At 32.9% G+C, this 243,793-nt stretch overlaps 17 protein-coding genes and 1 pseudogene across 35 annotated transcripts; 10 read left to right on the plus strand and 8 right to left on the minus strand.

The window, feature by feature from the left end:
* Positions 1–2,292: 2,292 nt before the first annotated feature.
* On the minus strand, positions 2,293–13,950 carry LOC144839713 (DNA ligase 1-like). Its single transcript, XM_078695179.1, has 21 exons — positions 13,826–13,950; positions 13,348–13,398; positions 12,921–13,212; positions 12,559–12,709; positions 12,002–12,469; positions 11,761–11,875; positions 11,338–11,424; positions 10,596–10,825; positions 10,446–10,510; positions 10,183–10,284; positions 9,884–9,960; positions 9,698–9,789; positions 9,376–9,463; positions 9,083–9,284; positions 8,622–8,900; positions 8,075–8,219; positions 7,644–7,726; positions 7,025–7,177; positions 5,792–5,989; positions 4,134–4,226; positions 2,293–2,964 (listed from the first exon to the last, which is right to left on the minus strand). The coding sequence occupies exons 1-21, from the start codon at positions 13,843–13,845 to the stop codon at positions 2,881–2,883; spliced, it is 3,075 nt and encodes a 1,024-aa protein (XP_078551305.1). The 5' UTR covers positions 13,846–13,950; the 3' UTR covers positions 2,293–2,880.
* Positions 13,951–16,291: 2,341 nt separating this feature from the next.
* On the plus strand, positions 16,292–43,048 carry LOC144841129 (BAI1-associated protein 3-like). Of its 3 annotated transcripts, XM_078697315.1 has the most exons (31): positions 16,292–16,696; positions 17,860–17,953; positions 18,481–18,573; positions 21,205–21,312; positions 22,231–22,293; positions 22,479–22,545; positions 23,841–24,108; positions 24,577–24,621; positions 24,705–24,867; positions 25,728–25,832; positions 26,241–26,455; positions 27,003–27,141; positions 27,974–28,095; positions 28,781–28,871; positions 30,237–30,443; positions 31,112–31,260; positions 31,615–31,738; positions 31,981–32,049; positions 32,323–32,397; positions 32,994–33,095; positions 33,812–34,096; positions 34,640–34,719; positions 35,180–35,246; positions 36,221–36,337; positions 37,069–37,122; positions 39,372–39,413; positions 39,668–39,823; positions 40,030–40,150; positions 40,267–40,387; positions 40,615–40,802; positions 41,132–43,048. In XM_078697315.1, exons 1-31 carry the CDS (start codon positions 16,449–16,451, stop codon positions 41,239–41,241), a joined length of 3,888 nt encoding a protein of 1,295 aa, XP_078553441.1. In that variant the 5' UTR covers positions 16,292–16,448; the 3' UTR covers positions 41,242–43,048. The 3 variants fall into 3 exon arrangements, with proteins under 3 accessions (XP_078553441.1, XP_078553442.1, XP_078553443.1); XM_078697316.1 differs by lacking the exon at positions 37,069–37,122; XM_078697317.1 differs by lacking the exons at positions 36,221–36,337; positions 37,069–37,122.
* Positions 43,049–43,808: 760 nt separating this feature from the next.
* Positions 43,809–67,195, minus strand: LOC144839236 (uncharacterized). The gene is made up of 25 exons (XM_078694549.1): positions 66,993–67,195; positions 66,027–66,059; positions 64,487–64,729; positions 63,714–63,876; positions 63,298–63,419; positions 62,913–63,167; positions 62,457–62,498; positions 62,134–62,250; positions 61,790–61,885; positions 61,528–61,588; positions 60,846–60,969; positions 60,613–60,689; positions 60,320–60,434; positions 59,971–60,068; positions 59,630–59,741; positions 59,324–59,547; positions 59,050–59,116; positions 58,681–58,784; positions 58,403–58,565; positions 55,089–58,155; positions 53,598–54,257; positions 47,430–53,099; positions 46,822–47,165; positions 46,245–46,293; positions 43,809–45,977 (listed from the first exon to the last, which is right to left on the minus strand). The coding sequence occupies exons 1-25, from the start codon at positions 67,060–67,062 to the stop codon at positions 44,740–44,742; spliced, it is 13,314 nt and encodes a 4,437-aa protein (XP_078550675.1). The 5' UTR covers positions 67,063–67,195; the 3' UTR covers positions 43,809–44,739.
* Positions 67,196–69,199: 2,004 nt separating this feature from the next.
* On the plus strand, positions 69,200–72,879 carry LOC144840032 (uncharacterized). Its single transcript, XM_078695660.1, has 6 exons — positions 69,200–69,251; positions 70,332–70,597; positions 70,947–71,099; positions 71,248–71,397; positions 71,630–71,746; positions 71,871–72,879. Exons 2-6 carry the CDS (start codon positions 70,378–70,380, stop codon positions 72,080–72,082), a joined length of 852 nt encoding a protein of 283 aa, XP_078551786.1. The 5' UTR covers positions 69,200–69,251; positions 70,332–70,377; the 3' UTR covers positions 72,083–72,879.
* Positions 72,880–74,185: 1,306 nt separating this feature from the next.
* On the plus strand, positions 74,186–76,675 carry LOC144840033 (uncharacterized). Its single transcript, XM_078695661.1, has 4 exons — positions 74,186–74,571; positions 74,868–75,020; positions 75,175–75,336; positions 75,793–76,675. Exons 1-4 carry the CDS (start codon positions 74,361–74,363, stop codon positions 75,996–75,998), a joined length of 732 nt encoding a protein of 243 aa, XP_078551787.1. The 5' UTR covers positions 74,186–74,360; the 3' UTR covers positions 75,999–76,675.
* A 2,541-nt stretch (positions 76,676–79,216) lies between these two features.
* Positions 79,217–83,179, plus strand: LOC144840249 (uncharacterized). The gene is made up of 5 exons (XM_078696007.1): positions 79,217–79,238; positions 79,910–80,026; positions 80,263–80,412; positions 81,244–81,384; positions 81,551–83,179. The coding sequence occupies exons 1-5, from the start codon at positions 79,232–79,234 to the stop codon at positions 81,631–81,633; spliced, it is 498 nt and encodes a 165-aa protein (XP_078552133.1). The 5' UTR covers positions 79,217–79,231; the 3' UTR covers positions 81,634–83,179.
* Positions 81,615–139,985, minus strand: LOC144840243 (adhesion G-protein coupled receptor G4-like). 2 transcript variants are annotated; one of them, XM_078695996.1, is made up of 14 exons: positions 139,563–139,985; positions 138,660–138,827; positions 138,245–138,461; positions 137,927–138,043; positions 137,685–137,809; positions 137,244–137,399; positions 136,754–137,114; positions 136,429–136,616; positions 136,121–136,279; positions 135,741–135,853; positions 135,049–135,311; positions 134,592–134,661; positions 133,031–134,423; positions 81,615–81,685 (listed from the first exon to the last, which is right to left on the minus strand). In XM_078695996.1, the coding sequence occupies exons 1-13, from the start codon at positions 139,641–139,643 to the stop codon at positions 133,835–133,837; spliced, it is 2,607 nt and encodes an 868-aa protein (XP_078552122.1). In that variant the 5' UTR covers positions 139,644–139,985; the 3' UTR covers positions 81,615–81,685; positions 133,031–133,834. The 2 variants fall into 2 exon arrangements, with proteins under 2 accessions (XP_078552122.1, XP_078552123.1); XM_078695997.1 differs by lacking the exon at positions 81,615–81,685 and adding an exon at positions 125,729–125,961 and having other exon boundaries at positions 133,554–134,423.
* On the plus strand, positions 83,569–86,084 carry LOC144839553 (putative inhibitor of apoptosis). 4 transcript variants are annotated; one of them, XM_078694971.1, is made up of 2 exons: positions 83,569–83,686; positions 84,277–86,084. In XM_078694971.1, the coding sequence occupies exons 1-2, from the start codon at positions 83,581–83,583 to the stop codon at positions 85,815–85,817; spliced, it is 1,647 nt and encodes a 548-aa protein (XP_078551097.1). In that variant the 5' UTR covers positions 83,569–83,580; the 3' UTR covers positions 85,818–86,084. The 4 variants fall into 4 exon arrangements, with proteins under 4 accessions (XP_078551097.1, XP_078551098.1, XP_078551099.1 ...); XM_078694972.1 differs by having other exon boundaries at positions 84,280–86,084; XM_078694973.1 differs by having other exon boundaries at positions 83,615–83,705.
* Positions 92,351–125,683, plus strand: LOC144840242 (unconventional myosin-XV-like). 5 transcript variants are annotated; one of them, XM_078695991.1, is made up of 54 exons: positions 92,351–92,458; positions 95,144–95,251; positions 97,409–97,497; positions 97,785–97,848; positions 99,862–99,971; positions 100,319–100,490; positions 100,763–100,866; positions 101,084–101,147; positions 101,319–101,432; positions 101,927–102,088; positions 102,212–102,328; positions 102,527–102,585; positions 102,986–103,109; positions 103,537–103,632; positions 103,791–103,922; positions 104,150–104,353; positions 104,681–104,832; positions 105,023–105,193; positions 105,308–105,428; positions 105,708–105,968; positions 106,102–106,243; positions 106,353–106,486; positions 106,661–106,831; positions 107,194–107,354; positions 107,550–107,798; positions 108,313–108,519; positions 108,678–109,153; positions 109,677–109,841; positions 110,291–110,332; positions 110,457–110,575; positions 110,782–111,762; positions 112,610–112,708; positions 113,067–113,159; positions 113,661–113,792; positions 113,981–114,116; positions 114,232–114,362; positions 114,653–114,768; positions 115,268–115,361; positions 115,517–115,682; positions 115,805–115,861; positions 116,662–116,756; positions 118,602–118,643; positions 119,109–119,194; positions 119,551–119,627; positions 119,798–119,929; positions 120,107–120,201; positions 120,586–120,668; positions 121,014–121,245; positions 121,853–122,027; positions 122,516–122,676; positions 122,787–122,920; positions 123,321–123,504; positions 124,240–124,323; positions 124,443–125,683. In XM_078695991.1, the coding sequence occupies exons 1-54, from the start codon at positions 92,450–92,452 to the stop codon at positions 125,046–125,048; spliced, it is 8,490 nt and encodes a 2,829-aa protein (XP_078552117.1). In that variant the 5' UTR covers positions 92,351–92,449; the 3' UTR covers positions 125,049–125,683. The 5 variants fall into 5 exon arrangements, with proteins under 5 accessions (XP_078552117.1, XP_078552118.1, XP_078552119.1 ...); XM_078695992.1 differs by lacking the exon at positions 115,805–115,861; XM_078695993.1 differs by lacking the exon at positions 112,610–112,708.
* LOC144841631 (5S ribosomal RNA) lies at positions 107,926–108,043 on the plus strand (annotated as a pseudogene).
* Positions 139,986–140,997: 1,012 nt separating the features above from the next.
* On the minus strand, positions 140,998–143,958 carry LOC144840246 (uncharacterized). Its single transcript, XM_078696003.1, has 4 exons — positions 143,843–143,958; positions 142,246–142,372; positions 141,737–142,127; positions 140,998–141,539 (listed from the first exon to the last, which is right to left on the minus strand). The coding sequence occupies exons 2-4, from the start codon at positions 142,352–142,354 to the stop codon at positions 141,116–141,118; spliced, it is 924 nt and encodes a 307-aa protein (XP_078552129.1). The 5' UTR covers positions 142,355–142,372; positions 143,843–143,958; the 3' UTR covers positions 140,998–141,115.
* Positions 143,959–144,427: 469 nt separating this feature from the next.
* LOC144840247 (NADPH-dependent 3-demethoxyubiquinone 3-hydroxylase, mitochondrial-like) lies at positions 144,428–147,323 on the plus strand. Of its 2 annotated transcripts, none has more exons than XM_078696004.1 (6): positions 144,428–144,562; positions 144,843–145,076; positions 145,544–145,658; positions 145,933–146,017; positions 146,410–146,533; positions 147,057–147,323. In XM_078696004.1, the coding sequence occupies exons 2-6, from the start codon at positions 144,861–144,863 to the stop codon at positions 147,132–147,134; spliced, it is 618 nt and encodes a 205-aa protein (XP_078552130.1). In that variant the 5' UTR covers positions 144,428–144,562; positions 144,843–144,860; the 3' UTR covers positions 147,135–147,323. The 2 variants fall into 2 exon arrangements, with proteins under 2 accessions (XP_078552130.1, XP_078552131.1); XM_078696005.1 differs by having other exon boundaries at positions 144,465–144,498.
* Positions 147,324–147,713: 390 nt separating this feature from the next.
* On the minus strand, positions 147,714–192,205 carry LOC144840245 (cytohesin-1-like). Of its 4 annotated transcripts, none has more exons than XM_078695999.1 (13): positions 191,964–192,205; positions 167,190–167,263; positions 164,384–164,448; positions 161,865–161,934; positions 160,824–160,942; positions 159,275–159,355; positions 157,946–158,058; positions 157,142–157,290; positions 156,551–156,663; positions 153,863–154,013; positions 153,557–153,638; positions 150,810–150,879; positions 147,714–149,671 (listed from the first exon to the last, which is right to left on the minus strand). In XM_078695999.1, exons 1-13 carry the CDS (start codon positions 192,076–192,078, stop codon positions 149,602–149,604), a joined length of 1,272 nt encoding a protein of 423 aa, XP_078552125.1. In that variant the 5' UTR covers positions 192,079–192,205; the 3' UTR covers positions 147,714–149,601. The 4 variants fall into 4 exon arrangements, with proteins under 4 accessions (XP_078552125.1, XP_078552124.1, XP_078552126.1 ...); XM_078695998.1 differs by lacking the exon at positions 191,964–192,205 and adding an exon at positions 173,771–175,251 and having other exon boundaries at positions 153,863–154,011; positions 156,552–156,663; XM_078696000.1 differs by lacking the exon at positions 191,964–192,205 and adding an exon at positions 170,468–171,086.
* A 254-nt stretch (positions 192,206–192,459) lies between these two features.
* Positions 192,460–205,462, plus strand: LOC144841478 (WD repeat-containing protein 13-like). 2 transcript variants are annotated; one of them, XR_013612029.1, is made up of 15 exons: positions 192,460–192,608; positions 193,116–193,171; positions 193,402–193,493; positions 193,738–193,783; positions 194,765–194,907; positions 195,388–195,470; positions 195,708–195,848; positions 196,155–196,321; positions 198,210–198,353; positions 198,498–198,556; positions 198,875–198,994; positions 199,437–199,555; positions 200,642–200,790; positions 201,121–201,213; positions 205,387–205,462. XR_013612029.1 is itself a non-coding variant. In XM_078697814.1 (14 exons), exons 1-14 carry the CDS (start codon positions 192,530–192,532, stop codon positions 201,154–201,156), a joined length of 1,434 nt encoding a protein of 477 aa, XP_078553940.1. In that variant the 5' UTR covers positions 192,460–192,529; the 3' UTR covers positions 201,157–201,608. The 2 variants fall into 2 exon arrangements, 1 of the variants encoding a protein (XP_078553940.1); XM_078697814.1 differs by lacking the exon at positions 205,387–205,462 and having other exon boundaries at positions 201,121–201,608.
* On the minus strand, positions 201,639–215,298 carry LOC144841476 (serine/threonine-protein kinase LMTK2-like). Of its 2 annotated transcripts, XM_078697812.1 has the most exons (12): positions 215,186–215,298; positions 214,049–214,250; positions 213,234–213,533; positions 212,588–212,715; positions 211,072–211,159; positions 210,571–210,704; positions 210,395–210,479; positions 210,061–210,185; positions 209,670–209,819; positions 208,389–209,349; positions 204,740–205,265; positions 201,639–204,562 (listed from the first exon to the last, which is right to left on the minus strand). In XM_078697812.1, the coding sequence occupies exons 2-12, from the start codon at positions 214,151–214,153 to the stop codon at positions 204,543–204,545; spliced, it is 2,622 nt and encodes an 873-aa protein (XP_078553938.1). In that variant the 5' UTR covers positions 214,154–214,250; positions 215,186–215,298; the 3' UTR covers positions 201,639–204,542. The 2 variants fall into 2 exon arrangements, with proteins under 2 accessions (XP_078553938.1, XP_078553939.1); XM_078697813.1 differs by lacking the exons at positions 201,639–204,562; positions 204,740–205,265 and adding an exon at positions 207,135–207,409.
* A 686-nt stretch (positions 215,299–215,984) lies between these two features.
* On the plus strand, positions 215,985–227,153 carry LOC144840248 (ras-related C3 botulinum toxin substrate 1). The gene is made up of 6 exons (XM_078696006.1): positions 215,985–216,203; positions 221,932–222,003; positions 222,233–222,350; positions 222,475–222,537; positions 223,453–223,587; positions 223,964–227,153. Exons 1-6 carry the CDS (start codon positions 216,166–216,168, stop codon positions 224,120–224,122), a joined length of 585 nt encoding a protein of 194 aa, XP_078552132.1. The 5' UTR covers positions 215,985–216,165; the 3' UTR covers positions 224,123–227,153.
* Positions 227,154–228,124: 971 nt separating this feature from the next.
* On the minus strand, positions 228,125–239,822 carry LOC144841225 (ras-related protein Rac1-like). Its single transcript, XM_078697482.1, has 5 exons — positions 239,619–239,822; positions 239,033–239,104; positions 232,072–232,189; positions 231,678–231,875; positions 228,125–230,744 (listed from the first exon to the last, which is right to left on the minus strand). The coding sequence occupies exons 1-5, from the start codon at positions 239,651–239,653 to the stop codon at positions 230,589–230,591; spliced, it is 579 nt and encodes a 192-aa protein (XP_078553608.1). The 5' UTR covers positions 239,654–239,822; the 3' UTR covers positions 228,125–230,588.
* Positions 239,823–240,424: 602 nt separating this feature from the next.
* LOC144841025 (RNA pseudouridylate synthase domain-containing protein 1-like) lies at positions 240,425–243,024 on the minus strand. Of its 3 annotated transcripts, none has more exons than XM_078697168.1 (5): positions 242,919–243,024; positions 242,045–242,416; positions 241,740–241,863; positions 241,337–241,553; positions 240,425–240,973 (listed from the first exon to the last, which is right to left on the minus strand). In XM_078697168.1, exons 2-5 carry the CDS (start codon positions 242,311–242,313, stop codon positions 240,750–240,752), a joined length of 834 nt encoding a protein of 277 aa, XP_078553294.1. In that variant the 5' UTR covers positions 242,314–242,416; positions 242,919–243,024; the 3' UTR covers positions 240,425–240,749. The 3 variants fall into 3 exon arrangements, with proteins under 3 accessions (XP_078553294.1, XP_078553296.1, XP_078553295.1); XM_078697170.1 differs by having other exon boundaries at positions 240,425–240,969; positions 241,333–241,553; XM_078697169.1 differs by having other exon boundaries at positions 242,045–242,411; positions 242,919–242,996.
* Between the last annotated feature and the right edge of the window lie 769 nt (positions 243,025–243,793).

The following is a 243,793-nucleotide window of genomic DNA, read 5'->3' on the forward strand; positions in this document are numbered from 1 at the left end:
TGCTTGGTTTTGGTATCGTTTGAAATGTTTAAATTAGTAAAAATCAGTTTAATAGAAACATAATAAGGTCAAACAATTAAAATATAAAGTTTTTAAATTTGGTCCTTATATTAAATTGGAAATCAGCTTTTTTTTTGCAATTCACATATCAATTTGTTTTTCCGCTAGAATTATCATCTTCAAAATCTTTGACAGATTGTTGTTAAAGCACCTTTCACAAATTAGTTGAAGTTTTTTTTATTCATTTAATGTCTAATTGTGAAATCATCTTATGGTTTGATAGATATCAATTCGCAGGAAATGAGTTCTTAGCGCGTATTCACCTGCAGAATACAGACGATTAAACGTAGACAATCCCCGCGCTTTAGAGTCAAGAAAACAAAGTAGGTGGGTACCGAACGTAATGTTGCAATCGGCCAATACACAGAATACATTACGAGTACTACACAGCGGTTTATTTGTATAAAGCACATTATGCAAACATAGTAATGTTTTTGCAATCACTTTAGGTCTACATTTCATGTTGCTTTTATATCATCTCTATTTATTTATACTTTTAGACAAAAGTTTAATTTAGTTCAATGTTGACGTCATTGGACTAGTTCAAATATGCTCAAATTACCTAAATCAAATTTACTACTTTGACTCTTTAGAAAAACTAATTTACATTATTGCCAGGTGTACAAATAAAACAAGAGAAAACTAAATAAATATTTAGATATTACTGTTATAAAGAATATAGGTTGAAGTGGATATTGGAAGTCAGTATTAGGATTTGGGGATGAGTAAAATGGTACCGTATTAAAATTACCAATTTCTAATACTAAATATTATTGTCGCCATACCTATAACCACTATTATCACTAGCCGAGAGACACGTGACTAGTTAATGAACGCGTGTCTCGCGTACGTACAAAATTACGTGCCGATATAGAGAATGTTTTTATTAATTTACTATTGATTAAAGATACTGCTCATTAATTATACTGCGACTAATAACAACAAAATCAGAAAGGATGTTTAAAAATGTCAAGCTATTTAAATAAGTCTACTTGTAAAGCTAAAGCCGTGGAAACATTTATTGAATTGATTCAATTGACGTCAGACCCACTCATATTAAATTTAGTGCAGATATTCTAAAAATAGCACTTGCAGACGACAATCGAAGGATATTATTTATAAAGCACGTGATCTAATACCTGTGTGGTAAATATTATGACTACGGTCGAGATTGAAGTAATACATTTAGGGATCTTAACCTCGCTGATTGGTTTTACTGAGTTCAGTTTCAGTAGTGTGTATCTAGTGTGTAGAGATCTCCAATCCCCCACCTCTTACTCTAAATGGTCGTCATTTAAAGCCTTTTTTTCCAAGATTGAAATTTTGTCATTGACTTTGTCCTTGCATTGTAGTATAGTCTCAACATCATGTGTATCTAGTGTGTAGATATCTCCAACCCCACCTCTTACTAAGTTGGTCGTCAGATAAAGCCTTTTTTTTTTCAAGATTGAAATTTAGTCATTGACTTGTCCTTTCGAAAATTGCGTTTATCGACCAAATTCTGATTTACAAAATTGTATGAGTATTGCCTGAACTGAGTTCAGTTTCTGTAGTAAGTCCCACGTGTGTATCTCGTCAGTTAAAGAATTTTTTTTCAAGATTGAAATTTAGTCATTGACTTGTCCTTGCATTGTAGTAAGTCTCATCATTCACGTGTACATCTAGTGTGTAGATCTCCAACCCCCACCTCTTACTAATAGTTGGTCGTCAGTTAAAAAATCCTTTTTTTTTCAAGATTGAAATTTAGTCATTGACTAAATCCTTTAGAAAATTGCGTTTATCGACCAAATTCAAATTGTATGAATATTGCCTACATAATTATTGGGTGTGTCAATCGAACCACACCCTAAAGAAGGTCAAGAGATGGGATACAACCCTTCGTCACAGGGAATGAACTTTCCGTGACTCCACTCCCCTCTGACATTTTACCGGATATTTCCATCCGTTAGAGATAGTCAGAGATGGGCTAATTTGAAAGACTATGGATGACCACACCCAGAGGTGACTTGCAGCCAAATCATATGCTTACGTCAGCATCAATGTAGTGGTTATATTTCGCAACCTTCTTGCATAAAGTATCAAACAGTGGCAGGTGGGTTGAACCAGGGAAATTGTAACACTTAGTTAGAAAAAATTAGTTTTAATCTAAATAAACTTAACTTGAAGGGCGCGATTTCGTTGATGGCTCAATATGACTTCTTTTAATAAGAATGCTATTCAATCATTCGTTACTACATGAAGATCAGACAACTGCAAGTGGCTTGCGAAGGTCAATTTAAAGCTGCCCTGGCCACACCCTTTGGAGCTCATTTCCCGCCAATGTGTTGACATACAAAAAGGAAATTAGGCTGATAGTGCTATAAGGCCTATGTCACAATCTCTCTGGTTATGCTAGCTATATTGCACTCTAACTATAATAAACTACGTTTATCAACAACACATACCACAATTTTAGTTTACAAACTTCTGTTGTTTTTATTAATAATTCCATAATTATTATGTATAAATCGTGGTCGCCAGATGCAAAATGTATCATTATATTCACTTAATGCATTATTATTACCTTTATATTAGAATTCCATGAAACTCAAACAATGAATTAAGCAACCATATGCTATTCAAATTCATTTATAGTGTCCAAAACATATGTATATATACACCAGTTTGACAAGAGCTATATTTACTTAGAAAGTTAATTTATAGTAATTTTGTATACACAGTTCTGTAAAATTTAAACAAGACAGTTTTACTATCAATGCCCTGAGATGTTAAGTAACTACTATATAATGCATTTTTTTACTGCAGAACTTTCTGAAGATCTCAGTAAAAATCGTCAGAGTTTGTCTTTTGCGTACTGGCCTTCTGGTTCTTCACTTGGTCCTGGTTATTATACAATTCTGCAACCTTTCAAAGATAATAAAGATTAAAATGTAATTTTTCTTTTTTACCTAATGCAATAAGTCAATGCTATTGAGCGCACCATTCATCTAAAAGATGTAAGGTTGGAATAGGAAAACACTTATGAACTTAGTTGCGAACATGATGGAAGGATAGAAAGGAAAAGAAGAATGCTAGATCAAGAATTATCAACCAAAACATATTGTATAAAAGCAAGGCTTTAAGTTGGTAAAAAAAATCTTCCCCAATTCATAATCACCATATTTTAAAATCTATTTTAAACTTGAATCCATATTATCAATAGGGGTACAGGATATGGCGCCATTTCAAACAATAATAGGTGACCTTGTGACCCTGTTACATGTTCTATATTTAATTAGTTAATAATTTTATGAATTAACTATTTAGCATGTTGTCTAACAATTCCTAATTATATAAGCGCTATATTTCAATCTATTTCAAAATTGAACCCATTTTATCAATAGGGGTACAGGATATTGATATTTTTAAATAGGTGACCTTCCACATTCTATATTTAATTATGTTATGAACTAATCATTAATGTGTTGTCTAACAGTTGTTCCATTGTATAAATTAAAAAACGAAAATACATTTTTTACAATGATTTAAAAAGGAAATTGTAGAACGGAAATGTACCATGTTGTCTATTATTTATCAGGCCTCATAAATTGGGTTTAATTATCATTTTTCTGTTTTACTTGAATCTCCCTTTTTTGTTTAAATCAAGTGGTCTCTTCTGGTTCGTCACAGTAGGGGGTCACAAGAGGGGTTCTCCTTTGGGAGGGCCAAACCAAAGTTGGTTACTAAGCCAATAAAGATTTCCCAGGATACAGGAATTGACCTGGGCTGGGAGTTGTGGTTCGGTCTCCTGGGGATTCATTGTTCATTTTTAAATATAATTTGAATCCAGAAAAAATCTTTATTCTCTGGAGAAGTAGTAGTTTTGTTCATGATGTGCTTACTTTTTTGGGTCCCTGGATTATGTTTGATTTTTAAGACCCTGGATATTCTAAAATATGGATTGTGATATTTTTTTATTCTAAGCACTGCATTGTTACACTTTATGTATATAGCAGTTAACATTACTATTTTTAACAACTATTAACTGTTCACATGATAGATAAAATAGATACAATTTTAACGCCAAAATTTACCTGTGTTGAATTTGTGGCTTGGTCAGCATTTTTATCATCTCGTATTCTTAAAAAGCGTGGAAAACGAAGTGAAATTCCCTTGCTATCATCGACCTTACAACAAAATTGTAAAAATGGGGTTTAATTAGTAGAACAAGTAGGTTTTATCGTAAAACATATATAAAAAGGATAAAAAGTGTGTATATTTTTAGTTATTTTAGGCACATTTTGCACGTCATATGTTATTATAACACTACTCTCTTGTTAATTTAGCTAGTTTCTTAATCCAGGAGCTGGATTTGAAATGTTTTCTGTTGTGAATGGCTCATTCAGGGGCCTCAGATTAAGCTCTTTTCAGTTCACCTCTTAAGCTCTGTCTACACTATCAAATTTTATGTTACAAAAAAATGTGATGTGCCTATATATGGACATTATGATGTCACATCACTACCATATTTGGGCATATCACTGCCATATTTGGACACAGAACACTTTTTTGTCAAACTAGTTTGATAGTGTAGACAGAGCTTTATACAGTCTACATAAATCAAGTGAATGTATTTCCTATCCCCAACTACTTGTCATCCTTTCCCATCAGGAAACTCTTTATGAATCAGATTGGTTTAAAATTGCAAATATGATTATATTCTTGACAGATGAGGGATAGGTTATACACTACTAATATCTCTTTTGACCTTTCTTTGTCACACCAAAAAAATGAATAAACTATTAAAAAAAAACATATTTCTGATTCAGTGCCAGAATATCCACTGTAGACCTATTTCCACTCTATAAATTGTTGATACAGTATAACTATTTTTTGGCCTTAATTTTAGTGCTAACCTTGTAGTAGTTTATTATACTGCAGTAAATTGATTGTTCTACTGCAGTAAATAGATTATTCTACTGCAGTAAATAGATTATTCTACTGCAGTAAATAGATTATTCTACTGCAGTAAATAGATTATTATACTGCAGTACATTGATTATTCTACTGAAGTAAATAGATTATTACACTGCAGTACATTGATTATTCTACTGAAGTAAATAGATTATTATACTGCAGTACATTGATTATTCTACTGAAGTAAATAGATTATTACACTGCAGTACATTGATTATTCTACTGCAGTACATTGATTATTCTACTGCAGTATATTGATTATTCTACTGAAGTAAATACAACTATAATTATAGTATTAGGGACAGTGTACAATGATGAACATGATTTTTCAATTTTTCATAATCCACTTACCCATCAGATTTGAAGGAAGGGGATATAAGAGGGAGGATATTCCAATTATGATAGATATTCCAATTATGATAGATAGGGTAATGCAAACGAAAACTACCCTATGTTATTGAAATATAGTCTACTGCTATACTCATTTAAGTTGTATGTACTAACAATAATTTTGAACCAAATCGTATTATTCAGGCTAATATATGACTTTTTAAGTTAATGTAATATCACAGATATTATAAATATCTGTTATGTTATTAAGAAATGTATTGATAAATCAATACAATATCCTAGAATTAGCAGCTGAGGAACTCTTATTAAAAAACATTATGTTTATGACCTGGCTATATATATAAAATGATCTTTAATACTGCAGTAACTGCAGTAGATTGAGTTGACTCTGTCCACAGGTACAGTATAATGGACAATAACTTACAATGCCCATTGCAGCACGATGGGTTGGGGAGATAGAAAGATCGGCCGCTTTTACTTCCCAGACTTGGACTGCATCGAACCAATGATCTGGCTCGTGACTTGAGTCATAACGATAGTACGCCTTGGGCTTCTCTATAACATGGTCTTTGAGGAACTTAGTGTGTTGCTCAAGATCGTCATCTTTAAAACCGGTGCCAATCTTTAAAAGAAAGTGAAAATTGTTAATCTTAAAAAATATATTTTTACACTTGCTGGGTGATCTCCATACACCATTTTTAAAACTCTTTCTCAGTCATATTGTTTCCGTTGGGGTCAATCTGGGTCAATTGTGATGCTGGCAGAAGGGTTAAACAAAAGCACCTGTTTATAAATCCTGTACCCTTTCCAGGATGCTTCTCAACTCCAGTCTGGAAAACTCATTTAGTTTACTAATTGTTCTTAAAACACAGGCCAATTCGTTGAATAGCCCAAGTTTTCCAGCTAGTTTATCTAGATAAATTAAACCACATATAAGGTCCTTTTCTCCGATACACAGGTTTAGGGATCGCAGACCCCATAGAAGGGCCTCATCCTCTTACACATCTTTATACAGTGTCTGTCTGCCATAAATACATAGGTTAATTTTAAACACAGATAAAGAATATTAAATTGATTTCAAGGTTAGGTTCTCAAGTCATATCCAGTTTACCATGTACTTTTTTGGTGAATAATTTTAAGGCCCTAGATTATATGTTTTGAGGAAGGGATAAAGTTTATTCTGTGTATTGACACACAGTACTAACTTATAGCATTGTGGAAAGAGACAGGACTACTTAATACTCCTTTTGTAGTTATATTTTGATTTTGACTTCGTTAAAAAAACTATAGATGGCAGATTTGTCTACAAGATGAAGGGGTATCAATTTGATATCTGTTGTACAATGTGTATATTTAAGATCTATTGCTGTTCCACCGTGCTAAAGAGTTGCTTTCCAAACACATTTTAACCATCCTAAGAAAGCCTCGGTGGTCTAATGGTTCGATGTCTGCATATCAGCAGAAGGTTCTGGGTTCAAATCTCAGCATTTGTCATTCTTAAAAATGTTTCATCTTCACCGTTTGTAAATTAAATTTTCAGTATATCACTGGACGATTTCTCACGACAGTTCATTATATATAAATAGTTAAATTTATCATCATTATCACCTCTTATACTGAACAGCCCGGCCACATCACAGACTAGACAATTAATTACCTTGCAAATTGACTGGAATTCCTCATTTTCATCATCGTAACAAGCCAGTAAAAACCCTCCGTACGTCCCAGTTCGTTTCCCTTTTCCGTGGTAACCTCCAATCACAACTAGATCCAAAGTATCGCCAACACCTTCCAAATAATCTTTCTTAAGCTACAAAATATGAAAATGGAAAAAAAATATTGGCTTTATTCCCTGTTATTTCTTATTTGTAAATCTTTCTGTATATATTTAATATCTTATTAACATTTACCAAAACAACTTGTTCTTCTTATTGGCTTCACTCCCTGTTATTTCTTATTTGTAAATCTTTCTGTATATATTTAATATCTTATTAACATCTATTAAAACAACTTGTTCTTCATATTGGCTTTATTCCCTGTTATTTCTTATTTGTAACTCTTTCTGTATATATTTAACATCATATTAACATCTACCAAAACAATTTGTTGTTGGCTATTCCTCTTATTGGCTTCACTCCCCAATATTTTCTTAAATCTAACACTTCCTCTAATAACCACTCTTAATTTCTAATTAATTAATTAATGTTAAACTTCCAGTGTACAAGGTAACAACTTGATTTGCCATTTTTATAGGTCAGGTCAAGATAATTAACTACCTTGAGCCAATTATGCGAACGTTTTGCAATCTCATACGTTGCTTCCTCGTCTAACGTCTTCACCATAAGACCTTCGCAATTGCCTAAAAGAAAAACATTTGGTTCATTTTAGTGGGTCAAAACAATAAGTCAATTAGTGTAATTATCTTTCTATAAATAGTTGGAATACATTTTGGACACCCCTATTAAGGAAGACACTTTACCATGAAACAAACAAGGGTAATTATTATACAGTTTAAAACTATGGCCTACATTAATTATTATACTTTGTTGGTCCCGAAGTTTTCCTCTTATCTTTTACTGTACAATGTTTTCAATGTTTTAGTATAGTTAATTTTGCATTTGTCTGTAGTCCAGTGGCACAAAACAGTAATCATAAAACTTTCAGTTATATATTAAGTAGTGTACTCAGAGGACAAACTTAGATTCACCTTTTATTGACTCATCTAGAAATTCTTGTATATCCTCTGTCTGTGTGGAAACCATTGAGTTTGCAAAGACAAACTGCCCTTCAACTTCCTTGCAGGATGACTGGAGAAGCTCTCGTCTCTTGCGGAAAGGTTCCCTCACAAGAGACTAGAAAATATGAATTTAATTAACGTCAACAACTTAATCATTTTCAGTGGTAATCCACATGATTTCAATCACAATAAACATGCCGTCTAATTAGGAAGCCAACACACAATACACTGTATTATATCATAAATACATTAATTATCACGAATATTATTTTGGGTTTAATTTTGAATGGCATATCTAGCATGGTTCAGGATGCAGATTATTTGGTATGGAGTCCTGTTATTTCGACACATTTTATTGCTTTATCTTCACTCTGAAACGATTTTATGTTGCTGGAGTGCCATACCCACATTGAAATAGAAGACCCAAAGGGGAACCTTTCTTGAAATTATTTTATAATACAATCTGTCTTTATAAGAGATGGTTTATTTTTGATGAAACATGAATACACATTCTCACCTTTCCATTCAAATACAGGATATCAAATGCGTAAACACAAACTTGAACTTTGATCTCTGACATGTCTGCATCTTTTCTTTTTCTGGTACTAAGCACTTGGAATGGCAGTATGTCTTTCTTCTCTTTGTCCCACGCTACTGCTTCAGAGTCGATCACACATGACGTAACACCTTCTTTTAATACAGATGGCATACGTTCGATGATGTCTGGATATTTGGTTGTGTTGTTCTCTTGATTTCGACTGTATATGTGTACCTCTCCATTTTCTAGAAGATGAATCTGGTGAAGAAAGAGACAGCAAATGCATCTTAAATAATATAATGGTAATTAGAAAACTTTTGGACAATACTATAAATTTGCCAACATTAATAATAAATCAAATAAAAATTCCAAAACTTTATCCCTAAAAGTGTTCTTAAAATAGAGGGCGACATACATGTATGAACACTACCTATACTAACCTGTGCTCTTTCACCATCATACTTATATTCACATGTAAACGCCATGTTTTCAAACCGATTTAACACTTCCGATATTCCTTTGGTCGGGTGGGCCAACATTGGTTTCAGTGGCGTTCCTGGTGTCAGCTTGCAATGTTTTGGTAACTCTTCTAGACCGTGTTTAAGCAACGTTGGTATTATTTTATCATAGTTTGGTAATTCACTGGAATTGAAACAGTAATTAGAGCATTATTATACTTACTGAAGTAAATTTTGAAGTTACTGCAGTAAAATAAGGCCAAAATTAGTCTTACCAGTATGTAGTTTTTATGATTAATGCGCCCTCTTCCATCTTTTTCCTGAGGCTTTCCGATATTGTGGTTGTTTGTTTTTCATCAATATCTAAATCAAGTATATCAGTTCATATTAGATAATAAATTAGTGAATTGTTTAATATAATTAAATAGTGATACAATTTGAGTAAAATGTTTCTATTGATACAAAAGGGAGTTACTAATAAATTACAAATAGGGGTTACTCAGTATATTTATTGTCCAAAAGGAAAGTACCCAGGGTACTATACTGAGTAACAAATACTTTACTCAAGCAACAATTAGAATCTCTATATTCATCTACCTTGTCCAGGTGGTGTTAGGACTATAGCATTTCCCAAAGCTACCAAAACAGATTGTTCAGCTAGGCCAATCCTCAGTTTACCAGTTAATGATCTGCAATTCAGAACATTATGTCAATATATTATTATTGCAAATGTATGTTTTTGTTTCAAATCTTTATAATTGTTTGTCTTGCAAGATTTCTCACCTTATTAAATATCGTGCTTCAGAGTGACGGCAGGCTACAAACATTCCTTTGACTTTTTCAGTTTTTCTACTTTGAGACTAAAACAAAAAATGTAATGATTTTAATGATATATTATTTCAACAGTTTACAATGAGAATATTTTGTTTAATATGAACAAATTTCAGGCAGTAAAAGGGGCCTAGGTCGTCAAAAAAAACCTCCCTATCGGATTCTTCAATGTAACTTTTCAGTTTATAGATACACTTAAGAGTATTTTTAATAACAGTCTTTTATGCTATTATCTATAGAGATATTCTTACAGAATTGCCCGTCATTGCTGCAATTTCTTTAAGTTTGTTGAAAACTGCCTGAATAGTCAACTTTGGGGGAGCAAACATCATCTTCTGAGTTGTACGGCTTGCCTACAACAAACAAAAAACACTTTAGGTAACAAATTGCATATACAAACAAATTTCGAGAATGTTTTATTTTAATATTATTTTTTAAATTTTTTCAAAGTGAAAAATTATGGGAGGAGTACTTTCAGATTTCAGAAATGTCGCCCTCTTTTAAAAATGCTTACCTCAGCAACTATACCGAGGTCACCCTTTTCTGCTACTTCTGCCTTCATTTTATCAACACTTCGGCCTAAAACATACATAACAAGAGAATTAAGCATTGTTATAATTAACAGCCAAAACACAACTTTTAGTTAAACTGGACAATTACATACCTGTTGCCTGGCCAATGGCTCTCATCAGAATGGTTTCCCCCATGCCGAGTTCCAAACCCTCATACGCAGGGGCAAGCTTATTTAGACACAAGTAAACACATCTCACTAGATCGTCTGGTGTAAGTACAATGACTGAACGCAGGAAGTTACAGAGGATTTCAATGGTTTTTAAACGCTTTGTAGTTGCTTCTATCTGCTCAAATGTACGGGCTAGGGCTAGGTATGGTACCCTATGGAAAAAAGAAATTAAATATTTATAAGAATTACAATAAAATACTATGATGGCTGTATGCTCGATTTCATAGTTTTTAAAGATTATCATTTTTATGTTATATAATGTTTTACCACTATGTTATCCCAAGGCAATCTAACAACAGGACACTCGCCTTGCCAAGATAGAAACTCATAACAGTCCTTTGATCTTATGTCTTGCTGTGACAAATACCAACAGTACTGCATTATGTACATATTCTCTGCAGTGCACGGTTTCTGTTAGGTGTGTGGAACTGATTGTGTCGCAGCCACAGATAAACCCTTTGATCTCTTGAGCTCAGGATCTTGTTGTTAGATTGCCTTGGTTATTCCAATACATAGTTTTCACTTGTCATTGATTTAATTTACAATACAAATTAGGCTACAATTTAAATCCAGCTTTGAAGTATCTAGTCAATCTATAGTTGCTTTGTGGCTCTGTCATCATGATACCATTAAAACCAATACTTAAAATTTCTCTTCATCTTACTTATCATCTTTCTTCCAACATGCATCTAACACAGGGTTGTAGTTGCTCTTTCCAGGGTTGTAATTAATATCTGTAACTTTGTCATCACTGTAATGAAAATAAAAAAATTATATTAATAGTTAGTCCTTATACCGTGCCTAATAATTGTAAGCACTTTGCACAAAAAAAAAAGGAATGTTAATGTTAGGAACGAAGGGGAGGAATCATTTCCACTTACCTATTCTACCAAGAGGAATATCCTAATTTACAGAAATCGGATTTAATGTTAGAGCACAAACTTATTTTGTTAAAAAGTGTTTCTTTGTATAATGTTTATACCATATCATTGGGGACAAAATTGAAAATTAATAAGCACATTTAAAATTAAGATTTAATTTAAATCACATTTAGATCAAGGATAAATGTCATCATTGTGTAACTAACCTTGATTTCTCTTTCACTGCAGGTGAGACAGAACTGACTTCTTTCTTTACAGGTGTATCGTCTTTACTAGTTTTTGGTTTCTTTTCTTCTGCTTCTCGTTTTGGAGTTTTTGCTGCTACAAAAATAATATTTAACAATTATTAAAGATAAATAGCAAAACTTAAGAAATTCTTTATTGATGGGTTTAGCAAGAATTACTGCAGTAATTGTACAAATGACTTATTTTGATAAATACACTTACAGAAAAAAGGATGACTTTTTACCCCATCCTCTTTCTTTATTTCTGGAGACTTTTTTTCATCATCATTATCATCTTCATCACTTTCTATTATTTGTTTTGTTTTTCGTTTCTTTGCTTTATTCTCTTGTGGACTTTTGTTACTTCCTTTACTTGATACTTTTTTCTCTTTCGTGTCATCACTCTCCGTCTTTACATTATCAGGTACTTTAACCATTCTTTCTTTTGTTGATGAATCTTTTTTCTTTGATTTTGTTTGACCTTTGCCCTTTGACTTCTCCTTCATTTCATCATCTTCATCACTCTCCTTTTCTGTCTTATTCTCTTCATCTTTAATCTCAGTTTTAACCTCAGTAGATTTTTCTTTAGGTATATTTGTCTCTTCTTTTTCTGGTGAGGTAGCCTTTTCCTCATTTGATGAATCACTTGTTTGCGAAGGATTTAATGTTCGCTTTCGCATGTGTTTTCGGGCTGAAAAACAAAACATGAAAATTAACATCTACTAATCAAATAAAATATTAAATGGGAACTATAATACAAATATTTTAAGCAAAACTTACCTGTTCTTCTGAATGGAATTCCCCCAGGAGAAATTGTTGGTGTATTGTCTGGTGACAATTTAGGTGTTCCATTTACAGATGGGGGAGATGCCATTATATTTTTGTGTGATGGTGTTTGTGGTTCTGTTTTAAGTGTGATTTTACTATCCCCCTGGAAGAATGAGAGAGATAAAAAAAATGTTAAATTCAATATTTATTTATTTTTTATTTATTCAAAAAAAGCCTCCAGAAATGAATGAAAAACAAATAAAATGTTACTACAGAATAAATTGTCTCTTTTTAAAGTAAATTTGTCCACTTTTAGTTAAGTTTTTGAATGCATTATTCAGATATTTTTGTATGTCAAATAATCAAATCTTTACCTCAGCATTTATTTCCATCTTTTCTTCATTATTTTCTTCTTCCTTCTTCCCTTCATTACTTTCTTCTTCCTTCTTTCTTTTATTACTTTCTTCCTCCTTTTTTCTATCACCTACTTGTTCACATTTATCCTCGTGCTTCTTTTCCTCTTCTGTTGTTTGTTTACATTTGTTTTCTTCTTCATCTTCCTCGTCACTGTCTAGAATGCGACGGAACTTTTTCTTTGGTTGTTCTGAGATTGGCGATTTATTTGAAGTCGGGGATTTGTTCTTCACTTTTAGAGGTGAACGATCTCTGTACAGGAAAAAACATTCACATAACTTGTTAAAATATATATTTATACTCATCATAAAATTTATAATATATATTGCATAATAACATTTGAGGCATTTCTGAGCTGATTCAATGTGTGAAAGGAGTCTGTATTACCTCTTTTTCTCACTCGAAGCATTCTTTGTCCCACCTCCACCAAAAAATGACCTGCAAAAATGAGTTAATAAAACAGTTATAACACCAATAGGCTACATACACGTCATACAAACACTGACTAAACTAGTCTAAGGGCCTAGAAGTAGAGACACAAAAAATGTCAATAAAATCAATGACTCAATCTCAAGAACAAAAACAATAGTGGGTTATCAAAACAACTAATTACGATACAGTACTTGCTCACACGATAAAATAATATAGGCTAGGCCTAATCATTTTGTTTTCTCAACTCCCTCACTCAGCAGACACGTCACACAGTGTGACACCGGCCAGTTTGAGAAACAGTACGTAGGCCTCCTCCTAGAAAGTTAGGTCTAGCTAGGTAGCCTAGGATTCCAATGCTATTATTTCATATTTAGTAAACAATTGCTAACCTAATCAAGTCATCATTTATAATATTTATGACATTATAACTTACATGATAGATCTTTGAGCCATGGTAATTGAATCTAGGCTAAATTAGCAACAGTAATAAAACCTATGTTCTTGTTGAAGTCAATAATCAACAACATACAATCTAACTTTTCCCGCGGATAAAACACAAGTGGCGCGAGGAGGGCGACAGACTTTTTTAAAATAGCCCCCTCTCTAATATTTGTTGAACAAAACTTTTTTTCTAGCAAAGGTCTTAATTTTAGAAGCCGAATAAAAGGTTGCAAGGTGTTTTCCCGAATGAGGTCGTAAAATCTAAACGGTACTACTGGGTATGACTAGCCTTCTTTTCACCAACTAGCCATCTAAGTACTGATGTAGTCTATCTGTACGGCGACTATAGAAAGGACACGAGATATGACTTACTATGACTTTTAGTCGAGATAGAAGATTGAAAAAATATTGTTATGAAGAGTTTTGTACGTGAATGTTTTATGAAATTATGTCAACTTATAAAATAACAGTAGGGCCTAATATTTGTTAGTATAAACAGTTTTGAGTTAATTTAGATATAAGGAAGAAAAGAGATTATGAGCGACTATTCAGTGATACAATACTAAGTACCGTTGTTTGAAATTACTAATTTTAGGCGATCTTGTCAAAGTTCAAGCGCCTGCCACGTTTTGATATTCAATATTGAACTTTACATTACGGCTTAACATTATCTCTATGAATGGTAGTGACTTTTCACTGGTATTTTAATAACATACAATTGTGAATATACCGACAGTTTTCAATTTAATGAGTAACTTTTCAATTGTTCGTATAGTAACTACTGTATAACCTTAAACAACACAGAAAGAGCTAAAGTGATTTAAAGCTCAGGTATAGGCATGACTTTTAAATATAATATTTGGTTAATTGTACATAAATCAAATTTTTGTAACAGAAATCAGGACAAAAAAACATGAATTTCCCTTAATATGGTCAAAAAACAAAATTAATTCTTCCATAAAAACCAGGAAGACTTTTTTCAGTAGTTAGGTTGTTAACCTAATGTAATAACATGTCTGGTGACTCCCTAGCAAGTGAAAAAAGATGGTGGATATACGGTGGATAATTTTTGCTATAGCATGTAATAAAAATTTGAAGTTGAATAAAAATACCAGAAATGTAAAATTCAAGTTATATTACCTATATTTAGTCATCTGATAACCACACCGTTTATTATTCATAGCTTTTTAAAATGCCTCTCTATTTACAAAATGTGTGTACAAAAGAATAGAAATTTTACTGTGTAATTTGAACTATCCCCCCACTGATAAGAAAGTGCTTATTTTCAACAAGCTCGTGTAACACAAATAAAATCCCAAAAATTATGAAACATAGGGGAAACTATAGATCGATAATTATTGGAATGTATGCTTAATAGAAATTTTTTGCCCGCACCTGGCCTTTAATAAGTGAATGATTGAGTGATTATAGACACAGCAATGATATTGAGATCCGAAATTTCCGCAAACACTAATTAAAATGGTCTTAATTGTCAGTCTACACTATCAAACTAGTTTGACAAAAAAAAATGACCACATCTTTTGCATTGTCACATCTAAAGTTTGATAGTGTAGATAAAGCTTTACATAGACATGCTATCTTTAGACATTCATCACTCATACACATTGTTATCAACAACTTGGGCAGATTAAGATCAACATCAATTTTATTTACATTTTTTGTTTCAAACACAATACGCACTTCTTTTAATTCGGCATAGTTGCAATATTTTGTACGTTTTTTTAAATATTTAAAAGATTTTGTATAGCCGTATATTAATAATAATAGGTTTCGTATAAGTGTTCAAAGTGATAATATCTTATCTTGCCAAGGAAATTTGCTTTTTTTCCTCCGAAAATGTCTTTACATTGACGAATTATCGTATGTAAGTATATATATGTCTCAAATGTGTTTGCCTAATGGTCCATGTACTATAGATGACACTTATCACACATTATATATCATTATCAAACACGTTGATCTAATGTGTACTCGATCCCGTCCTCTCGATCATACGAGAGAGGTGATGACTAATTTAACTTAATCTACTGAGTTAGGGATTTAGTTTTATATCAACCTGTGTCCCAAAAAAGAAAAGAAAGAACTAAAATATTATTATTTTTTAACATATTATGTTCGCATTTTATCAATTCAATAAGCCTAGAGTATAATTGAGTTGCCCCGAGTGTCGTCACATGTCCTCATGTGCGCTCTAAAATTTAAAATGAATTTTTTCTCTAGGTACGCATGGTTGATTTAAATTCTTAGAGCATGAACTTGACATGAGCCAGGAAATTATATGACTCACCATATAATAATAAATTATATTCACATTTTGAGAGAAATATTGAAACGTAGACAGTCAGTACAGTAGATCAGCAGCTGCTATCGCCTCGTTGCACTGGCTATGAACGATGCAAAAGTATACAATTCTAGTATTGTTTTGCTATGCTAGGAATTACAAAAGTGAAACTGTTTTATTTTTCTTCTGATGAATCGAGAGTAAAAGTAATTTGGTTTTAGTTCTGGGATTTACTGAACGCAGCTACCAATAAAACGAAACTTTTTATTGTTTATAAAAGTTTTTAAGGAAGTTGTACGTGATTGGTGGTAAGATGAATTACACAACAATAACAATAGATTTCAATACGGCCTACGCGCTCCGAAAAGCAGCCAGGCGGTCGGTATGCAATGTGCGAGGAAGACTTTACAAAACACGGAATCAGATCAGGTCTCGAATAAACCACCATAAAAAAATGTTACGAAGTGGGGCTAGGAAGAGATCGACAATGATTTTGTCAATAGTAGATCCAAGGCCCGAGAAAGATATTACAGTTTTGTCATCAAATTATAGTAATGATAGGTAAGGCTTATGTTCTTGTTATGTCGCAAAATCTTCTGAAGATTTAGGCCTAGGCTAATGTGTCATGGATCGGCTGCAGCAGCTTTTCCCCATCCGGTTTGCGGGAAGACGCATCCGGTATAGATAGGGCTAGGCCGTCTGTACAATGCGCTGTATTGGACTTTGCCCTGCTGCTGTGTCATGTTGTTATTGTAAACACACAAAATGAAAGTGCTACCTAGGGCCTATAACCTAGCTAGGCCTGAAATAAATAATTAATATATTAAATGCAATTGTATTAGTATTATTAAAAAATAATTTAAAAAAAACATCTTTTTCATTAATAATACATTTTTCTGCCTTTTTTTAACAGGCTTGCTGTATACTTAATTAATGCCTTTCTTTTTACAGACAGTCCCTCCACCAAGAAGCTATTTGTCTACAAAGGAATCTCTTTAATGTACCCCCACCCATGTGATTGGCCACCAATTATAAATTGCATGTGGTTTTTACAAATGACAGGCCTGATGATAATTAATTAACAATTTATTTGTAGGCAGTGCTTTCTACCCCAGGAATAACCTTGACCAAAAATTGGAATTAATTCAACAAATAATAATTCATTTTCAACTCCAAAGGAGATATTGCAACAGGCCCTTCGCCAGGATTTTTACAGGGGTTTCTCTTTTCAACAAAAGGTCACCTTTTTTCTTACAAAAGGGCATTTTTTCTCACAAAAGGGCATTTTTTCTCACAAAATGACATTTTTTGTTCACAAAAGGGCATTTTTTCCCACATATTTATCTTCACTTCTGGTACCGTCTCTAGTTTGAAAAGGGAACTTATGAGAAAGGAGGTTCATTCAAACCTTCAAAACTATTTATAATATATAATTATACAAAAGAAACAAGCTGGTTCTATAGATCATCTATAGATAAATACAAGACCACTTCAAAAAAACCTTAACCAAACCACAGTATCTCTTTTTGAGTCAGTTCAATTAAACTACTTATTAAAAAAAAGAATATTGTTCCATTGTTTTAAAATACAGTAGTGTTGCAAGGCTGACCTTCATTTTTGACACCACCTAAACTGTCTGGTTGATAATTATTTCAAAATAGTATTTATAGACACACCCTGTTATTTATTATAAAAGTCAAATTTGTTTTTCCCCTACTGTACAGGATCAATGCTGCGGACGGAAACTTCTTTGAGACATACTCAGCATTACAGGATAAACAGGAAAATAGGAACCGACTAGATTCACATGACACACAGGTACATAACAATTACTATCCTTTAAATAAACTAAATTAATTGTTTTATTGTCTAGTAGCATCTGCCTACACCAGGATATGATTTCAATATATTACAGACATTATTCATTGTGAAAAGTTACTATTAGTTATAAGTAATTATATAACATACAAAGGTGTTATTTACTGTTGTCTCACCTTCATGTGGTAAATGTGGTTTTATATTAAAATATTAAGTTGCCCATTGGTGTTTAAATAGGTGTATAAAGGATTGCTACTGTGCTATGTGACTTTACTGTAAATACTACTGTAAATACTGCAGTAAATATTGAATTTACTATAATATGGTATTTACAGACTATTAAAAAATACTGTATAAAATAGGTTAAATTAGGATAAATAATTGAAATGTAAATTCAGTAAAAGATTGTAATTACTGCAGTAATGCTTTTGATTAATGCAAAAGCACTTAACACAGTACTGTACCATCAAAATATAATTTATATAATTTAATGTTTTATTTATTTATTTCCTGTTTTTTTTGTATAGGAAGATGATCATTATGAAGATGTGCATGTGTTGTCACATGATCACGATGAGGCTGATGGGAATAATAAGCTCCTTAGGTGGACCAAAAAAGAGGTAAGGTTATTAGGGTTAAATTTAGAATATTATTATCTTCCCTAGAGTATATTCCCAGATGGAATACTACATTAAACTTGGATAATCCCAGATGGAATATGAATTATTCTGGGAAGCTGGTTAATATCAGATATCATTAATGTTCAGTCATGTGGTATTCAGTTTAATAATAATACATTAATTTCTGTCTATAGTACACTATCAAAATATGTGACAAAAAAATGTGATGTGCCCATATATGGACTTGATGATGTCATATCACTACCATGTTTGGGCATATCATTACCATATTTGGGCACATCACACTTTTTTTCGTCGTCAAACTAGTTTGATAGTGTAGACAGAGCTTTAGACCATAGGCAAATTTGAAAGTTATTTTTAGCCAAAAGTCCCTGCAAATTCCCTGGGATATTCCCTATGAAATAGCCTTTTCCCTAGGATTATTAAAGTACAGTATATGTGTAATCTGGTTAACATGCAATATAAACTGATTGTACAGTATCATGTGAATAAAATATAAATAAATAAAAGATATGGAGCATGCATCAATCGCAATATATACATGATCCCACTGCTATCCGGAACAGCTTTTTCCTTCAGATTAATAATAGCAAGCATGGATTTTTTGAAATAATATTCGGATAAAATTTCCTGTTTTTTTTATATAGGAAATACTTTAATCTTGCTATTACAGGTAGATGTGTAGAGCTAATCAACATTTTTACTGCAGCTACCACAGTAAAACTATATGTAATTTAAAAAACTGAATACTGTACATGTTTGTAAAATAATTAGCTTAAGTGTATTTTTTGGTCTTCCTCCTCTTTGTCTTTTTTTGTAAGACCGTGTAAAACTACTAGTAGAAAACCAATTTTAATTTTAATTAAAAAGTATTCTGGATTATATTTCGTACAAACCTCCTTGGTTTCTTGAGACCCCATTTCATTTTCTTTTTCCTTTGAAACACTGTACATATAATTTTTTTCACATGATTTAATGAAAAACATATTTGTATTATATTGTAATGTAGACTTACAGTACAAGTAACAATATTTATACTATACAGTATTTACTGTCATAATTAAAGAGGGCCCTGATATCAGTTAACCCACTGGGCTAAACTGGAAGCGTTAACCTCTTTAAAGATGGTTGAAATAAAATAATTAATTTTTACACAAGTTAGGCTGTAATTTTCAAATACTGTTCTTGGATAAGACCTCCAGGAAGTAAGAATGGCTGGGCTTGGCCACCGGTGAGCTACTAATGTATATAGAATAAAATGAATTAAAAATCCACTGTATGTTAAAAAATTAGTTTTGACTACTGAAAAATGGTTCCTCACACTTTTTGTTTTGATCGACAAATTAAAGTAAAACACACTATGCTATTTGGAAAGTTAAATCTTTTTTAGATAATTTGTGTTGGTTACTTTGCTGATTTTATTTTAAAACCTTTTACTAATTACTATTATTTTTAAAAGCTAATTTTCTTATATAGTTATCGTTAATAAGAAAGAAGAGTTTTGATTCAATTTATTTCTTATATAACATTTTGTACAGTATTGTAACCTTCACCGCAAATGCCGAAGGCTACAAATAATTGAATAATTCAATACAGTAATTTGCGTAATAAATACAATGTTGAAGTTACTTTCACAATTAAACCAGCTGAGAAGCAGGAGGAATATTCCCATAGGTAAATAAAGATTCATTTCTCTTGAAAAGAAGCAGTGAAAGTTTTTGGGTATTTCCCTAATTTATGTAGGTAACTTTACAGTTTTCCTGAACTCTGTTCTTCCATCTAAGGATAGAATATGTTGATGGGGTTTTTCAGTTTTTGGTATATATAACTTTCTTAAAGTAGATGTTGTAATGATAATGAGTTGGAAACTATTAAAAGGGTACAGTACTATACTTTGTTAAGGAGTAATGCTATAAAGAAACAATGATGCCTGAAGAAGTGTATGAAAGCCAAATGGTAGTATAATTTTTTCAATGTAATCATTAATATTGTATAAATTATAGACCTAGCCTTTTATTATTTTGCTTTTTAAAATTTATATTATATTAATTAATTTTGTAAATTGTGTATAATATTATGCTGTGATGTGCAATGCAATACTAAAGCCTGTTTTCCAGTCGACATTGAGTAACCAATGCATTCTGAAATCTAGTGTCTAGAAATCAGAACATTGGGTCTGTTTTGGGCCGGCCCAAGGCTGTTGTTTTATATGATGTAAATGTATGATAATAACCAGACTTCTTGTAGTCTACTGGGCTGAATGCCCACAGGCGTGGACAACAATTTTCAATTTCCCTAAACTGTTCCTTAATGTCCGCAGCAACTGGGCTAAGATGATACTGAACATTGCAGTAATCCCTAATCTTACAAAGTGGGTCGTTCTTTAAAGTGAACACCAGCCAGATATATAGATTGGACATCAAGTTTGAGTTCGTTACAGTATCTGAGATTGAGAAATTTCTACCAGTAGAACTATATGGTCAAGGAAAACCTTAAAAAGCTGTGACAAATTTGTGGCTATAAATAAGCTGTAAGCCCTGGCCACATGATTCAATTAACAAGTTTCTCCACTTTATGTCTATAATAATAGTTTGATTATTTTATTTTCAGAATGAAATCTTGTACAAAGTTTCACTATCAACAATTGAGAATCGTCTAGGAATGACCATTGAAGATGAAGTAGTGGCGTCAAACACCCTTTTTGATTATGTGAAAGATGTAAGTAACGCAAAACCATTGCCAAGATTAAGTGAACTCGTGCCAGGTTTTAAGAACACTGCTTAACATATATTGGTCCAGGTACCGTCCTTCTAAAACTAGGGTACAAATTATTAGATGTTTAATTTATATTTTTTAATAGAACATTTCAACACATTATAAATTAACCATTTGGTCCAAGAAATTTAATATGCAAGCCAGTATGTAATTCAATATTTCAAACTTTATTTATTCATCTTTTATTTCTTATATCAACCATGTAGAAATAAATTAAAATGTTAACATGTGATTGGTTAATCCTCACATGTTTTCATAACAGGAAACGTTTTCCTAAGCTGTGCCAATATGCTAAGCAAATCATGAGTTTTTAATTGCTTCCACTGTTTTGATCTAGAATACGAGGTTATAATATCCAAGTACTAAATGGCAAAAAATTAGGCCCCTTTCAGTATCAGATTAGGATAACAACTTTCATATTTGTACAAAATCATATATAAATGTTTCCTTATTAAAGTGAGTTATACAAAACATTATGCACAATATACAGTACCTCTACTGTATTAAGAGGACACAGTGGTGATCCCTTTTGTCACTGTTAAGGCATATGTTGTCCCTTGTACATTTCACAGGAAAGTGTCTCCTTAAAAGTGTCCCAGGAGCAGATCCAAGGGGGCCCCTTCGCACAGTAATCCAAAAGATAAAACATCAAATTAAGCTCAGCCCTTATTATTAATTAGTACAGTATATTAATTTATGGTACTTTTTTAGTTCTTAAAATATATAATTATTATCATACTTGAGGTAAATACAATCTTCGACATATTAATATTGGGACATTCTGCTGATAGTTAGTGCTATATTTTCGACAACATTTAAGACCAACAATTTTATAAGTAAATCATTTTTTTTCTCATCTAGGTTTTTTCTGTTGCTGATGAAGACCATGATATGTTACTTTTAGAGAGTAGCAGCGAACAAGACGTAAGGAAACTTAATTTTTAGATAAACACAAAAAAGAATTTCTACTTCTTTTCTTTATTTTCGTTTTTCTTTTCTGAATAGATTTTAAAAGATAGAATATCTTTCTACAGGAAAACCTGTATTGTAATAATTTGATCACATCCTCTGCAGACCTATTTAATGCACTAAATATATTTTTATTATAGATATTAATTCCAATTTTAAATGTGACAGTCATTGCTGCAAGTGGCTTAGGTGCAAAGGACCCAAATGGTAAGCCAACACCTCTTACGTACATCTACTTTATATTCTATATACTCTATTTCCTTCCTTTGAAAATAATAGAACATTTGACCTTTTATCTTATTATCACAACAGTGGGTCGTTTGGCATGATGTTTTGTTATTTTCCTGTTACTTTTTACAGGTTAAATTGTTGAATTCAATTGTCAATGTCATACTGTATTTTCACTTTGAAATTAAAAAACCTTTAATTTACTCCTGCTTGAAACAGGGGTGAGTTTATAATAGACTTCGACCTTGGCCCCAGAGGTATGCTTCTTAACACATCAGCATTTTTACCATTTTAACAAGGGGTCTGTTTCTGCTGCATAACGCAAATTAACCGTTTATTTTAAAATGGATTAAAAATAACAAATCCGCGTTTCTGCTCAATTTTTGCTCAGAAATAATCGGTTAAATCAATGGGTGGTTGTTGACAAAAATCGTTAGAATTACCCAACATGCATTTGGTCCTGGCGGTTAATTCAAACGTTACTGCATGTAGTTGACTCGGGGTTAGCAGCTGTCAATCAAATAACCAGTATTTCGTGTTAAACCGGTTAAATGGCGTTCTAACACCGAATTGAATGGGTGTTTTTAACCGGTTATTTTGCGCTGCCTTTCAACCGGTTACCACAGACTTGTACTGTTTCGGCTCCCAATAAAATGGAGTTAATTTATTCACATCGATTTTAACCGGTTATTTTATGCAGCAGAAACAGGCCCACAGTGTTTATATTCTTAACTTGTAATTATTGATAGTATGTCATAATATATAGTTATATAAACAAGTTAATACTGTAATTTCATTGATGCTGTCCCTGCTATAGATCATTACAACACAGCTTGGACTGTGACCGTTGCTTAACAAATTGTCAAATCCCAGGGTCCAATTATTCTTGTATCATACCAGGATGTTAGGCTCATCGAGCATATTTTATTTTATCAACTATCAAAAGAGGATATAATCCATGCAGTTTTTCAATACAAAAGAACTATATACATCTAAATAAAATAATATAATATAACAACATTTAAAACAATGCACGAAATAGGCCCTATAGGTCTAACTAAAACAAACAAATTTACATAATATTTACTTACCCTGTTATATTTATCATTGAAGTGGAATGCAATGCACTAAGTGGACTTCACATTGTATTTATGAGGGCAGCTCATGGATTGTGAAATGCGATAATTTGAGTGTCTCTAAAATGTCAAAGAGTCTTTAATCATATTATATAGTTTATTTAATTCAATTACATTTATTATTTATTTATTATAAAGGTTTCAGTGATCCGTACTGCTTGTTGGGAATAATGCCCCCGAAGGAACAAGAAGATGAGGGGGCCATAGACTCTCTAAATGATTCCATTGAAACCGAAGTAGATGGAAAGAAGAACAAGAAGAAAAAGAAGTGGTACAAAATGAAAAAGAAGAATAAAAAAAAGAAAAAAAAATTAAAACTTCGAGATAAAGTTCCTGAACAAGCAATTAAGCAGACAAGAGTAATCAATCAGAATTTGAACCCTAAATGGGGGGAATCATTCACAATGTAAGTTTAGCAAGAGAGTGTGGTGTTAGGAGTGAGAATAAAGGGAGTTTGTAAGTTACATGAAAGGGGTCTTTAGATGAATGGCGTGACGGCTATGAGCACTCACTGGCTCAACTTAAGGGCCCCTGAGCTTATAGGGCCCCTGAGTAGTGCCCAGAGGAAAAAAACAGGCATTAAAATATGTCGAAAAATGCCTGAGGGGCACTAAGGGTTTCTAAACCAGGGGCCTCAGGTCTCTATGTTACCCCACTGCTTTAGATAAAAACATCACTTTAAAAAGTACATTTTCCATAAATTCTAGCAAAATTGGATCAGCAGTCAGTATTGATGTAACACTTTTTTATTATAGAAATGTATTCATTAAATTTCGTAATATTTGCTTTTTTTTTAACTCAACCAATTTAATATGATACTACCTGTACATTTTTTTACCTGCTGTAATTGCATTTTTTTTAAATTGGTTTACAGAGACTTGCAAGATCTTCAAGATGATATATTTCATTTGGAAATTTGGTAAGGAAACTTATAATTGTATATAAAATGTATTTTTAGAACTACTGTATTTCAGGTAAAGTACTGTTTGTACTACTTTACAGGGATCATGATGAGGACACAACTGTGTTTGGTGCCATGAGGAACATCAACGAGGTATCTGGTGTGAAAGGAATGCAGAGGTACTTTAAGCAGATTGTCCACAATGCCAAGAATACTGATGGTAATGTGGATGACTTTCTTGGTAGTATTGACATACCAATTAAGGTAAGCATTGTTATGTAATGGGAAAAGTTTGGTGGAAAGTTAGGGGAAATATTGTTGGTGGAGGGTTGGGGAGAAAAGGTTGTGGGAAGAGGGTGGAGGAGGAAAGGTTATGGGAGGAGGAAAGGTTATGGGAAGAGGGTGGGGGAAGAAAGGTTGTGGGAAGAGGGTGGGGAGGAAAGGTTGTGGGAAGAGGGTGGTGGGAAGAAGGTGTGGGGAGGAAAGGTTGTGAGAAGAAGGTGCGGGGAGGAAAGGTTGTGGGAAGAAGGTGCGGGAAGGAAAGGTTGTGGGAAGAGGGGAAGAGGAAAGGTTGTGGGAAGAGGTTGAGAGGAAAGGTTGTGGGAAGAGGGGGAGAGGAACGGTTGTGGGAAGAGGTGGAGAGGAAAGGTTGTTGGAAGAGGGGGAGGAAGGGTTGTGGGAAGAGGGGGAGAGGAAAGGTTGTGGAAAGAGGGGGAGAGGAAAGGTTGTGGGAAGAGGGGGAGAGGAAAGGTTGTGGGAAGAGGGGGAGAGGAAAGGTTGTGGGAAGAGGGGGAGAGGAACGGTTGTGGGAATAGGTGGAGAGGAAAGGTTGTGGGAAGAGGGGGGAGAGAAAAGGTTGTGGGAAGAGGAGGGAGAGGAAAGGTTATGGGAAGAGGGGGGAGAGGAAAGGTTGTAGGAAGGTTGTGGGAAAAGTGGGGAGAGGAAAGGTTGTTGGAAGAGGGAGGAGAGGAAAGGTTGTGAGAAGAGTGGGGAGAGGAAAGGTTAGTGAGAGAAGAAACTTCATTGTTTGTGTCATAATTGACATACCATGTTCATGATTTGCTACCTAACGATACATTTATTCAAGAATCAACCACATTCTTGACTTTATTCTTTTCCTAAAGGATATTCCAAGCCATGGCAAAACAGACTGGTTTAAGTTAGAAGGAAAATCAGAGAAATCAAAAGCTAAAGGAAAAATAAAATTACAGTTACATTTAGGATACAGAGTAAGTACACATGCTCAGAGATGTTCTTTACATACCATTATTTAAGAGCTTATATTCTTTTATTAGTTATTCCTTGTACTGGGTGACCTCTTCAGTCAAAGACTTTTCTCCAAGAGGGCTCAATATACTGGACAATGATGATTTGCTGTGTGTGACATTTGCTGTGTGTGAACTAGTACACTGAGGTAACCCCCTACTCGTCTCGAAGGATGTACTTTAAAGTGCATATGAGCCAGATTTGTACACTAGACCTATGGTTTCTATTCCTTATCCACCAGAACCATAAAGCGAGTGAACCCTTGTATATAGTTCCCTCACCAGAACAGTGGCAATTCTACATCTATGACTATAATTATAGTCCAGCAATCTTTCCCTCACTGTATCTATTAGAATTATTTTTGTTTACAGAAAGAGGAAGATGAGGAAGAAACTGAACAGGTAGAAGAGGATCGTATGAACCCTGTTGAGTGTTATCGTTGTATATTAACACAGTTGGTTGAACATGAACTGAAGCAGATGGAGAACTCTAGTAGATGGGATGGAACACTGAATCATGAGGCAGTCTACCTACTTCATCAGATAGCCATACAAAACCAGCTCTCACAGTTAAACTTAGCTTATTGGTAAAATAAAAATAATTGCTTATTTTAAAATAAATGGGACTGAACACTTTAGGTGCCCTTGTTGAACCCAGTGGATACTTTAAGTGAAATTCTGTGGGTATGGAGTAAGTACCTAGATGTCCATTGAGAATACACTGGATGAATTCTCTAGGTACCCTGGATGAATTCTCTAGGTACCCTGGATAAATTCTCTACGTACCCTGGATCATAGAGCAAACATTTCTCTATGCCTGGATGAACTCTAGGTGTATCCTGGTTGAAAATTGTAGGTACCCTGGTTGAATATTGTAGATACCCTGGATGAATTATGTAGTACCCTGGATGAATGATGTAAACACCCTGGATTTGGACTTGTATTACTGTCAGTAAAAATGTGCCTGGATGAACTTTAGATGTATACTGGATGAAAATTGTAGGTACCCTGGTTGAATATTGTAGATGTCCCTGGATTAAATTATGTAGTACCCTGGATGAATGATGTAAACACCCTGGATTTGGACTTGTATTACCGTAAACATTTTCTTTTTTGTGCTTCTAATCTTTGTAGTCGGTGGCTGGCTTACAGCAAAGCTCATACATTGTATGCAATGGATTATAGATTCTTACATTCCTTATTGAAGATGGTGGAAGAACAATGGAAGATAACTCAACAAACGTCATCGAAAGAATGCTTCACAACTAAAGAGGTAAATGTTTGTAACTACTGTAGCTTGGGTCACGGTGTTGAGTAATTGGTCAAATGTTTGCTGTACTCTGACATAATTTGTCCTTCATACTAAGAAACATTGAGAGTAATTTTGGGTGGAACTCGAACGCACAACCTCCATTAGCCTGGCGTTCATACCTTTAGACCACCGAACTTGAGCTGATGGCTAGGGATTAGATCGGTCTAGATATTTTGCAATTTCATTAACTTTTTATGTCTTTATGTATATGGTGTACGCAGGGCCAGTCTGTACCACTACCATTACCACTGTGAAGTTATCTAAAGTTCAGTGCTTGATCCCAGCTGTCCTAATGTATCACCTATCAGCTGAATTTCTTCGTTATTCACTTGTCTGTGATTCAGTCACTGGTAACTAATGGATAGACCTACAATGACTAATAAGTTATTTAGGGCTCAATATGTTGCCCTGAATTGAGTAGAATTCCCTGATTGATGGGATATCTTGGAGTCCAACAAAGTTTCCCCTGAATTGTGTTAATACATGTATTGCCCCGCTTTCAACACTATCATGTGTACTTTATGCGACACAAAATGTGATGTGCCAATATATGGACATGATGATGTCATATGAGCACTACCATATTTGGGCACATCACATTTTTTTGTCAAACGAGTTTGATAGTGTAGACAGAGCTTAATATTCAACTAAGGCAATAAAATTGGGGGTAAAGAATGAGATGAAACTCCATTGGTAGGTAAACTAGTACAGGATATATACTACTTTTCACAGAATGCTTATCTACTGTATTTTCTTTAGATTTATTTTGGTTTTTTTTTTTTTCATTTTTCAGGAAGTTACGTTAGCAGAATCCTTTGACGCATTTGTCAAATATTGCATTGGTCTTTTACGCAAGCAACGCGACGTGTTCCCTCCACAGAAGAAAAATGTTGTTAGACTTGAATGGCTCCTTAAGTAAGTATAATGGAATAAGAAACATATCAGCTAACCATTTTTATTTCTGAAAATAAATTGTATTTCAAATTCCTTCACTTGCACTGATGAAGGGCTAGTGTTACCCGAAAGCTCTGCTAACTTTTCTGGCTGTTTTACTTTATCGTTTTGATTTAGCTTTTCGCTTTTTTTTTGTATCTCCATTGAGATCCAGCCACTGATACCCACAGCATTGTCATTTTTTCAGTAATTTGCCTTTGGATTTCAAGTGTGAAATATAAGATGTATATGACTCAATCAACAGAAGTACGGCCTTAACTCGCATACTTATATAATCATCATTAATGTCAGGGTGTGCTACAGCATACGTGATTATTATTATTATTATATTTTCTAATGACAGTTTGTTCTGACAGCTGACGTTTTAAATTCACCAAAACATTGACTAAACTAACAGGTGTCTGTCTGTGTTTTAAGTAAGATAATAAGGGAATGTTAAATAAACACAGTGACTGGCAAAAAAATATTTTAGTTGATTCATTTTTTATGTATTCAATTTCATGCATAACATAACCATACAAAGTTATCTGATTTTTCGGAGTATATATACTGTAGTATATTAACCGGTCCATTATACATAATTATAATGTCATTGCAACACTATTAATAATTTCATTGTTACTTCCACCTTTTGCATTTTTTACAGATGTCTACAGCATCTCCAAGCTTTAGATATTTATGAGAAATTATGTCCATCACAAACAGATATACATTCCCAAATTATCAATGGTATTCACGTGAGTATTGAAACATTGAGATTAATTTAAGACACACAATTTACGGAACAAGACAGTATTAGGACGCGTGACTGCGTAATGATGATTTTAGATGCGCGCATAAAATAAGCCTTTAATTAAGATGACTACGCATCAGTAAGCTCCATTACGCAGTTGTTATCCTCATACCGTCCTGTTTTGTGATTTCATTATTGGGCTAAAGATATGGTTTTAACCTGAGCATTTCTTTAATATGTATACATATTGGTGTGTGTGTGTGTATTTGTTTATTTAAATATTATCTATATTATGATAGCCTTATAAAACTTTGTACTCTATCCCCTGTTAAACCTCTACATACTTGAGCCGTTTGATCTGGGGCTACGTTTAACCCATTTAGCCATTTAGCTATGTCAATAAGAAGTGTCAATAACAAATGTGGTTTTTTGACCAATTCTTTTGCAACGACCTAATACTGTATAAAGTATACTAGTATGGTAACTCTCAACAGTTATATCTTACTTCACTAATACACTGTCTACACTATCAAACTTTATGTGTGTGTGATGTGCCCATATATGGACATGATGATGTCATATCACTAGCATATTTGGGTATATCACTACCATATTTGGGCACATCAAATCATTTTGTCAAACTAGTAGACAGAGCTTATTTGTTTATCTATTATTGTAGTCTTGAATAAATTGCCTTATCATCCCAAATAATAAATAATAAATGAAATAATTTAAAATGTCAATAACGTTTATTTTGATCATTTAACAAATACCCTACATTGTCTGTTTGCTCCTTCCTGTGTGACTAATGTTGGCAGAGAGTTTGTAGATTCATAATGTTGCAGTATATAGTAACCTTTATAGTACAGGACTATTGAGATAATAAAGGTCCTTCAAAAATAAGATAATGATCAAAATAGGCTCCCAGCAGCACTTTTGACAATTTGTATTACCGGTAGTTGTATTAGAGGGAGGAAAATTGAGCAATTAAAAAAATGTCTGTATTTTTATGCCCTTGATTATGTGTTTTTTGTTTATTGTCAAAATATATTGATGCATGTTTATTTAAATGTGTTTGTCATTGAAAACTTAATTGATGGGAAGTGTTATATTATTGATATCCCTAAAGGAAGGGGTACAGTTAGATTTTGTTGTGATTAGTAAATTGTTTACTTAGTAGATAAGAGGCTGCTGACTCTTGAACTTATAGTAATCTTGTTTACTTCTACAGTCGTTGACCGATTCAATTTTTATTTGTCGAGTTGGTTGAGTGACCGAATAGTTATGGTGGGTACCGCAAATCATAATTTCTACACTAAAAATTACCAATTAATAAAAATAGAATTCAATTTGATTTTATCTCCTTTAGGAAGGTACAACAGAATGGTTTTACAGGATTCGTGCATTCACAGAGCCAGGCACCTCAACCGATGGTGAAATGGTGTCGGCAATTGCGGCGATGACAAACACATTGAACCTTGACCTCGTCCGTAGCTACAAGTACACAGGGAAGCTGTATCAAGCCATGCTGCAGATTGACTATTTCAGTATTGCGTACAAGAACTTTGATAAACTGGTATGGAAAGAGTCCTAAACTAAATTCTTCCATGATCCCAGGGTGTTACATTTTGCATTCAATATCAAACAGAGCCAACTCCAAAAATATTAGAAACATGTACAGACACTTCCATCCACTTCCTAAAATTTAAAAAATACAGTAGAACCCCTATTAAAGGGACAGCTAGTGGTGTAACAGCTATGAGGCCTCAATGGCTAAACCCAGGGGCCTCAGAGCTTAAGGGCCCAGTGCATGAGCAACCACAATGTGTCACTATAGTGACCCTTATATAGAGGTTGGCTGTTAAAAAAATATATAACCCCTCAGTAAAGTGTCCATTTATAGGTGTGTGTCCCCTTAATAGGGGTGTCTTAATAGAGGTTCTACCTATACAAATTCACTGTCACATAGAATAGAACATTGAGTTCAATGTTTTTCGTTGAGTTGTATGAAGAAAGTTTTGAATGTCAGACGAATATTACATTAATCCAATATTGATATTGTGAACGAAAGCCTAAATCTTATTATGTTTTTTATCTGCTATTCATTTCCTGTGCATGTAGAATATATCTTAAATAGTATGTTTGACATTGACTGACGGAAATTGTTATTGAGTAAGAAATTGGTCATACAAACCCAGGACACTTTCTACATAAAAAAAAATATTTTTTTTATATTGGTTTTAGCTCGGAGAAGAAGTAATAGAACTAATGACAGGGGTCAACAAGAGTTTAAAGTCTCAGACAATCGACACAACAGAAATTAGCACATCTTTGTTTGAACTGTACCTCGCTTTAAAGGACTTACTTGGTTTCAAGCAATACTTAAATAAAAGGTGGGTTATTTTATTGCCAACATTGAACAGCATCTGATTAAAAAAAAAAAATTGTTTAATGTAGATTGTAAATGAATACATTACAATACATAATTGATATATTTCTTTGACCACTTAAATTCACTCACTTGTGACGGACTCTATACGTGCCTATTTTGTATATATCTCATCTGGTTATATTGCCTGTGTATTCTTGGAGCTGATGAACATTTACCATCATACAGTAGGTCTTCCCACCTTCCTCTTCCCTTGAGATGGTCTTCGGGTAACTAAGTCGGACACAACCCTTTATTTCTGTCTTTTGCAATGTCCTGCAAATTCATATATGTTAAGTAATTTCTATTTGTTCTTTAGTGATGCTGAAGCCTTGGTATTAGCAGACTATCACAAATACTTCAAGAAGGCTGTCCAGAACTGGCTCGCATTGGCATACAACAAAGCTATCAAGAGAATAGAGAAAGCAGTTGAACTTGATAAGGTATTTAGGCGGTAGTGTGGACAGATGAGAGAGTGCCATGACGCATGTACAAGCATATAGTTGACGCCATTAACTTCCAAACGCCTTGAGCAATGATCCATTCGTTGGAATTTGGCACTATACAAGAACTTGTATATTATCATTATTATTACATTTACTTGTGTGTTTTGTGTGATGTACTATAATTGTATCTGGTAATTAAAAAAAACTAAAAGATATTTTTCACATTTGTTTGTATATAGGTAGAACAAGTGGATGCTATGGTGAAGCATAGTACATCTGCTGTGGATGTTGCTTGCTGTTTTGGTCAGGTATGTGGTGGTGATCTAAACCTCTTGTATAATCTGCCATTACTCAGTCCTGAAAACTTAATACTGTAGAATCCCCTTTGGGGAACCCCTATTCAGGGGACATATTCTTGTTCGCAACAGCAATCCCATATTCATTGAACGCTTCTATTAGCTATACATATTCTTGGATCCCGAAGGTATCCCCTTAATATATATATATAATAATAATTTCTGCATTAAATTGTATAAGTTTATGTAAAGTAAAGCTCTGGTTTTTTTATTCATTATTTTTAGATTGGTGAGTTTTACTCCAAACTTGATTGGCCAGACATTGAAGGTTCTTATGTATTCGTTATGAAGATCACAGATGTAAGTCCTATTTTTATATCTAAAAAAAACCCAGTTTTAATACAAAAATTATAAGATACTGTATAGCAGTGCCTAATGGTTGCCAATCCCAAGGTACAGATGCTCAAACCAAGGCTCTGTCTACACCTTCAACAAAATGTGATGTGCCCAAATATCCTTTAATGAGTACATGCGAAAATCTACCTATGGTTTCATGCAACGTATGTTGAATAGTGGTAACATCCTTGTTGCTTGTGTTTGCAAACATATGCTCCATAACTCCAAAATGTATTGTAGATGGAGAAGCATTCTATATACTTAAGTTTAGATTTTTCTTTTTCTGTTTATAAGTTTATTAATATGGATGATATTTCCGAAATAAAAAGAAATTGAAATATGGTAGGGATATGCTTTATATTATTTAAATAAAATATTGTGTTATATTTTCTTACACCATTTTTAATTCCGATTTGGATTCTTGCTCTTAAATTACTTGACCAGTACGTAACCGAATTGGTTCGTTCATTTTCTTGAGTTCATATGCTATATTGATGGTACTGTTGGATGTACAGTATGGAACATTCCAACATTTTCATCAATGAATTTTTGTATTTCAGGACATTTGCAGAGCAGCTCTGTTTTATGCCAATATTATTCACAAGGATCTGATATCCAAAGGGTACTATGATGATGAAGGCCAGTTTGATGTCACAGATCAGGTAAGTGAAAAACTACCAAATGTCACCCAAAAATAACTGTTTCATTTTTGTAATGATTACGAGATGACCTTTCTTATAAATATTTAAAAGACGTGTTGTCCCAAATGACATGACAAAATAAGATGGTTAAACCCAAACTGTGAATGGACAATTTCTAAAGCTCTGTCTACACTATCAAAGTTTATGTGACAAAAACATGTGATGTGCCCATATATGGACATGATGATGTCATTCCACTACCATATTTGGGCACATCACTACCATATTAGGGTAGTGCATACAGAGCTTTATGCCTGATTACTAGATATTTTGAACTTTCAGTAACTTTTTATGCAATTTCTAGTACAGTATTCCATGTCTTTATGTAAATGATTTGCGCTTGGCCAGTCTGGGCACATCACACTTTTTTGTCAAAGTGGTTTGATAGAGATAGACAGAGCTTTAGTTTTAATAATGTTTGTTTTTAAGTTACAATAAATATTTAGCTTGTAAAAAAGACAAAATAAACAGATAAACAAAAAAAACCCATTAACTTCTAAACTGTTTTTTTAGATATCAAACTAGTTTGACAATAAAAGGGTGATGTGCCTAAATATGGTAGTGATGTGCCCAAATATGGTAGTGATATGACATCATCTTGCACATATATGGGCACGTCACATTTTTTTATCACATAAAATTTGATAGTGTAGCAATTTATCATGCTGTCATTTCAGCTCTGCATTGCAATCAACAATATTGAGCAAGTTCGGAGGTCGTTGGCAGTTTTACCGAAATCTCTCAACTGGGACAAGCTATTCACGTTGGTGGCAATGAAACAAGGAGAGCAATCGAGTGAACAGTGCAAGGCTTCGCTGAAGGAAATGCTGGCGAGCGCCGACGATGACATGGTTAATATTATACTGAAAGTCGCAGGCAGGGTTGGTGACAAAATGAGACCAGATGTCAAGAAATTCATCTTTCAGTTAGCATATGCACCAGTGAAGCAGTCTTTGGATGATGTAAGTTTATAAGGTTGTGTTCGTACTGTAAACTAAACTGTGTAACTTAAATTACTCTTGGCAGTGGCATAACAGCTATGAGCTCTCACGGCCCTGGATCTTATGGGGGCCCCTGACCAGTGTCCAGAGGAAAAAACAGGCATTAAAATATGTTGAAAAAGGCTAAAATCACCCAAGTCCTCCAGCGTTGGAGGGCCACTTGGGGTTCTTAAGCCAGGGGCCTCAGGCCTCTGCATTAAGCCACTGCTCTTTATTAAGATTTATTAATAATATTTATTTAAACTCAATTACCTTTTTACCAACCTAAGGACAACTTGCTCCTTATCTTGTGGTTAATCAGCTTGTGGTTTAAGGTGTAATTGAAAAATCTAGCAACTGAGGTAGGTTTTTGAAACAGCTGTTTTATCTCAAACACGCAACCATTACATGTGTCCATTCTAAGTGCGAACAGGCCCTAATTCTTTGATTGGTATATGTATGTTCTTGCTAATATTCATGAGGATTTGTTACCACGTAATATTTATTGTTATTCTTTCAACCTAGGCAATAACACCTTTGATGCAGTATTTGGACAAAAACCTTATCACTCTGAGTGAAGGTTTACTACAAATTAACTTTCAAAGGTTAGTAATATGAACAGTTACTGCATTACTTGTAAATTTTACTGCAGTAATCTATGAAATCAAAAATCTTATCACTTTGAATGACGGTTTACTAAAGATTAACTGTTAAAGGTTAGTAATATGAACAGTTACTGCAGTACTTGTACATTTTACTGCAGTAATCTATGAAATAAAAAACCTTATCACTTTGAAAGTTTACTAAAAGATTAACTTTGAAAAGTAAGTAATATAAACAGTTACTTAAAAGTTTAATGCAGTAATCTATAAATAGTAAAGGTAGATTATAAAAGACTGCATGTAAACTCTGATAGGCAAAGTGTACTCCATATTTGGAATATATATGTCCTTTTTTGCCATCAATAAGACCACAGGTCAGAGTTCACAACACATTTTATTGACTTGTATATAGTAGGTAAAGTATCACCGTGATGAGGTCTAAAATTTCTTGTTTCTCTTTCAGAATTCTCGAAACTATGTGGCAAGTTGTTTTAGATGAAATGAGAGAGCAGGTCATAGGTGAACATGAGGTAAGTCAAGCGTACCATTTAAATCAAATTTGTCCTTTGTTATTTTATTGTGTTATTAAATGATTATATTGTAGTCCAATTACAACTGGGTACTATCAGGTACAGTGTAGCTTACAAAAACGTGTCAGTGTTTTAAGATGAAAAGATATTGTTTGTATCCCAATCTATGCTCAAATTGTGTGTGAAACTACACCTTATATAGTATCGTTCTTTCATATCACAATTTAAAACTTTTTAACCATATATTATACAATGAATGATGAATTTTTGTAAATTTTTATCATTCATAATCTAAACTTTTAATCAATAAAGCTGCCAAATGGTATAATATCACCATGATTTAAGGGTAGGTATATTTTAGTTTAAGTATATCAATATCATTTTATAATAGTAGATGGTGGTAGAAATAATATATTATTGAATGTTGTTCCATATACAGTATATACAAAAATGCAACTGGTAAATTAGCTATCTGTGCTACTACTACTACTACTTCAAAGTGACAGTATACCCTTATTAACTCCAGTAGGCCTATGTTTAGAATTTTTAATATTTGATATCTGTGTTTGATAAAAAAAAATGCTAGTATGATTCATTCTTTTTTTCGTCAGTGGGCTGTTCTTCTTTGCTTTATTGTTCCCTAATTCCTAAAAAAAATTTGTGGTTTTGAACTAATTCATTTGTTTTGTGTTTTTCATATGTTGCCAAATTATCAAATCATTTCAACATAATCACCATAATGGTCATAGCCTTGGTACCAACACAATATAGGTACTAATCAACCATGAGTGATTACACCAAAATGTTGCCATATGTTTCTGTAATGGTTCTTTGTGTTTCATTTCTAACAGCAACATAATCAGAATCACCATAATGGTCATAGCCTTGGTACCCACACAATATAGGTACTAGTGAACCATGAGTGATTACACCACAATGTTGCCATATGTTTCTTTGTGTTTCATTTCTAACAGCAACATAATCAAAATCACCATAATGGTCATAGCCTTGGTACCCACACAATTCAGGTACTAAAATCCACCATTACCGATTACACCAAAAAGAAAATAGGTGCTCTTCCAACCATGAAGGTAGACTTTTTCTTGCATCATATCTGCATGAGATTATAATGTTTAAAACAATGCTTTTAATATATACATGAAAGTGTAATTCATTTCAGTTTAAAGGGGGAGGGGGGAGGGGGTGAGGGTATGTTTACATTTATAGAGCAATTTTTTTAATTGTTTTAATCATTTTGACTTTAAAACCAGCATGCATGATTTTTTATTTTTAGCTATTTGAATATCTTTGTTTTTTAATTCTAATTATTATTAGGACAGGGTTTAAAACCACCATGCATGTTGTTTTTTGTTTTTTTAATATCTTATTTTTTGCATGCTATTTATTAACAGCATAATTTAAAACTTTTTAAAGATAATTCATTATTTTGGGTGAGGAAGAAAGGTGTCTAGATATTTCTTACTTTTCATGCCCTTTCAAGATGATGATGGTAATCAGGGACTCCTGCATTTGAAACAATTGTTCACATTTTACACTCCTTAAGCTCTGTCTACATTATCAAACTTTATGTGACAAAAAAATGTGATGTGCCCATATATGGACATGATGACATCATATCACTACCATATTTGGGCACATCACACCTTTGTTGTCAAACTAGTTTGATAGTGTAGACAGAACTTTACAAACTTTTTAACTACCAATTAGCTGACCTTAACTAACCATGCTGTATTATGATTCTCACTTTCCTCTTTATTCCAAAAACCTATTTAATATCTTTGTGTCTGTGTGGACTTTGTAGATTAAATCTAAGTCTTTGAAGTTAAGGAAATCGTCAACATCAAAAGAGGAACAGGTAGACAACAACGGGCACAACATCATTTATTATTATATATAGTAGTATTTATGTTGATTGTATCCTATATTGTTACAATACATATCTGAGCACTTTTATATAAGCTTGGTTTACATATATAGGTAGAATACTATTTACTTTATATTTGTTTAATATGTATCCTTTATACTTTATTTATAATCAAAGATAAAATATACACTTTATATAATTATGTTTGTACTAATTAGCATGTTGTTATATTTATACACCTTTATTTTGTATTTTGTATTTATTATTGTATTCAAATATACTGTTTAAAAAAAAAAATACATTTGACGTATATTTGATGTATATTAGATTGTTTTGAGTACATGTAATGTATGACATCCCATCAGTGGCATTATAATATTATTATGAACTCATGAAAATTGCTTTCTGAAATAATGAGCATATATATTTATAATTTCTCTTTATTCATCTCATAAACAAACAAAACATAAAACAAAAAAAGATGAAAGGGACCTCCAGGAAACCCCAAGGGTCTTGTGATTGGAGGCCCACTAAAGACTATAGTTACATTTTAATTAAGATAACGTAAAAAGAATAAATAAATAAATAGACCATGACAGGATTAAAAGGGAATACAATTGCCAGGACAACCAGAAACCAATACAAGGTTCAAACAGAAGCAGAAAGGTTAAATAAAATACACATAAATACTGTACATATACATTTTGCAGACCAACTTAGAGCATCCTGTATAAACATTCATTATAACACTTAGATCAAGGTAGAGTCTGATGTGTCCTCTGTGCATTTCCTGAGTTATAGAACAGAGTGCATTCAGATGTTCAACCCAGTGTTTTAAACTCCAGTGGTATTTGATTGTGACAAACAAAATGCTGGTGTGTGTAAACTACAGAGTTTTGCTAGGTATTGTGAAAGGGGTATTAGTTTAAAAAACACAATTTTCTTTCCTATCCTGTAGTTGGTGAGTCATATGCTTGCTGTGGATGTGTTGTAATATAAAAATAAAATTATTAAATTTAATTTGATAATGTAGGGAGAAATAGGCGAATGTTTAGTGTTAAGTAAATATGGACGACGGTTTATTTTTGAGAAGATGACGCAAATTTATAGTGGAAATAAACAGGTAGACATGGTTACAGGCTTCTTGTTCATGTTGGTGTTACTCAGTTCCCTAGTTCCTTATTTCTTGACAAATCTTGTAGTGTTTATGTTAGATTTATTTTTCTATTTTTTAGTATATTTTTTTTAAATGTTGCTTTTTTTAACATCCCAGTGTAAACTTTCTTCTGTACTAAGGTTAACTTAAATTGTCTAGAATCTATTATGTTTATTGTTTTTATAATTATATATTTATAGATTCTAATTAAAAACACATAAATATTATACAATATAAGGATATAATAATATTGTTTGCATGTATTCTTCAATCTAACATGTTATTAATAATTTCACATTTGAAGTAATTTCATTTGTTGGCAAGTTCAGCATGTACTACACCAACATAACAATACTTTTTATTGTTTCTGATTGTTTTTTTTTAATCAGTACAATTCACACTAAAATAATAATAACATTTTAACAAATTGGTAAGTTTTTTGTATCTTTATATACAAATTAAATAGAAACAAAAACAAAGTAAAACATAGTTTTTAAAAGTTGATTAAATAAATGTGGGGGAATAACCTGTGCTTTGCAGCTTAACTGAGCTGAATTGCGCGCAGGAGTAGACGACACAAACAAGAACTTTGTTCTCCACTTCGTGTTGAGTGCTGACACCAAATGGCGCCTGTTCATCTCTCCACAACTGTAACATCATTGTTTAAATATTTAATTATTTTTATGCAAATGAAGATTTATTTCACGAATGGCAAGAAACAGCATCACTATCTGAACCTTAAGACACAAGTTTTCTAAAGCTCTACACTATCAAACTAGTTTGACAAAAAAAAGTTTGATGGCTCCAAATATGGTAGTGATATACCCAAACATGGTAGTAGTGATATTAACATCATGTTCATATATGGGCACATCACTTTTTTTTGTCACATAAATTTTGATAGTGTAGACAGAGCTTGATTCTCTTGCAGCGCCTGAATAGTCTTTCACAAATTTGTCTGCAATGATGTGTAATACAATAGTTTCATATGACAAATCAACAGTTGCAGCCACAACAAATAACTTTTTTTACAGTTAAAGATGGGATGTATTGTAATTATGTTTGTTTTCCTTTGTTTTTTTAGAAAGGTCTTGAGTTCTTTGTTCGTCTTCATTCTGCTCTGGAGGTACGTTTTGAAACAACATAGAACAAATTGATTACAGTGATTTCTCTATGGTATAATAAGCACCATGATGAAAAACAATAGAAGTTAGGCCGTGTAGTGTCAGGAATAATGCATTTGGATTTGATTGACCCAATCTTCTTTTTGACCAAATCTTCTTCTCACTCAACCAAGTTCTCTTTTCAATCTACCCAATCTTGAGTCAACCATTTGAAACTTTAAAGACTGCTAATATTAGATTTATTCTTCTTTTCCAGATTCTCTTGGAATTTTTCAATGCTGATGGAAAAGGTCTTTCAATGGAAGATCTTATGATAGAAGATTATAAGACTTTACTGTCGTGTCTTGTCACCAACAAGTCAACAACGGAGGAAATTATCACCTCATACTACAGTCGACGTGCTCAGGAACAAGTAAGTGTCTAGTGTCATCACTCCTAGCTCTAGCCTAGGCCTACTGACATCAGTACAACAAACACAACCAGAGACATGAGTATAAGCCTATAACCCTTTATCTTGTTTCTAATTATTTATTGTACTGTAATGCTCTGTTCTAAAATTTATGCCCAAAAATAAAATAATTCTAAATACAATGCTAAATTCTGTTCTCCTCTGTTTAGATGAGCAGGTCAGATAATTCATATGGTGAACTAGATGTCGTCTGCTACTACAACCCAATGGACAGTAAGCTAATTGTTGAAGTCAACAAAGCGAAGAATCTCAAGGCACTTGATTGTAATGGTAAGGAAAGATTAATTTACATATGTAATTATTATTATTATCATTAATTATTATAGGTAATTTTCCAAAATTAAATATTTCATTAAATTAGTTTTTTATATTTTTTTTAATTTCAGGTGTTAGTGATCCTTTTGTGATGATTGAACTTTGCCCCCGTCACATGTTCAATTTAGATCCGCAGAGAACAAAGGTCATAAAGAAAACACTGAATCCAGTTTTTAATCAAAGTTTTGAATTGTAAGTTTTATTGATTGTTATACATGACATGACTATGTGTTGTATATTATAATTTTTTATTTTTCGAATAGCAAGTTGAATATAAAATATTTATTATTCAGGCACAATTGATTTTATAGTTGGGAAAAACTCCTGTTGCCTACTCTTCTCAAAGTAGTGGAAACGATAATGTGCTGTGCTAATGAAGTGCAAGAACTTATTTGTTTCTTTTATGTATTTTGTTGCAGTAATATCCGAGAAGAACAGTGTAAACAAAGAGGAGCTAGTGTAGTGTTCAGCGTGATGGATCATGATATGATGTTTTCAAATGATTTAGAAGGAGAGGCGATAATATCGTTGGAAACAATTCCTGGGATAAACCTACACGGGGCATCTCAGCAGCATTCTCTTAAACTTGTGAAACCAGTTCTAACAGGTTAGACCATTTCAAAGCAACTTAATTGCAATAATTGAATTTGTTTACTTCAGCTATAACATTACTGCATAATTATAAACTTACATAGTCACACTTTATAGTGTATATGCATAGCTTCTTAGAATAGAACAATCTTGCATAGTGCATACACTACTTTAGTATATAATATGATATTCTGTATTTTAGATTCTGTATTATAATATATACTGTGTTTTATTCAGTGAGCTACTAATTCTATTATGTAATATTTATATTATCTATTATGTAATATTTATATTATCTATTATGTAATATTTATATTATGTAATATTTATATTATCTATTTCTAGCTGAGGACCAGACAATGTTTACCATTTTGGGTAATCGTCATGGAGATAAGAAAGCTTCAGATTTCGTGAAAAAGCGGTACCATGCAATTGACCAAGCAAAAGAAGTATGATTACGTATGTATGTGTAGGTACAGTGTTGAAATTTACATTCAACTACAGTAATTTTGTAGTCATCTATTTTTTTGCACAAAATGTTTACTTTACTTCATTTCACAAAGTGAATGAATAAAGATGAAAATGATTTAAAAGAACATAATCATGGTGATAATAATAGTAATCCAAAATATGTGATTGCTTGTACAGTAGTAGAACATCTTTGGGACCCAGCAAATTGTCCCTTGAATAGAGGTTGGCCACTGGGTTAAGTTGTTACCCTTGTTAGGTTCTTGGCAAATTGTCCCTTGAATAGAGGTTGGCCACTGGGTTAAGTTGTTACCCTTGTTAGTTTCTTGGCAAAGTGCCTTTAATAGAGGTTGGCCACTGTAAAATTGTTACCCTTGTTAGTTTCTTGGCAAAGTGTCCCTTTAATAGAGGTTGGCCACTGTAAAATTGTTACCTTGTTAGGTTCTTGGCAAAGTGTCCCTAGAATAGAGGTTGGCCACAGTGTTAAATTGTTAACCTTGTTAGGTTCTTGGCAAAGTGTCCCTTTAATAGGGGGTGTCCTGAATGAGAGGGTGCTACTGTATACTATTATACTACAGTAGTATAATGGAGATGTCTTACATTGTGCTAATTGCATATATCTGAGATATATCATATAAAAATGTAATTTTTAGTATTCTTTTAATAGTATGAAATCATAATATAATAGTTTTATTAATATGCAATTTTGTTAATCAATTTTTCTGTAAGTATTTTTTTTTTATTTGATATTTGTTTTCACTTTGATTTCTGTTATTTAAATGAATGTATGTTTTTTTTAAATGTATTTAATTTATGTTGTAATTATAAATTGTATGTATAAGATCATTGATTCACTTAAAAGTTGTTTTAATCCAGTTTATTTCTTTATTTAAATTAATTTATGTTACAAAGTAAATTGTTAGTGAATTTTTAAGTGTTCTTCCGTTGTATTAGTTTTGTTTGTGTTAATGTTTCTAACAATTATTGTTAAAACGTTAAACGTTATTAATGACAAATTTATTAATGAAACAAATTCACCATTTTGTGAGTGTCATGATAGCAATAAATATATATATATATAACTAATTACACTACACTATAGGAATTCAGTAATAGAGAGAGGAAATTGCTGAGATAGGGGTGTGAAGTTGAAAGAGAAGAGGGTGGGTCAGTTGAGGTCAGGGTAATTGTGGAGCACATTTAGATTGGGGATATTCCAGGTTGATACAATGGTATAAAGGTTCAGTTTTTGGGATGGAGTGATGTTTGGTGAGATATTTAAATAGCAATTTAAGTTATTTTATAGTAGATTTCAGAGTTCATTCAACCAAATATTAATAATATATTCAGGGTGTTAGAAGGGTTCTTTAACTGTAACTTTAGATGACGCAGGAAAGATGAATTGAATATGTCACTTTAAAGATGTACAAAAATGCAATCAGCAATGTATTGATCTGGGCTGTAAGTTTAATGAACTATTCAAACACAATGTTCCTCATTGGCTGATCACTAGATTACGTAGGGGGATTCAATGTTTTTATCACGACAGACAGTTAATTTTGTACTTTTTGATTGATTGGTTAATTCAATGATTAACTATTGATGTTAATATTTTGGAAATTGACCAAAGTGGTAATGTTTATACGTTAAACGTTTATAGTCTGTCAATTACCAGCACATTGATTTAAAGTAAATTATTTATATTTTCTATGATACAGTTCTTCCTTATTTGAATATATTCCATAAGTTTCTGCTTTTTTATTATACGGACAATAAAAGTAATGAAATACAGTAGACTTTTTTTTTTCAAAGAATGATTTTATTGATGTAAATACCAACAGTAATATGTTTACTTTAAATAAAAATGTTTGTACCGTAATTATTTATTAATTTATTAACAGTGTACAAATTAGGAACATGATTTCATTCCAATCAGATTGTGAGTATTTTGCAGAATATTTCATTAAAAGAAATAGATATCAAATCACAATATAACTAAATTACAACCAAATTATTGGTTTTACGATGCAACAATCGAATACCAATTGACAAATTGACTTAGCCAAAGTGAAATCAAACGGAAGAAATACGTTGAATAGTTCAAATGTGTGAAAAGTGTGATGTTATATTATTTATAATGTTAATAGCAACCTTTTGTTTTCATGATGCTCCGCTAGACTATGCACCTATTTAGTCAAAGAGTCATTCTGCATACTCTTAAAATCACATGAGCAGAATTACTGTTGGACTCAATAGCTGCGTAGGTGATTGTCATGTGAAATCAAAAGGTCACTAATTTCTTCATAATATGATCAAACAGTGATTAACACAAAAACTAATGTTATCCCGATTACAAACATGAAAAATACTAATTGTCAAGCTCATCTGATCCACAATCAGTTTCAAAGTTTAGCACACATTTCATTTATTAGGTATGACTTAAGCACAAGTTTCATTTACTTAGGCACAGTTTTTATTTACTTGAGCACAAGTTTCATTTACCTAAGCACAGTTTTTATTTAATTGAGCACAAGTTCTATCTACTTATGCAAAAATTTACTTAAGCACAGTTTGTATTTACTTGAACACAAATTTAATTTACTTAAGCACAGATTTGATTTACTTAAGCATGTATTTCATTTAGATTAACACAAACTTGATTTACTTAAGCATTAATTACATAAGTATGAATTTCAATTATTCACCATACATTTGAGTAACAATAAGAAACGTGTCTAGAAACATGAAAGCTGATAGTAATGATATTGATAACCAAGGCAATGTTAACAATACAACCATTAAAATATAGTGTAAATTATACCTGTTTATGTTAAGCTTGTCAAATACTGATTTACAGCATAGGAATGTGTTTATAAGAATCACATTTCAAACCTATCAGTTTAATATTATATAAATGTATTAATCTTAATATCCCTTTTAATATTAATTATACCCTTGATCTAAAAATAACCCACCTATACAAATATCATTTGTATTTTTTAAACAATTAAACTCAAGGAATTTTGATTATGTAATAATAAATATAAAAATAATATAAGCAAATCAATACAAACAAATAAATAAATATATAATAGTAATATAATCAACAGGCACAGAATAAATTCTATACTGAAAATTTAAATAGTAATTAATTTGAAACAATAAAGATGATGAAATTTGTGAGAATGAGGAAAAAGTCCCCCAACTGAGATTCTAACCCAGACCTTCTGCTTGATAAGCAGACGTGCTAACCCATTGGATAGCGACTCTTTGACATTCTCGGCGTGGTACGACAGAACAGCACTAGTCCTCAATTGTACACTACGCGCACCAGAGATCAAATTGATATACCCTATAATATACATCGCACTCCGCGATAATAATGAAATACACAGTGTAATAATTACTTAATTATTATTATATATCCTGTGACATTATATACAAACCCTTCTATACCTATATGATATGAAAAAGTGTCAAACTGTTTATCTGGGGTCATAGTCCATGGGTGTACTTTGCATCTGTGTCGTTTCTTCAGCTGTGATCTCAACTGATTCCACGTCTACATCATATCTAGATTTCGCACTTGCTCTTGGTCTTAAGACAACACCTGATAATTGAGTTCTGAAGCGACTTCTACCACGCTCAGAAGTGGATCCTCCTGAAACTCCTCGGAAGGTCTGTCCATCAGTTTCCATTACTTCGGTCTGGATGTCTGCATAAGCCTGTGTTTCTCCAGACACAGCACTGTTGCCGTCAGTAACTCCCCCACTATTGCCGTATGTTGTTGAACCATAGTTACTGCTGGCTGAATAGCTGGTGAAATCATGGGTTATACTACTACTCTGAATATCTTGGACGCCAGATGTGCCTTCTTGGTCTCTGTAACCTACTGATTTATATGTTAAAAATGGACTACTTTGCTGGCCTACCTCGTTAATGACAATATTTTCACCACCGCCAGTTGGGTATTCATATTGTGTTGAAGTTTGTTCGGTCGACCAGCCTGCATTGTACCCGTCTCTACTGGCTTCTTGTTGCCCAGTATTCTGTTGATACGTTGTACTACTGGTTTGGTCATCAAATTCATTAGTTTGTGTAATATATAAACCTTCAGTCACCTCACCTTCAGCCCCTTCAATTGTCTCTATAGTATTGATAACATAAGACAGTTCACTGTCAATTTCTCCATCTTCCTCCTTTACTATAGGCTGGCTACAATGTTCGCAATGATGATCTTTTTGTCCTTCGTCTGTTGTAGTTGTAATTGTTTCATACCCGTACTGTTGAGAAACATCTGTAATTCTTCCATCAGATGTAGTAGTAGTATATTCTGGATATTCAACACGTTTTTCATCAGCCCACGTTCTAGTATCACCGATCGTGAGATCACCAGTTGTACCACTATTCATTGTTGTAGTTGTCTCTATGTATCCATGTCTTCTTGCCACATCATCGTCTCTATTTTCTACAACGTAGCTTATTATCTCATCAGGTTTTCGAACAATTGGCTCTATGATTGCTCGTCTTTGTCTTCGAGGTGATTCTTCACGTCTGTCTGCTATATAACTTCTTGTCTCTTTATCATATGGTTCTCGTGTTCTTTCATCAGTAGTAGTAGTTGTAGTCGTTTCTATGATTTCTTGTCTTGGCCTTTGAGGTGACTCTTCTCTTCTTCCAACTACATATTTTCTAGTCTCATAATCATACATTTGTACAACAGGTTCTCGTGTTCTTTCATCAGTAGTAGTGGTAGTAGTTGTTTCTATAATTTCTTGTTGTCTTGGTCTTTGAGGTGATTCTTCACGCCTCTCTACTACATAAGTTCTTATATTTTCACTACTTAGTCTTTGTACAACAGGTTCTCGTGTTCTTTCACCAGTAGTAGTGGTTGTAGTAGTTTCTAGGATTTCTTGTTGTCTTGGTCTTTGAGGTGATTCTTCACGTCTTTCAACTACATATTTCCTATCACCATATCTTTGTACAACAGGTTCTCGTGTTCTTTCATCAGTAGTAGTTGTTGTAGTAGTTGTTTCTATGATATCTTGTCTTGGTCTTTGCGATGACTCTTCATGTCTTTCAACAACAGATTTCCTATCACCATACCTTTGTACAGCAGGTTCTCGTGTTATTTCATCAGTAGTGGTTGTAGTAGTTGTTTCTATGATATCTTGTCTTGGTCTTTGAGGTGACTCTTCACGTCTCTCAACAACATATTTCCTATCACCATACATTGGTACAACAGGTTCTCGTGTTCTTTCATCAGTAGTAGTGGTAGTAGTTGTTTCTATAATTTCTTGTTGTCTTGGTCTTTGAGGTGATTCTTCACGCCTCTCTACTACATAGGTTCTTATCTTTTCACTACTTGGTCTTTGTACAACAGGTTCTCGTGTTCTTTCATCAGTAGTAGTGGTTGTAGTAGTTTCTAGGATTTCTTGTTGTCTTGGTCTTTGAGGTGATTCTTCACGCCTCTCTACTACATAGGTTCTTATCTTTTCACTACTTGGTCTTTGTACAACAGGTTCTCGTGTTCTTTCATCAGTAGTAGTGGTTGTAGTAGTTTCTAGGATTTCTTGTTGTCTTGGTCTTTGAGGTGACTCTTCACGTCTTTCAACAACATATTTCCTATCACCATACCTTTGTATAACAGGTTCTCGTGTTCTTTCATCAGTAGTAGTAGTGGTAGTAGTTGTTTCTATGATTTCTTGCTGTCTTGGTCTTTGAGGTGACTCTTCACGTCTTTCAACTACATATTTCCTATCACCATATCTTTGTACAACAGGTTCTCGTGTTCTTTCATCAGTAGTAGTTGTTGTAGTAGTTGTTTCTATGATATCTTGTCTTGGTCTTTGCGATGACTCTTCATGTCTTTCAACAACAGATTTCCTATCACCATACCTTTGTACAGCAGGTTCTCGTGTTATTTCATCAGTAGTGGTTGTAGTAGTTGTTTCTATGATATCTTGTCTTGGTCTTTGAGGTGACTCTTCACGTCTCTCAACAACATATTTCCTATCACCATACATTGGTACAACAGGTTCTCGTGTTCTTTCATCAGTAGTAGTGGTAGTAGTTGCTTCTATAATTTCTTGTTGTCTTGGTCTTTGAGGTGATTCTTCACGCCTCTCTACTACATAGGTTCTTATCTTTTCACTACTTGGTCTTTGTACAACAGGTTCTCGTGTTCTTTCATCAGTAGTAGTGGTTGTAGTAGTTTCTAGGATTTCTTGTTGTCTTGGTCTTTGAGGTGATTCTTCACGCCTCTCTACTACATAAGTTCTTATATTTTCACTACTTAGTCTTTGTACAACAGGTTCTCGTGTTCTTTCATCAGTAGTAGTGGTAGTAGTTGTTTCTATGATTTCTTGTTGTCTTGGTCTTTGAGGTGACTCTTCACGTCTTTCAACAACATATTTCCTATCACCATACCTTTGTATAACAGGTTCTCGTGTTCTTTCATCAGTAGTAGTGGTTGTAGTAGTTGTTTCTAAGATTTCTTGTTGTCTTGGCCTTTGAGGGGATTCTTCGCGCCTCTCTACTACATAGGTTCTTATATTTTCACTACTTGGTCTTTGTACAACAGGTTCTCGTGTTCTTTCATCAGTAGTAGAGGTTGTAGTAGTTGTTTCTATGATTTCTTGTTGTCTTGGTCTTTGAGGTGACTCTTCGCGTCTTTCAACAACATATTTCCTATCACCATACCTTTGTATAACAGGTTCTCGTGTTCTTTCATCAGTAGTAGTAGTGGTAGTAGTTGTTTCTATGATTTCTTGCTGTCTTGGTCTTTGAGGTGACTCTTCACGTCTTTCAACTACATATTTCCTATCACCATATCTTTGTACAACAGGTTCTCGTGTTCTTTCATCAGTAGTAGTAGTGGTAGTAGTTGTTTCTATGATTTCTTGTTGTCTTGGTCTTTGAGGGGATTCTTCACGCCTCTCTACTACATAGGTTCTTATCTTTTCATTACTTGGTCTTTGTACAACAGGTTCTCGTGTTCTTTCATCAGTAGTAGTGGTTGTAGTAGTTTCTATGATTTCTTGTTGTCTTGGTCTTTGAGGTGACTCTTCACGTCTTTCAACAACATATTTCCTATCACCATACCTTTGTATAACAGGTTCTCGTGTTCTTTCATCAGTAGTAGTGGTTGTAGTAGTTGTTTCTAAGATTTCTTGTTGTCTTGGTCTTTGAGGGGATTCTTCGCGCCTCTCTACTACATAGGTTCTTATATTTTCACTACTTGGTCTTTGTACAACAGGTTCTCGTGTTTTTTCATCATTAGTAGTGGTAGTAGTTGTTTCCATGATATCTTGTTGTCTTGGTCTTTGAGGTGATTCTTCACGCCTCTCTACTACATAAGTTCTTATCTTTTCACTACTTGGTCTTTGTACAACAGGTTCTCGGGTTCTTTCATCAGTAGTAGTGGTTGTAGTAGTTGTTTCTATGATATCTTGTTGTCTTTGAGGTGACTCTTCACGTTTTTCAACAATATATTTCCTATCACCATACCCTTGTATAACAGGTTCTCGGGTTCTTTCATCAGTAGTAGTGGTTGTAGTTGTTTCTATGATATCTTGTTGTCTTGGTCTTTGAGGGGATTCTTCACGCCTCTCTACTACATAGGTTCTTATCTTTTCACTACTTGGTCTTTTTACAGCAGGTTCTCTTGTTCTTTGATCAGTAGTAGTGGTAGTAGTTGTTTCTATGATTTCTTGTTGTCTTGGTCTTTGAGGTGACTCTTCACGTCTTTCAACTACATATTTCCTATCACCATACCCTTGTACAACAGGTTTTCGTGTTCTTTCGTCTGTAGTAGTGGTAGTAGTTGTTTCTATGATTTCTTGTTGTTTTGGTCTTTGTGGTGACTCTTCACGCCTCTCTACTACATAGGTTCTTATCTTTTCACTACTTGGTCTTTTTACAGCAGGTTCTCTTGTTCTTTGATCGGTAGTAGTGGTAGTAGTTGTTTCTATGATTTCTTGTTGTCTTGGTCTTTGAGGTGACTCTTCACGTCTTTCAACAACATATTTCCTATCACCATACCTTTGTATAACAGGTTCTCGTGTTCTTTCATCAGTAGTAGTGGTTGTAGTAGTTGTTTCTATGATATCTTGTTGTCTTGGTCTTTGAGGGGATTCTTCACGCCTCTCTACTACATAGGTTCTTATCTTTTCACTACTTGGTCTTTTTACAGCAGGTTCTCTTGTTATTTCATCTGTAGTAGTGGTAGTAGTTGTTTCTATGATTTCTTGTTGTCTTGGTTTTTGAGGTGACTCTTTACGTCTTTCAACAATATATTTCCTATCATCATACCTTTGTACAACAGGTTCTCGTGTTATTTCATCAGTAGTGGTTGTAGTTGATTCTATGATTTCTTGTTGTCTTGGTCTTTGAGGTGACTCTTCACGTCTTTCAACTACATATTTCCTATCACCATACCTTTGTACAACAGGTTCTCGTATTCTTTCATCAGTAGTAGTGGTTGTAGTAATTGTTTCTATGATATCTTGTCTTGGTCTTTGAGGGGATTCTTCACGCCTCTCTACTACATAGGTTCTTATCTTTTCACTACTTGGTCTTTTTACAGCAGGTTCTCGTGTCCTTTCGTCTGTAGTAGTGGTTGTAGAAGTTCCTATGATTTCTTGTTGTCTTGGTCTTTGCGGTGATTCTTCGCGTCTTTCAACAACATATTTCCTATCACCATACCTTTGTACAACAGGTTCTCGTGTTCTTTCATCAGTAGTAGTGGTAGTAGTTGTTTCCATGATATCTTGTCTTGGTCTTTGAGGTGACTCTTCACGTCTTTCAACTACATATTTCCTATCACCATATCTTTGTACAACAGGTTCTCGTGTTCTTTCATCAGTAGTAGTGGTAGTAGTTGTTTCCATGATATCTTGTCTTGGTCTTTGAGGTGACTCTTCACGTCTTTCAACTACATATTTCCTATCACCATATCTTTGTACAACAGGTTCTCGTGTTCTTTCATCAGTAGTAGTGGTAGTAGTTATTTCTATAATATCTTGTCTTGGTCTTTGAGGTGACTCACCATCAACTATTTGTTCGTCTTTAAACTCAATTCGTTCAGATTCTTCGATTTTCTCAATAGTTTTAATTACGTATGAAATATCAGTGTCTGTGCTGCTTTCATCATCTACAGGTGATTTAATTTTTTGGCTTAAAGGTATTTCAATTGTTTGAGAAGGCATTTTGGTATTACCTTCGCTGGCTATTAGTGCACTCTCAAGTTCATTTCGATCGGAAGTTGACATCACTATTGAATAAGTATTCTTACTTTCGTATTTCAGTAAGTGGACTGTTTCTGGAGTCCCATCCCATCTTACCACAATAGCCTCTATATAATCTTCATTTATGGGATAGGGATCAATATACCATGGTCCTTCTTGATATCGTTTCATGTACTTTATATCATACCTATCATCTCCTGCATGCGGAATGATTAGTTTTATTTGATCAATATCGTACATATATTTTGCAGCAGGGTCATCATTTTCTACAATTTTAATAGGACGCTTTCTTATTTTATCTTTTCCTACTTGAACTAAAAACTCATCTAATTGTTCTTTACGATATGTGTATCCAGTCTCTTTCATTTTCTCTCCTTCTTCATAATACTTTACTGGTTGTTTTATTGATAGTCTGCGATATGTTGCTGTATCTCTGTCATAACTGAATACGAATGGCTGACTGACTACAAGGCTGCCATCAACATTCACTATATAAGCCTCAAATGGTCTGTCAAGTGGAATAGCTTTCAAACCACTTGCTTCGTCAAAATGTCTTTCAAGGGTTGTTAATTTATCACCAACATCTAAAATCATGAACTTAAGTTTTTTGCTGTCAAACTTACTAAGATTTTTTAGTTGTGAGCTTCGCTCATTTATTTTTATATCTCTTAGTTTATCTACAATGTCTGTTCCTTGTATGGCAATAATACCTGTCTTTGTCGTCGTCCCCCGTTCAGAAATAATTTCTAAAATTTCCTTGTCAAGTTTGTCAAGTTCTTGTAAAACATTCCTTTGTGTTAACTCATTCTCTTGAAGAATATTTTCTGGTTCTAAAAGTATCTTGTCGAGTGCTCTTTGTAGTGGAACAACATCTTTCTTCACAATTTGTGGTTCCAGTTGCAGCTCTTCTATTTCAGAAATTCCATCAATTTCACTGGTGAATGGTTGAGTTGTATCTGAGAATCTTTTAGTGTATTCCAATCTCGTAAGACTGTCTCTGCGATCATTTCTTTTAGGAAAATACTGGGATTTGAATGGATGGTCAATACTACCAAACTCGGTTTTAGAATCGCGCTTCGTTCTGACATCAGAATATTTTTCATCTATTGTGTTTTTTCCAGTAAAGTGGCTATCTACTGGTTTTGTTGAACGTCTTTGCTTTTCAGGTGACCTTGTTCGTCTTATGTCTTCGGGTTCTCTTCTATCATCTTCAGTAATGACATAATCAGTTGTTGTAACAGTTGTTTCGTAACTGCCTCTAGTTATTTCTTGTTCATCTGATCTACCTGGACGTCCATCTGTTGGTTGAATCGGACGCCTTTGCTTTTCAGGTGACCTTGTTCTTCTTATGTATTCGGGTTCTCTTCTGCCATCTTCAGTTACGACATAATCAGTTGTTTCGTAAGCATCTCTAATTGTGTCTTGTTCATCTGGTCTACCTGGACGTCTTTCTGTTGGTTGAGTTTGACGTCTTTGCTTTTCAGGAGACCTTGTTCGCCTTGTGTCTTCGGGTTCTCGTCTGTCATCTTCAGTAAAAACATAATCCTCTTTTGTTGTTGTAACAGTTGTTTCATAAACATCTCTAATTGTGTCTTGTTCATCTGGTCTACCAGGACGTCTTTCTGTTGGTTGAGTTGGACGCCTTTGTTTTTCAGGTGACCTTCTTCGTCTTGAGCCTTCAGGTTCTCGTCTGTCATCTTCAGTTATGACATAGTCAGTTGTTGTAACAGTTGTTTCGTAAACATCTCTAATTGTGTCTTGTTCATCTGGTCTACCTGGACGTCTTTCTTTTGGTTGAATTAGACGTCGTTGTTTTTCAGGTGACCTTGTTCGTCTTATTGCTTCGGGTTCTTTTCTGTCACCTTTAGTAATGATATAATCCTCTTCTGTTCTTGTAACAGTTGTTTCGTAAACATCTCTAATTAAGTCTTGTTCATCTGGTCTACCAGGACGTCTTTCTGTTGGACGTCTTCGCCTTTCAGGTGACCTTGTTCGTCTTGTGTCTTCAGGTTCTCGTCTGTCATCTTCAGTAATAACATAATCCTCTTTTGTTGTTGTAACAGTTGTTTCATAAACATCTCTAATTGTGTCTTGTTCATCTGGTCTACCAGGACGTCTTTCTGTTGGTTGAGTTGGACGCCTTTGCCTTTCAGGTGACCTTGTTCGTCTTATGTATTCAGGTTGTCTTCTGTCATCTTCAGTTATGACATAATCAGTTGTGACAGTTTTTTCAAAAACATCTCTGGTTATGTCTTGTTCATCTGGTCTACCTGGACGTCTATCTGTTGGTTGAATCGGACGCCTCTGCTTTTCAGGTGACCTTGTTCGTCTTGTGTCTTCGGGTTCTTGTATGTCATCTTCAGTTATGACATAGTCAGTTGTTGAAACAGTTGTTTCGTAAACATCTATAATTGTGTCTTGTTCATCTGGTCTACCTGGACGTCTTTCTTTTGGTTGAATTGGACGTCTTTGTTTTTCAGGTGACCTTGTTCGTCTTCTGTATTCAGGTTGTCTTTTGTCATCTTCAGTTATGACATAATCAGTTGTAACAGTTGTTTCATAAACATCTCTGGTTATGTCTTGTTCATCTGGTCTACCTGGACGTCTACTCGTTGGTTGAATCGGACGCCTCTGCTTTTCAGGTGACCTTGTTGGTCTTGTGTCTTCGGGTTCGTGTATGTCATCTTCAGTTATGACATAGTCAGTTGTTGTAACAGTTGTTTCGTAAACATCTCTAATTGTGTCTTGTTCATCTGGTCTACCTGGACGTCTTTCTTTTGGTTGAATTAGACGTCTTTGTTTTTCAGGTGACCTTGTTCGTCTTATTGCATCGGGTTCTTTTCTGTCACCTTTAGTAATGATATAATCCTCTTCTGTTCTTGTAACAGTTGTTTCGTAAACATCTCTAATTAAGTCTTGTTCATCTGGTCTACCAGGACGTCTTTCTGTTGGACGTCTTCGCCTTTCAGGTGACCTTGTTCGCCTTGTGTCTTCAGGTTCTCGTCTGTCATCTTCAGTAATAACATAATCCTCTTTTGTTGTTGTAACAGTTGTTTCATAAACATCTCTAATAGTGTCTTGTTCATCTGGTCTACCAGGACGTCTTTCTGTTGGTTGAGTTGGACGCCTTTGCTTTTCAGGTGACCTTGTTCGTCTTATGTATTCAGGTTGTCTTCGGTCATCTTCAGTTATGACATAATCAGTTGTTGTAACAGTTGTTTCATAAACATCTCTGGTTATGTCTTGTTCATCTGGTCTACCTGGACGTCTATCTGTTGGTTGAATCGGACGCCTCTGCTTTTCAGGTGACCTTGTTCGTCTTGTGTCTTCGGGTTCTTGTATGTCATCTTCAGTTATGACATAATCAGTTGTTGAAACAGTTGTTTCGTAAACATCTCTAATTGTGTCTTGTTCATCTGGTCTACCTGGACGTCTTTCTTTTGGTTGAATTGGACGTCTTTGGTTTTCTGGTGACCTTGTTCGTCTTATTGCTTCGGGTTCTTTTCTGTCACCTTTAGTAATGATATAATCCTCTTCTGTTCTTGTAACAGTTGTTTCGTAAACATCTCTAATTATGTCTTGTTCATCTGGTCTACCAGGACGCCTTTCTGTTGGACGTCGTTGCCTTTCAGGTGACCTTGTTCGTCTTATGTCTTCAGGTTCTCTTCTGCCATCTTCAGTAATGATATAATCAGTTGTTGTTGTAACAGTTGTTTCGTAAACATCTCTAATTGTGTCTTGTTCATCTGGTCTACCTGGACGTCTATCTTCTGGTTGAATTGGACGTCTTTTGCTTTCAGGTGACCTTGTTCGCCTTGTGTTTTCAGGTTCTCGTCTGTCATCTTCAGTTATGACATAATCAGTTGTTGTTACAGTTTTTTCGTAAACATCTCTAATTGTGTCTTGTTCATCTGGTCTACCAGGACGTCTTTCTGTTGGTTGAATTGGACGCCTTTGCTTTTCAGGTGACCTTGTTCGTCTTGTGTCTTCGGGTTCTCGTCTGTCATCTTCAGTTATGACATAATCAGTTGTTGTTACAGTTGTTTCATAAACATCTCTAATTGTGTCTTGTTCATCTGGTCTACCAGGACGTCTTTCTGTTGGTTGAATTGGACGCCTTTGCTTTTCGGGTGACCTTCTTCGTCTTGTGTCTTCGGGTTCTTGTCTGTCATCTTCAGTAATGACATAATCAGTTGTTGTAACAGTTGTTTCATAAACATCTCTAATTGTGTCTTGTTTATCTGGTCTACCAGGACTTCTATCTGTTGGTTGAGTTAGATGCCTTTGCTTTTCTGGTGACCTTGTTCGTCTTATGTATTCAGGTTGTCTTCTGTCATCTTCAGTTATGACATAATCAGTTGTGACAGTTTTTTCAAAAACATCTCTAGTTATGTCGTGTTCATCTGGTCTACCAGGACGTCTTTCTGTTGGTTGAATCGGACTCTTTTGCTTTTCAGGTGACCTTGTTCGTCTTATGGCTTCGAGTTCTTTTCTGTCATCTTTTGTAATGATAAAATCCTCTTCTGTTCTTGTTGTAACAGTTGTTCCGTAAACATCTTTAATTGTGTCTTGTTCATCTGGTCTACCTGGACGTCTTTCTGTTGGTTGAATTAGACGTCTTTGCTTTTCAGGTGACCTTGTTCGTCTTATGTCTTCAGGTTCTCTTCTGTCACCTTTAGTAATGATATAATCCTCTTCTGTTCTTGTTGTAACAGTTGTTTCGTAAACATCTCTAATTGTGTCTTGTTCATCTGGTCTACCTGGACGTCTTTCTGTTGGTTGAATTGGAAGTCTTTGCTTTTCAGGTGACCATGTTCGTCTTATGTCTTCAGGTTCTCTTCTGTCATCTCCAGTTATGACATAGTCAGTTGTTGTAACAGTTGTTTCGTAAACATCTTTAATTGTGTCTTGTTCATCTGGTCTACCTGGACGTCTTTCTGTTGGTTGAATTGGACGTCTTTGCTTTTCAGGTGACCTTGTTCGTCTTATGTCTTCAGGTTCTCTTCTGTCACCTTTAGTAATGATATAATCCTCTTCTGTTCTTGTTGTAACAGTTGTTTCGTAAACATCTCTAATTGTGTCTTGTTCATCTGGTCTACCTGGACGTCTTTCTGTTGGCTGAATTGGACGTCTTTGCTTTTCAGGTGACCTTGTTCGTCTTATGTCTTCAGGTTCTCTTCTGTCACCTTTAGTAATGATATAATCCTCTTCTGTTCTTGTTGTAACAGTTGTTTCGTAAACATCTCTAATTGTGTCTTGTTCATCTGGTCTACCTGGACGTCTTTCTGTTGGTTGAATTGGACGTCTTTGCTTTTCAGGTGACCTTGTTCGTCTTATGGCTTCGGGTTCTTTTCTGTCATCTTCAGTTATGACATAGTCAGTTGTTGTAACAGTTGTTTCGTAAACATCTTTAGTTGTGTCTTGTTCATCTGGTCTACCTGGACGTCTTTCTGTTGGTTGAATTGGACGTCTTTGCTTTTCAGGTGACCTTGTTCGTCTTATGTCTTCAGGTTCTCTTCTGTCACCTTTAGTAATGATATAATCTTCTTCTGTTCTTGTTGTAACAGTTGTTTCGTAAACATCTCTAATTGTGTCTTGTTCATCTGGTCTACCTGGACGTCTTTCTGTTGGTTGAATTGGACGTCTTTGCTTTTCAGGTGACCTTGTTCGTCTTATGGCTTCGGGTTCTTTTCTGTCATCTTCAGTTATGACATAGTCAGTTGTTGTAACAGTTGTTTCGTAAACATCTTTAGTTGTGTCTTGTTCATCTGGTCTACCTGGACGTCTTTCTGTTGGTTGAATTGGACGTCTTTGCTTTTCAGGTGACCTTGTTCGTCTTATGTCTTCAGGTTCTCTTCTGTCACCTTTAGTAATGATATAATCCTCTTCTGTTCTTGTTGTAACAGTTGTTTCGTAAACATCTCTAATTGTGTCTTGTTCATCTGGTCTAACTGGACGTCTTTCTGTTGGCTGAATTGGACGTCTTTGCTTTTCAGGTGACCTTGTTCGTCTTATGTCTTCAGGTTCTCTTCTGTCACCTTTAGTAATGATATAATCCTCTTCTGTTCTTGTTGTAACAGTTGTTTCGTAAACATCTCTAATTGTGTCTTGTTCATCTGGTCTACCTGGACGTCTTTCTGTTGGTTGAATTGGACGTCTTTGCTTTTCAGGTGACCTTGTTCGTCTTATATCTTCAGGTTCTCTTCTGTCACCTTTAGTAATGATATAATCCTCTTCTGTTTTTGTTGTAACAGTTGTTTCGTAAACATCTCTAATTGTGTCTTGTTCATCTGGTCTACCTGGACGTCTTTCTGTTGGTTGAATTGGACGTCTTTGCTTTTCAGGTGACCTTGTTCGTCTTATGGCTTCGGGTTCTCTTCTGCCATCTTCAGTTATGACATAGTCAGTTGTTGTAACAGTTGTTTCGTAAACATCTCTGGTTATGCCTTGTTCATCTGGTCTACCTAGACGTCTTTCTGCTGGTTGAGTTTGACGTCTTTGTTTTTTAGGTGACCTTGTTCGGCTTATGTCTTCAGGTTCTCTTCTGTCATCTTCAGTTATGACATAGTCAGTTGTTGTAACAGTTGTTTCGTAAACATCTTTAGTTGTGTCTTGTTCATCTGGTCTACCAGGACGCCTTTCTGTTGGACGTCTTTGCTTTTCAGGTGACCTTGTTTGTCTTATACGTTCTATTTGGTCATCTTCATTAATGATATAATCCTCTTCTGTTCTTGTTACAGATGTTTTATAAACGTCTCTAATATTTTGATCTTTTGGTCTAATCGGATGCCTTTCTATTGGTTGTGTTGGACGTCTTTGTTGCTCAGGTGACCTCGTTCGTCTGATTTCTGGTTCTCTTCGGTTATTGTCACTAGTATCGTGCAAGTGACGTCTTACACCAGGAGATCTTGTTTGCTGTATTTCTTGTTTTTCTTGGATAATTGTAGTTTCATGTTTATCTGGCATGGTTTGCCTCCTCTCTGTTTCTACAAGTTGTTGTGGATAATCAACCATTTCAATAATGGAATCGTCTTCAATTCTTGTGGTAATAGTTGTCTCCTGAATATCCTTTGTTGATTCTTTATTTTTTCCATGAAATTTCTGCTTCTGATAATCTGTTATTTTTTTTCCTAAACTGGTACTGCTATGGATCAATGCCTTGCTTTTATCCTTTAGGGAACCTGTCAATCTCTTTAATGATCTACGTTTTGAAGATGGTTCAACTTCCATGGGTACATCAGAGATTCTATCCTTATGGTATATACCTGTAATATATTCTTCTTCAATATCAATTACTTCATCGTTTGGCTTGCCTTCTTCCAAAATCTGAAGTGTTATGTCTTCACGAAAGACCTTCTCACGCGCTTTACCATCCCGCTTACCAACGTCACTAGTTCTTTGTTGATAGTGTTCTTGTTGCGCAGAACCTTCAGTAAAGAATACTTTAGTATCAGAAGTTTCTTTTCTATACTTTTTCCTGCTTGGTTTTTCCATCGGCTGTTGTATGGGACTTTCTGTCACAATGTATCCTTCATTATAATGGCTTTGTTTGTAATCTGAACTGTGAGGCATCAAAATATCTTCATCATAATAAGCACCTGGTAGAGACTGGCCATGAATAGATGGCTCCACTCGGGCTTGTACCTGTTTTGTCTACAAATATAATATTCACTCTTATTGAATTTAAAAGTTTATATTACAGACCTAAATTCGTAAAAACTTGATTCGTATAGATGTATACGAATGTGTATCACTAGCGATCTGGACTATCGGACACTTTTGCTTACTATATCCGGATGCCTATGATTGTAATGACATCGTACCCATAACCCAACTCATTTGAGTTTGCGTAGACGCGCGGCTAGTAGGAACTAATCTTAACAAGACGTTAAATACTCACCCTCTTTGACAATCTGTTAATGCACAATAAGAGGACAAAGCCAATTGTTCCATTCAGAATGACAAACACATATTGTAGATCTATGTTCTTGATTCCAAACACCCCAATGAACCACGTAGCACTTATGTATATTAGGAGAAAGGTGAACAGCCCAATTTTTAACCTAAACAAAAATTATAATTTAAATGTTTAATAGTTTTATTCAGATAGCACTGATAAAAAATATCCTATTAGTTAATTATTTCTGAAATATGGATATTACAGCTAATGAAATATACCTTGTTCGTTTTTGTCGCCTGTACCGTTCTTGCTGTTTGATCAAATGCATAGAGCTGGCACTACAACTTTGAACAATTAAAACCAACAGCATCAGCAATGATATCTAAAATACAATACAATCACATGTTTATATTTAAATATGTATGGAATGGTTACTGAGAACTCGAATGCACCTAATTACACAACTACATATCCATTAAAAATTCACATCACACACTACTGTTGCTACTGATGAATAGGACACTATACCATTTTTTCAACATAGTTGTGTAATTCATTAATGATTTACAACGTTTGAACCGAGTTAGGACATATGTTAGTACGATAGCTATGATTATCTTGTTCTAATGAAAGCTTTGAATATTTACCGCAATAAAGAAAATGATTGGTCCAACCATACTCCATATAGCTTCAGTGTCTGGATCTGGCCATGATCTGTGTGATAATGGTAGACATTTATTCATGAAGTTATGTCATGTAAGGTGGTAAACAATGATATAAGTTATACTTTTGAATGATGTTTGTTTAGATTATATTCACGATAATGCAAGCTTAGTTTGAAAAACAGAATTCTTTATGAACCAAGAGCCAAGGATTGGTAGGTAAGCATGATAACTACAAAATTCCACTTTTCTCGCATACCTGTATTCTGGTGAAGCATATTCGTCCCACAGCAGCCCGGCACTCAGTCCAGAAATCAATATTGGCATTCCCCAACCAAACGACTGGTAGAAACAATTGAAGTTCTGTGCTCGGCAAGATGCGAATTTCTCTTTGATGAAGAGGTCGAAAATCATTAAGAACAACCAGACGAAAACGGACGTTAGTGAGAAGTGAATCGATAACGCCATCGTGTTTGTAAGCTCCTGTAATAAAAGATTACAAGATTTACCAATCTACTTCGTATTACCTCTTCAGTCATACGAACTGTAACGAAATATCACTTACAAAATATGTGTTTAAATCAGCACCCGTATCTGCCAATAGTGCAACATTCGCCAGTAGTAAAGCAATTGACAGATTTCGAATGAGGCTCTTTTCTGGAAGATGTTTCATTCTCCTGTAAATTGTAAGACAATTGTAGTAATATTACATAAATAAAATTAAACAATGAACTAGTTATGTAAATAGGTCTTTATAAGTGAATAATCGATGATGGCACATCTGATATATTTAGCCTGAAGTCAAATTTTACTAAGATTAAACACAAGTCCCAATGGCTATAGGTTTTACTACTTTCTCCTGTCCAATCAACTATAAAAATGATATTCTTTTGTAAGCATAATTACTTCATTATGGCAGTTCCGAAGATGATCAGCAGTAGAATTAAAATTGACAACACTGTGGCTAAGCAAGTAACTATCAACAGTGCTTCTGGATAGTAAATCTGTAATAGAGAAGATTTTACGGAGATGAGCATTATTTCAAGTCAGTTTCAGTAACTTCTGATAATGCATGTTGTAGTTTATGCATCTTTTTCGGGTTATGCTTAGAGACAGTGTCTCAATGTAGTACAGTACGTCTTTATCAAAACTTATGAGGAGGCCAACCCATTTATATTACAATATTTGCATCGTGAACACAGTCAGTGTTGATGGACTGAACTGCAGCAGTATTTGCAATTTTCATTGTACGTACCAGTGACGAAATATCCATTAGGAGTGCGAATGAAGTCCCTTCGTGGCAAGAGCATGATACGCCATTTTTCCTGGAATCACTTGCGAAGGTCTTGCATCCATCCGGAGAAAAGGAACTGTTGACCAAAGCAATTATTATATCTTTATAAATAAAGTACAAGCTTTTTTTTTAACATTTTGCATCAGCAACAAGTTGCTGAGTACGAACAAGTATGCATTACGTTTTTTTTAAAAGTAGCTTTAAAAAATGTTCACTTTATTAAAGAAAGAAAATTGATATAGTTCAATTCTTACAGTGAAGTTCTATCAATGTATGTGCACACAGGCTTGCTTGTTCCTCTTGTACGGTAACCATTTCTCTTCCAGCGTATCTAAAAATAAAGGTTCATTATGATAAAGAACATAAATTACAATGTTGATTCAATACAAGGCGAGGAGACAAATCTCCCCCTCCTACTTCAATCTGCTGCTGTGTAGGCCTAATCTTTAAGGTCATGTTTTGAACAAACTTGGTAAAAAGACATTACCTCATCTGAAGGAAAATGTATAAAGGTGTTTCCATTAGCGACTGCGTCTTCATTTACATTGTAGGTGACAATGGATACAAGTCTGCTTGCAAGAAAGTAGACCATTTCTTCTTCTTTGTTAGCTCTAAGAAGAAAAAAAAATAGTACCGTACTAGTTAATTTAAATGATTTCAATTCGGTGAATGGAAGTTTGTATCAATGTAGAACACTTTCATTTCGGACATTCAATCGGTAATAAATAGGAAAAAAGATACTTCATTAGGTAGCCTATATTGAATCCAGTATGAGAATGGTATGGTTCTTTCATTGCACAACAAGCTACACACATTTTGTCCATGATGAACATCATACAGTTTCAGTGGGGTTCAGCCCACCGAAATAAACCAAAATGGAAAACAGGTAAGCCTATTATGTTTAACATAAACTATTGACTATACGTTATGTTAGGTTACGAATATAATGTAACCGATTTCCACATTGTGACAGTTCTATATAATATATTGATTTCTTTGTATAAAGATTGTGACATGCCTGCAACTGCTTTAGGATTTTTAGAGGGAATTGCACAAACAAACCATTCGTTCAAGTTACTTATTCAATGGAGTTTGGGGTGAGTTATTTGTTGTTATCCTTTTTTTTCATTTTAAAATCCATGTTTGACAACAACAACAACAGCACAAACCTTTGTATTAACGTATTGTCATACGAATTGTTCCATAATAGCGATACACTACATGTCTCTCCTTGAAAAAAGAACAAGAACAACGTGTTATTACATACAGGTTTTGAACATTTTAGATAGGTCTATAATTTACTATTGGTAATCTTTGACATGAAAAAATAGAGAGCTACATTGGGGGTTTTCTTTAGATATATGGCACGCCAATACGTTTGATCGTATTAAGCGTTCCATTACAAATTTTAAAATGATATTGTACAATTACCTTGAGATGAGTAGGGTGATATGGAATACAAAATCGATGAGCTTGAATGAATATTTACGTCAGTATGTGAACCACGTGATTTTGACAGTGTACCAACTAAAGCAAAAACCAATACAAGAACAAACAAATTATAACCACAGTACTGTAATGTTTGTGTCCCGATTTCACAATGTGGAGTAATTGCTGATTACTTCTCAGTGATTGAAAGCTAAAGTAGTAAAGTCTAAAACTTTGTGAGACAAAAATATGTATGGACATAATGATGTCATATCACTACCATATTTGTCACATCAGACGTTTGTTGGCAAACTAGTTTGATAGTGTGGATAGAGCTTAATACTCACCAGCTTCATCATTGTATACGAGTGGCTCTCGTTCATCAAGACCTAACGTCTTGCACTGTGGTGCAAATTCTGCTGTTGCTTTCTCATTAGTTGCCATAAAACGTTGCAACAGAGAATCTGTTTGTGTAAAACAAATTGTAAAAGTTAATGATAGTAATGGAGCGAAGTGTACTAACCACTTGACTATAGCAACTGTGTTAATGTAATGATTTGATGTATACTTTACATGTAAACCCGTCGGTACTAGAAATCGTATTTACATTTCATTTAAACAAGGATATATCGTCTAAATAATAAATTCAAATTAAACACGATAAAGTTACCTGTCTTGGTCGGCATTGCTTGAAATGCTCCCATCAATGAAACTGCAAAAAATAAAAAGAAAACAAATTAAAACCCAATTGTTGATTGATTGGCAGTTAACGTTTGATCCAGGCATCCCAGTTAACGTCTGATCCAGGCATCCCAGTTAACGTCTGATCCAGGCATCCCAGTTAACGTCTGATCCAGGCATCCCAGTTAACGTCTGATCCAGGCATCCCAGTTAACGTCTGATCCAGGCATCCCAGTTTAATCCAGATGGTTCCCCCTATTATGTCTCTTCAAGTCTAGTATTGCTCATGGTGTTGATTCAACTTTCTCAGACAACTTTCTTTCTTGATGTTGTTGTTACTGTACTTTGTTTTTTCCCAGCTTAAGTGTACCATATATACCAACATTTTTACCAATGTTAGACCGTTTCGACTAGACTAGTCTTGTTATATCGTTTGTATACTTACCGATCTTTATTTTGCGAGGATCATTGAAAACAGCTTCTCCAATATCTTGTATTTGAAGATTGTTTCGATTTATCCGAATAAGACGGTCACTGTCACCTGTGATTACGAACAGGTACTCTCCAATGGCGGCAACATCTTGAGTGTTGTTCAGACCAGGATAGGAGGAAGAGTCCAAAACCGTATTCTTGCTATCGCCTGATAGGTCACTTTCCATCACATGATTAGATGTTCCGTCAGTCCAGTAGATACCATTACCTTAAACAACAATATATAGACCGTGGTTTTGAATGTGGTTGTTCAGGAACTGATCGGGGAAGAAAACTTGGGTACTCAAGGGATCCTAAGAAAAATAGTAGACCTATTGACCTATGATAATGATACATACCGTCTGATGAGATGGCTAGGCCTGTTGGGGAAATTTCCTCAGCAAGAGTTTTCCTTTGTTTTCCACTCGTCTTGACAGCGCGCTCTATCTTTTTTGCCTCCATGGAACTAAAATAGACAAAGCTACGAGACAAGAAAACAAAACAGTTCTTTTTGAGAAACTTATTTAAATAGGCCTATAGATCAATTTTATATTTAAATAATGTTTAAAGGCTCGGGTGTGTTTTGTGACTTTAGCTCAAGCTTTTCGGAGGTTACTAAATACTTATTAAGGGCATACATAATTGTTTCCATTGATATATGAACTTATGTATTGGTGACAGTAAAGAAAGAAGATTGGACAACAATTAGAAGACAGCAATTATTTAACAAATCATTTTGTTACGTTCTTTCCCTAAATACAAAAAAAACAATTACCGTTTATTAATTTCAACATCGTCAATTTCAAAATTTTGATTTTTAACCACGGTAACTCGTCCAGTTCCATCCAGATTGGATCGTTCTATTTCTGTATTTTTGTTATTGTTAACATCAAAAAACAACCTCCTGTTGACCAAGTCAAGTGCAAGTGAAGAGGCATCTGGAATTTGAATTGTTGATAGTAGAGGCCATTAAAAGGGGGAAATTTCTAGTTTAATATATATTAACTACGGTAAATACAGTAGATATACAGAAACACTCCTGCAACCATGCGTCCCCTTCATAAGTATCAGAGTATTAGTTGTGTATATTCACTCGTTTTTGCCACTGGAAATTGAGCGCATAACTTAGGACCAAACAAGTTCATATATATAGTTTCTATTTGTAAATAATATAAATAATGTCTAGTGACAGTAAATACATTTCAGCTCTAATAAACGATGACGTAATATTCAAACTTATGCCATACACTATCGAACTATAATACCAGCAGAATTTCATAGAATAAACAAAAACGTAAATGATGATACTATTGAAGTTTTTTTCGATTTAATAATTAATTTGAGAAGTCACTCATAAAGATAAGTTTCGTAAGATACATTACGAGATAAATGAAAACACAAAGTTGCCGAGCTTGAAAAACAGCATTGGTTACACCAACATCAACAAGATGTTTTATTAATGAAGATAAATCATATTTGAGAGCAAGAAGAGGGAAGAAGGAAATGAAAGAATCAATGTATAAAATGAGAAGAAAGAAAGAAACTTACCAACATTTCTCACTATCACGTGGCGGTGCGTACCATCCAAATACGCCCTTTCGATTACCTTTTTACTCCGATCAGACCAATAAACAACGCTGTCTACGGGATCAAATGCGATTCCTGAGACACCGTATGTAGGCCTAATGCCTATTGGTAGCACAGAAAAAGACACATTGGTATCGTGCTCATCTTCCAAGTACGCATGCTCAATAACACCATTCTGGTAGTCACTTATGAGAACTATGTAACCTAAATAAAAGCAAAAGCTTGAAAATTAGCCAGATGGTCATCTAATTACTTGTCATGTACCTGAAAACCCGACATTTGAAATAATGTACTTAAAATGTATAGAACAGTAACTTAATTGAAATTAAAATGTTTACGAAAATGCAAATAATTTTTTCAAGCTACAATAATATACAGCGTGAAGATTTATTTTAAATGATCAGTTTTTAATGGAATAATTTATGACAAACGAAAACAATTATCTCACGCTCTCCTGAAAGTGTTACTAAACAATATAATTATAATTCTTATTTTTGAGAGAAGACCATGAAGTACTAATGCTATGACCGAAATTTGTATAACAATGTATCCTTTTCTTGTTTGCCATCCGTTCTTTGAGATGTCGTCTGCAATTGGATTGCAGTCCACAAGAGTCGTCTTTTACCTGGTCCAATGCTTGTAGGTTTTGTAGGTACTGCTAAAATCGGCATCTCCGACTCCACTCTTTCGGAATTGTTTCTCCGTGTATCCACTCCACTTTCTTCATGGATGTTTAAGCTGTGTTCCGTTGTTCCTGGTGTCACAGTTTCTACCGAATAATGAGTATAGTTGTTGGTTGTCTCCTCTTTCCACGAACCTCCTAATGTACTCTCTTCAGTATGAGTGTTAGATGTGTGTCTTGTGTCTTCGTTTGAAACTACAGTTCCAATGTTGTGTAAATTTATTTTAACATATGATGTCGTGTCTTTTACTACTGAACCGGAAGGTCCGCTTCCCGCCACAACTGGTGCAGCCGTCATCATCACGTGTACATCTTCGTCTTGCTTGTGTTCATCATCAATGTGGAAATGAACGTTCTCTCCAGATCCTGAAGTTCCAAATACTGCCGCCGCTGTTTTTAGAATTTATAAATGTGAAAATATTATGTATGTGTTTAATCTTCGTTAAAGTGTTCATAAAATCCGAAATAAAGATAAATTGAAACAACATTAAAAAACTAATTAATGAACTAAATGCTAGTTTATATTGACATTTTGTGAATATTAAGTAATTTGTGATTTTGTAATAATTCTGTAAACGCACCTCATCGGTAGATGTCGTTACTCGCAGCTTTTAGTTACTGTAGCCTGTCTACACAGGCAGAATGCATCAGACGTCTGATTATTTACATTAAGTATGTTATTATTTAACGTTTATTTAATTATTATTCATCAAAATTATTATTATTATTATAAATAACTAAAATTGAATGAAGAAAAGTAATGAAGGCTACCATTGATTTTGTGTTTGGTTATAATTAATTGAGACATTATAGGCCTACCTTTTCCTAGATGTTCGTCTGTTTCTAGTAAAGCTGAAAGAAAAAAATAAAATGATAAATAATTCCATTTGTATACAGTATAATCCTTCTAGTAGCACAGCCCTACTCAGAGAACAGTTTGGCAAGTCCCGAATGGGTCCTCTTAAATGTATGTGTATGTTTAGAACGAGCATGAACCAGTGACTTGTCACTTGTCTTCCTTAGGCGGATCTGCAATAACTTGTTTACTTGATATAACATATCTATCGTGACGAATCCAATAAAATAGGCCTATTGAAATAAACGTAATGAAGGTTTTAGCCTACATACTGCCTTTATACTGTATTTTGCATGCATACAAAAGATCCCCTAGATCGTATTTTTTGATCATTGACGGTTTTGAATTATTACTTTCTCAATTTATTTTTGTATTGATTTTTTGATGATATACTGTAGGTATACTATAAAATATTTCAGATCTGTTGTTTGTAAGCTATAACAAATGTTTATGACGCTGTATTATTGTTTATTAAATATGAAGATATACCGATCAATCTGAGGATTAGCCGCCTCTTGTTGATAATTAATAATATAGGCCTGTTTGTTTATTAAATAATAGTCATCATTATAGGCTAATTACTTCTACACAAAATAATTAGTTTCCATTGGTGTCCTAATATAACTTATTATTTCTTATAATGCATGTATTGCAATGTTTTTAAAGAGTAATAGTATAAAGTCAAATAACTATTGAAATGAATTATAATAATTATAATATATAATAATAATTAGAAAAAGTGCGGAAATCCAATAACTTCACTTACTTAAAATACGTGTGAAAACACAGTCGTGGAGGATATATTTTATATAGGCCGCGGTGCCTAATAGTGAAAGTGGAAAGGAAATTCACTGAGAGAACTTATAGGCCTACTAAGAAAAAGAAGAACAAGTTGTTTTAATATAGTTTATAAATAAATGTTATCTTACCTGTAGCAACGAAACTGTTAACAAAAAAAAATAAAAATAACCACCTCGCGTGTGATTCAAAATATAACATACTCAATACATCGATGTCGCATTACAACTTTGAAAGAGGTGAACTTAGAAAGACAGTGAAACGAATAAAATCACGACATATTCGGGTCTATCCAAACGCGTATATAGAAATACGAAAGTGTTGAACATTATTTGTAGGACCTACTACGCTTGTGTGCGCGCATATTGAGTACCTACGGACGCTCATACCAAGGCTTGTTATTGGCTTACTGACATCCGAAAATTAATTATTAAGCAAACTGTTAACGTTTGTTTTTATTTGGAAACCAAAATGTATATAACCTATATATTAATATGTGAGGTTATTGACGTTTAAACATTTATTCTTTTAAGGACAACACATTGGAAACATTTGTACAGACAGTTTAAACAATTATTATTTTACACTATTTCAAATCACAACTATATATAATAATTTATATCTAATCAATTTATTTTATGTTTTTGTGTTAGAGAGACACGCCTAAGTCGCGGCAGAAGCTGTCTGCCTCTTCTGCCACCCTTGGTACACTGTACTTGTTGTTTCTATTTCATTAAATTAATAAACAAGAAAACATGATAATAATTTTCTTTTCTGCCTATCTACTTTTAATTCCTTCATAAATCTTCAGTGTTGTAGACGCAAGATGGAGCGTGCGCACTTGGACGTACGTGCTAAAAGTAAGATGCTGATCTAACGATTTTATAATGTGTATTTATCGGTTCTATTTAGTTTTCCAGTATAGACTTAAAGATATATTGTCCCCCTGAAAAAAATAATTCTTAACAACACTTTTGAATATGCCATTTTAATGTAACATAATAGTTATCCACTTTGACCAAAAATTGGATCAAAACAAAGTTTTAAAGCAAAAAATGGTCAAATTGGCTGCCAGCCAATGGGTTTTTGGTTAAATTTAACCATTTATTTCGTCATTTTATAGGTGAAAACATTATTTTTTTTGGTTTTTCTTCTACTGAAGTGATTAACTTTATTAAAACTACAAAATAACATATTCAAAGTCTGATTTAATTAATCTTCATTTTTCATGTTTTTGGGGGACAATACATCTGTAACGTTTGATCTTTTTATTTTTATAACTGTTTTATTTGTTATACCTTTTGTAAACTCATAAGAATTGCAACTTCTGTTGCATTTTGAGTGTTTTTACAGAATAAATAACAAATAAATAAATAAACCGTATCCCCTTGTTGGATTGACCACCTGAACTGCAGAAACACACATTTTTACTATAATCAAATAACCTTTGTCCATCATTTACTGCAGCATATAACAAAGTTGAAGAGGCTGTTTACAGTTTGAAATACTGTACCAGTACATACCACTCAGTGTATTATTATTTATAAACAAATCTTGTTCTTTAGTACTGTATAAGAAAATATTAACTAAAGTATAAATATTGTATAGGCTACTTGTGAGTCTCTATCATCGTTTAACTATTTCTGGTAATATTTGTGTAAAGATATTTGTAGTGAGACTCTATTTTTCTACTTAACATAACATTTTGTATTTCAGCGACATGAATTAAACTTTAGTCTGATAACATTAATTTGCTCTGAACATGTGAAGCCTTATGCTTTTCATACAATGTGAGTGATTGCGATGAACATTAGCGATAAACAAAAACATAGGACCACTCGTAAATAAAAAGGGTGGATAATTGATATTTTATTTTTGTTTGTAGACCTAACGTAATAAAGTACCGTATATGTTGGCAGTAATTAGGCCATGTGAATCCCTGGTACAAAACCAAAACAAACAATATCAGAACCATTTTTGAATTATATTATAGTCAAATTGCATTTTGTTTAATTTTAAATAATTGCAGTAAACTACATTTTTAAACATAATTGAGAAAGTGTATATGTTTCGGTCAAAATGCTTCGATAAGCTATAATAACAACAGTAGGCTATGCTACACATGCCTATTGTTAATATGAAGGTTATCAAGGTCGTTTGATAGTCCTTGATCACGGAAAATGTGTATATGCGCGCCCTCATACCATGGAGCTATAATAGCTCCATGCTCATACTAATAAAAGGGAAATACCCAATTCAACTCGTATGTACTATTTATAGTAGACGATAGATAACCTATTGTGTATACAGTATAATTTGATATCGACTCATTCGATCAGCATCACTGTCTGTCTGACAATCAAGCAAGCAGTACGAAGGACCAATACGAAGGTAGGCCGAATATTGTTTATTTTAAAATTAGTGATTTGCTTTGACTATTACAATTTATAACAATAAACTTGTTTATACATTTGGTTTCAATAGCTAGTGTTTAATCACGATGGTCTTCCCCCACTTTATTTTAGAAGTAGGCCTATATGTTTCAAACAATCATAGGCGCAAGTTTAATGGGTAGGGGAAAGTGAGGAAAAGGGTGTGGAGAGAGTGAACAGTTTAAGTTTTGAACTTCATTTTAAAACATCTTTATCCAGGATTACATAGGTAAAAGAAAAACCTGTTTTGCATTGTCCTGTCTTGAATACGAAATAAATCGGGGAAAAATTATTTTAGTTTTGTAAAAAAAAATTGAATTGTTGGCGAATGGGTTATTCCATATTTTAGCGCCTGTAACTTTGAACGACGGATTTACTAATGGAATAGTAGGGTAGGCCTATCGTTATATTTGAGGCGTTCTACTCCACACGTGTTAAGTGAGAATGAATATCGCCAATCAGCTCAATTTTGTTTAATAATTTAAAAATGTGGATTTCCTAAAAAACAGCTTTCTCCACCATCACCCCTTCCCTGATTTCCCCAACTCCGCTCTAACCACCCCACCCTATCTCCAACCACTTCATCTCATCTCATACCAACCTACCCCATCTCCAACCACCCCTCTCATACCACTCCACCCCATCTCCAACCACCCCCTCTCATACCACTCCACCCCATCTCCAACCACCCCCTCTCATACCACCCCACCCCATCTCCAACCACCCCCTCTCATACCACCTCCAACCACCACACCCCATCTCCTCTTCTGCATATAGTTTTTCAAACAATTGAATACCGTATACAATTATGACGTTACCGGAAATGCATTCTATTATTGCGTGGGCGTTATATTCATTGATAACTGTAAAGATGACGTCACATTACACATTTCACGGGGAATTACCCACATGTAACGGATATAACTTGATGACTCAGAGTTAGAAACTTCAAGAACATATAATATCCGAGTACAGTCAGGCATTGTGTTAACAACAGTTTGCTTATAATCACCTTTTCTTTTCTTTTTTTTCTACTGTAGATTATTTCCTAATCGTTTCTGTCAAATTATACTTTCATTAAACCATGATGATGACGTCGATACAAAATACTCTTGTATTTCTCTTGGTTATATGTAATCATTGGATAACATTGGCGGTTGACGTTTGTAACAATCGTTGTCAACAATTTAAGTACGTATATTGCAACGAACTAACAGCAATATGTGAGAACTGTAACATATATTGCGAGGACGATTCGCAATTTTATAGTGCACACAAATGTCAATCTCTTGGATGTTTAGATGGTAAGATTTGATTTGTCTTTCAAAAGAGATGTTGAATATAGTCAAAATTACGTAATTGTATTCTTAGGCTTCAGACACAATAATTAATTAGGTTTGTGCTATTATTCACATGTAATTGACATCACAAGAACTTGCATAACAAACACCAAATATATGAAAACAAATAATTCCACAAAAAAAACAATAGTCCTATACAGAAGACCTCCTGCCTACTTTAATTAATTTTGATCGGTATATGTTTGTACGGAATTAGTTAGTTAGTTAGTTACATAACTAGTCACTTTGTATTTTGTAGAACCTGTGGTGCAATTACATAACCATAGGCCTATATTATCTTTGTATTTTGTAGAACCTGTGGTGCTTGATGCATGTTCCAATAGATGTCTAGATTTTCCAATGACATACTGTAACGAGGGCACAGGCGTGTGCGACCCGTGTGAGATATGGTGCAGTAAAGACTCCGTGTTCTTTGATGTTACTAAATGTACAGACAAATGTCCAGGTAAGGCTGTGTTGATATTGCTATATCCATTAAAATTCACTAATATTGCTAAAAGTGGTCTATTGTTTACTCCACTCAAGAAAAATACACCTCGTATGATGTTGATATCAATGTGTAAATTAATTGCATTTTTAACGCTTTTTAACAGGAATGGTATCACCTACTCCGATAGAATTATCAACACCAGATGAAATCTTTACTCCTTCTTCTACTGTTGCTACTCCTGTTACTACAGAATCTATCAGATATTCTACAACACAAGCAGGGCCTGTACATGGTGCTATTACAAGTGACAGCGGTAGGTCTTCTATAAAGTAAATTCTTCCACACCGTATTTTCTATTCTTAAAAAAAGTGGTAACAGTGCTTACGAAAGAGTTTTCTTCCTTGTTTGTTTAAGAATTAAACAGTGGTCTACGTTCAGAAAGCACAATATAAAACAATATCATTAATAAACGATCAATGATTATATTATATTAAATGTGGGAGTTATAATGTCATTATATTATTGATGTATTTTGTTCTTTACAGGCCGAAACATGTACATTGGTATAGCGGTATCCTCAGTCATAATGGTGGTGTTAGTCACATTACTAATCATTTTCATCTATAAAAATATAAAAAAGAATTTACCCAACGATGTAGAAAGTAAGTTAATTATTGTTATTTGTATTTTTCTATATACTGTACAACAAATAACCAGTTAGTTAAGCCATAGTTGGCTCAGCATTTCTAAAGCGGAATTTTTAATTTGTTTTAACTTTTATCGTAGGCCTAACAGTTCCTGCACCTACGAGTCCACTTATTCGACAACCCGTAGACGTTACAAACGAAGATACAAACCCCGACCCTAACCATACAGATGAACCATCATCCCTGCAGCCGAATCCAACTGCATCAGTAGTTGAACCCCGGTCACCATCACAAAATCATCAGCACAAGCCGGTGGAGGATTCCGCTCCATCCAGTCTACTGGCAAGTTAAAATATACCACTGATGATGAATGATCATCCCTGCAGCCGAATCAAACTGCATCAGTAGACGATCCAGTTGAACTCCTGTCACCATCACAGGAACAAAATCATCAGCGAAAGCCGGTGAATGATGACCCTCCGTCAGTCTACTGGTAAATTAACATATACCACGTTATATATCTGTATTTACAATTAATTTAGATATATAACTGCATGTGGTTGTTGGTTTGAGAAAATAAACTAAACAAATTAATATTCGTCCAAAATAATAATAGATAAAGAACTGGGAATTTATCAATATGAAGGACAAAGATTGTTTAGGCCAAGAATGATGTATGCATTTTTTTTTCGGGTTGGACTTTTTTTATAGGCCTAATGTCTCCATATCGATCCATAGGAATTACATCATCGGTTAGGCCTTTTACAATAAATAATGCAGCAGTTTCTGTACGATAGCAACTTATATATACAGTACTTTATTCATTTTAATAAATTGTGCCTTGTATTTAAAAAAATGCAATACTTTGATATTTATATCGATTTAGACAGAAGATTAACGTTTAAGATTTATGTATATATTGTACAATGTGTGTATTTAGATAACGATTTTTAAAAATAATATATTAGGATAAGTTATATATCTTTGAAATATCTTTGTTTTTTAACTGGTCAATGGTAAACGTATTTTATATTTTATATGTACTATATATTTATAACAAAATATAATTTATTGTTTGACATAAATAATATAATAGATTTAAATATGAAAAAATAATAATAGCCTATCATGAATATTGTATTTTTTTTATTGTTTTTCTGTGTGTCTGTATACCGTACTGTAGTTCATTAAGTTGGTATTTTTCATGATTAACTATAAACTAAAAAAACTCATTAAGAATACCTAAACTATTAAAAACATTGGGAATAGGCCGGCTATTTTTAAAAATTATTATATAGGCCCTATTTATTCATAGTAAGATAGTGTAAAACGTTCGCAGTACAATTCCAATCGTTTTAATGCTGGCGATAAGAAACTGTAGCAAACATGTGTGTATGTCCTACCTATGCTTTTTTGTATAGGCATGTGCACACGCGCACATAGGTAAAAGAAAAACCAGTTTTGCATTGTCCTGTCTTAAATACAAAATAAATCGGGGAAAAAATAATTTTAGTTTTGTTTTAAAAATGAAATCGATATCTAGTTTTGAATGAAGCAATTAAATTTGTTGGCGAAAATAGGTTATTCCATATTATTTTAACGCCTGCAACTTTGAACGACGAGTTTATCTTACTAATGGAATGGTAGGGTTTGTTATATTTAGGCGTTCAACTCCACACGTGTTATGTGAGAATGAATATTGCCAATCAGCTCAATTTTGTATACCCTTCACACCAAAAGCAAAACTCCAGAGTTTTGGTGTGAGGGTATTGTTTAATAACTTAAAAACAAATCTTTATCTTTATTAAAAATGATTGAATATGCTATTCAGATATGTAATTTTGAAAACGCGCCTTATTTTATATTGTGTGTGTCTGACGTAATGATAAAATACAATTCGATTTTAAAGCTTTGACTGACAAACATGTGATAGTCAAACTAGTTTGATAGTGTAGAGAGAGCTCAAGGCTTGGAAAATCCAATGCACCGCTAATAACCCTACTTGTGTAGGCTAAAATAGTAATTGAAAAATTCCAACAACATGAAACATTTGTTCACAGTTCAATTGATTAAATATAATGTATATAAATAAATATTGGAAATACCGCTTCCGATGAAACGACACCCATTAATAGATATGTTTTCAGTTCAGTATCCATAGACCTTAATAGATCTTCAATTAATATATTTAAGTACAGTGTTGTCCGTTTTTCAGATACGATTTGATAAAGATAGCCTAGGGAGTACGGTGCTTAAATAACTTTCGAGAATTTTCCATTAACAATAAACATTCAATTTTGAATCACGATGTTTTACCTCTGTTGGGGCGGGTGGAAGAGGGTGACCGGTGGATTTTTGGAATTGAAGTCCTCCTCCACGCCAAACCAATTAAAGTTTAGAACTTCATTTTTATTGATATGCTCTTAGTCTTAATCTGTCACACGGCGCATTATGACGTCATAATGGGGTAAACCAAAGATATAATTATAGCTGATGATTCAGAGATAAAAGTCCAAACTATTATCATTAATATATCTGATATTCTAAAAGGAAATATAGTTGTTAACAAATAGAATCTCATGTTAGTCACTACTATATTTATTTCCTTCACTGTCACTAATAAACCACCATGTCGTGTAAAACTGCTCTTGTAATTCTCTTCTTTATGTTCAATCACTGGATGTCATTGGCGTTTGACGTTTGTAATAATCGTTGTCAACAATTTAAATACGTTTACTGCAATGAACTAACAGCGATATGCGAGAACTGTAACATATATTGTGAGGAAGATTCGCAATTTTATAATTCAAACAAATGTCAATCGCTTGGATGTTTAGATGGTAAGATTTGATTTGTCTTTCAAAAGAGATGTTGTATTTATATTAAAAATTACGTAAGTGTAGGTTTAGACCAGAAACAGAAATTCCGCTGTTTTATTATTTATCTTACATCACACAAAAATCACAAAGAATTTATCGTTTAGAGATTTGTACAGAATTATTCTAAAGCTTACTTTTTTACGCGTTAACGACGTCGAGCGCAATTACATAACCATAGGCCTAATTATCTTTGTATTTTGTAGAACCTGTGGTGCAATTACATAACCATAGGCCTATATTATCTTTGTATTTTGTAGAACCTGTGGTGCTTGATGCATGTTCCAATAGATGTCTAGATTTTCCAATGACATACTGTAACGAAGGTACAGGCGTGTGTGACCCGTGTGAGATATGGTGCAGTAAAGACTCTGGCTTCTTTGATGTTACTAAATGTACAGACAAATGTCCAGGTAAGACTGTTGGTATTGATGTCTATATTGAAATTTAATATTCCATTGTTTCTATATCAATTAGGCCTATTGTTTACTGATCACTCAACTTATTCTAATTGTACAATTTTCAAATTTGTCAAATAATGGCATTATTTATTCTACTTTTTTATAGGCTTGGTGTCACCTACTTCAATACTTTTAATACCAACAACAGTTGAATATATTACTACTACTAGGCCTAATGACATTACTACTACGCCTACGTTAACTACAAGGACTCCAGTTATAGCAGAAACATTGAATCATCATAGTGATAGCATTACAAGTGGCAATAGTAAGTCAATAGACAAAATGTAGTAGTTTACGGCAGATAGACCCATTTCCTTTTACTATAGGCCTAGTCCATTTGTGAAACATTTTTATTTATTTTTTTTCTCTTTTGTGGTGCAAACACCACTTTTATTCACATTCATATTATGTCACGTCATTACATAAAATCATATTATTTAACACATTTTTGTTAATTCCAAATGTCGTTACAATTCATCAGTAACATTTTTACATTTTTGAATTCCGTATTACCTCCTTTTTTCATTAATTTTCTTATATTTTTCTATACACTTGACAAATATCATCATTATCATCTATCTCGTTTTAAAATATTTTACACAGAAAGAACAATATCCCTTTGTGAGTTTTTATTTATAATTATTATCTTTGTTATGGATGGGTAAGAAGTGGGAGTTCAGCCCAGCGAATGATTTTATTCATACTTCTTTTTTGTTTGTAGATAAACGGAACATCATTCTGATTTGTATACCGGTTTTCGCAGTCATACTATTGGTATGTATTGTGTTATACTTAAACAGACGGTGTAAAAGAAACACAAACAAACTTGAAGACTTGCATCAAACTGCAACACCTATCTCTGAAAAAACTACGCATACCATTGCACATAAACCGGTGGCGGACCAGGCTCCATCTGATATGGTATGATGTAAAATAAACAAATAAGATAAAAAAGGAAATCAACTTGCTTTTCTATTGACGACGGAAATCGGCTCGGGGATGGATTGATCATTTTTCATTCGGCGGATACGACGCACATATCAGAACGAGGATCTGTGCTACATTTAGGCCTACTGTCTTTCTATGTTCTTTGCAATCATGAAGATTGAGAAAATTGCATTACGTAAAAAGGCCGCTGTTTTAAAAGTAATAAGAAACTGCATAATTATTTTTAAATACTGCAATGATTTGTACTTCTAAAATTGAGTATAATTTGGATGACACAAAATATTTAATTTCTTGGAGTATGAGTACATTCTTCTTACTCCCAAATTGGCATTGTTACACTCCTGAGTAGACCCCCCTCCCCCAACAATACAGTGTCCCCTGAATAGAGAGGTTGGCCGTATTTTTAAAACTATGCATTGCCCTTTCTTCATTTCATGGGAAAGTGAAAATATTCCAAAAAACAGTACTTGATTTTCATTAATGGAAATGATTTCACCTTGAGTAGTTTTAGAGAGAACGAATGTAAGCTATTGGCTGAATGTAGGTAGGTGTATAGGCTAGTATATTTTATTAAGTACGGATCGTAAAGGGACATTTTTATATTTACACTTTTGTCACGGTTTACAACACAATCTTTCAATAAAATAATGCATATAGGCCTATATGTGTTTATCTGTGTTTTTTATACAAGTGTCATTTCTTTTTTAAATGATTAATGTTTACTCGAAACAACTCCGGTGAACGCTTGATTCTTGTGACGCACACTCATATGCCAAGAAAACTAAAGAGGTTATTGTAAAAATAAAACTAATCATGTAAATATTGTAATTGATAATAAGAATGTAGACAGGCCTTGTCTTTTGAAAATTATAGGTGTGCTACACATTGCACTCCTCAGTTAATACATTCAGGGATGCTGTAGGCGTACTGTTTTCACATTTTCTTTTGGATATTGAAGAACACATTCCGATAATGTATAACTTACGTAGCATAACACAAAGAAAACCATGCAGGTTAGGCAACAATAAATCAATCATCAGAGCATACGTAGCGTATTGTTAATAATAATGATAACCATCTTAAAAAATAATGTGTATTATATTGTGTAGGCCTATGTATTGTAACGTCTGACGTAATGTATGATTCAACGTTGTGATTGGCACCGAATTACAATTGAACCGGTACGTATAATACTGTCAGATGGTACAATTGGAATTTTTCCCCCATTGAATATAGATAGTAACATTACTAATGACCCTAATAATAGGCTTCATTTCACTCATTACTTACTATTACCATAGAGATACAAACTTTCACTGTTAACAAGGAGGTGGCAGTTAGGTGGTGTAGTTAGGTTGTCAAAAACAAAGACAAGATTTATGCTGATGCAAACTCTGACGAGGGCCACTCCTCTTTTTGAAATCTTTTGCTCATAGTTGATTAACAGTCGTTATTGCACTAATATTAATTAGGCCAAAATTAATTTTTATGAAGAAATAATATTAAAATGTCTTGGTAAAATGTGGTCGACAGTAGATAATGTTATTGCCATCACAGTTCAGTTTTGAAGGGCATTGGCATTGACTGTGTGATTCAAATAATGTGATGGTAAAACTTTCAGTAGGGCCTATACGCAGAAAGAGGAAATTACCACTGGAGAAATTAATATTATTAATATTACTTTTTTTCCCCAGAACCAGTCAATATTCCTCTCGTTCAACAATTGAATTGATTGGAATTTCTTTATTCTTATTGTCATGAATGGCCTATTATTGTATCATGCGTCATATTATTACGCAACACATTCATAGTATTTTTGGATTTTCCATGCATGTAAATTCTGTCTCATTCATACAAACATCATACGATCTTTAAATCCGGTTCATGACAAAAAAACAACTCCACTAAAAAATAAAAGACTTTTAATATTGTGTACAATGTTTGGATTGCTACCTCCTTTTAAAAGGACAGTAAATGATTACAATATTTTGGTCAAATTTTGAATAAAAGCAGCTACCTATAAAACGATGGGAAATAGCAAAGATTTTAATAAATTAATAAATGATGTATCAATAAATATGCCTTGGTATAACGCTGCAGTCCTAACATTAAATTGAAATGAGGCCTATTCATTTAAAAAGTAATTTTAAAGTGGCTTATTTTCTTTTATTTAGGTAGGCCCATATTTATATTTTATTATATTTTTTCCATCATATTTTGAATTAAAAAAATCTAGTGTGCAACGGATTTAAACGTCAAATAAACAAACTTGTATCACACACTGACAGTGTATTTAATAAATAGGCCTAAACGTACGGTATAAACACAATATAAACAGTCATTGAACATAAGCTTCCAGACACGTAGTTGATGTAATGAACAGTGTGATGTCACATCCATCGATCGAGTCGTATTGTTTGTTTCAGATCAGATTCAGCAGGCCATGAACTTCAGATCAGTCATTTAAAACCATTTGTTAGATAAACGGAAATAGCTATATTTATTTACACTGAATACCACTACACGTTTCTTATCGAAAATACAGAAGGTAGGTCTTAATCTCATTAATTATTCTTAGATCATGGAGTAAAGAATAATAATTATTATTTACTCCATGCTTAGATCCTTTTATCCGAGAGCCGTCTACCGGAAATACCGCGTTACATTTTATATTGTAGAAGGTTTGTACTACTAGCGCAGACTTACACATACCATGGAGGAAAAATTCCTCCATGCACATACCATGGAGAAATAAGTTATTTCTCCATGCACATACATTGCAACAAAATGTAGTAGCAGGGAGTTGTTATTAGAACTCCCTGGTAGTAGTAAGCCTATGATATTATTTTTTTTAAAGGATTAACATCTCCTTATACTACAGTATTCATAGTACCAAGGTGGCTACTAGGAAATTGGCGATGTTGTTTACCGTCCGACGAATTTTATTTTGAATCACATTTAAATGAATTTTAAAACTCAATTTTTGTTTATACCTATTATTCATAATTTATTTTAGATGTGTAAATAAAATGTAGGCCTGTTTGAAGTATGTTAGATTTCCTTCCATGAATAATTCGGTTGAGATCTTAAATTGTCCATAGTTGAGACCTGCAGATAGACTGGTTAAGTTTTGTTGATAAAAACAACTTCTAAATTTATCTTTTCTCTAAATAAGGACATTTTGGGAGGCTGTACCAGAGATTATCGTCAGAATGAATCGTAAGTCACAAAATTAATCATGTTTTCAATAATAGTTCATTCATATTCAAGACCAATACATTGACCTTTGTTTCCGAGGATGTTTTCACGTTCACGAAGCAGTTATTGCATGTACAGATTATCTAATTAATTCAATTCATATACTTTATTCAACACTCACGGGGGATTTAAAAAAACATGATATAAAATAAAAAATTTATAAAGTATGTTTTGTTTTCATTTCTTATGCAAAATATTAATTTTTAAATCATGATTTTTAAGTATCAGTTTCCTAGCCGATATTAACTAACTAATTTAATAACAAGTTATATAAAACGTCTTTTATTTACAACTAGTGTGTACTACGGGTACGTTTCGTAACGAACAAACAAGACACTCAAGACCAATACATTGACCTTTGTTTCCGAGGAAATAACCATGTTTTCACGTTCACGAAGCAGTTATTGCATGTACAGATTATCTAATTAATTCAATTCATATACTTTATTCAACACTCACGGGGGATTTAAAAAAACATGATATAAAATCAAAAATTTATAAAGTATGTTTTGTTTTCATTTCTTATGCAAAATATTAATTTTTAAATCATGATTTTTAAGTATTAGTTTTCCTAGCCGATATTAACTAATTTAATAACAAGTTATATAAAAACGTCTTTTATTTACAACTAGTGTGTACTACGGGTACGTTTCGTAACGAACAAACAGGTTTATGTGAAAATTGCAACCTGATTTGCGATGATGACTCGCCCTTTCACAATGTGACCAAGTGTAACGATCTATGCACAGGTAAGCTGGACACTATTTGTAGGCCTACAGAATAACATGGAAATGTAGGCATGTATATAGTTATAAATCTAGGCCTACAGTGTAAGTTGATCGAAATTCTGGATCCGCCACTCCAATGTACCAAAACGATTGCATTGTCTTAAGTCAAACATAAATTAAATGTATATAAATAAGCAAACATTTAAATGAATAGGCGTACATAACTCTAACCCATTCCATACTCAATCTCTATTTAGGCATGGTATCTACAACAACAACGACGACGACGATAGAACCTGCGATAGAACCAACATCTTCAATGCCTACAACATCATTGTCTGACATAATGTTCTATTCCACTGATTCGAGTAGTAATACGCCCGAACCTAACAACAGTTGGTTGCCAGGTTTGTTCCATTATGTTTAAATAATAAGCCGATCGAATGTGTAAATAAAACTGAATTATTAGGAGTCATGATTTCCAATGGAACTTCCAAATTGACCGTATGTTTAAAAAGGCAAACATTAGATTATTTTTTCTTATACAAATGCGGCTGATATAAATCAGGCTATAGATTTTAATGATTTGCGCCATTTTTATATAACTAGTAGGCCTATTGTTCGGCCAGTAGTCGAATACGCTTTGAAAACGATATGCCCATTCCTCAGTTACGAGAGATCTGCATTTTGGGCCTCAAAACACTCGAAGATCGACAAACCTGGCTGTGCAGGAAATATTTCCAGAAATTAAAGAATAAAAATCACAGATTTTTAAGTCTGTGATTTTGTGATTTTTTTAAAATACTCATTTATTAACAGAACGACGGGTTCAATCTTACAATATTAGACACAGTAATAAATTTTGTTTACCATTATGTAAAACTAAAAGATCAAATCATTCATTACAAACCATGGTGTTTTCATGAACTGGTAAATATTGCCTGCACAGCCCGGCCAATATAGTGTGTATATGTTATTTATGTATCTTTTTTATCTTTGATTACTTGTTGAATGCTATGTTTTGTATTTTTTATATGCGATATTTTATGTTCAACTTCAATTTATTTATATAATGAATTGCAATAATAAAGTTCAAGTACAAGAGTAGTAATTCTTTATTATTTTTTATTCACATTATTAGGCCTATACTAATTTCATATTCTGTGATGTCACTACAAAAATAACAATTAGTTTCGCCATGTGTCAAATCCGTTTTAAGAGTTGTTACTTTTTTTTAGACAATTACCTGATCATCATCCCAGGTCTTATTTTGGCTTTGTTTTTGCTGATGGTCGGCGTGTACATCTGGCGCAAACGTAGTAATAAGAAGCGCTTAAGGCAATTGGCATGTCTATGTGACGACCAACATTCGACCGATCGTAAGTTTTAATTCTAATTTGCCTTTGTGAAAAAGCAAGACTTTATTAATTCAGCATTGATTGTAAAATTAGTATATTAGTTATTTATTAATTTTATCATCAACATCATTTAATGATCTGAATGAATCAGAAACTGATGACTGAAACTGTCTTTTTAAAAATCTAGTGGAGGAAGGTAGAGCCGATCCACTGAACCCGGATGGAAGAGAAGTTCCACCGATTGACGATGTTGCTGAGGAAATATTTTAGGCTTCTCAATTCAAACCTTACATGAATGACCGCCAAAGTAGAAAAAACAATACTGGAACATTTTTGAGTCAGTGTTTATATAAATAACTTCACTCTTAGTCGGAATTATGTAAAATAGGTAATATTATTTATCGTTATATAACTTTTAAATTGTTTATGGAAAGTTATTTTGTATTGCCTGATACAACATTATTCACAAATTACGATATATTATAATTATGATTAAATAATGTTTAAGTGCTACTTTAGATGGAATTCCTACAGTTTAATTATCGTAGACTATAGATTTATTGAAATATTATGTTATTGTTATTATACTAACCAGTATATTTTATTGTATATTGAAATGGGGCGGGGTGGGGTGGTGCTATGTGGGTGGGTATTATCTGGAAGCAAGTTGCCGATATTAAAACAAAGCAAAGTCGACTGTAGTAAATCTTCCCATAATCCATTAATATAATAATATTATAATACCATTCTCCACCGACATTTCCATTTTGTCTTCATTTTTACTGTTTTATTGTGTATGATTGCCCCAAGTCTGTATTTATTGTATTTTGTATGTTAGTCCACCAGTCGACGTTTCGAGCTTTGACTGAAAAGAAGTTTACATCTCAAGTAGTATACGTATGAAACGCCATATGTGCCAAATTATTTATCCTTCCAATATTTAGTCAAACCTCCGTCTGGAACCAAGACTAAATGTATGATATTGCAATCTATAGAGTGTGCCAAAGCAGTATTTTACAATCGTATTATACCGAACTATGCCTTTTTATTTTTATTTCTCTATTTATAATTTAAAAATATATTATATATATTTATATTTGTTATAATATTTATAAATAAATATATTCCATGTTATGTACTTCAACTTCAATGATTCCTTGACGTAATATTGCAAATATATTTATGCATGTATTGATAATTAAACTTGATAGGCTGGATACATGTTGTACTACTGTATAACAGTAATAATACTAGGATGGATACATTTTGTACTACTGTATACAACAGTAATAATAATACAAATAATAATACAGTACGGATAGACCTAGTATTCTCGATTTATGGAATAAAAACGTAGTGAGACACAAATCCCGGTTATTTACTTTGTTTTTGTAAAATATTCTTTAAAAACGTATTCTTTACAAATCATATCTAGCTTACAGAAAAATACGTTATTAATCGTTATCGTGCGTCATACAGTCCGGGCCACTTTTTCGCATTTGTTTTTGTTGAAGAAACCTTTCATTTTGTTAGATCAAGGCTATTCCGCAGTTTTTTAAAACATTTGAATATTGAACAGCCTTCCCCCTCCGATATTAAACCACGTTGTGTTTGTCACAGTATAGGCATACATACCAACAATTTTAATAGTTTCAGACAAAAAAAGAAAAATATCTACAGGCTGTGCGTAATTAATTTTTAGTCACTCATTATTGATTGAATTTCAATAATTTTACTGATATTTTTGACAGTTCATTTTCGTGTGTGTTTTTATCATGTTATTTTTGTAAATATTTATTTTATTTCATTTAAAAACTAGTATACATGTCATTATAAAAACTTATCAGGACTAATCGGATTTTCATCAACAAAATATATTTAATAATTGATAGATTTATTTGATAATAAAAAATAATTATACCGGAAATCTGGCCGTACTATTGGAAACAAGTACCATAAATAAAATATTCAATTTTCCACACATATTGATTGTATTTTCTTTATCTTTTGTTGACGATGAATGATGTCACTCCTCCGTGCATCGATAAAAAAGGAACATGGAAAGTACGTCAGGAATTTACAATAAATGAAGTGAAGTAATAATAGACGGTTTAAAAAAACAGGATTGCGACTCGTCCAATCATGGTTTTCCTCCATGGTTCAATAAAGTTCATGAATGGTCGCTCCCTCGCGTATACGAATAATACAGTATGAATAATGATGTCATCGACTATAAATAGAACTTCGGAAATTTCCGGTGTTTTTTATGTATTGTATTCGTGTCGTCCTAGTGTCGTCTATTTCATCAAATTTACTTTGGAAGGTAAAATCTTTTTTTAACCGTAAGTATAGAAGTCATGCCGACTATACATTAATTTACTTTTTTAAAAAACCTGCTATTTAGTATAAATATCGAATAATAACTGGGGATATTAGTATTTACTCGCGCCTAGCCTACCTCCTAGGCCTACTACTATTTTAGGCCTAGGCTATTTAGAGGCTGGTCAGGGATAGGATAGATAGGGCCTACTGGTACTGTACGATCAGGCCACTGAACGGCTAATTTTTCCATTATGTTATTTCGTCATACCGATGGTGGTTGTAAAATGATGTAATTTTGGCCGACTGGAAGTTACTAATACTGTATTAAGTTTTAAATAGAAACCGGAATTTCGTAATTACGCTAAATATAAACAACAATAATCAATAAACTGGTTATTACCAATGAATCTACTTTACATTTTTAGTTTAGTATAAAACACCAGGTTTAGATTTGTTAATCAATATCTCTGTGGTTTAGCCTAATTGAGAAGTGTTACCCGTTCAGTTTTGGTAAGTTTGTTTGACAACTTTAGATTACGTAGTGTAATACTGTTCCTTCTTACAAAATACAAACTTATTTCTTTATTCCAGTAGTGAACATGAGCCATAGGCAAAACAAACATGATGACCTTACAAGACAGAAGAGCAAGCAGAAACCTACTCTTAATGGGAGAGGAAGTGGAGAAGATCAATGTGATGGTGGTGACATAAATGACTCATGTGAACTTAGTAGTGACGTCGAAACTGACAGCACATCAACGGAACCCCCTGATATGTCATCTTACTTTACAAGATTGGCATCTTTTAAGAATTGGCCAATCACAGACATCATCTCAGCAACGTCATTAGCAAAGTCGGGATTCTTTTTCTTAGGATGCGGGGACGTAGTCAAATGCTACTCATGTGGTGGTCAAATTAGAGAATGGGAAGTAGACGATACTGCCGATGCGGAACACAGGAAACACTTTCCTCAATGTCAGTTACTGAAACAATCTGATGAGACGGACTCTGACAAAGTTGTCACAGCAGCAAAAGTAAATAGTAACCAATATTTGTATCCAATAAAAAAACAGCAATTGCATCAAAATCTTGTTAAACAACCGCAAAGACAGACAGCGAGAATTCTTGATACAAATACACTTATGAAGCACGGTAGTAATCAACGACAGCCTCCATTAACACGGACATTGTTTCCACAATACAGCAGTGCAGATAGAAGAGAAGATACATTTAAAAGATGGCATACTTACCAACAACCATATGTAATAGCTGAGGCTGGATTTTTCGCTCTGGAAGACAGTCCGACTGACACAAGGTGTTTTTATTGCGGGGGAGGATTACGTAGCTGGGGGATTAATGATGACCCTTGGGTTGAACATGCTAAGTGGTTTCCAAAGTGCGAGTGGCTGATACAAAAGAAAGGAAACCATTTTATTCAGAAGGTTCAGAGAGACTTTCCAAATCTGAAAACACCACTTAGTAATCAAAGCCAACAACAACAAAGAAATCAGCAAAAGCCATCTCAACAGAGAAATCAGCAAAAGCTATCTCAACATACAAGCAAGAAGCAGACTACATTACAAGATGCCATGCACTCAAAATATGTTCTGCAGATTCTGGAAATGGGTTATGACATCAAACAAGTGGAAAAAGTTGTCCAGCGCAGACTTAAATCAACTGGTGACAACTTCAATTCTGCTGCTGAACTATTTGATGCAGTTATGATGGCTGAGAATGATGAATCCAGCTACAAGTCGGATTCTATGAGCTGCAAGGCTGATTCTTTGAAGGGCGATTCTCAGAACTGTAAAGATGATTCTCTGCAAGCAAATGGAACGAGCAAGCACCAGGCATTGGAGTCGCTTAAAAACGGCGACAGTACCACCACTCGTCAAGGTCGAAGATCAACATCTTCAGAGTCTGATGAGGAAAACTTGTCAGAAGAATTGAAATCTACTCTGCGCGATCTTCGTGAAAAGGGCACTTGTAAGATCTGCATGGACAATGAAGCGTGTGTACTTTTCGTTCCATGTTCTCATCTTGCCACATGCGTGTCGTGTGCAGAAAACCTGTCGTCGTGTCCGATTTGCAGAACTACAATTCAGGGATATGTGAAGGCTTATCTGGCATAATTTTGTGCACCTTCTTGGGACATTTTTTTTATAGAAAATAATAGCTGTATTTCAGTTTGATTTGTAAAAATCATTAACAATGAAAATGTTATTTAAGCATGATACACTGTTTATCTGCAACAAACATGATTCAGTTGTTAGATGATAATAATAAATAGTGTAATTATAGTATACTGGATGGTGTGTGTACATAAACACTTCTTTTTTAATGATTCAAAAATTATTATTGATTAATAATTAATAAAATTCTAACGTAGAACGTTTTAATTTTCATTTCATCATAAAAATTGATTTGTTTTTTTCTGCCATTATTGTGTTCGTTAAAAGATTAAAAATTAATAAAAACAACGTTTTTTGTTTGACGGCATTTGCGTGTATTATAATACACGCAAACGCCTATATTCATCATGATGTGTGAATAGTCGCGTGAATAATGTTTGCACCGTAATATCCACATACGGTGAAGGGGATTCTTTTCGAGGTTTACATTGTGACCAGAGACATATAATAGCTGTCTCAGATTGTGACCCACATATGGGCTTTTCCTCCGAGGTTTTACGGTACCTCAAAATGTGATACGGGAGGTATGGCTAGTAGAGGGTCAACATGATATTGTACCCCTTTTACATTATAACAAAACTCCAGAGTCTATCACACACCATACAAAACGCAGGTGTTTTGTTATTTGTATGTGAGGTAAACCTACAGTCTAAAAAATCTGAAACCACTTGTTAACGTACGTTACCATACAACAATTGAGATAAACGGGAGAACCGTATGATTCGATCACGGATTTATTCATAATTGCCAATAACTGCATCATAAAGTTCATATCATTTAGACATACCTACAGTACTATGTTAGGTAAATAATAGTCTAGGCTCTTACATTGAAATACATACACAGAAAATGTGCATTAATTGCTTTTCCCAACAGCAATCTTAGAGGCCATTCGACTGGAGTTTTAATCCAGAGGGATAACTTAATTCAAGGGCCCTCAGCCTGTAGCAAGGGAATCCTCTTAAATTCGTATAAGAATACTGTATTAATTTTACTAAAATAAAATAATGAACTCAGAATTATTTAATTTTAGTTAGATTAGGGGCGGTACTTTCAAAATGTGCGGCACAGACGTGAAATACTACCGCTTGAATTATCCACAGGGGCGCTAAATCGTTTACAATTATTTTAGTTAGATTATGGGCGGTACTTTCAAAATGTGCCACGTTGAATTAAATCATGGAACTATAATATTATAGTTCCATGATTAAACATACAATACTTGAATTATCCACAGGGGGCGCTCAATCGATTTAAATTAATTATTCTACAGTATAGTAGTAGTAGTTATAGATTTAAAGGTACATCATGAATAAAAGAGACCAAAACAAGCAAGACAGCAACTAAGGCTATGCTCATAAGGTAACCTTTTCATCATGGATTGATAAAACATGGAGGTATAAGATTTACCTCATGAATACCGTATACCGTAAATCTTCTAATTGTAACCCTGGGTTATTATTCTTTGATTGTTTTTAAGGTGGGTTACTATTAGAGTAGTGGACTATTACTAATCTAAAATTAGGCACCTGAAAATAGTAACCCATCCTTAACTTTTCCGGTCAGCAAAATAATAAAACAGTACGAATAAACAAATTTGGTTGAACTCTAACTTTATTTTATAAACTCAAAAACACTCAATCCTCTCCCACTCCCGAGATCAATATGCATTATCTCCTTATTTTCAAAATACGGCTGCATCATAGGTTTTTTGTGACTCTAATAGTAACCGCCATGGGTTACTATTAGAGTTGTGGGTTATTATTATAGATTGACTTATAAAGTGGGTTGCTATTAGAAGGGGGGGGGGGGTTACTATTTTAGAGTGTGGGTTGCTATTAGAAGATAACGTGTGTTAAAAATGTGATTTGCGAAGTTATTCAGTCGAGCCCAATTCATCTGTTTCTAAATCTATATACAAATCGATCAGTTGGGAGTACTTTAAAGAGGACCATTTTTCCCATGCAGGATTTTTTTTTTACAAAATTTATTTGAAAGAGAGAAAGATTATTAATTATAAAATAAATTATTTAGGGCCTATGATTTCGTCAACTTTGATTTCAACATAATTGTAAATACTGCCCTCTTTAAAATCACTTCTGCTTCTATAGAGGGCGGGCAGGTAAACAAAGTGAAAATTGTTCGCGGCGGTTAGTTTGTTTTGGTCTGTTGGTCGGCGAGGAGCTTAAGTAGGCCTGGGCCTGAGAATAGTACTATTAGTAGTTTACATTATGTTTTTTGAACGAAGAGTACACATTTAATTGCTTTCAACTAAATGGTCCATCATGTGTTTAAAAAAATGGTATGGTTCAATTCTCAGACATTTTTTTAAATTATTATTTATAATATTATTTTATTAGACTTTAAAATTAGAGGCCTAGGCCTAGGCCTACTACTACTACTACTAGAGCTAGCCTACCCTAGGCCTAGCTATTTTTTACCTCCACGCCATGCTTATACTAGCCTAGGCCTAGCTAGAGAAGAGAGGGCTAGGCTAGAGCTAGGCCTATTATTATTACTTATTTATATTATTAGGTTCTAGCCTAGGCCTATTTAGTTAGGCCTAGCTTAGTATAGGCGAATAAGGTAGGTAGCCCTCTAGGCTAAGCGGGGAACAGACGATCGGGCCCACATTTCGCGGTACCGATCTTATGTGTTGGGCCCGATCGTCTTATCAGTTGGTCCCGATCATACAGTATTTTCAGAACCACGTTGGGCCCGATCGTCTTACCAGTTGGTCGCGATCGTCTTAGCGTTAGGCCTGATAGTCTTTTGTGTTATATAAAAATAATAATGTGCCACATTTCATTCCTAGTGCTTAGTGTCAACATGCTTTTCTTGCGTAAATTTTAATTAAAAAGGTTAATTAGATTTTTCTGATTTTATCATAATTTTCCCCTAATTAACACTTCTGGATTTCTTACCAAATACTCTCGATTTATGAATAAATGTGATTGATTTTGATTGTTATCATTGTGTTGTATGTATTCCCGTATTTAATTTTTGCTCTATACAGTGTGATATAACTTGACTTCTCTCTCCCGACAAAATTAATAGCACATGCGTGAAACCTGATTCTGTATACATATTTTCCTATTTTTCTGACTTTAAATCGAATAATTATTTTTTTCAATTTTCCAAGAATGTTTTGGGCCCGATCGTCTTATGCATTGGGCCCGATCGTCTTTCACCCTTGATGGGCCCGATCGTCTTGAAGTGGGCCCAATCATCCGTGGTCCCGATCGTCTGATAGCTAAGCCTACCTAGGCTGTTATTCACCATTCTTCTTTACACATCATCGTCTTTACCCGCCATCATAATTGCCTCCTAACTAGCCTAGAGAGATGGGGTTTTTTTTAGGTTTATAGATTTCTAAAATTAACCTGAGTCATATTCAGTCAGTTTTAAATAGTTTTTGACTTAAATAATTTGACTGTAGATGATTTTATAAGGCCCTGTTTCTGCTGCCAAGTATATACAGTAGGCCTACTGTTGGTATATTTCATACGCTATATTTTTGTGGCAGCAAAAATGTGTCTCATAAAATATATACTGTATATTTTTCTCGATCTTTTGTGGATATTATACGATATATTCCAATATGTTTACCCATGACACAAGGTTTGTTGTGCATATGTTCAATAGCTAAAATGTGACGGACCGAAAATATTACGATATTTGCTATTCAATTCATACTGTATATGGTGAGGGGGAGGAGAGGTTACAGAGTAACATGAGGTTTGGGGTTGCCAAAGGAAACAGTAAGCATAAAAAACTGCACGCAACTTGGCCATTGACGATGACTAGTCGGGTAGAGACAGGGTTGCTCGTCGGGATTTGGGTGGATTGAGCAATATCTATCCTTCCCCCAATTCATACTTCTCACGAAACGCATTTTGGGTAATGAAAGCCAACTTTTTAGCAGTTCTCTCAAAAAGTAGTTTCAACAGAAACAGGTCATCGAATAATATATACCGTATATTATTCGGTATTTTATACCATTGATAATAATGATATGCAGCGGAAACCGGGCCTAACTCACTTAAACGGCTCAGCCAGCGCATTCCAAATTATTCTGATTGTAAAAAGTTTATTCCTTTAGTTTTTAAATATTTTGGTCATATATTATACGGTAGTTTTTACATCTTGATTACACGAAATGTACAAAATTTGTCTTGTTTCATGATGCTATATAAACTTTGTTATCAAGTTGTTATATCATTTATGTGTGGACATGATGATAACACCATCTATATAATCAGTAGGACGGCGGTTTACTCAAGTTTGATTGGTTTTAAAGGTCAAGCCCACACCCAGACAATGTTTACTCTGCCAAACTCATATTGATGTGTAATACTTTGATAAATAGACTCCTGCACGACTCTACCTCATTACATTATCCACATTTATTTAGATCTCAGCACAGGAAGCAACCTGTTTAGCACTTGACTTGTTTTTACTTTATGTCTGTTATTGGTAAGTTGTACTGTTTGTAGGTTTATAAATTAATTATTTTGTATTATATTATACTGTAGCTTTATTAGCTAGATACTATAGTTCTCTTTCCTACTGTTAGGTAGTTATGTAAGGTAGATAAGGTAGACATTTTCAGGGTAGTTTTCTGTTACTGTTAGTAAGCTAACATAATTTCATTTTACTGTGTACAGTAAAAGCTCTAGAAAACCCAACATTTGTATTAAAATCATACTGTATGAGAATCTATAGGCTGGGACAGTACTGTATATACCTGTCCTGGTAACTGTAGGCCTAATATGCCTGCTTATTAAATTACTTTTAATTCATCAGAATATTTAAACCAATCCTGTAAACTGAGGCTTGTTTCAGCTAACCTGTACTATAAATTATAATAATAAAAATAGCCTTATTTGATCTTTTTGATTAAAAAATAATAAACAAATTATTTCTAAAAAATAATATAATAATCCCTCTCATTGGAAAAATGATGGTATGATTGATCAGGATGTTGAATATAGATTAAAAAGTTAAAATAATTTTCTTTACTAAAGCTGTTTAATTTGCTGGATTATGAATAAATTTGTTTAAAAGAACAAATTTGTTCATCAGTTATGTGAAGAAGCGCCCATTGAATACTAATTGTATAGTTATTGTTATTGATTACACAATCCAATATTGAATATACCGACTACGCCCGAACGGTTCTGTCGTGTTTACTTACTTAATCAGACGATACGCATGAAGGCACAATTACAGTTGTACATTCGAGAACAATATGGCCCTTATTTACGTCGTCAGGTAATGATTTTCTGATAATGTTCAAAATATAAATAGTTTAAATCTTCTGTTTTTCGGTGAATTTCCAAGCAATTGGATCCGTGTGAAATGAACACTTAGGAACGCAAACAGTTTTATTTTCTTAACTAAGTGCGATAGTTGTATGGTTACGTTATCACTATTAAAGCCATACATTTTGGCATATGGTTGACCAATAGATTTCAATAGTACGGTACATAACAATTGATGCTTTATAGAAAGGTGACAATTTTACTATAAACAATGGCAATACAATTCATTGGAATAATAAAGTCCTGTAGTTTGCATTGTCTAATTGAGATTACTATTTATATTTTCACTGAAGTATGAAATTCAAAAATTGTTTTACAACAATCCCACCTCCCTGCCTGATAGTTCTAATAATAAATGTGTCCATGGTTTAGAGACTTAGAGTAGAATCATAACATGTGAGAAGTCAAGTGTAAAGAGTTTAATATAACTAAAGCCTGGTTTCCATAAAATCGCTACATCGTGTCGCCGACTGCTGTCGCCGACAGAGCGTAGCGATTCTATGGAAACGCTAGAATTTATCGGGGATCTAGAGTATGCGAGCCTTAAATATTCTTTAGTACACGCGCATACGATTCATCGCCGACAAAATCGGCAAAGTTGAACATGGTTTAACTTTGCCGATTCTTCTGCGATGAATCGGGGAGACCTCCCCGATGCGTGTTGCCAACATCTGCGCGTGTAGCGATTTCAATGGAAACGGTGTAGCGATTTCAATGGAAACGGTGTAGCGATTTCAATGGAAACGGTGTAGCGATTTCAATGGAAACGGTGTAGCGATTTCAATGGAAACCAGGCTTTAGTTGTACAGTATACAGTCTTTTTCTATTAAGGGCATTATCGGCCATATAATTATGGTTTTTCAGAAAAAACACAACAGTTTCTATGGTATCGGTATTTATTATATTACAGTATTTTTGTGTAACTGTTACAATACATAGTGTACCTACAAACTTTTCCTTTATTAGACGTGCTGTAACTATCGACAATCTTTGTTTTTTATCTCATCTCAGATCACCCTCTTTTCTAACCCACATTATTTGCTTTTTATAGTCTTATTTTATTTTTTAATAGTACAGTATGATAAGCTAATTTACTTTTTAAATTGTTTAAATAAAAATGTTTTATTTTATTCACTTTCTCAGAATGATTGTAAAATGCACTAAAAAGGACAAGATTCAATGTTACAGAATTGTTTTGGGTAAAAACCCACTATTGGATAATTATTTACAAGTTGCAGTTTGAGCAAAATGGAACAGGTAAACTTTAACTTTATAATAATGTATGTAATAATGGAAGGAGTATGTCAGGGGCGGATCCAAGGGAGCCCAATTTTGCAAATTGTAAATGTAATGCAAAAGGTAGGACAACAAATTAAGCTCAGCCTTTCATTTCACCATGTTTAGCCCCTGGGCCTCCTCCCCCCTATTTCAAAATCTTGGATCCGCCACTGTAAGTACAGATGAAGGAGAGTGTGGTTAAAATTAAAAGAAATTTGTGCTCTAGGATTTCAGATATGAGAACAATTGGAGAGGAGTTGAGATTATAACAGCAATGAAAAGAAAACAAAAATTCAAACTTGTAGTCTCTTAAACTCTGTCTACACTATCAAACGTTATGTGACAAAAACATGTGATGTGCTCATATATGGACATGATGATGTCATATCACTACCACCATACTGTATTTGTGAATATATTATTACTACCATTTTTTGCACATCACACTTTTTTGATAACTTACTTTACTAGTATAGACAGAGCTTTATGTTTGTAAACCTGTCATTATTCGTATTCATCAGTTTCATACTCAGCCATCCTTCGATTTTATAATGATCTAACCATTAATATTCATGTCTGTCATATAGAGTGTCATCTCAATTTATCATTAACACTAATTAGCTTCTATTATGAGCATTTTCTGTAAACAGAATCGGTATTACTGATACTTTTATGTCTTACATTACAATGAATCATAAAATGTGTATGTTTGAATGGGTGGTTTAGATATTGAGAAATTGATTTGTTGTATGTAGTTGCTTGCACTAGTATAGCAGTTATTTCCATTTATAATATATTTGACACCAACAGTACACATTTAGGGGTTAAGCCTTGTCTACACATCAAACTTGATGTGACAAAAAAATGTGATGTGCCCATACAGTATATGGACATGATGATGTCATATCACTACCATGTTTGGGCATATCACTACCATATTTGGGCATATCACTACCATATTCGGGCACTATCACACTTTTTTTGTCAAATTAGTTTGATAGTGTAAACAGAGTTTAAGACACCAGGTTCTCTATAGTACACCTACTTTGGGCTGTTTTCGTTTTGCCACTAGAGACCGTTAAGTCATCAATGTTTTGTCACCTGTACTGCCCTTGTGTTGTCCATAGATTTTGTCACCATTGTGGCAATGTTGACCAAGGGAACGTTGACATTTTTTAAGGCGTAAGTTCTATTTATTGTACTACAGTATATGTTGGTTAAGGGCAGGGAATGTCAACCCCATATTATGTAGGTGAAATATTTTCAATAATTTATTAATGATTTAAATATACTGTGGAAACATTTTCCTCTGGATTCGATATCTCAATAAATATACTGTATTTTACAGTAATTAAATTGATAAAAGCCTGAACATCAAGTCCAATCTCTTTGTCCTCGTCAGTTCTTATTCTAGATCACCAGAGTTATCACCCCAACATGGCTTACCATCAAAGTGTATTAAACCTGCTGGATTTGTGCTACTGTACAGTATATGATAATGTTAATATTTATGTCTTTAATCTACAAGCTACTGTAGACTAAATCATTTCAATAAAGAATACCATTATAGTTTTTAGTTTACAGTTAATGTACATAGGCCTACTGTACAATTAAATGTAGGCCTACTGATTAAATGGGATGTCTTGAGGTATTATAGAATTAATGTACACTGATACTGATTTTAGATACTGTAGTATAGTGGGTTAAGTGTGTAACGTAATAAATTGCATTTATTTATAAGGTTGTTTGTTCTTAATTACTGCATAATCCAACTGCAAAACTAAGATTTTCTTACATATAAACACCACAGGCATAGAACAAATTCTAAACCACCCAGTGATACTGAAATTTAATTAATTAATTTGAAACGATAAAGATGAGGAAATGTGTAAGAATGAGAAAAAGTCGTAATATACAGTCTGTTATATATACAGCCTAAACAGACCAAGGTATTCATAAACAATTCCCAGTTTCATGTTGTAAACACATTTATATTTTTGATTGCACTTTATACGACAGTAAACTTTGTAAGGGGGATTGGTAGTTTATGGATATTAAAAAACAAAATCAATATACATTGCAACTTGATATGCTTATGATCTATAGAAATCAATACCAATTGTTATGGGGTTTTTCAAAATGTGTGAACTGACACTAAATAATAATTTTCTCTATTATTGTTCTTGTATCTTATTTCAATCTTAACATTAATTGTTCACACAGAGCGAAAGTACTTTTTGATCTAAGATTTTGCGGTAAATCATGTAATAAGTTATATGTTATAATAAGTGAAATATGTCTGGTGTTTGGTATTTTTTATTCTTGAGCAATAGATGTTTTAAACTTTACATTACTGTAAATAAAAAGGTCTGTCTACACTATTTCACAAAAAAAGTTTGACCAAATATGGTAGTGATAAGCCCAAATATGGTAGTGATATGACATCATCATGTCCATATATGGGCACATCATTTTTTGTCACATAAAGTTTGAATGTGTACACAGAGCTTTAGTATAACACAAGTAAAGTTTTGTATTAGTAACAATCTTGTTAATGTAAAACTAAGAGCCATGGTTTATGTTTATTGTTATATAGACAGTTGAATATAAAATCAATAATATACAAACATGTTAATAGTTTAATCATTATTTGTTGTGTTTTAGGGCACACCTGTTTGGTTTGATGGGGGTATTGATTACCCCCTTCCCGGCTACTGGGTAAGAGGGCTGGAGAAAGGCTTTGTGGAGATTGAGTGTGTCACAGATAGAAAGGTATGTAGCCTACAGTACACTATAATGTCTAATGTAAATTTACTGATACTATAATGAGGATAAATATAATACATCATTTAGGTGGGTGTCAAAAAGTTAGTGGGTAGATATAGAGTGGCCGAGCAGTTAACCGGCCGAACCGTAATCCATAGCCATAACATCGGCAAGGGTTCGAGGCTCACTCGCTCCATGGTGGGAAGACTGTAAAATAAGCTGTAGGGTATTGTAGGGTTTATTACTTAAATTGGGCACATTTGAGCTGGCCTAATGCGTTTGGTTTTCCATAAATTCTTATACTGGATCTGTTTTTGGTAAAAATGAATTTGGGACGTTCTAGTTGTTAGTGCAGTAGATTTCATTTATTTGGGTCACATATTACAAAATATCTATAGATAAAAATTAAGCACCACAATAAACCAGATCAGTTGATTACCCTCAACAAACCTTGTCCAAAGCGATTGCAATAATGTTAAACAGATCTAGATTAATAGCATTGTTATGAAATGTCAGAATAGGATTATAATATTAATATTATATAATTGATGTGTTTACAAATCCAATCCTTAATACCAGTATTTTTACAGGTTAAATTTACTGTACTCTTTATCATAGTGAAAACAATAACACTCTACCTGTAACAGTATGAAAAAAAACCTGTCATTATGATTCAAAGAATTTATTAAACACAATACGTTTTTTATATGAATAAATAATAATATTAGTTTAACCTATTAATTATTCAAGGGGTTGAGTAGAACTAGCATGGTATACTCTACAGTAAGGAGTTAAAGAAATAAATGAAAAATAGATTATGTTATGATGAAAAGCGATTTACTATCAATTATATTACACAAATTTTATTTGAAAAAGGTTTAATATTTCTGTCTCTAGTCTATGATTCTTCTTAAAAATTGAATATATACACGAATCTATTTGACCAAATCTATTACAATAGAACCACTATTAAGGAGGAGACAACTGTGGCACCCAGCAAAGTGATTCCTTAATAGGAGTGTCCTAAAGGAGGGATTTTTATATTTTGTTTAAATCTTAATTTTAAAAATGAAAACATCAAAGTATTTTATCATAAAGTCCTTTTAAGTTGATTTTTGACACCTACACACAGTATTTTAAATGCAATGATAGCTCATTTATATTCATATATTCAAGGCTATCGTCACCATCATCATCTGTGTATTTAGTGAATTATATAATTAAATTAAAATTTCTAATTTTACAACTCAATAACAAAAATATCCTTGTTTAATCTCTATAATAATGATTGTTCTGAATTTGATATTTAGCATTGGTCAATCAAATGAATCTTGATAGTAATGCGTCGCAATCTAAAATCCGCAAATATGATAACTGTATATTAAACTTTAAAGTTCAGAGTGTCGCCAAAATAATAGAGACTAACTGTATACAGTAGTTTACAGACTTCTCATGAAATTTTATACTTTAGTTTACCACAAGACTTTTTATACTGTATATAATAATAAAAATATTAAATAAGCTAGTTCTGTATTGATTTCAAATTTGTATTTCATCATAATTTTATTGTTATTGTTATGATAGATTATAACTTTTTTGTTATTGTGTTTTTATAAAGACTGATATCATTAAAAAATATATTACATTTCTGAATTTGTTTGTTTATTATAATAATATTCTATGAATGCTTCACTCCTTGACGCTACTTAAATTATGTTATTATGCAATAATATTCATAGGTTTTACCAAAGGATTTATATTTTTATTTCGGTTTATTAAAATATAAAATAATAATAGTAATAATCAATCAGTATTTTAAAGGTCAGCAGTGAAAAGATGAAGCTGAATTGAGAGCAAAAAAAAAACAAAAACTTATAACTCAAAATAATATATAAATAAAGAAACATACTGTAGTATACAATATTAAAATATTCAAATTGAAGAAAAATATCTTAAAATGATTATGTTATTGCTATGAAAAGCTAAAGCTGAATTGAGAAAAAAACAAAAACTTATAACTGACAAATAATATATAAATGAAGAAACACAGTACACAATTATTCAAATTGAAGGAAAGTGTCTTAAAATGATTATGCTAGCTACTTACCTGTACATATAGGTGATTAGACTAACACTAGGTTTTTATTCATATTCATTTGATAGAAATATAAAGTAGTGGATAACAACAAAAGGATACGTGTTCGCCATGACAACCTAGAAGTACAGGAGGTTGAAGATATGATTTCGCTAAGGTAGTATGTATTTTATTCAGAAATCATTTTTAAAACTCTGTCTACACTATTAAACTTTATGTGACAAAAAATGTGATGTGCCCATTTATGGATGATGATGTCATGTCACTACCATATTTGGAAATATCACTATCATATTTGGGCACATCACATTTTTTGAAGGGCTGAGTTTAATTTGGTGTCCTCTATCTTTTGCATATAAATTTAGGAAGGGTTGAGAAGTTCTTCAATTGTAGTTACAGTTTTGTAAAATAATGTATTTTATTTCCCTGATTTTTATTGTTTAGAGATCTACATGAGGGATCATTGATATTTAATCTAGAGACAAGATACAACAAAGGATTAATTTATGTAAGTATAGTTATTATTTTATATATTGGCAATAAATGTACCAAATAGTCACAAACAATTAATTGCCTACTAGCTTGTAAAAACTAAAAAGTTATGAACAAATTATGCCTTCTCATTTATTTTTAGTTTCATTTTATATAATGTAAGACGGAAGGAGTATGATATTTATTAGTGCAGTAATTGGAATTTTCAAAATGCCACTAATCTAACAATTTAAATATTTGTCCACCAAGATCAGTAATGTGCAAAGTCTGTATTTGTTTATCACAGCAGGTGAAATGTCAATCGTCAGCATAATTACAAGTGAACTTTATACTGTTCATTTCTATATATTCTTTCTGAGCACCCTACATAATTCAGCATATCTCCTCTGAAACCGCAAGAATGTGGTTGTTTTTCATATTAGATAGTAGATATCACGGTAGATCTCCTATTAAGGGACTCATTTGGGACATGACAAACTTTCACCTCTTTAGGGGTGTGGCCAAATATGTGTTGACTGCAGTGTTCAAACCTACTGTACTTTTCGGTCTTTGTTCGTTTCATTAGAAAATTTCCAATACCAAGGATGTCTCCTGAATAACTAAAAAATGAGTTTTTTTAATTCCGAAAATTAAAAAATTCAGCAGCTACTATATGTTTTAAATCTTGAATACACCGAAATTCACACCATACAGTTTGTAAGAAGACTTGTAGAACTTTTGTTTAACCTCAAATTGATTTTTTAAAATCTATTTTGAAAATGTTTATTTCAATTTTTTCGACTTTTTTTTCGGTCTCTGAATTTTCTTAATGGAGGACATGATCAAGATTTTTATACAGATAAAATATTTCTTTAAAATAAACAATATTTATGTTTTGTTACGTGCTTCTTTCAACATAATGCTATTGTAATGGTAATTTAGTTTATGGTAACCATAGTAATTTTAATACCCGTCATACTGTATTTCACAAGGCTAGTGTTTGACTGACTGATTATTTCCTTATTTGACTTGATGAAGATATAAGTATAATGTATTGAATAAGAAAATGTATTACAGTTTATAATTGATGGCAATGTAATCAGCATTAAGCATTCTTTTGTTATTGTCACAATGTACTGTATATGACCTATTCTTCTAAATCTAAACATAATTCATATTGGAATTTTATATCGTACAATATTGTAATTGAGTCAAATGGCCGAGCGGTTAAGGCAGGGGCGCTGTTTACCATACCTAAAGAGCCTACAATATCGGCATGGGTTCGAAGCCAACTCACTCCTAGTTCTGCTGGTGGAACAAGTCTTCTCAGATAAAGACTATAAACCAGTCCAGTGTACACAGATATAACCCGTGTACACTTTAAAGAACCCAGTACATTCTAGACTAGTACAGGGTTACTCCGGTAAACTAGTTCACAAAATAGCCCTTGTATCAGAGGGATTACCATCTACAGGTATCTGATTGGACAGTTACTATTACTAATTTACTGTATGTAATCCTTGGCCACTTGTGCCAAAGACATAAAAACAAAATTTCCAGTGTTTTGTAAACATTTTGCTTGTTTACAATAGGGTTTTAATGTATTTTCAGTATAAATATAAACATTCTTTAATATGGTATTTTACAGTATATAATTCTATAACATAAAACAATTTCTCCAAATAATGAGAGGAATGCTGTGATTGAACATTTCAGTAACATGGTTGCTGTATGTTCTTTTATTCAATTTATTCATTATCACTGAATGTCTTGCAACATAGCGCACTTAACAAGATTTCTCAAATCAGAGCGGTTATTGGCCAAAGTGTGCAAAAACTTGTTTATTTGTCTTTTCGTATTTTTTCATTAATCAATTTATTATGAATTTTAAATGGTGAATAAATTGATATATTTTTAAATTCTCAGAGTTTAATAAGTTACATTGACGTAAACAAATTTCTAGGAAAGTTAAAATGTATTACAGTTTAAATTATTAAAATCTTCCTTCAGCCATTTTGACATTTTTTATTTTATTTTGTTTCGTTTTCAGACATATACTGGTAGCATACTTGTAGCTGTGAATCCTTATCAGCTGTTTGATGTCTATGGTGTTGACACCGTCAAAAAATATGAAGGTGTACTTTTGGGCCAATTACCCCCGTAAGTACCACCTTCTGTACTCCAATTGTTCAACAATTACTATTTAGCTTTTGTGACTATACATTCAAGTATTCAACTCTAATTTTTGAATTTGTTATATTGGTGGCTTTTTAGTGTTGATATGTCAGACAAATCTGTACACCAGATTTATCTTGCCTTAGCAAAAAAACTAACTTTGCTTAAATAAATGATTTTGCTTAAGTCAGTTTTCAAAATAATCTAAGCAAATACATATCCATTCCATAAGGCAAAAGAACTGGTTTGATGAATAAACAAAAAGGTTGATAAACTAGTTACTGGAGGCAAAGTTAGGTGTCTAATTTGGTCTTTGTATTTCTTTTCCGCAGTCATCTATTTGCAATAGGCAACTCCGCATACATGAGCATGCAGAAAGCAGGCAAGAACCAGTGTATAGTGATTAGTGGTGAGAGTGGGGCTGGCAAGACAGAAAGTACAAAACTTATTATGCAATATCTAGCAGCCATTAATAAGTCCTCATCCAATCTTATTACAGAACAGGTACAGTATTGTAGGATAGATGAAGTGTATTAAGGATAATAAGCTCTGTCTACACTATCAAACTTTATGTGACAAAAAAATTTGATGTGCCCATATATGGACATGATGATGTCATATCACTACCATATTTGAGCACAAAACATTTTTGTCAAACTAGTTTGATAGTGTAGATAATAATATTAATACTTGGAACATCAAATAAAGGACATTTATTAAATTTAAATACTTATATATTTTAATAATTAAGATGAAAATGCATTTTTTGTTTTTAGATTTTAGAAGCAAATCCAGTCCTGGAATCATTTGGAAATGCGAAGACGATCAGAAACGACAATTCAAGTAGATTTGGAAAATATATTGAAGTATATTTCACAAAGTAAGTCATTTCAATTGCAATTATGAGGTTAAAGAAAGGGGTCAACTATTGTGCTACAGTATTAATAAGTACTTTTACATTATGGAGTCCTCTCAGAAAATGAGATAAGATTTTAAGCTGTGTGGGAGTATGAGTAAAGTGGAATGACAAATTAGACGTTAACACTCGCTTATTTTTATGGTCAGTAATTATGAATTAATATGTTTTATATTTGTAGTGGTTCTATTACTGGTGCTAAAACGACAGATTATCTCCTTGAAAAGTCCAGAATAGCTCATCAGGTATGTTTTTATTCATAATTATATACAGTATTATAAAAATAATAATACATTTTTTTCGATAAATTGTGAATAAAAAAACCAGCGAACTCAATCTTTTCAAAGGTCTTTTTAAATTGATATTTTATACATATTTAATCATGAATTATACAAGTTTATTTTTACATTATTCAGGCTCCAGGAGAGCGAAATTACCATATTTTCTATGAGATGATAGAAGGCATGTCAGAGGGAGAGAAAGCTAAGTATGGTCTGCGACATGCTTCAAACTATCGCTACTTAAACCAGGTATGTATATGGGATTATTAATGAAAGTCTGTGAATATGGGTGAATATTAATGAGTAAATATGAATATAATTATTTAATATGAATATTAATGAGTGAATATAAATTATTGAATATGAATATTAATGAGTGAATATGGATATAAACTTTAATGATTCAATATGAATATTAATGAGTGAAAATGGATATTAACGATTTAATATGAATATTAATAAGTGAATATGAATTTAAATGATTCTGAATATTAATTAGTGAATATTAATATACATGATTTAATATGAATATTAATGAGTGAATATGAATATAAATGATTTAATATGAATATTAATGAGTGAATATGAATTTTAATGATTCTGAATATTAATGAGTGAATATTAATATAAATGATTCAATATAAATATTAATGAGTGAATATGGATATAGATTTAATATGAATAGTGAATATTTAACATAATTATAAATAATAATATAAATATTATTTAATATTTGTTTCTAGGGTGGAAGTCCGCAGATCAGCAGTCGTCAGGATGCTGAGTCTTTTATACGGTTGGTGTCGGCTATGGAAATCCTCAAGTTCCAGCCAGCTGAGATGGAAGCCATCTTTAGTGTCCTGTCTGCTGTACTACACCTTGGAAATATCAAATTTACTTCATCACAGGTAATGGTTCTGTAATTCTTCTGAAAAATATTATATGAATTTATATATTCCAAATACTTTATAATTATTCATTCACTGAGAATCTCTTAAGTAATATAAAATATTTCTTTATTTACGTACCAGCATGGCCGAGAAGAATCATTGATCGTGTCAAATGTTCAAGAACTAAGAAAGTCGGCCCAACTACTAATGGTGTCTTCAGAAAAACTTGAGAAAGCGATGACACATAAGTTCATGAGAGTAAGTATTTTAACTGAGACTATGCAGCAGAGGTCAGAGGTTATGAGAGGTCAGAGGTTATGAGAAATGACTCTTCTTGTGGATCCTTGATCATTTTTCATCATTCTATACATTTCAAATAAATATATGTTAATGTTATAATATAATAAATTATATATAAAGATATGTTTCATTTATTGATTATATTTGTTTCCATAGGAACCTGGTGGTGAAAGAATCATGTCACCTTTGACCCATGAACAATCACAAGATGCAAGGTAAATTGAAAAATAATGTCTTTACAAAGAATTTGAGGAATTTAAATAGATGGAAAAAAATACTAGATACAAAAGATATCCATGTTCAAGACCCGGCACATTATGTGTGGTTAAAATCAGTACCCATAGTATAGACAAATAATATTTACTGAATTGTAACTTAATTGTGATCAAATGTCAAAGAGATTGTTATGTGGCATTAAAAATATGAGGACAATTTGATTCGCTTTCCATTTGTTAGTGTCATTTGATTATGTGGTATAATCAAATTATCAAGGCCCATTTACTATACATAGGTATTTATAACAAAGGAGATATCTGTGTAGTGTATACTATATGTAATCTGTAATATTATGTAGCTATTAATAAATAATAGTAATAATTATATATTGTCTTTAAGGGATGCTATTGGAAAGTCTTTGTACTCAACATTGTTTACTTGGTTGATTCAAAACATCAACAAGGTGGTTAACAAAGCACAAAAAGTATCTTCAATTGCAATCCTCGACATATTTGGCTTTGAGGTAAACAACACTAAAGTATACTTTGAACAAGTGTCAGAGTGGTTAAGGCAGTGGAACCGTAATATGTATCCATAACATATGCAAGGATTCAAGTCTTCTCGGATAAAGACTATAGATACATATCTTGCTCTTGTGAACTTTAAAGAACCTAGTACATCTTTGAAGATGAGTAGGAGGTTACCCCGGTGCCTTAGTACACACACAGCCACTCGTCATAACTGGGCCCTAGAGCAGTCTTTGGCTGGTGAGACCACCCAGTATGAAGAATACATGATACAAAAAATAATAATAGTAGTACCTTTGCATTGAATTGGTGTTTGCCCTACTCTTATTTTGTATTGTTTTCACTTTTTTGCATCATGTATACTGTGAGGAAGTTGACAATTAGGTAAAAATATTCAGTATCTACTGGTTTTTTTTTTTTCAGGATTTCCAAACAAACAGTTTTGAACAACTGTGTATCAACTATGCAAATGAGAACTTACACTTTTTTTTCAATCGTCATATTTTCAATCTTGAACAGGTTAGATATTAATTTTAATTCATTTTATCTTTCATTTTATTCAGTTTATTCAATTTTACAAACACCATACAAACAAAATTAAAAATTCTAATTATTTAGTATAGATCTACGCTTATAATGTGTAAGTATAACATTTTTTAATGTAATTTTTATATTAGGAAGAATATATGCGGGAAAACATCAAGTGGACGAATGTGGCGTACAAAGATAACCAAATGTGCCTTGATATGATTGGCAAACGACCAATCGGAATCTTCCATCTTCTGGATGATGAGAGTAGCTTTCCTAGGGTATATAAAAAAATGTTCATTTTATATTTCATATATTTTTATTTGATGCTTGATACTAGACCCTTTATTCCTGAGGAAGAGTCATCGATCTTTTTTTAAAAGATGCCACAGTGGGTGCAGATACAACTTCAGGCTTTAGAACATTCCAGTTGTCAACCACTCGGTTGCCAAAAAATTTAGAATGCTATGCTTATTTCAATTTTTTATTCAATTTTGTAATCTTGCAGGGTAAAGATTCATCGTTTCTTGATAAATGTCATCACAACCATAACCACAATGAGTTTTACCAGAAACCAAAGATGTCGAGAACAGAATTCTGCGTTCGTCATTATGCGGGTCTTGTCAAATATAAGGCTACCGGTTTCTTGGACAAAAATCGTGATATGCTGAGAGTCGACGTTTTAGAAATGTTGATAAAGAGTAAAGCTCCTGTAAGTGGTTTTTGTGTATATATTAAATTGACTTAGAAGAACAAATGCTTAAAGGCCAATTTACACAGACCTGGAGTAACGGTAATTAAAATAGAATCTATGTAATTCCTTATGACCACTTACACACAACGCGGACGGACGGCCAGTATAGATACAGATTCTACATGGGATTAGCTACGCGGTTTTCCACTTACCGTTACCGCTCGTCTGTGTAAATTGGCCTTTATGCTGAAATGACAATGGCTTTGACCCTGAATAAAAAATAACATATATAGAATTTCAATAGAAATGTTTAGTTTATCAGAATTTTAATGTCCCTTTTTGCAGCTTGTTTCTAAAATGTTTAAGAATCTGCGAAAATCGGAAGAGACGCGGGCAATGATGACCCAGGGTCTGAGCTCGATGAAAAAGATGCGAGCTTCTACCGTTGGAACAAGATTCAACGAGTCATTACATGATCTAATGGCGAACATGACTAAGTAGGTCAATTTTTCCTCAAAAGAAGAATGCAAATATATATATAAATCTCAATACTGCCGTGGTGACAGCTGGTAATTCTGACATGATCATAGGCCTATCAATTTTGTTTGACAATATGGGCTTACGACTGACTGTCTGGGATGTGCATTGTCTATTAAATTTTAATTCAATTTTATTACATTTTCTAAGGTGCAACCCATTCTTTATTCGATGCATTAAACCGAACAACGACAAGAAGCCGATGAACTTTGACCGGCCATTGGTAATGGATCAACTGCGATATTCGGGGATGCTTGAAACAATTCGCATTCGTAGGCTAGGTTACCCAATACGAATGACGTACACAGCTTTTATTGACAGGTCTGTATAAATGTATTTCTGTATAAAAACAATTTCTATGTACATCCAAGTGTAGTTTTTTCTTGTGTTTTTACTGCTATTGTCAACATTCTTTCTTGCATTTTTTTTAAACAGATACCGTTTTTTAGTTGATCAAGTATCTTTCCGGATGCCTTTACATGAAATATGCAAACAAATTCTACACACAGCAGATAAATCATCATTTGCCAAGGATTACCAAATAGGTTCTACAAAAGTAAGTTTTCTTTAAAATTTCTTTAAAGTAATTCGCTAATTAGAGTATGGATGAACTATATCATGCTTTATAAACTAAATCTCATTTGTAGAAACAGTCGTGAGTTATAATCCTGGCACTAGATCGGGATTGAACCCTGGACCTTGGGATTGTAAGGCAACTACCAAGCTACAGCTTCACTACAAATTTCAGTCACTTTATATACTGTAGTATAAACAATTTTATTTTAGTAGGTGCTTTAAATGAATACACAGTTTCTTACTTTTATTTCTCTCGTAGGTTTTCTTAAGGGAACGACTTGAAAGTGATCTAGAAATGCGGCGATCTAGAATCGTTAAATCCGCTACGCTCATATTGCAGCGATATGTACGTGGCTACCTGATGCGAAAACGTTTCCTGAACCAGCGTAAAGCCGTTGTAGATATTCAAAAGTGTTTTAGAGCTTGGCAAGCACGTAAGAATTATAAGTTGATGGTTCGGAGCATTATCCTCATACAGGCTGCATACAGAGGTTACAAACAGAGGAAAAAATACAAAATGGTATGTTTCTATTCAATATTTACAGTTGCTTCAGTACTTAACCGCATTTACTGCAGTAATGAATCAAACTATTGCACATATATATGTACTTACTCTTTTTCCTTGTACCAACTTTTTGTTTCATTTGTTTAAGCTACTTCAAATGAAGCAACAGTATGCTGCCGTTCAGAAACCACACCAAACAGCACCCTCTATTCAGAAATCTCCATCACATGTTGATGTTTCTCACCTTGATATACCCTATGAACTTTCCGCAGTACTGAATAAAGTAAATGGTAAGTTATAAGATAATATACTCAGTATAGTTCCTTTTTTTTCCATTTTTACAATAATAATATAATAAATCACTTATTTATGTATAAAACATTTTTTGGTTTTTTTCAGAGTGGAATTCTCCTCACAGTGAACGAAACATTGTAAAAGTTGTTGGAAAAGTTGCGCCGAATCAACAAATGTTGATTTTCCCATTGGACGTCAATCAGTTTCCTTTCTCAAAATATGTCAACATTTATTTTCGGGTAAGTCACGCTTCTTAATAATATAGAATTAGTGGCACTGTAAATTAGTGGTTGCTGTACTTGCTTAACTTTCCTTGGTTCAAGTCTTACTTTTAGTACAATATCAGAATTGTTCTGAACTACAAATGTATAAAAATAAATTTATATTAATCCTTTTGGTTTTTGTTTCTACAGAATTCTGATTTGGGTGTTTCAAGACGGCCAATTACATCATCATTTCATAATTTGAATGAAGAGGATGAGAGTAAAGCAATAGCAATGTTTAAACTGATTCAAAGGTTTATGGGAGACCAGCAGATGGAAAAGAACACAGCAAACATCTATGGCAATTTTATTGTACAGGAGGTAAAGTGATGTCACAATCAATATTCTAATTATAGATATTGAGAAATGTATTTATATAATTTGCCTGGAATGTTCCATTTTCTTGCAAGGTGTGTCAATTTGTGAATAAGGCCAAATATTGGTATAATCAATATCCTAATTATAGAGATTGAGAAATGTATTTATATAATTTTTCTGGAATGTTCCATTTTTTTTCAAGGTGTGTCAATTGTTAATAAGGCTAAATATTGGTATAATCAATATCCTAATTATAGAGATTTAGAAATGTATTTATATAATTTTCCTGGAATGTTCCATTTTTTTCAATATGTGTTATTTTTTGTCAAAATGTTGGTATAACATAATTAATATTGTCTCTTTAGGGCTTGAACTACCCAAAGCTAACAGACGAAATCTACAGCCAGCTATGCAACCAAACATTTGGAAACCCATCTGAAGCTGAGAATGAACGAGGCTGGATTTTGATGGCTAACCTGCTAGGCTGTGTACCTCCATCAAAGAAACTTTATAAATATCTTCTGAAGTAAGTATAGGTGTAGGAGATTTGGCTGTAAAGTCACATGAACCAATGCTTTTGAAAGGGTACTGTGAAGTGAAGTTTGCTTTTTTTGGTTTTTAGGGGTGTGGGCAGATTTCTCTTGGCATATCTATTAATAAATAAAAACCAGTACACCCCAGAGAATTAAAGCAATTAATAACCGCAACCTTTTTTGTATAGATACGTTTCAGACCATGCATACAACGGTTTTAAATCCTACTGTCAACACAAACTACTCAACATAAACCCATATGCCCTCGATTTCGGTGTAGCCCGTATGTACCCATCGACACTCCTTGAGTGGAAGGCACATCGACTGCGTTCTAGGATGGCTTTGAAGTTGTCCTTTATGGACGGTCAAGAAATCACCGTGCAGGTACACTCTTGGACAACGGGTGAAGAGTTGGTGGCATCCGCCCTAAAGGCCAGGTTTGTACAAAATGTTTATGAATCTTTCTCAATACTATTTGAAACGGAGCATAGTATATCCATCGGTAATAAAGACACTACTCGTATGTATTGGAGCATAGTTAACCCAAATTTGATGATGTTTAAAAATTTTGGCTTTACCACGTTGAAACACCGGTTCTCGTCAGGTCACCGAAGTTAAACAACGTTGGGCCTGGTTAGAGCTTGGATGGGAAACCATCTGGGAATATCAGGTGTCATTAGGCATTTGAAATCAGCACTGTTGTCTCTTATGGCATCCCCTGCATTTGGTGTCTGCCTCCTACGTATTGGCCCATGCCTCTCCTTTGGTCAAGGTGGGCACTAGACGAGAAAAGCACTTGATCAATGTTAGGACCAATCAAAGGTGCTTTTAACAGTCCTGGCTTAGTTTCATCCATCATTCAGATAAATGTAAAACTAATTGACATTGTCGTTCACGACAGACGTCGACCTTAACAAAAATTATAAATTTCTTATGTTCTGAATACCACAGAGGCAGTGAAAAGAACCTACAAGGATGGTCTCTGCAACTTCAAGAAGGCACAGTACGCTACGAACTCTCTGGCTTTGACTATGTCTTGGATCTTATTGGTGAGATGGAGTTACCACCAGGTCTTCAGGAGCAGGAGTCAAATTTCCTGGTGTCCTCTGAAACAGTTCAGATGACCACAGCTCAAAGAAAGAGAATGTCAAGAACAAGGTGATACATAATTTTTCATTTCCTTACAATATAGATAGTTTGTTGTAAATAAATAGAAACCAGCTCAGCATTGGCTGTGTTGTGGTCCATGATTGAGATATAGTCTGCCGAACATGCAAAAAAATATAAATAATACTGAAATATTTTTTGATTCACAGATCTGGTAAAGACATAGACGCTTTACTGGAAGGTGATGTTGTCATGCCCAATTATCAACCAGCAGCTCGTTGGAACGGTCGTGCCCCTTCTGATAACAGTGTTTCCAGTATTCCCGAAACACCCTATCCCGACTACGACATGGACGACGAAATGGTTCAACCGTATCATTTGGGGTATGGATCGCCAACTCCTCATCAGTTACCCACGATTGTAGAATCCCATCCGCACTCCTCATCTAGTGATGCTGAAAGTGTACACTCATCCGCAGCAAAATCGGCCATGTCTGTCGGGAAGAAAATCCGAAGTGTTCCCATTCCTTACGGTGGAACACGATCTCAACTGGATAGCTATGTAGATGATGTATTTAATCCTGTACTTGAGACTGGAGATCTTCTTAGTCCGTCACAATTGGAAAAACGTTTGAAAGGAGGTGGGAAAGGTCCACCTGGATATGTTCAGACACCAATGTACCAAGGTACCTTTTTTTAAGAAATTGTAGTAGTTAGATTCTTCTAAACATGCACATAGTAAACGTGAAAATTGTACAATACCCTTCTGATGTTTTATATTAGTATGCACTTTCAAACTGCATGATATATTAGTAATTTGAGTGAACTTGACTTGCATAAGTAATGTAGATAGGTTTATGTTTTCATCCATTTTATGTGCTATGTCTAGAGAACTTTTAAGGAACGTGGATTCAATTCACAGTTGAAATTGCTGCTTATGATGGCAAGCATGCAAAATAGTTACCATCAAACCAACCATCTTGATGTGATTCTGACCTTTCAACTCTGACTTCTAAAATGTGGTTTATTGTGCTATATGCTGTGAATTGGGCCTTGTATTTCTTGTATCACTCACATTGATAATGACTTTCTTATTGTACCCTATATGAAGCACATCTTCCTTAATACAACATTTTATTTCTTTCTTTTACCCATCGTCTATTCATCTCTTTGCACTGTTCATGATTTCTTCTGTACCTCCTATCACAGTCCCTCAGCAACCCACAATGATCAATATGGCTGCTCAGCCAAGCATGACTATGGCCCCTGGAATGATGGCCCCTGGAATGATGGCCCCTGGAATGATGGCCCCTGGAATGGTGGCCCCTGGAATGGTACCAGGCATGATGCCTGCAGGTGTACCAGCAATGCAGGGTAAGTATGATTCCTTTGCTCTGTGCATTGTGGTGGGTTGTAATGATTTTCTAAAAGATTCTTTTTAAATGCACACAATAGTTTTCATAGACCTATCTCAAGTTCTTGTTAATTGTTCCAGGGTAGCTCTTGGTTGTAACACATACTGCAACAAATTATATAGTGTTTTTAAAATCTACAGTGAGTGCTCATTTTGCAACAACCTTGAAACTACTTATGGCATTTTAATTGATTGTCTAAGCGCGGGTTGGGTTGTTCTTCCTCACTCGATACCTCAATACAGATTTGACAGATTCTAGATCCAACGACATATTGGTTGTCGCAAATCAAAAGCTCCTTATAAAACTAAAACAATTGAATGTAAACACATGCATGATCTCATTCGTATTCTCCAATCACAGCACTCCTAGATATTCATCCTGATTTTGCTTTCTATTGTATAACTTTAGGCTATGCCACAGTACCTACTATGAATGGCTACCAAATGCAAGGTAATTTTATGTAATATGAATTTATGTTTATAAATCTAGTAACAATTTTTCGTTGCCCACTACTTACTTATTACACTGTATGTCTTCAGTAGGTAATTTTTATTTGATTGTATTTGTCTTACAGTGCCAGCAATGCAACCAGCGATGCAACCAGCCATGACCCAGCCAATCATTGACCCTTCAACTCAAGCTCTACAGCAAATGATGCAACAACAAGCTTTAATGAACCAACAAACAATTGCAGTTAGTATCTGAGAATTGTGACCATCATTGAACCACATTTTAGATTTTTGTTTTGTTAAAATGCTTAATACTATAACTGTGTATTTGTCCTAGACCTGTGGTTATAAGTTTGAGTTGGGAACTAGACCTAATTTAAAATCGAAAACTGACAACAAAGCTAGCTCTTTACATTATATAGTTCTATCATTATTTTAATTGTTTTGTAGGCCCAACAACAGCAGATTCAACAGCAACAGACCATGTTACAAACAATGATGATCCAGCCAAATACAGGATTCAGCGTGCCTGCAGCAGAGCCTAGCACATCTGGCCTAAAGCTAAAAAGTGCCATGTTCAATCCTAATGACAGACATGATAACAAGAAGCTCCAATTCAACAAAACTGTTGTCAACATTAAGACAGATACAACACCAGAGTACACAGATGTATTGGTTTCACCAACTACTTCTCCACATGTCTCCCCTCCATTAGTAGTTACGAACCCACCAGGCGTTCCAGCGCCACCTCCACCACCAGGCGTTCCAGGGCCACCTCCACCACCAGGCGTTCCAGGGCCACCTCCACCACCTCCCCCAGTTAACGAAAATTTACTACTGATGAAACGTGGTAAGGTTGTTGATCTTGATGACGACCGAGCGAGGACAATTCGAGTTGGAAAAGTGGTATGGCCACCACGTAATGGTGCTGTTGGATTGAAACCAGTTGAAAAATCTACTTCAGAGATCAAAAGCACCATCAAAAGCGCTCCAGTGGATCCACAAGACCATTTAGAGCAGATAAGAAAACGTGCAAGTGTAATGAAAGAAAGAAGAGACAGTAATGGTACATCATCGAAATTACCTCCTCCAAAACCAGCGACCAAACCAAAGAGAAAGTTATCAAGAGGAGCATCGTTTCAAAGAAAGGTTGATGATCACACATTGGCATTGCAGAAACTCCGCAATAATGGAGTCACTTTTAATAAAAGATTTCCAGATCCAGTTAAACCATCTGAAACACCGTCAGTTCCACCACCACCTCCACCAGCACCACCTTCCAGTAAGTTTCCCCCAGGACCACCACCTCCCCCACCACCTCCACCACTGGCCACTGAGACAGGTGATGACGGCCAATCAGCTCCTGCTGTTGATCATCGTTCCGAGGCACTAAGCATTTTGAGATCTAAGGGACTTTTACCAGCAAATAAGGTAAGGTTAAAGGAATTAAAATAACATATTTCATTTCAGTTTCAGTTTGTTTTTATAATTGTTATTGTAATCATGTTTGATATGCTAATTGTTAACATTTTTCTATGTTGTTTAATGTTTGCGCTTACTACATTTTACGTACATGGTGTGTATTATTGTAAGAAAATCACACTTTAAAATATAACCATTCTGTTTTATTGTTAGTTTATGTAGCAAACATTGTCATCTTTTTTAGGTGTTCTCATATTAGTATTTTTATATATTTTTGGAAATAATTTTATGTTAATGTTATTGCCTATCACACCTTAGAAAATTAAGCTGTGTAAATGTAGTGACTTTTGCTTTCAGACACCAGTTCAAAGGGTTAAAATCTTAGCTCTAACATCTCTGCTACCTACACTATGAAGATAATTTTAGAGAGCATTGGTTTACTTATTGCCCTTGCTGTTTGGTGAACTATTCCTTTGCTTTAAAATGACGAGATAGAATATTGCTTTCATCTGTAATTTGCTATGCTTTTAAAGGGGTTTAATACGTGCTTGCTTTTTCTTTTTTATTGCAGTGAAAATTAATTTACCACCATTCAGGAACCACTGTATTAAATACCAGATACAGTATTTCAGTGGTGGTCCCAGAATGGGTGTTCTGATTTACCCATGTTACTTCAAGGTTTAGCGAAAAAATCTCAAATAGTATACAAAAAAACGCACTCACCACCATGTGACCTTGTTGTTTGTTGTGAGAACACTTGTAATGCTATGTTGTAAATTTAACATATTTTATTATTTCATCATTGTGTGTTTTTTTTTGTGTATGCTTTATGTTTGTGTTGCTTCTCTTGTGTTAGCCTATCATTATATCAGAACCGCAAAACACTGCAAATACCAGCAAAATTTCAGAGGATTCAGATGATAAAATGGGCTTTCAAAATTTGCGCTCAAAGCTGGTAAGCAAATAGATGAATGCCTAAACTAGTATATTAGAGGCACTGTAGATTTGTTTAGGATCTCAATGCTGTCTTTTATTCTATTATTGCATTTGCAAATGGGTCTTTTGTTACAATCTATGCAAGTTGACTTTAACTGCTTGGTGTGTGGTAACGTTTTATATTTAATGCACTCAATAAAATAACTTTTCTTCAGTACAATAATCTGGACTAATAAAATTAAAATAAACATTACTACCAAATATATTTTGTGTTGCTTCACTGACAACTAATATTCTCTTGTAATTAACTTTTTGCATATATTAATGTTGTATTTAGTGAAATGTTTTGTGTTATGTTTGTTTCCTTTTTGTAATAGTCTGCCTTTTTAACTGAGCCAAAAACATCGCCAAAATTAGAAGAAAAACCTGATCTTAAGAGAGAGATAATATTTACTTCACCCGCTCAGCTGGTAAGCATATTAACACTGATCTAGATCAAAATGTATAAATCTGTTAAATACAGTAGAACTCCTAGTAAGAGGAAACTGTCAAAACCCAACAAAAGTGTTACTTACTAGGAGTTTCCTCAGAATAGGAATTGTTCATAGTTATAAAATATATATTGTCGTTTCACAAAAAAATGTCTCCTTACTCAATATCAGCTGTTTCCACACCTTCTTTCAACCATCTTCTAACCAATTTCAAATTTTAAAATATATAAAAACTAGATCTCATCACACCTAACTCGAAGTTAATTAATTCATCATCTAATCCCTCTGTCTACACTATCAAACTAGTTTGACAAAAAAAATATGGTAGTGATGTGCCCAAATATAGTAGTGATTTGACATCATCATGTTCACATCATGTTCATTTTTTTGTCACATAAAATTTGATAGTGTAGACACAGCATAACATGACTATTTAATAGTCACCCATATATTATGTTATATTATTATTGTTTGTTACAGTCACCTAGACCTCCACCAAGTCCACGACTAGAAGTACTAGAAGAGACATCAACGTCACTGTTTCCATTATCAAGTCAGTCGCCATTTTATATGTACAGTGTGACAAACTGGCAACTAGCAATTCGAAAAGAAGTAAGTTATTATTAGTGCTAAATGAATATGTATGTGGGGACAGAACTTTCACTTCAGTATGTACATGCCCAGTACAGGTCAACTTATGGTTGTACAAAAATACAATTTGAACAATGCTTAGTATTAATTTGTAACAGTGTCTTTGGATCAGTAGTAGTAGATATTAATTTGCATATTTTTCAATACAGGTGTTTTGTCCAGGTGAGAAGATTGAGAGCCCACTGGTCATAGACCTACTGTTCATTCAGGTGGTTACTGATACAATGTCCAACAACTGTGTTCGCATGACGAAGAAAGACAAGTTACGCATGCAGATGTTGCTTGGTAAGTCTTACAGGTCCAAGTTCACCTTATGGGTTATTAAACTATTGTACAAACATTACTTTTGATTATATATTCCCAATTTAACTAATTATTTATTACACATGTTATGTTTCAGATAAGAATGGCATCACATCTAAAAACTTAAAGGAAAAGACAGTGTTACAACACAAAGCAAGTGTCAAGAAAGAGATAGTATCGACAGCTCAGACCCTTCCACTCTACTTCACAAGATTCTTCCCAGTAACAGTATGTATGTCAGGCTAGGCATGCCTGGTTTTATGTCCTTTGTCCTCTTAATAAGGGTTAATATGGGTTGTTCCATTAAAAGAGTTAATATGGGTTTGCATTTCCCCTCATTCATTTCACAGTAAAGTATCTCCTTAATATAAGGTTATCCCCTGAATAGGGATGTCCAAAAGGAAGGAGTCTACTGTATACAATGTTAGATTCTTGTATCTATGTCTTTGGAGATAGACAAGTATTTTTTTCTCTTACACATTTTTTTTTTCATCATCATCAATTGTATTTGTTTGTAGGGTGGTATCAAGAACCCAAAGGCAGAGCTCCTAGGTGTTAGCCACACTGGCATTCGATTGGTCCATCGACAGTACGAACCCACAAGTGATCAACTGATTATACTTGAATCATTTAAGTAAGTATTTAAAGCCTTTCATTCATGATTCCCTTGTATCCTGTGTCAGATGTAGCCCTCCTCATGTCTTAAGACCAATTTACACATTAACGGTAATAAAATATAGAATCTATGTTATTCCTTATGACCATTTACACACAATGCGGTTCCCACTCATGATAGATACAGATTCTACATGGGGACAAGCTATGTGGTTTTCCGCTTGCCGTTACTGTGCTGTGCTCGTCTGTGTAAATTGGCCTTTAGCCAATTGCTTCTGTAATTGGTGTCCTTTCCCCCATAGCTCCTGCGTATGTTGTGAGGTCAACTGTACATTTGTGTTGTTGTTTCTAGTGCTGGTTCTTGGTTGCCATTCTGTCATTCATCCTCCCTTCTTGCTAAATGACTTGCCTATCTATCTATGACTTTGACTCATTAACTTAAACAATTATTCCCATTTTAACCAAAACTATTCAACCACATGCAACTACTAAAGACAGACTAATTTTGTTATTTTTAGGTTTTCAGAGATTGTGGAGCTAAAAGTCACACAGAATGGTACCCTTCGAATTCATCTTTCAAACGACATGGTTATACCACTCTACACAAATAGGGTAAACATTTCAACATTTTAATGTACCCAAATATTTAAAAATATTCCACTAACAATGACAATGTATTCATGCATTGGGTCTATTGTATTTTTAATAATTAAACAAATGAATGAATATTTCAATTATTCAATTATTATAAAATTCTTTTATTTTAGGCTGCCCAAATTAAATCTATGATAGAGGCATACATTATTGATCTTGAACGAGACTCGCAACATGTGAGGGCAGTAAAAGACTACATTACGCAAGAATCTACCCTTCTGAGCTTCCATAAAGGGGACATTATCAAACTTGCTGGTGTTGGTCAGAGCTTAAACTCCGGTATATATACAATTTATTTTGATTTAATAAAAGTACAATTGGTATTAATGTATACATTTTTAATATATTATTTCATAACACCAAATTTATTATCTTTATACTGCCCTCAATCTTTGCTGCAGGTGGACATCGCTTACGACTTCGTAATCAGGGCTTCCGACAATATTTCATTAAACAAGGTTTCTGTATTTTCTTGGATAAATCCAACTGTTGTTGTTTTAATATTTGGGGTTGTCTTGGTGTGAATTATCCTTAGATGTTTTGTTACAGTAGTTGTTGGATTATGGGATATATGTCTGTTGCATTGTGGTATTGAATAGTCTGTTGCATTGTGGGATATTAATGTTGATTTATGTCAATGCTAATTTTTTTTATAGCTTATCTATGTGTATAAATATGAATATTTGGTGCTATGTATATTTGATATTTGTTTTATATTGAATATCTTGCAATGGCCTGTGTTGTTATTAAAGTTAGAAAGTAAAAATGTTAACAGGGAAGAATTTCACTCTTCTCTGAGGTTAACAATTAAAAATTCTGATGATTTTTTGGCATTAAATCTTACTCATTTATGTTTGTATATTCTTCTAATACTGTGAATGCTTTGTTATTTGTGGTGCTATTATACTGTACATTTAAGTTAAAGTTATGTTTTTCTGTTAGCGTAGGGTTAAGTAATCAATTGGTTCTTTTTATTCAAATATCTTTACAGTAGAACTCCCATTAAACATTCAGGACCCAACAAGTGTTCCCTTAATAGGGGTTTCCCATGAATAGGGGTTGGCTGTAGTGTTCAAACATATTTGTCATTCATTTCACAGGAAAGTGAAAGTGGTGGTTGATTTTAATATTAAAAGATATTTTTATTTGTTTGTTTTATGGCAAAGTTTCCCCTGAATATGAATTTCCCAGGAAGGAGAATTCTACTATAGCAATAATTAGCCTTTTTAGCCAATCTATGCTTTAAATTTATTTTCAGATTGGCTTTATGGAATGTTGCATGGAAAGACTGGAAGCTTCCCAAGTGAATATGTGGTGCCAGCTTCTGGTCCAGATGCTCAACGCAACACAAAGGTATGCTTTTTTTTTATTGGATTACAGTTAGTCTATCTTGCAAAGATTACTTTGATTATATTAGGTGTTACATAGTTAAATAATGTATTGCAATAATAATCTAACAGAAATTTACAAGAATTACTAGAATATTTAGTGGTTAGAATTTATGGATTATTCAATCTATTAAATATTTTGTAACAATAGGAAAATAGCATAACAGTTATATTTCTATGAATGTACTGCATTGTAACTCTAATACATCCTGTATCTCCTTACAATCCCTTTGAGTTAACAAATAATTGACAAATACCGTTGGTGTCCATATATTATCATTTGATCTTCTAATATGCAATATGCCATGCAGCGAACCTACAGGTTCAAACCAATAAATAAACACAAACCAATATTATTAGATTTAGATAACATAAAAAATGAAGATTAATTAAAACAGACTTTGAATAGAAAAAAACCCCGAAAAAACAATGTTTTCACTTATAAAACAAATGGTTAAATTCAACCAAAAATCCATTGGCTGGCAGCCAATTTGACTATTTTTTGCTTTAAATTACAATTTTTCAGGTATATACATTTTTTTTGGATCTAATTTTTGGTCAAATTAGATAACTATTATGTGACATTAAAATGGCATATTCAAAAAATTAATAATAATTATTTTTTCAAGGGGACAATACATCTTTAATTAAACTTCACACAAATGGGAACCTCAGTTCCCGCAGGTATCTGGTTTTATCTTATATTTGTAGGATATATTTGTTGTGGTTGTTTAGTGTACAGTTAATAGACTATTGGAAAATTAGGAAAAAATGTATTGCCATTCCCTAGTCAGGATATGATCTCAGTTGGGCGCAACAGAATATAGATGATAGTGTATTTAATCCCCTTCACAACATTCCTTATCCTTGATCAATTTGACGCAGTAGGATGTTAAGAGGAACTCCACAATTGTCATATCTCAATTACCTTAAGTGTTAAGTGTCACATAAGCATACAAAAGTATCGTCTACTCTCAATAGGCCTAGAGTAGATATGTTCCTGCCCTGGATTAAGGGCACTTAAGTGGACTTGTAGGTGGTTCTGTGACCTTAGGAAGTGGTCACTGCTAATCCAACGGCCTACAAAAAAACCTCAACTGACCTACTTATAACCAGTTATGTATTTATTAAGTAGTTGGCAAGTAGAATAGTATATCTGATAAATATGTATGAGGAGCAACACTGTTAGATTGCTTTAAGGTAGGCTTCATTTATTTTTAGGGTATATTGTCTACAACTAGAGTAGTATTTTTATATAGTAGGAAGGAGTCCCCTTCAGTATCCAACAAAATGTGAACTTAATACATTTTGGCATATATATTCCCCCTCATTCGTTAATAGGGGGGTTTCTCTTTAATAGAGGTGTCTCTTTAATAGGGTTTCTCCTAAATATGGGTTTCTTCTTTTTATAGGGGATGTTCAAAAGGAGGGATTGTACTATATATTCGATTTTAAGTTGTTTCTTGTTCGATACAATATACTGCTATTATTAGAAAGTTGTATGTATGTGTGTTTGTTCTGATATATTATATAGTATGTGTCAGGTTTGTGGTTGTTTCCTTAGATAGGCTTGACTGCTATTTATTTATTTTTAGAGTGGGCCAACAACTTGAGTGGTAGTGTTGATAGGTTTCATTAGATGTAAATATTAGATTGGTGGTTTGATGGAGGCTTGAAATTGGTCCTGTAGGTGTGTGGTATCTGGTATTATAATGTTTTATCTGTCCATAGGTAGTTGGTACTTATTATTATGTCTGTGTTGTTTCATACTAATTTCATAACTCCTTCTTTATTGTTCTAATTAATTTAGGAAATTTCTCGTGATCTTCTTGGTATTCCTATGAAAATGCAGGTAAGCAATTTATTTTGTAGAAAAAACAGTATAATGAATAAAGTTGACATATTTATGTTTGTAAATAAGCATATTACAATTAAATTTACACTCAATTGTACTGAGAGATAGACATGATAACATTTTATTGAATAAATGTAGTAAAATAATAATAATTTTTTAGTCGACAATTCACCTGGAATGTGGTTATCCTGACAATGGTATTCCTTAACAATGCGCTGTTGATCCTGTCATGGTCTATTCGTCTATACAGGCTATTTATTTATTTATTTATAATCTTAATGTAACTAGTTTTTAGTGGGCCTCCTATCACAAGCCCATTGGGGTTCCTAGAGTTCCCTTTCATCTTTTTAAATTTGTTTTGCTCCTTTTTATTATGTGTATTGTTTTTTTTTTATGAGATGAATAAAAGAGATTGATTGATTGACATTGTATTTATATGTATTTGTGATTGATTTTCTTTAGAATATTATTCAAGAAATTGCGGTCAGTAGTGGTAAATTCTCGATGTTGGAGTTTGCAATGAGACATTTTAGGGAGTCGCACTCGGAGTAAGTTTCTTGTTGACCTTAAACTATTTCATATTTTATGTTTACCGAGGAATTTACAATGTTATAAATACCAAAGTAATTTTACATATGAATAAACATCTTGGACAGCTTATGTATACCAATAAATCTACAGCTGAGTTTGGGATACAATTTTCAATAAATCACAGGCATAATATAAAGAAATATATAAATACAATTATAATATGAATATAGAAATAACAAATCGGTATAAAACACAAGAATGAACAGAAGCAGCGCTAATGGAAGCAGAGGAAATTTAAATAAATAATCTAAACTCTATTGAATAAATCCTTTTATTTTTCCTTTAACAAATGGAACTTGTTCATTGTTTTTAGTTATGAAATGCAGAGGAAGAGAAACGGTTCTATAAGCGGCTCTCTGCGCTTCATCAAAAAACCATTTAAAGGGAAAAGTAGGTTTTTATTGTTTTTAATCAAATTTTTCATCATTTATATAATCATCCATATGTCATTTAGTTAGGCATCTAAATTTAACAGATCGTTCAATGAGAATGGTTGAAAAAGAGACAGTGAGTAATCATTTTACCAAGTTGAACTAAGTTTTGTACTTTATTTATTTCAGAGAGTAAACAAACACAACGCTCAATTGAGGAGTATGAAGAATTAATATGTTTCTCAAACTCACCCCTGCAAGTTTCGTTATTGAAACTGTCAGGGTCAGAGGTCAACAAAGCTGCGTTGGAATGTTTCCTTGGTAAGTAACAAAGTTTTTGAAACACAAAACAATCTTTTTTTTCCTTTTGTGTAAGCTGTCTGCATATTAATTATTCCTGAGTACTGAGAATCCTAATTTTATTTTAGTTTGGTCTAATTTCCATAATTGTTGAATATTTAAATTATTATGTAATTTCATTGGTTCTATATTCTGTAGCACTTATGCAGGTGATGGGTGATTATCCCGTACAAATCAAAGACAAAACACCAAAGGAAAAGGCATATCTTAACTGTGTACACTTTATTCTCAAGGTAAACATTGAAAATCTATTTCACAGAAACATTTATAAAAAAAAAGAATTAAACAAAATTGTAAACACTTTACTTTACAACCGCTATTTATTTTATTTCATTCTATATTGCAAGATTCTACTCATCCCAAGCATAATGTAAATGAGGTGTTATGTAGCGGTAGAAGTTACAGGTCCATCATCTCTCGTACAGGTTTCATAACAGCTTTTATCCAGCTGCCATTTGGGCACTGAATGCTTGTCAGTATACCGTACGAGAGTGATGTGACACTTTGTAATTGTTTTTGTTAGTTTTTCATTTATCTGTTTTTGTATATCTCAGAGCAAACATAATTTCTATGTATATTTTTATATGCAAATGACAATGAATTTCCTCTCTTTTTAGACATGTGTTCAGTATCCAGAGTTAGTGGATGAAATATTCTGTCATTTGATCAAACAAACCACAGCAAATCATGGCGCTAAACAGTAAGTCTTTTTAAACCAACTGTTATAGTATTTTTACTTTCTTGTGTTTTAAGTTTTATTTCAATTCATCCTCATCAGAAATATACTATACTTGTACTGTACTGATTGTAATTGGGTTTGGAGCCCTCTATATATAGTGTTGCGGAGAATTAATAAAGGCCCGGATACGAGGAAGATGGAGAACGACTAAGCTCCAACTCACCTTTTTTGTTGTGCTTTTATCGTTCGGATATTCCATCTTAAATGGTGTTAGTACACAACAGAAACCATATTCAATAGAATATAATCTTGTAGAAATATTCTGTACCTTCATCGATTCACAGATTATCCATAATTTAATTTCAGAAAAAGTTGCGTATGTGGTTGGCGGATGTTTGTCTTCTTCTCGTCCTACTTCCAGCCGACTAACCTTCTCAAACCGTACCTCTACGAGTATCTGTCATCCCCGCATCCGGACGATGAACAACGGCAGACGTTCCAGAATTTAGCGATGACGTGTAAAATGAACATCATTCGAGGATACAAAGCTGGAGGGCGAAGAATTCCACCTCTTTATCTGGAGATAAAGAACGTGATTGTACGTTTAAGAAGTAGTAAATTATGTTTACAGAAAAGGAATTAATGTACATATTTACAAGCAAGAAACACCACAAATGACTTTTATCAGTCAAAGACATGTTAAGGCAGATCTCTCATAACATTCGTCCTCCACTCTACTCATTTTTTTGCTCCTCTAGTAGTAATAATAATAATTGATTCATTTATAATACGAAAATTCCATTTAAATATTTTGAAATGTCGCACAATTTTGTTGTAAATACAGTAAAACCCCTTGATTCAATTCAAGTACATATATAAATATATTAGGCTATCATAATATTTTTTTAAAATACAATCAATATAAACACATATAAAGGTACAAAAATAAATAAATATATAACACTATCATTATATTTATCTATTTAATTGTCAACTTAAAACTTTTCTTTTTAAGTAATAATGCTAGTATTGTTAGACGCTCTGTTCTTTGTAGGGCACCATATAAAAACTTACAAAGAATAGAATTATATTTTTTTTAAACACAATCAATATAAACACATAAAAAAGGTACAAAAATATATAAATATATAGACAAAAATGTCCCTTAATATATGGATATAACAAGTTGTTTTGTTTTGTTATAGGAGGGCCGTATGACAAAGCGTCAAATGTTCTACTTCCCCGGCAATATGACAATCACAAAGAAGGTGATGGCTGGAACAACGATGATGGACGTCATAGAAGATATCTGCCAAGAGTTGAACATTGTAGAAAGTGAAGAAATAGAAGAATACAGTATCTATGCAATTGTGGAAAAAAGTAAGGTTTCATCAACTTTATCTGGCTCACCTGATACAAGTTTTGGTTGATTATTTTCAACCATTTTTAACTTACAGTGTTTTGGCTCTTCCATTTATAACTTTTGTACATGATATCGAGAAATGAAAGAAATAAATGTTTATTGTAATATAATGAAATGACAGGGAAGAAATATGAGGAAATAAAAAAAAATATTGAAAAAATGACAATTCTGTGGGTATCAGTGGCTGGATCTCAATGGAGATACAAAATAAGCAAAAAGCTAAATCAAAACGATAAAGTAAAACATCCAGAAAAATTTGCAGAGCTTACAGGCAACTCTAGCCCTTCATATATATATATATATATATGTTTAGGCATCCCTCCATAATCTGGAAACACTTTCAAAAAGGTTTCAAACTCTTTAAAATGCATTAAAAAAATATTTTTTTCTGCCCAACAGTTTTTGCCGAAAGTATATAATGTAATTTTTATTTATTTTTCTGCAGATAACCAGATTGTTCCTCTGAAACATAAAGATTACATAATGGATGTCATCACTCACTTTGATTGCCAGAAAGTTGAGTACTCGTTCATCTTCAAGAAAGTCTTATGGTATCGTCCAATCAAAATACAAAGCTCACTTCATGCTGTTGTACTTTTTAACCAGGTAAAATATTATTGATTTATACCTTCGATCAGAGATTTTCAATTTTTTTGGACTGTGAAAATGGATGACTGTAAACTAATCTAAACTGTGTTGTTTTTTTTAATTTATAGATGCGACCAGAATATTTACACAGTATACCAGCAGAGGGTGATTACAACAGCATATCACCTGACAATAAATGGCTGATCATCCAATTAGCAGCGTTACAGCACAGAGCAGACGACAAAGTTGATGTACCAATCATGTGAGTATACCTGTTTAGAATGTTTACCCATTTGGTGTAATCCATTGACTTCAAACATTTTAATTTAGTTACTCAAGTTTACTTTAGTTTACTCAACATATTTGTTTTAATTAATTAATGTTTATTTACATTTACCATTCAATTATTTTTTCCAAATATGGTAATTTTATTGAGTGGTTCTAAAGCTCCTCTATCTACACTATAAAACTTTATGTAACAAAAAAAATGTGGTAGTCGTATGAAATCACCATGTCCATGGGCACATCACATTTTGTTGTCACATAAATTTTGATAGTGTAGACACAGCTTAAGATATTGTGCTGGTACTAGATCAAATCACTCATCAATTTCAATATTTAATATGCATGTAATATCTAAATGTATTTGTCTCATCATATAGTCGTGACCTAACAAACTTAATACCCACCGTGATTGTTGATGCTGGCAAAAAACAACAGTGGCTGAATGCCGTCGACGAGAGGTTGCAGACAATGAAGCATTTGTCAAAGGAAGAGGCGATGATGGCTTTTATTGAACATGTGGAGAAATTACCAATGACTGGATCCAATCTCTTTGTTATTAAGGTACAATTCAACTTTGACTCTCTGTCTACACTATCAAACTAGTTTGACAAAAAAAGTGTGATGTGCCCAAATATGGTAGTGATATGACATCAGCGCATTGAGAGCTTGCTTATATGCGCTATATAAGAATGAACTATTATTATTATATATGGCATCACATTTTTTTGTCAAGTTTGATAGTGTAGACAGAACTCTATTATTCAACATAAATTGGTCATATGAAACCATAATACAGCAATAATGTGCATAATATTGAATTTGGAAAAGTCCTCATTTTGGGTGATTTTTTTACAAATCCATATGCTCAGGTAAGGGATTTGGTCGAAAATTTTCAAATTTTGACCCTCCTGTTATTCAAAATAATTTGGTCATTCAACATAGTAATGTGATGATAATGCAGTATACATGCTTATATACTAATTTATTTATTTATTTATTTGAACCATATTTAATGAGGGTGATCCATCCAGCAATTGCTGATCAATATTAGCGCATATTAATTGCATTTAGTCCAAATTTTTTTTATTAATCCCTGTTCTATATATATCTCAGGGATTGAATTTCAACTATCTTATATTTTTATAATACTTATGCTATAATATCATAAGAAAATCAAGATGCAATTATGTACACATTTAAGAATATTGAAACTTATAAATTTATTTCTGAAAATCCATATTTTGATAGTTCATACCAACATTTTGACTAAATATATTTTGTGCTGTTTTCCTGTAGAGTGTTTCTGGTGCTGTGGTTCATGAAAGTTGTGTTCTGGCCGTCAGTAATTATGGTATATTTTTACTGGATAAGAAAACAAAGGTAAGGCTATCTATATATAGCTAGAATGAGTACATACCATATTTCTGAAGGCTATTTTGTATAAACCAAAAAAACATTAAAAATTTTAAAATTAAATGCAACAATGATTATTCTTACAGGACTGCATTCTAAAACATCCGTTTACTGAGATCGTTTCAACGCGCAGGTTACGTTCTGCGCAAAATAAATGGTTCGTTGACGTTAAATGTGGTAATCTTATGGTACAAAAGGTTACGCGGCTTGAAACGGAACAAGGCTCTGAAATCACGACACTAATTTCGCAGTACATTCAAGCGCAAGTCGACAACAAATACGATCAACCCCCGGAAAGTGACGTCATTCCAAAAAGACGTAAGAAAATATCTCAAGTAAGAAGTCCTCAATCTTCACCACAACCGACTTCTGAAAATAAATTTTTCGGTCGGCGAACGGAAAAATTACCGCAGAGTTCAGGTGAAAATATTCTGAGCATGCCTTCTAGCAGAAAGACGTCCGTAGCATCTAATGGTGATGCAAGTGGTTACATGACCTCTATCCCTCCTCCGTCGAGACATATCCCGATTGAGGAAGAGATGGCCAGCCCCAACGCTACGAAAAAACCGAAATCTATCTTGAAACAGAGACCTGTGAGTATGAAAAGTGAGACCTTGAATGATCTTAATCAAACCATTCAACAAAATAATGCAAGTTATCATCCTATTATGGGATATGGCTCTCACAAATAATATAATCACCTTGAATCCTTGGACCGTGTTCGGTATATTACTATATATGTTACTATCAATCCAAAGGCAAATTACTGAAAATAATGACAATGCTATGGGTATTAGTGGCTGGATCTTAATGGAGATATAAAATATATTAAGCAAAAAGCTAAATCACAACGATAAAATAAAACAGCCAGAAAAATTAGTAGAGCTTTCAGGGAACACTAGCCCTTCATCAGTGCAAATGATATTAATATATTCAGTTTGAAACAGCATGACAGAAGTCTTAAGTAAAACACTACAGAACACATATTTTGATATAAAGCAGTATGTTTATTTTTACTGAAACTATAAAAAGAATAATTTAATTTGTAATAACTGAATAAATTGTGCAATTTAAGATTTTATAACTAAAAATGTTTAAACCAAAGATTAACATAATCATTATTAATATAATGGTATGGTATATTTTATAAAACAATGCTTACTAAATAGATCAATATAATTGCTAGCTATTTACAATTTTATTATTAATTGCAATAAAATGTTGTATATAGTATTAGATTTGCATAAGAAATGTAGTTTTAAAATAAAATTCAATTTTTTGTACACTATTCCATGATATAGATAATGTTAATATAAAGTAAAAGAAAGCTAAATGAAGCCTAAAAACACTTTAATAGTTTAATATTATAAGAAAGAGCAAATTTCATAATTTATTTTACAATCAATAGTTGTGAAGACATTCCAGTATATTTTTACACAAATTATGTTTAATTTTAAATCATAAAATAAATTATATTTATACAGTGTGGTAATTTGTTTGTAAATACATCACTAAATGTTTATATGATATATAAAAGAATTATAATAATAGCAAATAAGTTCCATTTTGTTTCAATCACCTGTCTCATATGTATATATATTCGACCTTATATATTTGTGCATATTAATTGAATTGTTAAAAGTCCTCATTTTGGGTGATTTACGACCTTTATATTTCCAAAAATTGCCAAATTTCGACCTTTTTATTTTCGATAAAACTAGTTACTATAGCATAATTGACATGCGCAAAACACATTATTAGACTCTGCGCATGTTAATTATGATATTGTAACCAGTTATGTAAAAAAATCAAAGAGTCGAAAATTGGCCATTTTTCGAAAATTACAGGGATTTTTCCAAAAATTGCCAAATTTCGACAATTTTATTTTTTTATATAAATGGTTACTATACGTCTATAAGATGATGATAACGCACTATATGCGCATATATAGTAAAATTATTGCATAATAGTATTTTGAAAAGTGCATATTTTTGGCATTTTTGGAAAAAAAATCCCTGTACATTTTTCGAAAAATGCCCAAATTTCGACCTTTTTATTATATAAATGGTTACTATACGTCTATAAGATGATGATAACACACTATATGCGCATATATAGTAAAATTATTGCATAATAATAGTATTTTCAAAAGTGCATATTTTGGGAATTTTGGGAAAAAATCCCTGTACTATAGTACAGGGATTTTTTCGAAAAATGCCCAAATTTCGATCTTTTTATTTTTTGATATAAATGGTTTCTATACGTCTATAAGATGATGATAACGCACTGTCTACGCATATATAGTAAAATTATTGCATAATAATAGTATTTTGAAAAGTGCATATTTTGGGCATTTTTGGAAAAAATCCCTGTACTATAGTACAGGGATTTTTTCGAAAATGCCCAAATTTCGACCTTTTTATTTTTTGATATAAATGGTTACTATACGTCTATAAGATGATTATAACGCACTGTCTGCGCATATACAGTAAAATTATTGCATAATAATAGTATTTTGAAAAGTGCATATTTTGGGCATTTTTGGAAAAAATCCCTGTACTATAGTACAGGGATTTTTTCGAAAAATGCCCAAATTTCGATCTTTTTATTTTTTGATATAATTGGTTTCTATACGTATATAAGATGATGATAACGCACTGTCTGCGCATATATAGTAAAATTATTGCATAATAATAGTATTTTGAAAAGTGCATATTTTGGGCATTTTTGGAAAAAATCCCTGTACTATAGTACAGGGATTTTTTCGAAAATGCCCAAATTTCGACCTTTTTATTTTTTGATATAATTGGTTTCTATACGTCTATAAGATGATGATAACGCACTGTCTGCGCATATATAGTAAAATTATTGCATAATAATAGTATTTTGAAAAGTGCATATTTTGGGCATTTTTGGAAAAAATCCCTCTACTATAGTACAGGGATTTTTTCGAAAAATGCCCAAATTTCGATCTTTTTATTTTTTGATATAAATGGTTTCTATACGTATATAAGATGATGATAACGCACTGTCTGCGCATATATAGTAAAATTATTGCATAATAATAGTATTTTGAAAAGTGCATATTTTGGGCATTTTTGGAAAAAATCCCTGTACTATAGTACAGGGATTTTTTCGAAAAATGCCCAAATTTCGACCTTTTTATTTTTTGATATAATTGGTTTCTATACGTCTATAAGATGATGATAACGCACTGTCTGCGCATATATAGTAAAATTATTGCATAATAATAGTATTTTGAAAAGTGCATATTTTGGGCATTTTTGGAAAAAATCCCTCTACTATAGTACAGGGATTTTTTCCAAAAATGCCCAAATTTCGACCTTTTTATTTTTTGATATAAATGGTTTCTATACGTCTATAAGATGATGATAACGCACTGTCTGCGCCTATATAGTAAAATTATTGCATAATAATAGTATTTTGAAAAGTGCATATTTTGGGCATTTTTGGAAAAAATCCCTGTACTATAGCACAGGGATTTTTTCAAAAAATGCCCAAAGTTCGACCTTTTTATTTTTTGATATAAATGGTTACTATACGTCTATAAGATGATGTTAAAGCAATATATGTGCATATATAGTAAAAATATTGCATAATTATATTATTTTGAAAAGTGCACATTTTGGGCAATTTTGGGAAAATCCCTGTACTATAGTACATGGATTTTTTAGAAAAATGCCCAAATTTCGATCTTTTTATATAAATGGTTTTTATACGTCTATAAGATGATGATAACGCACTATATGCGCATATATAGTAAAAATATTGCATAATAATATTATTTTGAAAAGTGCATATTTTGGGGCTTTTTTTGGAAAAAATACCTGTACTATATAGTAAATGGAATTTTCTGAAAATGCCCAAATTTCGATCTTTTTATTTTTTGATATAAATGGTTTCTATACGTCTATAAGATGATGATAACGCACTGTCTGCGCATATATAGTAAAATTATTGCATAATAATAGTATTTTGAAAAGTGAATATTTTGGGCATTTTTGGAAAAAATCCCTGTACTATAGTACAGGGATTTTTTCGAAAATGCCCAAATTTCGACCTTTTTATTTTTTGATATAAATGGTTACTATACGTCTATAAGATGATGATAACGCACTGTCTGCGCATATATAGTAAAATTATTGCATAATAATAGTATTTTGAAAAGTGCATATTTTGGGCATTTTTGGAAAAAATCCCTGTACTATAAAAAGGTCGAAATTTGGGAATTTTTCGAAAAAAATCCCTGTACTATAATAGTACAGGGATTTTTTCGAAAAATGCCCAAATTTCGACCTTTTTATTTTTTGATATAAATGGTTTCTATACGTCTATAAGATGATGATAACGCACTGTCTGCGCATATATAGTAAAATTATTGCATAATAATAGTATTTTGAAAAGTGCATATTTTGGGCATTTTTGGAAAAAATCCCTCTACTATAGTACAGGGATTTTTCGAAAAATGCCCAAATTTCGACCTTTTTATTTTTTAATATAATGGTTTCTATACGTCTATAAGATGATGATAACGCACTGTCTGCGCATATATAGTAAAATTATTGCATAATAATAGTATTTTGAAAAGTGCATATTTTGGGCATTTTTGGAAAAAATCCCTGTACAGGGATTTTTTCGAAAAATGCCCAAATTTCGACCTTTTTATTTTTTGATATAAATGGTTACTATACGTCTATAAGATGATGATAAAGCACTATATGCGCATATATAGTAAAAATATTGCATAATAATATTATTTTGAAAAGTGCATATTTTGGGCATTTTTGGAAAAAATCCCTGTACTATAGTACAGGGATTTTTTCGAAAATGCCCAAATTTCGACCTTTTTATTTTTTGATATAAATGGTTACTATACGTCTATAAGATGATGATAAAGCACTATATGCGCATATATAGTAAAAATATTGCATAATAATATTATTTTGAAAAGTGCATATTTTGGGCATTTTTGGTACTATAGTACAGGGATTTTTTCGAAAAATGCCCAAATTTCGACCTTTTTATTTTTTGATATAAATGGTTTCTATACGTCTATAAGATGATGATAACGCACTGTCTGCGCATATATAGTAAAATTATTGCATAATAATAGTATTTTGAAAAGTGCATATTTTGGGCATTTTTGGAAAAATCCCTGTACTATAATAGTACAGGGATTTTTTCGAAAAATGCCCAAATTTCGACCTTTTTATTTTTTGATATAAATGGTTACTATACGTCTATAAGATGATGATAAAGCACTATATGCGCATATATAGTAAAAATATTGCATAATAATATTATTTTGAAAAGTGCATATTTTGGACATTTTTGGAAAAAAATCCCTGTACTATAGTACAGGGATTTTTTCGAAAAATGCCCAAATTTCGACCTTTTTATTTTTTGATATAAATGGTTTCTATACGTCTATAAGATGATGATAACGCACTGTCTGCGCATATATAGTAAACTTATTGCATAATAATAGTATTTTGAAAAGTGCATATTTTGGTCGTACAGGGATTTTTTCCAAAAATGCCCAAATTTCGACCTTTTTATTTTTTGATATAAATGGTTACTATACGTCTATAAGATGATGATAAAGCACTATATGCGCATATATAGTAAAAATATTGCATAATAATATTATTTTGAAAAGTGCATATTTTGGGCATTTTTGGAAAAAATGCCTGTACTATAGTACAGGGATTTTTTCGAAAAATGCCCAAATTTTAATCTTTTTATTTTTTGATATAAATGGTTTCTATACGTCTATAAGATGATGATAACGGCCTGTCTGCGCATATATAGTAAAATTATTGCATAATAATAGTATTTTGAAAAGTGCATATTTTGGGCATTTTTCGAAAAAATCCCTGTACTATAGTACAGGCATTTTTTCCAAAAATGCCCAAATTTCAATCTTTTTATTTTTTGATATAAATGGTTTCTATACGTCTATAAGATGATGATAACGCACTGTCTGCGCATATATAGTAAAATTATTGCATAATAATAGTATTTTGAAAAGTGCATATTTTGGGCATTTTTGGAAAAAATCCCTGTACAGGGATTTTTTCGAAAAATGCCCAAATTTCGACCTTTTTATTTTTTGATATAAATGGTTTCTATACGTCTATAAGATGATGATAACGCACTGTCTGCGCATATATAGTAAAATTATTGCATAATAATAGTATTTTGAAAAGTGCATATTTTGGGCATTTTTGGAAAAAATCCCTGTACTAAATAGTACAGGGATTTTTTCGAAAAATGCCCAAATTTCGACCTTTTTATTTTTTGATATAAATGGTTTCTATACGTCTATAAGATGATGATAACGCACTGTCTGCGCATATATAGTAAAATTATTGCATAATAATAGTATTTTGAAAAGTGCATATTTTGGGCATTTTTGGAAAAAATCCCTGTACTATAGTACAGGGATTTTTTCGAAAAATGCCCAAATTTTGACCTTTTTATTTTTTGATATAAATGGTTTCTATACGTCTATAAGATGATGATAACGCACTGTCTGCGCATATATAGTAAAATTATTGCATAATAATAGTATTTTGAAAAGTGCATATTTTGGGCATTTTTGGAAAAAATCCCTGTACTATAATAGTACAGGGATTTTTTCCAAAAATTCCCAAATTTCGATCTTTTTATTTTTTGATATAATTGGTTTCTATACGTCTATAAGATTATGATAACGCACTGTCTGCGCATATATAGTAAAATTATTGCATAATAATAGTATTTTGAAAAGTGCATATTTTGGGCATTTTTGGAAAAATCCCTGTACTATAGTACAGGAATTTTTTCGAAAAATGCCCAAATTTCGACCTTTTTATTTTTTGATATAAATGGTTTCTATACGTCTATATGATGATGATAACGCACTGTCTGCGCATATATAGTAAAATTATTGCATAATAATAGTATTTTGAAAAGTGCATATTTTGGGCATTTTTGGAAAAAATCCCTGTACTATAGTACATGGATTTTTTCGAAAAATGCCCAAATTTCGATCTTTTAATTTTTTTATATAAATGGTTTCTATACGTCTATAAGATGATGATAACGCACTATCTGCGCATATATAGTAAAATTATTGCATAATAATAGTATTTTAAAAAGTGCAAATTTTGGGCATTTTTGGAAAAAATCCCTGTACTATAGTACAGGGATTTTTTCGAAAAATGTCCAAATATCGACCTTTTTATTTTTTGATATAAATGGTTACTATACGTCTATAAGATGATGATAACGCACTATATGCTCATATATAGTAAAATTATTGCATAATAATAGAATTTTGAAAAGTGACATTTTTGGAAAAAATCCCTGTACAGGGATTTTTCTGAAAATGCCAAAATTTCGACCTTTTTATTTTTTGATATAAATGGTTACTATACGGACGTCTATAAGATTCGCATATATAGTAAAATTATTGCATAATAATAGTATTTTTAAAAGTGCATATGTTGGGGATTTTTGGAAAAAATCCCTGTACTATAGTACAGGGAATTTTTTCGAAAAATGCCCAAATTTCGACATTTTTGTTTTTTGATATAAATGGTTACTTTATGTCTATAAGATGATGATAAAGCACTATATGCGCATATATAGTAAAAATATTGCATAATAATATTATTTTACAAAGTGCATATTTTGGGCATTTTTGGGAAAAATCCCTGTACTATAGTACATGGATTTTTTCGAAAAATGCCCAAATTTCGACCTTTTGATATAAATGGTTACTATATGTCTATAAGATGATGATAAAGCACTATATGCGCATATATAGTAAAAATATTGCATAATAATATTATTTTGAAAAGTGCATATTTTGGGCATTTTTTGAATTTTTTTTCGAAAAATGCCCAAATTTCGACATTTTTGTTTTTTGATATAAATGGTTACCTTTTTCGATAAAACTAGTTATTATAGCATAGTTAACATGCGCAGAACACATTATTAGAATCTGCGCATGTTAATTACGATATAGTAACCAGTTATGTAAAAAAAAATAAAAGGGTCGAAAATTTGCCATTTTTCCAAAATTTCCCTGTACATAATCATTAATAAAATGCTATGGTGTATTTTATAAAACAAAGTTTACTAAAATAAATCAATATAATTGCTAGCTATTTACAATTTTATTATTAATTGCAATAAAATATTGCTATATAATATAGTATTAGATTTGCATAGGAAATGTAGTTTTAAAATAAAATTTGTTCGTACACTGTTCCATGACATACTTGATGGAATTATTTTTAATATAAAGTAAAAGAAAGCTAAGTAAAACCTAAAAACACTTATAGTTTAAAATTATAAGAAAGAGCAAATTTCTTAATTTATTTTACAATTAATAGTTGTGCAGTATATTTTTACACAAATTATGTTTAATTTTAAATCATAAAATAAATTATATTTATACAGTGTGGTAATTTGTTCGTAAATACGTCACTAAATGTTTATATGATATATAAAAGAATTATCATAATAATAGCAAATAAGTTCCATTTTGTTTCAATCACCTGTCTCATATGTATATATATTCGACATTATATATTTGTGCATTTTAATTATTATAATAATAATAATAATAATAATAATTTTCGAAAAATTACCAAATGTCGACCTTTTTATTTTTAGTCGCGTGGACGCGACTCAATAGTTCACTATGTCGGTCGGTCTGTCTGTCGGTCCGGTATCACTATGCGTTTTATCGCTTTTCTGTACTTTTTGAACTGTTTTGATGTACAGAAAAGTTTTAAAGTACATTACTTTTTGAAAGTTCATTTTTTTCTGAGAGCACGCGACTTATGGCTGTTGGCCTTGTTTTATATAACTGGTTACTATATTTTTTATTTTCGATAAAACTAGTTACTATAGCATAATTGACATGCGCAGAGAATGTTAATTAATTATGATATAATAACCAGTTATGTCAAAAAATCAAAGGGTCGAAAATTGGCCATTTTTCGAAAATAACCCTGTAACATGCGCACAACATATTATGTGATTCTACGCATGTCACATTATGATAATATAGTAACCAGTTATGTCAAAAAATTGTCAAAATGTTGCCATTTTTCGGGAAAATTTCCTTTACCATAGTAGGCCTACATGGATTTTTTTCGAAAAATGGATAAAATATCGACTGTCTAAAATATAGATTGAGGTAACATTCGCAGAACATACTATCTAACTGTGCGCATGTCACATTATGATAATATAGTAACCAAATGTCAAAAAATAAAAGGGTCGAAATTTGGCCATTTAAAGTGCATAATACTTTACCAATATTAGCGCATAATGATTTATTTTTGAAAATGTCTCATTTTGGGTGAAAATGGTTAAATTTCGATCATCTTATAGTAACATAACATTATAATAATTGCATTTTGAAAAATGTGTAGCGCTTACTTTGAGCAGTTGTTTCCTATGCCGTACTTTCTGTTGAATTACTAGTTTCTGATTTTGGAAAGGTTCCTAAGACAATATTCTGCGGAGTTACTATTCCATTTGTATTGGTTGAATTGTCTAGGAAAAACTGGGGTTCGGTTTCTGGAAGAACAGACTTTGAATTCCATTTAGAGAGGGACCAGTAAGGCCTGAATAATCCTTGTTTTGTTGGATTCTTTTTTAAAACTCCTAATTTCTTCAGCCACAAATGTCGAACCTCTGTAGGCCATACGCAACAAGTTCCAAAAATAGCGGCTCCTTCTAAAACACTGCACAACATAAACAAAACTTCTGTCCCAATTTCTTCGGTATATATAGCTATGAATCCGAAGATGGCGGTCATAATTCCCAGGATGACAATTACACTTGATGCTAAAACTAACACACGTGCTTGTTGACGTTTTCGAAACATCGGATCACCTTCATCTTCGATTTTATCATTGAGCATGCGCACACGCATTGTGCATGCCATATAGTACACGATAGAAATAGAACATACTGCTGCGAATATTGGTACAGCGAGTGAGAGGATGAAAGGCACGGCTGGATGTTTCACAAGAAAGCAGCTAGAAATAAAATAAGATCATACTTATAAAGCTTTCTCTCCCTAAATGTATAATTTTTGACCTGTATCAACTAAGACTGGAAGCCTAAGTACCTGCAACGTGCAGAACATAATTAACTAAACTTAAATTCTGAAAGTTTCAATTTATGAAATGACAATTGGCACTTACTATTTATCTTCTTCTCGATAATTATCAAGATCAATAGCTGCTACTATTGCTACAATGATTAAAGGCATTCCTGAAAAGCAAAAGATAGATTTATACATAAAATAAGCAAAAGATATATTTATACATAAAATAAGGAAAACAGTGGATGTGACGAAGAAGTTCCTAAATCCATGTCTTTTTATTTGTCATTATTATGTGGATCGCTTAGTTTCAATGCGATCCATAACAACACCATCTACGTATACATATTTCATTGAATTTGCCATTTGGACAATATGTAAGTTTTACTTTATAACATTAACATCTTTTGGGTGATTTTGTCAAAATAATTAATTATTAATAAATAAATATTAATAATTACTAGGATTTTGTCGAAAATTGGCAAATTTGGACCTTTCTAAATTTCGGAATAACTTGATTCTTTGACAATATTGAATTTAATAAATCTGTTACTTACCCCAAGATAATATGGACGATTTCACAACAAATCTCTTAACGGGCAATGCCCTTGCCTTTACAAAAACTATATAAATGTCTATAGCACCGACAATCATCCAACACAATGAAACTATAATCCCATAATGCATTAGGACACCAAATGTCACGCATGCCTCTCTGTATCTGGTTAGGCTGACGCCGATGACAAAGGATAAGTGCCAAATCACTAGAGCCAAGAAAAGGTGGGCTAAAATCTGATGCGGTTTGCTGTTCCGTAAATCCCTATTTACAAAAAAAGAGTAGCCGAATGAAAGAAAATGTAGAAAATTCCGTTTATTTTTATCATTTAAAAAATAATGATATCTAAACAGTTTTCTTTCATTGGATCTACAGTAAGATTTAATTTTATAAACTTGTTTTGATCTTTTTTTAGATTCACCTTTAAAATTACTGATTTTGCTTCTCTTGTCTTCCCTTGTATTTTGTGGTGTTTAGTGTTTTCTTTGTTGATCTCATAATTGACAAACTTACTACGACAACTCTTCTTTTTTTTATAACGTATATTAAATGCAAAATACAGCTACAAGACTAATGACGATATCCAATATATTCCGAGATACCCGATTTGAAATATACTAATTATCGTTTATCAATGAGCCTCCTAATGGAAAACATTACTTACTGCAGTATATAACAATAAATTACACTTACTTCAAACAAACGAATATCAAAATCGTCAATAGAAGTAAGATGGCTGCTATACCACTACCAACTTTACTTATGACGTAATCAGGAGGAATGATTATTGGAACTTCATACACATCCTTTTTTTTTTGGAATTAAAATAAAGAAATCAACCAATTAAATAAAACGATCATAATGTATTTATAAAATTGGAGTGTCAAAAAGGTCAATAAGTTTGCCGACTATTTGATATTTTCCTAAAGCCAGCCAAGTGGTTAGTTTTAGGAACAAAAGAAGTCTCTGCTTATGGGGAACTGATTCTCTGCTTATGGGAAAAATTAAGACAAAATATGTTTTCTCTAAGATGTGATCATCTTGTATGATATATATTACTCTATTTCACATACCATGGCTACGGCGAAGCTTGAATAACTGTTACACGAGCAATGAACGAATTCTCCCTCCACAGATATTGAACATCCATCTCCACTCCATCCACCCTGACCTGTGTCACCTTTCGTCCAGTCCCACGTCTGGCATTCTTCATTCAACGTTTTGTTCTTTACCTATGTAAAATATTAAAAACACTCATCAATTGTTTAAAATAATTCTTTCTGTACAACAACTTACTACACCATGCATATAATATATCATCATCATCATCACGGAAGCATATATAATCCTGAAATAATAAAATAACTAAATTCCAGCGTACCTTAATCGGTTTAAAGTAGGCATTGACTTGAGGTTTACCAATGCTATCACCAGTTGCGATTGCTGTGACTATCCGGGTATTGATCTCTCGTATGTATTCGGAATTGTCCGCTGACAGTCGGATTTCATCGGCAGCCGAACGGAACAGGACATCATCTTGATGAAGTACGAAAACTCTTCTATAGTTAACTGGAAATTTTAAAAACCAATTAATATTATAGATTTGTTTATATAAAAGCAGTATTTATTAATGTAGAGTACTACAACCCAATATGAATACCATGAAACTTTGACATACAATACATTTTATAAGAATACAGTCATACCTATTTCTGGCATATTTTGAACGTACATCATGGTGTTGCCAACGGGACTTGGACTTGCCTCATTTAAATTCAATTTCAAACCTCCGGCTGTAATAGAGTCTGAGGAGGGAGAATCAAGAACTCCAAACTGGGCCCAGGTTGATGATGCCTGCCCGGAGTTCTCTTGTTCATCAACAAAGACAATAATAGAGTCTTGGAGTGACGTAAACTGTACATTAGGAGTGACTTCCATCGATGTCAGAACATTGTGGAGAGCTTTAAGGAGTCGAGATGACGTAGAAAAACTGCCCTGTGCTTCTGCAATTGTTTTCGATGGCAAGATTTGTATATTGTGCACTACACGTACTAGTGTATCGGCAATCTAAAAAAAATTCAAACACCGATAACGATCAAGTACCCGATCAAAATGGAAACGTTTGAAAAACGTCTCTTCTGTATCTTTGTAAAACAATTTATTACTTAATTTGGTAAGTTATCCATTCCTACTTACTTCGGTGGTTAATGAAGAAGCCGGTGTCTCCTCTACAATGTACTCGATGATCTTTACAGCGGCATCTATGCCATCAACTCGAATACTGTCTGTTCTTTCAGTTATATTTGCAACTTCTTTTATAAGTTCTTCAATGCTGTCTCCATTTGGTAGCGACTATAATATAACAGAAGCAATAACATCGATGAGGTGGCTAACCAAGCAAATTTATTTTCCAACTCCTCATTTATCAACTATTAACTTAGATAAAAAGCTAGTAATGTATGTGCATTGACTTTAAAGTGGTGAATCTTCTAATTTATTTATAATTTCTGAAGTTAACATTTTAAAAGGTACATCCACTCTGGAATCAAATCTTTATGGACTGATTCTTTTTGTGTATTGATAACTGCAAGCAATTGTGATTAAAGTAATAGTTACTTCATAGGAGGGAGTACTTACTTCATACAATTGCTGTAGCAGATAACTAGCAGACGGTCCTCCACAGTCTGTACACTTGAAGCTATCCCAATATGCACCACTGAGTGAATCCAGACACTTCCTCACAGCCAGTTTGTCTTTACCACCTGAAATAGATATTATAACATCAAACATTCCATTTTAGGAGGTTGGTGTCTTCAAGGATTTTGCAGCACCTTTCTTTTTCTTAATATTGTTTTATATTGAAAGGATTATTCTCTTACCATTTACTGATTCTTCAGAGCAAGATTCTTCAGTAAAAACGGTCGTTCCAGCAAGAGTGATCGGCCAGGTAAAGGTTCCAACCTTGGTTTTAAATTCTTGACGTAGACAATAAATTACTAAAAACAAAGTTTTAGCTAATTAGTAAAAACGGAAGTGGATTGAGTAGGCCTAATAAGTATATGCTTGTGATTTGTGTGTTTTTCTAATTTTTTTTTCTTAATAAAAATGGTTTCTTTGTATCTGCCAGAAATAAAGATCCTAGATCGGCTGCTAATAAGTTCAAATTACAATACAGCTTAGTTACAATATACTCCTACCATTTTTATAAACTTCCAAGCTCGCTAGATCGATATAATCTGTATTTGTCGCAACGTTCCTCATAGACGTTGTGATGACATCAAGAGTGACATTTTTCTCACAGCTAACAACAAAATCGACAGAGGCGAATTCAGAATGATCTGATTGGAGAAACCGAATTGCTGTAACATCAGACGCACCTAGCGATGTATATTCCTCTGTCAATTTTTGTCGAACCTAAAAAAAAACAAAACATGAATTGTCATCATTCTTTGAAAATGAGGGGAAAATATCTCTCATCTAATCTAAATTAAGCGGGGTATTTAATCTAAGCGATTCCATTTTAGAGGAGTCATGAGTATAAAAACGTCAGGAATAATATTGTTATTATTATTATTGAACACCAAATGAACTCTAGCAGTCATCAAAACTTACTTCTTCATTGAACATATCTGCATACATGGTGAATTGGTCACCAACATCGGCATACAGAATCTTCGGTGAAATCGTTGTCGCAGAAAAGGCATATCTGTATTCAACCGTCGTTGGTTGAACAATTGTCTCTCTATGAGCACTCAAGTCACAAGCATCGTCTCTTGATATCTAAAAAATAGTTTAAAATAGCCTACTTGTCACAATGTGTAGGGATTGTTATGAGGCAGGTTTTCCATTTCTATTTACGATTCCTGAAATATTTCTTCACCTTTTTACTATTAGTCAAATTGTAAATTTCTAATATTGGAATGTTTCGAATGAATGTGAGTTAGTTTTTCATATTTAATTTAGGCCTACTCCTACAATACTGTAAGTACAATAAGATATGGCATTTTTATCTGTATCACAAGATTCAAAGAAAACTCGAAAAAAAAATCTATTCGAAATGTAATCCTGAATCAAACTTTGTTTAGCCTGTGCATAGACAAACGACGGTTCTGTTTAATGGACGTATGAACAGATTACTTCTGTATTTTGTGAATGCGTTTACTTGTAAACGCGTTTCAAACGGTAAATGCGTCTGGAACGAACTTTTGACAAACCGTGTGGAAACTTACGCAATTCCAAAAATAGTCATAATAGAAGAAATAAATTGATGATTTATAGTTTATTCAATAAAAGAAAGGCATGGTTATTAGTTAACATTCGTTGCTGTTAGAATATTAGAAAGCAATTAACTACCATCACAGAAATAGAGCAAGTAAAAATAACGAATTGAATATCGCTTATACACAATTGGTACTTAGATCGTGATGTGTACCGATAACTCGCTGCAAAATACAATACATTTACTGTAGGCCTATATCTTACTCTAATTTTCTTCTGTCTGTCGTAGTATCTTACCTGTTGACTGCTTGCCAAACAACAAATATATATTGATATCAATAATATGGTAGACCTAACCATGTTGACAGACGACATCATTGCTGATCTTACATTGAATCCTATAACACGACGATAAGCTACACGACTAACAATCGTACTTCATCATCATACACAATACACGTATTACAGTCCAAATTAACTGTCAAAAAACATAAAATGTCTAGGCCTACGCAGCCATGAAACTAACGTCATGTGAACTAGTTGATTCCTTGCACAAAGGGCGTATTATTGCGATACCAATGCTTTTCAAAAAGAGCGGTCATCTGTAAAATGGAATACAACGCCAAAAATTCCGTATTGTTGAATCAGGGTTACTTAGTACGGAACCAACACGCATGAATGAATACAATAAATGGTAGTGACATTTATATTGTACAATCATTCTTTATAACCAAAGAGTGTAACCAATAAAGTATTATTATTACACATTTAATTTTCTCTAAATACAGTTTGTGCAGTTTATGTAATAATAATGTATAATATTCTCGACCAAAGACCAAATAAACATACAAACAGATATTTCTTTAATTTAAATGAAAGATCAATAAGTTAGGGTAGATAGAAACAGATCTCTCTCTCCTAAAAATGACAAATATGGCGATTTTCAGAATCGGAGTGTATAGCCTATTTAGCAACTTAAGCCATTCTTTGTTATTTAATCATAAATAAACCTAGCGATTCTTGCTTTAAATCCTGTTTCTTTTTTCGTTTTGTTTTACAGTACTTTTGTTTATTTAAAACGCTGTTTTTTTAAAGAACATAATGATTAACTATCATTTTTCCCATCTTCCCTTAAAATGTGAGCAAATGTCTGTGTTTATTAAAGATGTATAGGCATATTCCTCAAAAACATGAAAGTAAAGGTGAATAAAATCAAACCATAAATCGTTTTAATACAGTTATTTATTTCGAACGCTTATACAAAAATATAATTATTACGAATTATTGGGTAGGAGGCAAAATCAGTTTATTTCGTGAATACAGTAATTATGTGACATGACCTATTCAACAAATAGAAAATTTAGTTTAATTATTTTTTCAGATGGGCAATTAGCAGTATGACACTAATTGCTGTTAAATTGTGTAGGCTTAAGTAAGATAAGCACGTAATAATCTCTAAAATTTCATTTAATACATAAGCAGTATATATTGATTGATTTGATTGATTGAGTATTATTTATTTTTCACACAAAATTCATAAAATATATCAAAAGAAGAAAATAAAGTACAATAAAGTGTGAAAAAAACACAGGAGAACCACAAGCAAGCAACGCTTTTAATCTGTGGCACCCTTAACTTAAAATATAAATTTACAAATACACTACAAAAATGTTTTCATGTAGTAAATTATAAATTATTAAGGAAAATACAACGTACTATAATATATGTTATACATAACAGGTATGTCAACCATGTTTCTATTCTACCTAATACAAAAATAAATAATGATGACTAGTTAGTACAATTGGAATTGATTATGATGAATACATAAAAGTAAATGTTAGTAGATTCTAGAATGAGGAACAACAACACACGCGCTGGCAAGTGCGAATAACTTTACAAAAGAACAATAAAGCACCAGCACCAAGGGCCGCCATTTCGAAAATCTGCGCGGCGGTGTCTTTGATTTCGTAATCAAATTCAAAATCATAGTTAAAATCCAAGCTACCGAGGCTAATGGCTGCCACAACTAAGTAAGGCGTGAAAGTGTAGCGGAAATACTTCTCAAATACTGAAATGTCCAATACAAAATAGATAGTGAGGACTAGAATGATGACTGCGTACATAACTGTGGATGTAAGAGAATCATCTAGTTCCGTGGCGTCTTCGTACGTCAGGGCGATGGCACCGTTAAGAAGTGTCCAGATGAACGTCCACGTGGTGTACATGGCTATGCCGTTCTGAACCAACAGACGACTGGCAACTAAGTCACACCTGTAGACAAAATAGAAGTCAATTAACACGTTGTAAATAATGTAGGACTATTAATGAACGGTTTGCTAAAGAAGTTTGGTTCTTACTAATTTGAAAAAAACTACCATGTGCCAAACTGCAAAATGCTTGTCAATTGTTCTATTCGTCACATCATTTATGGACGTTTTTTAGAAACTTGAAATAGAAACTGTACTTACATAAGGTTTCCTTCCATGTAAGAGAGGTTATCGTACTCTCCCACTCGCCTATATGAGATCCAGAGACAGAGCACACCAGTCACCGTCACAAAGAACATCACCAAACAAGAATAAGAGATGTAACCCATGTCAAACAGAAAGAACCAACCAACTAGCAAGACCTTGTTGACACTGTACAACAAGGTTAAACCGGGTGGAAGATTGGGAATGACGGAGAAGATACGGCCATCTTCATTTGAACGACAGATTGTGGTCAAGGCATATGGTATCCATAGAATCTCAAAGACAAACACTAATCCCCATATGATGTATATCCATTCGATTGGAGGCGTAGCTTCTATTGCATAATAATTAATAAGGTCCTCGGTAGTGTTGTCAAATAGTTCAAGATCTGTAAATAAAGAAATAAAGATTTTTGTTGTTGTTGAAATGTGAGGCAAGGTTAGAACTGGAACCTGTTCTTGGGAATTTCAGTAGAAATATAAAATGTTCTCATAAGAAAGACTCACCAATTCCTGTTTCCAGGGACGCCAGTACAGCAATGGCACCAGCTGCAAGTGCAAGAAGTGCCATCAGCACGGTAGTCAAGAAGTACAAACATGTCTTTGTAAAAGACATCTTAAACAATTGTCAAATCTACAAGTAAAATAAAAATAATTGTTTTAATAATCAGAAGACGTTCATGGTGACAATTCAGAGATGTTGTCTCATTGGATAAGATTGAGAGTTCAAAGAAACTATTTTGGTCCTAGTCTAGTCTACATTAGCAAACTTTAATTTGTAAACTTAAGTAAGTTCTGAGCAAAACCTATTCTGCACTGGCAAACTTGTTTGTAAACTCAGTTTTTGATAGTTTTTCAACGTTTGATAGTGTGGGTAGTTTATTAATTTAATTTATTCGACATCATGTCCTGGAAGCAACAGAGTCACCATAACATGGTATGTCTGGGCCCCAGAAGAACTTAACTAAGTTGACAAACTCTGCAGACATCTACACTAGCAAACATTGGTGGGTAATACGGCTAGACTATAGACCTCTAAATACAGGCGAAGATGCTGCTGTTGTTTTGTTAATCACAAAACATTGTCCAGACAAGTGGTAATGATTTCTATAACAAAAGGCATCATTAGGCAATAATATTGTTGTGCTAAAAAGCAAATGCAATATGTTTAAATTGTTTTATAAGTGGAAATAAAATGCTTTAGGCCTATAGAATTATTATACTTTATGGGAAAGGGAAGGGGGATTAAAATATTCACAAAGATGAAAAGCGTATTACAATTTTAAAAATGATTTTAAAAAATTGGAATATACTGTAATAATAAAGAAAAAGAACAAACAGAGAAACAAATTTCTTAAATGGGTGGAATTTTTAAAAGTGGGTTATATTTTATTTTTAACTTTAACTTTTTCCTTCTTTTGTTGAGAGTTTTTAAAATAATTTTCATTTTATTAAATTCTTTTTGTTGGTCCTTTTTGAATTGTTGTGAAACACTACCACAACCAACTAAAGTTCAACGCATCGATGGTTACATACTATATTAATGGATGAATAAGCCGGGGCATTTTGAATACTTTAGATTTCAAAATGTGTATTTCTATATTAACTTTATTACATAAGATTTAAAGTGAAAGCGAAAATAAGGTACTATTGACTTTGTATTTGACTATGAGAAAGTACAACGAATGTAAAGAAACGAAAATAAAAATGCAAAAACGAATGGAATTTTATATAGTTACGTATTACAGAAAGTTTTGGTCAGCAAAATTTAGTTTAATAATCTGTACGTAATGGTGAATATAAGAAAGAACAACGAATGTAAAGAAATACTGTATATTTTAATCATCTTTACGTAACGGTGAATATAATACACATTCTAAACTAGATTAAATACACCGTTGTTCAAATTAATTACGTGACAAATAAATAAATACTGTAATTAAATATGTAATTGAGGTCACGTCTATTTAGAAGAAAAAAATGTGAATTGTGACCTCTAATTGAACTCTTTATTTGAAATTTAATAACTTGTCCTTTTAAATAATACGTTTTTAAAAGTTACTTAATAATATGCTTGATTACTGAAAAATATATTTGGTCTTACCTAGTCCGAAGTTGCCTTTTAATTCTCAGCTTTTTTGGTGTACCGGTGGTACCTCCAATCCACAGACTACAGGTTGAATGTAACACAGTTTTTGTCGTACTCCGAGTGTTTTAAAAAAGAGGTGAACTCACTTTATATTCAAACAATGAATCCATAATACAGAGTTGTATAGAAACAATACGTTCTATTCATTCAAACAACTTACTAATTCAGGCGTGACTATACCCTTATATTGCCAAATAGCCGCGTGGGTTTAGCGGAGCAATGTACATTGAGGTACAGCTATTGTGTGATAGAGAAATATAAGTAGATGTGTGAATCATAATTGTCTTTTGTAAACAATCAACCAATCAAATTATTTCAAAATGACTTCAAATTAAAGAATATTAATTCAACTAATAAAGCTAAAAACTAAAATATATATTTTAAAAAGAATGCTAAAAATTGCATTCAGTGTAGCAGCAGATGGCAGAGCAATACATTATGGGTATGCAATGATGTATATGTATAGCGCCCTCTAATATTATTCAAGATGGCTGCGCCCATGAAAGCAGCCATGTTAGATTTGTATAGCGCCCTCTCTAATGAATCCAATAAAAAGATGTCTGCGCCCACCAAAAATAAAAATAAAGATTTAGTTTAGAGTTTTAATAATAGGTTGTATACTTTTCTAATGTTATTCAACTTTCATTTGAATGAAGAAAGCTCTTTATTAATTAAGTAATACTGTATTTATTATTATTAATTATTTAGGCCTAGGCTAGGCCGCGCCTATAGAATAGCCTCTAGCAGGAGGCCTTCTCTTCTGTGTAACTGTCTGTACCTAGTGTATTTATTTAAGGACCTATCCTTCTACTAGACTAGTCTAGTTAGATAGGCCTATATAACCTACCTAGCAGAGGAGGCGGCAGAGGAGGGCGTAGGCCTAGCAGTAGTGTGTGTAGATGATTACACAGGTTTATTAATATTATTAAATGTTATTATTTCATACATTTTCTAGGTTTTGAAAATATAAAAGATGAATCGCCTTTCAAAAGTAGTAATAAATAGACTGATCCGATCTCATACAACCGCCGTTGCCTTTCGTCAAGCTTCCTCTTCTGCAGGACTTACCACAGACCAGCTAATATCACGTATAATACGAGTTGACCATGCTGGAGAACTTGGTGCCGATCGAATATACGCAGGACAAATGGCAGTCCTGGGAAATACAGATGTTGGACCCATTATAAAGGTAGAGAAGATGACATAAATAATGAACCCTCACCGCATTGTGATTGGTCCTCACAACTGTAAAAATCACATGATAGCTTAAAACCCCTCAAAAAATATCCCCTTAGGCAATGTTGAGTAAAAGACATGGTGAGTAAATAAAGACAAAAAACGTTATCTGGTAGTCAAATCCACAACCACCCCCTTAACCAACCAGCTGAATGACAAGTTGATAACTATTACCGCAGTGCGAAAATATATACGAGGGTTTTTTAACCAATCAGGACCCGGGTTCATGCTCATTGTTTTCCAAAGAAGTACAAAAATTAAAGCAAACTTACCCTTTTCAGGTTTATAACTTCAATCCAACAGAATATCATGCATCACCTTGTTGGTATACAATCAATGTAGGGGTAATAAATATCCATGACGTTACAGGGAAGCGACACAATAACCATTTATCACACCCCAATTCATTTCTTGTTTTAGGAAATGTGGGATCAGGAGAAAGAACATTTAGAAACTTTTGAGAAACTGATGCCAGAGAATCGAGTGCGGCCAACAGCCCTACTGCCATTTTGGAATGTTGCAGGTTTTGCATTAGGTACTACTTAAAACTCTGCTCACTACAGAAACAAAATTCCAGTGGCCGTATTCACACTTTGGCTAAGGGAAAGCAAATCTCTTTTCTAAGTGAATACAATTTAAGAGAAATACTTAAATATTGATTAAGTTAAGTGAAATACTTAATTTTTAAGGGAAATATCTCACTTAAGTGTGATTGGTGAATACGGCCACTGGCATTGTATTCTTATGTACCTATGGTTCAATAGCTACTAATAACCATATAATAATATGGTACAATGTTATTTTTAAAGGAGCCGGGAGTGCACTATTAGGCAAAGAGGGCGCTATGGCCTGCACTGTAGCTGTAGAATCTGTTATTGGTGAACATTACAATGAGTAAGTCTTAATATAAAGAGGGTGCTATGGCCTGCACTGTAGCAGTAGAATCTGTTATTGGTGAACATTACAATGAGTAAGTCTTAATATAAAGAGGGTGCTATGGCCTGCACTGTAGCAGTAGAATCTGTTATTGGTGAACATTACAATAAGTAAGTCTTAATATGGAGTAAGGAAATACATAGCTTTCGATTTACAGACAATGACTTTGACAAATGACATAACGTAATGTTCAAAAGGCCTGGGTTGTCATAAATCAAAAGCTCCCTATTGTAAAAAGATGATGAGCTGTATCATGAAAACAAGGAGGAAAATAATACATAAATTACAATAATCCAACAAACAGATGGTGTTCAGATAAAAGAAAGTAAAATTGTATTGTTTTTTTAAAGTCAAATACGACAACTATTAGAAGATGACCCTGAAAAGCATGAAGAGTTGCTCAAGATATTAAAAAAGTTTCGAGATGATGAACAGCATCACCATGACACTGGACTGGAGCACGATGCTGAGAAGGTGAGTGACCTTTGGTGCGGGACTTGTAGAAGCTGGGAGCGACGAAGATGTTGAGACGTATACTGGGTTCAAATCCTGCTACAGGTCTTTAAATTGAAATGGTTTTAAGAATGCAATAACCATACTGAAATTGGCAATCTATGATGTAAGCTGAAGAAACAGAATTAAAGATAAATGCAAATGGGATATTATGATTATGAATGACAAAATGTTGTATATAATTTATGTGCAAGATTAATGTTAGCTTATCAGTCTTCACTAAGACTAATTCCTTAGCGAAATATCTAGCTTTACATTAACCTATTACTGTGTCTAAAGCTCTGTCTACACTATCAAACAAAAAAGGGTGTGATGTGCCCAAATATGGCAGTGTTTGATAGTGTAGACAGAGCTGAATGATGTCTGAATGCAAGGTTAACAACTCCTATAACTGGATATTATTACAAGGATCTGGCTAGGCAAGACATTATTTAATAACGAATATTAATTTAGTTAATGTTTCGTACGTTTTTGTTAATTTCAGGCACCCCTTTATCTAGGATTAACTGAGGCTATAAAGGCTGGCTGCAGGGTGGCTGTCTGGGTGGCTGAGAGGGTATGACAGAAAGACATTCTAACAAGCAGTAATTTGGTTATGGCTTACTCCAGCCAGAATTTCTATTCTACGTACAATATGTTTCTATATACAATGCACGTAATGAAACAGAAAATAAATACAGTATACGAAACTCTGGAAGTTACTATAGGTGTAGTGAAAATGTTAATGTATATTTAAATAGAAAAACTTAATAAAATACAAACTTTCTGAATTACAATTGTCAGTGTAATATTTATTCAAAATAATTCAAATTCTCTTTTTTTTTGTACCATTATTTATGTAGTGCTGTGCTATTGTACATTAGTTCATGGTGGGCATATGACATAATAAGGAAGCCATTTTGGAAGGTCAGAGTTCATAGCTCAATTTGTTGAATGCGACCATGTATGTATAAATTCTAATATATTTTAGTGTTTCCTTACAAATAACGCAAATTAAAATGTTTACATTATTTTTCTCTGTATAATATATAAATAAAAAGTTTCTATACTTATATTTTAATTATTAAAATTATGAGTGTTATAATTTTAATGTTATTTTTATTAAAACTGTAACACTAATGTTCTGAAAAAGTGAATAAAATTGCGGCATGCCATTGATTATTAATATTAAAAGAAGTTGAAATTGTATCATATAATAATATAATAGACTTAATAATACCCATATCTTAAATGTTAAATATTATAAGAGCAATGTACAGTAAGATAAAAATTAATTGATTTTAATTACTTATCGGAAATAATTATTATTATCTACAGTAAGTTTAAAATCAGTACCGTTACAAATGTAAATGGGCTATATGTGGGGGAAAGAACCCAAAATGCACCTACCGTATAATGTCTGTTCTTATTAAAATAATCCCCCCAGTTAGAGTGCTATTTTGGAAAATCTAGGCACCATGTTAGAAATTACCACCGTTGGTCATATTAAATTATTTAGTTTTAATTTAGAAACCAACAAAACTTTTTAAAATTAACTCCATTGGTTAGGATAATATGTGAAAGTTATTCTACTGACTTTACCGGCGCAGTAACTGCAAAAGATTTATATAGCTTTATATACAACCATGGAGGCCTATTACAGCAAAACATAACTGCTGTACATTTAATAGTCTGAACAACTTTTAAAATATGTACGAAATTAATTACCAGTGTAAAATAATATACAATACTACACCTGAGTAAAATGGTTCTTATATTAATATTAAGATATCATATTTTTCATCATCACTAATTTATTTACACAAAACTATAGACATTAAAAATATTTTATCCTTATAACTAATTCATCAGAGTGTTAATAGATTGAATTTCTTGTTGAATGGGTTTTCTTTCCGGCATAATTTGACCGTCTTAAACTTATTTACGAGTATCAATTATGCAGATATGCACCAAAAAAAACATCAGGTCATCTGGACTCCACAGGTCATCTAGACTCCACAGGTCATCTAGACTCCACAGGTCATCTATACTCCACAGGTCAAAATGTTGTTACTCAACAACAGAAAGTGACTACGGTTAAAACATCGCATCGTCGCAATCAAATAAAACAGTTTGAAATAACTTATATTATACTATATTCTTGATGAACAAATAAAAAAATGTTTTTATATTACAGTTTAAAACATTCAGTCTTGAATTTTCTTTTTTTCAATATAAAATTTTGCTTCACTTTAGCTCTACTCAGAAAAAGGGGGAACCTGCCCCATAGCTGCGAAAATGCTAATAAAACGTCGGGTCCTGCTTTTTAAACAACTTCGGTGAATTTTTCTCAAATTATCAAACAGTAATGCATCAAAAAGTTAATTGAAATTAAAAATTAAGTTCATGTTTAGCTTTTGGTAATTTCTTCGAATATTTAACACTTTAAACAAAAATTGAGATCTAGGGGGTTCTCTTCTTATCATATTTGGAAATTCTTCTGCAACAGCATTGCAACCCCTTAGCTGATGTAAATGGTTTTTTTTTTCAATAGGCTAGGGAGCTTTGGAGTGCTGCTCTATTTTCTTCACTTTGAAGGGTGTACCATCCGTGGTACAATCATATCTCACTGCATGTACCATATCTGTAGCAATAACTCGCTGCATGTTAATGCAATTTTATTTTCATCTTATCTTCCAAAACAAAGTTGCTTTCTGAAGAATTTTGTGAACGAACACATTTCTTAAGTGGACACTCGTACAGCAAGCTATCTGCAACCAAGAATGGTTGTACAAGGCATCTACCACCAGCAAATGCTGGAATATATCACCCTATCTCAATTGCCCTCAAACTAAGCTCTGAATAAAGTACTTCAGACCAACACAACATATCTTGACATGTGATGGCAATTGACCAATCAAACAACAACCAGCTGATAATCTGAAACAGCCACTGTTTTTTTCATGTGATACATGTCTCCAAATCATGTGACATTGGTTTCATTATCAACAAGAACATTGCCTTTCCAGTGGAACCGATATATATAGTCTCTATTGCTTAGATGCTTTCTTCTTCCTAGCACATAACATGTCATAGAATGGATCTCTGCTAATACTTGCCCTGAAAATATACAAGAACATTATTAGTTTAAAAAATAAACTATTTTAGAAACAGATAAGATGTGTCAAATTAAATTCAAGAAACTGCACCAACGGCAAGGCCATTAAAATTACTTTTAGCATAGAAAGGAAATGATACAGCCATTCTTGCCCACTTGCAATTACTTTAAACTTGTATAAACAAGAATATGACTGTAAAGCTCTGTCTACATTATCAAACTTTATGTGAACAAAAAATGTGATGTGCCTATATATGGACATAATGATGTCATATTACTACAATATTTGGGTATATCACTACCATATTTAGGCACATCACACTTTTTTGTCAAACTAGTTTGATAGTGTAGACAGAGCTTTACACACAAATGTTACTGAACATGATTTGAATATACTAATATACTGTACTATGATAGGATGATACCAATTATTTTATGGGGGTGTTTTGTTAAATGGTTTGTTCACCCCAGAGGAATAAACAAAGATTACATTCCATTAGTTATGTTGCTATTTTATCCGTTAATGGCTGACCGAAAGAGCGAAAATCTCTCAATCAATTATTAAAACGTATTAATATTTATCCCGACGTTTGATCAAATATCGTAGTTGATCTTGCGGATGGACAGTAATGATCAACCGGGATTTGATAGCCACTTACAGACTGCGAACGTTATCAAGTAGATAAGATCCTAATTGAAATAGGGGTTGAAGACGAACAAGAAGCATTAAACATGAGCAGAGCATGTTCGTGCCGACGTTAAGTATCGACTGAGGCATCACTAAGATACCTGATTAAGACGTGGCGATAAAAATACTTGATTACATGTTTTAACACATAGAAAACTTGAGATGGTTTAGTACATTTCGATACGGGTAGGTTCATGGTTAGTATTACCAATGAAATACAATACAGTTATCAATTGACATGAGCAGATACATTTCAACCCATATTTTTTATATTTTACGATCAAATTACAAAATTATGATCAGTTCGACCTTTTGAATTTGTGTAATAGGTAGACAGATGGCCTCGTGACAATAATATAAATGGGTTTTTAATCATCTGATATGTGTAGATATTTGTGATGGAGGGGATAAAGACAGTTTGTTTTACTTTAAAAAAGGAAAGAAAAACTCACTTAATAGCTTTGATCCAGTCAAGTTTATCTTCGGCTGTCCCTGCAGACATTCGATAAATTTGATGTCGACCTACAAATAAATTTAAAAAACAATTTGATTAGGGGCCGTCCAAAAACTAATTTTCCGCGAGTTCCGCGATTTTACCTTCATAGTTCATTGAACCTCATTTCCGCGGAACGTGCGATACAAAAATATTCATTCGGAATGCTCGCGGAACGCAATTGATGAATATTCATATAAACAATCAAAATGTTGCCGCCCACATATCGCGAGTTCCGCGGGGAGCCTAATTAAATGTTTACAATGTACCAGGAACTACGACTAGGCTAAAACGGAAAAACATTACATTCAGAACTAATGAATCAACTAGGTCCTTTTACGACGATAATCTCGTATACAGTAGTATCCCTCCTAGGCCCAGCTAGCCGATATGTCAGCTAGCCCAGTCTAGTTAGTAGTACCCACGTCATACAGTAGTATAATAATAATTATTATTGTTTTGGCGGCCTACACTATAAATGATTTAATCCTACCTTTTGTTAGCGAATTACAAAAAACAACGACACCTAGGCTAGGACACCAACAATAAAATATGCAAAATAAATATATATTCCATGTTAAGATTTAAGATAGGCCTTTTAATAATTATTAAATACATGTGTAAAGAAAATGCCCGACTAGAATTTGGATGGAGGGAAAAAAACATGTGAATCGTGGGAACAGTTTAGAGCAGCTAAAAGAGTATTATATTACGTTTCATGTCATGTGACACAAAATCCAGGTACACGATCTTAATTAGCCACCCCTCGTACCGAGTTGAAAAAAAAACATGCGAGAGGTTGCGGTAAACAGAGAGTATCGTGTTTCATGCCATGTGACCAAAAAAAACTAGGTCTGTATAATTAATTACGGTCTTCTGTCGGCAGTCCTTTTGAGCGACCGACTGAACGTTCTGATACTATATTTAGAATGAATTGTTTACGATCTTTTTTGTCGGGATCGTTTCTGGATCGACTGGACGTTCGCTATATTATTTTTATTAGTTGGCCTAGTTCATTGTGTTGGATCGTGTCTCTACGTTCATTTAAATTACAACGTGGGAAATTTATATTCGCCGTTGAGTAGGTATAACACGCACGAAGGAAACAATACGATTACAAAATATTATATATTTTTATGATCAAAGTTGCTGCGACTGAGAGTGGATTCTGTGTATTGTGTACGATAGTTTATACCATGCATTGTACTTATATACTATATCGTACTGTAAAAATAAAAGATTATGCTTTAATACCTTCAAACTGTTTTGTTTTTTCTTTTGTCAAGAGTTCACAAAAATATATTTGGTTTTTTTATTTTTTTAAAAACTTTTTATGGAGGTATATTTTTTGCGCGATGGACGTTTTGGCCCACTTTTTTTTAGGACGAAACGTCAAACTTTTAAAATGCGAAACAGAACAAAATTGACTATGTATGAAATATTATTGCCGATGACAAAATTGAGTTTTGTATTGTTTATATCCAGACGTAATTAAAACATTAAATTTAATTGCCACCGAGCGAAATTGTAGGCCCTAGGCTAACTAATCCGTCCAAGCTGCTACCCCCGCCTCACTCATCGGCCATGGTCCGCCGTCTCTCGCTCGACTCATCTATCCAGGAAATTCCCTATTCTATCGCGAGAACCATGATGTTGGTCTCAATAATACTAAACAGTGGGCTGATTTATAGTTTGAAAACAGCTTACGGCATTTCTTAAGTGAATTTTTATTCAACGTATTCATTCTTCTTTGATGAATCCTTTGCCAATTGCTGTGTAAATCAGTATTTAAAGTTGTGATGCGAAAAGTGTGTGTAATTATTCCACAGGTAAACCAGGCATAAGAAAACCCATCGCCTCGTGGTGTGCCGATCTCGAGATCATCGTAAACAAAATTGGTAGAGTCCATTATGTATGGGGTGTTTCCTATTTACGAACCTATAAAAAACGCGCTTCGACCACTGTGTAGGCAAAATATTTATTTCGTTAAATCCCTAAATTGATAATCGCCTATTCTGTAATCACGTGACTGATGATGTAATCTCAGCGACGTACTAAATGCACGTGATTTAATGTGTTGGGGGGGGGGGGGGGGAAGCTTGCTGTTTACCACATTACATGATTCACGGTGCTATTCGCGTTTTCTTGACGTAAATCGGCGGCGTGTTAAAATGAAACAATTGTTTTCACCAAATTGCCGTTGTCGACATAGAGCGATCGGCGGCTAGCGTGGCTAAGCTAAAAAGTACGTATTAATCGAGTTAACACTATATTCTCCAGTATCGGCAATACTTCCGCGAGTTCCGCGATATTGCAAGGCTTCCGCGAGTCTCGCGATATTAATTAATATTCATGAGTTCCGCGAGAAAATCAAGCTTGAATGATTTTGCCTCATTACCGCAAGAGACGTTCACTTTCATGGTTGAGTAAGTAATAGGGTATATAATCGCGGAACTCGCGGAAAATTAGTTTTTGGACGGCCCCTTACCACGGGTTCGTAGGGCCATTTCCTTTTGTGGGCAGCTTCCTTTGAATATTGATAGCGAAGGTGCCAAATATCACTAGAATATATGAATGTTTTTTATGATAAGCTGGGTAATATTGGAATATATCGTTAGGAATCAGGCCACAACATAATTTATGAACATTTTTTTATGATAAGCTGGATAATACTGGAATATATTGTTATGAATCGGGCCACCTTACCTTCAACAACCCGTCCATCTGTGTCTGTTTTACAGGCCTTGATAACATCACGGCCATCTGCCGCAAATAGTTCAAATGTGTGCTGCGAAGACAAAATTAAAATTACCATATATGTGCAAAACATGCAATAAATACACGCGTCTATATGAGACTAGACTTTGGTCTCCAACACAATTTTGTTCAATGTTCTAAACTAAAAAAAAAAATCAGATCTAGTACTTTAATTGAGAATTAAAAGAATTCCTGGTATCAAAATTTTGTTTTTATATGTCTTTTGATTTTTTAATATGTCGAATTTACACTTACTGGTTTTCCTTTATCTTCGACTTCTCTTACGTCTAAATTTTCCAGCGGTATGATACCTCTGGGTTCTTTATCTTGGGTGTACTCAAAATAGTAGAGGCAGTTATCAGTGAGAATGAACCATCTTCTCTTCCAACTACGGACACGTCCACCTAAACAAACAAAAACACACACAGTTAGGAACTTGGTTCAAATCTCCATGTATTTTAAATACTCTTCATGTAAATATTTATTTATGGCTGTTTAACTCAAAATGTATTTTAAATCTACAATGGATTTTCATTGTCAACAGAAAGGGACATTTCACATTTGAGAAAGGGACATTTTCGCATTTCATAAAGGGACAATTCACATTTGAGAAATGGACAATTCACATTTGAGAAAGGGACACTTGAAATGTTATGAATGTATCAGTCACATACAGTACATACTGTATGATTGTAACACTACATGGTGTTGTAAACAATGATAATACAAATAATTTCTACAAATTAAGTAAAATATTACAGTTGGTTTGTTAGTATGAATACAAATTTTGATTGAAATTATTGTACCATACAATGTGACAATGTTATGAATGTATGAGTCACATACAGTACATACTGTATGAATGTAACACTACATGGTGTTGTAAACAATGATAATACAAATAATTTCTACAAATTAAGTAAAATATTACAGTTGGTTTGTTAGTATGAATACAAATTTTGATTGAAATTATTGTACCATACAATGTGACAATGTTATTACTTATTAGTTATACTGTTTTAGAAAACTTTGGAAATGTACACATTAATTTGATTATTATTATTAATGTGTTTCACTGGTTATCAACGATACAATAAAATATACATTATTATTGTGCATATTTTGTTATGATGTGAAATAATGTCTTAACCAAATATAACACTTCATAATTTAAAATATAATATAACATTTTAAAAATATATCAAAAGAAAATGAACGAAACTCAACAAGAAAATAAATATTAAAAGAAAACAAAACTATAAATCAAATAATTAGATTAACTATATATAAAGCTTGAGGGGAATTGAAGGAAAAACAAAGTTAAATAAAGAAAACAAAACTATAAAATATATTATAAAATAAAGCTTAAATTCCAGTTGAGGGGAATGAATTTGAAGGAGAAAACAAAGTTAAATAAAACTAAAAAAAGAAACTTAAATGATTTAAAGTTCAACTCAACACCTTAACAACATTTTTAAATAGTGTAGATCCCATCCTTTGGGACAGACACCCTTATTCAGAAGCCTTTAACAAGGGTCTGTTGTATTTATACAAATTGAAGGCAGGGAAATAACCATTAGTATCCTGCTCCTCAGGCCATCATTTGTTGACCATGTCCACCCACCCAACCTGATGGGATTAGCCACTCGGAGGGGAAACAGTACAGGCTTCAAAATGGAACACTTCACTATAAAGTAAGTTTATAGCATTACTAACGCTACACTGGCAAAAAAACAATCAAATACATAAGCTTAAAAAACATTCTAAAAAAACAAAGCTAAGAGATTTCAAAACTAAAGCACAAGCAAAAATGAATTTTAAAAAATAGCCTATAAATACAGTATTTCTATTATCTTGAACAAGAAATTGTAAAAGCTGCATTTTATAAAATTAAATTAAAAATTGAATATTAAATTAGGATTATTTGTGTAAAATATGAATAGATGGGAACAAGTTGCAAAACCAAGAAACTGAAGTGCTGCTGTAGCTAAAGAAAGTTAATTAATATTCATTAGTTATGTCTGGACAATGGATATGAAGAAGTTGCAAAGCCAAGAAGTTGCAAAAAGCTGTTGAAGTTAAAGAAAAGTATTATTCATTAGGTACTAACCAATGAATAGGAAGAATTAGTAGCAAAAATAAAAAGCCAAGAAGCAAATATTGTAAACAACCAGTGCCTTTGAAATTAAACAAAATTAATATGTAAATAATCCAAATGAATATTCATTGAATATAACTGAACAATGGGTGGGAAGAAGTTAAAACAAACAACGCAACACATGCAAATTGCTGAAACTAACCTCCTTCATATGCACGCATCGGTATAAATAAGTAAAATGTACGTGCATGTTACACACGTGTTTAAAATCATCAGGCAAATTAGCAAGGCAAAATAAAAAAAAAAACATCTTTAGTATTTAATTTATTTAATGAAATCACAGCAAACTAAATATTATATAATGTGTTATTCATTTCAAGCATTTTGTTTGTGATTGTGCTGGAGCCCTGTTATTTGTGATCATGCAATAATATTATGTTTTACAATAAAAACAAATTAATTTCATGCAATAAATTACAGCTTCTTTTGCTTTTAAACATATTCCGTCAATAACAAGTTTTATTTTTATAGTTTAAAACATGTTTCTAAAAAAATTAAATAAGGTTCAAGCTCAAACCATTTAATATATAAAAAAAATAAGGTTTCAATCACATTTTGTTTTTAATAAAGTATAGTAAAATACTTCTTCAATCTATCTATCTATCTTTAACACAAAGTCTAGTTCACACTAGCAAACTGTATCTAACTAACTTTGCAAACTTCAAGTTCTCCACTGATTGTCAAGAAGGTTTTGCAATCTAAAGTTTGCCAGTGTAAACTAAGCTTAAGCATTTATCATAAAAGACTGGCATTTTATTAATGACAGTATTAATTTATAATACACACCTTGCTTCATTAACCATCCTTCTCTGTCTGGATTGAAGAATGTGTGAGTGAGGTCGTTACCATCATCTTCTGGAATTTTGAATGGTTCCTTCTTTATGCTCTCATACAGACTCTGTTGAAAAATGTTGACTTATTGTTTAATATAATTCATTTTTTGTAATACAATAAATTATTTTCACATGAAATTTAAGACAACCAAATAGAGACCCTTTATACTAGATATAATATTGCATTGTATGAAAATTAAACTAAAAATATTGACTTTTGAATTTCATTCTTTATACTTTATTGTATAATAATGTATTTTCATATGAAGACAGGTAATATAATTTATTGGCTAAAATGATAAATTTGCTTAAGTATAGCATTTGTCCATGTTGTCTGCTGTTCAGCTAAAGTAATGTTCTACTTGACCAAATGCATAATCCACTAATGTTATGGATGCTATATTAAGGTCCTTGATATTTTAAAGACGTCATTGCTAAGTCTGCGTCTAATTTGGTTTTGAAATTTGAAATCTGCTACATTATGTTTAAACAAAAAGATGGTGAGCTGGCTAAATATAAGTGTTGTCCGCTAAAATTACTTACGCTCAACAATGCGTGCGGTAAATCTTTTCCGTCATTTATCCCTCGATTCATTGAAATGAAACGATCAAGCGATGGTTTGTCCTTCACGCATTGGTTATGAAGGCTTGTGTTGAGCATAATAATCGAAAATGACAGTACATAGCAAGTGTCTAAAAACAAATAAAGTAATATAAAAATACAAATAAGTTTTCTTAAATACAGTAGAACATCTATTAAGGGGACACTTCTGGGAATCAACAAAGTGACCAATGAATAAAGCTCTGTCTACACTATCAAATTAGTTTGACAAAAAAAGTGTGATGTGCTCCAATATGGTAGTGATATGCCCACATATGGCAGTAATATGACATCATCATATCCATATACGGGCACATCACATTTTTTTGTCACATAAAGTTTGATAGCGTGATAGCGTAGACAGAGCTTAAGGATTTGTCATAATGTTGAAACATATTACCTTTTTTTCATTTTACATGAAAGTGTCCCCTTAATAGAGGCTCCTTATGAATAGGTACAGTATGTCCCAAAGGAGTAGTTCTATTACACATATGTCGTTTCAATTAAACCATCAAAATAAAAAATGTATGCAATTCAAAATACATTTAATTTATGAGAGAAAATGCAAAATCCTTTGTTCATATATCCTATCATCACTTTTAATCAATTTTAATCAAAAATAGTTTTAATGTATTAAACTCTCCTTCACCTTATTATAGTTCAAACAGAGGCTTCCCCTAAGCTACTTAACAAGACTTCTAATAAAACCTTGAAAGCGCCTACAAAGTAATCATTTTACCCCCTTACCTGTCGACTCAAACACACCCTTGTTGGATTCGCAATAACCTTTGGCGAAACATTCCATCATACGATCAATTTTCTGTGCCTCTCCAGGCAGACGAAAACTCCATAAAAATTCTCTGTAAAATAAAAAGTGACAAATATTACTTTAAAAATGTAAATAAGGTAATTCTGCACAATATTTGTTATAATTGTTGACAGCTCAATGTCAATTTATATAATTAATAATATCTATTAAAATGCAAAGGTAATAATTTTGACACATTTAATTAGAAATAATTTTTTTTATGTCGTCATCATTACATCATTTCTATTAATAGCATCTATCAAACTGATGCAGTGACAACATTTGACATCACAAAGTGGGCGTTCACACCCTCACACATCAAATCAAATTTATATTCAATAAGTATGTTTTGAATACGGGGGTGAAAGCCAGTTGATTAGGCTTGATGAGTCACAGTGGCATTCTAGCGCAATTAGTAAAACATTTCACAACATCTTTCAGATACTTTCTTACTCATCATACTGCCGCAAGATCAAAGTTTTTCAACAACTACTGCTCGGTATAAAGTAATACCGCTATGGGGAAATTATGCGATTCTGTGAGCCTTTTGGGACGCGGTTTATCATCAACACAAAGCTATTAAGAATAGTGTTACAATTTGTTATGCCTATTGGCTAATATGATGATGATGTCATAGTTTTGAGTTCAACGACTGGGATGACCTTGTGAAAAATCATTATTTATTCATATCCGTGCATATATAATTTCTTTGCATATAAATAATTGAAGTATCTATGTTAGTATCTATAAAAATCATTTTATTTCTATTTCCTGCACATCTACCAACAAGAACAAGCACTATTATTAGTAGTAGTGTTCTTGCGCGCGTAGAGTCTGAGAACTCAGCTACATTGCCATATAAATGATTGACAAAACTAAATTACTATTCTGGAGAGGTAAAGTTACTGTTACACTACAGCAGTAGCTACACAACTAAAGATATCTATCTCTGTAAATTGCCATTAAAAAGATGAGGACTTCATTGTTAATAGGAAATAAAATGAATATATATCTAGTTACAGATCTGCAAGACATTTTTTCTAACATCGATATCAATTTGAAACCATTCTTGGAAAGCTTATTGGATAAAATATTATCAATACATTAATTTCCTTGTGTGATAATAATTAAACTATACACATTAAACATACTTAATGTTTATTGTCATCGATCTGCTTTTAAGTCGTTTACAAATTCTATATCCTACACAAATAGCTTTCCCCTTTTAACACAAATTTAATTTCAAAAAAAATAATATAAAACCTTACCGTAAAGCCTGTACCAATATCATGTCGTTAAACTGGTGTAGACTAACAAATGCTTCCAGAACTTTAATGTTGAATTCATCTCTGAAAATGGATTAATAATACAGTAGTGGTTAAGTATTTAAGGTAGCTTTTTTAAAACAAGAATGTGTATTTTTCAGTTCATTCAAAAGCTCCATAAAAGTGTAACTTGGAAAAGGCTATTAATTGGATAATATAGAAGTTTAACCCAAGTTCCATCAGACAAAATATTAATTGTTGTACATACAATTAAAACACAGAAGCATTACACATAGAATACTCCATTTAATTTATCTGCAAAAGATATTATAGCAATTACTTAATGACATAGCGGTGAAGCTGTTACGACAATCGCACATACAGTATGGTTTAATGGTCAAATTACAACAAAATGCAAATCATACAAAAACTGTTGTTATCCAATATAACATCTAACATTCATTTTCCACGAACCTTGTTGCAGTTTAAATATTTCATAATTATGTTAAACTTTTAGAAAGTTCATATTGTTGTTCTACTTTTCATTACAGGTAACACATTGTAGACTCATCTATCCAGATAAAATTACACATGTCTACTGTTAATAATTACCTCTGGAAATGAAAGTCTAGTCATGGAGAAAGACAACCTAGTTTACTTGTAATTTTATAGAAGATAGAGAGGTCAGGTTTTATATGTTGTCAATGGCAATATATCACTTCTATGTGTAAATTTATTTTCATTGTATAATTATACAAAAGAAGCAAATTGTCAAAAAGCAGAAAATGTTTCCACACACATTTTTAATTCTAGCTACTAATCTCTCTCCAAAAGATGCTAAAGATGGTTGAAATTTTAAATAAACCAATTATCCTAAACTGTTAACTTCTTAAATCTTTCTGGGAAACTCTATGCCCACACTTAAAAGCCGCAAGAATAGCACCCTCTACCTTCCAAAAGCTGTTACAGATGGTTGTCGGAAATTTAAAACCAACCACGTTTTTACTCTAAAAACAATCGTAAATGTAGACATAAAATAGTCAAAACTCTTCACTACTCAACAAGGCAATAAATTAAAATTACCCTACATACAGTAAACACATGTTTGGAATAAGAAACATGTTTACTACTATTACACATTAACTGTGAGGGGTGAAGTGTCCTTATCAGCATTGCACTTTCATTTTACTAATCTGCTGCCTAGGGTTGAAATGAAATCAGGTCAAACGGGTAGCAAGATAAAGCAGTAAAATTTGTCAAAATTCACAAATTTAACTTTATGGTTAAATTTGATGATGGTATCAGTACAATATAGAAATTGTTTTGGAGTTCAAATGTCCAAATAAATCATGATTTTTATCGTCAGCTCAGAACTGATGCAAATAAACATGTATAATATTTCTTATCTTATACCTTGCTTGATATACTGTACATTACAGTATATCAAGCAAATTGTTTTTTTGAAGTTCAATACAGTAAGTGTCCAAATAAATCATATTTTCTTTCATATTTTGTTACCATCAATTATAATGTAAAATATTTCTTGTCTTACCTTCCACCTAGATAGTCTCCAATGGCAGTCTTGTTAAGTCCCTCTCCTTTGTGTAAGAACCCTGCCACTTCTTCCGGGGTGTGTTTCAAGAGGCCCTCAGCAATAAGGAAATCGATTCCCTATAAAAAAAAAATCTTGTTAAATTATAGTAGTTATATAATATACAAACAGAGCCTAGTTAATTAAAAACTCAAAATGATTCCAAAAGTTGAGTGTGCAATAGTACCATCTATCGGGAAAATGGAACAAAATAATGCATGGCAAATGATACAAAACCAACCCAAAATGAAAGTTCAGTAGAGAGAATATTTTCATGAGACTGACTGTTCTATTTAACACGAGTGAGCCTAGTTAATTAAAAACTCAAAATGATTACAAAAGTTGAGTGTGCAATAGTACCATCTATCAGTATCAGAAAAATGGAACAAAATAATGCATGGCAAATGATACAAAACCAACCCAAAATGAAAGTTCAGTAAAGAGAATATTTTCATGATACTGACTGTTCTATTTAACACAAGTGAGCCTAGTTAATTAAAAACTCAAAATGATTACAAAAGTTGAGTGTGCAATAGTACCATCTATCAGTATCAGAAAAATGGAACAAAATAATGCATGGCAAATTTAAATGATACAAAACAAACTTTCATTGTGGCAAACTATTAAAAGTGGTTTGAGGTTATTTAAGCTAATGACCAACACTTATGATTGTAATAAAAATAGGAGATTCTTTCAAAACAAAATAAGAAAGCGAGACCTGTGTGCAGGATAAACTTTCAGTTTCAGGAAGCAATACACCAAGGAGAACAAAGCAACAATAAGGAAGGAATTGATATAAAATATCACGCATTATTATGATAACCAATGTATCTTTATTTGTAATCTGTACACACTGTGTTCCTTTTTATCACCCTGTTTGTTGAACATTCTAGAGAGCATGTCTAATTAAATATTTTATACAATAATTAAATTGTGTAAATATTATTATTAAGTACTATCTATAGAATGTTTGTTTAAAAGTGTGGTAGCCATTTTGTTTACCTTTTGTGGGTCCATGTTGAACTGCTTCCTTCCCTTGTTAAGCATTGTTTGTGTGTTATTGTCTCCTTGCCTGTAGAAAACACAAAAGATTCATTATTGTTAGGTCAAAATACTAATTAATTCCTCAGATGGCAAAGGATAAGTTAAATCCAATTTAAGTTAAACTTATTTGATTGATAACAAAATACTGTGCATAGAAAAGTTTCAATTTTATATTCTGTAACACAGACACATTCCTTTTACTGTATATTAAAAAAAAAAAAATATTATGTTCTACTGCCATTTCTATATTGTATAATAAAATAAAAAATATATTTTAATCTAATAAAAAAAAATTATGAATGAAGTGGATATTCTAAAATAATTTTACGAGCAAACAATTTAATCTACAGTATCAAGGGAATGAAAGAAGCGATAAAAATCAGAAATTGCATAAAAAGAAACGCGATATTTTTTAACATGATTTTAATTTTTAATCCACGTAGTCATTCAGGAGTAATACACTGGATCAACGTGTCGTACATTATCAGCGAGTATAAGTACCGCGCCAATTATGAGTTATTATTCATAAATCCACGCTGAAATTCATGATAGAAATATGTAGGTTGAGCTGTCGATTGGGAAGCGTTCGATGTGCCGTTAAGATTTCCTCTATAAGCCTGAATCCATTATATGCATCGCTGTGTGTGACAAGTGTTAGCATATGTAAAGCTATTGCTTCAGATGCACGGGTAGGCGCTGATAAACCGTGACCCTTTATGTGCAACTACTAAGTCCTAAAGTCAGTACTTGATGATACATAACATTATATAACATTAAAGAAGTAAAATTATTCAGTAGCGAATACAAGATAGGATTTTGAAATAGGGGAGAGAGCACAGAGAAGAGGGTGCAGGGAGAGGGCTCAGGGGAGAAGGTCAAGGGGAGAGTGGGCCTACAGTATCTTTTATGTAATTTTCAAACTTTTCTGGTTCTCCATTGTTATTATTGATTGAAACATAATTCTCCAAAAAATCATTCTGATGGAAAGATAATATCTTATTACCATACCATGTATATTACTATTTATTAAGTTAGAATTTAAATTAAGTTCAAATGTGTTTATTAAGTATAACAAAGCCAATTTATTGTAATGATGATGATGATGATGATGACAATAAAAGCATTGTCTCTTGTCGGGGATGTTACAAGAGTCAAAAGACTTGCCTATTAATGTTTATGCTTCATTTTGTCAAAACAAAGATGAGCGGTGAATGTTTAATTATTTGAAATACAAACTAGAAAATTAATGTTGACAGATTAACAGATAATTATACAAATTCACTGATAAAAGATTTTAAATTGCTCAATTTATTTAAATATTTAACCTTGGCTAAATGAAAGGTAATTATAAAAACCACTCATTTCAACAACCTTCTTTCCGGTAGAACCTACCTTGGAATACTTAATGTCGCGTAACCGATTATTACTTTTAAGGCCACTATACAGTAGTTAAGCCATCACAGTAATAACAATCGGTGTATATATAATAAAGAACAGCGCTATTAAGTATGTTTTAAAAATAATCCAACAATAAGCCAATGTCAACGGCTGTTCAACTACGCATTTTATTCACTCTGGGGAATGATTTTTCTTCCCACGTAAAAGAGTCGTGGGGCATCAGCGTGGAATTTATTCACTATTTTACATCCATATGGATGAAGTTGGAATCATTTGCCAGTATACCGCTACAGAAATTCACATTAGAAACTTTAATAAATAGTTGTGTATCTTTTTCATAGTCCCTAGTTTACTGTTTCACTATTAGTATTAGGTACAATTTGCAGACCAAAAACAGTACAGTACTTTGCATTATTTGTGGATTTTACCATTTAATTATAGGGTGCTCGAATTATAAAAATATGCTAATGTACTGTAGTTTAGTATGAAACAATAATCCTCAACACACTCATGTTTCTCTTTTCTATCGAGATGTTAACATTTTTACTGTCATGTTGAAGTATGAGGTTTGTCCGTAGTTTACAGTTAGCCAAATGGTTAAAACTACTCGGTGACGACTAGTACGTTACACTTTAGCTTACTAACTTCGTCGCTTTTTATGCATAATAATATTGTGTTAAAATGTACTGACGTCAGTGACGAGGTCATTAGCAATGATGACGAAAAACGTTCTAATGCAAAGATGTTCAACACTTTTAAAAACCATATGTGAACAACAGAAAAGCTATAAACAATATTATAATATGAATTTTAAAATAGACATACTGTAGTACATTTAAAGTGTACCACATTAGTAAAAAATAAAGCAACACAAAACATCTATTATTCAGACTCTCGGTTGGAGATAATTCATAAATTTCAAATTTATAATAATTGAAATACAGTAAATTTAATTAAGTTGTTGGTTAATTAAAATTTCTTTAAATGCAATTTAATATTGAATAAATTAATATTATCGAAGTATGGCAGTAAATGAATAGCTTACTGCAGTAAAATATCTTGTACAGTAGGATACTTACTTGCCAACATATTGATCCATTCCTTCCAACTCTGTATTCACATTTGAGATTTCATTTTCCAGTTCCTAAGAAACAGAACAAAAAAAAAAGAACATCTTATTTAGATAACTCATCTTTAGATAATAATTGTATTTCTGTCTGTGGAATAATCAATTTTGATGATTACTAAGTTTACAGTTAATTAATGGTGACCTAAAAAAAAGTGACATTCAATACAGGTGGTCATTTAGCTGGTGACTCATTTGCATAACAGGTAACTTTTCCTCCCACACAAAATACCACTTTAATCTGTCCATTGCAGATAGCCCTACTACAGTATACTAGAAAGTGAAAATTAGTATATTCCTTATCAAGATTTTCTTTAAAGGATGATAAGGAAGAAAAATTAATGTGTTTATATTCACATGATACAGTTGAAAAATCCTTTATACACGGATGTACTGTAAAATAGTGGAATATGTAAACTGTACAATAAAAGGTCTTGAAAGAAAGTCTCAAACAAATGAATAATGGTGGAAGCAGTCTGCGAACTTTGAAAAACATGAAGAAATACCCAAAAGCATGAACTATTAAGATGTAATACTATTTTAATTTTTAAATCGTATCTAAAATAAAGTAAGTAAAAACTACCAGTACTGCAGTATACTTTGCAAATTCTGTTCAGAAATAGCAAATCTTAAAAATAAAACAGTCCTCCTCCAAAACACATTTTTGTTTTATGATGTACCAATATTATCAGATTTACTATAATATGGCTATAAAAATGTTCTCTGAAATTAACAAAAGTACCTTACCTACTGTACCCTATTGTATCCATTTTAAAATGTTAACACAAGCTATATAAAAACTACAGAAAAAAACACCTTACCCCTAGAACTGTTGCAAATATAGAAACAATATTACTAGGTATATCGTTCCTAGGTAGTTTGTACGCAGGTATGTATGGTCCCTTTATTATTTGCCCTTTCGGGTTTCTAATAATATCAGCTCTCTTCTTTAAATCCTTCTTATGCAACATTTTGATCAGAAAAAGTATGCAACAACTTCAGAAACTATATATTTTCCACTTTGAAAATGTGGAAACAGTGTGGAAGTTATGGACAATCCAAAAGGTGATGTTTTACAGGTAAAGTGGATACATAGACTGCTTGGAAACAATCATTAATCCAGATCATAAACAGTATTTCATTTTGCCAGGTACGCTGATAGATTCCATTTTATAAGCAATTAGAGAATTACAGGTGTAGTATTGTAGATTGCTGAAACTATTAACAGCTTCCTATTAACAGTGAACATCAAATGAGATAACAAAAAAACAAAGCTCGAAAAAAACAGACGTTGACAATTTTTAATGTAGACTGCTGGAGTTGATTAACGACCGAACGCTTCAGTCTCGTAGATTCTATATATGAGGAAGCTTTGGATACGAGTAGTACTCTAGCTGTGATATAACTGAAAGCAAGTTCACGCACAAATACAGTCCACCTTACAGACTTCCAGTCCGTTGATTAACTAACAAGTTATGAGCATATAAAGGCCGTTGTGGGATTACTAAACGAGCTTGTCAACAAACGGTGCACCTTGAGCGTTTCCTTGCATGGAAAATGACACGTTAATCAAGTGATCGACACGCTGAATTAAAATTTGTCTTCCTTGATAGAGTCATTAAGTTATCTTTGGATATTTTTGAATCCTGAGTATTTTTTATCAGTGTATTTAAAAACTAGAATTCGATCCTTCCTTCCGTATTTAGTTTTAATATCAGTTTAATTATGCATACAAAGTTGTACATGAAATAAACATCTGTTTGATCAACAGCAGCTACCATAAAAATTCAAAAATTGAGACCGAGGCGAATGTACAGTATGCCATTATATATCTATGCATTTTACTAAAACTTTAAAATCAATACATTTTCATCTATCTGTGATTTGATTTTTACTTACTTAAGAAAAAAGTAAGTATATCAAAACTATTAAATAATATTATTCAAATTTCTACAGAATAATATATCATAAAAATAATTCTCTATTTGGATTGAAGTAAAATAAATAACTTCTCAATTCTTTGTGTTATCTTACTTTTTTTCAATTTGTAGATCAGTTAATCAATGTGTTCTGAACACCTGACATACAAATACAGAAATTTTGCTTGCCTTTAAAGTACAATTCAAGGTAAAATAATGTTATTAACTTGCGAAATGAAACAGAAATGATATTTGTATAATTTACAGTATGGGGAAAATCAAAAATGGATATATATCAGGCAAATAGTTTGTTTCTCAGAATTTTAGTCTAAATATGTGATAGTACACTGACATGCAAGCTCGGAAGATAATCATTTAGTCCTTTATAATAAAAAGGTTAATAATAGATGAAACAACAAAACCAAAAGAGGAAAAATAGGCCTACTAATCTATAAATAACTCGTAAATGTGAACTTCAACCAAGTTGTAGGCCAATTGTTGGCACTCGCTTTAAAGCTCTGTCTACACTATCAAATTTGTGAAAAAAAATTGTATGTGCCCATATATGGACACAATGATGTCATATCATATCACTACCATCACACTTTTGTCGAACGAGTTTGATAATGTAGACAGAGCTTTAGACTGTGTTTACTGTTACAGTTTTGCAAGATAGGTTGTTTAAAAAGTCTTGCACCTAGTCTAAACAGAGAGAAGTAAATTAAAGTTATTTTACACATTCCTGGTCCAAAGCATGTTTGAATACCTACAGTAATAGCTGCAGCCATATTAAACTTTGTTAACTACACATATATGGATTTGAGTAAATTTGAATAATACCTGAATCTCTTTCAGTAATCTTTGTTTGGTACGACGTATCTCCTCTAGAAGCTTCAGTTCCTCCGGTGTAAGGTCTGTAAAAACGAAAAAAGTAACAATGATTTGTACCGTACGAAAACAATTTAAGAAGGAATAGTGATTACAAATTATAAATATATCAATTTTAAACAACAGAAACAGTTTTACCAGACAGAAAAACAAGATTTTGGTGAAATGGAAAACACAAAGAAAATGGAGAATGAGAAAAACAATTCAGTGGTGCAAATAAGAAAGCTTATAATGAAAGTAGAAAGTTTATACAAACTACCACTGTATACTAAGAACAGAACAAGCATTGAAATATAAATTTGTATTACTATTCATGGTATGAGGATAATATATGTTATTGCAATACCATCTGGAAAAGGCTAAAAAGCTTTTATTCCTATTGAACTTGTTTCCTATAGATTGGAAAGTATTAACAGCTCAAGAACATGAGGGCAGCAGACATTATTTGCTTGGTACGCTGTGCTTTTTACATAAAACCTCCTCCCACATCTAGTTAGCCGTTCACATACAATGCGGCCCACAGGATAGATTAATTTTTTTCCTGTATAGAATCTTGTACCAACCAAATTTGTGGGTAAAAACTGGTAAATTCAGATGACATACATTGAATTGAAATAAAACATTCAGGCAACAAATAGGTTGTGTTTAAGTAGAAAATGGCTAAAAGTATAGATGTCAATGTCAAAGAAATATATATATATTTGCCGCTTTTAATACATACAAATGCACTCAATAAGTATGGTCTTCTGGAAAGCTTTAATTGAAACATTTAAAGTACTGTACCACTGTAGTAACTATAAATAAGATGCTATTTTAGACCAAGTTTTAGTACTCTTATTTTCATAATAAAAGTTTAACTGTTAAAAACTCACCCGCTGTCAGTTTATTTGGCAGTGGAAACATATCAAACTCCTAGTTAAGTTAAAAAAACTGAATAAAACTCCAAGAATAATAACAACAATGATGAAACTTGAATCATACAATCATTAGTATCAAAGAATTTCCAAAAAAATGGCCAAATATCCAAATATCCAGTATATAAACGATCCACTGGTGGCGGAAAAATTGAAGAAAGCGACCAAATGTCCAGTAATGTCCAGTAAAAAGGTCTGAATTACTGTCCACGCCAAAGGTTAGACCTAAACTACTTATCACACAAAAAAACTACACAAAAGGTAAGTGGTTTCAAGTGCTTTTTCCTGTCAAAGATATCAAACTGACAACTGAAGGTCTAGGTAGTTACATGACATGATTATCAACATGTGTGGTACAACCTTTTCCTAATATTATTTCCTCTATTGGAGATTCCGGCCAATCAGAGATAGCAATAGAGAGAGTGTTTCCTCTAGAGAAAGATTTTGGCCAATCAGAGATGGTGACAGAGACAATGGAAGAGCGTTTTCTATTATTTGAATGCTGGTATATAAATATAATTGATATAGCATCTGTGGAAAAGGCAAGATTTTAGCCTTAAGGTGTTTAGGAAGTCATTAGTCGGAGATGTCATGGATGAATGAACTCTAATCATTAAAATATTTCATAAAACTCCTGCTTACATCATTATTAGGTAACTTTCTTACCTCCTCCCATTTGTACTTTATAGCCTACATATCAATTATCAAATTCATTTTTAATTAAATTCAAATTAAGCTCAATTAATTAGGAGAAATTTTTTATCTTTATAAAATTTAAAATAGCAGTGAATGAAAAGGAATTATACAGATTCTTGTGTTAGCACCACATAATTTCAATAAACTATAAAGAGCTTGATATTTACTTGGTAAAAATGGTTTTTTTTTTCTTGAGATGAAGTGAACAGGTTGTATGATATTCAAAAGGGGGCTTCCAGACAATCTCGATTTTTTACATTGTATTTCACCTGTATAAAACCCTAACAAAATTTTATTTCAGCACTTGTTATGAATTATACTGTAGATACTAAAGTACGAAATAAAGGGAGTTCCATGGGCAACTAGGACCCGTCCGCCAATCAACTTAGAAGAAAGCATTTCTCCTATTCCTAAATAAATAATTGGTACGTGTCAAAGCTTTAGTGCATTGGTATGCTTCAAGCAATCAATAGGAAAATAGTTTATCTGTCAGTGATAATATTCATTAACTCTTATTTGAAAACATGTTTTCACTTAAAGACATTTATTTTAAAATTTACAGTGAAAGTAATATACTATTCTAATTTTGAAAAGAAAACAAATGATAGCTGAAGGCATTGTTATGGCTCTTTAGTTAGAGAACTTTATCTGAATATTACATCTTTTTCAGCTAAAGAGTTGGCAGGGGGCATCACACACCAAAGGTATTGTGATCTAGGTTTAAGATCCTACCTAGAAAAACATATTTTTCTAGTCATTTTATCTGATATTCACTCATATATTGGGCCTGACCTTCCAGGGCCATGTGCATAGCATAAGCTAGAGATTGTTCCTCACCCCAGGGTGTAAGCGGCTTCAAAGGTGGCCTCATTTCCTCTGATAATGGCTTTATCAGGGCCTAGCTTGAGTATATTTAACAGCAGGACAGAGGGACAATTAGCTGCATAGGTCTTGGTCTAATTGTTTATTTATTCAATGGAGTGGTTACATTAGTGTATGATCATGTGGTTTTTTATTCCAATCCGGCTTCCTGGAATAGTTTCAATGCTGTCATAATTTGATTGGATACCTGATACCTATTACAAAATTATATACAAGTAACAAATAAATCTTATTTTGTTTACTACAAAATAACTGTATAGTTTGGTAGTGTAAAAAAACATCTATAATCTATATCTATCATCATATACATCTATAAATATATAACATGTGATATCATAAAAAAAAACCAGCCTGCTATTGACAAAAGTTTTTTTTTCAGTATTTCTTTGAAAAAAATATGGAAATGGAAACACATTGTCAAAGAGTTTCTAAAAGATGATGGTATAGTGTACACACACACCTTTAGTTTACAGTATACAATTTCACCAACCTACCTCTTTTTGAAAAGAAAATTTATTACAAAGTGCAAATAACTTTTTTTTTACAGATCTAGTACTATATTTCACTATAAAGTAAATGATGAATTATTACAGAATATTATATAATACTGGAGTGCAAAATCTAATTGTCACTTTAAGATCCCTGGATCAACCATGTGACCTAGGACCCCCTCTCTACCAAGGAAAACCCTTGTCAGGGTAATCACAACATAGTATAATTTAAGAAAAATCAACTTACAATACAGACCCATATATCCTAATAACGGAGAAAACCGATGTATATTTTCATCACTGAGATTCTCTACTACACTGTACATATTGCGTCTTCTACCGCAATGTTTCCTGTATTAATACACGCTTACATCAAACATGGGTGGTGCCTACCAGTCGCTTTAACAGTCTTTTATGGCATTATTAGTCATCCGAATTAATTAGCGTCACGTATTGGCGGGAAAAATAGATAGAAATTAAATCATTGATGAATCACTTGATGTATTTTCAACAAGAATTGTTATAATTTGGTAGTGAAGGACGTTTAGCGGGGGAGATGAGGAGATTGTCCTGTCCCCAGGGATCCACCCTGTGAATCACAATTTGCTTAATTAAATGGGGAGTATGCGTAATAGGATTTCCCTATGAATAAAAATGTTTTATGAATCACAAAAGATAATGGCGTAGAGTACAGTAGGAGGAAATGGAAAAATAACAATGCAGTTATTATGACACGCTTTGCTGAACACCGACAAATGGCAATAAAAAAATGCTCTTTATGAATTTAATAATAGGAAATGAGATGTGAATAAAATTATAGTTAGTTTTCGACAATAGTCTGTGGACAAGTCGATTTATTCGTTGCTAAAAGATGCGAATACGGCACGCTAGAGACAATGATTAGATGCCATATGATAAATCTATAGGATTGGTTTTTTGTCTTCCATTATAATTTACATTTACAATAGACAAATATTTACTTCACAAAAAAAATGATGACAAATTCTGTTATTCAAAATGGATGTTGCTAAAATTGAAAAATACTTGTTTGTATTCTTGATGAATGTTTTTTTTCATTAACAATAACATCATTAATTGTTGCTACATCTCGATAATTTTAACTGATTAAGCGAAAATTAAATTAATTGAGGTACTTTTTTAAGTCGCTTGCAAGATCAGACTCTTGCTTTGTAAAATTACAATATGAGGGGCTTTTTTAATGAGGCAAGTACTTTGTATACTACCAAGCTACAGTGATGAGTAACAAAGTATTTCCTAGAAATTAAGAAGATTTAGATGACACTTTTGACGGTCAATAATGATGCTATAGATAGAAAGAACATTTAATACTCATTACTGTATTCAGTATAAACAGCCTACAATACTACTTTTACGGTAAAGTTATAAGTAAAACACCTTTATTTGTTTAAAAACGAAAGAAGGTTTCATTCAAATGGCCATCAGAAGCAGGACAGTAAAACTATCAAAGGACAAAAGAGTTATTTCAATGAAGATCTTTCCTAAACAAAAGACTTATTGTATCAATTGTGGGGTTAAGCCTATCTAAGTACAGTACTGTAATTACTAGATCCTGAATTAAAGCTTAATATATGGTTGAGAAAAACACCTCCAAATGCACAATTAGCATTTTACAACTCCCTGGTGACGTCCATAATACTACGGCCTAGGCCTCAATAGTTTTCAGGTTTTTTAGGAACACCTCAGTCTATTGTACCTAACTAAATTGTTTAGGAGGTTTAATTTGCTATCTCTATTAGCACTTAATTCACCATGTTGATATTAGAATTGAAATTACAACTCCTTAAATATAATGTCTGTAAAACCATTTAAATTTGTCAGTAGTCATTAAACAAATATTCATAGCAATATATATAGCAATATGCAGACAAAATGGTTGCTTACTCACTTAATTTTCAAAGAGTATCCACCATTATTTTTATAATTATTTATTCAAAGTACAGTACTATTAGAAATAATATACAGTATGTTCAATGTAGAGCACCCTAGGTTAATTGTGGGTAAATCATATGAATAGCCTACTTAATTAGGAACATAGCATACTATTATGTTAGCATATAGTATTGATCAATAAAAGTTATTAAATTAAGTCCTGTTTCTGCTGTGAAAAAATAACAGGATCAACCATATGAATTAAATACCCCAATTTCTTGGCAGCACTATAAAAACAGGACAAATGTTCAGTAACCGTTGAAATGGTTACTGAGTGAAAATAAAACCCAATCAATTCAATTGACAACCACTCACTGATTAAAACGATTTTTTGCCGCAAAAATTTAGCAGAAATGCAGTTGATATAAAAATTATATTTTAAATCTATTTTGAAATAAACGGTTTCACTTTGCAGCTAGAGCAGACCTGGCTTTAGTGATTTAATTTTTTTATGTTTTTTACCACCCACCCTAACTTTTCTATGAAGTCCAAATCAATCAATAGAAAACAATTTGAACTTTAATACAGTTCTGTGGACTGACTGCCCACTACTCTACATACTTGAAATTAAAACGAAATCTCTAGGCACTAACTATAGAAATAATTACCTTGTGATAGGCCTACAACCAATTAGTCATGTTGAATGAAACAGTAGCAATATAATCATAGCTATGTATACTGTAAATATTATGGTCTTCTAAGCATGTAATAATATCCAGAGTTATCGTAGTTAATCACCATGTTTTGATGGTTCATGGCGACTGATGGTCTGAATATTTTCCAGTACTCTTTATCTTTACATATTTATAGACAGCTGTCCCCCTATTTTTACAAATCATCCTTTCATAATGGGTGATAAAAAAAATGTGTATAATATTGTAATCATTGGTGTATAGTTACTATACATTGGATCTGGTACAAGTTCAATGAAACTAAATTTTGATTGGCAGCCATATGTACGAAACAATTTACAATAACATCTTTCTGGTTAAAACGTAATGATAAATATGATATTTGATTGTACTTTCTATTTTGTTTTCATATACAGGTTCAAGCCACATTACAAATTATTCAGGAAGAAAATAAAAAATAACTATCTTTGACAAGGTCTACTGTTTACTTTGGAATAGAAACTTTTGTTTTCATATCTGAAAAGGATTTTCCCTTTGTAAAATGGGCCAGAGGCTGTTACTGAATAAAAAAGAGAGAATGTAAATACTGTATAGCAACAATTACTTAAAACAAAAAAGTGGCAATATGTCAATGCAGTGGTGGGCGGGAACAATCTCCTTCAGAGTCTTCAAATCAGACTAAAAAGACTTTTCATGCCTGAAATGATGTTTTTACACCAACCCTCTTTTTACACTCATCCCTAGTGGAGACTTCATCCCCGAGAGCCAGAGGTTTATTCCAATACTGGCATATTAATTCAAATCTACTGCATGTTATCATTGGTAGGTGCATTATACTGTTCTGTAATTATTTGCCAACAATTAGTAGTGCTATATTAATGCAGCAGTAAATAAATATTTCTTAAAAGATTGAACATGAAGTGTAATTTCTTAATCAGATCTTTTACCTGGTGAGACATGGTTATTATTCTCCTCTCTGGCAACTTTATCCAAATCAATTTTAGCGGAATGAAATCCGTCCACTTCTGATGCCACACCATTTGGTATACTTTCCTTTTTCAGAACGGCATTTAATTCCTTTGGGATATCATCATCGGCGACGTACCACTGCGACCTTGATTTCTCTTGCCGCTTATTTTTCGGCATTTTTAATAAAAAGTAATTTTATCCGCAGTATCAGAAAAAGAAAGCGATGGGAAATAGTTTACAGGAAATATCCAAGAATTAAGATACAGATATGCATGTCATGTGAGCCAGATGCAATAACGATGCTTATAGTGGACTACGTCTTGCTTGAAAGGTACTAACAGTAACACTTGCTAACTTAAACAGAGTATAAACCACAGTAATATACAGAATTAGAAAATAGTCACCATACTGTAGAACTAGGACTATGCAATAATTAGACAACTAAAATCACAGTGCTATCAACGATGATACAATAATACCGTCTCGCTCGATTAAATATTTGCGCACTATTCCAGATATAATAAAAATCAATAACAGAAATTCTGTCACGGCTCAAAAGCGTTGTTTTTAGTCAAAACACAAAGAATACATCAGTCAAAATAATGTCCAGCATAGATACAAATAATTATACAACTTCCCACAGTGTTGCAGCCCTGTTGAAATGTATGAACTTGCTGTACTACTGGCAAATTGGTTTCTGCCTGGTTAGGAATTCCTTTTTAGATCCTTGTACTAACTGTGATGTCATCATTTCTTCTATTAATCACGAACAGACATTGGACAGTAAATCATTGTACTCTTGTAAAGGTAAACACAGTCAATGAAGCTATACCTCTTCCTGGTTTAGAAATGAATACTGTACTGTATACTGTAGTAGTTTTGTAATCACGTCAGCAAGCATAACACTGTTTAGTAGGCCTCGGAAACCATGTAACTGAATATAAAATGTAGAAATTCCCTATCACCCGTTAACATCACATTTAGAAAACTAGTCACAGGAACTGTCAAGTATCACCTTGTAAAGCACCGTATTACGCTGTTTACAAAAGTTCTTTTTGTCATTTCCTGGTGTGTCGTGGCTTCATGCTGAATGAGAAGAATCTCAACTGATATCTAATCTGCATCAAACCCACTCGTTATGTAAACCAATCAGCACAGTGACAAAATAGATGATCAATTATAAATCTGCTGTAGATGTTTGTTTGGTTGAAAATGTCAATAATGAGACAAGATAGTAGTTGATCTTCTTTTACGAAAATTATATCCAAATACAATAAACACTTCAGAAACCATGAGCAACTTAAATGATACAGTACTACAATTCTCGAGGATTAAGACTATTATTTGTAAGTTAGAATATATAATCTCCTACGTAAACCAACCGTAAGTGAATGCTGGTAATACGAAAGGTTTAAATCACAGATAAGAACAAACAGAAACGAACTGCATAAACTGACACGTTAAATGTCACATCGGCTAACTTCTATCAAGATCAAAATACTAGCTGGCTATTTCTGTACCAAGTGATTTAAACAGCGATTCAAAAACGAATGTTGAAAGTAACGGTTTTAACGACTTGATGATGTGTATAATAACAGATCGTATGTTTACATAATTAGCAGAAATCCATGCTTTTCCTGCTTGTGTCTGTTAGGTTTACCTTTTACTGTATATTTTACAGTACCTGTGAACTTCTTGCGGTATGTGAAGATTATTGTACTGTTGGGGAAGCAGTTAAATCTGTGGAGTGCTTCCTTCGGAGGTTGACAGTCCTGGAGAAGTCTTCAATTGAAATCCCAAGGGGCAATTCACACTGATAACACAATGACACAAGGTCAGGAAAAACTACAGCAGCAAAGTTAGAAAAACTTGTCAACAAATAGAATCATCAGTTGCTTATTATTTTAAACAATGATCCAATGTTTTTACTAGAGAGGAGAATGGAAAAAGTTTGATGAACTATTTAAACTATCTGGTCCATTCCTTCAAAGTGTCAAATATTACAGAACCAACCTAATGCACCAAATATTCACCTTGCTCTTCTTCCAAGGAAAACACACCCAGGTACACTATAACAATTAGCTGAATTGCATTGTGCTGCATCCAAACTAGACAGGTGTAACAGTGGTTGCGTGTGGCTCCTATTTAATGCTTATTCACGCCTCCTATTTATCTAACTCTGCTTGGCTGCACACATTGTGATTCTTCCTTTCTGAACACTTTCAAATACAAAGTTTAAGTACTAATAAAACTGCAATACTTCTATACAAAGTACAGTAAATAACTATAAAGATAGATAGCTATTACTTGTACCAGGAAGTAATATCAAAACAGATAGCACAATCTATTTAAAGGGAAAATTGTTGGAAATCAAAATCTTTGCCAGGGTCATAATGTCACTTTGCTGGCTCAGAGAAAATCATACAGTAGTTTCATAAATTCTTCCTTGTGGGACTACTGTACTACTATAACTGTAACAAATAAGATCATTGTACTGTATGCAATAATTGTTGTAGTGTTGAATGATAAAGGACCCATTCCTATTGAGCGAGAAATATGATTAAAAACCTTTCTTTTCGGGGGCGTATTTTTCTTGTCCGTAGAAATGGATCCACTAAAAACGAATCAATCATTTAAATGGTTTCAAAGACCTCCAATTGACTACTATCTCGAAACCCCAGAACCGTTCCTAAACTGGTTTTATGGAGCAATTCTTGTATACTTGTAAATAGAATGGGCCCAAAGCTAAAGAGTTGTTTGATGATATTAACTAAATTTTATTTTCAAATGTTTAAAATGCCAGTATCAAATATAAATTTTATAAATATTTGTGACTTGATAAAATAAAATATTTATGTTAACAAATCTCTTCAATGAGAAAAAAATATTATTTAAAAATTATTTTAAAATGCTTTAAAAAAAATGTATATAAATTTTTATATTTTAAGTACAAATTAAAAACATAACAAAATGTTTACAAAATTGCAGAAAACAGAATATGAAATGAACACAAAGGCTAGTACGACATTCAAATGTACAATTTTCCCATGTTTCCACACATTTCTTTACAATTTACATGTACACTATCGGATGAATTTAAATTAACATGTATAAAAATCGCTTTTGTAGGTAAATGATGACTCACATAAACTCTGTTTGAACCTAGAAAATTAACAATTTTTAAAATAGATTAACCGCTAAATTATGTATAATGTTGAACTTCATTAGTAGGATTTACTGCATTTATCACAAAGTAGGTTATCGGATGAAAGTGATACAGTAGGGCAAGCAATCTAACACAAACCATCAAGCTAATCTTTTATTCCATTTAGTAGTAAAAACTAGGTGAAAGAATTTTATATTTTATTAGCAATGCGTAATCACTTTTTACTACTGTATATACTACAGATACGAACATCTCTCCAGAGTATACATCTTTTACATACAGCCGCACGATTTGTGTTGAATGTGTATAAGAATAAGATTATATACTTTAGAAGCTTACTGTAGGTTCAATTTATTTAGGGGTAAAGGTTTATTATTTAGGAGATAATATTTTTTTTTTAGAATGTTTTTTGTTTTCTGCCGAACTTCCTTTTTTTAATGAGTAACATTTTTTCTAGCTAATTAATAATATTGTGGTATTAAAATGACTGGGAAAGTTTAAGACTACATTTGAAACCTGGCCTAGGGCGGGTATTTTCAGTAAGACAAATAACGCAAGCAAAAACAATTTGACAAATACAGTACTGATCGGGGTACTGATTATTCAACTAAAGTTCAAAATAAAGTTTAGTCAAACCGCCCACATGATGACATTCTAGTAGTAGTAAACAAGATAAGTCATATAGATCATATCAATCAGAATGTTTTCCACATGTTTTTTTTTTCCTTCCCACATTATAAGTTTATCCTTGACTGTCGACTTGCAACAGGAATCAATCAGAGTTTGACATCATATCCGAGATGGAACAATAATGTATTTTTCCTTAAAGAACACATGAACTGTAATTGCTAGTACAAAGTACCGCAGCATTATGTATTTTTTCCAAATAATAATGTTACGCGGAAAGCAATTCTTGGAATGTTGGTCAAGCTAAAGTTAAATGAACTATGGTTCTGACTAATTGACAAATAAACATAATTTTATTAAACAAAATGTGATTGTACAAATTGGTGCGGACCACAGCTACGTGACAGTACTGAAAAGTACAAAAACACTAGTGAGATTACTAAATTGATAGTTATATTTACAATGAACTACTAGTTACATAATTTCTTCGAATCATACTGGTAGTACCAATTAGACAAACAATTTTTACTACAAAACAGCAATAAATCTAAAGATAGAGATTAAGATTATTTACAAATGACGGAATTGCCAAACCGTTCCAGATCAAATTTAAACTATAACAATTTGTCGCACAAGGACAGTAGATTTCGCTATACAAAATCAGAATGCGTAAAGTGTTGACAGAAAAATGCTTACAATGTAAATAAAAACAAAGATTATAATCAACCTTGACAACAACAATAATTACTCAGCAAACTTTGATCGAAATTAGCATTGACCCAATACTTAGCATTAAAATTTAAATGCAGTACTTTATATATCCTGATATGATATCCAATCACATCAATGAGTCCAAAATCAAAAACAGAAAATAATTATATGTTTCAAAATCAAAAATGCAAAAAGATTTTTATAAATAATGTGATGTGATTGCAGGCGAAGAACTCTAGATTTGATGATGTATTTTGCAAACACAGCCCGAGTGGCAGCTATTATGCAATACTAATAATATGTAAGTTTGATAACAAAATATTGAATTATTGTTGTTATGAACAAATCGCGCTTAACTCAAGTTAATGAAGATATTGTAAAATCATTATGGCATAAATTAAACATGCTTAAGAAGAGTATGATCTACAATCAACATTGCTAAAGGTTCACATGTGAATCATGAGAAAGTTGCTCATGATCAACTCCTAATGTTAACCCAGACTACTCTACACCCACTACTGTACCTATATATTGTTTTTCTTTGGCAAGAACGATTGAAGATGTTTCTAGTCATATCCCGTCTAATTGTCTATTTTAAATCCTGTTATTGAAACAATCTACTTGGGGCAAAATACTTGGTAAAAAAATAACTGAAATACCGTCATGTCTTCTAACCAAAGCATCGGAAAAAATTAGCATTATAAACAACAGTCTAATCAAAGCGCCTGATAAATCTCAGGCCAGTTGGCTTACAAAAAACCAAGAAAAAATAATCACATCATCCCAGACCAAATATGGTACTCCCAACTTTAACTACGTCAATTGTCATAAATGCCACAGATAACGACTACTAAAGCACCCTAGATTTTTTAATAGAAGATCACAACGAATATTAAAAAGCAATCAATCTCATAATTTAGTTAATTAAAAAGGCCATCTGCTTCATTATGCCTTGGATATCAATTGTAATCTATGCTTGATAAATCACCAAGAACGTGCCTGTTCTTATAGACTATATTAAATTGATGGTTTAAACATTGCCTCAATATGGATTGTGTATGGAAAAGTCGGGGGATCAGGAAGTTGGATAGAAGAGGAAAAAAAATCTCCTCTTTTGACTGGTGGTTCTATAATACTTACTAGTATGTAAATAAGGGGCAGATCCCAGAATTTTATAAACAGGTGCTAACAATGAATAGTCAAATGTCAAATATAGATCAAAAAGTAGTTTATAATTTTATTTTAGTTGTCAGAGGAGAAGTGCTAGGTAGTACTAGTTAGCAGTACATTGTCTGTTTTCTAAAATTTGGAAATGGCACTGAAACTAGAAAGGAATGTTTTTTATTCCTTTGATTGACAGGATTGTCTATAGACACATAATTAAAGAGAGAAAAGGGTTGAAGATCAGACATGTGCTTTACGAGAAAACAGTTAATTCATGAAGGAATTGGTTTAATTCCTCCATGGCCCAATAAACAACACAGTAACAGTAGGAGTAACATGAAGATGTTACTACTGACAACCTTTATAGCTGTTATTTATATTCATCATAATTTGTGATGACGTTAGAATGACATTTCATGTATGTCTAAATATAAAGCTTACATATAAGTACATTACTTTGACTATGTCTCAATCATTTTGCTTTTTAAATAGCTTAAATCAACTGATTTAATGAAGCAGTGAAATTAAGAATGACTGTCGTTTTAGCTATTATTACCAAAATGTCCTGACAAAATGACTTCTTTTGGCAATTACTCAAAATTGAGGGAGTGACCTTTGCTGAATTTCATACCTTTCTGAACAAGAATGTCTATATAAGGATTTAAATGGTCTATGTAGACACAAGCCATTGAATATGTTTACAGTGCGTAGGTACAACACCAAAGAATAAAGTGACTTTTTAACTCATTGTTTAATATTCAAAACAATTGTTCTTTATTCTCAAAAATATGTTCTTGCACAAGTCCCAGTCAATTTCAGGGCCTCAAATGACCTTAGATGGTTAAAGCACTTTTATGAACAAATAAAGGATAATAATGAAATCAATACTGTATCAATTCATACATAGAGTTCAACATAAAAGAAAAGGCAGTCTGCTGCATTTGAATGTAATACCAAATTTCGAGGCCATGGCGATGTTGCTTTCTTTGAGCCACGAAAGCAATGGTTCAGAAAATCATGGATGGTTGGAAACTTCTAATAAAATCAATCTATTAACGAGGACTTTTTGTTTGGAGGCTTGGTGGAGATGGGTAGGGGAAAGAAAGTGAAGAGAAGAGGTCTATAGAACTGGGTGGGAAAAAGAGGTCAGAGAGTATGATGTTGCTTACAATTATGACAAAATTATTTATGACAAATATGGTGATAATTGACGGATACACAACTCATGTACTTAGAAAATTAATTTTCTGTAAAGATTCTACACCTGCTCAATTATTCCACAGTAAGATTTACAACCTAACCTATCTTTAATAGTAGTTTACAGGGCATGTTAAGAGGTCCCATGCCTGTCATAACTGCTTGGAATGTGAGGAATAGTTTTATGGCTTTTGAAACAGAAGAAGAATAATGACAGTTATTCTGAAGACATTCAGATGGGATTTAATGAATATTAAAATTGTTGAAAAGTTCAAACATAATTAGAATACAGTAGTAGAACACCTATTAAGGATGTACGGTGTATCTTTGTGACCCAATAATAATAGAGGTTGGTCATAGCCGTAGTGTAAAAACATGATTGACCCTCTTCATTCATTTACACAAGAAAGTGTCCCCTTCATAGAGGTGTTCCCTGAATAATATGGGGTTTTAACTGAAAGATGGATTTATGGATAAAGAACAAATTAAATTTGAATAGTTCTTTGTGTATCATAAATTAGCATGTGTGCTAATTGGTAATCTTGTACAGCGGTATACACAAGAAATGTACCAGTATGTCTTACAAGCTTGGATTATTAACTAGGTACCTACTATTAACCGTATTTACAGTCGTACTGTACATTTCCATAATTATACACTACAGGCAAATCTCTGGTAGAACAATTACATAAGGCATCTAACGGAAGCTGCAATTTTAAAATCGGACAAATATAGAAACGAAAGTTAATTATATCAGATCATTATTAATACAATTCAACATTTTTTGGGCGCATTTACACCTGTCTTTTGAGAAACTAAAATTTGTCATCATTAAGGCCAAATGGTTGAGAGAAATCTGTCTTTGTTTGGATCATTTTGTTAAATGCATGCAATATTAAATATTGTAATTTTATTTTTAAAATCATGGTCATATAGAGGGGTATTACTAAACACCACAAACCTAAAAAAAAACATAGCAAACCCCATCGAAACCAACATAACTGAATCATGTAGTGAACTACACACTTGATATGCAAATTTTTTTTTTTTAAATTAAATTTTTGGGGCAAAAAACATCATTTTTTGGTTAAAATTAATTAGACCCAAACCCATATAAAGGACTTTAAAACTGTTTGTAAAGTATTGACTAACCTACATTTTTGTCTTTAAAATTAGCAGAACAGTGACACCTTGTTCAAACAGTAACTTTTACCCTCCATGGTGGTCAAAGATCCTAATTTTTTATTATCACACTGACAGAAATAAGTAAGATATATTAGCATTAAATGTGAGACCTAAGGTAATAATTAGTCTCATTGCTGTAGGCAGTCTTTTCATGTGGTTTTTGCTACATTCCTTTGTTTAGTAACAGTTTGTTATTTTATGACATTGGTTTTGTTGAGAGTGATTGGTTTGCGACCACACCCAACACACAACACCCTGAGGGAATTTTGTAACTGTTTCATGTGTTGCATGTTCATTCGCCATCTTCCATTGACTAAGTATGATTGATTTTACTACAAAAGAATGGAAATAACATAATGAATTGTATTATAACAATTGATTAATTATTTTTAATGATGAATAAAGAACTTTATGTTACTGAATACCGAAAAGCTTTAATTAATTATATTGATACTACAAAGACATACTTCTGTACGGTATATCTTAAATTGATTAACCCGATTTCAGTAGTTGTTAGACATTAAATTATGTAGAAGGACCTATTTATAGAGCAATTAAGCTAAAATTATAGAAAAAAAAGTAGGAAAAAATATGGCCGATATTTTTATTAACTTTGAAGATTATACTGTACCATATTTCTATATTAAATTAGAGCTCTCAGTTAAAATGAAAATAAAACAGTTATCATAATAATGTCAACTACCGATTGTCTTCAAGATTAAAAGTAGAAGAAGATGGTTATTTCAATAAAAGAAGTATCTAGCTATCAAGAATCCAAATCAGTTTGAAATGGATTTGGACTTGTCTTGGGTCATGTTAAGGTCAATCGATGACCATGTCATTCCACCTGCTCACACTATAGAGCACTGGCCATGAACTTGGACTTGAAAAAGAAATAGTCAAGTCAAGCTTTAAAATATCAATCACAAAAGATGGTCACACTTTGGAACACATGTTAGTTAAAGTATTAGTTTGATTTATAATTTTATTCTTTTTCAATCTGCCTATCTTCCTCTACCTCAGTCTCAATTGGAGATGACATACAGGATTGATTCTTTATTTCAATAATACGTTTTTGAATTTTCTAATTTTGAATGGGGATATCTGACACTGTACACAACATTTTGCATGAAGAAAAAAAAAATCCATCATATTATTTGAGGTAGAAGTGCAGGATTTTATTTTAGGATGGGATAATCATGGAGGAATTATGTAAATAAATTTTTCATGGGATAATCTACTACTCCTTCATTGTATAATCTACTAATCCCTCCATGGGATAATCTACTAATCATAGTTCATATGACAGTAACCTATAAGCAGTTTTACATCTACATCGTAGGCATACATACAGTACTTGTCTGAAGTAAAACTGTGGATCCATTATATTGTAATTAACTGATTGAATGATTACATAACTGTACAGATAGTGTTAAATTCCTAACATTTCACATCTAGGTGATAAATGGCAATAACACATGATGATAACATACCAGAATTAGGATTGTTCTTATTGCCTGTTCACACTGGAAGAAGCATCCTTAATTCTGTTATAACTATAAGCATTTCTCTGTGTCTGAACACCCAGTTTTTTTTTCTATGCGGTTTATTATTTGACCCTGCTATGTCAGTATTAGTGATGTACGCTAATACTGTACGCCATGATTCTATTTATGTAAACATAACCTCACTGGCAAATGATAGAAACTGTATAACTAAAATCATGGAAGGAATTGAAGTTACTTCATGATAGGCCTACAATTAAAAAAAAACAAACTTACCATTAATCTGACAGATAAAAATCTAAAACTTTTAAAAAATTTTCTTTTAAAGTCCAAAAACTGTGAAATCAGGAGGATGATTAGAGAAAGTACTGAATCGACAGTGAATGCCAATACACAGTGTCTGACGAGTAATAAATTGTAATTGAGGAGCATGAACTGTTGGGTAACTTCTACTGGTATAAACGTTTACCAGCGCATTCGTAAATGAATATGCCTCATAAATAATAATGAGGGACTTTATTGTAACTGACAAACAATAATTATGTTTGAAAATTAATAATGCTATTTAACTATATCAGGGGCTACCACACTTTCCCGTTCCTAAGTTGGGTTAATTAAACAGCAATAAACTAAAGTTTATCTAAGCCGATATTCTAAACTCTGCCTCCCACCAAGCGACTGAAAAACTCCACCCAAAAAAAGCTTTGTTCTTACAGAATAAAAGCTACCGACAACATGTTGGCAGCCTAAAATTCCTAAAATATTAATTTTTATTATGATGTTTTATTAAATTTGTATATATTATTATTGAACAATCAATATTATTAACCATAGGTATTCCCATAGAGACACCAAAAAAGATGAAAAGACAACAGCCTTCAAATATAACTTTTGAAGGCTACCATTGTCTCCCCATTTTGTGTGGTCCTACAGAAGACAGACAGCTCTATGCCTAATAAGGAATTTTATAAATAAACAGAGAATCAAGGGTGTAACTGGATAGAGTAATTAGCAGTACATGTTCTTTGAGCAAAATGTGAGTCTAATGTGGTCTGAAAGTGGAAAATACCTTCAGGGTTGGGCCAGTTAAAGAACTGGAGAGAGGTCATTCATTTAATATATTAAAAGTAATTGGATATTATATTGTTATAAGGTATGCTGGTTTGTAGAAAAAAAGAATCTATAATTTATAAATAAACATTTAATTTATAAAATTTCTTCTACAGTAGTACAGTATGTATTTTAAACAAAATGTATGGTCAACATTTCTTTCTTTTGATCAACTTTGAGTGGGCGGGAAATATTTTCATGTTTGCTTACTGACCATGTCCAGAAGGCTATAGATTCTGAAGGATACCATGTTTTGGCATTCAGTCAGTTGTTTAGTGAGGTTGGAAAAACATCCTTATTTACATGTCCTTCACTTTGTTGCAAAAGGTGTGTTTTTGTGTCCTATAATTTTTACATCAACAATAATATGATACATTGTATCACATTGGATTGGTTCAATATTGTTAACGTTTTATGGAACCGAATAGAGAAAGTAGAAGAGAAAATAGACCTGTTTTGACTGCAAGTAAAATTCAAATAACCAGTTAAAAATCTAATATTGAGTGTTGAATGCCATTTACTACTACTACTGTAGTTATCCCTTTGCAACTTTAGTTAACACATAATATTAATAATGGTTTGTGGGAGCAAAAAAATTGAGAGAAATATTGTCTGTTGAAAATATAATTTAGTCTGTATGTATTCAGTTGGAGTTATGGCATAAAAAGCACATATTGTTACTTACATTACAATAAGGAATATATATTAATATTAAATTGTCTAAGATATAATATATTAAGTTGAGAAACTCATTCTGAAAATATATGAGGGTAACCTATACTTTACTTGAAATGATAAGCAGGTTGATGTGTTAAACATAAATTTACATTATTTAGAAATTATCTAAAAATAGATATTGAGGGGTACTGATGACTGACTAAACACAGACCACTTCCTACTGTATATCATCACAAAAAAAACTAAACCACTTTCTACCAAAAGAATGCAATCCCAAAAATAACATTTCTTTTTTAATTTCAAAAACTAACCGCTTAAAAGCTAAATTTATTACCACTTAGTAGTTAGAAGCCGAATTATTTCAGGTTAAAAAAAAAAACAGCAAGGCATATAATGTTTTTTTAAACATTTACTTTTATTTTTAAAGAATTAATATTAAAATTTGGTAAGTTAAATCATTCAAGTTTTACCAAGAGAGGAAAAACAGTGTGTTGAAATAGAGGGCGCCAAACTATTTTATGGTAAATATTTCACTGTTAGTGCTACCAGTACAGTACTTGTAGGCCTTGTTGTATTGTATTGTATACGTACTATTGTTTGCTTGTGTTATTAGGGACCTTTTTGTAGTTTATCTGTGGGAAAATCTTGAATGGCTGCTCCAGTACTGTATGTATGATCAATACAGTTCTGTAATGATGACAATAATATTGTCACAATTTTATGATTGCAACTAACAATGGCGATATTTGCATTAACCAACCGATTGACTCCTTTTGAGTGGTTAGCTTTTATCAATTTTTTAAATCTTGTCCTGTTTCTAATGGACTAAGTAAACCGATTATTACTAAATTGGTTCAGTGTGAACAGACGTTCCGACAAGATCCTCACAAATGAAAATCAGCTAAGCATAGAACTAAACTGTCATTGCCGTCATTACAGTAATCACTTGTTTAAACGATAAGATTGCAATCGTAATAACTTTTGAGAGAATTTTAAGTTCAGATTTTTATGAAAACCCTATATCAATTATAACATTTTTCACATTTCTAAATTATCAAGAACTTAACATTCATATTCCTTAATTGCATAGCATTTGAATTTTTAGCCGAGAAGGAATTTCTCGATGAAGTAGACTCTTAAATGTAAATCCATATTATTTGAATGTAATAAAAAAAAATCAAAGGGTAGGTTTCAAACTACTGTGCACAAGTTATGAAGAGGGGGTTTCACTGACTAACCAACAGTGGAGTGCCGCTCTAGCACTGGCTAATGTTGATTTATCCAGGTAAGATAGGCATGAAATAAACAACACATTACTATAATAGTCTGTCAAAAATAGGAATCAAAAAGTAGTTTATAATTTCATTTAGCTGCCAAACTGAATCTGCCCGTTTCTTATTACGATACCTTTTTCCCTCCTTACTGTAACTGCAGTCTTTATTTATTGCTGGTATTGGTAAGCTGCTACAGGCAGAAAGAGTTTACCCACAGTAGTATATGAACAATAATTTATACCATGATTTCTGTTATTATTTTACTACTTAGCTCATTAAAATATGTTCAATCATTTTAATGGGTCAATTTACACTTGAAACAGACAATTTTAAAATGTGGACAATTAAAATAAACTTAAAATCTTTTGAAATTCAATTTCAAGTACTTTTTTCTGAGACAAGAACATTTCAGAGCAATTCAAATGTCTGGAATAATCTTAGTGATACTAACTAAGATAGAAAACAAATTCTCATTTCAAATAACAATTTACTGTAATTACAATAAACAATGTCTACATAGTCTAGAGGGAATAACAGTATATTACAATGCTAGTGAGAGTGATGGCAAAAAAGTGATATTTGTTAATGTAGTTTACATGTGGCAAATGTAACAGATTCCCATGGGATTTTATACAATCTATGTAATGTATTATGCTTCATACTTTCCATTAATACTAAAATGAATAAGGTCATATCAAAACTAGGGCATTGCTAGTTGTACAGATATTATTGCTAATAATTACATTTTATTATATTATAAAATGTTATGCTAATAATTTAATACAACATTTCGTTTCATAATGCATGTTAATATTCAATTACAATGTGTGATATTATATACAGTTAGTACCTTGGGCTATGTGAACGTTATTGACTAGAAATTTAATTGGGGATAAAATAATTGCTACCCTAGATGGAACGAACTGAACTGGCACGGAAGCTTTATAATTTTAAATACATTTGAATATACATTGGTCATGTTACAGAAATGGTCCATTTACTGTAGGGAACAGGGGTGTTCTAGGAACTTTTTACTTTTTGTATCTAAGCCCTCCCTCTGCATACGGGCTATTGTCGGTTTATCCAGGTAAGCTAGGCATGAAATAGACCCTTGTTTTGTAAGCAAAAATGCATACACCATACCTGTAATATACTGTAGGCCAACACTACTCTAGTATCCCAGGGGTCTCTTCTTTTTTACGGAGACCATTGCCAAGTAAAATTAGTCATTAAATTAGATAAATGTGTAAGCACAACAGTTCATTAAACTCATTACATAATGACATAAATTATATCTTAATGTGGTAATGTTTATCACATTACAAACATTCCTGTGGAATGGTAGAATTTATACATCACATGCCAACGGTAGTTATCTGTTAATGTCATTTACATTAAAAGGTAACTACTGTACAACAGTTATCCCACACAAGTCACTGATTGTTAATTTATAACAATTCAGCCTAAAGTAGCTCTTTATTATATAATTTACCTTAGAAACTTGCAGATTACTTTTAATTGTTGAAGAATTAAAAGAGAGATCTTTACGAATCAAATCAGCTAAGTTAGTACACAGTAAATCCTAGAACGACACAGTCTTAATAATAGAATGACACTAGATACCCATGCCGGCAGGTTCAATCACCATCCAACCAATTCAATTATCTCAACCTGTCAAAATCTAATTTTCAGCATAGTTCACTATAGATTAAATTGTGCCGTTGTTGCTTACTTGTACTTGTCAAACGTTTTAAAAAATCGTCTGCAATGTCTATGTTTACATTAGTGATACAACTAATCAAATAAATATATATTATTTCCACATGGACAGACGTCATACACACATACATCTTCTTAATCTCATGTACAGTAACCTGTCCCCTGTGCGTACTTGGGACGTAAGCCATCGCCATGGTGATTTATTAATCGCAATTGATTGTTTAATGTAACTATTTTGTCTTTTTTTATATTAAAATTAAAGTAAAATGATTAATTTGTGGCTTTTCCGGCGATGTTTCAAAACATAATAAATTTAATAAACTGGATTTCCTAAAATAGAGTCACAGTACTTTATAGTTTTTTAGTAATTGGATAATGAACAGTACTCACTGTACAATACATCTCATGAAATGTTAATATTTTTATCAAATTTGAAACTGAATTAATACAAAGTAAATTACAGCACTCTCCAGAAAAATATTACATACAGTAGCTCATTTTCATCTTCACACATTTTAATTAAAAGCATAAATCTGTTGAATACATATTTTACACACCATATGTTACACTCATCATCAACCTGTTAGTGGCTATGATTTGTGCAGTTACTTAGAAATAGTAAATTCCTCCACAATAGCATTTTAAAGCTTTCTTCAGTACCTACTGACATACAGTTATGTTTAAAACCATGGAGGAAATACATTTTGGGCTGACCCTGTTTCTAACACCAGTGCTACAGTATATATTTGAAAGTTGAACATACAGTACCGTTGAGAATGATGGTAAAACAGTGTAGCCTGTGTTAACACACACCTGCTTCACACATGAATGGCAATGTGGCTTTACTTACAATACTTGTAACAATCATGTATTACTGTAAATGAATCCTTTCTTATTGACCAATTGTGAACTCTATAGGCTACTGTACTTAATATTGGTACCTCAATTGCACTTAGTCTCTCTACAGAACAACCCTGGATAACCCTTTTTTAAACATTGCATGTCTGTTATACCCTTGTGGACTACTAGTACGAAAACTGTAATACAGTATGTCTGGTACAAGAATTGTCTAATTTTCAGGCATACTGTACATCTGCTGACAGTAGTTAGTAAAAATCCTCACTATTTTCCCCGTTTTTAATAATTATACAGACCTTTTAATAATAATCTAAATATCTAGGCACTCTTTACCCAAAAAGGTCTTATTTACAGTGCTTAGTATTTCTTCTACAGTACAGACTCATTATTTGCAGAAAAAGGTGCAAGAACCTACTGTAGGACCCTGCTGCAGCCATATTTGGTTTGAATGCCTTACAGTACAGAAAAGATGCTACTATACTGTACTATACTTTTTAGTTCAATTGCCTAAAAAATAAATATGAACTACTTTATCAAAACACGGAAGTAGATTTTATCCCAGCAGGAACTTGTCGGTTATATCGCAGGAAATTCTGTGTCAATAACTCAAATACTGTATAGAGAGGTACTGTACTGTGCCACCTTAGGATAGATAGTACTGTATTATAGAACATTAGTAGTACAGAGTAGACTTATACAGTAAGAATCTACCTTGAGTCATGCATGAGGTTGATCAAAGAAAATATGAAGTCCAGGCCTATAGATTTGAGTGAGAGTTATGCGATGATACAGTAGTCTGATCAGATAAAGTCTATTTTTTACTTGCAAGAATATTATTAGTATTAAATTGATCATGGGATCAAGAACAGAGTCTGTAGGGATTACTGTATAATTCAAGAATGATTTAAAAGAGATTAGTAGTAAAAGCACAGTTCGGACCACATTAATTGTAATCAGCATTCTAATTAAAGCCATTGAAAAGAAGACCTTGTCAGAATATATCACATTGTGTTATTATTCCAAATGTAACCTTGATATGGAAAATATCATTATGCAAATTCCTGTTAGTACGCAAAGCGATCTTGACTGTATCGAATATAAATGATACCTACAGTGTAGCTCTATTAATGCAATTATGTTACACATTATACTGTAGTCATATCATACTTTTTTTTTTGAAAATTGAAATGAATCAATAAAATTGACTTTCGAATCTCTAGGATTCTAGGAAGTCTTAATTTGAATAATTATTTCATCGGTGAACTCAAATTGAACTTATTAATAATAATATTATTATATTGTATGTATTACTGTCTGTCAGTGACTTATAGACGCGACTAGTATATTTTATGAAGGCCTACTGTACTGTAATAAGATGTTTTTCTTATCCATTAACAGTCAATCCATTGTAGGGAAACCATTAATGTGATTGAGAAAAATTATTGCGTATTGGGATTCCACATAAATCCTGTATACGATCTCGTTGCCACTCCTATTCATCAGTGAAAGGAAATGACATCAATGAGAGCAAAGCCATGCTTGCTACCGCATCGCTGCCAATATAGCCTGGTCAACATACTGTACTGTACATTTCAGTCAATATTTGCCTTGTATTCTATAACTGTAGCCAGTGTATTCATTTATTTGTTTCCTTACAGGGCTAAAACAGTTGTTTCAGATCATTAAATTTGTCAACAATAGAGATAGCAAAACAAACAAGCAAGAAGTGTGTGTGTTCTGGCTATGTAGCCATTGTTTTATTGGGAAAATAAATTAAATATTCACAAATATGCTGTGTCTGTGATACATAGACTTTGGTTACACATTTTTTTAGATTAAGAAATAAGGAAAGTAACTTGTCCCTATACCTTCTCGCTTCTACAACATTACAATAAAAAAGACAACGAGTGAAAAATAATTGAACGTTCTCTTTTTTTAAATAAATTCACCAACAAATACAAAACTACATAAATTAATTAGCCTGTGTAGATGACAACATGCTTTGTAATTTATAAATATTAAGGGACTTATCATCATGTTATTGTAAACTAACTTTCATAAATATATATGCAGCAAAAATATATAAATATTTTTAAAAATATGATGATCAAAGACACCTTCCCTACAATTTGTGATGTTTTGGAAAAATAATACATATACAGGTATATTACTTTAAAAACATTAAACCAGGTCATTCCTTGCCTTAAATGTACGTTTTATGGTAAATTATGATAAAAAGTGAGAAACAATGCACTACCTAAGTAGCTCGCGGCGAATGACCTCTCTAGCTAGGCTTAGTTTTGTAGCTGGTAAACATCGGTAACGTACGAACATCGTACGCTAGCTATATACCTAGCCTGACGTTGTATAGTTGCTGCATTAATTGTCTTTCTATTTTTGCCAGACTCCGTTAATACAAATTGGGGAAAAGACGGTATTTTCGCTGAAAAGTTAGGAGTCTTCCATTTGTTTTGGCCTCACGATCGAAAAGTGGGTGAATTACAGAAGAAAAACAAAAATATCAATCCGCGCACAATGCATTTTGGGATTTATAGCGGGCCTCTATAATTATTAGAATCGACTTATTTTTCACATTTTTAACTGTTTAAAGACGAAAAAAGTTATCGCAATAGGACCATATAGTTATTATTTTTACATTAAATATAGTTTGTGATCTTAAATTAGATATAAAAAACGTAGGGAAGGTGTCTTTAATTTAACTAAATAAAAAAGTCTTGTTAATAAATGTTAAAAAAGTTGTGAACACACAAAAAACAATTAGGCCTAGGCCTAATTGTAATTAATAATATAAGCCTAACTAACCAAACACATTATAAAACAATATAAAACCGACAAGAGTCAAAAGTCAAAGACAATAACAAAACATTAATAGGTAGGCTAGGTAAAGATCACTTCCTGTCTATACCAACACCAGACGATCGTCGCCTATCCTTTTACCTAAACAATAAGTACTTACCGGGGGCTACATCGCTGTTTACACCGGTCTGTGTGATGGTTGAATTGACAGTCTTGTATTCCGTAAAATCTTGTCCTTCCTGTTCATTCATTTCGTACAAGAGTGTATCTTTCATTAGAAAGAACTCTTAAAGAATATACGAGATATTTCAAACGGACAAATCTTTCAGAAAAATAAGATTTTGCGGAACCAAAAGAACAACGCTTTCCTTGTTTGTGGTGGTGGGCAGAGGAGTGACTCAAAATCTAAAATCTGCGTGTGACCTATGTCATTGACCTTAATGTTCAACTCATTAACGTTTGACCGACTGAACAACAATACCGTGTATTTATTTCTTTAATTTATGAATGTATGGGCGTATAAGCAAGGCAAAATAGTTAGTTTATATTTCGATGGAAATTTATATTTTTAAAGTAAATCTGTATTGTGTATTTATATATTAGCTAATTAAAATGAATTAAGTAATAGAAAATATGCTACAATTTTGTTATTGTTATTTGTTGTAGGTCCGGCCGCCGTAACCTCAAGGTGTGGTGTAAACAAAAAACGGAATCAATCGCCGAAAAATGGCCGCTGTTTGGCAGCAGGTTTTAGCAGTAGATGCTCGATATAATGCTTACAGAACTCCAAATAATCCGCAATTCAGTTAGTGATATTATTTTTTTAGTGACTAAGTATTAGTAGTCAAAGATAATACTAAAAAATGCTAGGCCTAAAAAGATCAATTCCAGGGCAGGGCCGTTCTTGTTGTTGTACTGAAGCTAACTAATAAAAAAGGTGGGTCTGACCGGCTAGACTAGGCTAGTTGAGAGGAATCCTAGCCGCCTAGGCCTAGCTCTAGGAGGTATGCCCCGGGTATGCCTGAAAGAAATCATACGATCTAATAGTCAAATCGCTGTAAACATTCGCCCAATAAGGCCAATGAGCTCCAAGTATTATAGTATAGGCTATATAGCTTTGCAATTGCATAAATTCAATTTTTCAGATGCATGCAGTGTTTTAGATATATTTTTGCCCTATATCTAAATCACTGTATTGATTGTACTGATACTGATCATTGATGATTGTTTGTACAAGATTAAATACACCTCCTGGCACAATTCAATCTTAAGATTCATACATTTCTATTCATTTATTATATTTATTTTACAGGAACCTTGTACATAAGAAGACGAAGTCAGCTTTTAAGGGAGCATGCCAAACAGGAGGTAGCAGAATTAGCTCTACTATTTGTCAAATAAAAACAATAACCAAAATCCCACAACACAAACACTGAATGTACCAGATGTACTTAATGGCAGACATTTAGAAGAACATTTGCAAAATGACACATAATACAATTATTACAAACATTTATTAAATTATATGATACAATTCTATTCATTTTTTACTATAATATTATTGTTTACATTGATATTGTTTTCTTTCCATTTCTAAGAATGATCCGCAGGTCCGTAGACAGTACTTAAAACAACGAACTCAATTACTAACGGAACGTTATGGAGCTACAATGTCTCTGTCTGATCACAGGTAACAAGCCACATGGAACTAACATACATTTACAAATAGCATACCACAATAATAATACAAACAACCATAGTTGGTCGTAGTTTCAACAACTAACCAAGTTCCCGGAATTAAATTATAGGCCTACAAATATTAAATATCACCACTGATTTCCTTATTCATAGTTAACTGTATCTAATACAATAATAATTAAAATCAAATCAAAATATGATTGAAGATAATTATTCACCTGTTTATTACATTTTAGTGGAAGTCTGTGGAGTAGAAACGCAAGTGTTCGTGGGAGTAGAGGAGTAAGTAAATCAAACAAGCAACACAAATTTTAAGATCAGATTTCTTACAAAATTAAACATTTTTTTAATGAAATATTGAGAGACTCGACATCTAATTTTTTCCTGTAAAGACTATTTTTCTTAATCTCTCTTGGCCTCTATAGCAATAGGTGGCTAATAAAATGAATTGAAAGAATGAGGAACAAAAGTTGTAATTGTAACAATAATGCAAAATTTGTTGTCTTGTGTTTTATAAAGATGGTACCAATGTATTTTGAAAATAATTAAAGTACTATTTACATTAAAAAAATTGTCAAGTAAATGATTTCTGCAATTAAGAATGATATATAACATGTGCTTATATTGGAATAAAATCCTCAAACAAGGAATGAATGAGCCTTCATAATTAAGTTAAATACACTGATGGTTGGTTCACAACAAAATGATGTAATACTTACTTAAAACTATTGGTAATATCGTTCATATAACTTTAATACAAAATATTACCAAGGTCGTATTTCCAAGTCATCACACAAATTTGCTGCACTTGATATTGTACCACCAATCTTAAAGTTCAGCACTCAACACCATTATACAATACATGGGAATGCAGAAAAAAACCAGGAAGGAAATCTTACAGATTCCCTCAATTGTTCCAGCAGGAAATGTGTTTCCTTTGGGATAGTGATAAAAAAGAATATTACCGGATTGCAGTGTTGTATAGTTGGTAAACGATAACAACGTGTGTGTATATAGCCTATTAATATATTTAATGTGTGTTCACATTATCAGACACATAGAACTATATATATTGAAAATCCAATAGTCATGCTAGGCCCTTACTCCATTACACCTCTTTAGCATGAGTCCACACTTTCCCATGTAATTAGCCATCCATTGAGAGGGGACAACTTCATGTTTCTATCTTCTTTCTGTGTGTTTTATTGGTACTGTATTCGAAATGCTGATACAATATTTTTAACGTAATTACTTTCTTAACAGAGTTTAGATGACCTTGGAGGAGAAGGGTCATTCCGCACCCACAGACGTCAACAGAGCAAGGGTTCCTACAAATCAGAAAACATGAGCCCAGGAGCTGTTGAGAGTGTGGGTCTAATACCGACTAGAAATGCGGAAGCTAGCAGGTGAGGAAGGATAGAGATGCCAACAGAATGTTATGTTATGGTTAATTGGTGTATTGGGTAACCTGTATACTTAATACAAGGCAATCTAACAACAGGACTCGGAGCTCGTCTTGCCAAGATAGGAACTCGTAACAGTCCTTTGATTTTATGTCTGACTGCGACAAATACCAACATTACTGTACCACCTACATATCCTCCATGGCGCAGTGTCTGTTAATGGACGTGGAACTGATCGTGTCGCAGCCACAGATAAACCCTCTGATCTACGGAGCTCAGCTCATCCTTATTGCCTTGCTTAACAGAAAATCTTTTTTATTTTAAATTAATGCAATTTATTCATTGAGTACTTGATGACCCTTCAATTAAAAACCATTTTATAATGAACGCAAAATAGACCTAGTAGTACCAAGAACCCTGGTCCAAAAGTTAGGTGGTCTTCTTTAATTGGAGGAAGATCTGTATTTTTTTCATTCATTTCAGGGCTATGGCTGGTGATACAACAACGGCCGAGAACTATGCATTTGCTGGCATGCATCATATATTTGACCAGCATAGAAGTGCAGGTATAAACAATATGAATATTCATGAATATTTAAAATAAGTAATAAAGGTCACCACATTATTTAAATTAAAAAATCCCTCACAAAAGACAGACAACTTCTTTTATTTGCAATGCAAATATAGGGTACTTTCTATTTACATAAGAATATACAGTTCTACTGGTATAAACAGTTTTGGAAATTATTATATTTTTGCTTTTAAGTAAAAACAATATTGATTGAGTTCTATTTTTATTATAGTTACTTGCGTAAAGTTTGCAAACGATGACAAATCGCGCATAGCATGTTGCTCGCTAGATGGTAATCTCTCGGTCTGTCAAGTCCTTCCAGAACCTGCGACGGTCGTATGCGTTTTCAAAGGTCACACTCAAGGGGTTAAAGGTAATTCACAATTATGCAGTGTATTTAATTAATTTACAGTGAGGGTACCTGTGTTAGGCATTTAAAAAGTAAAAAAGAATAATTAGGGTGCTGTTGTGCATGACATACTGCAGTAACTGCAGTAATACAATATATTTGGGTTTGTCCCTGGTAGTTGTTTTGTTTTAGTTGAAACTGCCAAGTGGTCAATTCTTTCCAGGGAAGTTCCCTAACTTTTTTCCCTGCACTTTTGATTTGCCACGTCTCAATTGCCACAAGTTTAATATGTAATCTTTTATAAATATAGTTATTCAATTTCTTTGACAGATTTTTGTTGGTCGTTGTCGAATGACCTGTTACTCTCCGCTTCATTAGACACAACTGCTAAACTTTGGTCCATCAGTTCTGGGTCATGTTTGCGGACAGTACAAGATCAGGCCAAAGGTCAACTATTATCATGTACATTCCAGCCAGTTAATAACAATATGATTGTTGTATCCTTACAAAAATATACTGTACCATTTACTTCACATGGACCGATCCTCCCCAATCCTCAAATTGGAAAAGTTTGTTAAAACCACTGTGTGAGCTTTGAAATCCAATAAACTTTTTCAAAATGTTAGCAGCTATGAGCGTTCACTGGCTAAACCCAGGGGCCCCTGAGCTCATGGGGTCCCTAATCAGTGCTCCAGCGTTGGACCACTTTAGGGTTCCTAAACCAGAGGACTCGGGTAATTTGTGGGTAACCTGTATAGGACACAATGGTTTTAGGAAACTGTCATTTGTATTTTACAGTCCACTCACCGGCTTGGAGAATTTTGATAGTAACAAGTTTTATTTAAATATGCATGCATTATGCTACATAAATATATTGAAACGACAAAGAAGTGAAAACAAAACTTACCAACTGATTTCTTCATCAATAAAGTGAATCAAATATAAGATAACTTATTATATATATAGCTCTATTATCAAACAGAACAAGTTTTTAACTAAACAAGAGTGAATGAGATTTGTGTTAATTAACGAAAAATTCATAATGTAAACACCTAGAAACTGAAATGAAACCTAAGCAGTATCTATTAGATTACTTTTGATTCAGTTTAAATCTTGTTTTACTTATGACATGCTGTAATGACCTTAATATGGCACAAATATACAGTAACCATACACATCTTCTGCCTTTACACAGATTGGACAAAATCTTGTAACACCAAATTAATGAAAATCTTCCCTAATTGTCCATGTTTTCCTGGTGTATCTGTTCTATCCCTTTTCGGCTGACTTGGCCTTGGTGGCTATGGGCCGAATGACACAGCGTAACCCTTAGGAATGAGATATTTCCCCCTGTGTGCTTAAAGCTAGTGTGTTATGAAAAAAAACTATATTGGCTTATGAAAGCCTATGCCTATGAAACTCTTATATTATCTATTAAATCTTATATAAGGAAGTACAGTACTGTAATGAATTAAATATCAGGAACTTAAGTGGGCCTCTCAGTGGTAAGTCCACCAGGATAAGTGGATGATGGAATGTCTAGTTTTCACTTTATACTATTAATAGTACATTTGTCATAATCGAGAGTGACTAAGAGAATATTATCAGTCCACAAATGACATGAATATAGAGTGGAAAGTCAAATCATGGTGAACCAAGCTAAATGAATCATTACATTAATTAATAATGTAAAAATGGAGTTCAAAACAAGTTCAAGGTGTTTACAGTAACTGCACCAAATAATGGGAAGATTAACACCTGAGCGTTGCACATGCTTAATAGACCGTTGACACTACTTCTTATTGTATTCATGATATTCCTTAGGTTTCCCATTGAGATTTGTTTCCTGTTAATTCCAAGGAAAGGAAGGAAAAACCTCATTTATTTGAATTAATCTTAATTCTAACGGGTTCTTGACCATTTCAGCATTAGCGCATTGTGACTGATGGATTTAGAAATACTTAATTTATATTGTGGATTAGATTTTGATTTCTTTGTGGTTTCAATTAATCCTTTTTGTTTGCTTTAGTGTTAGTAGATTATTTAGGTCATTTTTACCACCTGGTGCCACAATATTTTTTGATATATACAAAGCAATATCATATAATAGTGAAGGATCAAATTCATCAGATTTCTATTACTGTATACCCTCATATAAACTAAACCTAAGTGACTTTATACTAAATGGGATTTTCTCCTGTAGATTTGAATATTGGGGATTTGGGGACGGAGTGTGGTTATCTAAGGTATCTATTTGATCCAACTATGATCTTTTGTGTGTGGCAAGGGGTGAAGAAAGGGTGCTTCACATCAATTCAAAAGAGTCAGTAACAAAATTATTTTCGGGAATTCAAACGAAACTTCTAAACTTAACATTGCACTTAGACTGGTAGCAGCAAAGGCCATGTACAGGTGTTCAACATCTCTACAGGCAAGCCTTTCAAAGGAGGCCTAGGCAAGACACTAGGCCGGGTGCTTTCTCTAGAGTTTGACGAAGATGGACAGAGATTATGGGCTGGAGATGACAAGGTTTGTCAATCAACAGGCATATGCATGTTTGAGATACCTTTTATGTAAAATACACAGCAGTAATACATTTTAACTTCCAGAAAATTCCAAAATTTATTTTTGGTTGTGCTTTTTACAAAGTGATAATTATAATATTTCTTTTAGGGTACAATTACATCATTTATTTATGAAACCGCTTCTGGGAAATTGACCAAAAGCAAACGGTAAGAAAATATCACGTAAGCATGTTGTCTTTAACATAACAAAAATGTGCTTTGTAATTTAATAGCTGTTGAGCAAGAAATAGAAAGAAAGAATTTCCTGGTTCTTGGAAAAATGTAATTAAACAGTACTGTAGCCCTATTCATTGGATATAAGCCAAACTGTTAAGGGATATATTTGTATATAAATATTTGTATGTAAAATGACATATCCACCAACACATTACATTTTGCTACTTGGGTGTAACTTCCGTGATACAAATAATGTTAATGATGGCAGTGTATGTTAAAAACCTAAAAATAAAATTGTTCATTTTGTAGAATTAACGTGTGCGAAGGCAGTCCTGTAACGTGTATCTCATTCCGTTCGTGGGTCAGTCGGGAAGCAAGAGATCCATCACTATTGGTCAATGTGGCTGTAAATCAAGTGTGTCTTTACAAGTACGTAAGGTTAAAGGTTAATTAAACAAGCAAATGACAAGATTTTCATTGATAATCATTGTGATAAGTGTTAATAATACATGTGCACTTTAAAGAACCTAGTACATCTTTCAAGTAGGGGGTTACCCCGGTGTACTAGTATACACACAGCCACTGTCACTCATCAAGAGGGCCCCTTGATTGTCAGCATATGCTGTTTAGGGTCACCCTCTATAAATAAGGTGTAATAAATAAATAAATGATTAATAATGATTACACCACAAAAGAGTAACATTTACAACATTCACAAAATACACAATTTTTAGTTTTCAGAGAGTCCGGTATTTGGAGAGTTGACTGTATTACTACAGTATAATAAAATGACATTCTAAAAATAGATTTTACCATACACGGATTATATTATTGTTGAAAGTGAATGCAAATTATTTGTTGTTCTTTCAAGGGTAATGGGCAAAGACGGAAACCTTCAGTTGAAGAAAACATTTGCTATCAAGCACAAACGAGAAGCAATTCGCAGTAGCTTTTGTCCCCTAATGTCATTCAGGGAAGGGGCATGTGTGGGTAAGAAAAAAATGAGAATATAAATATAATGAGTGCAATAATAAAAAGTGTGTAGTTTGGACCAATCCCGTTCTCATATTCATCTAGTGTAATACCGTGGAGTAACGGCTATGAGCGCTCACTGTCTAAACCCAGGGGCCCAGTGCACAGAGGACAAAACATGCATCAAAATATGTCTAAAAAGCCTGAGGCCTCCAGCGTTGGAGGGCCACTTAGGGTTCCTACACCAGGGGCCTCAGGCCTCTACGTTATGCCACTGGTGTAATATTGTATTATATGGACAATTGATATATTTACATTTCAGGAATATGTTCTTAATGTGTTTAAAAAAAATCTGAAAACGTGGCAATGTTTATATTGTTCAATGTTAATATTCATGAACCTTATAATACAGTCACAGTTTTAGTTTCAATGTCAGTTATTTCCTTGATCTACTAATAATAAATGTACCGATCATTTGAAGGTACTATTTAAAAAAAACCTAACAGGCTTCAGTCACGTCCTAGACAAGGTCTATTATAAGTTATTATTTCCCTGTTTTGGTCACCAAAAAACTCCCCTAAAAAATATAATAATAAGTACATCTGTTACTACTCTACCTATTCAATTGGAGGATATGATGACAAACGTGGGATGGCTATATGCTATAATGACATTAACAGAATTTAGTATGGAAAGCAACAATGTGCAACATACAAAATATTAATTGTGAAATTGGCTGTGTCACTTATGATGGAACATTAAATGATATTTTCCCATGGAACCAGGAAACCCTTGGCAATTTACAGCAATTGAATATGCATTTCTCAGTATAAAGTGAAACCACATTCTAAATAGATTATGTAAATATTTGGCATTGTGTGTATAGTGAATTTACAAATAACAAGAAAAAACAGCAATTATTTCAAACAAATCGAATTTAAGAAGTTTAAAGGTAATCAATAACTGCAGGTCGATAACCTTTGAGCAAAATATCTAGAAAAACACTTTCTCAAATGATCATAGAAAAAAAATGAATTTTATGAAAAAAATATGTTATTGAAAAGGAGACTAGTATTTATAAACTTTTCAAATCTTCATTTGCAGTGACAGGCAGTGAGGACATGTGCGTATATTTCTTTGACATTCAACGTTCAACTAAACCGTGCGTTAACAAGTTACAAGGTCACTCAGGTCCTGTTCTCAGTGTATCGTTTAACTATGATGAAAGCCTGTTAGCTTCATCGGATTGCAATGTAAGTATATATGTTTAAAAGGGGGTATCCTAGACAATTCTGGCAAGTGACAAGGAGGGCACACTTATCTGGGTTGGTGTGGGTGATAGGTGTCTCAATTTTATCACATCACTGGCTGTCTACACAATATCAACTATGCACCTATTGTAATCATTTTGTACATGCTCAGAATGACTTTTTGACTCGATATGCTAGTGGTGCGTCATGAAAACAAAATGTTGCTATTAACACATCACAAACTATGTACATTTGAAAATTAATACAAAATGAGAATGACAAGCTATAATTACAATGCATATCATTCACTGAAATAATGATTATTTCTTACAGGGACTGGTAATAATATGGAAAAGAGAACAGAAATGAAGTTATACAAATCATGAAATGAGCATGCACTGTTCTATTCATTATCAGGACTATTTGGTAATTTTAACAGACAACAAATAGAGAGCTCTGTTTCTTCAAAACCTATGTTTTGGCATTGTATATACTGTATGTAAATGATAGATATTTAATATAATAATAGTACTACTGAAGAATATACCTTTTGTTGTTCCCTGTCTTAAGCGCAATGCAAGTCAATTGACCAATCACAACTTTTGCTTGTCATTGGTCAACTCCCTTGCGTGGTGTTTACGTCGTTACACATGGATAGTTACAGAAGACACAAGCATATTAAGATAAGAATAATATGTCTGTGTTTTGGTGTACAATATGTATGACACAAAAAATATACAGTAATATCAATATATGTTATGTGTTCAAACAATTATGTGATTTGTAAGCCCTTTGGGCACAACAATTTGAAAAACGGTGCATTAGTGTATGCAATAAAAAAGACGACAAACTTGATTTTCTGTGTTCATTTATTTCCTATGAATATATAGATTAATTTCACTATTGCATCAATACCATTTTTTTATTACAATATTTGATAATTTAACACATCAAATTTTATAAAAACATTCCAGGTTGTAAATTTTCACTTATACAATATAGAGTATTTTTACTGAAAGCACTCATTATTAAATAATTTTTATTCTTATTAGTGTCCTCAATACTGTGTATATATAAACACTGATTAAAGCCTTGTATACACTATCAAACTTTATGTGACAAAAAAATGTGATATGCCCATATATGGACATGATGATGTCATATCACTACCATATTTGGGCACATGAAACTTTTTTGTCAAACTAGTTAAATAGTGTAGAAAGAGCTTTTAATGCATACTAGTGCTGTATGCTACTTTAAAATAATAGTGATCTTATATTTTTAAAACTAAAACGTCTATTATTGTAGTAGCATAACTGTATAAATGTGTCCATATTGAGAAAAGTACTAGTTTTTAGCAGCAAGATTACAACACAAACTGTTAATTTCACACCTGGTAAAACTATGTAGACATTGTACAGAATCAAAGAGAAAATACCAGTGTACATTATTAGAATTCATTAAATGTGCCTAATATGGAAGTGATATGCCCAAATATGGTAGTGATATGACATGTCCATATATGGGTACATCACATTTTGTTTTCAAATAAAGTTTGATAGTGTAGACAGAGCTTAAGGATAAGGCCATTCAAAAAAGTCATTGCTCTGATTTTAGCAGTGTGGAGTACGATACACGTGCACGTCCTGCATTCACCAGCCTTGCGTGGCACAAAATTCTAAACATTTTTACAAAAAGCTGCCATGTAACAATTCAATAGTATCAGTTTTAAGTAGAACCTTTACCGTGCAATTAACTAGGTTTTAAGTGGTGTAAACAAATCATGAAAGTATGGACTTAAAGTAGCCTGTTCCTCATCAAAACTAGTAACAATGAACACATTGCACATTCCTGCCAACAGTTTCAGAGAAGTCAAATTATCACTTAAAGAAATAATATAGTAATGAGGTAGTAGTAGCCCTAGAGGCATAGTAAGACACTATATAATCAAGAACAGCCAAATAATTAATGAAATGTCAATACAGAAAACCAGAATTTTATTACTACTGAGTCAACCATTCCCAACCATTGATTGATTGAACATATAGAAGGCTTCAAACCAGACCAACTTCAGAGGGCTCAATTCCAGTAACTTACAGTATTGTTTTCCTCATTACTTTATGAACAAAATTTGGCAAATTGAATATCGGGGGACTTATAAAGCATGGGCAAACAATAGAAGGCGCTTTACTTTTACAAATTCATCCAAACATAGAGGTCGCTATTAAATTTAACCAAAATGGATAGTAGAGTCTATTGGTAAATTTCTGCAATATCATGTCTTTTTATATCCAAAATAATCATGAGAAATTGCACTGGGAAATCACATGAAATATGGGGAGCTATCGAGAGACTCGAGAGGTCTAATATTGAATGTTTAAAATACAATATTTCATTCAAATGTATATAGATTTTTGTGGATATATAGTGCTACCAAAACACACAGAAAAATAAAACAGAAAGAATATTCCAACACAGACACACCTATATATTAAAAAACCAGTACATTTATAATACAAATTAAAACCAATTATAACCCAATATATACATTTCATTTCTCTTCTAAAAGAAGTTGGCAAAATCACAGAAAAATCCTATACGAAGACACATTGAATAAACGGTATAAAAACGAGCACATTAATACTTAAAGCCATCTGTGTAGTATTATCTCATTCTTTGGTGCAATTGGGTGAAATCAGGATCTAAATGTGGTGTTTGGCTGTCCAAACATGGGAATATTGCTACCCTAAAGTGTGTTTACACACAGAAGAATTTGGTGGGTCATAGTTCATCTATCTATATTACTGACACTTAGAATGTGAAAAGAACTGTTCTATCAATAATATCTAACAACACAAAAACAGTTCTATAAAAACATGTCCTTTTGCCAATCAACAAACTACCAACTGGACTATGCACATATTAAAATATTCTAATCAAAACACTATATAAATGTATTCTATGGATGGAATCTTTACAAGGTTTTAAGCTACCTATCAGCTATCAAAAATCCAAGGTTTCTTTTTCAATATTACAGTAGTACTTATATTCATTAAAAATGTTATATTTATTTCTAAACAGACAATTACTTTTGTAGTACAAATAAGAGGATTAAAATTAGAAATTGTGGGTCAGTGGGCTAGCAATATATTGGACTAGCAGCATTTTTGCTAGTAGTGTAAAATCTACAGATGAATATCCCAGTGTATCTATAAGACATACAGTGCCCTAATTACCTAGACATTTTGGGCTAGCAATATTTTGGGCTAGCAAGAACATTTGGCTAGTTTAAATTCTACAGATAAGTATGCCAATGACCTATTGAGACAAATATGTGCCATAATTACCTATTAATTTACCAGTTAATTAATTCTTCTTAGATTGTTTAATTATATTTGTAAAAAAGTGCTTTGTTGGCTAGAAATTTAAACCAAACAAGCTTTGTGAACTATAGGAAAAAATCCAAAAATTGAGCCACCACCATTAAAAAAGAAAAAATACAACCCATTAATTTAGAAACCATGATTTCAAATCTTCATATTTTTCTCAAAATTAAATTTTAGCCTAAAATATTATTATCCAGTAACTGAAAATAACAGTAAAAATTGAACAATTAAATATATTATACATACTTTAAATTGTATCATAATCTCTGTGTAGTAGACATATCAAACAACAAACAAAAGATCTCACAAAAAATGGTTACTGGAGTGATTTTTGTAACAAAACTAGAAAGGTATCCGTTCATTGATTTTTCAGATCAAATCAGTTGAGACTGTGAAGAAATAAGAAATAGATTAATAAAAGTATTATCATAAAGACAATTAGTATGGAGACAGATTAATTTGTAGTACTAGTAGTATATACCCTCCTTTGGAACAACCTTATTCAGAAGAACACCCCTATTGTTAACAGTACAGTGCCACTGTGTAGCTCTGGTATGATTACTTACCATTGTTACCATTTTGAGCACCATCAGTTTCTTCACTTCCATTAGTTTTGACCTCCACCCAGCTGCCAACATCCTCTTGTTTCATATTATCCACTTTTTCAGCAAGACTCTTACTTTCCATTGGGTTTTCTACATCTATTAAACTTTCCACTTCAACCAGACTTTCTACTTCTACTGGATTATCCTCTATTAGGTTCTCCACTTCCACCAGATTCCCTGATGGAAAAGATCCTTCTTGAACCTGTAACTCTGTAGCCTCCATCTTCTCTGGAGGCTCTGTGAAGCACTCTTTACTTGATTCTTCCATCAAAGATGGTACACTGACCAAAGAATCAGTCATGGCAGAATCAGCACTCACTGGAAACTCTGTAATATTATCTCCATTAGAATCTTTGACAGAAGAATTTACAATGGTGTTTCCATCAGAAGTGGAAACATCTAGTGGTGAGGTTGGATCAATCTGGAAGTTGTAGACAGAAGGTTCGTCATCAAACTGCACAGTCTTAAAAGCACCATCTTCTAATTGCTATGGAATAAATAAATAATAAATCTATATTTTTTTTCATGAAATAGGTAAATGTTTCACATTGGTACATTTTAAGTAAAGACTCATAAATGCTTTATTTTTAGGAATTTATTTTATATAGGGATGGTTGACTGAATAATGTAAAATTTTCTATCAGCGCCTCGTTGTGCGTGCCGATAAGACATCAGAATCAAAGAGAATGGTCTATCTTGCAGATAAAAAACAAGGCATTAGATGTGCAGTTGGCCTTGCCAATAGGAGTTTCATGCATAGTCGACTGTGCCGATAGCCACACCTATAGAAAACTTTAGCCTCATCCTTATTTTTACAATGTATAAGAACTGGACTGAAAATTATCATAAAAAAGGAAATTGAAAAGAAAGAAACCTGCCACCTGGGAATATCAACATGCACATTGCATAGTGGAGCACTGACAATGGTATTAACTAAAAAGTGCTACAGTATATTCTAACGATTGTAATTAGCTATACTCTCAAGTTAAAACTAAACAGACTTAAAATGATATGGTTTCCACACAACAGGCTGCTAAATTTAAATATTGATTAAAATTTAGCATAGTTGAAACTTACTTAAAGTACTCTAAGATTCTGGTATACTAATACGCATATAACAGGAGGTCTGTCCACAGAGTGGCCAATCACTCAATCCACATCAGTGTAATGGAAATGTCTCGATGATTAACTATTTGCTGACTTTGATACTGTTTGTTATATACTAAAATGCCATACATTGTCATGCAGCTGTTAAGTTTCTTATTATAATATTATTATAGAATGTTAAGATGACATACCAGTAAAGATATCAATAATATAATTATGAATGTTACAATATTTTAGTATGCAATAAAAAAAATAAAAATCCGGGGGTCAGGGAGGGGTGCTGACTAAAAAAAAACAAACACTACTTTTATTATGAATATCAACCATTATTATCATCAGAAAATAGAACGGCAAGCAATTTAATATACTTCCAAAGCACTTTACACAATTAAATCTTTCAAAGTACAGATAGATTTTCTATGGAATAACACTAAAGCCAGGATATACACTATTTCTAGTAACTAAAAAAAAACATGCGATAGTGTTCTTATATTGTACTTATTAATATGTAAAATAGTGTTATAGTAATAAATTATATATAATTATATAGTAATTTGTTAATTGCTAATACTTAAGTACATGCTAAGCTTATATATTAGATTCTAGATATATCATCATTATATAACACTGTACAAACAATGGGCAAAAAAGCACAATCAAATTTACTGTATATAAAATAATCTATTAAATGTAATTATATAAAGCTTCATTAAATTGTTATGTTAATAGTCTTGTAGTCTATAAAAAGAATAAAACAAAATATATTTATTAGATTTATGTATAAGATATTGAATAAGATATACTTTGCAATGTAACATGCTTCAATTTTTATTACTAAACTAATGGTAACAAGGATTTAGGAAAGTTGGAAATCATTAGCCCAGGATATGAAAGTTTGTATTGTAAAGCTCTGTCTACACTATGAAACTAGTTTGACAAAAAAAAGTGCCCAAATATGGTATTGATATGCCCAAATATGGTAGTGATATGGCATCATCATGTCCATATATGGGCATATCACATTGTTTTGTCACATAAAGTTTGATAGTGTAGACAGAGCTTTACAATACAAACACAAGATTTCTAACTAATAAAAAAAAAACTTGACTGAGAAAGGAGATTACTATGACTTGAAAAATTCTGATAAAAGGACCATTAGGTAAATCAATTAAAAAATAATTGTAATTGATTTAAGTTTGCATCAAAAGTAACAATACTCTGTCATACCAAAGTAAGAATTAAAGTATCATAGCATAGGAAAAATCATTTTAAAAGGGTTAACTTAAAAAGAGTATCTATGGGAATAGAACCAAGCACCTTAACCGAGGAGGAAGCAACCAAGTAAACAGGCACAGAAAGCATGCCACGGTGTCCTAAAAGCCTGCAGTAAAAAACAAAATATAAAGTATGCATTGTAGCATGGACAAATAATATTATTTTCCATAAGTGTTAATTGTGATGTTATATTGTTAGTCTACATACCTCAGTGTCAAAGGAATCATCAAGATAAACTAGGCAATAATCCTTTGAGTCAAATTACAGGGAGAGTAAAAAATGAGGAGAACATGAAAGAATTATAGTAGAGCGTATTTGTTAATAAATTATGTGATTTTAAATAAAGAAGAATAAGAAAATAAGGAAACTCCTATTAAATATTTGTTAATAAAGGGAAGGTGTACTGTAATTTAATGGACTACAAAAATGGTTAGCATAAAATCTAGGTTATATTCAATGACAGTTATATTAACCATAGGGTAATTTATTCAACATAGCATTATAAATATGGGTATTTCTTTGCTTTTAAGAGTTGACTTGGCAAAAAAATGTATTTTTATGAGTGGCCCCTGTGCCTGTATTGTTTCTAAGGTCTGGCTACACCATTGCTAATAATATAGGCTATAGGCTCAGACCAAAGTCTGAACATAAACCAATGAAATAAATTCTACATGATATTTTAATCTCTTAAAGAGATTCTTTAAAATCCCCTTACCAAACTTGTTGGCAGATGTTTTTATAACAATGATGTTACAGTAAATCTCCTGAGAGTTATAAAAATACTTAGAAATATTTAGGTTGACATTGTGAGAGCTGGTTCTACTGCAAATTCAATGTGTTGGTATTATACACGCCATGCAATAGTATAGCTTTAATAAGCTTCTTAAACACATACAAATTGTGTAAACAAACTACAGTATACTCCTCCTTGAAGATTCCTATTCATGGTACACTTCTATTAAGTGAGACAATATATGTTTAACATTAAGAGCAACCTGTAGGAATGAGCCTACAGTATATTAATATAAAAGAGGAAACTTCATTAAGGTGTCCCCTTAATAAGAGTTCTACTGTATCTAAATTGTATGAACAAATGCTTACTAAAAATCACGGCAAATAGTGAGAAAATCAGTTTTGGATTAGTCACACATGAATGAAGAATTACAAGACTATCACCTTTTTTAAAAGATTATAGCATAAACATACATTCAACAGCAATCAGACCTACCTTAGAGTTTGATTGTCGTAAAGAGCTCTTTCTCGGCCTGGCACCAAGTACAAGAGCTTCTGATGTATCATTCTGTAACAACCTCTCATTCTCCTCAGCTTCATTCTCTTCTTTGCCATTAACTTCTGTAACATTATGTGAAGTGTCATCAGTAATGGAAATGTTTAACACTTCAGATACAGCTGGTGAGAGTATGCCATTTGCTGGTGAAGTTGTATGACCCGATGGTGACATGGCATCAGCTTCTGAAGATTTTCCATTAAAGGTCATCTCTAGTGTATCAAAGGAAGTTAAGTTTGATGGTGAAAAGTTGTTAAGCTGCTTAATTGCGCCCAGAGCACCAATATGTACATCGGATTGTGGAAGTTCATCCTCCTCACTAGTCGTTGAGTCTAGTGTCTTCAAGCCATGTGTCAAGACCTGAGCTGCATCATTACTCTGCAGGTTGCCATACTCTGGCACATTACTCAGGTAGCTTTCCTCAATTGGGGTGTTAGGAGGTGTTTTTAAGAGATCTGCTGGAGTTTGGACTTCACTGGGATTGATAGTTAAATGTATATTATTCTGTGATCTGTTTGGATTCTGTAATATACAAGGATCCACCAGTTCATTTTGGACTACAACTGAGGAAGTCATTGGATTAGCAATACCAGCTGCTGAAGGCGGAATTATTGGTACATGATGTTCAACCACAACTTGGGAAGACATCGGAAGATTAGATGCAATACCGCCATTTAAATTTACATCTGAGATGGTAGCAGGTCTTTCTGAATCTTGCAGGTTCAGACGAGGTGAGTCCTTGGAGATAAAATTGGAATGCTTGAGGGAGTTCCACTTTTCTTGGAACTCTTCACGATCACTTTTGTCCTTATGAGATTTAAGATGATTCAGCAATTCTAAGATGTGTTGCATTGTGGGACGGTTTTCAAGAGGCTGCCAACAGAGCTGCATGATCTCCCACCTGAAGTAAAAGAAACACGCATAAGTTAAACCAGATGCATCTTTATGGTTACTAGTGACCTTCATTTAACAGGCTGTGACTTTCCACAACCCTCATGGTCTGTAAAAATGTCTACACTATTAAACAAACAAAATTGCAACAATATTCTTAAGTTCTGTCTACACTATTGAGTTATTTAGTGTGATGTGCCAAATATGGTAGTGATATGATGTCATCGTGTCCATGTATGGGCACATCACATTTTTTTCACATATAGTTTGATAGTGTAGACAGAGCTATATACTGGTTTATTGCTAAAAATATATCAAGCCAATCCTTACCATCTTCCAATATATTTGACTTGCAGTTGTGGCATCTCTAGTTTGGATTGCTGATTAATGATAATTTGTCTCATGACTTCCTCATCATTACAGTTTATGTAAGGAAGAAGTGCCCCTGTTGACAGCTCCCAGAGGACAACACCAAATGACCTGGAAGACAAATCAACAACATTTAATACATATGAAAACTAAGACCCTTTTCCCACTAATAGAAACTCTACAATGCAGCACCTCAGAACAAACATCTCTCTTGATGATCATCTTCTTCTATTAAATTGCCGCCTTCAACAAGCTGAAGATTTTGCAACTATGCAGAAGTTACCAGCAGTCATGAGCTTTCAGTTGTATGGAAATTTCATTTAAGATAAGATACATTATGTAAGCAGCTCACCAAACATTAGTATCTTTGGAAATACGCTTCGGTTTCACTACAGAATCTTTGACATCAAATCCATCTGGTGGCATCCATCGGATGGGTAACAGCTGGTTTACCGATGGTAACAGGTAATAATCTTCCTGCAATGAAACAATATAATCAGATTATAAATACTGTATCTGAAGTTTTGGTGCTAAATATATATATATCTTAGATCTGGCTCTTTCACACAAAAAACCAATCACTGATACATCTTTGGTAGGCATGCCAATAAAACAAAAGTACTGAAGTGTTAAAGTATGAATTGATATGTTGGGATAAAAACTTGCACAATGATAGTTTACCTTACCTTGTATTTTTCTTGTGCAAGTCCATAATGACCTATCTTTATTGAATCTAAGCTTGACAGTAAGCAGTTTCTTGTAGCAAAATCCCTAAAACAAAAAAGTAGATTTTAGAAAAAGTAATGTTATAATGCTATGGTATAAAATTGTTGATAAGATTTTAACAAAAATAAAGTCTTACTTAAGTACAAAGCCAGCCTGATGCATCAATGTTAGGCCACTAGCCAGATCACAGGCCCATCTTAACTGAGTATCTCTCAGGGCTAGAGAATGTCTATCCTCCCTGTGTTTCATCAGGTAGTCCTTAACATCACCCTACAAATTAAATATTAACATTTACTTAATAATATATATTTAATAAAATGACACATAATATATTTGTTGTTTTAATGGACCATAAAATTAAGCAAAAGGCATCATAATATCATATATATCTTGCCTTTCTATAATACTTAGTTATCAGTTTTGTGTGTGTTCTATTTTACAATAGTAATTGTAGTAGACTTCCTGCACTAACTACAATAGAATTACTGCAGCAAGTGCAATATAATTACTGCAGCAAGTACAATAGTATTACTGCAGCAAAGTGCAATATAATTACTGTAGCAAGTGCAATATAATTAAATGCAGTATTTGTAAAAATACAGATCTATATAAATGAAAGAAAAAAATGAGTACTTACTAAAGGTGCATGCTCCATAATTAGTAGAAATGGTATAGAGTCAATGCACTGTCCGAGCAGGGTCAGCATGTTAGGGTGGCGCAATTCTCTGTTAGACGAGCCAGGCAGGCAAAAGATGCAGACGAGTATAAGAAATATTGAGCATACATTCAATAAAGGTAAATGCAAAACATAACAATGCAAAATAAAATCAACAGAACAAGAGATTTTTAAACATTTCCATATCGTATAGCGCAAGTTCTTTCAAGTGAGTGTAGCAACCTTGTTATGGCAGTAATATTTGAACAGTAATAATTTAAAATTGGTTAGTATCAGTACTGTACTACTATACTCTCTATACTAATTATAATTGGGTCGAATTTAGAGAGTGGGCCAAATTGTGAGCATATTCAAGGGTGGGCCTATACATGGATGAGTATGATAGTTTCATCGCAAGTTAGTTTCTTTTTAATTAATTACTAAGTATTGCGCTCTGTTTTTTGTAGGGCGCCATATAAAACCTGTATAGAATAGAAACTAGAACTTTTTAATTTTGTTTAGTATAAACTGACAGTTCATATTAAAACTAAACAGTTCATCTCAATGAAAGGCATAATATAAGAATTGCTGTTTACTCAGTTCGATGCTCGCTATACAAATAATGTGTGTACAAATTAAGTGTGTGGAAATGTCATTAAGCTTTTGATACCATAATCCTGGTACTTATAGCATTATATAAAAAAGTAATGATAATTCCAGACTATACTTGGTTTTTGCTCATACAAACCATGGAGGAATTCTCAAACTTTATGATCAGGCACAGTTTAATATATAAATGAACATAATACATATTCATCATAAGGATTTAAGCATTTCACAGGCATAGGACTCGATTTAATTTCCCAGTGGGCTTCATTTCCCAAATTTTATTTCGCTACCTTAATATTAACATTACAAACAATACCATATTGGTTTTGTGATGTTAAATAAAGTGGATGGGGGGGAAGTGGTGGCATATTCCAGCCCCGATAATTGTTTCCTGGACAGTATTAAATCGAGCCCTGTCAGGTAGTAGAGGATGCAAATATGATTGATGGTTGACAGTATCCATTAGTTTAGAATATGATGCCATTTAGAAAGGATTCATAACATAACATACAGTACAGTAACATTTGCCTTTTATTTTAAATGATACATATGCCCGAGTGTCAAATCATGACGAGTACGACTGTATCTTGTCTGCTACGCCCCTACAACCACCTAGGTCATGGGACAACGAACCAACGATTCATATTTTAGAAACTGTAGACAGACCAGGAAGAAATTCCTTAAATTTCCACTTACTGTATATATTCAAAAATGCAAAATTTACATAATATTATTCAACATTGTGTAAGCTCCATCCCTTCTACAACATACACATAAGGAACAACAGTAATGAATGCAGAGAACGTTCATTCATTTAACATTGTGCAAAACCCTAGCATAAAAGGGTGGAGCTTACAAAATGTTTTATTTCATGGATCTGATATCTTACCTATGAGCCTGTACTTCTGCCAGAAATTGAACTTGTTCATCTCTTGAAGCCGTGTCCCTCAACTCCTTCACTACTACTTTACTTTTCTTGACACCGGCCTGTATTTTGCGTGCTTCTCCTAGTAAAACCTGGTACAAATCAATAACAAAAATTATAGCTTACCTGCAGGTAGATTACACAATTTTAAAGCAACTTAGAGCATTATAAAACTTGTATTTTGAACTTGAACTTTATTATCGCAATTCATTATATAAATTGAAGTTGAACATAGAATCTTCTATAAACAAAAAGTCACCACCAGTAGTACTGAACCACAAACTACAAACCCACAGCCATTTTTATTTGAGTGTCATCTAGCAATTATCTCATGCAACTAAAATTAATATGCGATTGTAAAAGTATACATTCTTTTGTCCACTGCACTTTAGAAGTCTTTGAATTTTTAAATAACCAAAGCTGTAGTGAAAACAGACTAGGTAAAGATGCTTTAAATATAATTATTAATATAAAATATGATGATCTGTCCTGGGTAATTGGGTGGGTGGTGAAAATTATTTCAGACTACCTCATGCTGGCTACGGCCCAGATAACTAAAATTGTGTGATGTGTGATTTTGTGTTATTATATATTCTATAAAATGATTTACTTTTCCAAACCAGCCATTTCCCAATTCATCAACATAGCTAAGCTGTGTTCGTGAAAACTGCATTGATGGATCATTTAGTAGCTTGATGTTAGCATGCGCTAACGACTGCCCTGTCAAAACCGGCGCGAGACTAGATACGTGTTGATCCAGACGTAGGTGGCTGATATCGGGCATTGGATCAACATTAGCTGGATCGTTGTATGGAGTGTTCTGCGATGGAGGTGTGAAGTCACCATAAAAGTTGTCATTGTTTTCACCTGGGCTTTCCTCCTGGTTGATAATTCCTTGTTCATCCTGCTTCTACAGGGAAAAAAACAATTTAGATTTATAATAAATTTCTTTTTAGAATTTGTTTTTTAAATAATAATTAAGCGCTACAAGCACAAGACATGAACTAGGTAGAAATTACGTTATTTCATATGCTCTGCGAAAGAGATGGGATTTCAGCAACTGTTTGAAGATGTCAATAAAGTTGGCATTCTAGATTGATTGTGAAAGAGTATTGCAAAGGATGGACCTGGAGCTGTGCAAGACAATGACCAGTCAGCAAATGTATGTCTGCCTGTTCTTGGTTGGAATAGTCGAGGCAAGGATATAGATGAATGATGAATATTTCTGCGAGTGTTTGATAAAGCAACATTAAAAAGTTTAAGACCAGTTTGGTCTAGTTTCATGCCCTTTAGATGATGGAATTTTGCTGTTGGTCCCTTTGCACACAAAAGTGAGTGCGAGTGTGCTATATAGATGCTACTTTGTCAGATGGGTTAATTTTGCATTATGCTTCAGGGAGGGGTATTATTAGCATAAAATCTTACCGGAAACAGTCTTTGGAAACACTGTGCACATCCAAGCAGCACAACAGTCAGTATAACCAATGTTGCAAGGGCCAACACTATTGGAAGTTCAAAAAGGTCCTCCATCTTCTGTCTGTTAGTCTCCCATGTCCAGTAGTAAGGAATGTTTCATTCAAAGATGATTACCTATAGGCCATCTGCTATTTTCACTTCCAATACTTTGCTAAAACCAAACATCAAAATTACTAATTATAAAATAAAAAAGTATTACTTTTCCAGGAACGTCTGTATTTCTTTAAAAAAAAGGTTTACCCTTCAATATGCATTGCATATAATACTGTTTTGTATCTTATCTATACAATATTTTTTAATCTTGTGCATTACTATATAGCCTATTATTATTAGTTTATCATTAGCTGTTAATTATTTCTAAAAAGAATATATCAGCATTTTTTCAGCAACAACTAGTAGAACTTAGAACTTAGCCCTTAAAAAGCAGCCTTTGCCACCTGGCAAAAGAGGCTGAACAGTTTACAATGATATCAGTCACGTTTGAAAAGTGCAGATGATAAACATTCATATTTACGTTTATTTTAAAATAATAGTTAATACCAATCAATGTTAAAAAATATAGAATATAAATTAAATTAACTAAATTCATAAATCTAGAAACGAAATGTATAAAAAAATGTATGACAATGTAGCTAATTGCGCCCCACACAAATTAGAGCTTCTAAAATATAATGCAACAATTAGCATAAATAATGATAAAAGCGTATATCTAGCAGTGCTCCATCCATATAGTAACAAACAGTAAACACCGGATGTTGATTTTTTATTGCGACCAAAAAATAAAACGCAGCATAGTGTAGCTAGCCTCTACCTTAGTCTACTATAGAGCCTCTAGCTAGTCTCCAGCCAGGCTTAGCTGGTAGTAGGCTACTAAGAGGCCTAACTAGGCCTAGGCCTATTATGAGCACTACCAAGCTAGCCTAGCATGCATGGAGTAAAGAATTATAACACCGGCCTACAAACAAGTTACCTACCTAGCTAGATACTAAGATAGTAGGCTACCCTGCCTATAGCCTGGCCTAGAAGAAAACAACAACGATAAAAACGGAAATATGGTATTGATACTACTAACGGTATACTACTCACAATTATGCAATATAATTTTACGGTTTTCTTTTTCAATATACGACAAGAAAACGAGTTATTCTGTGTTGTTTTTGACGAGATCGCAACCTCCCACTCTTTGCATTGACCGCTTTTGACCTATGAACTTTTGATTTATGGGACGCCCACTTTTAAAAATTGCCAGAAACGTTATGTCCTTCACTTTGTTGTGACGTGCTGCAAATACGTTCCGGATATTGCATGATACTGTATCATCGGGGAGATGTTTTACAACTCCCTGGTATCATGAAACTGTTTTACTGCAGTTACTGCAGTATAACGCTATGTATGCATGTTTTTTTATGATTATTACAATAACTTAGTGATCAAGCAATCCAAATCAAGTTATATAATAATATGTAATTGTCACCCACAACATGAAAAATTAAGATTATAAAATCAGATTTTGAATAGGCCATTTTGTAGTTTTAAAGTTATTCACTTCCGCAGAAAAAAAAACTTATGAAAAGTTGACTGGCAGCCAATTTGACTTATTATTGAAAAAGTATTTTTTGCTTTACTGTTATAGTTTTTTCAGCAGGTAAATAATTGTTTGTCAAAGTGAATATTGTCACATTCGTATTACATTGCATGCTAAAAAATAAGCCTGTTATTATCCAGGGGGTTTCCAAGGTTTATCAAATAAACGGATGAAATGAAATCTATTTTGGATTTCTGTGTTTTATAGATAAACAGACCGGAAAAGATATTTATAGAAATGAGACAGGCTGTCAAAGTGTTATAAAAAGAGGGCACTATCTACTGCCAGTTAAAATTAATTTGGGTAAATACACAGTTAACCTGTACACCTTATAGAAGATAAAAAAAATTGAGAACTTTTCTGTTGATCGTGTGAGTCAACCTCCGGCCAGAAAGTATTATTATAAGTTTGACAAGAAAACGCCCATTTGGATTATATTTATATACGATTATTAAGAAACTGTTTAACTTACGAACTCTCTATGATGCAAGCAATTAAATGCGTTGTTGTAGGTGATGGGTAAGTGTTTTCGTCCGTATCAATTCGCCGACGATACATCGCGCGCGGTAAATATTTGGCTGTGGTTGGTACTGCATGCTGCTGGCAGGAGGCTGGCTGGGCTGGGCTTGGCCTGTCAACAGTGCTTGTTGTAGGCCTAGTTTTTCCGTACCCTGCCAGTTAAGAATTATGTATTCCATTATATTGTACTTTCATAATTACTTTTTATCTGTGTGATTCTTGTATTGAGTCGTGCATGTATGGTGTGAAATATTTGTTTTGTTGAGTGTATGAATATGAATGAAGCAAAAATAGCAACGAATGCGTGTCATTTTTAAATTTAATTCATTCATTTTCCTTTGACTTCCATTCCATTATTTTAAGAAGAAATGTTGGTGTAATTAATTTACAGTATTGCACATACTTGACATAGGCGTAGGCCTAATCAATTGTCTTGTGTGATAAATGAATAGATAAACAAAAATGAAACATTTTCCTGCAAAAAACCAAGACTGGAACCGTATATAGTATGGAAAGCCAACGAGACAACTAAGCAAGTGGACGCTATCGTTTTGGATTTCGCTAAGGCGTTTGACACAGTACCACACAAAAGACTCCTGCATAAACTTAATCACTTCGGCATCAATGGATGCCTCCACTCATGGATCCAATCATTCCTTGTTGGTAGGCAACAAGTCGTCAACATTCAAGGTGAATCATCCAAGCCAGTCACAGTTTTATCAGGAGTGCCCCAGGGCACCGTCCTCGGACCGCTGTTGTTCCTGATATATATCAATGACCTTCCAGATGGTATCAAGTCTGAAGTTTGCTTGTTCGCCGACGACTGTGTCATCTACAACCCTATTACATCCCTGTCCGACTGCGAAACAATCCAGAATGACTTGAAGCATCTCGAGACGTGGGAAAAGAAGTGGCTTATGTCTTTTAAGCCTGATAAATGTAGTATACTACGTTTTAGCACACGGAAAAATGTCTTGGAATACTCCTACCGGTTATCTGGGCACACTCTACAGGCTCTTCATCAACATAAACATCTAGGAGTTACCTTATCTACTGACATGAAGTGGAACCCTCATGTAGACAGGGCAGTTAACAAAGCCAATGGCATGCTGGGCTTTGTCCGTCGAAATCTGGGCAATGCCCCACGGAATGTCAAGATCCAAGCATACAAAAGCCTTGTCCGTCCCCATGTTGAATATTGTAGCTCAGTGTGGGACCCTCACACAAATTGCAACATCAATAAAGTCGAAGCTGTCCAAAGACGTGCAGCCAGATTTATCACAAACAATTACAGTAGAGAATCTTCTGTTTCTGCTATGCTAAACGAAATCAACCTCCAACCACTTCAGCGCAGACGACAAGTAAATAGACTTATGATGCTGCACAAAATTGTCCACCAAAAGATTGACCTGAAGCTTGAAGATCATATAGAATACAGTAAACGACCAAACTCAGCAAGATGTACAAGGAACCACAATCCACTTACAATTAAAGTTCCTGTGGCTAAGACCAACCGATTCCAGAGCTCTTTCTTCCCTAACACAGTTAGAGACTGGAATGCTCTCCCGTTCTCTACAACTTCGACCACTATCACTAAAACCTTCTCCAAACTAATTCATGACTAGCTTTCCCCTCCTCAACCTCTACTCACATATTGAGTGATACTCCAGTTGGAGTTTATCAATTATCCAATCAAGATCAAGATCAAGATCAAGTGTTGGTATAGTAAAAAGTTTACCATGGATTTATACCAAGTAATATAAGGAGTTATGTTGTTATAACTTCTTGGTTTTACACTATAAAAACAACCATATTTTATTGAGATTAAGGCTATGTTCAGACCCATGGCGTTAGACCGTTTTAGCGTACAACGTTACTAGCAAGGTCACATTACAAACCGCAGAGAAAAAAATGAGGTGTTCAGACCCATAGCGTACGATTATCGTTACAACGGAAGTGCGTCATTCAGGTTGGTTCTAGTTGCATATTCATGTGCTCTTACCCACGTGTTTTCATCATTATTTCCACTGTATATAGGCCTAGATCTCAGCCCTACAATTATGACAACATTTGCCGTAAATAAAACATACCTCAGCATTTATTTAAGAAAAATATAGTAAAGCCAAATTTCTGTTTCTATTGTTTTATTTTGTAGTAAAAAAAACATTTTCCCCAGGCTCTTGTGTTACGAAAATAAAGCAGGCCTCCTCCTAATGATGAAGATGGAGATTGTGTTAACCAGTCAGTTAAAAAACCCTTAACTTGCTAATAAAAATGACACAGCTCCCCTTGTTTGTTTACTGAATTTTTTAGGAGTTAGGGGGTTTTCAGCATTAAACTTGTCCAGTCTAGTCTGCCTTGTATATATGAATGAGTGACTTGATGTCCCACCACGCTAGTTTTTAGCTTGAATGAAATGCGTGAATGGCTCTTAGCTAGGCCTAAAAGGGGACGGGATCGTAGCGGGATCGTAGTCACTATGTTTAAATACAAGGTGCATTTATTTATGTAATTTGTTAGAAAATATAATGGTAATCAATTGATACATGTAGTTTGTAGCCTAGTTTCTTTTAACAGTTGTATTTGTAGCCTAGTTAGGCCTTAAATTATTCTGGCCTTTTTGTTGTTGAAATCCATCTCTCACACATTGACGATACAAGATGTCAGCCTAGGTCAAACCTTGTTTCGCGTCATAACAGGAAACGTTCTGATTGGATACAACGTTGACTTACAGTAGCGTCGTACGCTAAAACGGTACTATCAACCGTTTTCCACTACAACGCTACAACCGTTGTACGACGCGTTGTACGCTAATCCCCAACTGTTCAGACACACATTCTTTTAGCGTCGTACGCTAAAACGGTCTAACGCCATGGGTCTGAACAGGGCCTCATAGACATTATAATAAATTAAAACCTTTGTTCAATAGACACCAAAATCAATTTATTAACCCTTTTTACAGCAATCTGACACTGATACTTTACATCTGGTATCAGTTAATACCAAACTGTGAAATGATCTTAAAATCATACTAATAATGTCAAGGTCATTCTGAAAGTCATTGATGATGTCTACCACTACAGTCAATCCATATTAAATGTTACAAATATTTTTTCAGTCAGTAGTTCATTATCAATCATATTTGTCCTATAATAAAATAATTCCATCATGAATAATAAGCATGCTGTGATAAATTGAATAGTCCTATTATAGTGATTCAATACTAATAATAGTCTTATTCTTTTTTTATATATACAGTAATGCATGTGGTTAAAACTTGTAACATTTGAAGTCATTATCTCCAGGATGTACACAATTTTAATACACACTTTAACAGTACAGTCACACATTCTCAACTTAACTTGCATGGTACCGTAATTCAAGGAAAATAATTTCTAATTTAAGGTCACAACTTAAGACTGCAATCAAAGCATCATAGCAGCAGATTGATTAAGCTAAATAAACATTCTGTCATCTAGTCTATGATCCAATCAATTAAAATAACAATCAACAAATTTATATTCATGACAAAAATTAAGAAACCGGTAAAGATGCATCCATATTATTAATAAATTATAAATATTATAATACTAATGTGAAAATTTGATTATCTAATTATGAAAGTTTTATTTTTTATACAAAATCAGAAAAATCTAATTCTTAATTATCATATTGTATAATAACAAAGTACTTTATAATCCTATTATAATAATTAGAATATTCTCAACCCCTAATTTAGGCTAAATTCAGACGCAATTACATAAATGTTAAAATCAATTGTTAATGCAACCCCAGATAGTCACACACCTAATTTTCACCAAATCTTCTACCCAGGCTCTATACTCAGTTAAATACAGTATGGTAGAAAAAGATGTAATTTTTATTTACTGCATTTTATTTGAATTGAAAAGAATATTTGCACAGTGTGTAACATAACACATTTTTTTTCTAGAATGCTTTATTAATTATACAGTTAATAATTATACATTATACAACTGCAGCTGCAAATGTATCTAGATGGAGTGTAGAATTGTTAATGTTATACAGTTAATAATGGTACACAAACTGCAAATGTATCTAGATAGTGTTAGTAGAATTGTTAATGTTATATACAGTTAATAATGGTACATTACAACTGCAAATGTATATAATAAATAGATACAGTGTTAGTAGAATCATGGTAGAATTGTTAATGTAACTACAGTATATAATCAGTTTATAAGGTGAATGAAGGCCATTGGAGACAGTATCTTCATTGTTCGGTGAAAAAATAAATTAACTATGTGGAGCCATTAGAGCAAGACACTGATAACCTAATTTCAATTAATTGAAAAGAATTCAATGCTAATTTGTATTGATTTTTCAACATTAGGTGTGAATGTGAGGGGAAAATAATGGAGGCATTGTAAAGGGGCACTTTCAAAATGAAGAAATACAGTATTCTTGTAAACAGTAGATTCCTATATTAAAAGACATGTTCCCATGACATAAACAAGGTGCAATAAGTCCATGGCCAACCTCTACTCAGAGGACACCCTTATTAAGGGGACACTTGACAAAAAATGCACACACTATACAGTTCAGTACAGTACTTTAAAAGAATCAAATTACATACTAAATAAAATACAGGTTTTTAAATATCCAATTATTCGGTCAGTGTGTATTTCGTTCACTTATGGAAGAATTTTAGTTGGTGGTTAATATTTCACTAAAATAATTAAATAAAATTGTTTTTCCTAGGCTTACTGTATAACAGGGCTTACACTTACTGTATCACTATATTTTGTATTCCTCCATGAACTCTGTCCTACATTTAAATAAAGGTGATTGACCTACAGATTTAACTAATCACTATACAATACAGTGCTTTATAATAGAGTTTTAAACAAGTTGTTAAACAATCACTATCCAATAACAAGAAAACCTACAAATATTTTGTCTATTGTGCTATGATGTATACATTTCCTGAAAAAACAAATGTTATAAACAATATAAACAAATATTCATTGTTTGCAAAGTGATAAATTGAAATGATCTTTCACTTCGATGCAGTCAATTTTTTTTAATACAATACAAAAGAAAGTTGCCAATGATGAAAAATACAAAATGGTATATGTACTACACCAGTAGGAGTCACCTTTATGTCAATGCCTAGAGCTGCCTAATTGCATGTACACAAAATACAGTACAGAGTACATGGGTTTACTTGGAAAATCATGTACAGTCTACTGTATTAATGTAAATTGTAAAAATGTGGGGTCACCTGATGTCAATTGCCTAGAGCTGCCTAATTTAATGTCACAAAATACAGTACATCCACGGGTTTACTTGGAAAAGCATGTACCTACTGTGTAAATTGGAATGCGGGGTCAACTTGTCAATGGCAATTGCCTACTGTAGAGCTGCCTAATTTAATGTCACAAAATACAGTACATCCACGGGTTTACTTAAAAAAGCATGTACTGTATTGTACCTACAGTACTGTACAGTAAACTATATTAATGTAAATTGGAATGCGGAGTCAACTTGACATCAATTGCCCAGTAACCATGGAGTAAAGTTTTATTCCATGGCCAGAACTCCCTAATTGTATGCATACTGTACATGTACAGAGCTTACTTGGTGGAAAAGCATACAGTGTACCATTAATATAGGTTAGTGGGTATTGTAGCGGCAGGTCCTATTCTATGCTATTAACTTAATTTCACTCAATTTTGTTTTATTTCAGAGCGGTTGGTAAAACCTGTCTCCTAATCTCCTACACAACAAACGCATTCCCAGGAGAATATATACCAACAGTGTAAGTATTTTTTGTAAGGATTAGTACTAGTATTAAGTACTACAATACTAACAGTTAATTTTTTTAGGGCTCACCCACCTGTACTGTACCTGGCCAAATACATGTATAACATCCCTCTCTTTAGACAAACATCATAGTACTAGATCCCAAGCCACAAACAAGGTTTTTCTATAGTAGTACAACTACGATGATGTTCTATCTTACTTATTTTTTTTACTTTTCTGTTTAGTTTTGATAACTATTCTGCAAATGTAATGGTAGATGGTAAACCGGTGAATTTAGGATTATGGGATACAGCTGGTCAGGAGGATTACGACAGATTACGTCCGTTATCGTATCCACAAACCGTAAGTACAATACATGCACGAAGAAATTTAAAGATCGAAGCAAGATATAATACAAAATATATTATATTATTATTATTAATAAATTTTGATGATGATAATAAAAGGTTTTGTTTCTCTTTTGCAGGATGTATTTCTTATCTGTTTTTCACTTATTAGTCCAGCTTCTTTTGAGAACGTCCGAGCCAAGGTAAGTCAACTGAATGTTTACAATTATATATAGATATTAATTTATAAATTGATCTAAAAAATCTGAAGGTGAAATAATAATGCTTTAATTTTGACTAAAAGCATTGCTTATATAGCTATTTTGACATCAGCAAAATGATTTTATTAGATAAAGCAAAACACTAAATCAATAGTTGCAATATTAATAAAGAGCTAGAAAGCGAAAAAGCTGCCACAATACATGTCAATTCCTTCATCAGAGCTACTGAGAAGAAATACTGAACAAAATAGTATTTCATAGCTTATAGAGTGTAACTAATTTTATGTTTCTGGTGATTCATATACAGTAAATAAAGATTTAAAATTGTGTGTAAGTGACTCATTTATGTCATGACACTCTTGTAGTCGTCGGTATTTTAACACCTTGGTATGAATATTACATAAGAGCAAGGTAAATGGAGCGCCAACCGTTGCAGAAATTAATCAATCATACTCATATCGAACATTTGCTGACGAACACTATTATTAATTTATTAAATCATCTCATACCTGAATATATTAAATAGATTAAGAGCAGAAAAATAATATTTAAATACATACTGTAGCTACAGTACCTTGGTAAAGTAGATGAAATATATATAATTATAATATACTTGAACATGTTGTTTGTGGGTTTAGGCCTTCTTAATTTCTAGGCCGCTGTTAGTAATACATTGTTTTGAGTTTACATGGGGGGGGGGGGGGGGGGTGTGCGGCGGGCCTTTAGCTAATAAGCAACCCGTAGTCAATAAGGAAGAGAAGTGTAAAAACACAATATGGAACACAAATTTAAAAATGTTTAAAATGAAGAAGATTCTCTCTCTAATTTATTAGATTTTGTTTATGTTTATACTATTTTAATTCCATGTTATTTAACTGTTTATTATTTATATTTTAGTGGTATCCTGAGGTACGACATCATTGTCCACAAACACCTATTATTCTGGTCGGAACTAAGCTAGATCTTCGAGATGACAAAGAAACATTGGAGAGGCTACGAGAGAGGAATTTACAACCAATTACTTTTCCACAGGTACATGACTCTATTTAAAATACATACATACAATTTTAGTTTAAAAACACAAAACAATCCCTGGTACTGATGATAGCCTTCAGTACATTTTACAGTGCCGTGGAGGTAGTTGTACAGTAGGAGTAGGGTCAGCCTAGCCTACAGTAAATGTCTTTGTCTAAATCACTTAAGCTCTGTCTACACTATTAAAAAAGTGTGATGTGCCCAAATATGGTAGTGATATGCCCAAACATGTCCATATATGGGCACATCACATTTTTTTTGTCACATAAAGTTTGAGAATGTAGACTTTACCCAATGTTTAACCTGTTTATTAATAACTACATGTCATATTAGTACAGTACATAATTTATTTATATTATTTATTTTTTCATAGGGATTGCAAATGGCCAAAGAAATTACTGCTATGAAGTACCTTGAGTGCTCTGCCTTGACGCAAAAAGGTCTCAAGACTGTGTTTGACGAAGCAATTCGCGCCGTCCTTTGTCCTCCCAAGATGCCGAAGAAAAAGAAGCCAAAGTGTAATCTACTCTGAAAAACGTTTTATGAAATCTCAACTGGATAAACCTAAACATGTTTTACAATGTTTCCAAGTTGTTATACGCAGTTTGTGCGTGTACATAAAACATTAGAATTATACAGTCACCGAAAATGAAAAGGGCGTAACAAGTGGCAATGCCAAATCCTGACCTTAATGTATATACCCGCCACGATAATGATTTTAACCACAGACCGTTTTAGATAAGTGTTTTGTATTCAATATGAATTTATATTTACAATTATATAATCTTAATACTTGTGATTTTATTGATATGCTGCCGTTTTATTATTAAATTGTTGTAGAGGGTTCATTCATGCGTATGGCATGGCAAAGAGGTTATAATAAAAGACTAATCTTTTATAAAATTTGGCGCTAAAATTCTTAAAATGCTGACTTTGTTCTCAGGAAGGTGTTTTTTTATAAATCAAAATTATTACACTGGCGATAAAAAAAATTGATAAAATTGCTCTGTTCGTGAAATACCGTCATAGCAGTGGGTATAACGTGCTGGTTGTAACCCTTCGTACAGTCAGATTGGCGGCAGAGACCGACAAAACATAACTGGGTTGAAAACGTTTATTTAGGTCACAAACAAATATGTAAGTGAAAATGGAGTTAGCCTACAACATAGTATTGTTGATGTTATTATGTATGATGTATAGTAAGATAGGCGGTTTGTGTTGCTAGTTTTGCAGAATTAGCGAGGTCAAACAATGAACCAACTGCCAGTTCAAAAGGATCAAAGTCAGTTCTAAAATTTGTAGTTATTACTTTGGCCAGGAGTTGAGGCTGTTGAATTATAAATTGTTAAAAAGGTGTGCCGTTGTATGTAGCACATTAATCCATAGAACATGTTTCGGGCAGATACTAAAGTCTAAAGTTGACCTGTGCAAGCTAGATTGTTTTACTTCGAAAAATGTTCTCATCTGGTTTTTAATATTAACTATCTGTATATAATTCTTTACGTTAAACCATTCATTCGGAATGTCGCACACGTACGTATTCATGAATGGCGTAAAGAATTATATACAGATAGGTTGTTGTAGTTTTAAAATGTGTACTATCCCAAAGAGTTTAAACTTAATTAAAGTAAAAGTAAATTCAGTCATCAAATAAAAAAGACAAATTTTCTAATATAATTGGTTTTAAAAAGGTATTGAGTATAAAATGTTGCTGGGGGTAGGTGTGCTGTGGAAAAAGACTTGTAAATATGTGCATTGTAGCTTTATATTATTGTGATATGTGATTAAATATAAACCCATGGGCTTATATAAGGTAGAATTGTCTAGTCCAGTATCTAAGTTCAGATTTAAACCGTAATTATTCTAAATTTAAACTGGGGACAAGGCTTAATTTTGATCATTTACATAATAATATTTAAATGAAATGCATTAGTTGTGTATCCTGTTACTGATTTTTATCAGTAATATGACATTTTTAACAAAGTAAAATGTTATCATAAGAAGGCAGTGTATAAATAATAGTAATTTGTAACTTGTGTAGAAGTAATATTAGCACTAGCAGGTAGTATAATTTCATTAGATTAAAAATACATTTTTTATTCATATTTTGCGATTCTTATCCCAAAAAATGTGTTCTTAAATAAAAATTAAGAATTATCCCATATGTTTTCAAATATTATATTATTATGTATTTATTTTTATATTATTAGGTTAATTTAAAAAATGTATTAAATTTGTCATTATAATACTGACATGGATTGGGTTTAAGTTTAACATATAAACCCTACACATGGGTTTTCAGGGATACTGTCCACCCGAAAATTGCTGAGTGGGCTTAAATCTTATTCAGTATATATTGTTTAGTTTGATTTATATGTATAAAAATATTAAATGCAAAAATTGCTGAATTAAACTCAAGGGGCTAATTTACTAGTAAGAACGGTTTAAAATCTGTTAAAACGCCACTAAATTTGATTCTAAATTTAAGGTCATGTACTCTTTAAGCTCCTCAAGCAGAGGTGTTTATATTTTTAAACAACTGTATGTGAATAAATGTATATTGCATAATAATGAATGATTACAATTACCTACTTAACATTTTACCGTACGTGTGCATGTTAACTAGAATAGCACCTGATTCTGTGTTTGGCAGAAAGCGTACAATTTTTATTGTTATGTACATTGTAAGAGTGTAAAATAGATTTTAATATTATTTTATCATTTAGCATTCTCAGCATTACTGAAAATTCAGATATACCCCGAACAGCCAAATAGTTAATTAGTACACTATTATTTAATGCCTTGTTTACATGTCTTGATCCTGTCCTGTTAACCTACATATGGTACGCTCAAGTATGACACGCTCAATTGTGTCTGAATCTTGAAACAAAGTTTTTTTTTCTTGATTTGTATTGACTAAAAAGTATTTTACCTTGAATTTTAACTTTTTTTTTCTTGTAATATTTTAAAATCATGAATGAATTTATTTGTTACATTTAATGATGATTTCAAACTAAATAACCAATTCAATTAACTTTTAAAATGTAGTGTAAAATAATTTTAAAAAGAAAAAAAAATGTAGTGAACCATTATGTATTCAATTAGAATTTATATTCAGTATACTGTATGATTTTAAGATTTTTTAAACAAACTTTTTGACCACAAATATTTTGTGCTAACCTTTGACCTAACCTATAACCTTTGACCATGTGATTTTAATGATGTAATGTGCTCCATATAAACCTTGAATAGTGTTATGTGAACATATTTATTATTGGTATTATTAGTGTATTATTATTATTATTGTATATAGGCATATTGAAATTCACTGGGTTTTTATATTGACCAAAGTTGTTACTGCCCTCTGGAAGCAGAAACATAATCATTAAGAAATCAATTAACTGTTATTACATACACTGTGTTAACAATGCTGTAACCTAGTGTACAAAGAAACCTTGTCAAATTTAATTTTTAAAATAGCATATACCTCCGTAATTGTTTTTTTAGTACATTGTTCCTAATACTAGTACTGAATAAATGTTGATATTCTAACTAAAATGTAATTACTGTATAGAATATTTTGTTATGGTTACTTTGGTCTAAAATTACTGTTTATTACCAGTGTGCGTACCGCACAGGGCATAGACCCTGGTTTATTAATCCTCCAATGCTGAGTAGGTGCATTGGACTGCTCATGCTCTGGGGCCCCTTAAGCTCTGGAGCTCCTGGGTTTAGCCAGTGAGTGCTCATATATTATGCCACTGTTTATTACACAATATACAGCATAATTATTGCCTACTATACCGACAGTATCAATTTTCACTTTTTAAATTGAGATCCAGTCACTGTGTTAAGCTCTGTCTACACTATCAAACTAGTTTGACAAAAAAAGTGTGATGTACCCAAATATGGTTGTAGTGATATGACATCATCATGTCCATATATGTCATATAAAGTTTGATTGTGTAGACAGAGCTTTACCCACATCGTTTCTGTGTCTGTGGATGGATAATAGTTAGCATAGAAATGAAATACTGCATCCATTTGGTATCCTACTGTATCCATTTGGTATCCTACTGTATACATTTGGTATCCTACTGTATCCATTTGGTATCCTACTGTATCCATTTGGTATTCTACTGTATCCATTTGGTATCCTAACTGTATCCATTTGGTATCCATCTGTATCCATTTGGTATCCTACTGTATCCATTTGGTATTCTACTGTATCTATTTGGTATCCTACTGTATCCTTTTGGTATCCTACTGTATCCATTTGGTATCCTACTGTATCCATTTGGTATCCTACTGTATCATTGATCGATTTAATGGATAAGGCATACAGCCCAGTAAACCAAACTTTCTAAATTAAAAGGCAGAAGGCGTGTTTCGACTGGGCCATCGCTGTTTTTATGCAAGCAGTGGCTTAGATCACTGCAGTGTGTTCGCATGTGACCAGTCAACTACGCCTAGAGGTATACATTCATAAATAGCAAATGGTACTCATAAAAAAAAACACACAAATTCAAAACAATTACACTTCATTTTTTCCATATATTTCATTATAATAATATTATTTGGAAGCCATTAAATTCCTGTTAATTTTTAGTAACAAAAGAAATCGATAAATTTATGAAATTTCTATAATCTACACACAATGCAAGGCACAGGTAAAAAACAAAATTCTAAATTACATAAAGTTGATTTTTACAAACACAGTATTTTGTATTTCGGGCCACGTTAAAATAATTTTACTGGAGTAGGTGCTTTGCTGCAGTAAATATTGTATTTGAACATGGCAAATATTGAAGAAACATAGTATCTTCTAAATTCAACCATCTGTAAATTGACGTCTCACAGAAAGTGTGTATAGGAGGCGCCTATGTCTAGATGCCAAACCACATGCATGTTAATTACTGCAGCAACTAAAGTAAAACGATTTTTAACACCCGAAAATTTGTCCCAAGAATATAAACTAAATTTTAATCTTAAAAAATACATCGCTTTTTACTCCATTATTTAGTAAAAATTAAAAGTAAACAACTTATTAATATTTACTTGTATAAAACACTGAAACATATATCAAACTTCATGGAAGAAATTAATATAGCATCTTTATTATAGTTTACTATATGAGATGTCAAAAGTTTTCTTTAGTATCTTACAGTAGGCATTTTCTGTCGAATATTCCTAGTGTGACCTTTGACATCACATATGTAACTAAAACAATCCTAATTAGATAGAAAATAATTGATAATTATTATCATTTTATTATTGTTTATTTAAAACATAACGATGTCGTAAATATTCAGAACATGCTTCCTATATTTTTGGATTACCCACTAAACACACATGACATGCTGTATATTGCAGTCTGTAAAGATACAACTTGTGTAAGTTTAAAAACAATGCATTGTGGGAAGACCCTATTTTGTATGTAGAAAGCCCTATAGCTGAAAGGGATGTGACAGAATGGCATTTATAGGTTTACAATAGTCTGCAGTAGACCAACTGTATTAACGATAGTATAGTAGTAGTATTAGGCCACAGGAATTTCAAAATCAATATATTTTAGTTCTACAGAATGTTAAAACAGTAGTACATTGAGAAGGATCTTGGTAACATTGTCAATTTCACAGAGTTAATTAGCACTGTTTATTGCGAATCTGTGAAAAAATATTAATTCACTTTCAAATAAACATGACAATTATAATTAGGTTATATATTATATAATTCCTCCCCAATGACAATGGACATGAGGTTGTAATGTCATACGTGTAAAAAGGTTGCAATGTCATGTAAAAGGGTTGCAATGTCATGTAAAAGGGTTGCAATGTCATGTAAAAGGGTTGCAATGTCATGTAAAAGGGTTGCAATGTCGTGTAAAAGGGTTGCAATGTCATACGTGTAAAGACTATGCACACAAAGAATAATTTTTAGAAAATTAATAAACCCATGCCACCACTATCAGCCAATCTATTTTACAAGCTTACATTGTCCCTATCTATGTACGATATTTTCCACGCCACTAATTAAGCGTTATAAACAAATTTTATGTACAATTTTTCCACAATTGATAAAGAGTTACATTCATGTTCACACACGCGAGCAGAAAAATTCTACTAGAATGGTTTTTCTTCGTAAACCGTTCTCTCAATGCAAAATAATGCATTGAATTCATTCGACATAAATTCCGTCCAAAACAATTGGTGACGAAGATTTGTTTTTTATCACCTAAACTATAAAACAATATTAAAATATACAAAAGACATTTGTTCTTTCAGTATACGAAGATTTGGTTTAGAAATAATTTATCCAATAGAAACACTAGAAATAACGTTGACTATAAAACAGTAAACGATGGAAAGTAGAGACAATATTTTATGGATTGTAAACATAAATGGTTCAAAGAAGAAACAGCGAAAATAACTAAAAAGGCCAAATTTTCACTGAGTTTGTTTTAAATTTCTAATTTAATTTTACTATATGATAAACTGTATAAAAGATATTCGTGATTGGAAGTTTTGATTTGCAAAAAAAACTTTTCAATCCTAATGTATTCTATAAGATATGAATATGGAATTTGTCCCTTTAAACTTGTTACTAGCATCTATGAAGATGACATCAGAAAATGAATCCCTAATTCCTACCACACTGCTAATATCTTCAAACACAAAGTAGTGGCCATAAATTCATTTCGAACAATAATCAACTGTTACCGAGTGAACTTTATCATTCGTGAGACCCAATGTGGTACATTTGTAAGAAATCTAATACCATTGAATCTTTGAAACAATAAACACTATTATTTATACATCTCAAAAACTTTAGGCAAAACTTCACAAATGAAGTATTATAGAATTCAATTTTAATAACGGGTGTGTTTTCTTTAGTATTCTCTATTCCAATGTAGTGTGAAAATTGTTGTTATGTTTGTCATTCAACTCCTGGCAACATAGAGTACACTGATGAAAAATGTCCTGAATAATTTGAGGTGTTTAAAGGAGTCGGCATCCGGTTTTCTTCTTCTTCTGCTTTGGTTTGGTCAGGACTGCTCGGATTGCTTCATCAAAAACATTCTTCAAACCTTTTTGCGAAAGGGCGGAACACTCTAGATATTTTACTGCTCGTATTTCTTTCTGCATTTGAAGTCCCTGTGTAAAAATTGAAATATGGTCATTATTTAGTGTACCTTGCATGTGATCATGTGTACACTGTGTTGTATCATGTGTACACTGTGTTGTATCATGTGTACATTGTGTTGTATCATGTGTACATTGCGTTGTATCATGTGTACATTGCGTTGTATCATGTGTACACTGTGTTGTATCATGTGTACACTGTGTTGTATCATGTGTACATTGTGTTGTATCATGTGTACACTGTGTTGTATCATGTGTACACTGTGTTGTATCATGTGTACATTGTGTTGTATCATGTGTACATTGTGTTGTATCATGTGTACATTGTGTTGTATCATGTGTACATTGTGTGTGATCATGTGTACCTTGTGTGTGATCATGTGTACCTTGTATGTCATCATGTGTACCTTGTATGTCATCATGTGTACCGTGTATGTCATCATGTGTATCTTGTATGTCATCATGTGTACCTTGTATGTCATCATGTGTACCTTGTATGTCATCATGTGTACCTTGTATGTCATCATGTGTACCGTGTATGTCATCATGTGTACCTTGTATGTCATCATGTGTACCTTGTATGTCATCATGTGTACCTTGTATGTCATCATGTGTACCTTGTATGTCATCATGTGTACCTTGTATGTCATCATGGGTATCTTGTATGTCATCATGGGTACCTTGTATGTCATCATGTGTACCTTGTATGTCATCATGTGTACCTTGTATGTCATCATGTGTACCTTGTATGTCATCATGTGTACCGTGTATGTCATCATGTGTACTGTGTATGTCATCATGGGTACCTTGTATGTCATCATGGGTACCTTGTATGTCATCATGTGTACCGTGTATGTCATCATGTGTACCGTGTATGTCATCATGTGTACTGTGTATGTCATCATGTGTACCGTGTATGTCATCATGTGTACAATTATTCCTTACCTGTGGATATGTAATAGGGCTCAGACTCCTTTCCTTTAGCCTGTCAATGGTTGCTCGATCGTCTCGCAAATCAATCTTGGTTCCAACAAGGATGGTTGGTGTGTTTGGACAATGATGGGTAACTTCCGGATGCCATTTTGTTCGCACATTCTCATAAGACGATGGGCTCACAAGTGAAAAGCAAATAAGAAAAACATCCTACAAAAACATAATTTAAATAGAGTTTAGCATACCGATAGTTTAATTAATTTATCCATAACATAAAAAGGGGAATTTCTAGCTTACTGTATTTTAATAGATTCTATAGCATACTGTATTCAATTGATTTTATCACTGAGTAAATTTTGAAAAGCTCAATGGAACAGACTGTATACAACCCTATCGTAAAGCTTACAGTTTGTGGATATGATAGAGGACGCAACCTATCGTAATCTTCTTGACCAGCTGTATCCCATAATCCCAAGTTTACAGGACGCCCATCAACCATCACATTTGCGGAGTAGTTGTCAAATCTGAGTGTATAAAGAAGAATTTATACTATGGTTATCAATCATTGTTTGAATTAAATTTTAGATATCTATGTATAATATAAATGGTACACAATGACAATAGCTATTATTAGAGTGCCTTTCATTGTAGATATCTAATAATAATAATAATTTAGGTATTGGTATAGCGCCAGAATCAACTAAACCGAAGTATATTGAATGTTAAATGCGTTTTAAGTTCTTTTTTAAAAATAGCAATAGAAGTTGATTTAGTAAAATGACGAGGGAGAGAATTCCAAAGAGAAGCAGCAGAGAACATAAAAGACCTTTGTCCATACGATTTAGTGTTAATTCTAGGAAACAAGTACAGTAGAACCTTCGTTTTACGTACCCTGATTTTACGTTCCCTTGATTTTACGTACGCTTTAATGACCGATGACGTCATCATTTTCTTACATTGAGGGCGCAATTTAACAACAACAAAGCACAAAGCCATGGCTGTGTGAGGAACTCATGTGCATTCCCCTACAGCAGCGACTGTTTTTATTGATAGAAAATACAAGAACATTGATATTTTATTTATAACACTTTTTTTAAACTAAATCGCACAGCCTGTATATACTGTACTTTTCTAGGCCTCACATCTTGCTAGGCCTGCTAGCCTGGCCTAGATTAGTCTAGGCCTAGGGAGGGCCTAGCTAATTAAGCTGGTGACCACCGTACCTGCATGGTAGGCAAACACGGCAGCCTTTTTAGCTACGATCTATGTATTTGGGGGTCAATTTAAGGTCAACCTTGATTTTACGAATCCCTTGTTTTACGTACGCCTTTCGGTCCCGTACCGTACGTAAAATGGAGGTTCTACTGTAGTAGGTTTTCAATAGCCGAACAAAGACAAGCAAGAGGGGTGTAGGAGGGAAGAAGATCAAGGAGATGTATCTATGTATAAATTGTACAGTAATAGCTATTACCTAATAGTAATGTCCCTGTTTAAAATATTAAAAGATTTTAATTCCTGGACGTGAAAATATAGTAACAATTTTTTTATGTTTCAAGTTTCATTTTTCATAGATCAACCGGATAAAGCAATAAATGTATTTAATCAAACATTTTAAAATGCACTCAAGCAATATAAAACAATCAATGTAAATAAGTAAGAGTTTCACTTCCTGAAATTCTTAATTTTCATATTATATAAATCCAAAGGCAAACTAGACATGAAACTCGTCACTTTGACGAGTTAGTTATCCGCACAACAAACGCCACGTGCACGTCATACGTTAGAATTTTGCACCCAGAAAAAGATTATGGCATTATGACCTGATCTGAAGAATGATATGTTGTTAGTGCTGAATTCTGTCAATTTTGTGTCATATAGTATATACAGTATAAACAGTATAATCTGTATACATATTACATACAGTGTAGAATAGGTGAAATTACGGGACCCGCCATTTATTCCATTTTTTAACATGGCGACGGTATCAAAATGAAACACTAAAATACCAATTTCGGAAGGATATTATCTCAGCAACAACATATTAGCGTGTAGAAGAAATTTGGATACGTAAAATATAGATGTGCGCTCTTTTAAATGTGATGAACTATGACGCAAAATATGAAAATACAACTTTTTTTATTCAACTGGCCATATGATGATGTCACTACATCTGATTGACAAAATGTTCACATGAATTCGTATCTACAATCCAATAGCTTCCAGAAAACGTTTTAATTGTGATTATCACATTTTATTCTTACGAGCTATAACAGAATAAAATTTACTGTAAAGATAAAATTAATGACCCACGTAATTTAAATTTTTAGGCATGATGACGTTATAAAAATTAAAATATTTTTAACTCATGCGAAAGATAGTTGATTGACCTAGATAATATTAAAATCTCGGAGAAAATGGAAGACGGATAAGCGTGATGTGCTCCATTGAATGTGATGAGCAATAACGAAAGAGACAAAAATCCTATTTTTTACATTTGTGTGGCCATACGATGACGTCACAACATCCGTAAGGAAAAAATTCTGCATGAATTCATATCTACAACATATCTGCTTACATATTAAGTTAAAAAACTCGGGGGTAACGGTTGATCCTGAGGAGCTATAATAGATTCAAAATAGGCATAATTTTGACAATATTTTGTAACTTTTGCAACTAAAACGCATGCAAATGGTCTAAATCAACGTGTACGTATGACGTCATTTTAATTTGAAATGATGTCAATCTTTTTAAAAATGACTAGGAAAGGCTGGAAAATCACAATTTAATAGAAAAAAACATGATTTTCATGCTGCGTGCGCACTGCACGCGTAAAATTGTTCGCGCGCGTGGGAAATTTTGACATGCGCAAAATGTCATGAATGGCGTAAAAAGTTGATTAGAAATTAATTTTGCGCATTTTAAAATTTTAAATGCGCGTGCGCGCGTAACTTCTTGTAAAACACGCCATTTTTAGTTAACTAAAAGTTTGCCCTTGATATGACTTAAATTTTCATAAAGGGTAAAAAAAAAATTACGCTTGGTTTTTAAGCTATGATCAATCATTAAAAATCATAAAATCGCGCGTAAGTCACGTTGCGCAACTCTGACGTCACTCAAAATAGGAGGTGCACAACTTCACATAAATGCCCACATGTTGTAAAAGTTATGAAATGTTATGTTTACACATTTTAGAGATACGTGAGCCACAAAAAAACGGGAAAGAAATAAGAATAATACAGAAAAAAAAAAATATTGATCCACTACAATAACAAGGAGTTATCCGCTACTAAGCGGATAACTAATTACTGAAAAAATGACAATGCTGTGGGTATCAGTGGCTGGATCTCAATGGAGATACAAAATAAAATAAGCAAAAAGCTAAATAAAAAGACATAAAAATTGGCATATTCGAGCAACACTAGCCCTTCATCAGTGCAAATGAGAGTACAAAATTGAGAATATATCAGTTGTTTTGGAATTTTACAGTTTACACACTTTTTCACAACAAAGCAAAGTTATAAAATGCTGCTACAAAATTGTGAAATTAACAAATTTTTTATTTGACATTTAAACAACAATACACCTACTTCAAGACTCTCAATAACCTAAAAACTTAATGTCAAAACAAAACTAAAACAATTCTGTCTATATGTGGTTTACAGAATTACAGTGTGGTATAATAAATAAACATTGTGTAGGCCTGGAGTGGTGTACAGTAGTAATCAATGGCGGGAATGACAGAGAGTAGAAAGCCCTTCATCCATCATATCCTATCCAGTCACTTCCTTCTCTAGTTTACAGTAGGATAGCTATAACCATTGTTGGGTTATTTACATAACATAAATATTAAATTTTACAACTTAGACATTTTGGGAGATTCACTCTTTGTTTTTGACATGTATGATGTACTGTACCAATTTAGTGCAATTGGTATTATACAACTTCTAAGCATAGACCTACAGTAAAATGAGCAACAGTGCTATACAATGCATTCTGCAAACCCATTCTTTCCGGAACTGTTAAAAGAGTTGAACTGTGTTCATTGACAATGACATGTATACTGTACAATGATGAATACTGTATTTCAATTAGTTTACATTTTATTCATATTTTAAATTATCAAAAACAAGTAATTATCCAAAACCTAAATCATAATAGCCAGACATTTTAAACTTAAAGTGAACTTCTTTCTAGAACTGAAGACTACAGAAGGCCTTAGTAAACTAAGTCCTCAACCCCAGGGAGACATTCGATGGTGTACGGTACAGTAGGTTGTCTATAAAAACAGTATTTGACGCAAAACTCAAAGGAACAACTTTACACACAATGACATCAGAGGAGCTGACTAAACAAATTTTCCTTGTTTACCAAAGTTAATTACAGCTTAGGGTTAGTGATTACTTACCATCAACAATAACCCTTTCTACGCCCTCAACACCCATACCACCCCGCCCCACCCAACCTTGTGGGCTAGAGAAATACAATTGAATTACTGTAGTCACATAAGAAAATGTTAACCTTTTTAGATTTAAAAAAAGAATGGAAAGGGGATCCGGTATGGACTACTGGTCATACAGTACAGTACATGGTTGTCAACAAAGTCTATTTTTGAAATTTCAGTAGTTAGATGATTAAAAACAATAAGGAAATGCTACGATTAGCGTTGTTTCTTAATTTCACCTTCCCTAATGTCTCATTTAATTTCCTGACATCAAATCTCTCAGCATTATCAATCCATTACCCTTTGTTTAAATGACGTAAACTTAGGATCAATTCAAGAGGTAAACATTCTAATCTACGTAGCAACGAGTAATCCGCAGACGCCCTATGTGGACTCAAAGTGAAAAGTTCGACATATTGTACTGTACAGATATTTGTTGAACAAGGACAAAGGATGATTAATAATATAAAATTCATTCCTATAAATGTTCTCTCTTGTACAGTATAAGATTTATTTTTGTCGTAATTTTTTAGCACAGCTCAGTGAATTATTGACACTTCAGGCCTGGGGCAAATTACTATAAGCGCTCTATAGATGGGTCTTACCGCGGTCTATAATTCGTATGATAGACCATTGCTATACCGCGGTCTAACCTTTAAAATTAAAGCCTACTCGAAGGAGTCTTAAAACGGTCTGAAACATCTCTTTTTGTTGCTTATAAGAATTATGGTGTAAGACAACAAATTGAACATGTTTTAGTGTTAAATCAAATAATAATGACGATATTATTCTTATAGGCCTACTGTAAAATAGATTTTCTCGTGTAGAAATGTACGTACTGTTATGATTGTGATTTTAGCAAGCGTGAGGAACATTACCTATTTGGTATTCTACTCCCTCAATTTGTTACTGTATGCAGTTTTATAAATCCAAAGGCAAATTACTGAAAAAATGACAATGTTGTGGGTATCAGTGGCTGGATCTCAATAGAGATACAAAAAAAAGCAAAAAGCTAAATCAAAACGATAAGTAAAACAGCCAGAAAAGTTAGCAGAGCTTCCGGGCAACACTAGCCCTTCATCAGTGCAACTGTACGCAGTTTTATAGCAACATGGTCTAACAGGGGTGGCTTTAGTAAGACCGTCTATCTGATAAAGCCGGCTTTAATCGGGGAGTTAAGACCATCAGTTAAAGAGTGTATTAGCAATCCGCCCCTAAACTTAAATACGATATACTGTAAATAAACCTAAATAAAAGTCACTCAGTTGGATACAAAAATTAAAGTTTTGATTGCATTACTAATAATGTAAAACTTAGAAGCTTTAATGATGCGAGACTGAAAAGGAAGGGAATTTAGCAAGCCATTAGTGACGAATTTAGAGTTTGTATTTGACACTAAAAATAAAAACTAATAAATTATCACATCTCAAAACAAGTACAAGTATGTATTTCTCTTCAGTTTTAGTTACAGTTATTACAATTTCACATTATTTATTGCCTAATGGAATGTAATAATGATGACATACAGTATAGAGATTTATTGCAATGGACACACTTTAATGGTGGCAGTTGTAGAGAGCTAGAAGTTTAGAAAAACAATCTAAAGATCATGCTGTATAAATACACGACAATATAAACATCTTTTTGACATACCTGTACAGTATTTTATAGTGAAATAACAAATTACAATGTTTACAGTATGTCTACAAAATTGAGATTCTCTCTGGGCTTATAAGGCTGCAAAATATTATTTTGGTAATATGAAGCGTGTATCAGTATTTGAATAGTATACTGTATATCAAAATTAATGTTTACGATTTACAGTTGACACTATGTTTATTGCTGATGTGTTGCTAACACAATTGTTGCGTTTTTACTGTACAGATCCTCTGTTTTAACCCACTTTATCCCCATTTTAAGCTCCTTCGGTTTAATATCATAACAAATGTGTTTTTTGTTTTATTTTTATGACAATACATAAAATATGTTTTTCAATTGTTCGACAATTATATTTCTCAACTTTCGACCTAATGACATACATCTCCTTAACATAAGGAAGTCATTTAAAAACAGATTGAAATTTTATGAAACTTTCCTGTAATTTTTTTTAAACACATAAAGACAGATTTTGTGACTTGACATTTTTACGGTAAATAATAAACAAATGCAATTAGGGTAAATAATAAACAAACGCAATTAGGGTAAATAATAAACAAAAAGCAATTTTGGTTGCACTGCATCGTACTGTGTCAGTCACTGTACAAAACATTCAAGAAAAGTATAAGAGGGTTAAGGTTGTTTTTATGCCACTAGTGGTCTTCACTTTTAGGGAATTTTAGTAGAATGTTAATCCGTCACAAACAACAGACTGTATACATACAATAGCATTATACTGTATTTGTCTTTCTTGGCCTCCTAAACACTGTAAACTGGTATACAGTATAGCACATGTCAAAAGAAATACAGTACCCTACCAGTGAATGTAAAAATCTTTAACCACAGGTCATGGTGATAGTCATTCAATTTTGGTATGAATACAGGGTTAAAATATATGAAGGAAAAACAATGATTTAAGAGTTAAGGATATGATATCTTAAGGGGTACAGGATTTAATATTAAAATGCAACTCATGAATGAGATAGGAAAAAAACATTTTTTTGTATGTCATAACTACAAAATTGAATGCTAATGATTATTGTTTTCAGATTGTCTAGAGAATTGTAAATGTATACAGTAACGGAACTTAAATTAGATATTTTATATTCATTATTAGTAAATAATTAAAAACAGACAATTAGCAATTAGAGAGTGTCAAAATGTTAGTCAACTGTGGCCACAAAGATACAGAAATATTCAGTAAATACAAAAGATAAAGAAAATGCAAAATATGAAAAATTGTATATAATTCATTATTTTTAATACTTACACTGTAGGTATATACTCTCCTGGAAAGGCATTTGTAGTATAACTTATAAGAAGACATGTTTTACCAACCGCTCTGATGAAAAAAACATTTTTAAAATCAATTTCACAATAACGTTAAATATTATAAATGTAAATTGTAATTTCATAAATATATAACATTAACATTTAAAAAGTAATAGACAATATTTTCTATTTAGTAGTACTATTATTTATTAATGCAGTAAAATGTTATTACTGTAGTAAACATGAATTAGTCTTGCAGTATATTAAATACTATATTAATAAATAATATTATGTGTGCCCTAATCTCATACTGTACAATCACTGCTTTTTGATACAATACAAATAAAGATAATTAATTTTACACAGGAAATGATTACTAAAAAGGAAAATATTGACAATCGAATTAATACAAAAAGGATCAGAACCGGATAAATAACCCTTTTAATGGTATGTCTACTTAGTAGAGTGTAGCCTGGCCTACGATGCCAAAATGGCCTTTCGACACAGAGATTCACGGCCTAGGCCTACACCCGGAAGTAATAATCACGCTTAGAATTTACATCGAAAACATCATCTTTACTTACCCGTCTCCGACTACAACACACTTGATAGCCTGCATTATTAATCACTTAAATCAACACTATGCTTTAATTTATCAATAATATTGCTTAATGACGATTTATTAGACGTTTACTAAGTTTACTAGGCCCTGTGCTGTGTGATAGGCGCGACAACATGGGTGTGGGGACTGTCGTTCATGCAGAACACACACGGAAGTACAGTTGAGCAATTCCGAAACAAACTGAGATAACCAATCGCTACGAAAAGTGCTTTTTATATATAAGGCGACCCCTATAGTTTTCTATTTTTAGAATCCGTCAGAGTCAAAATTAGCTATTATTTTCCCCTATTTAATGCTTCAAATTATTGACGCATAAAATATCCAACTATTAATTATACCACAGCTCATTTTGACATTGTATAATAGTATTTACATTAATTCAAAAATGTACTTAAAATGTCTTTTCTGTTTTCTCATTGCTTGCTACGTGGTGTGGATTTTGTAACATTATTAAAGATTTTGAGGTTGAATTAAGAACTTTTAGAATTTAAAAAGTACAATTTCCACCAACTAAATTAGGTACAGTACCTGCTTTGATATGTAAATAAGCTGGCTAAAAAGACACATGCACTTTTTTTTTTTACAGTATTATGATACTCAAAAATAGAGGGCAGTATATTGATTTCTACTTTCAAAATTAAAATACAGTGTAATAATCTTTATACAATTTTTTTTTCTATAAAAATTAATACAAAAATATAAATACAGGTGGTACATAATATTAAGGATAAAAGCTGAACTTTAAAATAAACAAAATCACAAAGACTATACAATTTATGTGTATTTATTGCCATATCAATACTATATTGCCATATCAATTCTACAGTATTGGTTCTAATGTTGTACTGGTATAAAACAAAAATATAAAGTCTACATAAAGCTGGATCAGTCATTACTGTATGTATTACATAATAGGTTCCGTTTACATGAGTATCCAATCACATAAAACTTGCCTTGTCTTAAGTCCTGTTCACATGAAAGTAGGTCATCAACAAAGTACAGTAGTAGTATCCACAATCACATAAAACAAATTGTTGTCTACACCAACATTTATCACACAAAATTGGTCTTTTGACATAAAAATGGTCCTTAATTAGAATAAAGGCTGTACTTGAGGTAACCACTTTTTATCGACCTCCTTAACAAATGGATCAGACGCGTCAATATCAATATTCTCATTGTCCAATGGGATTACAAGTTTGTGCGAATGTAACATCATCCGATATGGTTTAAAATCCATGCGATTACTGTATGTGTAATCACCGAGTATGGTGTGACCTATGCTGTTACAGTGAACACGCAGTTGATGTCTTCTACCTGAAACATACAAAACACCACAATGTTAATGCTGAGAACTGGTTCTAATGTTGTACTGGTATATAACACTGCAGACATTCTTATTAAACACTATATGCATTGAGCTTGTACAAAAGTCTATCATCAAGCTGAACGGGGGCCCAAAAGAATATATACATAAAAATACATTACAACCACTACTTTGGGACAATTCTATATAGGGGACACTTTTCATAAAGGAGGGGCAATATAGGTTTTAACACTATAACCCAGCATTTAAGGGTTAACCTCACGAAGGTCACCTTAATAAGAGTTCTACTGTAGTATAATAAAACACAAAATGAGGATGCTAGTTTACTATATTATTACAAAACTCTGACTTGCCAGTAAAAGGCACTAGCTTTATCTTAGTAACTGGATCACCACCGTACAATCCACGCTGAAGGACGAGTAATTCTGTCTTTGCTGTTTGAACTTTGCATCCTCCTTTTTTAACCTCATCTTCATCGGCAATTCTCATCATGTGCGTAAATCCTTCTTTTGTTTCTGGGCAAATTGCTTTCGTAATTGTCATGTGATCATCTTTAATATGACCTCTGACCTGTAAAATTAACAAAAAATATTGGAGAAAACATTTAATCTTTCTTTTGTTTCTGGGCATATTGCTTTCGTAATTGTCATCTGATCATCTTTAACATGACCTCTGACCTGTAAAATTAAAAAATATTGGAGAAAACATTTATTAACTTGCTAGATGCTGTTGTTGTCAAGGTAAACATAAACATACCAATGCTACATACTCCTTAGTGACCAAATGCTTTTTGAACTTTGACATGGCATTACCAGCAGCTTTACGATTTAGTGCAACAGCAACAGCGCCACTTGTTGAATAGTCCAGCCGATGAACAAACCTAAAGTAAAGACAAAATACACAATTCAGTAATTATAATTAAGTGCTTTTGAGAGGGTGAATCTTATATTGGTTTGTTAATGTTAGTGAAGAAAGAGTATACACTGTATACATATATGCACCAAATGGCAATAAGGTATAGCAAGATATACTGAAGTATATTATTTTCAAACTGTTTTTACCTAAACTGATGCTCAATCGACGTGTCAACTAGATCTGGATACATCTTGCCTAGTTGTTTGGCTACTGTAACTCTATCTTCATCATCATTGCTGTTAATTTTGATATCATAGTGTTTGTTAACAACAATGTAGTTGTCACTTTTGTATAGAATCTTTAGATTATCGATGGTGGCTGCCTGGTTCATGCCGATGATTGATCTCCAAAAATATATGTGCAATTGACGAAGAGTTTTTAAGGCTGTTGTGTAACATGAAGCTGGCGCTTTCATACCAGCTTTACACACAAGTGTTGCAATTGAGTTTAGCTGCACAGATGCTCTGCGCTGGTGGTGGGGCTAGTCTCATCTTTGCTTGTTGACCTTTTAACCTTTTCTTTAAAAAGTGGGAAAAAAGTACTGTATTATTAAACTAAAGACAGTGTAATATATTATAATCATCATCTTCCTATACTGTGCAGAACCTAGATACTAGACTACTGACTGTACATCATATCAGTTCAATTTAGTGCAAACTTTATTTTATTTAGGTCATCTAGTCTAGGCCTAGTACTAAACTAGGGATATTATAGTACAGTAATTACATACTCTAGATATACTATTTAGTCTTAGGCCTAATTCCTTATTTACTACAGCTAGGCTAGTGGTAGGTAGTAGGGCCTAGCCTAGCTGGCTAGAGAGATTATGTTATGGTGCGAAAGCACAGACTGCAGCAGGCATGAGTAGGCCTAAAATAGTGAGTAGCACACCGTGTAGACTTACCAAGAAGGGGGGACCCATATAAAAAGTACCTAAAACTAAACATCGATGTGATCTAAATAAGCCTAGCTCTAGCCTATATAATTTAACATAATTTTAAGTATAGAAAAATTATATACCAGGTCGATATATTTATTTATTCTATTAGGGCCTAGGTTAGGCCTTCGCGCGACAAAGTGTGGTGTGTCACGTTTTTCTTTCTTTTTCGACATGCTCTGCTGCTTCTGAAACTATGAAAGGTCATTCCGTGTCAACCAATCAAAACAATGATGCTAAGTGAGGCGTGACAAAAGTTTACACACAAACTTCACCAAAACCGTACGAACTAATAAATTCACACGTCGTACGGCGTAAAGCTGGGTAATTACGCTTCGCGTACTAGTCCCTGCGCCTTTGCGTGTGAACTAGGCAGTGGCGTTGTTTACCCCATGTCACTACTCCACACGTCCTTGGCGTTATCTACGACAGCTTTTACATACCCCATCTTTAACTATTCGTTAACTAATTTAAAATAAAAGTAGGAAGTCCTTTGACCTTGGTAATGTACGGATCTAGCATTTATTATGTATAATTCAAACGTTCGACGATAATTAGGTGATCATTTATTTATATTGTAATTTTTCGTTTGAATTTTTAATCATTTTTAATCGTTTTAACAGTATTTTACATTGGCCTATGGCGTTTTTGCAATCTGCGTTTTTTACAGTATTTTAACATTGGCCGCCTATTAACAGTACAACTTGTTTGCAATTTGATGTATTTTTCTTTGTAGTTTTAATTATGCCAAGCAAAACGAATTTCCATTTTAAGTGAATCAATACAATTTCTTGAATCTTGAGTCTCCATATTCGAACTAAATGACGAAAATGAATTAGAAATAAATAATACGAATAAACTCTCTTAATGATAATAAATTAATTAAAGTATTCGACAATGTTTAATTAATACAATTCGGCAAACAAAAAGTAAGTACTTAAGTACATACACGTATAAC

Source organism: Antedon bifida, chromosome 4, assembly GCF_963402885.1.
Source record: "Antedon bifida chromosome 4, ecAntBifi1.1, whole genome shotgun sequence".
Taxonomy (NCBI): Eukaryota; Metazoa; Echinodermata; class Crinoidea; order Comatulida; family Antedonidae; genus Antedon; species Antedon bifida.

Coding starts and splice junctions, on each gene's coding strand:
- LOC144839713 (XM_078695179.1), bottom strand. CDS start 13,845: ATGGCTCAAAGATCTATCAT. Junction 9,285..9,375: donor ATCATAAAAACTACATACTG/GTAAGACTAATT, acceptor TTTCAATTCCAG/TGAATTACCAAACTATGATA. Junction 5,990..7,024: donor AATTCCAGTCAATTTGCAAG/GTAATTAATTGT, acceptor TTTCTTTTAAAG/ATTGGCACCGGTTTTAAAGA.
- LOC144841129 (XM_078697315.1), top strand. CDS start 16,449: ATGAATTACACAACAATAACAATAGATTTCAATACGGCCTACGCGCTC. Junction 21,313..22,230: donor TTTTTGATTATGTGAAAGAT/GTAAGTAACGCA, acceptor TTTCTCATCTAG/GTTTTTTCTGTTGCTGATGA. Junction 31,261..31,614: donor AAGCAATACTTAAATAAAAG/GTGGGTTATTTT, acceptor TTTGTTCTTTAG/TGATGCTGAAGCCTTGGTAT.
- LOC144839236 (XM_078694549.1), bottom strand. CDS start 67,062: ATGTTATATTTTGAATCACACGCGAGGTGGTTATTTTTATTTTTTTTT. Junction 60,690..60,845: donor TACATTTTCCTTCAGATGAG/GTAATGTCTTTT, acceptor CTTTATTTTTAG/ATACGCTGGAAGAGAAATGG. Junction 58,156..58,402: donor TTAACAGATTGTCAAAGAGG/GTGAGTATTTAA, acceptor TTATATTTGTAG/ACAAAACAGGTACAAGCCCG.
- LOC144840032 (XM_078695660.1), top strand. CDS start 70,378: ATGATGATGACGTCGATACAAAATACTCTTGTATTTCTCTTGGTTATA. Junction 70,598..70,946: donor ATCTCTTGGATGTTTAGATG/GTAAGATTTGAT, acceptor TGTATTTTGTAG/AACCTGTGGTGCTTGATGCA. Junction 71,398..71,629: donor TGCTATTACAAGTGACAGCG/GTAGGTCTTCTA, acceptor TGTTCTTTACAG/GCCGAAACATGTACATTGGT.
- LOC144840033 (XM_078695661.1), top strand. CDS start 74,361: ATGTCGTGTAAAACTGCTCTTGTAATTCTCTTCTTTATGTTCAATCAC. Junction 74,572..74,867: donor ATCGCTTGGATGTTTAGATG/GTAAGATTTGAT, acceptor TGTATTTTGTAG/AACCTGTGGTGCTTGATGCA. Junction 75,337..75,792: donor TAGCATTACAAGTGGCAATA/GTAAGTCAATAG, acceptor TTTTGTTTGTAG/ATAAACGGAACATCATTCTG.
- LOC144840249 (XM_078696007.1), top strand. Junction 80,413..81,243: donor TAACAACAGTTGGTTGCCAG/GTTTGTTCCATT, acceptor ACTTTTTTTTAG/ACAATTACCTGATCATCATC. Junction 81,385..81,550: donor CGACCAACATTCGACCGATC/GTAAGTTTTAAT, acceptor TTAAAAATCTAG/TGGAGGAAGGTAGAGCCGAT.
- LOC144839553 (XM_078694971.1), top strand. CDS start 83,581: ATGATGTCATCGACTATAAATAGAACTTCGGAAATTTCCGGTGTTTTT. Junction 83,687..84,276: donor CATCAAATTTACTTTGGAAG/GTAAAATCTTTT, acceptor TCTTTATTCCAG/TAGTGAACATGAGCCATAGG.
- LOC144840242 (XM_078695991.1), top strand. Junction 111,763..112,609: donor GACTTTTACCAGCAAATAAG/GTAAGGTTAAAG, acceptor CTCTTGTGTTAG/CCTATCATTATATCAGAACC. Junction 118,644..119,108: donor GTATTCCTATGAAAATGCAG/GTAAGCAATTTA, acceptor GATTTTCTTTAG/AATATTATTCAAGAAATTGC.
- LOC144840243 (XM_078695996.1), bottom strand. CDS start 139,643: ATGATGTCGTCTGTCAACATGGTTAGGTCTACCATATTATTGATATCA. Junction 138,044..138,244: donor CTTGGAAGTTTATAAAAATG/GTAGGAGTATAT, acceptor CTTTGTTTTTAG/TAATTTATTGTCTACGTCAA. Junction 134,662..135,048: donor ATCGTCCATATTATCTTGGG/GTAAGTAACAGA, acceptor TTTGCTTTTCAG/GAATGCCTTTAATCATTGTA.
- LOC144840246 (XM_078696003.1), bottom strand. CDS start 142,354: ATGTCTTTTACAAAGACATGTTTGTACTTCTTGACTACCGTGCTGATG. Junction 142,128..142,245: donor GTCCCTGGAAACAGGAATTG/GTGAGTCTTTCT, acceptor CTTTATTTACAG/ATCTTGAACTATTTGACAAC. Junction 141,540..141,736: donor TACATGGAAGGAAACCTTAT/GTAAGTACAGTT, acceptor TTTTGTCTACAG/GTGTGACTTAGTTGCCAGTC.
- LOC144840247 (XM_078696004.1), top strand. CDS start 144,861: ATGAATCGCCTTTCAAAAGTAGTAATAAATAGACTGATCCGATCTCAT. Junction 145,077..145,543: donor ATGTTGGACCCATTATAAAG/GTAGAGAAGATG, acceptor TTCTTGTTTTAG/GAAATGTGGGATCAGGAGAA. Junction 146,018..146,409: donor ATTGGTGAACATTACAATGA/GTAAGTCTTAAT, acceptor GTTTTTTTAAAG/TCAAATACGACAACTATTAG.
- LOC144840245 (XM_078695998.1), bottom strand. CDS start 173,969: ATGCCGAAAAATAAGCGGCAAGAGAAATCAAGGTCGCAGTGGTACGTC. Junction 167,264..173,770: donor TAATAACCATGTCTCACCAG/GTAAAAGATCTG, acceptor TCGTTTTTACAG/ACCTTACACCGGAGGAACTG. Junction 160,943..161,864: donor TCAACATGGACCCACAAAAG/GTAAACAAAATG, acceptor TTTTTTTTATAG/GGAATCGATTTCCTTATTGC.
- LOC144841478 (XM_078697814.1), top strand. CDS start 192,530: ATGGCCGCTGTTTGGCAGCAGGTTTTAGCAGTAGATGCTCGATATAAT. Junction 193,172..193,401: donor GGGAGCATGCCAAACAGGAG/GTAGCAGAATTA, acceptor TCCATTTCTAAG/AATGATCCGCAGGTCCGTAG. Junction 193,784..194,764: donor GTGTTCGTGGGAGTAGAGGA/GTAAGTAAATCA, acceptor CTTTCTTAACAG/AGTTTAGATGACCTTGGAGG.
- LOC144841476 (XM_078697812.1), bottom strand. CDS start 214,153: ATGGAGGACCTTTTTGAACTTCCAATAGTGTTGGCCCTTGCAACATTG. Junction 211,160..212,587: donor GCAGAAGTACAGGCTCATAG/GTAAGATATCAG, acceptor CTCGTCTAACAG/AGAATTGCGCCACCCTAACA. Junction 210,705..211,071: donor TTATGGAGCATGCACCTTTA/GTAAGTACTCAT, acceptor TTTAATTTGTAG/GGTGATGTTAAGGACTACCT.
- LOC144840248 (XM_078696006.1), top strand. CDS start 216,166: ATGATGCAAGCAATTAAATGCGTTGTTGTAGGTGATGG. Junction 222,351..222,474: donor CGTTATCGTATCCACAAACC/GTAAGTACAATA, acceptor TCTCTTTTGCAG/GATGTATTTCTTATCTGTTT. Junction 223,588..223,963: donor AACCAATTACTTTTCCACAG/GTACATGACTCT, acceptor ATTTTTTCATAG/GGATTGCAAATGGCCAAAGA.
- LOC144841225 (XM_078697482.1), bottom strand. CDS start 239,653: ATGCAGGCTATCAAGTGTGTTGTAGTCGGAGACGG. Junction 239,105..239,618: donor TGTGTTGTAGTCGGAGACGG/GTAAGTAAAGAT, acceptor TTTTTTCATCAG/AGCGGTTGGTAAAACATGTC. Junction 232,190..239,032: donor GGAGAGTATATACCTACAGT/GTAAGTATTAAA, acceptor TTATACACTCAG/ATTTGACAACTACTCCGCAA.
- LOC144841025 (XM_078697168.1), bottom strand. CDS start 242,313: ATGAAAGCGCCAGCTTCATGTTACACAACAGCCTTAAAAACTCTTCGT. Junction 241,864..242,044: donor TCGATTGAGCATCAGTTTAG/GTAAAAACAGTT, acceptor TCTTTACTTTAG/GTTTGTTCATCGGCTGGACT. Junction 241,554..241,739: donor CTAAGGAGTATGTAGCATTG/GTATGTTTATGT, acceptor TTAATTTTACAG/GTCAGAGGTCATATTAAAGA.